At 37.3% G+C, this 243,793-nt stretch overlaps 5 protein-coding genes across 16 annotated transcripts; 4 read left to right on the top strand and 1 right to left on the bottom strand.

The window, feature by feature from the left end:
• The first annotated feature begins 71,314 nt into the window (after positions 1–71,314).
• On the top strand, positions 71,315–123,096 carry runx2b (RUNX family transcription factor 2b). Of its 4 annotated transcripts, XM_081378208.1 has the most exons (9): positions 71,315–71,500; positions 71,712–71,829; positions 89,678–89,940; positions 91,449–91,605; positions 94,285–94,389; positions 109,999–110,070; positions 111,276–111,449; positions 113,595–113,756; positions 119,965–123,096. In XM_081378208.1, exons 2-9 carry the CDS (start codon positions 71,772–71,774, stop codon positions 120,450–120,452), a joined length of 1,479 nt encoding a protein of 492 aa, XP_081234334.1. In that variant the 5' UTR covers positions 71,315–71,500; positions 71,712–71,771; the 3' UTR covers positions 120,453–123,096. The 4 variants fall into 4 exon arrangements, with proteins under 4 accessions (XP_081234334.1, XP_081234335.1, XP_081234337.1 ...); XM_081378209.1 differs by lacking the exon at positions 109,999–110,070; XM_081378211.1 differs by lacking the exons at positions 109,999–110,070; positions 111,276–111,449.
• An 8,507-nt stretch (positions 123,097–131,603) lies between these two features.
• On the bottom strand, positions 131,604–151,700 carry clic5b (chloride intracellular channel 5b). Its single transcript, XM_081378349.1, has 6 exons — positions 151,079–151,700; positions 136,642–136,751; positions 136,207–136,332; positions 135,657–135,763; positions 134,181–134,362; positions 131,604–133,595 (listed from the first exon to the last, which is right to left on the bottom strand). The coding sequence occupies exons 1-6, from the start codon at positions 151,607–151,609 to the stop codon at positions 133,431–133,433; spliced, it is 1,221 nt and encodes a 406-aa protein (XP_081234475.1). The 5' UTR covers positions 151,610–151,700; the 3' UTR covers positions 131,604–133,430.
• A 2,966-nt stretch (positions 151,701–154,666) lies between these two features.
• On the top strand, positions 154,667–226,553 carry mark3b (MAP/microtubule affinity-regulating kinase 3b). 9 transcript variants are annotated; one of them, XM_081379247.1, is made up of 19 exons: positions 154,705–155,396; positions 163,866–164,057; positions 165,101–165,154; positions 186,009–186,057; positions 192,115–192,180; positions 192,293–192,363; positions 195,798–195,854; positions 198,029–198,265; positions 198,559–198,678; positions 204,209–204,308; positions 207,316–207,428; positions 208,459–208,609; positions 210,926–211,137; positions 212,406–212,509; positions 215,304–215,477; positions 217,448–217,717; positions 219,097–219,123; positions 223,272–223,316; positions 225,138–226,545. In XM_081379247.1, exons 1-19 carry the CDS (start codon positions 155,346–155,348, stop codon positions 225,481–225,483), a joined length of 2,439 nt encoding a protein of 812 aa, XP_081235373.1. In that variant the 5' UTR covers positions 154,705–155,345; the 3' UTR covers positions 225,484–226,545. The 9 variants fall into 9 exon arrangements, 8 of the variants coding, with proteins under 8 accessions (XP_081235369.1, XP_081235373.1, XP_081235366.1 ...); XM_081379240.1 differs by lacking the exon at positions 215,304–215,477 and having other exon boundaries at positions 225,138–226,553; XM_081379245.1 differs by lacking the exons at positions 154,705–155,396; positions 215,304–215,477 and adding an exon at positions 177,188–177,218 and having other exon boundaries at positions 164,006–164,057; positions 225,138–226,553.
• A 1,740-nt stretch (positions 226,554–228,293) lies between these two features.
• laptm4a (lysosomal protein transmembrane 4 alpha) lies at positions 228,294–233,125 on the top strand. Its single transcript, XM_081379458.1, has 7 exons — positions 228,294–228,570; positions 229,571–229,691; positions 229,839–229,915; positions 230,576–230,698; positions 230,791–230,886; positions 230,975–231,073; positions 232,050–233,125. The coding sequence occupies exons 1-7, from the start codon at positions 228,445–228,447 to the stop codon at positions 232,122–232,124; spliced, it is 717 nt and encodes a 238-aa protein (XP_081235584.1). The 5' UTR covers positions 228,294–228,444; the 3' UTR covers positions 232,125–233,125.
• Positions 233,126–233,446: 321 nt separating this feature from the next.
• matn3a (matrilin 3a) lies at positions 233,447–243,535 on the top strand (the record flags this gene model as incomplete). Its single annotated transcript, XM_081378136.1, has 4 exons — positions 233,447–233,603; positions 235,946–236,521; positions 237,449–237,574; positions 243,399–243,535. 4 exons carry the CDS (start codon positions 233,447–233,449, stop codon positions 243,533–243,535), a joined length of 996 nt encoding a protein of 331 aa, XP_081234262.1.
• Positions 243,536–243,793: the final 258 nt, after the last annotated feature.

A 243,793-nucleotide genomic window follows, 5' to 3' on the forward strand; every position in this document is an offset into this window, starting at 1 on the left:
TCCTAATTAGGACTACTTACTACATGGTGTCTCGCAGAAATTGCTGTGAAATTGGGCCTGGTCGCAAGACCAAATGAACAGTAATTGCATTTCCTGTCAGCCTTTGAATCTTGACACACTTACAAACCAAATAGAGATTTCCTTCTCTCCATCCCATTCAGAGGAAAGTCCAGTGGAATTGAGCATCAAGTGTGACAGAAAATTGAGAAAATATGTCAAACTACACCCAATTTCTAAACATGTTTTCGACAAATACTGGCTTCAGAGTCACTCAACTGGCACCCCAAAATCAACACCTGGAAATCGCAGTGGAGACTGTTGTAACATATTTTCTTTAAATGGATGAAATATTTGTTAAAATATTTGGAAAATTTACCAAAAAAAGCAAAATAGTAAATGACATAATTAGTACATTTTAATAAAAAGTCAATTTTCTGATCATATATATTTTTTCCAAGCACAATGAATATTAAGATCATTTTTATGTCTTATGTAATTGTTAAAATAAAGTGATAAAGTGATGCGTCTTAACAGTCTTTTCTTTTTTTATATCTGGAAACACTTTCAAGATTCTTCTAAAGACCAATGAATTTCTTGGGAAAGAGTCATCTATTATCAGGATGACATCTCCAACAGAAAGATTTTTCTTTACTTGAGTCCATTTTTGATGTCCCTGGAGCAAAGGGAAATATTTACCAGAATAGGTCAGCAAGATACTGAATCTGCTTCCGTTTGCGACGTGCATATGTCTTCTTTTTTTGAAAAGTCTAGGAGGTAAGGCTGGTTGCCTTTTCATTGATAACAGGAGATTAGGTGTCAAGGGTTCAAGATCTGTGGGATCATCTGTTGTAACGGTAAGTGGTCTGTCGTTTATTATTGCTTCCACTTCACACTGTAAGACTGTATGCAAGCTCTCATCATTAAGTGTTTGCTCTTTCAGCACAGATCTTAGAATTTTTCTGCCTTTCCTGCACTCTACTGAAATGAGATCCAATAGGTAGGTTGAAAATCCACTGTATTCCCTTTCGCATGAGAGTGCTTTCAATTTTTGATTGGTTCCACTGTTGAATGGCTTTGCGCTGTTCAATCTCAGCACCTATTTAATCAATACCGTTGTCACTTCTCATGACTGACACCTGAGCTCTCCTGCACACAAACCGTCGGATGGCATTTAAACATGAGTCTGTGTCCAGTGTATGTGCAACTTCAATATGCACGGCTCTTGTTGTCAGGCAGGTAAACAATACACCATATCTTTTAACATGACTTCTACCTTGTCTGATTTCAAACGGTCAAAAATAGTCTTCCACAACACTGGTTGATCTGGTATTATTCTGTCGTGTGGCAGCTTGGACATCTTCTGCTCTACAGCCTTTGCTCTGATCTTTCTATATGCCACACATCTGGAGAGAAACTTCCTCACAATGGAGTTTGCAGAAGGAAGACAGAATTTCGTCGCAACTTCAAAAGCACATTCCTTCCGCAATGTCCTATTCTCTCATGAATGTCTCTTAAGATTAAAGTTGTGACGTGAGTTTTGGGGTATAATGATTGGATGCTTTACATGTTCAGACACCACCAACTCTCATCAATCCATCCTGAAGTATTGGATCCAGTTTAGAAAGGCAACTATTCTCTTTTAATAGATGGATTCCTTCTTTTTGCAACATGGAAATTTCTTCTTTGAATCTTTGACTTTGAGTGAATTGATGATTTCATTTTCAGCCCTTGTTAAGTCTTGCTTTATTGGAGCTTTGCAGTTTTCTGCTGTGGATTTCGTTTCACAACTCTGAACTTATCTGTCTTTGGCTGTTTTTTGATTGCCACTCTGTATATCCTTGAAATTAAGGATACGTGCCATGGCTGACTTTAATTTGTACCAGTCAGAGTAATAATTGATCAATTTGTTCAATGTTCACAGCATCTGGGCCATGCACTGCAGACATAAGATTCACTGAGGCTAAGTGTTTAAACTCACTGCCATCCACTTTTGTTGATGGGTCAGGATTTGTCTCAGGCCACTTGATCTCTGGTTCTTTGAGAAAAGAAAGACCATGGATCCAGCTCACGTTTCTCATGAACCTTACACAAGCAGGTCCCCTGGATGCACAATCAGCTGGGTTCATTGAAGTAATGGAGTCATTTTCAGTGTAAGTTATGTGTTCTTTTACTCAAGTATGCTTTTCAGGAAGTCTTTACACCTCTGATATATATACATACATACACACACATAGTCCAAAAGACAAAAAATAGCTGAATTTATAAAAATGACCCCGTTCAAAAGTTTACATACCCTTGATTCTTAATAGTGTGTGTCGTTACCTGGATGATCCACGATTGTTTTTTGTTTTGTGGTTGTTGTTCTTGAGTCCCTTGTGTGTCCTGAGCAGTTAAACTGCCAAATGTTCTTCAGGTCCTGCAATTTCTTCAGTTTTTCTGCCTCTTTTGCATATTTGAACCCTTTCCAGCAGTGACTGTATGATTTTGAGATGCATCTTTTCACACCGAGGACAATTGAGGGACTCAAACACAATATTAAAAAAGATTCAAACATTCACTGATGCTCCAGATGTAAACAAGATGTGTGTGTGTGTGTGTGTGTGTGGGTGTGTGGGTGTGTGTGTGTGTGTGTGTGTGTGTATAAAGCATGTTGTGTTCATATTCTGGGCACATGTGTTCACTTGTAAAAAATGTAGAAGGCATCATATGTATGTATGTATGTATGTATGTATATATATATATATATATATATATATATATATATATATATATATATATATATATATATATATATATATATATATATATATATATATATATATATATATATGTATGTACAGTAGAGATCAAAATTAAAGAACAACATACTATTTCCTAAATTTCAAGGTCACTGCTTAGTCGTTGTTAAAGTTAAACAAACAAGAGCAAAAGAGCAGGTTTTTTTTGCATATTTCATAAATTAAATGTATTTTGAACTACAGTATATAAAACTTAAAGGAGACTATTAAAAAATAACTCTGGTCAAAATTAGAGAACTCTTTTAGATACCTCCAAGTTATTGGTGATAATGTGGCACCTGGTGCTAATTTCCTTAATTATCTGGCACACCTTATTTAACTGGCAGCAAACTTTCCAATTTTAACTGACTTTGCAAGATGGCAAGCCGCTCTAAGGTGACTGAAACCCTACGACACCAGGTTGTCCAGATGAAGGCCAAAGGGATGACCCTTTCAGCTATTGCAACAGAAATTGGTCGTTCAAAATCTGTGATTTCTAGAGTATTGAAGCTTTACAAAGATACTCGTTCATTCAAGTGCCCCAAAAAGGCTGGTCGTCCACGTAAGACAAATGCACGAGAGGACAGGACGATGCGGAGACTTTCAATGGGGAATCGGTTCAACACTGCAGCTGGAATTGCTCGGCAGTTCAGAGCTGAACATGGTAAGGTTCTGTCTCGGCATACAGTGTCTCGTTTAAGAGGATTCGGACTGAAAGCTCACTCTGCAGTGACCAAGCCTCTCATCAGCAGAAAGAATCAAAAGGCTAGACTAACCTTTGCGGAGGAGCATGTTGTGTGGACAGAGGAGAACTGGTCAAAAGTTCACTTTAGTGATGAAAGTAAGTTTAATTTATTTGGGTCCGATGGGAAACATTATGTTCGGCGTCAAACTGGGGAAAGATTGAACCCAAAGTGCGTAAAGAAGTCAGTCAGAGGTGGAGGAGGAAGTGTCATGGTTTGGGGGATGTTTTCTGCAGCAGGAGTTGGGCCTATTATACAGCTGCATGGCAGGGTGAATGCAAATGTTTATCAGAACCTCCTTCGGCAACATGCGGTTCCTTCCCTGCAAGCATCTCCCAATCAGCCTGCAATTTTCATGCAAGACAATGCCCCCTGTCACACTGCAAAACGGGTGAAGCAGTACCTTGAAACTCAGAAAATTGAAATGATGAAATGGCCAGCCCAGAGTCCTGATCTAAACCCGATTGAAAATCTTTGGAAAATCCTTGGTGACAAAGTTATGGCTAAGAAACCCACTACAGTTACCGAACTTTGGAAGAGACTGGAAGACGAGTGGACCAAGATCACACCAGAGCAGTGTGAGAATCTAGTGATGTCCTGTGGCCGCAGATGTGCTCAGGTCATTCAAAGCAAGGGCCTCTACACTTCCTACTAAATTGTGACTGCTGTAAGCCTCAAATTTGAGTTGTAATGCTTCCTTTTGTGCTGCAATGGTTATTGTTCTCTAATTTTGATCTAATTTTCCACAAAATAAAGGTTTTTGGTGAACTACCTTGATTATTTTGTAATAAAATGCTAGTAGAACAATGGTATACCCACAGCTAATAATTGCTACAAATTTCAAGCAATGAAGATTAACAATATTTCTGAAAATAATCAAGTGTTTCTTAATTGTTCTCTAATTTTGATCTCTACTGTATATGCATATGTGTGTGTGTGTGTGTATTAGTCAATCAATCAGGCGTGCCTCAAAAATCCAGATTAGATCGGCTAAAAGAACCATTACTCTGAAGCATCCGTCGCCAATGATGGCAGCAATTACAGGGAATTATTTCCGTTTAGGCATCGCTTATTTTATAAGAGGCCGCCGTGAAAGAGATCTGCCAGGATCAGTTTTGGCATGACGCTGAAAGTTTCTGAGGTTTCAGAGCTCATAAAAAGTTGTCACTTAATTTCAAACAGCAACCACAGTTGAATGGACTTTGTATCCTTCTGGAGAAGCCATCAAGAGCTTGAGGTCTGCTGGTTATCGATGGGGGGACGGAAGTGGTTAAAGGAAACTTTTATTCTTCTGTTGTCATTCCAAATCATTAGGACTTTGTTTGACCCACAAGCCAATGGATAATTAAGGGTTTCTTTCGCTCGACCGCTATAGCGAACGCGCCTGTCTGGCGTCACTTGTCATTCTTCTGAGTAACGTAAGATTATTTATGAGTCCAATGGTGCATACCTGACTAAACTGTGATGGTTGCAAAGTAGCCAAGACATAATCTTAAGGCCTGGAATTACATACCGCGCTGTGATATGCATGAACGGTTAATTCTTTTAAGGTTGGTTTACTTAGGAGGCCACGTAACTGAGAATAGTACTGAAATTAATGTTATTGTAATTGACATTCATAATATTTTCTGATGAAAAATGTTCTGATTCTCTATCAGAAACTGTTTGAAATATCAACGTGGTAGTCGGTTGTTTAATGTGTTGCAGTTTATTGCTCTTACAAGGATGTTTTGGCACATTTGGATCCATTGATCTGATTAGCAAGTTGGACTGAAACAGTGCTTCGGGTAGCTGAAGTGTTTTGGAGCTGCCAGCGCAGTGGCGCTACATTGTGAAAGCAAAACAAAACACACGCTCAAGTGAAAACATCTGGTCTCCGTACTATAGAGCGCTCGTGCTGAGTGCGTTTTTTTTTTTTTTTTTCACGATTGGATGAAATAAGCAGAACTATTACGCCTCTCATTCACAGGTTTAGACTGGGCTTGTCGTGAAATGAAACCAAAACATAATAATGTGTAAACACAAAGTACGGGACATTTGAGCTCCCCCGCCTCGCCTAAGATATCCAAATCATTGAGGTTTCTTTTGATGAGAGCTGGTCCCAAGTGAAAATGACAATGGAGGGCCTCAGAAAGGAGTCCAAGCATAAAATGTGTTTGTTAAATGTCTGGGTTTCCTTCCGAACTGTGAATTTTAGTTATAGTCATCGCCAACCTCCTGCTCTCACACAGCCACAGACCCTCAGTACCCCTCAAAACTACATCTACATTGTGATCTAGGAAAAACTTCTAGCTTGTACTCATTGCTATATCAGATTCAAATGCAATATCAGGACTTGGGTCTTATTTTTTGCATATTGACTCCATTATATTATATAGGCCAAATATATAGGCCTATATTTACAATACTGTTTTTGTAAAGAGTGACAGTAAAAAAACGTTTATAATCTTACAAAAAGATCTGTTTCAAATAAATGTTCTTTTAAATGTATCCTGGAAAATGTATGATAAATGATAATGAAAGAAATGCTTCTTGAGCAGAAAATCAAATCATCATGTGACACTGAAGACTGGAGTAATGTAATGATGCTGAAAATTCAGTTTTGCCATCACAGGAATAAATTACATTTTGTAACATATTTTAAAAAACAAAACTATTTTAAATTGTTATAATATTTATAATATTGCTGTTTTAAGTGTATTTCGAAAACATAACTTTTTAAATATAGTGTGTGTGTCCATATATACATCTTTAGTTGTTTTAAGTGGATGCATAGAAACAGATCTAAGCTGCACATGTACCGTGTGTTTACACTCTGCAGGGGAGGCATGAATGTATTTACATTGTTTCCCAATTGCAGGAAAGACTGTATAATGTTCAGAAGGTGACTGCTTATTGTCATGACTGCTGCTGTAGGAGCAGATTTTTCCAGGTCAAACTGCTTCCCTGTGATCCGAAGGAAAGATTGTGGAATGGAACTTCTCATTTAGGACAAGAACATTTAAATCTCCAGTGCCAGACAACATGCTATATCCCGTCAGATTTACACTTGTTTTTAATGCTTAGATTATTTACCATCATTATGATACTAGAACATATTTCAGTCTCCATCAGTGATACGATCTTACCTCAGATAAAATTGCTTGTGTACAACTGTGGACTACCATGTCATTGTACATTCACCCTGTTTCATATGATGTTTTTCCCCACTCCAGTTTCATTGAAATCTTTCTCTCCATGGTAGCTCTCAAATCTCATTTGCACTTCTGCTTGATCAAGTTTGGTGTGATGTGATTGTGAAGGCTTGCCGACCACCAGTGGTGTTGCATTTATATATGGCAAAGGGAGGACATTTAAGTGACTCTTGAATGACTCTTGAATCTGCATATGTGAAACTGTTCAGATGCCAGCTACAAATCAGCATATCGGTTTCCATTAAAATTTACAAAATAAATATTTTTAATAAATAATAGTCATGTAAAAATTGACACTAAAATTATGTTTAGTTGGTGTAAGTAAAAGGATTATTAGAGTATGATTTACAAGAAAATACTGTATCAGTCTTTTTACTTCCAAATTTAACTCAATGTGTAATTTGCAGTTTCTTTGTAATTATTTGTGAAATTTACTAGTAAATCCTACAGCGATTTTCTTTTTTAATTTTATGCAATCCATAAAATCTAAAAATAAAAACCATTTGGAGAGAAAAAACCAAAACTAAATGAATCTCCTCTAGCACATTAAATGATTATATGATTGTCGGCGCCAATGGCCTCGTGGTCAGTGCGCTGACATGTAGCGCCTTTGCGCTCAGGCGGCCCGAGTTCGAGTCCCGGCTTGTGGACCTTTCCCGATCCCATCCCCCGTCTTTCTCCCACCTCGTTTCCTGTCATCTCTCTACTGTCCTGTCACAATAAAAAAAAAGGAAAATCACAAAAAAAAAAAAAAAAAATGATTATATGATTGAAAGGTTCACGGTTTTCAGATGGAATTAAGATAAAGCCTGCGATATAAAACACAATATTATGACAGCTTTTCCCAGCATTTGATCTTGTGGTTTGTACTGCCAAGACAATATCTTCAGGCACATTACGAACACACTGGTCTCTAATTGCTGCATCATTGGCATGAAATAAGTGTATATACAATATACCTACAAGACTCCTCTGAAACTCCATGTGTGTAATTGAAGAAACTCCTCGCACAGTTTTGCTCTTGCAGGAATGAGGTTGATTCTGAGGCAGGACCCCGTCAGTCACATCCCGCAGTCACTTTCATTTCCAACAGCCCCTTTTGTTTTACTGTTGATCTACAGGCTCTAAACTTTTCAGCTTGACATAAGGAATGTGTGCATTTCATCATGTTTTTGACAGCGCAAAAGAGGATGGTTTGTTCTCGCGCGCAGCAAAGGCTGCCGGCCCGTGTTTGCCTTGGACGCCAATGAATAACATTGTGTGTGGAAAGGAAATTAAAAATGCAGGGTTGTAATTTACAAGAGAGTGGAACAGATTTAACGCACCCAATCCTCTCCTCATTTTTTTTCTAGCCGCTGTTCTTCCAAGGCAACCAAATCGGCCGCAACTGAGATATGGTAGAGCTCTCTTGTGTCGCCAATATCAAGAGTGCCGAGGCTGCCAGTTTTATGCATTTGCTAGGAATGTTTAAGATCTATGGTCAAACTGTTACTACAAAACACATTTTGTGTGTATCTTGTTATCCTATCCTACAGAATGTTATCTGAGTAGTAATTATACATGTACATTTATGTTTAGATACTGAAGCCCCGTTCACAACGCCAGCGCCAAAGTGTCATGATCCCATTCATTTTAATAGAGAGCTGTCGATATCCAGTGACACCAGAGTCAGTGTCGTTGAAAAACAGAGATGCAAACCTCCCGTAGACTTATATAGAACTCCCATAAACAGAAGCTCAACAGTATTTGCTTGACACATGAGAATAAAGCTCATTGGTTCTTGCAGAAGCTCAAACGGGATGCGTAACACGAGAATGAACCTCATTGGTTCTTGCTGAAGCTCAAACGTGATGCGTAACACGAGAATGAACCTCATTGGTTCTTGAGGAAGCTCAAACGTGATGCGTAACACAAGAATGAACCTCATTGGTTCTTGCTGAAGCTCAAAAGTGATGCGTAACACGAGAATGAACCTCATTGGTTCTCGCATGTCAAGCGAACATGCTTGAGCTTCCATTTATCACAACTGATGTGTGAGTTGATGAATGTTTATTTGTGAATAAATTAAATCTGTTCATCATAAAAAGCGTTTGAGCCTCTTCAGAAAGTTTGGACTAAACCTCTCAATCCATATGGATTAGTTTTATGATTTGTTTATGCATAGCTGTCAACGGAGAGACAGAAAGCTCTCAGATTTCATTGAAAATATCTTCATTTTTGTTTTGAAAAAAGAACGAAAATCGTACAGGTTTGGAATGACGTGAGAGTGAGTGATAATGACAACATTTTCATTTTTGGGTGAACTATCCCTTTAAAATGTCAGTCAGGTTAAATGATTTAAATAAAGTTAACAGCGTTAAACATATTTAATTAATCTAATTAAATATAAGTAAATATAAGTACACTAAAATCATAGCATTTATTCAGTATTCTATAAACCTCTACTTAGGATTTATAAACATATGTGTGTCTCTAAAGATGTATAAGGCCTTGCATGTCTATCTAAACCTTTAAAAGTGTGTGCTAGATCTAAACTTTACATATGAATATATATGGATACCTGATAAAATCTGAGAATTTTTTTTTATATATATATAAAATTGGTGTAATATATCATATGTTATAATTAAAGCAGTTCTTGTGGATATGGATGTGTCATATCCCTTTCCTTTCACCCTTTTTTTGTGTTCTAGAACAGACTTGTGTTGAGAGTGTCTGATGTGATGGCTCAGTGAATGGTGTTTTGCATTCTGAATCAGCCGCCATCAGCGTCATCAATAATGAAATCTCAGCTGCCTGGCCCACTGGTGACCGGTTCATTTGCCTCTCCTCATCATCATTACTTCTTAACACGGCCTCTGGGATCATATAGGTGTGAGCAGAATGGTAAGTACATTGTAATGCACTCTCTGTGTTATTACGCTGACATTCACGTCTGTCAGATATTCTTATTCATATAGGTGAATACTTATTCAGAGAAGATTAGAGGTGGATTTCACTAGTCAGTTATGCCATGTTTCTGTGTTTTTACTATCTGAGTTATTTTAGTCTTGGTTTTGGTTCCAGAACTTCAGTAGACTTGCAACATAACGCTTCACTATAAATCACCAAGAGATGGCGACATTGCACAAACATACACGTGTGTGACCGTCTTACTCGATATTTCCTCTTTTAAATGTCCTGTCTTCACTCTTCCCGCTGTTTCAATAGCGTTGGAGATGAATTATGTGACAAGGAAGGATGTCTGCGCGTTTGTGCGGCCGTAGAGGGTACACGGACACGCACCGCTGATTTACGGATATGTTTGAAACTCCTTGATAAATATTTGATGCAGTGGCAGCAGTCAGTGGGAGCTAAAGGAGGTGCAGCAGACAGGTCCGAGACCACAGGGAGGAAAACCCATACGATTGTGTCGGAAAAATAGGGGGAAAAAATGTCATTTAGGAGAAGCATGAAGTTTCAGGGCAGGCTAAACGAGATGGATGAAGTGGTAGCTGAGCTGTTTGCATAGGACAAACACAAGACGGGGGTCTGCTTCTAATGATCGCAGGGAAGACGCTGGGCCTACGGGGTCGCGCCAGAGGAATTTTCCTAAAAACACAGACTTCATCCCAGCCCAAGATAGACAGGAAAAGAGCGAACAGTCGAGCGAGGACCCTCCAGAGAGCAGTGAAGTTTTTTTCCAGGAGGGTTTGGCGTGTTCTTGTGGCGCCGGCATGGGTGTTAGCTGACGAGAGGCCGTCATTCTGCGAACCCGCGCTGAGCAAAGGCTCTCTCCGTGCTGACTCGTAGGCTATAGGGAGAAGACCCTGTTTGCAAAACCGAACCCTAGGAAAATTAAAAGCTAGTTAGGAGATGACACATTTGTTGGTGCAGATGTTGAGTGGGAGGGGAGAGCTAATATTTTCTGTCTTAGCACACTATGACATCCTCATAAATGTGAGGAAAAAAATCAGTGAGACGAGTAATCAACTTTGATACATAAGCGGCATTTTGATATATATATATATATATATATAGAAAACAATCACTATAAGTCGTCAATAAATGTAATAACATTAATGTATGACATGTATCAAATACACACACACACACACACATGTAAATATTTATATTTATGTATACAGTATTATACAGTTTAATCCCCAAATGTAATTATACATTTAATATAAATTGTGTGTTGCTAATGTACTTTAATGTAACTTAAACTAATTAAATTAGATACTAAGTCATATAATATATATTAAAATTAATGTATAACATAAATACATATGTATATATGTCTATTTTAATAAAATACATCCATGTATTTGTGTGTGTATATATATATATATATAATATGAATGAAATGAATAATTCTTCATCATTCAGTAATTTTAAATGTAATTTGCATTTTATCATGCCAAGTAGTTTCAATCGATTGACAGCACTAATACAAACATATAATTCCTAACAGTTCTAAGCTTAAGTGGAGCGTATATGAACTATAAATCAATCATTAGCATTCCTGTAAAATAATAAGCTATCACCTTTAGTGCTCTAACACAGTAATTGACATCAAATGTAAATAACATGTTAGCACAGACACGTGTGCATCATTTAGCATGATTATAGTGCACGATCCGTTCCAAACTGACAGTGGACAGAATGATATGAAAATGATGTGAGACATGAAAATACACACACACTCGTGGCAGATTTTTTCATTCATCATGATGACTGACTGATAACATTTTAATGCACTCAAGTACTCTGTAACTAGTCCAGATTCAAGAATTGCAGAATCAGGAGTTAAGAAGAGCACAACTTTTTTTTTTTATTATTTTTTTTTTTTATAAACTCCATACTGACATGTCTTAACAGTATTAAGGCTGTTGGGTGTACAGTGCAGTACCTGGGATTCATTTAGCTCTTTCCAAACACTCACCACTGCTGTTTGTTTTTACTATTGCATTATGGACACACTGAAAGCTCTGCTTTCTTGTTCCAACACAGCAAAAAAGATCTAATCTACACCTTGTATAAAACAGAAGAGAAAGAATATAACCTCTCATGCCATCTGATTTCTTTAAGCTTGTAAAGACCCTTTTACAAGATTTGTGCCTGGCAACGTTGGATCTTTAAGTTAAATTAACAAAGCATACTTAATAAACCAGATAACCACCAAAAAATGATCTCTTTATAGCATTTTTTTATTGCCCCCCTTACCTTATTAGAGAGGCAAAACCATGTGTAAAAACTGCTACAGTGATTAAGGGGTAAATTTGGACTTGTCATTGTAAAGAGCAAATTGCCAGACAATCATTGGCTTGAAAGGTCAGCAGCAAATGGGGTCACACCGTCACAGTTGAAATTGTTTTAACTGAGCAATGATTTTACAGTAGCTATGTTTCCATCCACCTATTTTTATGAGCATTTTGGGATATCGCGTTTAAAAAAATGCTGGATGGAAACGCCAAGATGCGCAAAAATTCTAAAAATGCACATAAAAACGTATGCGCTCAATTGAGGCGTAAGAAGACTTGCATAAACTTGCATAAATGGAAACACATTTACTGTATAAATCCCTCGACGTGCAACAAACACAGCATCTCAAATGTTGGTTTGATCATAATGAAATGCCTTAGCCATAGTCAGTCATCAAAATGATTTGGCTTAAGTTTCCTACCAGAATTATCTCATATATGATTTGATATGATATGATTGCATTCCCAAACACCAGGCAGCCGAACTCAAGATCTTCATCTGCACGCTCTGAGACGCAAGTCATTTATGATGGAGGAAAAAAGAGCCAGAGTGGCTTCCCCAATTGCAGCAACTTCCACTTTTATCAGATATTTTGCATCAATTTCTATTGATGACTATTTTGTGACTATTTTGTTCTCCTGAACGCATAGGATGGGAACGGCGCTTTATTTACAAATGTTTTATGTGATAGTCCAATTTTGCGCAAAGTTAAATTTGCAACTTTGGATTGAAACCGCTATTGCCAGGAGCCGATGCTTTACTCTAGAGCTCAATGCATTGTTGTATTCAGTTGTAACGTACATAATATAGTATAACAATGTCTAAATAGACAATTTATATTGGTTTATATTTTATGGAATGGGTCTTATTCAGAGCTGTTATACCAGAATCAAATGATTTTAATTGAAAATCTGAATGCACTGTGCAAAATGTGCAAAATGACTGCTATGAGACGGTTCTTATTAGCTAATCAAAAAACTACAGTGCAGCCTCTTTGTTCCAATGTTCAAACCTGTTCTGTTAGCGAATCAGAACCATTCAGCACTACCAGTGTAGTTCGATTTCAGTAGGAATGACTCTTTTGAGCTGTTCTGTATAGTGAACCAAACACATGCACTCTTAAAATTGATGGTTCTAAAAGGGGGTTTCAGTAAAAAGTTCTTAATTAATAATCTAAAGAACCTTTTTTTCCATTATATAAAATCTTTTGTGCAATGGAAAGGTTCCATGTATGTTAAACGGAAGGTTCTTCAAGGAACCATCAATTCCATTAAAGAACCTTTATTTTTAAGAGTGCAGAACATATAAATGACTGTTATGTTGAACTCAAGGCTTGTGAGACTTGGTGTTAAGATCAGTTTAAAGATGTGCATCCGTTAAAAGTAAATTCATTGAAAGTCTTTGGGATGTGCTGGAGGAGACTTTACAGAGTGCTGGACTCTTGCATTATCAATACAAGATCTTGACCGAAAATCGATGCACCTCTTGATGGAAATAAAAGTTGTGATGTTATTTCCATCAAGAGGTGCATACATTTTTGGTCAAGATCAGGAGTCGAGCACTCTTTAAAGTCTATCCCAAAGTTTTTCAATGAATTTAAGGTCTGGACTCAGAGGTGACAATTCATGTGTGAAAATGATTCTTCATGCTCCCTCCCAACCATTCTTTCACAATTTGAGCCTGATGAATGTTGACATTGTCATCTTGGAATATGGCCATGTTGTCTCATCCTACATAGTTGTTTAAGAAATGAAAAGCTACACACTCCATCAATTAGTGTTAGAAGAACTGTTGCCAAACATATAACATGCTCGAAACACAATCATCACTGCAATAATGATCCAATCATAGACTCTTAAGCATTTGCCGATTTAAATCCAAACAGCGTCCTTTTTTTTTGGGCCGGGCAGTGTATTATATTTATGTTATTGAAATAATCCGAACATTTTGCAATGGAATTCCATTTTTTTCATTTCCCCCCAAAATATTTCAGTAACACTTTATTTTACAGTGTCCTTGTTACATGTACTTACCATAGTAATAACAGTAAATTATGCATAATTACATGCTACTAACCCCCAACCAAATCCTAATCCTACCCTAACCCTATAGTAAGTACATGTAGTTGCTTAATATTACTCAGTACTTAATATAATTACACTGTAACAATGACACCTTAAAATAAATTGTAACCAATATTTCTTACTCAACAGTTTCATTAACAATTCTTTTAGTACTTTTAAGGAACCAGAATTATTAAAAGGAATCTGAAATTTTGTATGATTCAAATCCCTACCTTTAAGTGATCATAACGATACATACATTCTCTAGAGATTCTACAGTAGTGTAGATATGTAGCCTATATGACGTGACCTTGAATATCTAAACCAGAATGGGGGCGTTAGATATATACTGATGTTTTCCAGAATCGAATTAAATATTCACATTTTTACGGCGGGATTTCAGACTTCCCTTGAAAAGCCTCACAGAGCTTGATGGAGCTGTGTGACAAAAGTGAAGCTGATAAATTCATCTGTCATCCAGCAAAAACACATCAAACTCTGGATCATGTGAATAAACACTCATGTTTACCTAGGGGCTGTCCCAGCAGCTTGAGTTTTAATTCGTCCTTGTGCATTTTTACAGATCCATAAATATCCAAACGCACACTGCGGCGTAGCATAACAAGGACCAAGAAAAATAATCCCGGGGAAGTCGAGATACAGAGACTGTGTGTTCGTTCTGAGGGAGAGGAATTCGATTGCTATACATTAATTAAGTCGTGGCTTCTCTAGAATGACAGGTAGGAGTAGTCACCAGAGGGCCGTCTGATGACGTGCCAAGAGTGCACTGGTCGGTGTGTGTATGAGTGATTTATGAAGCCCTCAATATGTGAGGGGGTTGTATTCAAAGGCTTGTATTTTTAAGCTTGGTACACACATGTGAAGTTTTCGGCGGGCGAGCCTCTTAAGACATCATTTATCCTTTATCCCAGCCATGTTGATAACAACCTCCGGCGCACACGAGGCAAATATCTATGGGGATTCTGGCAGCTGTCAGCTTCCAACCACTTCCAGGGCAAGACACATAAATAAAAAGGCCAGTGTTTAGATCAGCCTGCCTGCCTTTATTCGTTTATAATACAAGGATGTTAAATAGGAAGTAATAGCACAGCGTATTGAATCGTTTCCTTCCTGTACAGACAGCGCTCTCATTTGGACCGTCCCATGACACCCTAACTGCTGTCGCTTTGTTCTTCTCGAAGGAATCTGTGATTTAAAGTTTGTTTAATCAGCCATTTAAAATTAGTTAAGGAGAATTAAGGAGAAAGAGCAGTGAATTCCAAAAGAATTGATGTGTTTATTGAGGAGGTATGATGTCATTTTTAGTTTTGTATTAGGGCGTAATTATTATAACGGTCTGACCCCAATAATTAAAGCTTGATCCCACCCAAAGGAAGTCAGAACAAAGGTTAAAGACTTAAAAAGTCCATATTATCTAATGTATGCGCATAACAGAGAAGTACGTCTGGTTACTTTTTGAGTACTGTGAATTTGCATATACTCTTGTCACATACTCCTTTTTTGCCTACTTTATAGTAGGGAAGTATATGAGTTTCAGCCCCAGTTTTTCCTGACATTCATAAAGTGAGTCCATCAAAAATCGCTCTAACAAAATATAAGCCATGAAGTTTTACCTCAGTAAGACCTTGGAAGGATAATATACAAAGAACTAACATTTATGAGCTGTAAAATTGTGAAAAGTGATTTTAGTTTCTAAAGTTCTCAGTAAGACAAGTTTGTTTGAATAATCCCTGGTAGATTTAGGTGTACTTCAGTCAATACTGTTCAAGACCACCTCAGAGTGACTGAACCAACATATTTTTTATAAAAACATACTGTAGTAAAACATACTACTACTATTACAGCCTTTTACTAATAAAACTAATGACCGTTAAATTATGATTACAATTATCATTATTTGTGTTTTTTTCTAATTGCTGGTTGGATTCAATGAAGCAGTGGAAATTTCAGCAGCAGCTATCGTTTTCATTTTCCAGGTATAAAAAAACGCAAGATTAGGTCATTTTGTCATATTAATACACCGACATTTCCATTTCAAAACCAAATGAATGACTCTTCCTCATCCTAAATTAGCATGAGATGGTTATACGATATAAAATGTCTTCTGCGTTTCCAAATCCACTAAAAAAAGCCGGGGCAAAATTGAACTCTGCCAGGACGTGGCTCTTTTACAAGAAAATGCAGCGACCGCAAATTGCGCTCAACAATTCCAGTGCTCCTGGAGCTGACCACTTTAAAAAACGTCCTGCTTCAGGATTATAAATGCTGTTTGATGGCTCCGTCATTACATCCCGAGCAGAGGGGGCGTAGTCGGCAGGCGGGTGTCCGCCATCTTGCGGGGTCAGGAAGGGTCGGGGATCTTTTTGATGTGGGCGGGGACTTTAAGCCCCCAACGCCACAAGGTTCTGAGGTCTACAACAGGAAGTACACAAAGGAGCAGGCCTAATAATAAGACTATCACATAACTCAGTGTGCAGAATCTAAAACATACACCGTTAAACAGGGTTGGGCAATATTGAGAGCTGAAGAATTGGCTTCTGTTCAGTTCATGAGTGTGAATTGGAATTTGAATCAGTGTGACAGGAAGAGGAATGTACTAATATGCAATTTAATAAAATTCAGCAGTGTCACAAAACAAAAGAATTTCATTAGTCCACCATACACTGGGAAAAAAATACTCAGTAATTGCAAAGAAATGACAAGTAAGTAACCCATTGAATTAATCATGAAATAATCAGAAACATTGAACTAGTATTTACTTGTAAAACATACTCCAATAATCTGTTTTATTCCCAATTTTTTTTTCTGTGTTAATACATTAATTTTCACGATTTATGCTTATTTACTCAAAGATATATATACAGTATATTTTTCTTGATGTCTAGAATACATGATCAGTTTTCTGAACTGATTAGACATATTTTTAAACTAAGTTCAAAATTGAACTAAGTTCAGCACTGTCAAAACAAAACTGTTTTTAATTTTCCCGTACAGCACTCAAGATGTCTTCTTTCAGATCACTGTATGAAAATAATTATCGTCATATAAATTTAAATCTATTAATTATTTAACAAATTGGAACATTCTGGGAAACTAAGGCTCCTCCACCCTCATAATGAAAGTTAATTTATTAAATTATATAAAATATAAACATATATATATGATACATATATATAAAATATATAAACCAGAGTTGTCATGACTGACACACACACACACACACACACACACACCCACACACACACACACACACACACACACACACACATATATACTGTATATATACTGTATGTATGTAACATTTATGGGTAATTCATACTAAACAATGAGATGCGGTTTTAAAAGCTACAACAGTTAGTTGTTAAAACTTGATATCAAATCTGAACTACATTTATTGACGCAGTTCTGAATGGCACACAACCCTGCTGTAGACCCATGCTCTCATGTCACATGTGACTTAAATGGATGACTATAAAATTACTATTATGTAGTATGGATTGCTCACCAAACATGTACAAAGCGCCCATTGTCCGCAACTCTCATACGAGTGTAAACACTCTAAACATAGAGATGTGATGCTGTAATCATACTTAATTATCATAATGCTCTGACATGAGCAACGTGTTTGATAATTGTTTGTCACATGATATCAGCAGTGATGATTCGCCAACACGTCACACTTTCCGTGGCATCAGTGGATCAGCGTGTTTCGGGGCTCCGACCCCTGGATCTCAGTCAAACGCTCGGGATCAGTAGGTCAGAGGAGGTCCTGTGGGCATGACGGTTGTCTCTTAGACTTTTATTGTCTGCTGTGAGACATGCTTCCAGTAAACAGGGCCTTTAGTTTGGTAAGTAGGTTATGAGGTCAATATTGGCCAGCTCAGAATAGACGGCATACAGCAAACAGTCAGGTTCAGTTCAGTGCTCTGTGTCACTCCTGCTGTTTGCTGTTTGGATTCAGTTGACTAAGCTTTTTCCCTTCACTCTCATGTCTAAATAACAGTTCTCTTGCTTTTCAATCATAGATTGCTGCCATATGTGAGTTCGTTTGCCCATTTTTTCTTTAATGGGTTTTTCATTTTTTTATTTCCACATTTTTCTGGGCAGATACATTTGACATCTTTATTTAGCCATTCTTTTATTAACAATTGCAAACCAAAATTCTGTATGCAAATGGATGGATGGATGGATGGATGGATGGGTGGATGGATGGATGGATGGATGGATGGATGGATGGATGGATGGATAGATGGATAGATAGATAGATAGATAGATAGATAGATAGATAGATAGATAGATAGATAGATAGATAGATAGATAGATAGATAGATAGATAGATAGATAGATAGATAGATAGATAGATAGATAGATAGATAGATAGATAGATAAACTCTGCCTTTTATATCTGTCATATTGAGACCACTTTTCCACCATCCAATCATCCCGATGGATAAACAAGGAATTGCTTCTCAGAATGCCTGCAGGAAAATCAGCTCAGATCAAGAACTAGAGCTGGCATTTGATTCATAAAATTAATTGCAAGTTCAGTTTCAAGGATTTTTGTAGTTATTTCTGTGATTGATCATAAGAGCCCATTATATAATATATATGAATGTTATATTAATATAAAATAACAAGAGACCATTAAATGTAGTTAAGCAATTCAACTCAATGATTTATTCACACTAACTTCAGCAATACTACTTAGAACACATTAGACTGATAGAAAGTCCTAAATTGTTCAGGAGGAGATGGGGTGGTTCCTCATGAATTACATAATCTTTGTGATTTACGGCAAAGTCTGAGAGAAGTAATTCCGCTATAAATCTGTTAAAATATATGTGGCCTGGATCCTTAATAATAGATGATTATCCACTACATTGCATCAGTGAAAATCCAGCCCCCCTTCCTAAAAAACTCAGGGACAAAGGGACTTTTTTTTCCTTTTTTCTCCCCTCCTAAATGTTCCCATGTGAAGCAGCACACAGAGCCAGTGAGTAAATGAAGGGTTTTGCGTGGAGATCTGAGAGAGCCTACAGCAGTGATTGATGGGCCGCAGGAGGGGTGGGGAGGTTCTGCTCCTGACAGAGAGAGCTCATCCAGGCTCTGCTGGAGATCACAGGGGCCAGAGCGGCTCTCCTTGCCCCACATGGCCGCACGTGGTGTGGGAGAGAGAGAGAGAGAGAGAGAGAGAGAGAGAGAGAGAGAGAGCGAGATGTGCCTCATATTCAGTCATTTATCCCCACCCAGAGAAACTCAAGGCGCTCCAATTTATAATGAGTATCTGGAGAGCAGACGAGACCACAGAGGAGAACCTCAGCTAGAACAGCAGGAAACACCTTGAGAGGTGAATTCTGGGAAAGGTAGTAGAACTAGTGGACAGACTTGTGACTTTCTAATTAATGATTTTATTTGAGTATCATTGAAGCTTAGAAACACATTTTACTACTATTGTATTTAATTTTGAATTAGATTTTATTTTATTAAAATTAAAATTGTCAAGTTTTTGTTCGTTTTTAATATCTCTGTATACAGTAGTTTTAAGTTTTAGTTTTTAGTATTCGTTTATTTAGTTTTAGTTATTTTAGGTCTGCAAGTTAAACTATATATATATATGAAGAGTTCAGATGCAAAAACCTCTAAGTGCCATCTGAAATTTTCTTCTAGAATGATCATTTTTATTAATTGCCATTTAAGTGAAATTACTGAACTTAAATAAATGAGCTTGATAAAAATGATCATTCTAGAAGAAAATTTCAGATGACATTTAGAGGTTTTTGCATCTGAATATACATATATATATATATATATATATATATATATATATATATATATATATATATATATATATATATAATATTTCAGTTACTGTTAATTTATTTCAAATAATGAAATTTTGTTTTTTTTTGTTATTTCAAATAATGAAATATTGTTTTATTAGTTTTAGCTTTATTTTTTGGTAACGATAATAGCCCTGGTTGACGTTTACTTAATTTGGCTTTTTTACTTTTTTTTAGCATTACTATAGAATCATTATTTCTATTTATCACCATAAAACTTCATAGAACAGCACCCCACACTTATTACAGACATAGCTGGTCTGCTGTCAAATGTGTTTGTCAAGGACACAAAAGTGAAACGTCCCCTGTGAACAAGCAACCATCCGATTATTTGCTCTGACCCTTAACCACTATGCCGTGCAACACCGTGAACCATAGAATTAGAACTGTGCGGTTATAGAACTGTGTATTTTTCTATATACAGGTCTTGTTTAACATAGAGGGAAGAACTTGGGCAGTAGATTTATTTATTTTAGGTAGTTTCATGTCTGAGATTGTTGTCTCTGGCCTTTTAATTGCTCTTTCCAGCAAAGGGTCAGTGAGTCAACTGATCATATATGTACAGAGAGATTTTATCTAACGCCTCATTAATTCTTGCTCAACACAATTTCAGCCAAAAGTGGACATAGATGAAACTATACTTGGGTTGTGACATAAACATATTGTGTGTGTATGTGTGTATTTCAGTCATGACAACTCTGGATAGTTTATATAAGTTAATAGTTTATTTTTTCATGTACAGTAAAAGGAATCGGTTTGGTCTTGGTGGACTAGATCTGCTTCGCTGCTGCTGGAGCAATGGTTGCTTCTGCTAAATGCTCAGAAGATACAAATTAAAGGGTAAGTTCATTTATGTCATTAATGACTCACCCTCATTTCGTTCCAAGCCCGTAAGACCTCCGTTCATCTTCGGAACACAGTTTAAGATATTTTAGATTTAGTCCGAGAGCTTTCTGTCCCTCCATTGAAAATGTATGTACGGTATACTGTCCATGTCCAGAAAAGGTAATACAGACATCATCAAAGTAGTCCAAGTGACTACAGTGGCTCAATCTGAAGTTTATAAAGCGACGAGAATACTTTTTGGGCGCAAAATCAAACAAAAATAACGACTTTATTCCACTATTCATTTCCTTCTCTCTGGGCCTCGAGTTAGTTCATGTAGTATAACTGCGTAGCGCTTCTGGGTTGTACGTCATACACATCACACACATGACCAGCGTCCGCCAATAGTGAGCCTACGTGTGACGTGTGAGCGCAGGTGGTGCTGGGGAGGAAGAAGGTTAGAATAAGAATTTGCATAGTGCACAGAGTTAGCGTATTCGTTTGGATACGTTGTGGTGGCTATAACGGTAAGTAGTAATAGATACGTGAAATCAGTTGGCTGTGGAAGTTACATTGAAACAACCAATCAGAATGCAAAGTTTCATGACTGAACCATTCATATATATGAAATCTTCATATATTTAGACTTTGATTTGGCAGGCAAAATTTTAAAAAGTTTTATTTTAAAGCAGAAATGTATCACTTTTACTGGACCTTTTTCTTTTGTACAATCTTCAGGACATTGACACCACATATTCATTTCATATATATACATGACTTGTTTTTGTGTAATAATATGTAATGTCTATTTTTATATATTTTGTATGTATTTTTTTCTTAATATCCCCCATGATTCATTTGAGTTTTTTTAGCCTGAGGACATGACACTGCCCTGAACTTGCTTTTGTTGATTCAGTCATAATTTAAAGTCAAACGTCCAGCTCTTTGAGTGGGCGTCCCTCAGAATTAGACCACTATTTATTACATAAGACAAATGGCTGCTTTGATGTGGGTGAAAGGAACTCCCGTGTCTGGCCTGAGCAGGTCAGACAGAAGGTCAGCTGTCCCTCAGGGTCTCCATGACCCTCACGGCTGCCAAAAGCGCACAGGTAAGCAGAGAGGAAGTCCTTACAGTCATTGGAACGCGTCCATGAACATGTGAGGCCCAGCTGTGTGTGTATGAGTGTAGGTGTGTGTGTTTGTGTGTGTGTGTGTGTGTGTGTGTGTGTGTGTGTGTGTGTGTGTGTGTGTGTGTGTGTGTGTGTGTTTCCACCTGGACAAAGCCTGCACACGCTGTTAAAACTCCCACTCAAACTTCCAGTTCCTGCTTTTAAGGAAATTCCTGGTCTGGTGTTACTTATAACTCTAAAGATTTATTTCATTTTCAGAAAGCAGACCCAATGTTCTTTGAAAGAGCTGGCATCACATTCCGGTGAGATATGAATTTTAAAATGAGCATAGAAATCTTCACGAGTTGTTAAACTGAGATCCTTCAAATGCTTTTAGTAATTATTATTAAAGTAAGCATCACGTACAGTGCCGTCCAAACAATGAAAGCAAAAGTGGACAATATCAGCATAAATCCATATCATTTTATGATGACACTGCATTAAAAAGGGACAGTACCAACCATATCAAAATATTTTATTAAATAAAAAATGAATGAATTCAGAACAAAAAATCCTAGAGCTACTAATCATCTATAAACTGTGTTCTAATTTATCTGTTTGTGTACTAACTTTAATTAGCAGTCAATCAGCAATGCTATAAAGATTTTTTTTTTTTGATTATTGGCTCAACAATCAAAGAAAGAAAAAGTTAAATCCAGTAATCAGGCAACACAGTTGCCGAAGGGGCAGTGACTGTGATGTGTGTATATATACATTATTATGGAATAAAAAATAAAATATATATTCCTGGTCTTTAATGGTAATTGCAAGATACTTTAAAGCATTTAAGCCAAGAAATTATAAGGATTTATGCTAATATTTTCCAAAACCCCATGTTGAAACGCAGGGTGTTTCCAAACTTTTGGAGGCCATTGAAGGCTCTTTCGTCTTGGGCCAATAAGTAACCACCTAGCAACCACCCAGCTGCATACGTAGCAATGCCCTGGAAACTACCCAGAACACCCTTGCACCATGGCAGAGAGTTTTGCATGAGCAACAAACAGCACGTCAAAGTTACAGCCAGGGGCGTCACTAGGCCCTTTTTAGGGGGGCTTCAGCCTGTAAAATTAAAAGCCTGTATCAGTCAAAGCTCAGCTTTAGGAGGGGAAAAGACAGAGCAAGATAAAAACAAAGAGAAAAAGAGTGTGATGCTGATGAGGTGAGAAAAAAACAGCTGCCCGCACATGGTTTTAAAGCTATTGTCATCCAATTTTTTTGGCCTTCAAAACATCTTAAAATGCACATATGTAGATCAGAGAAATCAAAATTTTCTCGGGGGAGCATGCCCCCGAACCCCCCTAACTACCTCACATTCGGTACCTCGGTGATTATAAAACCGTGCCATATGCATGTTACTGGATGAATGAATGAAACTACTTAATAATGAGCATTAGACCATAAACTAACTTTATTTATTTTTTTATTTTTTTTTACATCATACCCTCATTGGGGGCTGAGCCCCCCTAAAATTAAAATCCTAGAATCGCCCCTGGTTACAGCACTCTAAATTGAATAGAAATCATTTAAATGACCGATTTTTACTCAGTAGTAAATTTGTTAAAGGTAGACTAGGCAATTTCGGACAGGCTAGCAATTGCAAGCTAGCTTTGAAAGTGCAAAGTGTCAAGAGACAAGAGACTGCGTAAAATTACCTCAGGTCTCAAAGCACATAACATTACAATAATAATGATCGTAAACAACTTACAGAGCTGTAGTTGTACCACCTGACTGCTTTAGATTCATTTCGGCGTTGATTGTGTTGTCATAGAAGCGCATAAATCCGAGTCTGAAGATGTTAACAGCTCTGGGTAGAACGTCAACGTAAATGCGGTTACGACATGCATAAGCTCGTTGTTTTGGTTCAGGAGGAACCGTAAAAGGCGGCTGCAGCGGCTGCTGTTTGTTTTTGGGGCTCTGTGATTGTCTGTGTACAACTTTGGATAGCCTCACAGAATGCGCTGATAACGCGTGATGTCTGCGTGAGCAGGTGCGCGGCGGTATGGAAATACAAACGCTGGTCTTTTGACTTCCACAATAGATATATGTACATGATGTGACGAGAGTTTCAACCAGAATAACAAAAAGTGTTTATAAAACAAATTGCCTACCCTGCCTTTAAATGCAAAGTTGAGGAAAACCAGTCTAGAAAATAAATCTGTATCATGTGTTTCACTTCATTTGTTTTTTCCATTAGTTACCCACAAAAGTTATTTAAATTTCTCAAAATATATGCTTTTCTATGTGATGATTTACAGTACAGTTGGCATCGGCTTACAAGCACCAACCCAAACATACCAGAGACGCTTTTGTAAACATGATTTTCTAGAAGTTCTAAATTAAATCATTCGAGTATTGACTGTATTTGACTGTCTATTGACCAAAAAAAAAAAAAAAAAAACGTATCCAGATGGCGCCAAATGTGTCACTTTCAGATTTCACACGCAATTTTGGACCGCTTGTTTGAGCATGAAACACAATGCCCCATGCGCATGCCAGACACAAGTCAATTAACTTCTTAGGTTACTCTTCTGCCGCTTTTCTTTCAGCCGATGTACTTGGCAGCGTTCTGTGTAATAAAGTCAAGAAGGTTTATTCTTTTGGGAATTTCATCTGGTTTCAGGGAGTTAATTTTGCCGGCGTGTTACAGACGTTTGCTGTGAGGCTGCATGCAGTAGGCCATCTAACTTATTTCCAAGGGGCCGAAGCCACTCAGACTCAAAGGCTCCTGGGCATTAGAAGGGCGGTGTGCAATCCTCCGAGCGCCACCGTAATCCAGCTGCCATCATCCATTTTGCCGTGGTTTAAGATGAAACGTCCCAGCTGTCATCGGCTCTTTAAGGTTTCATTATTGTATTTGTTGTTTTTCCCACCTGTTCTCCTTTTTTTCCCCCGATGCGTGCATTGATAATAATTTTACAGCAAAGGATGTTATTTCCAAAAGCATCACTCTGCATCACTGTAACGTTTTGTGGTTACGCCGCTGATTGAAAGTGGCACCCAAAATTACCGTGGCCTGGCTGAGGTCATTACGTATGCCGCCATCATTTAGGGGCATGACTGCGCAGCGAAATCTAACTCGCATAGAAAGTATCGTTTTTGTTTCGGCTTGGGATGATTGGTAAAGTCCTGCAACAAAACCCTGTTCTGCGATTTCAGCAGGGCTCAAAATGCTTCTTTTCTTCTTTGGCGAAGACTCAGTCAGAACATTTTTAGTTTTGTACAAGTATAACGTAAATGACAGAATGGAAGAACTATTATAACCAAACAGGAAGTCAGAGAATGGATCATTTCATGCTAGTGCATAACTTTAATGAAGATTTAAAGATCAATGCTTTTAAAAAATTTTTTTTGCAAACTATATCCAAAAGTTATCTTTTTTTTTTCAAGGCCTTTATGTTGTCATAAACCAAAACTTGCAAACCAGATGTGCTTATTTCATATGGAAATCATTACAGCGAGTGATAAAAGTTCACACCTTATGTACTTTTATTGTTGGATACAGGGGTAGTTGATGTGTAACAGATCTATGAGCTTTTTTTAAATCAACATTAAGATATAAGGTTAAAATTTGCATGAATGGGGTAAAATTTATATTTTGTATACAAGTGCCTGTTCTGTTGTCATAATTTTAGTCACTTTTTTGCCTCTTTGTTCCTTTTAAATGACCTGCCTTTGGTGTGACAAATGGGATTTTACAAGTCCAAATAGTTTATAGTCTCTCAATTAATGTTAACGGTCAAATTAACTGTTTTTGTTATAACTCTGCAATAGCAATATGCTATTTGATGTTAGATAGAGTTTACTATGTCACACCACAGGACATGTCAACTTCCCAAAAGCCTAAGTAAAAAACCTTTTTGCGAATATTTCGAGATTAAAGTCGAAATACTTCGAGGTTAAAGTCAAAATATTTCGAGAATAAAGTTGTAATATTTCGAGAATAAAGTCAACGTTACGAGAATACCGTCTTCTGTAGAAGTTTGTAAAGAAATGCGAACTGTATTTTTTATTTTTTTTGTAGTTGTATTAAGTGAATTTATCTTCTCAAGTTTAATGCTGTCTTCTTAATGTTTTCATTGATTCATTCATTGAAACTTTCCCCCAAAAAATACACAGCTCTGATTATAATAAATAGGCCTATATGGAAGCTTGTTTCCACCAATAAAAAAAGGTAATTGTGACTATTTATCTCACAATTCTGACTTTTTTTCCTTGCAATTGTGATTTACATCTCGCAATTCTGATTTTATATCACACAATTGCGAGTTTATATTTCACAATTCTGAGAAAAGAAGTCAGAATTGTGAAATAAAGTCACAAGTACCTTTTTTATTTTTTGTTCAGTGGCGAAAACAAGCTTCCATAGGCCTACATTACAATATATAGGCTTAAGATATATCCCACTGCTTGTTAGCTTCTGTTTGTTAGTACAGTAGTCAACGTTTGAAGTGGATCAAAACCTTTCATCAAAGTTACACTTGAATTTTAAACAATATCCGGTCTTGTCTTAGGACAACTTTGATTAACTTTTTTTGATCCACTTCAAATGTTGACTTCTGCAGTTCATAGTGTAGTCAACTACCTTTTCCAAAGGTTGACTGCAGCTACTATAAATTCTGGGAAACTTGTAACGGTTTCAAAGTAGCTTTCCAACACTGGTCATGACCTCAAATGCCACTGGGAATAAAGTGGTTAAATTAAATTACTTTTCTACCTAATTTAGTTTGAACAAACACTGTTAATTATTTCAGACTAACTGTTTATCACAATTTGTGTACAGGTGGTTTTCAGGAGACACATTGTGATCCGCAGCCTCCTCTGACCTCACAGAAGTGTCATTTCCATCTCACACAGCTTCAACCGCGCTCAAGTAGAGAAGACGGGAGTGCTTGTTCTCTGCTAGTGTTGCGTTAAACCAGTGGAGAAAACTTTTTATGCACTGCTTCTGTTGCTTGAGAGAACTTATAAGCTCTCAGGGACTCTCCGAGACCAAAGGTGATTCAAACTAGTTAAAATAACATCGCCACCCTTAATAAGGACTTTTTGTGCTAATATTTTTACTCGGACGGGGGAAAAAAGCCTCAGTCAGAGTGCTGATATGTTTTGGTCTCCGTTCAATAATTTATCATTTTTCATTGCACATCTACATTTTTCCGTTTCCCAACAACACGGATCCCTGCTGGAAATCAGATGGTCATTTATGGCGTCGCTAATTTGATTTAAAAATATTTTAACACACTCTGAAAATACAAAACGGGTGCAAATTGACACAAATTTATGGGGAATATTTTATCGTAACACACACACACACACACACACACACACACACACACACACACACATGTTCAGTAAGTCTGATCTGAAAATATGTGGGTCCACTTCACTGTTACACAGATAAAATCACAAACCTTTTTGGATAAATATCAAACAATATTTTGACATGCGAATGGAATTTTCCATGTTTTGGTAGTTTCAAACTACAAGGTTTGTTTTTCCACCTAATAAAAACCGAATCGCACTAAAGACACACAAAGGAGCAGCTTTTAAATCACGGGTCCCGACCAGATTCTGCTCGAATTAATGCAGCAATCATATGGAAGCAATCTTTATGAACCCCAGTAAGACAAAAAACAGGAGTTAAATGAGGACCATCTTCTCTCTCAAGACCTCTCATTTGTTTGTATTGCTTATTAACTGAAACGCCTCATTTATCAATGTCAGCGTTCGCACAAAATGATAGCTGTCCTCATGTAAATGAGTAAATCTGACGAATGGTTCAGAATTAAGTGGCTGCGTTCTCATGAAATGCGCACTCTGTCGGTGGACTGACCCCGGTAAACCACCCACGACCAGGTTTTTTTTTTCTGTCGGCATTTGAGGCGGAAAACTGTCTGAGAACGGTGTGAAACTGGACGGATCTGGCACAGGACGGGCCCGTTCCGCACCGCGTAATGCAGCACAGAGTGGAGGTGGTTAGAACTGACTCTAAGTGAAACACGTCGGTTTGTGTTGCTATGTAGTGTAATTACTGTCGGCCTGGACCATCTTTGTGTTAAACAGATTAACAGAAAGGCGCAGAGAGAGCCAAACCACTGCTCTCCACAGAGTAAGTGATGTAATGAGATGACCTGACTATTAAGATAAAGCCCAAAGCATGCATCGAATCATGCTGAATAAATCAGTGAATTGTTTTGGTCCATTTAAATTAAGCGCCCAAACAAGCTTCCCAAAGCTTAATATGAGAGGGGAGCACATTTGGGAAGTTACAAAAGTTATAGTTTTGAAGTGGTTTGAGGATATCGTGTGTCTATAAAAGGAAAGTCAGTGGAGTCCAATATTTTGAGCACCCCATTGACTTTCAGAGGATCATCTTTTGTTTTCCACAGAAGTCATACAGGTTGATGGTGAGTAAATGACGACAGACTTTTCATTTGAGTGAACATAACATTTTTCAGTGTTTTGAGATATTTTGCCTAGCAGTAGATGTTACTTACAATTCTTCTAAAATTTCCCCACTCATCAGGAGTCTTTTTAATGAATTGCTTGTTCTGGCATTTCATTGAAATGAACTAGTTCTCAGAATCAATTCACTGATTTGTTCAATGAAGCATTTGTGTTATTTTCTCGGTATATAAATAATTGAATGAAACATAATATTTAGTTACATTCTGCCTCCCACCCCCCAATTGAAATATGAATCATAAAAAGTCTGATTCATTTGAATAAATTGCTCGTTTGGATGTTTCATTTAAATGAACCATTCAAATGAATGATTCGCTGGATAGTTTAATGCAGCATTTTTCGCAACAATACAAAAATAATACTATATTTATTTAAATAATTTTACAAAACATAATATCTAGTTACATTCTGCTGCCTACCTCAACACTGAAATGGTGTTGTAGTTTTAATTGACTTTTTATTGATATTTTGCTAAAAACTCATCTCAAGATATTTTGCTAAAAACTCAAGATCATGTACTTAAAACTCCTGCTTGTGATTTTTAAATGTTTCTAAAAAAAAAAAAAGTACTGCAGATAAGCTGCGGTTAACATTTTGATGAATAATTAGATTTTTTTTTCTCATAAGAAATGCAAACCACATATGAATGCTGTTTTGTAGCATGTATTGATATCTGTTTAGGCTTACAGCCGTCACAGAAACACACCACCAAATTTTTTTTCTTCTAAATTGTGAACAATAGCATGATTGTGGTCTCTTCCTCTTCTGTTACAGAAGGTTAAGACTTTTTCTCCCTATATTTGTTATTCCCACTAAAGCTAGCAAGCTGCATAAATGGTCGTAGACTCTCTGAACCGGCCCTACAGGGCCAGGAAAAATCCAAAGGAGCCAGACAAATAAAAAGCAAAGAGCTAAGACGCCGGCGCTCGGCTCTGAATCTGGTTCCTGTCAGGGTACATCAAGGGAACACCCGCAACGCAATCTCCAAATGCTGCCTCCCCATAACCATACGTGTCTCGCTGACAAGACGACTAAACCATCGCCAGCTCTCCAAAGAGGATGGCTTTTTTCCCTTCTTCTTCCACCCCTTTATTTATTCCTTTTCACCCTCCCTCTTTTCTTGGAACTGACCCACTGAAGATCAATTCTGGATGATCTGATAATTATGCTGTCAGTTCCAATTGCCATGTGATGAAGTGAGAAATCGGACAGAGAGTAAATACTAAAAGGATTTCAAGCTTTTTGTACATGTGTGAGTCCCATATTCACGAGCAAAACTCGGAGCAAGCCATTACTTGTTTAAGACCTGTTTCATAAGCTGATAAATCACCATTTAACAGATGACATCTGCTAGTACATTGATTTCTTTGCCATTTCCATTCAGTAAATGACACATCATTAATAACTCTTTGCTTGATGTAGACTTATAATCAGAGATCCTGATGTGATTTAAACCACTAACCCATCATATGGTTATAGGTTCAATCCAAGAAGGTCTGTGATACCTGGAAAAAGCTATCCTTTAGCATTCCCATTCGTCTCAATGGCAGTTCCTCAGTTGGTGCAGGACTCTGAGAGTGCGCCATTAGAAATTGATCTGCCAGAGCACTGATGCCAAGTTGTTTGAACCATAAATGAGGTAATTAAGGTTAAAAGTGGATGCAAGTAGATATTTAATGAATTGAAATTCAAAAATGTATGCATAACTGCAACAAGTGTCATTTTTAAACAGAAATGGAAAGTATTCGACCATTTTAATTTGGACAAACTTTGAATGTTAATGCATGTTAATGCCTAGTATCAAAAGTTTATTTTATTTAGTTTGAAGGTTTTATTGATGGATAGATAGATGGATGGATTTATATTTATGCATTTGTGCAAGTGCATTGGTTTAAGAGTGTGAGGTTATTAAGTGCTTGTGGAAGAGGTGCGTCTTTAGCTGCTTCTTAAAAGATGGGATGTTCTCAGCAGTTCGGGTGGAGATTGGCAGCTCATTCCACCAGAGAGGAACAGAGAGAGTGAAGGTTTTGGAGAGTGACTTTTTGCCTCGTTGTGAGACGTCTCTCATTCAGTGACCTGAGCTGGCGGGTGAGAGCATACATGTAGTAGTGGGTTGAAGTAGGGGGAGCAGTTCCAGTGGTTGTCCTGAAAGCCAGTGTTAGAACTTAAAACTTGATTCTGGCCACAACTGGGAGCCGGTAGAGTGAGATCAGGAGGGGTGTGACGTGGGTTCTCATAGGCTGATTGAAGACTAGACGAGCTGAGAGGCTTAGTCGTGCGGATTAGAAGGCCCACTAATAGAGCATTGCAGTAGTCCAGTTTTGAAATTACAAGCGCTTGGACGAGTAGCTGTGTTGTTTATTCTGACAGGAAGGGTCTGATTTTCCTGATGTTATTGAGCGCAAATCTGCATGATCGGGCCGTTGTTGAGATGTGGGTGGAAAAGCTCAGCTGATCGTCAAACACTACCCCTAGGTTCACTACCTTGAGTAGGTGATTAGCTGATGTGACACTCCTCCTCTCCATGAAACTTTAAAAGATCTGCCAGTGAGGTATGACTGAAGCCACTGAAGTACAGTACCTGTGATGCCCAAGTCAGAAAGGATGGTCAGGAGGATCTGGTGGTTAACGGTGTCAAGGGCCGCAGAAAGGTCCAGCAAAATAAGAATTAGATGGCTTTGTGTTTGCTCTTGCCAGCCGAAGAGTTTCTGCAACGGTCAGTAAGGCGGTCTCAATGGAGTGTTCAATTTTTGAAGCCAGACTGGTTGTCATCAAGTAGGTTCTGTGAAAGAAAAGCAGAGGGCTGATAAAACACCACTTTTTCAAGCATTTTAGACAGAAAAGGCAGAAGAGAGACTGGATGGATGGATGGATGGATGGATGGATGGATGGATGGATGGATGGATGGATGGATGGATGGATAGATGTATGGATGGAAGGAAGGAAGGATGGATGGATGGATGGATGGATGAATGGTACTGACAGATAGAGATATAGAGGATGGATGATAGACGGACGGTACAGACAGAAATACAAAAGATTGATGGATGGATGGATGGATGGATGGATGGATGGATGGATGGATGGATGGATGGATGGATGGATGGATGGATGGATGGATGGATGGATGGATGGTACAGACAGACAGGAATACAAAAGATGGATGGATGGTACAGACAGACAGACAGACAGAAATACAAAAGATGAATAGATTGATGGAGGTATGGATTGGATGGACGGATTGATGGTACAGACAGACAGAAATACAGAAGATGAATGGATGGTACAGACAGACAGACAGAAATACAAAGGATGGATGGATGGATGGTACAGATAGACAGAAATACAGAAGATGGACAGGTAGATATAGATAGATGGATAGATATAGAGTTTTTGGACCAAGGCAGACAATCACTTAATTTGTTAAATTCCAATTGCAGTTATTCTAATCCTTATTAAATACTAATCTTTTGGGGGCTTTTGTGTTTATTATGACGGTCTCCGACCAAGTTTAGCTTCCTGTGGGATGTGGCCAATTCGATTCAAATTCCAACTCATGATCTGAAAGGGAACCAGTAATGAATTTGGAATTTTAAGAGGTCACTTGAGAAACATCAAAACTATAATATATTGAGATATTTGTGAGTCATATCTTGCTTACATAAATGTATTACTACTTTGGGGGGCAGGAGTTGTAGTTATGGCATCTACCATCAGGGGCTAAATGGGCCATGCCAACCATCCCATGTAGGGATCTCACACACGCTGTCTAATTTAATCAAACTCCTGGTTTGCTGTATAGGAATATGTAAATTAGATAAGACTGGGTTGTTTTTGGTTAGTGAATAAGACACAGGTTTTTGTGCTAAAATGCTGTGCATAAAACTGGCACAACTATACAGAGAATTCACTCCTTCGCCTCAGGGTTTACTTAACAGACTGTCCTTCCAATGAATGTACTGCATGTTCTCTTGGAAGAATATGCTAGAATGACAAGTAACAAAACAAAATCTGTAGTAGAACATGCTGTTCAGTCTGTTGCAGCTGTAGAAAAACAGGCAGAGTGGATGTACACAGTAGCCAGTGTGAGCGCATTGGTGTTGGACTGATCTATGGCCTGTACTCTGGCTGGATTTGTTTAACCCTGAATGTCAACCGGTGCTGTCTGGAGCATGTGTGCAGGTAATATGTACCAGATGACTAGAGTAGCAGCCCAGGCAGACTGCATACAAAGCGAGTGTGGAGAAGAGTGTTTTTTTTTAAGCCTGACAGCAGGTCAAATCTCTATTCAGTGAGCCTGAAGTAGCATGTAATGGACGATGTGAATTGCTGGTTGAGTTTTCAAAGATTTTCAAAATATGCTAGGTATAGGAGTTATAAACAAGTAATAATTCCATGTTTACAGAATAAATGGCTATTTACACTTTTTAAAAAAAGTGTAATGTTGGACATGTACAGTAACCTGATAATACCTTTAACATTATGAAAAGTACACTGGAGTTCTTTGAAAAAAAAACAAAAAAAAACACTGTATATAATATATATTTATTTGTCAGAGCTAAGCTAAGCAAATTTTGGAATTAAAACTTCACAAAGGTTTTCAGAGTAACCACAGGTGTATTCCACTTTTTTTTTACAAATTCAATGTATTATATTATTCAACCCCCATTGCAAATCAGGATTTGTGGCAAAAATACTTTCAGCTGTTTGCAATGAACAAATCAAACAAAAGTAATTGAAATTCAATTGTAAATGCAACTTTTAATGACTTCTGTAGTCTCAAAATTATTAAACTCCTTCATGGCAAGCTTCTTTGGTACTTAGTAGAACACTATTTTGCTGTCATGATCTGCTGCAAACGAGATGTATAACCAGACACCAGCTTCTGGCCGCGTTTCTGAGGAATCTTCGCCCATTCCTCATGAGCGATGGCCTCCAGTTCAGTAATAATCTTGGGTTTGCGTGCTGCAACTGCTTACTTCAAATCCCACCAGATATTTTCTTCGGGGTTTAAGTCAGGTGACTGTGATGGCCACTGTAGAATATTCCAGGACTTCCTCTGCAACCAAGCCTTGGTGGAATTTGAGGTATGCTTGGGATCATTGTCATGTTGGAAGGTCCAATGACGCCCAAGCTTCAGCATGGGTGACGGCATGACATTTTCTCCTAGGATTTCCTGATACTTCAATGAATCCATCTTGCCTTCCACACACTGCAGGTTTCCAGTGCCAGAGGATGCAAAGCAGCCGCACACAGAGCACCACCATGCTTAACTGTAGGCAGTGTTCTTTTCATAATGTGCTTCATTCTTCTTCCTCCAGACATACCGCTGATCCATAGGGCCAAAAAGTTCCAGTTTGGTTTCATCGCTCCACCGAACAAAATCCCCAAACTTCTGTGGCTTATTTACATGATTTTGAACACTTTTCTTGTGCTTTTGGGTCAGTAGTGGTGTATGTCTTGAAGTTCTGGCATGTAAACCGCATGCGTTTAGTATGCGTCTTACTGTGAAAGCTGAAAACTCACTGCCTATTGCGACCAAGCGTGCCGCACAAGCCCTGAAAAGTGAAGCCAAAACGTCTCGATTGCCTCCCCGGTGACTGGTCCTAGTATAAGTCATAAGCCCCGCCTCCCCATGTTCTTCATCGGGACTTGAGACCAACTAAACAATTTAATTACACTTCAAATATCTTTTTTCCGAAGGTGGTTTGTAATTTACTGTAGTTTTTATCACGCTGATGTAAATTCAAGTGTTTTTTTTTTAAATAAGTTTGTTTTTAGTTAGTTATATGATGCTATAAAAACGGTGGTGTGACATCATGATTGACAGCTGTGATTGACAGGTTCTCTGAGCGAAGTAGTCAGACGTTTTTTTCGGAGGACTGAGGAGATTTAGATTTAATATCTACATTTCTATAATTAATTATTTCACACCGAGAGTGAGGGCGGGGGCTTGATTTTTTTACTACTGTGCAGGTCTGGTCCCGAAATCGCTACTGCGCAGACTCAAGCCCCAAGATGTCAGCGCCATATCGGAACACTGGCGGCTTCACTTCTCGCCAATGGAAGAGAGCGAAGGGGCGTTGTCCATATTTTTTTACAGTCTATATTTGCCACCAAGTCTTGCTGCAGGTCTTTTGCAGTCACTCAATGGTTTTTCTGAACCTGCCTTCTCAGAAATCTGGTTGCAGCCTTTGATTGCTTCCTTTTTCTGCTCCGTCCAGGTATTGTAACTTTGAACTTGCAAACTATGCTTCCAATGGTTTCTCTAGGAACATTTAGTTCCTTTGCTATCTTTTTGTGTCCTGTTCTATCCTGTCAAACTATCCTGTTTGTGAAGGGTGATGATATCTTCTCAACTTTTTGGACCATTATTTTGACTTAGCCATATTTCTAACATGCAGTCAGACGTGACTCTCAACAATCTTAGCTAGTTCAGATATTTCATGTGTTCTAGCTCAAGAAGACCTGGTGCAACTAATGAAGCCCTTGATTAGTTGCATCAGGTGTACTTGATTCGACACTTGTGATCGAGATTTGTGCTGTTGTGAGGGATTCTATTCAGGGGGTGGAATAATTTTGGGACTGCAGAAGTCATTAAAAGTTGCATTTTCAGTTGAAATTGGGGGACACCACTTGAAACATTTATGTTGAGCTACATGGTATATATAGTGAACTTATTTATTTTCTTACTTACTGTGGCCACTGTATATAAGAATGGCATCAATGTACCATATAAAAAAAAACATTTATTTGGCCTATTTGTGCACTGCAAACCTTTTTTTCTGAATATTAAACACTATTGACATTTTCAGCATATTTTTGTGCTGCGCTCAGAAAGGGTGAATTGGTGAATAAATGTTTGCCCACTAAACTGAGAGTGGGTGGGGTGTGCCAACGCACCTTGGTCATCCATGTATGCCAGTCAGTGTCTGAGCAGACCAACCACAGTCTGGACGGATGAACGACCTGCTGTTAGCAGGATGTTCTAAAGAGGATTGCACTTTCCATTTTGCATATTCATCCTGAATACAAATAAATAAATCTCAGAATCCAAACATTCAGGGGGCATCTTTGGCAGTCTAGACGACCACCCAAACTGCCACGGGGTTGGGTTTTGAAACCCTCACAAACACCCAAACAAGTAACAAACAAGAGTAGATCCTCATGACGCTTTGAGCTAATGAACTGCGATAGAAATAGTAATCAGAGAAGTGGGTGAACAGTGCCCGTTTGTGATGGTCTCTCTCTGGCTATCTATAATGTGTTTTTTAAATGCTAATTCAAAATGTAATACCTCATAGAAATGATTGCATACAATGCCATTTCAATTTAATCTTTATTTTATATTACCAACTATTTTTGGTTTCTCTTTATTTTTTTATTGGAATAGATACATGTTCTGAATAAATGATAGATGATAATGCTGAATTACATATATCATTCATCATAGTGACGGTGCACATTTATAACATCATCTGAGTTAACAAGCTTTAAATTAACAAATGCATCAACCAAGCTTGCCATGAGTTAATCATAACAGTCTTGAAGTCAGAATTTTCATTTATAATAAATACTGCAATATTCCATAAAAATGGTCAATTTTGATTTCATGACGACTTTAAGAAATCAGGTCAACTGTTTGACTAATATCTGCATCCAATGGCATACATTGTGAGTGCTAGACTGATAGAGTCTGAGAGTTTCTCGAGATTGCTCCAAATGGTTCTCTTATTGCTTTAGTCCTCCCAAGTGTGTTGCATTTCAATATTACCATCAATAAATTTGCCACCAACAAAAAGGAATTAAACTCAGTAAAACGCCTAGCGCTATTAGTTTGAAGAGATAGAATACAGCTCTTCCAAGCAGTCCATACAGAGCACCATCTCCTGCGGGTCAAATAAATCCCTACGCCATCCTTTCCACTCAGTAAAACCATTTAACTTTACAGGCAAATGTAGTATAAGAAAGAATGAAAAAACAAGTGGAAAATTCAAGATGCAGAACAAAGTCAAAGAAAAGAGCACGGTCTGCAGAGGCACTTTACAACCGAACTACTTGTAATCAAAAAGAGTCTTAGCAGTGCATGTTTTACGTGAACATTTAAATGCATTAATCATGTGCAAAGGCACAAGGGACCTCTCTCCATCACCCCTCTGTAATTTACAGTGCCGGCCCCCCAAGAAGGAGGAGAAAAAGAAAACACAAACTAGGCCCATGGGTTTGATAAAGATGTTAGGTGATGAAAACTGACTTAAAACGATCGCATGCGAGAAAGAGTCTGGCCAACTTTTGCACCTGGCTCCGAAAGAACAGCTAAGCAAACTTCCTTTTCCCGTTGTGACGTCTTTTTTCATAGCCCTTTCAGCCTGTAAATGGACAGGACAGCTACAAGTGCTCTCGGCTACATTTGGTCAAACCACCGCGACTCGATCAACAGAACCGCTGTTTTTGCTGATCACGACTCATTTTCGACATGCACACCTCAGCGAACACAGAGGCCGTGCACCATCTGTAAAAGAGCTACGAGTTTGCTTGATTTCATTAACACTGTCATTTTTGTCTCGTAATGTAATTTGATGGAGACACTGCCTTCTCTGATCCTTAAAAGCGTGTCAAGGGAATTCATTTTCCTGTAAAAACAATTTCCTCAGTGTGTGTTGGTTCTAATGACTGAAAGACTTTCCATAAAGCAAATTTGACTTCAACATAATGAGCTGAATTTGTTTCCTCCGAGTTGCTCTGCTATAACAGCAAAGTATCATAATTAGTTTTTCTGATTATTTGTCATGTTGGTAAAACTACTTTATGTGGCAGGATGCTTATATGATCTGTACATTATGGATTTTTCTTTTAAGTCATGTTGCTTTTCCGTTGCAATGCTGTTTTATTGATTATATTTTCCCTGACAATATGCTTTATTTCATTATGCATTCCTACTTCCTACTTAATCCTAATTACAATATTCAGTGTATGTTTGAGTGATTTTTATCTGAATATAATTTGTTATAATTTCTCTCTTTCACATACTGACAAAGGCAGGAGCCTTTTTAACAGCAATACAAGTATATCTTACGTGTGTAATCAATGTAATTTATCAAATCAAAGTCCTGTTTTCCACTTGAAATTACAACTTTATGGTGCAGTTAATGTGCGTTCTACTCATATTCCAACATAATAAAGCACGAGTCAGTTTCGAATCAATACACTTGTCCAATTCAACTGAATAATTTTTTCAAACTGAATTATTTGAACAGCTCACTCTCACACTAAATTGTTCAGAGCAGTTTCTCACTCCATATAAATGTTTCAAAACCCTTAAGGACACAGATAACAAAAAAGTGTGTTGGATGAGGTTGATATTTACTTGCAATTAAAATAAAACCAATGCATCATATCATTTGCCAGTGATAAAGAAAGTGTTTATTGAGTTCAATGCCTGCATGTGAAGCAAAAGCTAAACACATTTTCTGAGAAAAAAATGAGTATTAATATACAACAAAGCATTTAAAGTACCAAAACGTACCATAATTTGACTTTTGCCTTGATAGTAGTTTTTTTTTTTTTCTGAAGGACCTTCTAAAAACCATGGAACATGAATATAGTAATAATTCAGTTAATAATTCTATACCAAAGTAATTCATGCCATAGTGAGTAAACACTTTTTTTTTTAACATTCCATAGTTTTTTTCTAAGGAATTTTAATTTTAACTCTTTCCCTGCCAGCGTTTTTAAAGTGCCAAACTTTCAGTGCCCCCAGAATATTTTGTTGTGAATATCTGAACATGCAATCTATATATATATATGTGTGTTATATATTTTATGTATTAAAAAATATTTTAATTACTATACAAAAATTAACATGCTTAAAAGTAGCACACTACTTTTGCCATGTTGCTTGTAGTGGAACTATTGAAACATTAGCTTACAAGTTAACTTGATGATGATATTATGATAAAATGATATTTCTGTAGTGTATTTTTTAGCATCTAGATTTTAGCTTAGATAACGATTTTTTTTTTTACAGTTAGCTTACCCTGAACAACATCTTATGATTCTAGCAACTGTAATGCACTTCACAACCCGTCTCTGATCTTCAATAGCAACAGTGGTAATTGCAGTGTTAGTTCACATTAATCAAAGTGTCAGCTGCAGAGCACTACAGGCTTTGTTTTGAGAAGGGCCTCCACCTAACTTCCACCAGAGTGCATCTATTAAGGGGTTAAATAAACACTATTTGCTAATACGGCCTTTATTTCAGCTTGAGTGGAAGGAAACGCAGTCACCGAGTGTTTGCAGTGCAGGTATGGTAGCAATCTCTTGAAAAAACGCAAACATTGTGGACTGTCCGCAGTGTTTGTGTGAGTGTGTCTGTGAAAAAGACAGATAGAGGGAGAGTTGATCACTGAAAAGCTACTGCAGATGCTAGTGTGCACACTGTCAGGTTGAGGGCTGGGGATGATTGCCACATCTGGAGTCAATTTATCGTATAATTCGGCGTATTACTGGTGCAGTCTCCATATAAGTAGCATGACCACGTTTACAGTCCAGTCCGTAAGCCTGCAAGCGCCCTCTGCCCTGCGCTAATTTATACTTGTACTGGGTGGAGAGCACAGAATTTATTATAGTCTCAAAAGCACTTGAGCGAATCATGCAAAAACATGCCATATTTCACCCGCAGAATCAAGAGAAAAACAAAATGTGTTTTACATGAAGCAAAATATAGTCGTTTTCCTTTCTGTAATGACATATTTTAACTTGAATACTTTATACAATGTTTATTTTTTATTAAATCTGCATCATTTAAAGGGAGTACAACAAATACTGCAATGTTGCATAAATAATTTTACTATCAATACAGTATATATATTACTTTTTGCATTAATGTAACGAAACATATATTCTTTCACATTACAGTGATGAGAATTTGAGGGGAAAATTGCTTAACATTAATTAACAAAACATTAATTACCATTTGTTTTGACTGGTGATATTGGTTGTGGTTAAACTCCATGTTCCTTATCATCCAATATCTATTTTATCAGTAGATTGTTTTTGATACACATCCTTTTATTACATCATGTGGTTACAGGGAGAAAAAAAATGGATGATTTCCAAGCCTAGATGGAATCTACACCTGCAGAAAACTCCTCGTTCTTCACATCCACCGCAGTTTGTGTGCTTGTTTATTAAATATTTCAGCTTTAATTTAAGCTACGAATACATGTGTATTACCCTCGGCTACCTTTGACACATTTTAATTCCTTTCTGCAGATTTACCTTCCAAAATCAGTGCAGAAAATTCCTGCAGATTCTGTCTGTGCCTGTATATCTCCGAGTCTGTTTATACTGCTAACCAAAGAGTGCTGTATCATCTGATCCATTTCATCCTCATAATAAACAAAAAGGAGGCCCGCCTGCGCCTGGACTTCTTTGATGAGACGCTGTTGTGTCTGGCTTATGAGGTAATAATGAGGGTCTTATAATGTTGATGTATTAACACAAGTTCATTCCTGCACGAGGCAGCTTGTTTCTGCCAATATTCAAAGCCGCCAATGTTGTGACGGGGTTATGAGTTCTTTGTGGAGCGTGGTGGGGCAGATCTTCCCTGGAGATTGTGTGCTATATTGTCCTCCAAAGAAAGACTATTATTATTATTATTATTGTTTACTATGAATTATTATAGACTATGTCAGCTGAACATGCTGCTAATGACCCTTTTTGGCATCTTCCAGCATGTCATTTGTATTAAAATGTAATATCAGGTGATCTTCTGATGCATCAGACATCAGGAATGTTGACAAAGCCCATGGGCTAATTTGACAGACTAATTTGCCACAGCAAAAACACATACTCAGACTTAAAAGGTTGGAAGAGCTTCATTCGGTGGGACAGGCAAAAGTCTCGGCATGCCCAGATGTGATTCTGTGAGAGGCAAGGGGAAAACAGTTACCTTGCAAAAAACATTGACGTGCTGTAAAAAAAAGAAAGAAGTTCATTATTTTAATGGACTAATGAAAAATACAAAGCTTGCATTTAAGGAGGATGATAAATCTCTCACTAACTTTATTCAGAGTGGATAAAGTGCGGAATGCCCCAAACAAACTTTCACATTTCATTACTTTTTTAACCCACACACCTGAAGTTTTTGGACTTTTTGATTCCTGGATAGGTATTTGGCACATATATTCTTTACATTTTTGTAATTTTAATGAGAAAATAATATGAAAATCCATGTTGGATGTAATGCCTTTCTAAGAAAAAGTAAAGGAAGGCATAACTTTACATTACAGTTACTTCTGACTACATTAATTACTGTATAGACTTTAAACAATAGTGGATTTAAAGATTAAAATTTAACATCTAATTTGATCAAATGTATGTTTTTAATGTAACCTTCTCCCTTGGAATATTTTGGTCAGTTTAAGAATAATATATGCAATTGCATACTGTTTATTTGAAAGAATTAAAAGAGCAGTTTCATGTCTTGTTCAACTGGCCGAGGTTGATGTGGGACTTAGAAAGTAATTAGAAATATGTAATGCAATACTTTTTTTTTTTTTTTTGAGTATCTTACCCAACACTGATGAAAATATAGAACAATTTTTTTTTTAAACTTGCATTTAATTTAGTCAACTTCAAATGTGAAGTCGTACTAAGTGACAACTTGGATATTTGAGTTGACTAAACTTAAAATTGAATGGCAGCACGAATACTTACTTTTTTTAAGTTGAAACAACAATTTCTTTTTAGTGAATTTATGTTGTTTAGTTCATGTGTATTCCAGTGTTGTGCTTTTGCGCCTGATAGCTTTTTTATTTATTTATTATACATGTTTATAAGTAATTGGTCATGAAAAGGGCAAGAAGTACTTTTTCATGTAACGTGTATATGTTCAGTTTTGGTTTTGTTTCTCTTTGTTCTGTTCCTGTTTTGCCTGCCTTAGTTCTCTAGTTAGTTTCCTTGTTAATCAGTTCCCACACCTGTTCCGTTTTATCCTTGATTATAAATGAAATTTATAAAAAGGATAAAATGAATGTAACGACACACTTGCCTCATTTAGTATACGCGGTTCTATGAATATGCAAATTAGGCCCGCCTCCAGTCACTCACACCAGCTCAGAGATCCACTCGTTGACAATGACACACTGACCTGAAGGTAATTTGTGACGTCAGAAACACCAGCGATTTCAAACCACGTTTTTGATACATCTTAACGTGGTTGTGTTTGTTAGTTCTCCTATGATCTTCTGGGTATCCTGTGTTGATTTAAATGTAGACTGTTTCTGTTATTAATCTCCTTCGTCCTGCTCTTCACTACAGCCACATGTGACAGTTCATTCATAATAAATAATTTGAATGAATTGAATGTTGCCCTCTGTTTTACCACCCATATTATTATGGTGGTAACTGACACATTTTAAGGTACATAGAAGATCTAATAGTTTGGTAATGTTCAGTTAATGAAATTAAACTTGTGAACCATATAAAAGGCTCAAAAAGGCAGTTTTGTTCAATGAATTGGTCACACTTGCCATCTAAGCTGGTATCATGGAAGGGGTTTGTGAAAGGACTGTCCAGTTTAATTGTTACTTCTAAAAGTGTTTCCATGGACATGGATTTGATTGCGTAAGAAAAGAAATTACAGTATTCCTTAAATAGGAAAATAGTCACTTAAAAACAATGGTTTGCCAAACATCTAGCAGGTGATGAATTGTTTCCTTGACAAACTGAAGATGCAGAAAACCACATTTAAAGACCATATAAGGTTTAATTAGAGACCTTCAAAATAAAGGCAAAAAAAAAACCAATGTCATTAAATGGCGGTTTCTTAGTGCCCAACATTTAACAACCATTCTTAAAAAGACAAAAGTAATTTAATGTGAATATATGCACAAATCAGCCAGGATGTGAACCAGCCACCAAAGCAGAACTTTAAAGTATTTTTCTTGCTTTGCATGTTTCGTTGCCTCCATCTGACTTTGACTTCACAACATGTACTGTAAAAGTGCATTGTTCCGTTTCTTTTTTCTCCATTGTAAAAGCAACATAACACATCCAGCAAACTTGTAAAAGCCTTTTAACTTGTCGTAAATAAGAGAAAAAGGAAGAGTTAATTGGGAATGTTTTTTGACCTTTAAATGCGTGTTAAGATCTAAGACATTCTTTACGCTTCACACACAAAAAAAAAGCAATATGCATTGAAGAAAACAATCTCTCAGGGAATAATAAAAGACAAAGTGAAGAATAAATATAACCAATTGAATCTATTCCGAGCTGAATTTAAAAACCATGCTGGAATTTGAATTAAGAGTACCAAAATAAGACAGGCAGCCGGAAAAGCACGCACGTTTTCAGGCGTATGCTTGTTATCCTTACGGATGGCTTTTTTTCAAAGTAGCTTCTTGGTTAAGCAAATACTCACACACAGGTGTGCGAATTAACCATGCATGCCACCCACACGCGCTGCCCAGTGGTCGGATACATGCTTTGGTGTGTTATGGCGGCAGTACGTGTTTATCCTCCGTGTCTGGTCTTTTCCAGTGACTTTTCCCTCTCCACTCAAAACGCTCTTAACATTTAAACACTTCAGACCATTTTACAGAGTCAAACATTACGAGATGTGTCTTTCAGGACGCAGGAGAGACCCAATATGAGCCAATTAAGATAAACACAGAAGTGGTGACTATGCAGAATCGCTGGAAAACTGTAGAAACGGTCTGACTCACTTCTCTTCACTGTGAAGTGAAGCGTTTCAGGAAAATGAGCATCAAAATATACATTCCCACCTTTGAAACGAACACTAACCCGTTCTCGGGCTACAGAACTCAGCTGGTGGTCATGTTCAAACCTAAGATGGGCGTGTGTGGAACGACTGAACATGCTGTAAATCTGAGTATGTGTTCCGCGACTCCAAACACCGTCAGCTAAAACTGCACTCGGTTTACATTTATTTCCATCTGAGAGAGAACCTTCTTGGAAATAATAGCTGTTCAGTGGTTCTTTACAGAATCTTTGGTTCAGTACAGAAACTTGTTATCAGCAATCCTTTTTGGCTCCTTTTTTGGGGTTTAAACTATAAAGTTCTTTAGAGATTAACAAATATTTGTGTTACATTTATGTTTTTTTTAGACCATCATATTTATGGGTTCTTTAAAGCAACAGAACCGTTTTTTTTTTTTTTTTTTTTTTTTCTACTAGAGAGAATAAAATGTTTATGTGGAAATTAAGAAGGCTGTAAAACCCTTTTTGATTCTAATTGGAACCTTTTTTGGAACATGTAAAATTAAGCTCTTAATGCACAATCCAGTTCACATTACAGCAGTGGTTCTCAAACTTTTTGGCTCCAAGTCCCTCATCGTCATCATCAACAACATTCAAAGACACAACCCTCCTGTTTTCTGTAAATTAAATTTTTAGGATCCCAGAAAGTTAAATTGCTGAATGCTGAATGGATCCCACTCTATTTAACCAATTAATTTATATGACTTATCAAGTTGCGTGTGATTTACTGGAAAAAGTATTAAATCATTTTCTACCCGATAAAATGTTTTAAAGGGGTGGTATAATGCCCTTTTCACAAGATGTAAAATAAGTATTTGATGTCCCCAGAGTCTGTATGTGAAGTTTTAGCTCAAAATACCCCACAGATATTTGTATATAGCATGTTAAAATTGTCCGTTTAAAAACGCACCGTTTTGTGTCTGTTCCTTTAAATGCAAATGAGCTGCTGCTCCCGGCACAGAGGGCGGAGCTTCAACAGCTTGTGTCATTTTACCTGACACAGACATGCACTGAAAATTTCAAAAACTTTTAGCTTTTTATGTTCAAACCGAAGTCAGACGATGTCAACGGAGTCAAAGATGGAGAGACTCAAGAAGAAGTGACAACATGTAGAATGTGACAGGACATTTCTGAATGGTTAGTTGGTGAATTTATGTAGCTGATGTGTAGTTATCTTCTAGTCATTGATTAGCATATTCTGTCTTGATAATCTATAAATCTTGTTCAGGGGGCGGGTTTATGTAAATTTTAGGGTTAGTGATGTCACTAACCCGGGAGGAATGTCGCGTAGTCCGTACCAGCCGTTTGTTGTAGTCCTTGGCATAACAACAACAACAAAATATATTCATTATAAAAATGCCAGTGGAGATTTGATTAATTTTCATGACTTTTCCAAGTTTAGAAGTCAGTTTTAATATTAGGTAATCTGATGCATCCAGGTTTTGACTGTGAGAAAAAAAAAAAAAAACAAAAAAAAAAAGTTGTTGAGGTGACCTCTATTAATTCGAAGTCTATTGATTTTAGTTGTTTTAGCCTATTGGAATTTTCCGGCTTTTCACATTTTCACTGTTATACACTAGGGGGAATGCGTGACACAGACACAGTCGAAGAAGCAGAAACAAGCAATAAAAGCATTGCTTATGCACGTTGTAACGTTGTAAAAAAAACGCTGGCCGGGAAAGAGTTACATTTTGCAGAGATGCATTAACCAAATTAACTTAAAGGGATAGTTCACCCAAAAATGTAAATTCTATCATTATGTAATCACCCTTATGGTGTGTTTGTACTCATACTATGAAAGGCAATGGGGTCCAGTGTTATTTGGACCCTAGATATCTTAAATAGTTTTTTGCTGAAGAAAGAAAGTTTGGAACGACATGAGGGTGAGTTAATGTTGACAGAATTTAACTATCCCTTTAAGACGAGCAAATCTACACATGTCTATAAAGCTGAGTATACAGAAGATCTCCATATGTTATGGCCTCTGGCTGTTCACACATCACGTTGGGCGTTTGACATTGAGTACATATGGTGTTCTGAGTCTGTTTCTTTTGATGCTGCACATACACAAACCCTCCCACTCTGGTTTATAGATCAAACTGTTAATGTTGGATGTGTCATGCCACATTGCTCAGCAACAGAGATGTTTTGGACGCATTTGTTCGCTGTAATCTTGAAGGAGTTTATCTGTAGATGATGCAGTTGTTCGGTTAAAACGCACATTGTAATTTTAATCAAGGCATCAAGATCAATGTTGTATCTTGACCGTAGAGGTCTGGAAGGCCAAGACTCCAGTGAAAAACACTTGTATGATTTGTTCATAAAGCATGTTAATCATAGGGCAAGTGTGCTGTAATCCTTGTGCCGTCAATGCACGATGAAGGACTTTGTATCAATAAATGGTGTTTTTTGGCAGATTTTTGTAGTAGCCAGTGAGTGGTAAGCCTCAGAGAGTTCTGGAGACTTTGTCAGTGTTTTGTCTATGGAGGAAAGCCCCGTAATTCATAACAGTTTTGTGAATTTCTCCGTTTGTTAGTCTGTGTGGCTTTTGATCTGGCACAGCTACGCACAAACAGGCTTTGACTACAATCATTCGTTTGTCTTGCAGTGAAACACAAGAAGCCGAGAACAGCGGCGAAAATGCAAAGGCCTGTTTATAGTCTGCACTGTATTTATGAGAGCAGGCTGATGACACTGATTTGATTTAAAGGGCAGACAACCTAAGGAATTATGGGAAATAAAAAAATTACATTTAAGAAACAATCTAATATATTTTTTATTAGATGCACAATAGTACACTGTAAAACAACATTTTTCTTTTGTCAAATCATGGTTCAGATAACATTGATATTTTGAGTTTCTGTTGATTAAACCAATCTCCTTCGTCGTATTAACTAAGTTTTTTAATTTCAATGAACTTAAAATTTTAAGCCAACCACTTACTTTTTTAAGTTAAACCAACAATAATTGTTTTACAGTTTATATAATGTTATTATTGTGTGAATGTCAGTTGCACATGTATGTGCTACATGCATTTAATATTTAAATTATTACTAATGTATATTTGATCAATTTCTTGTATACTATAAATGTATCATATGAATTTATTATTATATGTTATTTGGCTACTGTCTTTTAACATTAAGAAATTTTAATAAATATATCTTTTCCTATTAAGATTCTGCTCACATAAGCTGTTTAATCTAATTTGAACAATTTGTCAATACTTTTGAATATACTGACCTGAAGAAAAAAGGCTATTTTATATATTTTTTATTTACCATTATTTTTTAGACCTCTTCACCCAATTAATGCAGTGTCTGCAGTATTGCGACTTTTTGTTCAGTAGAAAAATCACTTATTGCTTTGCTTTTTGCAAAGTGTTCCTCCACCATCATAATCAGACAAAAGCTTGCGGTCTCCAGGGATCTTCATCCAGTGCTCTCTGTAATTATTGTCCGGATTGCATGCAGTCTTGATGGGATGAAAAATCTAAACTGTAACCAACAGGAAAAAATTGCATGCGAATCATCTGAAGCAGAGTATTGTATGCCTGCCCTATATTACTTACAAATCACTGGCTGCCTGCTGCATTGCCGTTCTACATCTTCTGGTGATTTATCGGTTCAAACTTCAGCTATCTATTGAAAACATATGTCTCATATTAAAGTCTTCCCCTCCACTTCAAATAAATCAAGCATACTTGACACTCAAGTTTATTGAAGCCATATTATTTCGAGCCAAGCAGAGACGGCTGCCTCTTAAACATTTACATATTTGGGATGACAGATTTTTTAGAAATACAAAATTATACACATTTAAATTAGTTCCATGAAGCCAGATAGATTCAGTTGCAATTAAAGTGACACTGCTCAGGAGTGCAGCCACAGTACGAACAAGACGCCGTGCAGTTGGCTGATGCCGTATTTCCACTGAGTTGACAGAAATGAGCACAACAAACAAAGCGGAACTGCCAAAGCGGACCTGCGGTCTCTCCACAATGATAACGGCTGGAGTAACGCTGCATCTTTGAACCGCTGTGCTCTCGCTTTGCATTATTATTAATGGGCTAATACGATTATGGGGCTTTCAGCATATGAACGCCTCACCTCATTAAAGGTCCCGTTCTATGCCCCTTTTCACAAGATGTAAAATAAGTCTCTGATGTCCCCAGAGTGTGTATGTGAAGTTTGAGCTCAAAATACCCAACAGATCATTTTTTACAGCATGTTTAAATTGACATTTTTTGGGGCTCAGAAAAACGAGCCGTTTCAGTGTGTCCCCTTTAAATGCAAATGAGGTGCTGCTGGACGACACAGGGGGCGGAGCTTCATGAGCTCGTGCTCAGTCTGTCAGGAAAAATTCATCTCACGGAATGATGATAATATCAGAAACTCTCAGTAACGGCGTTCATTTCGAGTCGGACAATAATGCCTACAGAGTCAGATTGCTGTATAGAGATGAAACAGGTATAGTTTAGTAGTTTAATTACGGTTATTATAACGTATTTGTCATCTGCTTGTAGGCTATGTATCCATTATTTATTAATAGCCCACAAGTCTGCTGTCTGAATGATGATCAAACATGTACTGATGAGTTTAATAAAGTTTATTGTACATCACACAAAAGATGAAGCGTCAGTTTTACTTCAGAAAATCACCGTAAGAGCTGAGTAAACACAGTAGGCTAAGTTATAAGAAGTGCGCAAGTAGCCAGTAGAGTTGAGGGAGCATTCCTGTGGGCGGAGGTTAGTCAAGAAACGGTTCTGGTGATGTCACCAATGCAGGATGTAGAGGGGTGTAGTCCAATCGAGCCGTTTTTTGTAGTCAACTTCTGTTAAATAAAATATCTCGCTTGGCATTGAACTTTGAGCTTTATAATTTTACAGATATTATTTATGCTCTAACAGCAACATTACACACTAACTAAAGTTTGAAACATGGAATCGCATGCAACGGGACCTTTAAAAAGCTTCATGTGCAAATCAGTCCAAATAAAGCATGTTATCACCTTATGTTCATTTGTTATTTTCACCCTGCTCCAAATTCGGACAATCCAAAGATATGTATTCAATAAGCTCGTTCAATGCAGGCACAATATATTTTACATTTACTACAACATATAACATGTTTACATATGTACTAATGATACAGTGCTGGAGATTAGCGTCCAAGCATGCACCACAGCATGACTTCTTTTTTAAAAAGTATTTCTTTTCTTTTTTTCTTCTATTTGCTGGTTTATTTAGCTGTTACTGCTTTTGTTTGTAGTTTTTTGGGGGAGGTTTTATATTCTCGTGTGATGAAAGGAATGGTATAACACTTAAAGGTACTCTAAGGGATATCACGCGTTTTTAGGCCAAAACATTTTTTGTCACGTACAGCAAACATCTCCTCACTATCCGCTAGTTGCCTGTCCCCTGAACACACTGTAAAAAAACGCGGCCTCTGTAGACACCCCAGGCTCCACAAACGGCAACAAAAACAACAACTGGGCCAACCTGGACCACGAAACATCATAAACAGTTCTAGGCAATAACAGTCAAGAAGGATTTGGGGGTGGGGTTTGGGGGGTTAGTGCGCGGATGAGGAGGAGGGAGGGTCTAGCTAACCTCCGTTTTGTTTGACAATACCTTGAACGTCAACAAGAAGTGACGTTACCCAACATCACTTAGAGCACCTTTAATTTTGATGGTCTACTTTAGACATTCTACTAACTATAAGTTCTGTCATGACAACTCTTAGAGTGTTTGGCATGGTAGTGGGTATGATAATGTGGATATATTTGATATATATGATATATATCTGCTGCTGCTGCAGAGCATGTGCGGGACTTGCCAATACATACACAACACGCTGCTGTGAGCAAGTAAGACATGCTGCTTCTGTACAATGTACTGTAGTGTACATAAAGCAAGATTTTTTTTCCCCCAAACCAGTTCAGCAGAAATCCCGCCCTGCAGCCGATTCTAAAGATTATATCGGTCATGTCAATCACTGTACTGGTCAAACACTGATCCCTAAACCTATCTCACGCATGTGTCGTGGCGCTCCCATGAACTCGCGTCAGAGGCCCACACGGAAGAAACTGAATAGTTGAATAAAGTCGTTATTTTAGGTTTTTTTTAGCACAAAAAGTGTTCTCGTCGCTTGATAAAGTTAAGGTTGAGCCACAGTAGTCACTTGGACTATTTTAACGATGTCTTTACTTACTTTTCTGAGCCGGCAGATGAAATTACCTTGCAGCCTATGAAGGAGTGAGCCAGTTTTCAGATTTCTGAAAGTGCGCTGCACTGCTAAGGCAAATTCTAGCCAAGTATTTGAAGATTGAGCAGCGAGCTCATTGGCTACTGATACAGCAGGATTATGTGATTGCAACCTATTAGCCTGCACCATCTAGAGTTATTAGTGCTGAGTAGTAACTGATTATATGTAATCTGGATTATGTAATCAGATTCCAAAAATTAAATACTTGTAATTAGATTATATTACTAATAAATACTCATAATCCGAATATAGTTACCTTTTTATTGCTTACATGTTTACTTAATATTCACAAAATGGCCGTAAATTATTCCGAATTAGTTGATTCATTAACCCTAATTATAATTTTTTTTCTGTAAAATTTTCCTTTTTCAAAAGTTTTATGAAATTGTACACACAGACCGGCCACTAGAAGGGCAGGTGCCTAATAACATGGAAAATTGATAGGCCACACAGCATAAACAAATCCATTATTTTTGTAATAAATGAATTGATAAATGTAATGTTTAATGCACTTCAGGTTGTTGATAACAAAAAAAGAAACATTTTTCTTTTTCTTTGTATTTTTTTTTTAAAGATTATAGTTAGGTCAAAAGTAATCTAAAAGTAGTCAGATTATATTGCTTAAAATGTGTAATAGATTATGTTACTAACTATTTGCAACTACATCTACTTATGCTACTAACCTGAACCCTAACTTAACAGTCTAATAGAGTCTACTAATACTCTAATGAGAGTTAGTAATTTAATTTGATGTTATTTTACATATTTTATGTTTATATTGACTAAAACATTTTGTTCTATAGACAGTGCAGTTTGTGTTATTTTATTTTTTATTTATTTTGTAGTTTAATTTGGTGTCATGCATTCAGTATTTTATTATTTTTATCCTAGAATTCTTTAATTTAATCTGATTGATATAAGCTAACAGCCTGACAATGGTAATCTTGGTTCGTTTTAGTGACGATGGAGGCCTTTTGAAGTTTCTCCTGTTTGGTGCCATTCCATTAAATATTATGAAGGCTGTCAGTTAACGCTGAAATACCGTAGATATGCTCTGTACAGATAAATAAACACAGATAGCTCCTAGTGGCGGACGTGAACGGGTTATTTTGTTCGCTTCACCGGCCGGCTCCAGTTATATAGAAATACTGCTTATTTTGGTATGTTTCAGAATATCAAACTCATGTCTGTTAATATTAAAAACAGACATCAGCACTGCACGCCATACTGTTTTTCTTTGGCACTGCTTGCGATTGTGGAGGAAAAAAAAGGGCAAAAGATGTATTTAAAATTCCTTTAGAAAATGTAAACTGCTTGATTTTATATTTTACACTGGACTTGTTGAAGTTCAAGAGGCCTTGGATGTGAGCTGCAGAGATAAGTAGTTGAAAACCCAACTCTTGAGTAAGCCCACCCAAAAATAGAATGGTACATTCCAAACCAATATAACAGTGGCAATACACCATCACAAGACCACAGTAAATGGTAAAATTGTTGTGCGTCCATTCTAAGGCACGCCTAAAAAAGACCACTGTGTCCACACGCACCACCGCAAGCATCAGATAGCACTTTAAAAAATCCCTCTTCCTAATGTATGACTAAACATGCTGGCCAGTTCCAACAGGACAGTGCTGCATACCGTATGAGTTTACTCTGTCACGATGCAGCAAAGCTACCATCCCTTCAATAACAGGATATGGTCACAGTTTACAATGCTTGAAATGCACTTAAATAGCATTTTAATGTTTTTCTGCCCACTTCCAATGGCATTTTGGAATTTGAACTTCGTTCAAATACTGTTTAGCCAAGAATGCTATGCCGATCCATTCAGCAGAGCTGAAATGTGATTAAAAAAGGAAGAGGTTCTTATTACATGCGAAGAGGAAACTCAATTAATTCCGCCATTAGATTACTTCCAAGCAAGAGGAAAAGGGCCGACCTCAATAGGTCATGGTTTAATGCTGTTAATCATCTGCTCTATAGCACGGCCTTGATCTGCATACTTCTGGTGAGGTTCTTGGGAGTGTCTAACCCACAGCAAAACCAGAAATATATCTGCACCATAGTTGGTCTTCAAACCACCCACTTAAAACTTCCTTTAAGGACAAAGAGAACCAAAATGACATTCACACACCAAGCAGAAATGCGCACACATCTTGTGTCAGTGTTTTGATTTAGTTCTGTTTTGTTGGTATTGTTTTTGCCTTTTATCTAGCATTGGATAATTATCTCAGAATTATATTTAAAAAATTGGGTCATGTCTTTGTAAATCTAAATATAAATGCTTGCATGCAAAGTTATGATTTGTGGGGGTTTATTTTTATTATATTTTCTGCTGATTAGTATTGGTGAGTATTGGTGTTTTCATAAAATAAAACAAAAAAATGATATACTGTGTATATATAATAATCGGATTAATTTTGTATTATTTAAAAATATATTTTTCCCTTATAGCTTCAGTATAGTTAAAGGGTATTCCTGAATATTCCTTGAATATTCCTTTTCACTCAAAAATATGTCATATTAAAATTTAAACGTGTTGTGAATGCTGTTTCATGTTGTTTTCAAAACCTAATTTAAACAACTGTCAAAGTCTTTTAATGTCATTAAATTTGGTTCAGGCTTTTGGCACATGGAGATGGCACTGCATTAAGGCTGCCAGTGGCCAACACTCACAAAACAAACAAGAACGGCAGACTGTTTTAGTTACGGCTACTCCTGATCTGGCTGACATAGTAGAATCTTACACAAACGGTAGAATAAAAAATACTATGTAAATGTCATGTCATGAGAAATCCAATTTGCCTTGATCTTTTGACCATTTATACCATTAAAGCGTCTTGCAATTTTCATAGCTTAAAGCGTTCTCTTCATTATAAACAAAGCATTTATTGCTTTTTTTCACAGAGCGGTACAGTACAATACAGTACTATTCAGGATGGTAAACCCTGATCCGGCTTGCGTTTCCACTGCCAACAGTACCCTTACTCAATAGACGTGGTGTATGCCAGAAAGTAGAGATCAACGCAGAACTCAAAAAAATAAGTTAGCAGAACTCAAAAAATTTAAGGCAGTCGATTGCCTCAATTTTTGTAAGTTTTGAAATTCAAAGTTTAAGTAAGCAGAACTGGCAGATTTTAAGTTTGTACTTAAACGTTTCAAGTTAAGAACAATTAAAATCAGAGTACACTATTTCATACATTTAACTTAAAACCTTCATGTAATCTCAATGTGAACACTTTCATTAGTATTAACTTATAGTTTTAACAAGCTAGTTGCTAACATACTATTATGTTATCATGCTAATATGTTATACAGCACTTGCTGCATGAGTGCAACAATATAAAGATTTTATTTGCTCTCAAATCAAGCCGCATGCACCACTTGTCACCATGATGGTAACTATCCTAAAACCAACATTAACAGAAATTCTTCTTAATTAGCATAACAAAACATTAATCAATACTCAATCTCCCACTTAACATTAATCTTGCACAAAAAAAAACCCATTATATTACACTTAATTTTAGCATTTACTCTCCCATTCAAGTGCCATCGGCAAAGCATGCTGGGAAATAGACATCCCACCCATTTCAGTTAAACTTAAGTTTGTTTAAATTAAAATAAATCATTTCATAAAACTCAAAACAATGAAACAATTCAGTTTACTTAAAATATATCAGTTCTGTAAACTTGAAAGAAAAAGAAAGTGCTAAATACTCATAAAAGTTAATTTGACTAATTAGTTTAATTTAAATTTGTCCTACTCAAACCAATGAATTATTTTGAGCGTTAGGGTTTACAGTGAAAGTGACCGTGTAAACAACAATGGACATACAGCAGATCTTATTTTTGCTTCTCTGCATGTGGCTGTTTGTCACAAGACAAAAAAACATTGTGTTGCAATGGTATTGTGTATCAACTTTATATAAAAATGGCGCCTCTTGTGTTGTCATCGCCCCTTGTAGCACGCGCAAGTGACGATTCTCTGTCAACCAATCAACGTTTGCAGTCTAGCTTCACCCTTTAGGTACCGGACTGCTGTGATAGGTACCCCAACGGAAGGTTCCCAAAAAAGTGGTACTGTACCGTACCGCTCGGTGGAAACTAACCATTATTTAATCAAGCTCTAAAAAGGGCTTGTTTTGATATTGAGGCATCTGTGATGTCACACTGGCAAATACATTTGCATATGCCTGCCTCCAGAGCAAGACACAACGAATAGTTATACATTATGCCATCATAGTAAATGATATCCCATATCCAAATCATAGCCCACTGTGTAACGAGGTTTGTTGGTACGGGAAGAAGGAGGCGGGAACCGGCGAACATTCAACATATTTTAATAAATAAATACACAAATACAAAAAATGAAAGTAAAAGCCAGCAGCCCCTCACGGACGACTGCTGGCAACACAAACCAAAAACAAAACATCAAATAAAACACAGGCCTGTCCTCTCTCGCTCTTCACTGTCGTCGCTCCTCCTTTATGCCTCCGCTCCTCCGTGAGAGATGCGAGACCGGTGCGTCTCACAGGTGTAGCTCATCACAATTACGCCACCGATCTCGCGCCGTCCTCCCACGGCCCTCGACCTCGTCCTGCTCGCCACATACCCCCATCGCCCCTCGCAGGCCGGGGGGTACCACCGAGGCTGCGCCTACTCCCCCTCCCCCCCTCCCCGGGGGGACCGATCACGGCGGCTGCGGTACCTGGGGGTATGGACAGACGAGGCGAGAGTACAGGAGACGGAAGCATGAGGAGCGACAGAGACGAGAGAGGGGAGAGAGAAAAAAAAAAAAAATTCTTGATCCGGTTCCCGGACACACTGCCGCTCGGTCCTCAACCAGCTGAGAGTCACTCGCGGTGCCATGCGATGGTACTGGACATTCGTTGGGGGACGGCTCGACGCCCTTCCGCCTCCTGGCGGCCGGCGGTGACTCCTCTCGAGGGCAGCCGGCAGCGAGTTTCCCGTTCCCTGCTCCGCCCCCATCATGGTCGACGGCAACAGGCTCCGGCCCACGGCGAACGGGAGCGACTCCTCCGCTCCCTCTTGACGGCAGCCACCCCTCCTCGATCCAGGAGCACGGTGTCGAGCTCTCTGTCCCACCAGATCTTCCATCGCTCCAGCACCATCGCCTCGGGCAGCAATCGGCGGCCGACGCTCCCTCGTGCTGCCCGACCTCCTCAGCACCGCGATTCCTCCCAGCAGCGAGGGCTCTCCGACAGCGTGTCCCTCCCTCTTCCCGGGTTTCGGCACCAGTGTAACGAGGTTTAGATGTTATGGGAAGAAGGAGGCGGGAACCGGCGAACATTCAACAATATTTAATAACAAAACACACAAATACAATAATAAAAGTAAAAGCCAGCAGCCCCTCACGGACGACTGCTGGCGACACAAACAGAAACAAAACATGAACTAAAACACAGGCCTGTCCTCTCTCGCTCTTCACTGTCGTCGCTCCTCCTTTATGCCTCCGCTCCTCCGTGAGAGATGCGAGACCGGTGCGTCTCACAGGTGTAGCTCATCACAATTACGCCACCGATCTCGCGCCGTCCTCCCACGGCCCTCGACCTCGTCCTGCTCGCCACACACTGTAAATGATGATTTTATATAGATAATATTTTCAAAACAATTACTCACATGAAATAGCGAGTGGGTGCTGATATTGTTTCCAATGCAGTGACGTTAGCCAATCATAACAGTGGCCGTTTTCTGACAAGCTTTAAAGGAGCCACCCCTTAAAAACGAGGGTAAGAATGGTTGAAAAGAATACTTTTTTTGCAAATAAATTTGTTTTGTTTTGTGCAAAAACTCTACTGAGCATGTGTACAGTGTGTGTCATCAGTCCAGCTTATTTCTGATTGTAGTAATTGAATGTTTGAATTGCTCCCAGTCCCCCCTGCACCCATTACAGAGTCAAAACGAGCGGTAAGCCAGCAGTCCATGTACTCATAAAACAAAGCTGACGGTGGATTTATTTCACAGATGTGATTAACTGCAGGAAAACTGCACATTCAGTGACTAAATGTTGAAATGGGCATTTTCGAGACTCTAAAGTGAAGAATTGGACCGTCGAGTATTATCGTCACTGTATTTCATAGTACAAACGTGTTCCATTCAGCAATACTTCATTAGTCTCACGCCAACATTAATTACACCGTCTGCGTTTAACTTGAGTAATATATAGTTAGTCTGCGCCATTAAACACACATCTGTAAATCACGGCCGATGATGCCGAGTGAGGACCGCGCATGGCTGGCGAGACGATCTTTCAGATACCGTGTGGATGTATGATGAACCATGAATCGCTCCCTGCGTTGCCTGCTCCTGATTACTCAGATTTGCCAATGACTTTGTGGCTTTACTAAGATACCGGCGTCTCTCATCAGCTCTCAGTTCACTTCTGACTACATCATTCAAACCATATGTGAGGTGAAGACATAGAGGAGGTGTATTTGACTGAGGAATCACCTTGAATCAAAGCACTGTATGTGTTACTGGAGCATTACAGCTTACTATTACTATCAAAAAGCTATGTTTCTGATGCTGATAAGGATGGTTACATGAAGTGGGCTGTTGTTTCTGAGCTGGGAGTTTGGCATCTGTAAAAATGTTTTGTAAGAAGTCTATGCTCACCAAGGCTGCATTTATTTGATAAAAAATACAGTAAAACAGTAATAATTTATTCCTATGATGGCAAAGCTGAATTTTCAGCATCATTCCTCCAATCTTCAGTGTCACATGATCCTTCAGAAATCCTTCTAATTTGAGGCTCAAGAAACATTTCTTATTATTATCAGTGTTGAAATGCTGATTCCTTGCTGAATGAAAGTATTAATTTCTTCCAAAAAAAAAATCGTACTGACCTCGAAACTTTAAATGGTAGTGTGCATTGGGTAGAACAGGAGCCATTTTTTAATTTCAAATAAACCAAAGGCTGTGGGGGATAGAAGTACAGTCTGTTAAATGTCATTTATTTATGTATCTGGGTGTTGATCGTTCAACCAGCAAGACATTTTAGAGTGGACAAAAGTTGCATTTTTAATGTTTTGACGGTTTAATACTCAGTCATATATCAGTGCAGCATACTAAATGGACTGTACTTCCATTACATACTTCATGTATGTCAAATTAATTGCACCGTCTTCTCTGACTAAAGTCTAGTACGCTTTGCTTGTTTGTTTGTATAAAGCATATCAGGTTGTGTAATCCTTTTGAGTTGAGTGACTGGACAGAGACGTGAGGAAAGAGCATCATAATCCATCAGAGACGGAAACAAGCTTCCCTCTTCCAGTTTCCTTTCAATCTCTCCATCTCTCTTAATTCAGTCTTAGCGACCACATTACCACAGAGTGTTTACTGATCAATTCAAGATTTGATTTACCACAAAACCAACAAATCTGTAGATTCACGTAAATGTTATTAGTGCCACTCAAGTTTGCAGTTAGTCTCATTCGCTTTTATTCGTCCTCGATTAGATTTGAGAATGCGCTAGCTGCGCTAGTCCATTAGCACTGCGTAAACAAAACAAGTGCTTCATTGTGAGTGCAGATCTTTCCCAGAAAATAATGCAAAGTTATACAAAAGTCTTTTTGTAGAAAAAGTTTTATTTTGTGATATGGATATTGAGGGGGGAATGGATTGTGAAAATAAATCGGTGTTTCTTTGGCCACTTTTAGTGTATGTCCTGGTGTTGATAAAAAAAAAAAAATTCTTATGCTATGATGGTCACATTTCGTGTATTAGATTTTAATTATTTGTATCCTTTTTTATATATAATATGAGAAAATATGAAAAATATATATTTTTTAAATTGTCTTGAAACTGTGAATTATACCATTTAGGAAATGTATGATAATCTAATAATATGAATAAACCCTTTCCATATCTTCTGTATTTTATGATATTTTATATTGTATGAAAATATAAATTTTTACATAAATTTTGTCCATACTTGTGGCCTACCAAAAAATCTGACCTTTAATAAAAAGTTGTATCACTTTTATTGATGCAGCAGAATATTTTTATTGGACTGTACATCTTTTCCATGGTATTATTTAGTCAAATTATGAAAAGTGTGAAAATATTGTTTAAATTTGTGTATTTAAACCATATATCATGCTAGCTATAACATTTATTTCATAAATGTTACAATTTTTCATTTCCACCGCGGAATAGTAAACACATTACATCATTTGAGACATGATTGTTCATAATGTTCATGATGTTTAAAAAAAAATGACAGAATTTTCTTGAAATGTATGTATAGAAATGATTGGACATTGTTAATGAACAAATCTGAAATAATAAACACCAAATCTGGCATAATATCTGGTGTTAAACATTAAACGGACAAATAGAGCTTTCGAGACATTACCAAGTACAAATCTAATGAAGCGCATGAAGATTTTATTGCAGAACAGTACAAGTCTTACAGCTCCCATAACATTATTACAAACGTCTGTTGAGTTTGACCAAATGACTGAGACCTGTAATACAATAATGGAGGGAACTTAGTATTCTCCTGACTACTGAAAGAGAAATTAAAGCAAAAAGGAAAACCTAAAGTAATAAATTTTCATACATTATGACCACCTAAGAACTGGGTGTTATTTCGTCTTACTATGGACCTTACTGAAGATTTTCACAGAAGCATGTGTGTTCTGCCTTATTGACCACACATGCAAGTGAAATCATAAAACAGGGAAGATATTAAAAGGAATAAAATAACACATTTCCTTGAAAGGTTAGCAATAATGGAAGGTTCTTTTGAAATGAACACTGTATCCGGAGTCTGCAGCCCTCCAAGGTTTGCCCTCACACTTCCAAAGCAAGCAATCCAAGAATATCAGATCTGTGCTCAAATCTCTCCCAACAAAGAAAGATCCATTTCAGCAACATTAAAAGTGACATGCAGACAAACTATAGAAAGAAAAAGAAAGGTGTTCGGGTTCAGGAGTGTTTTTGTAGTCTTTTGTTTGTCGGGTCTTAAGTTGATTTCTGTGTTTTCTTAGATCCTTCAGAGAAAACCCATTTGCATTGTAAAAACGTTGTGAAAAAGTTAGAATGTTGTTGGACTTAATACAGAAGATGTCAGGTTTTTCTAAATTAAATACATTTTTGTAAGGGATGATTCACGGCTAGCTGATTTAACAGACTTGGAACTACCCGTGCATTAAACATTTATTGCACACCTTCCAGCCGCCAATCAGAATCGAGTATTCAGACAGACCATGGTATGAAATACAATATTCAACAATTTCTAGTGAAATGTTTGCTACTTGTTGTAATTTGCAATTGCAAGTCTAGCTGTATATCCATCCATCCATCTTCTGTATTTCTATCCATTCATCCATCCATCTTCTGTTTTTCTGTCTATCCATCCATCCATCTTCTGTATTTCTATCCATTCATCCATCCATCTTTTGTGTTTCTACTTGTCTGCACCGTCTATCTGTCTGTCTGTCCATCTATTCATCCATTCATCCATCTATCCATCCATCTTCTGTATTTCTGTCTGTCTGTACCATCCGTCCGTCCGTCCGTCCATCCATCCATCAATTGTTTTACCTAGTTGTATTTTGTTTTACAAATAATTGTTGTAAAAACAGATTCCATTTTTTAAAAACCTACACACAATACCCCTCAAACATTGCAGTTTGGTCTGGTTTCGTCTTCATAGTTAAAACACGTTATATTTATGTTTTTACATACATTTACTTACACCGTTTGTCAAATGTTTTGGTTACATTATACCTTGAATTCAATGTAAGTCTCTTATGATTAGTGTCTGCTAAATACATCAATTTAAATGTATTTTTTTAATTTTGTGGTTAGTAGAACATTTTTAAAAGTTGTGCTGTGGATGGTATAGCTGATTGAAACAACCAAAATGAAGATCTTGAAATGAGGCATGATGTGTCAAAAAACAAGAAGAAATCAAAGTAAATCACTCTTTTATCACAATATCAAATGTAAAAGTGTTATTATAATGTTACAGTAGGTGTAGAAACATTAAAACATTGTTCTGTGACGGTACTCGATTGAAACCAAAACGCAATGTTGTGAAAGCGTTTGTGCTTGCTGGGGAAACTACTGTCTAAATTTGGAAAATGTCCTTCACCCATTGTTTCCCTACCAATGAAGCCTAGTAATACCAACAGAAAGGTGTAAATTATGCGTGAAACTGTGAACTCTAAAAAAGCGGGGTTTTATTACAGGAACTATAATATTTTGTGAGACATGAGCTGGTCAGATTCAGCATCTTGCTTGAGGTAGCAGTTAACCAAACCAAGAAAATCCCCTAAGCTTATTTTTAGTGGAGCTTGGTACATTTTGCATGCCTAAATAAAAACACTAGCTTTTTTCCTCGTCATGCTTTTCTAAATGTCAAGATGAGGAAAAATACTTTTATTTGTAGTTAAAATTAAGTCTGGGTTGAAAGAAGACGTTTGAGGGGAAGGAGAAAAACTTGCATATGGTCATTTGCACAGGGTCAGTAATTTGAGGAATGGTCAGCAAACAGTCGAGCAAATATATATGTTGGATCCAGCCTTAAAGCTCTTTGCTTCTTACCCAAATGTCATTAAAGCAGTGGCAGGTTCATAACAAAATTGCCATAATCATGAATCAATTTTCCCTAAATTACATGTTAATATAATAAACCATAATAGCATTCAAACTAATTAAAGTTCCGATGAATTTTAGTATTGAAATCCCAAATCCAGTCATCTGTGATTATCATCAGGCTTTACTCCACAGGCTGCCTTCCTTACCCACAATCCAACACTAGCTGAAGGGGTTTCAGGGTTACTGTTGAATCATGATCTCTCAGGGCGATAAAACCGTCCGTTAGTATCTGAACTCTGTGGATTGAACAGACCACCAGAATGGAGGATTGTTGGCACCGAGGCAGACTCTTTGGTGAGGCCATTAAATCATCTTTGCCTGGTTCCATCTCAATATAGCAGCAGAGTAAATATTTGAGTAATACTTACTGAAGGTACAGCTCTGGGCCCGGGCCAAAATCACCACTACAGGCAAAATGACTGAATAGGGAGCATTCAGTGTAGCCACCGATCATCACAGAATTCAACATCTCTGTGTCCCTGGAGTAAACCGGGAATATAATGATGCTGGTAACAAACTAATCAGAGGAAGGCCATAAGCTATTCTTTGATGAAGAATGGGTAGTGAGGTGAAGTTTGGTGGTGTTCCTCTCACGTTAGATCAGTTGTGCTTTCATTTACACATAGGCTAATAAATATTATTTAAAACGCTTGATGAAAACTGGAAAATGTATATGTTCTGTAAGTGTGGCTTTTAGTTTTAGCTCATGTTCAGTGATGGGAGTAACTAACTCAAAGTAGTGATCCTACTTTTTTCAGTAGTGTGGCAGTTGTAGCCCTGTTGTTTTGAAGTGCCTATATAATGCTATTTTAAAGGATCCTGATTTTGTTTTGCAGGTCTTCTACAATAGTTTTACATGCATCCAAGGTAAAAAAAACACTTTAATTTTCTCAGCATCGCCTCTTTGCTCACAGTGTCTGAAACGGTTAGATAAAGGATTCAGTCTCTAAATCCCTCGTTTCCATGAGCTTTCTCTGCTCTGATTGGTCAGATGACCCAGTCTGCTGTGATTGGTCGACCACTTATAGTGCATGTCGGAAACAAAACGGCCATTACCAACCTGGATTACAGCTCCGGATACTTCCTCAGCAATTGATACAGAGAGATACGAACAGTAATGATGGCGTCACTTCTACCGTATCAATTTGAGTCCGAGTTCTCATCTTTTGAAGTGCATTTGCAAGCGTCAAAAACAGAGTCTTCTTGACATGTCGACAACTTGAACCAAACTCTTCCAGTCTCAGCTAAAGTACAACTACAGTGTTTGAGGGTCAAAGCAGACGTTGTTCATGGGCAGCCAGTGAATTATGCGAGTTTGTTACAAACCTATTTAGGTTTTTGCAGGAAGTAAGACTGGAATTACTGACGACTCATTTCAGGCAGTTCATTAGTTCTTTTCTTTTGGGAGATAATAACTCTGTGTATCATCCACTTTGATCTTCAAAACTTTTTAGACCTTTTACATTCACAAACAGCTACATATATTACACACTACATGGACTATACTGTAATATCCGAGTGAGAAAAACATGATATCAGCACTTTAAATTTTTCAAAATTACCACAAACAAACAAAGTCTGATTAATTTCAGTGAATCGGTCACTGAATCATATAAATCATCAATCATCAATAGTGTTTACCACAATCACTGCATTTTCACTGTTCTTTTTATGTAGCACAATAAATATATATAGTTAAATGCTTCAGTTCATTACAATTTCAGTAGGAATTTCACTTTTTAATTTAATGATTTTTATTTATTATTATTTTTTTATTTTTAATGATATGTTTATCTAAAATATATGTTGTCCACTTAAATAGCATGTATTTGGCTACATTTTGTTAGCAGCTTTTTGTTTAGCTACCTTTGTGATTTCTTATGCATACTGCTTTCTGTCTGTTTTTGGTCTAATATTTGTATAACTCATTATTGAAAGAGTTGTGCAATGTTGTATATTCAGCACACTCTTTACTCTTGTACACAATGTTGAAAAAGCACATTTTGACCCAGACCACCTCAAACTATCCATTTCATCAGCATGTTTCATGACAAATGTGTCTGAACTTTTTTGAACCTCAAATCAGCTATTTTTAGGTGCAAAGTGTTCATAGCTTTGCAATTTCCTTCACACATTGCAGCGCAGTGCATTAGTAACTATTATGGCTGTAATTTCTATACATTTCAATATGAATGTTTAGGTTCTTTTTTTGACTTGAGACAATGGTTTAGCTTCCTTTTAATAATCTGTTTTCTGTGGACATTCAGAATATGAAAGTTGTCTCGATTTCTATCCATGATATAGAATTGGCCAAGAGTAAAGGGAATATTCAACCAAACTCAAAGATCAACTCAAAACAGAGATCAGAAAGGCGACTGGCACTAAAGAGTCAGATAGGACTTCTACTTTAAAAAAAAGTTGGAGTTGCATGAGGATGGGAATTTCTGTCACATTATGGCACCGTCATCCAGTCTCTGTTAAAAGGCTCTTTGAGCAGACAGAGATGTTTTTGTTCACATTATTGTATACTGCACAGTGTAGATCACAGTGACATAAGGCCTGTTTCTCTGTCAAAATGAGCTCTTTCAATGAAATACTGTGTGTGGCCCTGCTCACATCACAAGGTCTGTCCATCTATCTATCCATCCGTCTGTCCATTTTATATTTCACAATATTATATCAGATCAAATAAATGTAGCATTGGTGAGCATAAGAGGCTTCTTTAAAAAAAAAAACTTTTTCTTTAAAAAACTATGATTTTTCAATGATAGTGTATATAATTAATTTGAAAACATTTGCTAGAATGATGTTTCATTGTGAAAGTATTTTACATTCTTCATTATCGCTGACTGGTGGAAAAGTTAAAGGTGACCTATTATGCCCCTTTTCACAAGCTGTAATGGAAGTCTCTGACGTCCCCAGAATGTGTCTGTGAAGTTTCAGCTCAAAATACCCCACTGATCATTTATTAGGCTATAGCTTGTCAAATTTGCCTCTATTTGGGTGTGAGCTGTTTTTTTAAAAACACTCCCAGCTACTCCAGCAACAACATAACTGGAGAATGTCGGCGAAGAAGTTACAACTTTAAAAAATTCACCTGGACTATTCTGAATGGTTAGTGCATAAATGTATGTTAGTTGTTGTGTAGCATGTACCATCATGTTAATCAAAAAATTGTTAAGAAACAACTTTTGTGCAAATCCAGCGTTGAACTGACCCTCGACTTTATTCGTCACTTTTCCTTTTCATAAATGAAGTTCAACCACGCTGTCCTCAGTCTATAGAGACTCTCATGTCCATTGGTACATCCAATAACAGAACATTTGTAATATTTTTTGGCGCAGACATTGTATATCTCCAGCTGCTACAGTGAGGAAACAGAAATGGCAGACTGTTGCGGCTCACTCAGGACGGGATCTATGCTAATCAGTCATGGGCGGGGCTTCCCCCTACTCTTACATAAAAGTAGGGAGAAATCTGGAACCGTTCGTTTGGAGAGACTGTTTATGATTTATGGGGATTATATAAAAAAGGAGTGAGTGGATTTTTACCAATATCGGCTGGCTGTTTACACACAGTGTAGACAAAGAACTGTGTTCAAACCCCATATAAAATTTAATTTTGCATAATAGGTCCCCTTTAACCCTCTGGCGTCTAAGGTGTTTTTGGGGTCCTTGAGATGTTTTGACATGCCCTGACATTTGTGCTTTTTTCAGTTGCTTATAAACATATTAATGGCAAAGGTGTCATTACACTCTATTTAGCACAAACAGGGCTACCATAATATGTGAGCAACATGAATGTACATGTTTGTATTTTTGAGAGAATAATGTTTATGCATGGTTATTGAGAAAAAAAAAAAAGTTTCTGAAATAAACTTTACACATACAGGCCACAAAACACATACAAAATATGTGTCCACAAGACTTTTGACTAAATGGATGTTGTCGCCTAGAGTTTTTGCTTCAAAATGATCTGAAAATCATCCTGCCTAATCATTCACATAAGTTATTGATTATATACATAATATATTGATTTAAATTTTGTAAGACACCTTTTGTTTGGAAAGGCAATATGCGTGGGGGCGTGAATAATCATGAATAATACTGTGGTTCACACCTGGGAAGATAATGACCCAAATAATGAGCTGCATAATGAGCCTTTCAGTCAGGTGTCACTGAGAGGGTACCACAAGAAAGAATGTGAGGACAAAAGAAAAAGAAAAAAAAGAAAAAAAAGCTGAAGTGTCTGCTAAAAATAACTGTTCCCTCACAAGGGAACTCGAGCTGCGTCGAGACGCTGTGGGAACACCTCTGCGTGACTGCGTCGTGAAGCATGTGTATAATCAGTCCAATGGTGTGAAGAGACGTCATAGGCGGGTGACGTCATAGACCAGGAAACGATAAAGCACACCTGAAAACAGACCGCGCTAGCTTCTGTGCCTTCAGCAAGCTCTCTCTGTATACTGTCTCTGTGTATTTGGTAGACTCCCACCATGCGTTCTTCGAGGAGGACGGTTCGGTGCGTGCTCCACAGGGTGCAGTGCAACGCACATCTTGGGGTTTGCAAATGGATCTGACAGCGGGGTTTGAGACGGGCCCAGCCCTATCCCAGCCTTCACCTCCCAGATCCAGTGCCTTATCTCAGAGAGAAGCACGCGCTGCTGTTTCTTCTCCCCGGGATGAGGCACTAGTGCTACGATTGTCCAGTTTTGAGGAATTGGATGTCGTCAGCATTGATGCAGGGGATTATGAGAATTCGCCATCTCATACCCCTGTTGATGAGCAGCTTATTGAGGTTGTGACTCGTGCTGTGGCTAAATTAAATATAGATTGACCAGCCGAGAAACATGATGTTTATAAAAAGAAAAGTTTGCTAGATGAAAGATACCTACCATCTAGATCACAGCCTCCTTGCCGGGGCTTGCCGTTTTTTCCTGACCTCCACACTGAGGACTGTCATCGTCTCTAAAAAGGCTTTGACAAAGAAGAAGTCCTGACGCCAAGGCCATCAGACTTCTGAGGGTGGCCCTCTCTAAGGAGAGAGGGGTGCCCGTTTCTCGTCTGCGCCCTCTGGGGGGCGACTCTCTGAGGCCAGTTCGGTTGTTCCCTGCCGGTTCTCGTCGGCCCAGATTTCAAGGGGTCCTCCCTACGGTGGTGAACCCCGAGCAGGCTCTGGTTATGGAGCATGAAGTACAGACTCTTCTTCGAAAGGGGGCTATAGAAAGGGTTCCTCCTCCCAGCAGGGAGTCAGGGTTTTACAACCACTACTTCATTGTTCCAAAAAAGGATGGGGGTTTCCATCTTATTCTAGATCTGCGCCAACTAAACCGCAGGGTTCAGAAACTCCAGTTCAAGATGCTTACACTCAAACAGATCGTGTCACAGATTCAGACCGAGGACTGGTTTGTCACAATAGACTTTAAGGACGCTTACTTCTATGTATCCATCCATCCCCATCACAGGAAGTTCCTGAGGTTCGTCTTCGGGGGCAAAGGGTACCAATATCGGGTTCTTCTGTTCGGCCTAGGTTTATCACCCTGCACTTTCATAAAATGCCTGGATGCAGCTCTGGCTCCCCTGAGACTTCAGGGCATCCGTGTGTTGAATTACATCGACGATTGGTTGATTTTAGCTCAGTCTGAGCAGATGGCTGTTCGGCATCGAGATATCGTTTTGTCCCACATAAAGATGCTGGGGTTGAGGCTCAACGCCAAGAAGAGTGTGCTCCTCCCGTCTCAGAGGACCACTTTTCTAGGTGTGGTATGGGATTGGACAACGATGCAGGCACAATTGTCACTTGCACGTATTACTTCGATTCTCTCAGCCATAAATGGGGTAAAACTACGCCAGTCACTCACTGTGAAACATCGAAATCAGGGAGCGAATATCCTGTCAAGGCAGGGGCTCAGGCCCGGGGAATGGAGACTTCACCCCGAGGTGGTGTCCACCTTTTCGCATCGTCAGATACAACACATTGTCCCATGTGGTTCTCTCTCACGCACCCAGCGCCTCTCGGGCTGGATGCGATGGTTCAGGTATGGCCGAGGCTACACCTGTACGCTTTTCCTCCGATATCCATGCTTTTGGAAGTTCTGGAGAGGGTTCGCCAGGAAGGGGCCCGTCTGTTACTAGTAGCCCCGTACTGGCCGGCCCAAGTTTGGTTCTCGGACCTGCTGTCCCTTCTAGACGGCTCTTCGATGGAGATTCTGATCAGGAGGGACCTATTGTCCCAAGCAGGGGGCACGATTTATCACTATCGCCCGGAGAATTTGCACCTGGTATGGTGAAAGCCTTTCTTCACCCTAGGCCGGGTTATATTCCTAAGGTCCCTACTAATATTGCGGGCCCGATAGTGCTGCAGGCCTTCTGTCCTCCACCTTTTAACACACCAGATCAGGAAAAACTTAATCTGCTTTGCCCTGTGCAGGCTTTGGATGCCTACGTACACAGAGCTGCCCTGTGGCGTAAATCGCTCCAGGGTCCACTCCAGGGTCTACGGTGCTTGCTTCTTGACACACAGAAAAGGCATTTGCTATTATGGCATCGTAAGTATAGTGTTCCCACAGCGTCTCGACGCAGCTCGAGTTCCCTTAAAAGGGAACGTCTCAGGTTAAGCATGTAACCCTGGTTCCCTGAAGAGGGAACGGGACGTTGCGTCACCCTGCCATACTCCCTGCATGCCTGTGATCGACTTGCTTCGGCCTATCAGAAGCTAGTGTGGTCTGTCTTCAGGTGTGCCCTATAGTTTCCTGGTCTATGACGTCACCCGCCTATCACATCTCGTCAAACCATTGGACTGATTATACACGTGCTTCACGACACAATCACGTTCCCACAGCGTCTCAATGCAGCGTCTCGTTCCCTCTTCAGGGAACCAGGGTTACATACATAACCTGAGACGTTTTCAAACAGGTTTCCCCAAACAAACGTTAGACTTTTCATATATTCATTCATTTCTTTCTGTATGTATATCATAACATTTTGTTGTCTTTTGTTTTCTTAGCGAGTTCTGTAAAAGTCTGGGTTAGGGTTAGATATTTATATGGAATATGGATGGATGTACATAGGTAGCCCCTAATGCCCTCCAACAAGTAATTAGACTTGTGAAGGAAACTTTGGAAATCATCGCTGAAGTTCCCCAGAGACTCTGGTGTTTTGAACTGCTGTGTAGGTAGACTCGTGTTTATCCTGGATAGGATTCTTGATTAAAATGGCAGAGAGTAAGAAATTGGCTGAGTTTGCAGTGGTTAGGCCACCAGACTAAAATATCTTCTTTAGCAAAATAATGTTGTTTCGATGTTTCTTAACCCTTTTTTTTTCTTTCGTTCAAAAATTTTGATTTAATTTCAGTTCTAGGAGTTATTTTTAATGCATGTTGTACTTGTAAGAGAGCCATTCGATATTAAACATCCCCCCCACCCCCATCCTATGCTGAGGGCGATTTTTATTTTCCTTCCAAGCTGCAACTCCAAAAACAGTCGAGCAGACACCACAAGAAAGGCCCTCTAGGTCACTGGAAGATGTAGACTCACCATTGGACGGCAAAAGAAAAATATCTACTTTCATTCAAATTATACCTTACAGACCATACCGAACAATGCATCAAATATAAACATCCTTTTGGAAATATTACTTCACATATTGAGTTTCTCTCTCCTTGGATGCGCCATGCACTTTCTAGAGGGTGAACAGTATTTTACGAGTCTCTCTCCCCTGTAATATGGTGGATCGCCTTAATATAGTAGATCCCCACCTTCAACGATGCCCAATATTTGTATTTGTAGCTCCTGCCAACAGGAACTGCTTGCAAGTGGTGTTTGTTTCCTATAAAAGCATGTTAATTCAGAGGCGGCCACAGTGTAAACTAGCCTGGCGTTTTACAGATGTAGCCTGTTAAACTAAATCACTGTACCTGCCTGTTCGTTTCATATGGCTAAGGCAGGATATCGAGCCAAGTCTTAACGTGTGTATATATATATGATCTCTGTTATTGCATATGTATTTTTAACATTTTGAAAACATTATGCCTGCCAAATTGGTCCTTCATTATGTGGTGTTCATTTGGAGATTCTTAAATATTCTTGAATGACTTGGTTGGGTGGGGGCTTGGAAAAAATGAAATCAAATTACAAATTCAGTGTTCATTCATGCATTGCAGAAAATAGAGAAAGTGGTGCAGTTAATTATTTAAAAAAAATATTATTTGTAAATATATTAATATTTCATTTTGTTTATTTCTGAAATCAGATTCTTTTTTTTATTGTCATTTTTGCTTCAGTCATTGATCAGGATGTCTACAAAAGTTTGACATCAGTCATTTTTTTCAAGGAACTAATGCTTATTCATCAAGGATGCATTAAATGTATCAAAAGTGACAGTAAAGACATTTATAACTTTTCAAAAGATTTCTATTTATTAGTAAATGCTGTTCTTTTGAACTTTCTATTCATCAAAAATCCTGTTTTTATTCTTTTACAAGAAATATTTCTTGAGCAGCAAATTAGCATATTGCAATGATTTCTAAAGGATCACGTGACACTGAAGACTGGAGTAATGATGCTGAAAATTCAGTTTTGCATCATAGGGATACATTACATTTTAAAAATATATTGAAATAGAAAACAGTTATTTTAAATTGTAATAATATTTCACAATATTACAGTTTTTACTGTATTTTTGATCTTGCAGCCTGGTGAGCATAAAGTGTTTGTTTTCCCTCTCAAAAACAAAAATCTTACTGACCTCAGACTTTTGAACGGTAATGTGTGTTACTGTACTTAAATTTATTCATGATCATTTATTTACATCAGATGATAATATCGGGGGCCTTTGTACTACCAAAATGGCACACTGTCATATTTAGATGCCTTGAGTTATAAGAGACACTGCTAATATTTAAATTTGTGTGATGCATTTGTGATGTGGATGTGAGCATAGAAAAAAATATTTACACTAGAATTGGTAATTAGCTTTGAGCCACAGGGTATGCCAGGATAATGTTTATTGCTTTTCATAATTAACATAGAGAGCAAAAACAAGCCATAAATTAAACATGTTATTCAAACTGTAGTTTGTGTTTCACTTTCTGTTCAGTTAAAGGTCCTTTAAGGTTTTTTCCCATATGTCACATTATTTTGTGCATGTAATACAATGGCATTGTTTAGCAACGGTACCAAATTATATTCAGAGATATATCTACAAGCTATTCAGTTAAACTGCAGTTAATACAGTGCAAGCTACTGACAAAATTACATCGAAGGCATTTAAGAACTTACAACTATTATATGACATTTTTTGTTCCATTTATCTAGTACAAAGCCAGCAAGCAGCTCAGTTAAGGTGACAACAGATAAATGTTCACGATGAACAGCAAAAATTGCCTAATTATATTGTTTCAAAAGTAGACACACAATGTCGCACAGGAAATCTGTGAATCTTTTTTAAACTATAGTTCAGTGAGGATCAGTTCACTCGTCTCTAAAGCTGCATGCACAAAACAATATGACCCATAAACCAACAGTGTCTCATTTCATCACGTAACCACTACTTGTTGGGGGAAAAAAGGTTGTTAGTGGATAGTCTGTATGTTTAACTAGTTACTCCCCTCACTGTGTGTTCAACTTGGTTAAACTTGAAATTAAATATCTAAAACATTCCATGCGTTCCAGTCTTTCGATACATTCTAACGAAAGCATTCTTTATCTGTTTAAACAAATACCCACAAGCAGGATCACAAAGCAGCCCAGAGCCTCTGCCAGGCAAACGTCTGTGTGCCGTGTGAAACCGGTGAGTCACCGAGCGTGATAGTGGTTTGTCACATGTTTGGGAGGCATCTCTTCATCACACACCCGGCTGTCAGGTACAGAATAATGAATTGCCTCTTACAGGAATTGCTCATTTGGAGAACAGAGAGGCCGACTCGTTCACACACGCATACTGAGATAGATGCAGCGTACCAGGCATATGTTGTGCCTTTATGAGTAAGAAACTGAAAGAAGAGAAGGGCCCTCCACATTATTTATATTTATTTTATTGGTAAGGTCTTGCATAGTTTATCTATTAACTAACATGAACTAGAAATACATTTTGTTACTGTATTCATTAATCTAAATGTTCAGTTAAAATGTTAAATTTATTAATAAATTTTGGTCTGATTGATCAGTGTGTACAATACATTGTGGAGTTAAAAATGTCAGTTTGATGGGGTTTTTTTTAAGTGGAACTAATATTTTTATTGAACAGTGATGCATTAAAATTGATCCAAAGTGACAGTAAAGACATTTATAATGATTTCTATTTCAAGTGAATGCTGAACAAAAATATGAAGCAGAACAACTGTTTTCAACATTGATAATAAGAAATGGTAACACTTTACAATAAGGTCTTGTTTGTTAACATTAGTTAATGTATTAACTAACATGAACTAACATTAGCAATATAATATTTGTTACGGTATGTATTCATCTTTCTTAACATTAGTTGATAAAAATATTACTTTGTTGTTTGTTCGTGTTAGTTCACAGTGCATTGACTAATGTTAACAAATACAACTTTTGATTTTAATAATATATTAGTGAATGTTGTTTTTAACATTTACTGATATTAATACTGTAGATGTATTGTTCTTTTTTAGTTCATGTTAACACATTAGTTAATGTTAATAAATAAAAATATCTTGTAAAGTGTTACCAAAGAACAGTGAGCCTCAAATCATCATATCAGAATGATTTTTGAAGGATAATGTGACACTGAAGAGTGATGATGCTGAAAATTCAGCTTTGCCATCACAGAAATAAATTATATTTTAAAATATTCAAACAGAGAACAACTATTTTGAATTGTAATAATATTTCACAATTTCACTGTTTGTAACGTATGTTTCATCAAAGCCTTGGTGAGCATAAGACACTCCTCTCAAAAACCTTTGAATGGTCATATTGCTCACACATTGTCATATTCAGATTATTCACATTGTCATACTTCCACATTATAAGCAGCTATCCTCACATCACCTCAGGGTCAGCAGAGACAGCTAAGAAGGATGGAGAGGCTGAAAGCGAGCAGGAGGGAAAGAAGTACGCACACATGTGTAGTGAGAAGGCTGAGCGTTCACACCCCCCTCCGAAGCCTCATGACTCACGAGGAGCAGCATCACACCCACCCCTTCCCTCTCCGGAGAACCACGCGTCTTCAGAAGGAAAACAGAGGAAGGGAGCAAAGAAAGTTGGCCCGCACGACTCCGGTGATGTCACGAGCATGTGACCCTGCTTCTCCAGTGACAGTGTTCTGAGGGAAAGAAAAAAGATTTTTTAAAGGCTCGTGCCTCTTTGGGTTTGTGTGAAGGCTCCGCTCACATCCCGAGCAACCACAGAACCGCAGAAAAGTTCGGCTCTGGATTTTTGCATGGGGCTGCCGGCGGCGCGTAAATGGTTAATTGTCACCGGTCAACTTCAGGTTTGAGGACTGCACCAACCAGTAAGTACTCTTCAACCAACCGCACTATCCTCTGCAGCAAGCTTGGCTCCGTCCTGTCCAATAGGGCGACAGATTTTTGCATTTTTTTTCCTAAACCAGACCTGGTTATTACTTGTGGTCATGCAAATAGTTGATACAAAAATGCATTTCTTGTGGATGTTTTTTCCTTTTTTGCATCTTCTCCTGGCACGCTGCACGCTCCTAACCTAAGAGGCGTCAAGGGTCACCAAAAACCACAGAGAAGCGAAATTTGGGACCGACGGTGGCGACCATGGCATCCAACAGCCTCTTTAGTTCTATGACCCCATGTCAGCAGAACTTCTTCTGGGGTAAGTGCCCAAGGATTTCACCCAGTTCTTGACCATTCCACGTGCTAGACCGTATAATAAGGAACTGCGTTTTGAGAAGCAACAATCATGTGTTGATGTTTACAAACATTCGGCCGGGCCAGCCATCGTAAAGCCGGACTGCGTGCAGGAACTGCTGTAGGGAAGCTCGGGTGCTGAAGTGTCATTGTAAACCTAATGCAGGCTTTTTGGGATATGCATCAAAAAGCAGGAGTTTGAAATCCAGTATAAAAGCAAATAAGTGAATGTTTGACTTTGACTGTTAGGTTAGTAGGTGTGTACAAACTGAAAGTCCAGAAGGGTTACAGATGAGAAAGTCACCGTTAAGTCTTGAAATGTAAGAGATATTCTTTGCAAAGTGTATTTAATTAAGTAAGCATCTTTCTAAAACTGTCTGGCTGTGGGTATATGTGTATATATATATGGGTATATACAGTATGTGTGTGTGTGTGTGTGTATATATTTATATATATATATATATTGGAATTATTTGTGTCGGAATAAATTCTAGTATCTTTTAAGTGACGTTCACTGAAAATCCTACTCATTTTATAATTTATCACGTCTGAAATTGTGGAAAATATAAAAACATTATTAAATACACAAGAATAACAGACAAGCACAAATCCATATTGTGCATAAAGAAATATGACTTTCCAATGTCACAGAGAAGTAAGAGGGCCCATTCATTCTGATCTATGGGTTTTGCCGATTCCTCCAAGAGAAATGTTGTAAAGCCGTTTTGGAGTGTGAATGTCTGCTTTCCAAACACAGCTGTGCGAGGCCTGCTCCTTCAGCACGCGTGCTGTTCTCTGGCGTGTGTGAGCGGGGAACCCAGAGACACTTGCAGCAATCAGAGCCCCATTAGCATGTTAACCTCTGACCCATGCTCTCAGGGGTGAGAGGAGACCAGGATGAGAACGGGACGGGGGGAAAGTTTGTCTTGATTGTGGCTAATGCAGATATGTACATGTACAGTAAAAGACCACATGAGACTCTCACTCTAAACAGTTAATGTGTGGTTTTAATTTATGCACAGAGAGTTTTTAAACAGCTCTATTTTGCATTAAGGCAACATTTTATATTTAACGGACAGTATCATTATGATTCAAAAACTGTTTATCTTAACATGCTTGAAATTGCCTTCATGGGAGAAGTTACTTCTGTGTGAGTTGTTAGACCTCATTATCAAAGTTATTTTATAGTATTTTTTCTGCAATGTTTTTTTGCTATCTTACATTCTGCTTCCTGAAAGTCGACTTTGTGACAAAAAAAATCTTCTCTTATGTTATCTGCTTAATAGATTTTGATCAGTTTAGAGGAACATATTATTTAAATAATTTTATGAATAAATAAAAGGTTACTATTATTGTTTTACAGACAGCATTGAGGTCTCTGTAAAGTTTAAACTCTTTGTGTGGTAGACAAGGGTGCTGAATCTTAATCAGTTTGACTTGCATTCCACATTTTATATAATTTGCAAAATTCTTAACTCACTGTAAAAAAAAATATGATCAGTAAGTTATGACAATATGTTTTTACATTGCTTTAACTCATCAAAATAAGTTAAGCAATTTTCAACATTTTTATGTTATACAAGATTCAACTCCATTTTTTAAATCAGTTTAATGTAATTTAAGTTGAAAAGACTTAAACATCTATGTTGATTGTACATACAAGTTTAAGGCAGCAATTTTTTTTATTTATTTTTTTTCACAGTGCTGAGAGTTTTTAACTTTTCATATTAGTGTGCACTGATAGATGTCATGACCAGTAAAGAAAAAAAAAGAAAAAAAAAGAAACCAGACCCTAACAGACACATTATATTTCATTCAGGCTCCACTATTGAGAGATTTGGATTTAATTAAGTAGAAAACATTCTCTGTAACGCTGCCTAATGGCAGATGGGTGTGGAGTAATTGTCTACATGTGTGGCATGAGACAGACTCGCTAGGTTCCTCCAGGGCATATTTTGTTGCTCGTTATCAAAATCGAGCTACGGTATTGACAATTATCCCATGGTAGCAATTATCATCTAGCCGAGAACGCAAGACATTTTCAAAATAAAAAACTAAGATTGATGAAATAAAAGAAGACGGTTTAGTGACTCAAAGTCCAGAAGCGTTCCAGAGAATCCCAAATGATTTGAGACGAGTATTAAAAGGCAGCTTCTGTTGCATGCATCGTCTGCTCAGATCCCACCGCCCGCCGTCATTCCTGAGACATCTTAAAAGCAAACCAGACTTGCTTTTTCCGAAGCAGTGCCAGAGCGGGGAAGCCCTCTCATCAATAGGTAATTGAAGCGAGGGGAAAATCTCTGACCCTGAGCTGCAGCTTCTGTGAAAGGGAGAGGATCATCTAAAAATATCATCAAAGCCATATTCATTTAGCGCTGTTTAATTGTAGCTGGCGAGCAAACATGTAATTTCGACAGCAATTTTTAGATATTGAATGGTCCTTGGGGTGTATTCATTCACTAATAGTCAGGTAGAGTTTTGTGGGTACACTACGCCTTTTGTGAAAAGACTTTGAGGTTATAGTCTCGTCCTTAACTGTTGCCCAATTCTATAACTAAAATAACATATCAAATACAGTCAAATTTAGTGACAAATATCATTACAATTATGAAAGTGGGGCTGGTTTGCTTTTGAGATGCCATTTGACAGCCAGTCGTAAGATTTGAGTTTTGACTTTTAATATTAAATTAATTCATATTTTAAATAAATATTTGTCTTATTTATCTATCTTTTAACCTCCATTGAGCTTGTGTTCTATTAGGCTGCATTTACACTGCAGATCTTGATGCCCAATTCTGATTCATTGACTATGTCCAATTTTTTTTACGACTACAGTAGCTTACATCTTCTTTTAAAAGTGTATCATATCTGAAATCTGCATTTACACTACACACTTTGCGACACAACCCAATAGGCGTACTGACCTGGATAAACCGCATGATTTGCAATGGACGCAGAAATGAAAAAAAACAAGTCTTTAAAGGTCAGTAAAACATTGGGTTGAGCCTTCGTCCTCCATTGCTCCATTGAAAAGAGTCATGTGATCGTAGTTGGTCTCTACCTGAGTTGACGTCATTCGCCACGTCGCTTTTTCAATGACGTAAGACTTGCATTGACGGGAATATTCGATTTGTCCACTTACATGGCAGACGCAAATGCACGTATCCAATTCATATCAGATTTATATCCACATATGAATGAGGCCATGTGCATTTTTCCAGCTTCCATGTTCATGGGTCATATCCGATCTTTGCCACATGCTAGGAAATAATCGGAATTGGGTCACTTGAAACACAATGTAAATGCGGCCTATAGAGATCCTAAAGCACTGTGTGAATTTAAAGGAGAACTTGGTAGCTTTTTTAACTTAATAAAACTGTCTAGAAATCATTTGGATGGTTAAACAACCTGTTCTGGTGATATTGGTGACTTTCCCCACTCCCCCCAGCGTTCCCAGGCGGAAAACCAACCTTGCAACTTGTTCACTACCGTCCCGGCAAGATAGAAATTGGAAGTCTCGTGAGAAGCGAGAACTAGAACGAGAACGAGCGCGAAACACAAATTGCTTTATGGCAATTCGACATAAACACACACGCATGTATGATGTATTACCAGATTACCCACCTCGGTAGACAAAGCTCCACACGATACAGTTGGCTTGCTCCGATCAAAACAAACGCACATAAGCAGCGGTAGAGAGGGGGAGGAGGCCGCCGCAAGTGAGTTTTTTACGACTGTGTTGTGAAATATACGCCCCCCCACAGCTGTAGGGGGAGCTCGTGGGGAAAACATGCGACAACAAAAGGGAAAATCAGCGAAGAAGTGACTAGAGTTCGCTAGAGTTGCCGAGTTCTCCTTTAAAAGTACAAGTGAAGTCATGTGACAGGAAGCATTGCAACAATGCTGCGATTGGCTGATTACCATGTCAATATGATAATGTCCTATTCATCACTATGATTGGCTCATTATTTTTGACTTTAATGTTTTAGAAGCAAAAAAAAAAAAAAAAAGTAGTGAGTCTTTAATGTGACTTAATTTTAATAAAAAGAATGTTAAATGGATAGTTCACACCAAAAATGAAATTTCTGTCATCATTTACATGATGTAAAAAATGAACGACTCATGTCCTTCCAAAAACATATTTTGAAAAATTCAGTTTTTGTCCATACAATGAACATCAATAGGATCCAGTCTTGTTTGAGTTTGAGGGTGAGTAAATGATGACAGGATTTTCACAAAAATATAGGAATGAATTTCCTTTCAGAAGTCCACAACATCACTGAAATTAGTCCAAGCTAAAATGATTCGCAATGTTTAGATGTGCCCGGTTTTTATGAAATAAAAATAAATAATGAATTAGTTAGATAAATAATAAATAAAGTCTTAAAATTTTGATTAAAGAGTTACTCTACACGTTGGATGGGATGTGTTGTATTGTCCGACACCAGCCTTTGATCAATCCGATGAAGCTTGTGGGAACTGACAAATGAGAAAAGGAAGAGGTAATTTGATTAATGCACTTAGTCATACAGTCTAAGAGCATGAAACCGATCCCTTTTGTCGTGGTCAGGGCATATGCACAGACTGAGCGCCGGAAAATAAAAAGGTTGGACATATAGCGTCACGATGCAACAGGTACCATCTCTTAATTTGGTTCTATTACCAGCCCACACACCCCCTTAAGGATAGAGGTGTTAAATGGATCAGTTGCACACCTGAAGAGTAGCATGTTGGCAGTGGGACTGGCTGCGGACTCCCACACAAGCCTAATGCTGTAATCCGAGCGGGCCAGTGACACGCACAGGAAGAAGTAAAAAAGGCAGGGATCACCTTGCGCCTCTGAGCTGGTGCAGTAGTATGTCACAAGAGACAAACGGCTAGATCAGACACCACCCATCTGCTTCGGCGGCGTCTTCATCACCCTCGTCTTGTTTCCTCCCACACGTTTAAACGCGATAGCTCAATCACACTCGGCACAAAAGGCCCTATCTGTTGTAAAACCCCCTCGAATCACTGACATGCCACCTGCGCTGCGTCCTGCACCGGACACAAAGGTTTCTGGGAGGTGTTCCCGCCCACAGCAGCCCACACACACTTTCACAAAGGCTGAAATGAAATATGTGCGCGGCACAAAGCCCAGAGAGGGAGAGCGCACACCTTGGCCCTGTGTTTGGTAATTGACTTTGATGTCACACTGACAGTGTTTGAGGTGTCTTGAGGGATGCTGGGAAATCCATGCGTGGGGAACGAAGGGGCAGGGATCTTCTTTTATTCACTTTTACTCCGCACGTATTCAGACGGGATTGAGAGAGGAAAAAAAGCCTCCAAAACAAGACTTTGAACTCGAGTCACTCATGAGGAACATTTGTGTTTGCCTAAATGGGTCTTTTACACTTCAACAAATCCTGTGTATGTTCTCCTGGGTTTTATTTTAGATTCTCTTTAATGTTCTTTGAATAGTAGGGGTAAATGTGCCCGAGCAGCAAATACTAGACTCTTCAAAGCGGTAACATATAATTACAGCACATTAGTTGATTTGTTGGTGGCGTGCATGTCTCTGTTGTTTTGATGTGCATGTGGGAAATGGAAGGTCTGTTCTCTTAGGCGAGAGAACGGCAAAACACTGATTTAACAAGAAAGTTCCCAGAGAATTTAAAGCATATTGTGACTTTTTTTTCACATCGTCTCTCTTCATAAAATGAGTGAGCTGCCTCGCTGCTTACTGGCTACATAGACAGCATTCTAGCCATCAAACTTCATAAGTGGCTTTTTTATAACGTTCTGCATAGGTAGAAACTCATGGGATGCCGTTCAAAAGTTTGGGGTTGGTAAGATTTTTTTAAAATGTCTCTAATGGTCACCAATGCTGCATTTATTTGATCAAAATAGAGTAATATGTAATATTATGAAATATTATTGCAATTTAAAATAACTGTTTTCTATTGTGATATATTTTAAATGTAATATATTCCTGTGGTGGCAAAGCTGAATTTTTAGCATCATTACTCCAATCTTTAGTGTCACATGATCCTTCAGAAATCATTATAATATGCTGATTTGATGCTCAAGAAACATTTTTTATTATTGTCAGTGGTGAAAACAGTTGTGCTGCTTCATATTTTTGTGGAAACCGTGATGCATTTTGTTTCACAGGATTCTTTGATGAATAGAAAGTTCAAAAGAACAGTGTTTATTTGAAATAGAACTCTTTTGTAACATTATAAATGATTTACTGTCACTTTTGATGAATTTAAAGGTGCGCTAAGCAACTTTTTTTTGTTAAAAATGTACAAAATGTATATAATAAGCGAGTACATCAAGAATCCACCTTCCAACCCTTTGTTTTTGTCTTATCCTAAATCACTACAGTTCACCTATAATAAGTGTTTATATTGGGACTATTTTCGACCGGTACCACTGCGGAGTAGCCCAGTACCTGCGTGACTCGTCAGAGACGTAAACAGAGAGAAGTAGTTCCGGCTACAAAGTTTCGTTTAGTATTCGCTAGAGCGCTAAAAGATACATAGTGTAAGTGCAGTCCTGCTGAATGATAGTAATGATTTATTTAAAAAATACTATGTATATCTTTAAATAATTTGATGTTTTTTATTCACCATTATGCCATCTTTGCCGTAGTGCTTTTTGGATTGATTTCACTGTGATGGCTTCGATCACCACAATGTTCACTTTGAATTTGATCTGAGGATGCTGCCAACCTTTTAGAAAAGCCTTTAAATAATGAGCATAGACGATGATGCCTTGAAACGCTGCCTTAGGAGTCATTAGCTACAGTATGTTGCCAAGTGTAATTTTGGTGAAAAACGTATCATAAAAACCATTTGTGAATAGAGCAGCGTTTAGTCACATGATCTTTTTCCATGTGCACCTCAACTAAAAGTAGTTTCCATAGTTTGCATCTTCAATTTTATTCATGTCTTGTTCTAGGATGCAATATATCCCCAAATTTGCTTAAAATATGTGGACAGAAACCCTGCAAACTCTTTGTGAAGACAGATCCTCTCTGTGAGAAAATGCGCTTTATGTGTTTTTCTTCTTAATGTCATTTTTTTTTCTTTAGAAGAAAGACAATATTGTCTTGGGAGGATTATTCTTGACATATATAAATGTGCTTTCTCCAGTCATGTTTTGGTCTGTTAATTGTTATGTACCACAGTTCAAATTAATCACAACTTAAAAAGCAATAATCTGTGGGAACAGTGTATGGAAAGTGATAATTGTTAGTAGATTAAAAAAAGACATAAATTTCTCACCAAATATTGTCCCTCCTAAAGATGCTCATAACTTTATATGTTTGATCTTACTGACATCATGTTGCTTTGCAATTTCAGAAATTTCTTTTAATCACAAATGATTTGTGGAACAACCGGAAGACCTTCTGTGGAAACAAAGCAGCTTGTTCTCATCTAAATTCAAATAGTCCTTAAAACAATCCCACATATATGTGAACTAGCCACATGTTCATACCAACCTACACTTGACCACCGGTATACACACTCAGCCCACGCGCTGCCCATGACCTTCCCCTTCAGGCACAGTGGAATTTATCTTTCTGGTAAACAGCAAGCAAATGTCTGCTGGGACACTCCTCAGGGCTTCAGGATTACAGTTTGGTTAACCCAAGTCTGATGAAGCCAGCTCTTTACTGCTATTTGCCTTCACCTCAACCCTGTGGCGACGTTTCGTCATGCTAAGTGTGTGCAGTTTTTTTTGTGTGTGTGTGTTTGTTTGTTTGGGTCTAAATACTGGAGCTATTGATTATTGATCAATTAATTAGGTTCAAACATTGTTTATAGTAGTGGTCCTCAACTGGTTTTGTTTCAGGACCTAACTTAGTATGGCAAGCTGTTTTTACTTTTATTTCATTCCCAGGATATGAATTCTTGATATCAACAATTCAATTTTCACTAGTTAAAATGCTGATTTTTGATATCAGGTATTACATTTCCACTAGTAAAAATGTTCATTCTTGATATCAACAATGACGTCATCACTCGCAGAAATACGAATTCTTGATATCAAGAATTAAATTTCAACTAGTAAAAATTATCGTTCTTGATATCTGTAATTATATTTTCACTTAGTTACTGTCACCATAGCCTGCCATTCAAATTCAATTGTTGATATCAAGAATTGATTTAGCTGAAATTCCAGTTTGCCATACCAGAAATTAAATTATTACTAGTAAAAAGCACCATTTTTTATATCAATAATGATGTGGTTACTAGTGCAAATGTCTGTTGTATATCAACAATTGAACTGCTATCATTCAAAATTTTAATTTTTGAAATCAATAATTCGGTTGTCACCGCAGTGACAATGTTAGTTTCTGATATCTTGAATGTGACTGTTGCTAGAAAGAAAGCCATTTTAGATATCTGAAATTACTCTCTTAATTATTGATATCAGAAATACATTTTCAGATCTCAGAAATAACAAATGTAACATGTTGAAATACATTTACAGATATTAAACATTTCAACTAGTGAAAATTGAGTGCTTGATATCAGGAACTTATATTTTACTCTAGTAACAAAGTAAATATCGATATTAAAAAATATATGATTTTTACTATAAGAATTGTATCAACAACTGGATTTGAATGGCAGCCTGTGGTGACATTTAAATACAAATATCAAAAATTGCCATTGTTACTAGTAGAAATGTAATTCCTGATATCATGAATTAGCATTTTAACCAGTGAAAATGTATTGTTGATATCAATAATTCATATCCTGGGAATGAATAAAAAGTCAAAATGGCTTGCCATACACATAATGTAGATGCAAACTTGTTTTCTTTTGCACAAAATGTCAAAAATATACATGAGAGACTGAATAAGAAAATGCGCTTTAGCACATAGTTGGATGTCATTTGCATTTAGTGTTTTATTTTCGCTGTCGTCTGCAAACCAATCAGAACAAACCTGCACTTGTGTCGTGACAGTTGCTTGAGAACCACTGATTTATAGATCCTCGAGGGGAAGATCATAGGAGGCTACTGTTTAGATACAGAAATGTATCACCAAATTCTGTTTAGTTGTGTGATTTATTTTCAGTTAATTGGTGAAAATGATGTTTTATACAGATCAGACAGTCTGGCCCTAGAGCTAGTTACATAAAAGCATATATAATTAGTGTAATTGGATGGCCTTCTGGGCTTTTAATCAGCAAAGTAACTGATTTAATTAGACTTAGATGTGTTGCGATGCATCTAGATGAAGATCTTAATGTCTAGAGGAGATCTTCAAGAGGATAATTATTTTTTTTCCAGTCACAACATCTCCTGTATTTTTTTAACACATTAAATGTATTTTCATCCTTTCATGTTAATAACGTTATTAAATTATCATGATTTGATCAGTTTAGCAGTTAAATAAAACGAGCAATACAACACAGTGAATTTGAGACATCTGAGATCCCTGCAGCTTAATGCCAAAGAGTAATTTTGTTCAATTCTGAAAATGTCTAGATTGCACTGGTATGTCGCAGGCAAACCACAGGCGTATCACTCCTAAAGTGCTGCGATTACCAATAATATAAATTCTCCCAATGGGATTCGGGAAGACAGTCAAATGTTCCTTCACGAGTTTGGTTCAACACCCTAAATTAGATATCATTTGGATTTCAAAATGAGGCGCACATTTTGGCTGCTACAGAAAAATCGCTCCAACTTTTGCATGAAGCAAAGACTTTTGCATTTACTGTAGTTTCAGCATAACTGCAAAAGTAATTAATCATTTCAATCTATTGGAACCCGTCATGGGTGCTTGAAGAATATCTGCGTGTCATTTTCGCATGGACAGAAAATGGGCAACCAAAACCTTTTATCATAGAAAGATGTCTGCGTGTTGAGAACTCGTTTCTTTTTTGGGCCATTTGAACTCGTACAATCAACTTCCAGTGCTATAGCGGGGCGAGAGAGTTCAAAGAGGCTGAATATAATCTGTTCAGACTGGAGTCGGTTCCGAAAGAAAATATTCCCAAACCATAAAGTCATTGTGGCAGTATCATTACCCTTTACTCGCAGTAGCATTTTCTCTCAATTACCTCCCTGCTATCACATTTAGCCCGTTGCAACAACCGTCACGAGAGTCGGAGACTGAGAAGACTCTTTTTTTTTTTCTTCGATTTTTGGGTTGAATTACCATTTTCCCTTAAGCACTGGGAACGACGAACTCTAGTTGAAATGTCTTGAAAGAATAGAGAGCTGGACAGGTTTGCACCCCATGAGAATGATTCGATTTCGAGCAAACAATGGCAGCCTTATTTTTATGCAAAAGAAACATCAGACTAGTAGCCAAGCAAATCACCTGGTTCCACAGATTTTTGACGTCCTGGAATAATTCATTTAATCCACTGCTGTGCACATATGGCCAGGTTATATTTTACCCCCTTCCTAAGGTTTACGTTCAACTCTTTGCAGCTGCGTTAATATCCCAACTTTCCCTTTTTTTCCCTTTCACCCAGACTTTTTTCTTTTTTAAACACCTGAGCACAAGCCCTCCTGCATCCAAACAGGGAAATAAAGCCGGAGCTGTACAGCGGCGAGGTGATAGGTGATAGCTCCCTCGCGAGTTGCTTTCTGGATACCTGCCTGTTTGGGTTGTCCTTTGGTTACTCAATCCATCAGTAGTTCATATTATACAGCCAATAAATCATCCTCAATCTACCGCGGGATGAGGTGAAATCCCCCCACATAAATCTCCTATTAGTTTTACCTTGCACACAAAAAAGAACTAACTGACTGTGGATACATGAGAACGGCGTAATAACTATAAATATTTTTCAACTAACCAGGCCGTTTCAGAGAGGAAGTAGACCCGTGCAATCCGCAGCGGAAGGCGAAAGTGTGAGGTGGAATTCTGAAGGTTAATCCGGTCCAAAATAAGCACGCTCTTGTACAGAAGTGATACCCGACCCTCGCCCAGGAGTGCCTCGTGTGAGGGTCTGCTTTAGACTGATCCCTTGATTATTCCTCTGACTCTGCCGAATAAATCACTAATCCACACTCGCTCAATTACACAGCAGATACCAGTTGGAAATTCAACCTAACCTATGAATGTAAAAAGAAGACCCTTTTTGTGGGCTGGATGTTTTGTTTTATATACAAATTAGATGTAGTTCCCACCTAAAGTGTTTGGACAAAAATATCAAATCAAATACCATTGGAATGGTACACACTTTTAAAGCAAGTATTAGACACACACACACACACACACACACACACACAAAAGCTTAGGTTGGGTTTTCAATTATGATAAAACAATATATAGTGCTAAAAAATGTAAAGTATCGTGGCACTTAAGTTTAGTTAGTTTAACTTATTTGGAGTACTTCTTTATTGCACAATGCACATTTCTTAATATTAAGCCTAAGATGTGTTTTAATATCACTATTTGTCAGGAATCAGGATAGTATGATGACTGTATAATATCAGTCTTTAAATACTAGTCAATTTACTGATATTTGCGCCATTATTTACCGCCCAAAAAAAGCATGTCTCAAACTAGAAAGTGGAAGTGATCCGGCTGCGTCTGTGTTCTTTCATGTCAGTAGATCACGAACAGAACTTTCCACTCCCATCTGTGCTGTTTTAGAATTGTGCTGTCACGCTAATTTGCCCTGTTTAGTAAATCTGACCTAAAAAGTACAATTGTAGGGTATATATTAAGTACATAAATATAAATGTATTTGGAGTATACTTAGCATAAAATAAATGCATTTAAAATACATTTTGGTATATTTATTTTTCACTAGAATATAAGGAAATTAAGCAATGTTGCCTTAATACAACAGTTCACTAAACAAGAAATCAATATCGAGTAACTTAGTTACAACTATTTTTCTATTTAACTTACATATTACCTTTATTGGTTTCACTTTATTTTGATGGTCCCTTTAACACATTCTGTTGACTATAAGTAACGTTGCACCTGAATGTCTACTAACTCTTATTAGAGTTTTAGTAGACTGGTAGGGTTAGAATAAGTTGACATGTAGTTGCAAAGTCAGTAGAATGTCTTTTGGGGGATCATCAGAATAAAGAATTAGCAGATATTAAGCATACCGTCTACTAATACTCTAATGAGAGTCAGTTGACATGTAGTGTAGTCACCAGAATGTTCAAAAGGGACCATCAAAATAAAATGTTACTCATTTATGTGTATATATATTGCTGTTGTACTGCACCAAATAGTTAGAAACAAAGCCACAGCATAATTAACTGTTGTGCGTCCCGAGCAACACAGTAATGGCGTTTAATGAATTAGTTGATTGAATAATTCAATGATCACAATGATTTGGATTCGGTCACTAGTTTTGTTGATTTGTATTTTAAACGAATGGTTTGAGTGACTCGTTGAGTCATAAAGTGACATAAAGACTTGGGCTGTGTCCGAAATCGCATACTCTCTTGAGTAGATAATCACTTTGAATAAGTAACTACTTTACGACAGCCAAAAAAGTATGTTGTATAGTATGAGTGTGTAGTATAAATGTAATCCGGACGTACTACATTCGCCATGTTGTCACTGTCCAGCGCATTCACATCCTTGGGCGTCATATACTGACGCTTTTGACATTTCTTCTACATCGAACGCACATGGCAACCTTTAGCGTCAATATGACACGCACAGAGCTTTGTTCGGTTATGGGTAGGTTTAGGCCTGGTGTAGGGTTAGGGTTAGACCGCTAGGAGGCGCCTTCTGACCCATTTCTATCTGCGTCTCATATTGACGCTAAAGGGTGCCATGTGCGTTTGATGTCGACGAAATGTCAAAAGCGTCAATATATGACGCCCTAGGATGAGAACGGGCTGCACTGTCATGTGACCTACCAGCGTAAGGTACGTCACTGCCATTCATAAATCCTCTCCCGTGGCCTCATGGGATAGTAAAGCGTCCATCGTACGCACACTTCAGGATCTCTCCGGAAATACTAGGTCATATGGGAATTCAGAGTTTTCATGGTGTGAATATGTAACCTGCAAAAAGAATCACAAGTTTTTATTTTTATAAATCTTTAATGCATGTTTTGTGCTACATTTACGAAACGTTTGTGACAGAAAATGATCAAACAGCCTACTGTTGCTATGATTACCTGGTCATGCGAAGACGTTTGCAAGCAGCAGGTAAACATACATCTCAAGCTCAGTATATATATATATTTTTTTTTTTCAATATTGCAGTTATAAGGTAGGCCTCATCGGAAAATCAGTGTGACATGTTTCTCAACACACAATTCACTAACGCGGGGAACTAGTCGCACGCTTACTTGAAGTCAGGCAGTATTAAAAAAAAATCTCTGAGCTGTCGCCATGGCAACAGCCTTCAATCTCTTATACTTGACTTAAGTGTTACGGGTATTTTAGTGGGAGCCTTTGTCACATATTACCAGCCTTTTTATTCCCCTTTTCCCCCTCACAAGCCGCAAAAGTTCCTTTTCTGTTCCTATTTTTATGTACAAGTGATCTCAATTAAGGACCTCCATGAAGGCTAGAGGCGGCAGACAGTCATGCCAATGAGAGCAAAAAGGAAATTGTCTTTGTAGCCTGCCACCAAAACCAGCCCCCACTTCTCCATCACCACCACCACCACAGCCCCCCCACTCCACTTTCCATAAAGAACACAGCGCACATCCTAAAAAACCATCGTGTTCCTGACATTTTCGTCCAATTTGCACTCGGAGCCAGTTCTTGTGCCTCACTGGCTACTCAAAGTACTGAAGATCTCGTCTGCACTGATGATGTCACTGACCAGTCAATGACAAAACGACAATTATAGGCTCAGATTAAATCTGGGGGTTGAAAGGATGTTGAGAAGGTCTTCCTGATGAGGTAAGGCCACGAATTCCGCGTAGGCCTACGACTCATCGCCGTCCCGCTCTGCGCGCGCGTATGTTCTCGTGAAGCGTGCCAAGGATGGAAAGTAACTATTTAAAATTGGAAGCCTCCGTAGCCCCATCAAATTGCTCCCCACATAAAGCCATAATTAAGTGTCTCAAAAAATGCACCACTGTGAAATGGAGCCCTGATCCAGGGACTTAAGTGGCTGTACTATTCCTCTCAACCGTCGAAAGAATGCAGGACGAGAAAGAAGCGGAGAAAAACACTCATGTAGCACGTTACATAATCCCAGGGCTGTATGAATCTGAATTTGAGTCATTTGGATATCATTAAAGCCCCGGAGCTCAGTGTCTCTTCGTGTTTACATTAGCAGTCAACAATGGTTTCTTTGTCCTGTGTCATCACTTATAATTTGTGGATTTTTTTGCATGACTACTTGTCTGGTTGCGTTGAAACCGGCCTCTTTCAGCCGTTTCTGATGAGCTGGATTACGCTGTCAGCTCGCCGTATCACGGCATCAGCAGATAAGGGTTCGGTAACGTTCGGCTTATCACATCATCAGCGTTTGAGCTGGTTCCAATCCAGCACGAGTGTCTGGTGACAAACAGCTCAGAGTAGCGCGCGGTAATCCCGGGTTCTTGCTCGGTGGATGCCTTTTTAACCCCTCATCTTTGTAGCACATCATAGCCAGCTGTGTGGGCTCCGTTTGGCTCATTAGGAGATCAAACGAGACGCCCCGAAAAGAAGTGGGCAGAGCTCTCGAGGCACAGCGAGCCACTCCAATCACGTGCCTTCGCTCAACGCTGATATTGCTGGCAGATGGCGGCCATACTGTACCGGCAAAGTGGATTCAGATGTGATAAATGCTCTTTGATATCTCGTTGTGTATATGATTCAACACGCCTCTCTGTTTGGACATGTCGACAATTGCTTTATTCCTCTTATTAAGTTTTATTTGCATCATTGTTTTATTGATAGCCACGAATCTCGAGTGCAGGGACTGTTTGGCATCCATCTGTGAGGCATTATTGACATAAATCATTTTTCATCAACATATTTCCCAAACAAATCAGTGATTGAGACTTGAGCAAAAATCAGGCAAGCTGTTGGAATACTAGAAAGGGTCTTTGTGAATTCAATAGTATCTACTTTGATTGAAAATTGATCTTTAATAACGTTGGCCAATCTTGAACACATTTTCGGCGCTCGGGGCAAACGGAGAGGCGGTGTAATTCAATCGCAACTTGTATAACTCAAACTATTTTTTTCTCTCTCTTAACGACGTGCCAGATGCATGTCAGTGCTTCCTGAAGCTTTTTCTATCCCTCCCACATACAAGAGACTCACAACGTACCCACGAAACCATCGCCACCCCCACTCATGCCACCCTGCAAGTATATGTGAGCATTACTAAGCTACTTTAGTCTGTTTTCTAGCTGTGGTTATGAATCTGTATTCCTGACCAATCAATCATCAGAGCATCACTTTTTTATTTTGTTAGTTTTGCAGTTGCTTTCGGTTGGTTTGTTGTTGTTTCTTCATGACAAAATGGCAATATCTGAAGGTCTCAGTGTTAGATGGAGGATACTATATTGTAAATGTCTTGCTTGTTCTTCATTCACAGTTTTTTCTTCTCTGCTCTTCTGGAACATGTTTAAGGCATATGCTTTTCCCTACTACTGAAATATTAGGTTAAATATTAAAGCTGAAGGAGGTACCAAGACAAACATTTGGGAAAATGTTGATTGACTGCTGTCACTGATTGAGCCAGATTGATTTCTCTTGCACATTTCTGCCAAGATTAATTAGACGCTTTGTTTATATCCTATTTTGTTTATTGGCTGTGTCTGTGTTCCCATCAAAATTATGGACCTATTATTCCAATGAATTTTTAAATGTGTGAAACATATTGCAACACTTATGACTTGGGTTAATCACAATCCGCGAGCCTGAGTCAGAGGGAGAGATTGCCATCTACAGTAACATTGTGAGATGGAGAGTTAGAGTTATTAAATTACATATTTTACATGGAAGGCTGTCTATGGATCCTCTGTTCAGAGAGTCAAAAGAAGGTTTGCTCAAAGGGTGTTAAAACTGTAGCCTGTTTAGTCTGTGCTTTATGGGGTTGCAATGCGTGTGGAAAGTGTATAATATGATTGTGAAACTATTGTGTCATAATGGCTCACTCAAATTATCCCAGCATGTTGCTCTGCAAGTCACACTTTCTTAGAAAAAGATATGAGAAGCTTTCAGGTAACTCCACTTAATTTTCTTTGGTAACACTTTTACAGTATGTTACATGTAGTTTTTATTGTAATTATAAATTATGCATAATTACATGCAACTAACCCTAAACCAAACCTAATCTTAATCCTAACTCATGTACTTAATTAATATTACAGTACTTAAATGTATAATTACACCAAGGACACCTTAAAATAAAGTGTAACTTTTTCTAAAAACTTAAACTCCTTTTTTGGATTGGAGGGCGTTTCTTTTAATATGTCACATGCATTTTTAAATGTTAATATTATACTATTTGTCAGCCAAAACAATTTTATGTTCATTTTTATTGTTAAATGAATTGTATTACTGTTAAATTTTGATATAATATTAATTGCAGGTTCTGTTGTGACAACATAGTTATTGGGGCATGTTGTCACAAAAGGTCAATGTGTTTTTCCTGGTCTGTAATAGTGAAAATGTTTGTTAAAAAAAAAATGTAGTCAAGACATTAAATTATGTCCCTGTACAATAATCGACTTTATGTAGAAATGTTCACTTTATTAAGACACGTGACGGCAGACACTGATACTATAGATATAAAGGGGAAATCAGTACTTTCTGAATTCTAACCATAATTTAAAAATTTCCAATTGCCCTTTTTTCAGTGTCTAAAAAAAACACAACATACTCAATATAAGTCCATATTGTGAAGTTCTTTTTGTAATCACCATGTGTGGTTTAATTAATTTATGCATGCAAATTCCATTGCCATTTTGCATATAGAAAAAGGACCTAGCCTAAATTAATAATGCCCTTTCTGCGACTGGTTTCAAGGAAAACATAAAAATGATATGATATTTTCACAATGCAGTAATTGAATCTATTCAGGACCCACAGAGACGATTTCCATTCAGATATAAATGATAATAGCAATGCAGTTTTAAACTCTCACAGGCAGATGAGTCATAGACTAAAGATCTACATGATCAGTGTTGACTTCAGTTGAAATTTTATGATGTGATCGGGACATCACGTGTTTGATTGGCATCGCTTTAATGATTGCATGATGCTGGAACTATATGAACCACAAAAAAGAGAAATCCCTGTCTTCAAAGACCAACCACATTGGAAGCAACAAACATTTCGCCTCCTGAGCTCTTTTCATCCTTAAAGCTTAATTTGATCATTCGCTCTCCAGGGAGCGCTATTAGAGAGAACTTCACTGATCCTACACAGCAGAGACAAAACATCGCCTTATATTTATTATTATCTAACAGATATTGTTAATATGCAATGAAATCCGACTGTCTGTACTGTACTGTACTGTAGGTCTTTATACGCACTGAAAGCAATTGCGTGCCAGCGCGCTCTAGTGCCTCTGCTAACACGTTTTCTGATTAGTTTTTTCGACAATTTGTCTAATCTGCTGTGATAAGATTCATACAATCTTAAAACTTTTTCAAAGACCTGACCAAACCGTGCACATTCACCTTGTGGCGGCGAATTAAGCGCCTTTTAATACAGGAAACGTAGTTAATGACGACTGAGCGCAAAGCGCCAATTGAAGTCTGGTTGAGTGTGTGTGTAACCCGCAGCACTTCCCAAACTCATCAGACTGCAGCGCTGAGCGCACGGAGAGGGACTGACGGCGCTCCTCACACGCAACCAGAGGACATACGTTCGTTTTCGGCTAATTTCGACTGTTGTGATGCGCATTCCCGTAGATCCCAGCGTCGGCCGGAGGTTCAGTCCGCCGGTGTCGGTGAAGATGAATGATGTGAACCCGAGCGCAGGACAGCAGCAGCAGCAGCAGCAGCACCAGGACAGCGCGGTGGTGCCGAGACTCCGCGCGCAAGAGAACCGCTCCATGGCCGAGATCATCGCCGACCACCCCGCGGAACTGGTCCGGACCGACAGTCCAAACTTTCTCTGCTCTGTCTTGCCTTCTCATTGGAGGTGTAATAAAACCCTACCGGTTGCGTTTAAGGTAAGAACTTGGAATCTTGGAAAATGCATAAATAGTAATTTATTAGAATGACATGTTATAACTGTGTAACATGGACACTGGATGTAATGTAAAGTGTTTGGACGATTGTCGTGTTAGTTTTTAGGTCTGCATAACTTTGTCAAGTGAAAATTGAAGCTTGTGCATGTCACATTTTCTGTGCAGTTTTAACTCTTCTGACTGCACTGGGAAATAAGAACATAATTACAGTAATTTGATGTCTTAATTTAATAAAACTTATTTAAACAGCATGCTAATTCATAATATAGCAAAATATTTTAAGATTTTAAAAGTGTAGATTTTAGATTTTAAGTGTAGCATGTGCTAGAGATCGAGATTACTTGTATATTTTTATTTTAATAGTTAATATTTATAATAATTATTTCTTTGCTGTCCCTAATGACCCATCAGCTTAAATTTCTACAAAAAAATGCTTCATATAATTGTATTAATTTCAGTCAGTTTTGCTGAATGTGTCTATTTTGTCAATTTGCACAGATAGTTACTGTGTCAGTAGTCTGAATCATGCCTTTGTACTATTTATACTCTAGTAAGAGTGTGTGAACAGCAATTTTCTCCCTTAATGACAAAATAGACTTTACTGGAACAAAGCTTCATTTAATAAGAAATAATGACATTGCTCTGGCATTATTCACTGTTTGATGTGTAATTCTGGCCTGTGGCAGAATCATTCCTCTTGGCTCGTGTTTATAGTCAGGCCTGTGCAGGTGTGGTTTGCTATTAGGGAATTGCCAGATTAGTAGCTAGATTAGTAATGATGAAATAGAATTCCAAGATCATATGCAAATATATCGCTTTAGGTGCAATCATGTAGTCACTGAACTAATAAATGCCGCCTGATGTAAACTACATTTTAAAATGTTTATTAACGATGATGATAGATTGTCACACGAGCGCAACGTAGACATGCAACAAATTATTTAATAAATCATATTTATTATTTTATGCCAGCTGCTTTTTAGACAGCTTCAATCGTGCATTAAAAATGAAAATACTGTAATTACTTACTCACCCTCAAGTTGTTCCAAACCTGTATGAGTTTCTTTCTTCTGTTGAACACACAAGAAGATATTTTTTTGGTAGCCAAACAGTTGACGGCACCCATTGACTTCCAAAGTAGGAAGAAAATACTATGGAAGTAAATGGGGACCAAAAACTGTCTGGTTACCAACATTCTTTAAAATATCTTCTTTTGTGTTCAACAGACAAAAAGAAACTCATACAGGGTGAATTTTGGTTGAACTATCCCTTTAAAACTTGAATTCATAATTATTTTTAAACAATAATGATTATTTTCTTTTCATGTTAAATCTGCATAAATACGTGCATATGTTCATTTGTTTGCATGAAATCCTGCTGTTAAATAATAATCAGAATCAGAGGAGCTTTCTGAAGAAGCTGCTGAACAGAACATCTTGCATCTGCGCACATGCACTGTTTGAACCGTTGCATCTTGGTTCTGTCCGCAGGTGGTGGCCCTGGGAGAGGTGGCTGATGGGACGGTGGTCACAGTGATGGCTGGGAATGATGAGAATTATTCAGCTGAGCTCAGGAATGCCTCAGGAGTTATGAAAAACCAGGTGGCCCGCTTCAACGACCTGCGCTTTGTGGGCCGAAGCGGAAGAGGTCAGTCCACTTTTTGAGAAATGTTTAGATGGTTTTCGGATTGTTGAAATTATTAAAATCCCTTATCATGCAGGTTTACATTGGGAATGTATTCATATCCAGGGTGGTTTGCATTTGTGCAGAAAATCAAAAATGAAAAAGAAATGAAAAGTTTGGCCACACCTTTTTTATTATTACCGCTTTCATGTATTACGGATCCCCTGAGGGGGACATGGTGATGGAAAAAAATAAAAGATGGAAAAATAATAAGACTCTTGCAAAATGTTTGTGTTCCCCCAAGAAACTTGTGTGTTCTTTGCGAGTGAACAGAAACATTTTGCGAGCGAACGCAAAGTTTCTCGGGGGAACACAAAACATTTGCCAGGGAATGCAAAAGCATTGCCAAATCATTTTTCCTGCCATCTCATACTGTAATTTTTTTCTTCACCATGTCCCTTTTGGGGGTCTGTAGAATATTGGTAGCTATCAAATCATGAAACAACCAAACATGAAAGTGCTAGAATCATGTATGGTAAACAAATCATCCTTTTAAACCGTATTAAAGATGCTCACATGGATATCGGACACTTGTTGAGGCTTTCCTTCACTATTTGCCCCATTTTTTCATTACATTTTTTTTTATTAAAATGCAGTCAAAGCACTCACCACGTTCTCCTAGCTAGCTAAGACCTATATATCAGTAAAATAATGCAAAAAAAGGTCTGCACTCTAAAAGTACTTTTATGAGTATCAAGCAGGAGATCAATTTAAAGATTAGTTAAAATGCACAATTACAGGACACAATTGATACGTAGGACCAATTTATATTTAGCTACAAATTTAATTGAAAGTATTAAACAATAACTTTTACATCATAAGGTTCTGAACATCATGAGAAACTTAATTTCAAGCTTGTCCAAACAATGCACTTTATACAAGTTTACTCCTGTTTACACAGGCTTACCATATTCCAGATTATATTATCACACCATGCGTTTTTCTATTAAGCTTAATCATTTTGTGCTTATCTACACTTGCACAATGTCATGTGGAGAAATCCTCCAGGGAGATTTGGTAACAGAGGCACGCGGTCAAACAGGGACACATGACATTCTTAGAATAATTATAGTCAGTCTGTGTACTGAGCTATCAGTTACGAGCCAACACCGTTGTGAAACCACATCACCACATTGGCGGTAAGAATGCACTCATTAAATTACAGGTCTGTGTGCGTTCTGCACTAAGGTTTCTCATGCCATCGACGGCAACTTAGGTGCCTGCGTAGCGGTCTTTTTTATGATTCTATAATGATAAAATAATGATTCTTAAAAAAGCCTATCATTTTCTCCATTGGGAAATAACGGTAATTTATTAACCTTTAAAGATAGCATTACCGTGAGCTATGAGGTTGTTAATCAATAGTATTTGTTTCTATTGAAGCCGTCAGCCTGCCTTATTTCAGTTTTTTTTTTTTTACAATCATGGTGAAAACTACATTAGCCATGATGCTGTACAGAAAATTCCACCAATCAGAGAGTCGCCACAAGCAAAACTCGCCAAAAGAGCTCTTTAGCTCCGCCCACTCCCATGAAGCACTATGAATGACGTAACCTTGAGTCTGCATACTGCATATATGTAAATGCAACCTGTGCATTAAACTTCAAATATAATAATCAACATTTTTAAATGAGTAGTTTTATATTTTTTTATCGTTTTTTATTTTGATTATGCTGTTCACAATGCTTTTGTAGTTTTTTCATTCATTAAAGCCGTTAAGTTTAACAACCTTTGTATTTTTTCAAATATATTTTGCTTCAAAATCGAAATTTGCAATGATTCACCTCATAGCTGGCTGGCTTCTTTCTTGGCTTAAAACATTTTTGAAATCCATATGGGTGAAAAAAAAAAAAAAAAAAAGATAGCCACGCCCCCAAACTTACACCATTGGTTTAGTCAAATTGAAGTTCTATATTTAGACAGACTAACCTGCAAATAAACGTATTTATTGTTGTCTCTGCATGGGGGAAAGTGAAGAATTACACACTTCTCTAAATTCAGTTTAAAACTCGTACACTCCATAAAAAGATTAAATATAAATCTTTTGGTCCCTTGAAGCTTCACGATTTTTGACACGATTTTGGAGATTTATTTTATTTTATTTTTGATTTATTGGATTCCAGGGCACGATGACATATTGTATTCAAATAATTTGTACATTATGAGAGCCGTTTGGTCGTATTTAATTCTATTTTATGATCACGAGTCTTATGAATCCACTGTCAGCAGATCTGTGCTGCTGAGATTCCACGCGTCTTGCCAGCTGTTTCTCATCGTTGCCAAAGTATTCCACCCACTACTTCCTGTCTCCCCAGCAAACCAGGGGCATTCATGAGTAGGAACCATTGGAGCGTCATGTTAATCCCTCGTTCCCCCGTATTAAACCACCAGAGAGCACAAATTGTCTGGAAACAGTGTTTAGGGAAGTGAGCTGTCTAGATTGCCGATGCCACAGTTTAGCGTCGCGCAATTTCCCAGCAGCCCACTGTCCCGTTCATGTTCCGAGAGCAACAGGAAGCAGTACAAAATGATGCCGACGTCATTATTGCTCAAATCTTTAAATATCCCCGGATTATAAACTCAAGGAGCTCAGTCTTGCTTTGACGCTGAGTAAAGCCCTTCAATGTTTCTGTGTTTGCACAGGGAAGAGCTTCACCCTGACGATTACAGTATTCACAAACCCGCCGCAAGTGGCCACTTACCACAGAGCCATTAAGGTCACGGTGGACGGACCGCGGGAGCCCAGGAGTGAGTACACCTTATATTACATACGGCTGTGACTAACCACATCCACGAGGCCTGTCATCACGTCCACCTCTCTGTTGGGCCGCAATCGCACCTCATCAAAGGCTTGCGGTCATTCGTGCATGATTTATTTATTTTCTGATTTCTGCCTCAATCGGTTTGTCGTGAAATCATCGGCGAAGGAATTCTCTCAGGGCAGACAGATTGATGGCTTTAATTTTGCTTTGAACAGACTGGAGACTTGGTTTCAGGATTGCTATTACTATTGGGAAATACGTATTCAGTATATATATCCAATGAAGTCAGCATTAGTCATGGAAGGGATTGTGGTACTTTTTCATACTTTCTGTTTAACATACAAATATAGTTAGGAGTTTTTCAGTTTTATGTTTAAAAAGAAGTACCACAATCCCTTCCATGACTAATGCTGAATTCATTGGATATATATATACTATAATTTCTGAGAGAAATGGGATATTCAGTGGAATAATTGAATGCTTTTGCAAAGTTGTGAAACATCTTGAATGTGACGAGAGAGGAAAAACTTCACGTAGCATGTGCACTCCCAATTCATGAACGAATCACTAGATAGAATCGGTAACACTTTATTTTAAGGTGGCATAGTTACACGTTACTTACTATTAATAACAGTAAATTATGCATAATTACAAGCAACTAACCCAAAACCAAACTCTAACCCTATCCGCAGCTCCATAGTAAGTACATGTACAGTAGTTAATTAATATTACTCAGTACTTATTCGAGTTAGTACAGTGTACCTTAAATATCCCCTTAAAATCAAGTGTCACCCTGTGTCGAGAGCCATTACTGTGAAGAGTACTTTTAGAAAACAAAGTAACTTTGTAAGGTTATTGAAATCATGAAAATATTTAAAAATGAGACCACTGAAAAAAAGTTGTTTATATGACATGTTACATATAGATAAAGATATATATACACAACAGACATTTAGAGTTTTGTTGTGATCGTTTTAAAGTCAACGTGAATCAAAATTGGTATATTATATATATATATTTATATATTCAAATTACATTTATTATAAGACAGATATTAATATTCTTATTGTGAACAATTCATCAGTGCATGTTTTTCCAATTATCATTATTTTTTGGTCTGTGTCAAATATCTTCAAATATAAAAAAAAAATATATATACTGTATATACATATACTGTATATATATTTATATGTATGTATGTATATATATATTATACATATACATATATATGTGTGTATATATATGTGTGTGTGTGTGTGTGTGTGTGTGTGTGTGTGTGTGTGTATGTACATATATATATATTTAAACATTTTATTTCGTTATGAATGTTTAAATTACCTTTAAATATTATTTGAATAATATGTATATTATAAAATAATATTTATTATGATGAGTAATTAATAAATATTTGCTATGATTAATACATATTTTATTAAGTATTTTTTGGATGTTTTCTTTTTATTGTATAATTCTTTTTTCTCTCTCCAACATAAACTCCTGTGGGAAACACTGCAACGAATTTTGCACCAACAAAATAAACAGTTCATTTTGACTATAGAGAATTCGCACTTTTGCAAGTTTTTCTGGTAGCCGGCTGGTCCGTCAGTGTTATCTTAATCAGCTGTCTGTGTGAGCATTAGGTTAGTGTCTGCACAGAGGTTCTACCGCGGTAACATTGTGCTTGCATCAGCTTGTTTTAATGGCACTTATAAAACTGCGAGAAAAAAAATCTACTACATCTGTCAGTGCCAACTGGTCTGGCAAGCAGCTGTTTTACTTTATTATGAAAAATATATACTTTCGTCTTGGCTTAGAAATCAAGCCTATCACATCCCTAACAACATTTCTGCCTCTCTTTTTCTCTCTGACTTTCAGACTATTCTCAATGAACACATATGGTACTAGTATTTAGAGGCTGTATATGGTCTTGATTCTTCATTGTATTACAATGGCCTCTAGCAGCTACAGGCCTCGTCTTTGATGTTGAAGACTTCCTCTATTTCTGCCTTATCTATAAGCGAAGTTTTTGAAAGGCTTGCAGGCCGTGTTATTGTGCGTAGGAACAGATGAAAGGCTCTTTAACGGGTGGCTTTTTGTGTAGCGCTGATCTGATATTGGAAAGCTCCTGTCTCGGCTTACAATATGCTGTCAGATTGCGATTGAGAATACCACGTCTCTGATAGACCGAAAGATTTCACATTTCACAGTTTTAAAGTTTAGTGCATATGTTGCACAGTATTTAAAGAAGTATGTGAAACAGTATGCAGTGTTAAAGGGATAGTTCACCCAAAAATGAAAATTCTGCCCTCATGTTGTGTCAAACCTGTATGAGTTTCTTTCTTCTGTTGAACACAAAAGAAGATGTTTAGAAGAATGTTGGTAACCAGAGAGCTGCCAGTAGCCATTGACTTCCATAATATTTTATATCTTGGCATGTTAAAAATTGTGGTCACCAGTTCATTCATCACACTAGAAATGGAAGTTAAAGTGCAATGCATTGTGGGATTCAGTAATAAATGCAGTGTGTTATTGTTGTATACTGAAATAGCATGCTAACATACTATTACTATTACTTTTGCTGCAGTATATAGTATGCATATTGTGCATAATATGCAGATTTTCTGTATGCATATAGAATACCTTGATAAATACATTTACCAGAACAGTAAATACTGTGTGCAATATTGTGTCCCAACTTGACCTTTCCTTTTCAGCCACAATTGTTAAAATAACTTTTTTTATATTATTATTATCAATATTGAAATGTTTTTTGTGGAAACCATTATACATTCCGGTCAGGATTCTTTGAAATAGAAAATGTATTTGAAATATAATTTTTTTGGTAATAATAGTCTTTACTGTCACTTTTGACCAATTTAATGTGTACCTGATGAAAAAAAAGTATTCTTTTTTTTTTTTTTTACTGGCCCTAAACTTTTGAACAGAAGTGTGTATATTTATTTATATTCTATATTTTAGGGGCTTTATATCAATAAATAGTCAGTTGGGTTTTTTAAAAAAAGTATTTGTCCTTTAATTTAATGTCAAATATCAATTTTATCAACTGATATAGTTATGCATTTTTAACTATTATTGAATGTATAATTGACAGCAACTGGTAACTGGACACCACTTGCCTGAATTGAACATGCAACGTGACGAGGTCATGTGACTAACACAGAGAGCTACAGTACATGTAACTTTTGCACTTCTTTTTCCCCAAAAATTGGGTAATATGCCGTATTTTTCTGAAGACAGTGGCAGGTAGTGAGGCAACAAGGCAAGTCCGAATCTAATGATCGTGTCACATCCTGTCTACTGAGAATCTTCCATCTGATGTATTTTTGAAGGCAGCATAGATGTATCCTTCACTGCCTTTGATATCCCACAATCCTGTGTGTCCCATTCCGTGACAGCTGAGCTAAAAAATAAATATGGTCGTCTGAAAATTGCATTTTTGACCTACTTTTTTAATGTCAATTATAGTGAGAAATTACTATAGTTTTGTGAGGAGCCTTCACGCGCAAACACTACGGCTGTGTTCGAAATCGCCCCCTATACCCTCATTCACTATTCCCTACATTTCTCCACTAATATAGTCCACTTGAAGAAGTGAATGAAAACGAGTGAGTGATTTCGGAAACTGACTGCGCCGGTATAGGCTGCCAATTTTGCATAGTTTGTGCTTACTGTTTAATAATCTTTTAAAACTTAGCAAATTACCATGAAAAGATGTATCTTGATCTCTGTCATGGAAACTAGCATGCATAAACCTTAATTAAACAATCTTATAATCTAGTAAAAAGGAATTTATGCCTGTATGATATTACACTATAGCCACATTGGACAAACGGTTCGGAAAATGGATGGATGGATGATTCAGCTGCGGCGCCATCTTCTGGTGAGACGCGGGAATTCATTCAACAGTGCATTATGGGTATTCTCAAGCTGTTGAGCATACATTTGTTGTACACTTGTTATTGCGGTGCATTGTGGGATTGAATGAGTGCACTCGATAACGTCCACTATGGTTTCGGACACCACTACAAATGGCAAAGAGCCCTATTTAGGGGTATAGGGTGTGATTTCGGACACAGCCTACATGTCAAGTCATTGCCTGATAGGGCAGCGAGGCGTTTTCAGATGAGCTTTCAGACGCAGCATAGACACAGTTTAAATACCAAAGTATCAAAGTCTTGAAACATCTACTGTACAAGAACTTTGCTGGTGTTTGGAAATATTCTAAACACTTACTACTATTAAAAGAGAGAGCAGTCATGCAACACATACAGCTACGGCATCAATTAAGCAGAGACAAGGAAACACATGAACCCAGAAATAAATGCGCAGAGTATTGGTCAAACATGACCTGCGCTCTGAACGTGTGCAGATGTCCATGCGTTCGCTATGAGACTAATCACAAATGCCCTCTTAATAATTTCACATTTCGCACTGATTTTATCGAAGAACGCCTCATTTACAATTCTGCCTCATTAAACCTCAAATTGGCGTTAATGAGCAGGTAATTTGGGAAGAGGCCCGTCTCGAACGTTCAGACAATGCCTACAGTGTGCTGTCAGATGGAACATCTCTATGTGTTTATATTTTCTGAGAATCATAGAAATAACTGTAACATGTTTTTGTACATCAAATTATTATTATTTCAGTCCAAATATCCTCATTATGTCCAGTACAGGTGGCTGTAATGCTCGTTAGGGTCGTGTTTTTCCTCGTCCACCACACAGGCCTCATTCTGAGGCTGATATCCAGTACAGGAAGCGTATTAATGTGTTTGTGTATTTAATAGATCCTGATGGGTGCCATATGAACTGTGAATCAATAGGGCCAGGAAAGCGCTAGACAACGAGAGCGTTGAGTATTTCTCTGTGACAGACGTCTCTCAGTGAGTTTGCTTCTTGATTGGCTCACACATGGGGTTTTCTCTTAGCCAGAAGTGCTCAGCTCAAGTCCATACACCTGTTTTTTATTGCAGTTGTATCATAACAGTGCATGCTGTCCTAACATTTGAATTGAATTATGGAGAGAGTGTTGTTTGTTATTTTAAAGGTTATTGAAGGAATGAGAGTCATGGATATGTCATAGCTGCTAAATGGCTGCCGTTCTATCGTTTTTAAGTTGCAAGGTCAATGTTTCTTAATGTATTAATTTGCTGGACACCTTTGCACTTTATATCTTCCAATAAAAATAACTCATAACTCATAAAAAGTAATATATATATATATATATGTATATATATACACTACTGTTCAAAAGTTTAGGGTTGGTAAAACATTTTTTTCATGATTTTTGATGCTCACCAAGGCTACGTTTGCTGGATTAAAAATACAGTAAAAACAGTAACAGTAATATTGTGAAATATTATTAGAATTGAAATAACTGTTTTCTATTTAAAAATATTTTAAAATGTAATGTATTCCTGTGATGCAAAGCTGGGTTTTCAGCATCATTACTCCAGTCTTCGGTGTCACATGATCCTTCAGAAATCATTCTAATATGATGATTTGATGCTCAAGAAACATTTCTGATTATTATCAGTTGAAATCACTGGAATTTTTCAGGAATTTCTGATGAATAGAGAGTTCAAAAGAACAGCATTTATTTGAAAAATATTTTCTTAAAAGTCTGTCACTTTTGATCAATTTAATGTGTCCTTGCCAAATAAAAGTATTAATTTCTATGATTTTTAAAATATTTTTATGATATATGAAAAACATTTCATAAAAAAACAACCCCAATAAATAAGAAATGTACAGAAATGGTGTGATTTCAGAAGCACTTCAGCATGTGTGTTCCTCATACAGTTGACTCCAGGAAAAAGAGGGATCAAATTAAAAACAGATTTTATCGGTTCAAACTATGCCTTAATAATTCCAGTGTATGTTTGCAATGCATTGTGCTTTTCTATCTTTCGCTTTATGAAATGTCTGTCCCTTCGGAATCGTACCCATTATGTTGATATTGCGAGTTCCAGGCTTTAGAATAAAATTCCTTGTCCATTTTGTTTTTGGTTATTTGGTCCCCACCCCTTTTTTTTTTTTTTTTTTGAAAAGGCAGAAATTCAAGTTTTCTATGTTAGGGTTAAAGTAAGGATAGTGTATATAGTTTGTACAGTATAAAAATCATTATGTCTATGGAAAGTCCCTGTAAAACATGGACACCCAAAATGTGTGTGTGTTTTTCCTGGTAAACCCTACATTATGGGGACAAAATGTCGACAATATCCGAAATCCTTGTCCTTGTGGGGACATTTTTTGGTCCACATGAGGAAAACGGCTTATAAATAATACTAATTTATGTTTTTTGTGATGGGTAGGGTAGTGAAAGGGGATAGAATATACAGTTTGTACAGTATTCAAATCATTATGTCTATGGAAAGTCCCATAAAAAAAACATAAAAAAAAAAGAAATGTTAAATGTAAAAATGCAGAAAGTTTTCTGTGAGGGTTGTGTTTAGGGGTAGGGGTAGATGATAGAATACAAAGTTTGTACAGTATAAATATAATTATGTCTATGGAAAGTCCCCATACAACATGGAAACCCAACTTCTGTGTGTGTTTGGGGGGGTTGTGTGTCTAATAGCACTCATTAAGCGTCATTTGATCTAATAGTCGGGGTGGAGTTGGTTAAACTAACATACCTGCGCTGGGGGCCCAGTGTAATTATGGATTCAGTGTTAGACTGTCACTCTGTGTAACACCTATAGGAAGTGCTCTATGCATCTTTGTCTTTCCACAGCTCAATCACAGCAGTCAAACAGCACAACTGTTAGAAGTCACAGAGACCGCAAGTAAATCTGCTCAAAATCTCCTTTCAAGTGAATTTGCTTGAAGCTAAAATCCCAAATCTGACACGAGTCTCATTGTTTTGACAATCTCACACATCAGCAAGTTGAAAGGGGATAATAATTTATCCTTAGCAATAACAGCAGCTGATATTACAGTAAAAAAAAAAAAAAAGAGCCAGATTTGGCGCGTCGCGCGGCACTCCTTTCAAAACAGACCACACAAGACTGATAGACATTATTTAAGCTTACAATGAATGTAAAAAGAAGTTGGTTTCACTTAGCAGAGGCGTCACTTAGGGGCGAGTTAAGTTTACAATGGGAACTGCTCACATAAACCCAACCAAAACAAGAGAGGAGAAGAAGAGAAAACCAGAACCGCAGGCTCGATCCGTTCAGACTGTGTGTGAAGGTGCCAACCACCGAGGTTGTGTGTGTTTGCGTCTGGTTTGGATAGTTGCTGCGTATATCAGTGCTGCATCATTAGGAGTCGAGAAATACTGATGGCGCCCTGTTCCGAGTCACACTGCTTTCATATCCGCATGGAGGTGATGAAGAAGTGTGCCTGCGGTTTGAAAAGGGCTGAGGGCCCTGTGTGTGTGTGTGTGTGTGTGTCTGTACCCCTTCCCTGCTTGGCTTTCCTGCTAAATGCTGAAATGTAAAGACCACACAGACACCTGGCAACACTCCACAACAGCCTGGCTTTTTCCTCCCACTTTCCTTTTTCTCCTTCCCTTCTCTTTTTCTCTGATTTTCTTTTCCAGTTTATTCCGTTCTTCCGCTGAGTTTTTCAAAAACCCTGTTGATGACGGCCGGTGATGAATTTCCATAATTTCCGGGCCGCCCCAACTAGCGTATGTGCGTCGTCCGGGCGTCTATTCGATGCGAGATGTCCAAAACATTCCCTGTCGAACGTTTCAATGACGTTCAGCAGATGTTTTGGGGAAATTTGCAGTGGCCCCGCCCACAGGTAGTGATGTCATATATACGAATATTTGTTTTGGGAGAAGCGGCATCACCGACGGAGACAGATGGTGAAGGTGTTTTGGGTTATTTTAGCCTTCTCTCAAATACTAATTTTCTTTATTTTGACTTTTTTCATGCTGAAATATTTCACTTGACACAGACAACACGAGAGAGAAGCGATTCCACAGCAGAGGATTTATTATGAAAATCTGTTCTAAAATCTAAAATCCAATATTAGTTTTAATTTATTTATTTTTTTTCTAATTTCTAATCGTATATATATACCATGTCCTTGCCAGTTATGCCTACTACAATCTACACCACATGCGAAGAAACAAGCGTGGATGTCATTGACTAAAACAAGTTTTCTGTTAGGTTTGTAAGGCTAAGTTATATTGCTTCGGAATCTAATGTAGTATGAAATTATAGCTATGAGTAAAACATAAAATCAATTACACAATCAAATTAATACAGACTCATGGTAATTATAGCTAAAACCCTACCGACTACAATTACAGCATCTGGTGATCTATATAATACAATCTCAGTGCCTTATCACTAGGTGGCAATAGTGAAGCCTAAAAAGTGAGGAAAGTGTAGTAGAAGAAGAGCGGTACTAAGGTAACTAGGTTGCGCCCGAAATTGCATACTATCTTAAGTACTTATTTTGAATGAGCAATTACTTAACGACCGCTAAAAAAAGTATTTTCTATAGTATGAATGTGTGTAGTATGAATGTAATTCGGTCCTACCATGTGACCTACCAGCGTCAGTTGTGTTACTTCACTGCCATTCACAAATCCTCTCCCAGGGCCTCATGGGATAGTAAAGTGTCCATCGTACGCACACTTCAGGATCTCACCGAAAGTAGGTAGTCCGGGTGCTTTTTGCCTATACTCTTTTAGTAATGTGAATTCAGACATACCTCTTTTGTCACATACTGTTTAGTAGGGAAGTATGGGATTTCGGATGCAGCCGACATCGGCGATTCCAGAGGGAGGTGCTCGGATATTCGGACATTGAAGGTTTCATTGTGTGGTTTGTGGTACTGCTCAATTATTATCAGTTATTATTGATGCTCAATTATTAATAATGGTTCTTATTATTATCAATGTGGAAAACAGTTTTTGCTGTTTTTGTGGGAACTGATTTCTTTGATGAATAGAAAGTTCAATGAACAGCATTTAGAAATCTTAATTTTAACATTATAAAGTCTTTACTCTGTCCTTGCTAAATAAAAGTATTTTTTAAAAAAATCTTATTTACCCCAGACTTTTGAATGGTAGTGTATCATGGTTTCCAATAAAAAAAAGTATATATATATATATATAATTTATATTTAATTTAATTTTAATAAATTAAAATAAATAAAGTTATATATATTATATATTTATATTATTATAAAAATTGTAAAAAATTACTTTTACATTTTATTTATTTAGTAGACATTTGGTATTTTGATTGCATCTCCGTGCAATCACAGTTTAATTGACACTGACTGTGTCCTAAAATTCATCAGTTCCTGTGTCCATTGCTCATTACCATCGGAATACGTTATCGGATCATCAGTGTTTGTTTAGATTTCCTTGTCCAAACAGCCTTTCATGCTGTTCTTCGAGTAGTCCAAAAACCCTTGGATCATATATTTCACACTCATTTCGTTTTTTTCATCAATTGTTCTTGGATCAGTTGATGTGGCCTTACAGAGTCCCCTGTCATCAAAGGAAGCCTGAAAACAGGAATTACTCCATTATAATTCTCTTTGCTCTGTGATTCTCAACCTGAGATAAGATCTGTGTCAGCTGGAGACTGGGCCACATCCCACAGGGCCATTTAAACATCTGGAATGAATGTGTTAGCGCTTCCGCTCTGTGATTGGACAGGGAAGTGCTAGCTATCGAAAATCTCACTCCTCTGGCTGGGGGATGACAGGAATTTTTGGGACTTTCCCTCCAGCAGTGATTTCATCTGGTTTCCTGGCTCTCTTAAATACATCTCCTCATACAGATGATGTCCTTGTGCTCATTCCTTTACTCTATGTCACTAAGTTATTTTCTGGATCCTGAAAGTGTCATGAAGCCCCAATTTCAGCAGGGGTACGTTCTCAATACAATTTTGAAAAATGCTCCCAAAAAGTAGGCATGGAAGTATGTGTTCCAGCCACTAATTATCAAATTAAAACAACAACAAAACCACAAGAATACATGCATATCAATTAATATCTGTAAGTTTGTATTTTGCATTTGTATTCTTTGTTGCTTTTCTGGATCATTTTGACATTATTATACCATTGATTTAATTTACACTCACAAGTAGTGTAATACAATACAAGTCATTTTTTTTGCGGTTCTCTGTACCAATTTCGGTACCAGAGCAAAAACCGTTGACTTAAGAACTTATTTTTGTCCCATTTTGTCTCGTCCCTTTGTTATCACTGTCAATCATCTCAGTTTCCGATTCAATTGCGCATTTAAATACGGCTGTCACTTTTTCAGTGCTGTACTTAGCAGCATGAATAACTAAACTTGTTTTCAGATTGCAAGAGAAGAGCCTCCCTTTATCATCACCAAGGCTGTCAATCTCTAAAGCACAAGCTCACTGAATTCTGCTATCTTATGAAAACTCCTGTTATAAAAAAAGCTGTTTTAATTGTACAATGAATCTCTTACATTTTTTACACTGCTCACGTTAAACAAAACCAAACCTTGTGCGTTTTTAAGTGGATTCTAACAAATCACTTCTGACTAGCCTCTCTGATTGGTTCATGCACTCAACAGATTGACTACAATGCTCAACGCTTGTAAAAACATGCTGTAAATAGAAACCTTTGACGCTCAGAGAGCGTTCAAACAAACACGAACGAGAGCGTTTGAAAACAGCGTCTATCGGCAGGTACTGAATATACCGTCCGGTACTACTCGTACTGCAAAAATGCTGATCCTTTTTTTTAAATACCGGAATGTCTGACAACCCTCCTCACAAGTAATTTGTAATGTCGAGACTGCCGCAGTCAGAGGTGGACAAAGTACACACCCTCCTTACTTGAGTGAAAGTACAGATCCCACTAGTCAAATATTACTCCGTTACAAGTAAAAGTTGTAAAGAGTGATTTTTACTTAAGTAAAAGTACAGAAGTACTCGTTTTTAAAAGTACTTAAGTATCTAAAGTAAAAAGTAAATGTCAATGCATTGTTTTATTATTGTTGCATTGAATCTATGCCTGCCCTCATATCAATATCACATGTATTTCTAGAACACAGTTCCAGTCGTGGGATTGAATGTGAGATTGAATAAGTGCACTCAATAACGTCCACAATGGTTTCGGACACCCAAATGGCTGTTCCCTCAAATAGTGCCCTATTTAAAGCTTTTTGGCTTTTAGTTTGAATATGTTTGCCTTACTGTTATCTATAAGCTAGTGTGCTCCAAAACAATGACAAAATTCACATTTAGAAGACCAAACCCAATGTTGAAAATGAAAATCAGGTTGATGTCAAAATCCAACGTCAGACTGACGTTAATTTTCAACGTTGGACATACGTTGTATTGTGGTTGAAAATGAAAATCAGGTTGACGTCAGAAGCCAACATCAGTCGGGTTCTGACGTCAACCCGACTTTAATTTCCAACCAAATGCAACCCCTAAAACCAAAATCATCCCCTGACTGACGTTACTACTTTCTACTCAAGGACTTTGACAGAACTGTAGTGGAGTAAAAAGTACGATATTTATCTTTCAAATGTAGGGAAGTTAAAGTAAAAAGTTTCCAGTTAAATAATACTCAAGTAAAGTACAGATACTCAAAAAGTGTGCTTAAGTACAGTGCTCAAGTAAATGTACTTTGTTACTGTCCATCTCTGACCACAGTAGCGGTAGAAGCAAATTGTCTTCCATCATGCATAACTAATAATGTCTCAAAATCATGTTTTAATGCTTGATTTTTGTCATTTTTAAGCCTAACCATTATCTTTTATCATTCACATTTTTATTGATTTAGAAATAGAAAGAGGACAGGAATTGATGGGAAGAAGAGGAAGAAACAAAAGCAGGAAATGTTCCAAACACGACACAACATGCACTAGGCCAAACAAACAAGCTCCAGCCAACAATTTTATTTTTTAATTATATATTGTTATAGCTTTTCGCATAATTGTGAGGGAGAGACCATTATTTAGTTATGAATTATATTTTATCAGATGTTCTTCATTCAAAGCAGACTTCCAGTGTCAGCTACCCTGAGGCAACCTGTTGAGCTCAACAGTACAAAGGTGCTTGTGATCTCTCTAACACTCGTTCCTGGTTTTGTATTTTAGCCACACCATTGGGATTGAACCTAAATCCTTTGTGTTAGCAGCCCAGATTGTTAACCACTTGGCTGCCCCCACCCCCATGAGATACTTCTTGGGCGAGCAAATGTAACCAGATACATTATCCAAACTAAGGTGGCTACATATTCTCCAAGGACAGAATCAAAAACAAGCCACTTAACATTCCAGAACTCTTGCTGAAAATTCCCATTGTTTGCAAATCCAAATCCATCTCTGGTGTACCCATTACCTGTATGTGGTCTTATTGTAACTTCTGCTCTGGTGATTCTCAAAAATCTAAATATCACCCCTTGCAAATCTGTCTTCAGGGAGGCTTTAGCAGTACGGATGCACATTGAACACTCGAAATTTACTGGTGATCAGAGTCCGCTGTCTCTCCGAGCGCAGAACATTGTGTTTTACATCAATCTCTGTGAAATACAGCCGCACAAAGCACATCTTTGTCCATTTTATTTCCCCAGCAGGATTTATGTCAGGTCCACTGTCTGGATTCAGCTTGTCACAAAAAATTATAGCTGACAAATTGGCTTTGTGTGAAAAGGTATGGTTTGCTCAAATGCTGCACTTCCTGGGAGGTTGAGTTATGCTAGCTTTTAGCTTTTACATGTGTCACATTGCTTGCGAGTTCAAAGGCGGAGTGCGATGCAACCATGTCCTGAAGTTACACTCAGAGTCAAGCTAATGATTTTTCCATTAGCTGTAATGTTTTCATTGAGGTGAAATACTTTATTATTGTGTCTCTATCGTTTTTTGTGCTTCTACTGAAGACACGCGTGAAATTAAAGATGAAGTGTGTAATTTCTGCACCATTTGGGGAACCAAATGGAAATAATGGATGAATGTTTTCAAACTGGTTTTTCAAACACTTTTTTGAGCTTTAGTCTGTAAAACACACTGCAAAAAAGGATGTTCTCTATTTTTGTGTTGTTTTATAGTACAAATATCTACACTGCAAAAATATGATTTTTCTCCCTCAGTATTTGTCTTGTTTTCTATTACAAATATCTAAATAATCTTAAAAATCTTTCCTGAAAATGTATACAAATTAAGTGAATTTATGAAAACTGTAAATAGGGTAAGACAAATAATCTTGTTTTCCCTTTGAATTAAATATATTTTTCTTACCCCACCGACAGATGGTTTTACTTGTTTTTATGCATGAACTCACTTAAAGGGATACTTCAGGATTTAGCATTAAGCTTTGTATTAGTAGAAAACCTGTAGTATTTTCGAATTACCATGCTTTCCACCCTCATATCCCCCTGAGACGAGAGATTTATGTATTTTTTGTCTGGAAAAAATCCTCCGATGACGCAAAAATCGTCATTTTGCGTCATCGGAGGATTTTCTGGCCAGAGGCTAAAGACTACAGCCAGTAGGAGGCGTTGTTCCGCATATTTTTTTAACCCGCCCATAGAGGGTGGGATCATCTCACTCACAGAATGTACACACAGTGTCAGCTTTGGAAGCTAAGCTAGCAGGCTCTTGTTCTGTGGAGAAAACTGAGTAGTAGGAGAAGGCTGAGTAGTAGGGGTCCTCTTTTTCCCGGACTTGTCCGGCGGGCGAGATCGTTCAAAATGTCCGGAATTCAGCTTTTGCTTTCTGCGGTCGCCATTCATTGTTTACATGCACACCTTTTGTTTCAATCTAACTGAATTCATTCTGATTGGTGAATCTAAATGTAAAGTTTACATGAACGCTAAACAAGTGATCGGTTGATGTGCGTTTTAACATTGCTAAGAAAATTCCCGCTCCTCCGTGAGAGATGCGAGACGGCGCATCTCAGTAATGACGCCACCGGCCTCGCGCCGTTCTCCCGCGGCCCTCAGCCTCGTCCTGCTCGCCACAGTAAACATGATGAATGGCGACTGTAGAACGCAAAAGCCGAATCCCGGACATTTTGGGCGATCTCGAAATCACGGGCAAACGCGTCACGGAGACTCACTAAGTTAGTAGCCTAACCTTCTTGTTGTTTTCAACTGCGCTCTCTAACCGGTAGGCGTGGCCTCCTAGGGCAGCGAAGCAAGTGCATTCTGGGAGTTGTTGTCTTTCATCCACATAAGCCAAAAATACATTTTCTGGCTTTTCTCAGGCTAGAAAGCTCCGAATTCAAAAATGTCTTCACATTTCTTCTACATAAATGACCTTTTTTAAATACACATTCATCTTTCCAGAGGTGAAGTATCCCTTTAAAGTCATTTTGCTCCTCAAGCAAATTTATCTTGATTTAAAAATGTTTACACTGTAAAAAAAAGTGCCTTCAATTTTTAAGTACAAACAACTTGGATGTTTAAGTCATTTCAACTTAAATTACATTAAACTGACTTAAAAAAATGAACCTTGTATAACTTGAAAATTGCTTAACTTATTTTGATGAGTTAAAGCAATGTAAAATCATGCTTAATTATCATAAATTATGGATCATATGATTTTTACAGTGTATGACTTGCAGTTGTCTTTGCGTATTAAGATAGAAGAAAGGATTTTACGATTTAAACTGAACACACTTCATAGTTTATATTCTAGAAATACTAAAGCACTTTAATGATTTGATTATGAAACTGTTCTGAGTGTGTTTGCTGCTTCTCTTTGTTCTCCTGGCACAGGTCGGTTAGTCGAGATATAGAGGTAGATCGCTCTTTCGTTGCCAACTGGAGTGCTGCCAACTCCAGCAGGAGTTTTTCTCTTTCTCCTGTTTGATATTTACTTTACGGCCTTCTCAGAAAAAAAACAAAAAACGGCTGCAGTCTGAGGGAGACACTGGACCATTTTAATGTGGAAAAAGGGGCTAGTTGTGTATTGGGCCGCGCTGCTGTCTTATCCCTCTTCTAATTTGCCGAGAATAGACTTGAGGCTATATGGACTCTTAAACGCTTCTGTTATAGCTTTCCAGAAAGGTGCTGGCCAGTGTCATCATGCATCCTATACAGGGGAAGCACATGCGGTCTTGTATTATAAGCGTTTCGTCTTGTCTGGGAAGGTTGAGTGTTTAATGTGTGCCAACAGAATGTTATTATATGCCAAGCATAGCACTTCATTGTCAAAGCCAAATCTCCGCCCTGATGGGGCAGATTAATAGATGATATTTTAAGAACATGGAATATGTAATATTTGATTTTTTTATGGAAATTAAATTAGATTCGGTTTGACTCCATATGGCAGAGTCACGGTAAATTGTGGCTTGAAAGACTCAAATGCCATGGGGCATAATGAAAGCTCTTATAAAGAGGGGAAATGGAACACCTGTCTCATAGTCAAACGTATGCCATACATATACATCATAGATTGGCTAACTTTTTCATGCTAGGAGATATAATCAAGAATACCCACTAAATAACTTTTTTAAATGTGCAGGCTGATAGGTCCTTTACATGCAATCTGCAAGCAATCACATCATTAGCGCAAGGAACAAGCTGATTGGCCTCTGCTGATCCAATGAGATTGCTTGCTCAACATTTAAATAGTCTGGTTCATTGTTTTCTGTATGCTATTCCTGCAGGGCGCTATCAGAGTTCCCCTGAAATCCTCCACCTCCCTCAGCTCCACCTGCCTAGATCTGCTATGGATTTATGTATGTCTATTTATGCAGTAGCATATCTTACATGCTCACATCAGCACGTCTACAGTATGTATCTTTTAGCAGTAGCAAGTCCATACTTAAGCAGAGTGTACGCGCGTTGTGGACCCGCCTATAGCCTCATATTACTCTTTAAATAAGAAAAAATAAATATTGCGCCATTGACTGTAGACCAGTTTCAGTTGGTCAATGGCGCAATATTTATTTTTTCTTATTTAAAGAGTAATATGAGGCTATAGGCGGGTCCACAACATGCGTACATTCTGCTTATTACACACAAACTAGCCAAATATTCAAAATAAAAGGATTACAATGTAAAAGATTAATATTGTGTACTAAATATATGGTGGAATCCGGCTTGTCCCGTAGATCGTCTGCTTGCGCGCTTTAACCTCGCGCACGAGCAGTTCCGTTTCCTCTCTGGAGAAGCGTTCAGTCTTTCCGCTTGCAAATTCCGTCATGTAAATGGCAAATCCGCCATGACGCGAGCACAACTGGCTTTTAAAGGGAATGAGAAATTACAATCTGATTGTTTTTTTGCACGTTACGCCCATTCGCCCACGTTACGCCCAAAAACACACCCATTTCTCATTAAGAGAATAGAGACAACTCTTTTAGACCATACGCCGGGTGCACCGACCATTTTTCCCGTCGTTAAACTAGCAAAAGTGGATTCGGACACGCCCTAAGTGCACTTGCGCCATGCACTTTAGACCACAAGCTTAGATCGTTAAAATAGGGCCCTTGGTGTCTATGGTGGTTACGGCCCTGGTGCATAATTAAACAAATTGGACTTGTTACTATAATAATAATAATAGTGAAAACCAGATAATTGAACATCATTGCATTGCTCTTTTAATAAGTGAAATTTGTACTTTTAACACTTAAGTAATTACATTAAAAGATTTCTGTTACATTTAGGGTAAGTGCAAATGTGGTTAATTAATTTCTCAAATTATCTTTATCCATAGTATGTGAGACTTGAGTCATATTCAAAAGAACCAGTTCACAAGAATCATTTGTTCGTAAATCAGACTACATGATGTAGGTTTGTTTTTAAATGCAGCCCCTGAGGAGCAGAAGTGCGAGTAACTGTGCTTGTAATATGCAAAACACTTGTGGTGTATCTTGTCAGAAATATATAAATACAAGTTATTATGTGGTGGTCAGTTTTATTGATGGCAGTATATTGATTGCAGGGCACAGGCCGAAGCTGGATGACTCTCCGAAGGCCGGACTGTTCTCCGACCGTCTCAGTGAACTAGAGCGTATTCGGCAGACCACCATGAGGGTTACCGTGCCAACGCAAACACCACGGCCCTCGCTTAGCAGCCCCAACTCCTTCACACCTCAGGGCCAGACGCAGATCACAGGTATGAGATAGAAGCACACTGCGTATTCTATTCTTATTTACTCTATTCTATTCAGAAAGATGCAGCTGACTCCACAATTAAAGAAGTGACAGCAAAAACAATTACAGTATATCACTCTTATTAGATGTTAAAATATATATATATATTAGGGATGTCAAATCGATTAATCGCGATTAATCACTTGTAACATAAAAGTTTGTTTATATATGTGTGTGTATATATTTATATATATGTGTGTGTGTGTGTGTGTTTGTTCGTCTGTGTGTCTACATATATACACACACACACACACACACATATATAGTGTGTATGTATATATATATATATATATATATATACTGTATATAAGTCCTGTCAAATCCATAAATATTATACACACACATGTTATTTAAACACAAACTTTTATGTTAGATGCAATAAATTATTTGATAGCACTAATATGCAGTATATACGTGTGTGCGTGTGTGTGTGTCATCCCCACAGCCACAGGACAATCGGTTTAGAGAATGGATGAATGGATATAATATTTAATTATTTACATTTCTGCATTTGGCAGATGCTTTTATCCAACTTACATTGCATTCAAGCTATATGCGTTGCTAGCAGCATGCTCTATTGTTTGAACTATAGGTATACAGGACATATGTTTTTTTGTTTTTTTTGATTTGTTTATTTTAAATGTCCTTGTAATTCATCAAATACCCGAGTAATGTTAATTTACAGATGTGCACATATTTCATAAGTTCCTGTTTTATTGGTATGATCTGCACACAAAACCACATGAATGAAGTCAAGGACCCTTTGAGTCACCGCTAACATGTCAGTCACAATTGTTGTTTGCTTTATTTGAATCATCACTTTATATTTACTCATCCACCCAAGCATTTCAGCATATATAGTGTGTGTGTGTCACTGTTAGTGTCTATTAAACTAAGCTGAAATCGCACACTGCCACATGATGGACAAGTGGAAACCGAGTGTGGACAGCCTAGGGCAGAAGTTGTGTCACTGTGAGAGAACAGGATATCACCTGTCCTTAATTACTGCTCGGAGAGCGCATGTCCTGTACTCTGGGTCCTGTTACTGTACCGCTCCGAAGCCAAGGGACTGGATCTGAGAAGAAATGCACTGTACCTTGTTGACTTTAGCAATTATACGCCTGCTTTTAAACTGATACTTGGCATGACAGAGAGCTTGAATTATGAGGCATGAAATGTCAGCTCAGACAAACATTTGTGAATGCATTTGTTGAAATAATTTACCCAAGGGATCATATTGTATTTGCAATATGTGTATATTCAAAAGGCTTCTACATGGGACAGACAGACAAATATAAATAGATCAAGAATTGCAATTTTCAGTTTAATTAAATTAATGACAAGATGTACTGATTAATTAAAGGGTTAGTTCACTAAAAATGAAAATTATGTCATTATTTACTCACCCTCATGTCACTATTTGTGAATAAAAGCTTTAATTAAATCTGTTCATCATATAAGGTGATCGAGTCTCTTCAGAAAATTTGGACTAAACCACTGATTAGTTTTACGATTTCTTTATGAACTTTTTGCAGTGACAAAGTGTCAGTTGCCTAGCTGTCTATGGAGGGACAGAAATCTCTCAGATTTCATTTAAAATATCTCCATTTGTGTTTTAAAAATGAACTAAAATCTTACGGGTTTGGAACGACATGAGGGTGAGTAAACGATGACAGATTTTGAATTTTTGTATGAACTATCCCTTTAATTGCATATATCAGTGTTTGGTGAGAACCCTCCCCAGATGAAGATAATTCAAATATATTAGTATGGCAGAGTAAATCATTGAATAGACATTACAAAATTAGATTTTGTTTATTGGATACAACATTAGATTTTGTTCAACATATTGTTCATTTCCATATCACTGAACATAAGCCTGTCATAGACAAAAAAAAAAAATGACATAGACTTTGTCCTCACAATGGAAGTCAATGGGAACCAAAACTTTTAAGTTACCAGCTTTCTTTAAAATATCTTATTTTGTGTTCCTCAGAAGTCATACAGGTTTGGAATGACATGAGGAGTAAATGACGACAGAATTTTCATTTTTGGGTGAACTGTCCTTTTAACTGTGGTCTTGTCTTTGACCTGTTTGTACCTTTAGATCCACGCCAGACTCAATCTTCCCCACCTTGGTCATACGACCAGACGTACCCGTCGTACTTGAGTCCCATGGCCTCCCCGTCTGTGCACTCCACCACTCCGCTGTCGTCCAGCCGGGCCACAGGACTGCCATCCATCAGCGATGTGCCCAGACGCCTTCCAGGTAACCTCCAGCCTCAGACCTACAGCAGGTGCGCCCCCTACCCCTCGCGTCCAACACTGCAGTGGGCAGGGGGGTGGGCACGTGTGTTATGGTCATTTGCAAATTTAGAAGATTTGGGGATTGTGTGAATTAAGCACCTTTTGATTAAGCACCTTTGAAAGATATTTGGAAATTAAGGGGTGCATTTTTATAATAACTCTTAAAAAAACTGCATTTACCGCCCTGTCATCAGAAAAATGCCTCAGAATTTTGTGAATGAGCCACATTCAAGCCTTATTTGCATAAGAAATAAGCATATTTGTGTTGAAAAAAATTAGAGTAACTCATGGTGCGGCACTATTCCAATGGATTTTGAAATGAGTATGCACCACCAAGCAGAATTGCCAAACTAGTTACTGTTTTCAAACAGGTTTCCAGAAAACTGCTATTATTTTGAGGGAAATCAGTCTACCAATGTCTTACTTATTGTCTCCATATGAGATTTAAGTATTTTAGCATTAAAAAAATACACACTTTACTTTTAACTTGTTTTTTTTACTGCTGCTCTGAAATAGAAAACTATTTGTAAATTATAACAGATTATAACGTCTATAGCAGCCCTTGACACAACGCAAAAAAAAAAATTGTATTCAGTGTTATTTTAATATCATTTATATATTCTATTATAGTTTTTATTAAAGGGGTGGTATAATGCCCTTTTCACAAGATGTAAAATAAGTCTCTGATGTCCCCAGAGTGTGTGTGTGTGTGTGTGTGTGAAGTTTTAGCTCAAAATACCCCACAGATATTTGTATATAGCATGTTAAAATTGTCACTTTTTGAGGGTGCAAAAACGCACAATTTTGTGTCTGTTCCTTTAAATGCAAATGAGCTGCTGCTCCTGGCACAGGGGGCGGAGCTTCAAGAGCTTGCACTCACACAAACATGCACTGAAAATTTAAAAAAAAAATTAGCCTTTTATGTCCAAACCGGATTCAGACAATGATGGAGAGACTCAAAAGGTGACAACATGTAGAAGCAACAGGACATTTCTGAATGGTTAGTTGATGAATTTATGCAGCTTATGTGCAGTTATCTTCTAGTCATTGATTAGCATATTCTGTCTTGATAATCTATAAATCGCGTCCCGGGGGAGGGGTTTATGTAAATTCTAGGGTTGGTGATGTCACTAACCCGGGAGGAAGCTTGTGTAGTCACGACCAGCAATTTGTTGTAGTCCTTAAAAAGCAGTTTCTTTAAAAGAAAATATCTCCCTTTGCTTTGAACTTTGAGCGTTGTAACTTTGCAGATGTTGTTTATGCTCAAACAGCAACATTACACACTAACTAAAGTTAAAAAAAGTGAAATCATAATCAACCACCCCTTTAATATTTTGAACTTTTGTTTTTATATTTTAATTTTATGTAATTTTGCTATGTGCTTTGGTCTTTTTTTTTGCACTTGGTTTCATGGTTAGTGAAAAAGATTCTGGTTTTTGCACTGAAATTTACACAAAAGTGTTGCAAATGTTTTGTAAATTCGCTCCTAGATTTGTTGCATGAAAGTTTAATCAGATTAATGAGAAACACACATGAACCTAAAAAAAAACACACACACAAAAAAAAACAATTGGGGCTTCGTTTTGGTAGGGCTATTTTCTGAAATTATAATTTTTCTGTAATGGTCTGTCAATCATATTAAACAAATTATAGCTTTAAATTTCAAAGTCATAATTCGTTAGAAACACAATCTCAAATTCACTCGATTTTTATTAGGTAATGGTCCTGTAGATTTGTAAACGGAGCCAGTTTTTAAAATTGGACTGCGCCATGAGTGTATTTTTAAAACTCGGGGGAAGGGGGAAAAAAAAGGTTTCCTTAGCTCCTCTTTCCATGACTTTGATCCTGCGTAGTATATCGTTAATAACAGACCAAGACATAATAACAGGCCAGTGGCGGGCAAATAAAGCCGCTTTATAGCGTTACGCTTCCCAGAGAACCTTTGGGGAAAGGAAGGCCACTCGGTGCCCGAGTTGCACCCCATAAGATAATTTGTCCTTGTGTGCCCTACAACACACCCAGATACCCTTTAAGAATAAATGTAGACAGACAAGTTTCCATTTCCAAACACCTGTTTGAATCAGTGCCAGGTGTGTGTTTTCATTCTCTGTCATTTACCTCCATACTACACCCTCACCCATTCCAGAGAACTTGGATAGGCTTAAAGTGATTAAAGAAGAATCTCCCTCACCTGAGCGCTGGTTGGCAGGTTCTGGAGGCCTGCCACCCGCCTGTCATGTTTAATTAATTCAGGTATATCATTCTTCCATGTGACGCTGGCGCATGTGAGCTTTTGTTAATAAAAGCTTTGATGTCAGATAAGGGCAGGGCTCTTTAATGTTTCCCACAACTTAACTGTAAGAGTAACCGTGCAAAGTCTTTTGCGAGATATAAAACACTTCAGGAGTATTAGACTTTTAACACTGCAAGTGTGTGTTTGTTTTGGTGATAATATACCTCCGTACTCAAGGGGGCGATAGAGTTACCTTCATGTATGTGCCATTAAAGGATTTTTGGATTTAAATACCAAAAAAAAAACACTAGAACAATGTTATATATTTTGTTGGCTTGTTGTACTTACATAATCCCAAATGTTTCCAACAATGTATTTTAACCAGTGTGACAGCCCGTGTCAATGACGTCATATCCACGTTACCCTCAAATTCCGTAGAAACCATGGAAACACCAAAGACGCTTTAATATATTATGTGTTTTATTAGACAGGTAAACAACTGTTTGGATACCTTTATTGACAAAAAACGAATCATTTCTTGATTTACCCGCCTGCAAAATCAGTAATACAGCACTTTCTCTAACGTACAATATATTTGAAAAGGAATTGCATGCCATTTAGCAACACAAGTCATCCAGCTTTTATTAATATGATATTCTAATATCGATCTAACTTACTGCAATGTGCAACAAGTAGAGTAATAACATAACTTTCAACATACTCAAAAATGAATTTTTAGTATGATGGTATTTAGTACAGCGCTGCGTACAGTTTTAATTCGTCAAATAAACTGACCCGTACTAGTAGTAATTCAGCACTTGCGGCTGCATCATTAGAATGAAATATAATAATGTGGTTATAAGTGATCCAATGTAACTGTAACAAAGTTCAAGTTCAGAGAAGAAGAAGGCGGGAACCAGCAAACGTTAAAAGCAACTTTAATCGTAAAATAAACTTAAACAACTAAACGAAAGGATCGGCAGCTGCCGACATACTTTACTCCACACTCATTCGTTTTGAATGAGCGACCTAGCGGTGAAACTTACATACTGTGCCTTTAAACTTGGGTTATTGTGTTATTATTCAGATCGTTAGCTATCAACATATCAGTTTTAAAGGTAAAGTTTGTATTATTAATTTTTTTTGTGTCACAAGTGCCACCAAGCAGAATTGCAAAAATGTTAAGTGGTTTCTAGAATACTGCCATTAATGACTTTATTTGACCGCTCAAATAAAGGCTGGTTTAAAGTACTTCTTCCTGCCTCTATGTATTAATGCTCATGGGTATCCTAAATGGGTTCCATTCAGACCTTAACATTTAGTATTTTACTGTTATGTGTCAACAAGATTCAACAAGACATTTTCACCTGGCTTGACCCAATGTTTAGATCTGTTGTGGTATTTATGCAAATTAGCACATACGTAATAAGATTATGCACCGTTTGTCCATGTTAACAAACGATTTCAAAAAACTTGTTATACAAGTTTTGTTTGTCTTGATGCAAGTAATCAACACAGTAATTTTCATGGTGATATCTAAAGGTTAAACTTTTTACCCTATTCACGTAATAAAAAGAATGAATAGACGTATATGAATAGGCTATATTTTGGTCTTTTTCAAAACTTTCCCCTAATGGGATTCTTCGGGGCTTTTTTTTTCCTAACTCAGGACATATTGAGGATACAAAATCAGTTGAGTTTGCTTCTGTTGCAATTTGTTCAACCTTTTTTCATAAAATGACTGGACTAATACCTTTATAGTTGTTGTAGTTTTTATTAATATTTTAAATCAGTGTTTATATTTAATATTTGATTGGAATTTTTTATTTTGTTTAATTTTTTTATTAGTTTTTTTAATATTTTTAAAACAGTTTTAATTTTAATAATTGTACTACTTCAACTTCAACTTATTTCAGTATTTCTAATGTTCGTTTAGTTTAAGTTTTTCATCTAATATTTAGATTTTATTTTATTATTATTATTAACCAAATTTTTGAATAGTTTTAGTTAATGATAAGAACACAAGTTGCATTATGAATTGAGGTCTGATTCATTTTAAAAATAACACATGAAATCGATCTCGAAGCATACGTGTTCACATACTTGCCTGTCAAATTTAGAAAGTTAAAGGCTTAGATTTTGTATTATATCAAATAAAAGGTTAAATACTACTGCACTGTGTTGTACGGTGACATCATACCTCATGTAGACATGACTTAAACTTAATAACCCATAATTGTTTGGTTCACCTGTAACTAATCACTCTTGCCAAATAAATCAGTAGTTTTACAGGCATAGCATCTGTTTTCAAGAGCAGCGCCATCTCGTCTATGGATTTTTGGTGACTAGCACCAGAGATTGTATGTAAATAACTTTTTGGCTTTTATCATATGGCCTTTTATTCAGAGCACAGGCTGTCTGAACAGCCCGGGGCGAGAGAACCATAATCGTCAGCCGCTCAAACCAACGATTTTGAATATAAAAGAAAAAGGGGTTGGGTGTAGAGGGGAAAGGAGACACTGCTAGCATTAGCGACAAGCCGTGCCTCCGCAAATCGCCCACATTTAACCATGCCACCCAGTCGGCCCACAGGCGCAGACATGGTGACAAGAAAGACGCCGTGTGATTTATGAAAACAGCCCCGCGCCAGGGAGGCGAGGCCGTTTCTTTTTGTTCCTTTACCCCTTGGCACTACCGCTATAGCTACAGACCATTAGTGGTTTCTGATTTTTGGAGAGAAATAAAGAATATGTTAAGGACAGAAGGGCAGATGGACAGTTTTTGCCTGGGTTTATAATGCTGAAGATACCAGAAGCCCACAACAGTGCAGACGTCTGTCTCTCTCGCTACGATGCTGCTTCGCGCCCCTCTAAATGTTTCCAAATGTGTGACCGATTATGCATCCTGGTTGCGTTTTATGTGCGGCAGCCAAGTGATGCAGATACACACACACACACACACACACACACACACTTTTGTATGCACAGAAACAATTTAAACATGCACACAGAATACAGAGGCATATAAATAGCCTGGAGACACGAATGAACTGAGACATATAACCGCACACATGAATACACATACACATGAACTTGTCTGTGACAAAGAGGAAAAACCACAATGAAGTTAAACCAACTAATCGATAAACTGTTCTCGTCTGTGCGTCGGTAATTTAAAGTTAATGGTTGGTTTTTAATAGCTACATTCTGTCATTTATACGGTTTCAGTAAATTTATAGGAATATATATATATATATATATATATATATATATATATATATATATATATATATATATATATATATATATATATATATATATATATATATATATATATATATATGCACACACGCGCGCGCGCGCACTCACACACATATATTTAAGTAGATAGATAGATAGACAGACAGACAGATAGATATTAATATTGCTTAATATTTTTGTGGAAACATCTTTTCAGGATTATTTGATTTGAAGGAAAGAACAGCATTTCTTTGAAATATAAACCTTTGAATAAAAGGAAGAATAAAAGTATTAAAAAAGTATTTTCACTATTAATAATACAAATTGTTTCTTGAGCACCAAAACGGCATATAAAAATGATTTCTGAAGGATGATAACACTTGAGTAATGGCTGTTTATTTCATTATAATAAAATTCATTATTACTTACTGTATTTTTCAAATAAATGGAGCCTTGGTGAGCACAAGATACTACTTTTCAAAAGCAGTTCAATATATATATACACAGTTTGTGTGTGTAAATTGGTATACATACAGCTTAGTTCACAATGAACTCCTTCAGCACTTGCTTAAACTGGATTGTAGTTCAATGAAGAAAATGATTGTGTTGTCACTTGTCATGTTATTTAACGCTGTCACTTCTGTCTTCAACAGTATTTCATCCTGCTTTGAAAGTAACCTCAACATTTGTTTCTACAGGTTCGACAGATTTGAGTCCTTTTCCTGGCCAGTTTGAACGTCAGTTTCCCGGTTTCTCCTCGCTCACCGAGAGCCGATTCTCCAGTCCCAGAATGCACTACCCGACGACCTTCACGTACACGCCCACCCCGGTCACCACGGGAATGTCTCTCGGCAGCGCTCATTACCACACTTACCTTCCGCCACCGTACCCCGGCTCCACACAGACCCAAAGCGGACCCTTCCAGAGCAGCAGCACCCCTTATCTCTACTACGGGGCCTCCTCTGGCTCCTACCAGTTCTCCATGGTTCCAGGAGGGGACCGATCGCCCACCCGCATGATGCCGCCTTGTACTAGCGCATCCACGGGAACCAGCCTGGTCAATCCCAACCTCCCTGTCCAGGCTGACGGAGGCGGGGGGGTGGAGGGAGACGGTAGTCACAGCAACTCCCCCACTCTGCTCAATCCTGCTGGTAGAATGGACGAAGGCGTGTGGCGGCCATATTGACCGGACAATGACGTGAGCGTTGAACCTCCAAGCGAACGGCATGGTTTTAAAGCACAAACCTAACTAGGATCTCGCTGAGAAACTTTTCCTGGCTGACACGAGTATTTATGAGCCTGTTGAAAGGGAAGTATTTTTTACACTACGTTGAACTTTGTTGTTGTAATACATTGTTCTGGACTTTTTGACCTCTGGGAATCATTGTCATAGGCAGGAGAATTTGGAATTGAAGGAAAAGAGATGGGTTGAGTATTTCATTAGCATCATGTTATTATTTTCTTGTCTTGGCTTGTTTTTAATATATCATTTTAAAGCACTGAACAACATCTGTATGACAGTTTGTGATCAAAATCTCTTTGTTGTGCTTTTTTAACTTAAGCTTGTAAGTTATACGTATTTGATAAAAGGATTTAAAGTAACTTATGAAGCCATAGATTAATTAATGTATTTGGAACATAGGGGGAATATTTTTGTAAAGCATCTATGTTTAATTAATGCAACTAATTTAGGGTAATTTAAATTCATGTGCCTTAATTGATCACACAGAGTTGTATGTTTAAGTCTAATGCGTTTCAAACGGAATAGGGTCTCTGTGTCTAAGTACACTACATTTGTATGCAGTTAATATTGCTTGGTACCAAATGATCTTTCTCTGGTTGAAAGCTATAAACCAAAGAAACAGCCATGGATGCTCAAAAGTGTTTGCCAATGCGCTAGATCAAGCTTTCTTTCAGTAACGTGCATGTGCTGGGATAATTTATTTAGCTTTTATGTTGCTTCGTCAAAAGTCTGGGAAAGGTTTCCAGTGAGGGGGATATTTAAGGTTATATTATTTTCCCGATAACTGGAGTGGTTCATATGCCCCCAAAAAAGAGGGGTAGTACACTTATGGCACTATATTACCCATTGCAGAAAATGCAGCTGGAGTAAATCCCAGTATTTTTTATTATTATTATTATTATTTGCTAAGAATTTTAATACAGGCTAAATTTCATTCAAACCATTCAAAGCTTGGGTTCAGTAAGAGTTTTATATTAATACTTTTATTCAGCAAGAAGGCATTCAGTTGATCAAAAGTGACAGTAAAGACTTTAATAATGTTACAAAAGATTTCGATTTCAAATAAATGCTGTTCTTTTAAACTTTCTATTCTTTAAAAAAAAACAGCAGCACTTTCAACTGTTTTCAACATTGATATTAATAAGAACTCTTTCTTGAGTGAGAAATCAGCACATTAGAACAAAGACTTTAGGCCTGGTTTCACAGACAGGGTTTAGATTAAACCAGAATTAGGTCTTAGTTCAATTATGTTCAATTTTTATGAACGTACCTTAGAAAAAAACATTATTGGTGTGCATCTTAAGACAAAACAATGGTACTAACATATTTTAAGAAATGTCAGTGCAAGTTGCTTTCAGTTAAAACAGCTCAAATATGCATTTTAGTCTGAGACTAGACTTAAGCCTTGTCTGTGAAACCGGGGGTAAATAGAAAAAGAAGGTGCACTCATAGTACTATGAATGGGAGAAAGTGCAAAGCACAATATGGTGGAATAAGTCCTGCCTTCTGAATAAAAGAGCCAATCAGCAATTGCTAAAGTCTCTGCGTCACTGCAGCTGCCGTTAGAAGCTCCGCTTGCTTGCGCTTAGGACTGCAAATGCACATTGACTGGTCCAGCCTGAAAACAGTTGTTGAGACTGTTGTTGTCAGATTTCATTGGTGATTTCAAATTTGAAATTTAATTGCAAAAGAGATAGGAGCTGCACTTGCAAGACTGAAATCGCTGCATGAGAGGCGTTTCAAAGATGGCCGCCGAGTGAAATGACTTGCCTGAAAGTGACTTTGATTAGAACTTTTTCTGATTTTCTTACCGACCCCAAACTTTTGAATGGTAATGTAGCTCAATTTTATTCCATGGACGGTACATAGTCAATTTAGCTAATGAAAATGTTCATTATCAGGTTATACGTGTGCAAATTAACTTGTAATTTCAGAGTATTAGTATTCCCTTAGTTCATCCACCATCGACGGATTGACTTACCCAACTGCAATAGTGTACCAGAGTTATATTTATCTAGTGCCTTACAGTTGGAACTATACAGACCTCAACACACAACTGAAAGCTTTCCTCAAAGCAGTGCTTTAAATAAAATATGGCTTGTAAAGCCCATATTTAAGCAATTAAAAAACCAAAAGCTCTTAGCTTGGGCAGGATGTGTTTCTGTCCTTATTTACCTGAACATTGGTCCAGTATTGCATCTCTGGAAGGACTGGTCATGGTTTATTATCAAGGCCCGGTTCAGCATTTCTGGTCCCTCCGTCATCCTGCCGGAGACACTGCTTCAAATCAGGGCGTCTGCCTATAAATTTAAATAGCTGTGAGTGTGTACGAAATGTTTACATCGTTCAGAGACCACGTTGTATATTACAGGAGGTAAATACACCACCCGAGTTTTGTTGAATTATTATCTCATTCCTTCTTTTGTAAATGAGTATTTATCTGACAGGTTAACCGAGGGCAATTTGTAGCAAATTTGTCTCTGGTTCTTGCATGCTTTGTTTCCTTTGCACATCTGTGTTTTCTTCCCTGTGAAGCCTGTTCTCTTTTATCCACGGATAGAAAAAAGGGTTTAAGGGGGAAATTATCATGACAACAGTGAAAGAAATTGGCTTTTTTTGATTGTTGTATGTTGATTATAATAGTTTTCTTTGTAAGAGAAATAAAAAGAGATTTTGCAATGATTTCGTCGGACTCGAACGTAGTATTCTATCATAGTTTCCTGGCATTACTGTGTTCCTCTTTAAATATATCATCTCAGTCATTAAACTTTCTCCTCTGTCTCTTTTCCCCAGTTTGACGTTGATTAAAAGTCACATTGGGGCTTTAGGGAAGACTAATGGCCAGAAGTCCATGCGCCGGGTTGTTCCATTTACATACAGTTTCATTGCCTTATCAATGAACCTTGAAGATACCTGGCCGGAGATGAAAGCTGGGAAGCAGCTCAGGGTTTGTGCACTACTGTAGAACTGTAGGACTTGGACAAAAGTCTGGATCAACATTTGCTTTGGATTGTCCTGGAAGCACACGGCTGGCCTCGGCGCTGCGTTCGTCTCTCTGGTATTGATGTCTGTTAAATTGCTGTTACACGTTGCTTGAAGACATAACAGGCATAATCAGAGAGCGATCCATCTCCATTTAAACCAGGGGCCTTCCTGAAATCTCCATGAATATGAACTGAGTGGGAAAAGCACGCTTCAGGTTCACACTTTAGATGTTCAGATACATCCAGTAAATATTGAGCCAGAGAGCACGGGGTCCTTAATCTGAGTGGGCAACAAAAAAAAAACGGTTCTGAATGTTTTAAATGGACCCAAATTAGATTTTAAATCCCAGATTTTCAATGTGCTCCAGACTTTTGGACCCCGCTGTATGTTATAAAATGCAGTGGAGTGAAATCTGAAGTAATGTCGGGTGTGTTGGGTATTTGGGAATGTACTGTACCTGATACTGTTACATTGTTCTTGGTCAAGCAAAATTCCCCCAGATTTTCCCTTTGATATCAATCTTTCAATTATTGTCTTACTAAGTGAGAAACACAGAGAGAGAGAGAGAGAGAGACATTCCACCCACAAACCAGTCAGCACCTCTGTGTCAAACAACTGAAAGTCTGTAAACGGTTTGGGTTTGAAAGGGCAGATTTAGATTTAAAACATAATTTATTCCTGTGATGCAAAGCTGAATTTTCAGCATTCAAGTCTTCAGTGTCACATGATCCTACAGAAATCATTCTGATATGCTGATTTGGTGCTCATGAAACATGATTATTATTAATGCAGAAACTGTAGTGCTGTCTAATATTTTGACCATTATACCATTCAAAACTTTGGGGCAAGATTTTTTAAAAAAAGAAAGAAAATAAATGAATACTTTTATTCAGCAAGGACTCCACTGAGTCCATTGATCAAAAAGAACAATAGAGACATTAATAATGTTACAAACGAATTCTATTTCAAATAAATGTTGTTCATTTGAACTTTTTCAAAATATTATGCAACGAAAACTTCAACATTGAAGTTCATCAATACAGCATTGATAATAATAAGAACCATTATTAATAAGTGAGCACCAACAATAAACCGAACACCAAATCAGCATATATCGTGTGACACTGAAGGCTGGAGTAATAATGCTGAAAATTCAGCTTTGCCGTCAAATAAATTGCATATTAAAATATAAATTTAATCAAACATCTGCCTTGGTGAATATAAGAGGCTTCTTTCAAATTATTCCAAAACTTTTTTATTCCAAAATTTACCTGAAAAGCAAAATAAGATATTAAGTAAATATATTACGTTCCTTTTTCCTATTTCCTATTACCAACATGTAAAAGTAGTTTTTAAAGGCTTTTTGTCTCAATTTATTGACATTTATGCTTAAAACCAGATTTAAAATCTAGAAAAATATTTCTTTAATAATCCCTCTACCTGAAACTCTTAAATTTAAAGTTTTGTTGGTGTAATCTAATGTAGTGATTTAGTGATGTAAACTTGAATTAAATCAATTAAATTAGATTTTTTTAAAGAAGCTAGACAATTTTGAAACATCATCTGTAATATGATTCTTAATCAGTAAGTGTGTGAAACAAGCAGAATCATGTTGTTTTTAATAATCAGATAGGGAGGTCCAGATACAGTCAGCTGCGCCCTCTAGTGCTTTAATCTCACTGCTGTATTTCAATTTTGTCTTTTGGAGAAACTGAGCCATTGCTCAGCATGAGCTCTGTGCTGTTCTTCAGCAATTACTAATTCATATGATCTTATATGAGAGTGTAAAGGCTCCTAAATAATCCAAATAGGAATCATAATCATTGCATAAAAGATAAAGTACATGACCTCTATAAAGTTGTCCTCAGAGAGTTCCAAGGTCAAAGTGCTTTTAAATGTGGCATATTCAAGAAACTTCCAAGCAGTTTTGGTGACATTACGCTCAGACCCACCATACGCTAATCAAGGTAGTTGTGGACCAATCGGCTCTGATATCAGTACCATGGACAGCTACCAGAAGAACAATAGATCTCATTGTTAAAGCTATATGCCCGTGCCAGGAGGCTCAAGTTATCTTCTATCTGACTTGACAAAGGCCGCTCAATACAAGCGAGCGTCTCAGTGAAGATCGACTTGCATATGATGGACAGAGTTCAGCAGCATGCCAAATATTCATGCAAAACTGCCTTTTTCCATAGGGTTGAGCCAAACACTAAAATGTGAAATATTTGGAAAAGAAACTCCGTCTTGAGTCGCAGCCAGTCACAGAGGAGCAAAGACATGTTTCTCGTCAAAGAAACGGCCCTATAAACCTTCTGAGGTGACTGAGTGTTAATTGAGAACTAATGAACTGGTAATGCAAACCGGTCAAATCACGTTTCCAGAGATCTCGCATGATGAGTGACGTACAGTCCCGGTGACATTATACCTATTATTTCTGATACTGTATTTTGGAAAACTGATGTTGCGAGCCAAACCGTTTTATCGATGCCCACGTCTGGTACTCATTTAGCCCTGTCTCCAAATATCCCGATGCATGTTATTATATTAATGACAGATTTTATGGTTTATGACTGGAAAGTCAAACTTTCTCGATTTCCTGTGGAGCTTGTGATGATTTATATGGCTGAATGATAAAACGAATTTTCTTGACAGCCGAGGACTTGCGAGAGCTTCTGTGGGTAAAGCCGGGCTCAGGAACAGATTGTGCTCTTATGTGGAGAGATATATCGCATGATGGAGCACCGAGAAGGAAACTCGGCTGTCCTGGATTCGTATGCAGGCACCAAGTCATGTCTAAAATGAATTAGGGTCCTCTCAGGCGCAACTGTCTCCGCACGCGCCGCCACATCCTGTCACTACAGGAAGAGCAACATTTCCATACTTAAATGAAAAACTGAAATGACAATCTGTTTTTACTGAGGCTGTAATCACCCTTTCTGTTCACCATATGATTCACTGTTAAAGGCTAATGAAGAAAATCTCTTTTACAGCTCTGGCTTTGATCAATCAGTTTTGAGGAAAATAATAATACAGCAGACTCCATTATTCAACGTGAAATATATCCGAGTAATAAATGTCTCATCTGGAAATTGTTCAAAAAAAGAACGCTAAAATACTCGGTACTGACAAAAATGGGCATTCTATGAAACAGGTGCCTTTTTCAGTTAAAAGTACGAGGATTTTCAACATATACAAGATAAATAATGTTATTATGTGTTGATGAAATGCATTGTGTCATCTTAAGATACTGTAAATACATAGAAAAAAAGGTACAATGGAGTTCAACTTAGAACCCTATAGGGTTCTTGACTCATTTTTTTTCTCAATTTTTTTCTACTGATAAAGTATTTTTACGAGCTGTTTAATTCATTACATTATTTAAAACAAAGCGAATAAAAACTAAATCAATAAAATTATCCCATGATGGGAACCACAGAAGGTTTTATAAACGCGCCTTACAGAACCCTTTAAGCCTCTACAGTAGAACCTTTTCTTCTAAAAGTGTACAATTATGTTGGGATATACAGTATGGTTTTAGAAATGTCACCAGATTGACCGATTACCGTTAAATCCTACATCAAAAGCCTTGTGGGAATTTAATACATTTTAAAAAGAAAATAATGCCGAAATTTCCACTTTTCAAATGTTTCTTACAAAACTATGGTATCAGACTTGACTATTTAAGATCATCCTCTGCTGACAAACATTACAAAACATATGATAAAGTGATCTAATGTAGCTGACATTAAAGAGTTGGAGAGTTAATCATGATGTCATTATGACAAAGTCTTTTTGATTGATGGAATAGTCCATTACTTTAAAGAGAATTCAGAAACCCTTGTTATTAGTGACACTGGTGGCCGTTAAGTGAACTGCAGCTAGCAAAGTATAATGCTCGTGCACCCAGTGTAATTCAATGTAGGCTACTCATGGAGAAGTCAAGTGCCTTTTTGTTCTTCCCTTAGAAGTAAAAAGAAGTTGGAAATACCTTTGCAGCGATAACGATGCCGTCCACGCTGCTGAGAGCAACATGAATATCGATGAGAAAGCAGCAGTTAAGAAAGCATCTGATCCTAGCGATGTGGATGTTTGCACGATCTCTGCAATTCACCGGCATCATGTTGACAGATGAGGTAATTAAAATAACACTGCTATGATGGTTTGGTTATAAATATATTTGAGACTAAAGACTTTATGGATCTGGCTATGTGACTGTCTGTATTTTGAATCAAATCATTTCTTTTATGTGTAATAAAACTAAAGAGGGGCTCTGGGAAGCGCGTAACCGTCACATCCCTTTGATTTTCCCGGCAAAAACGTCCCGAGTCCTTCACATAAAAATCAGTCTACAGGCTTTCATAGACAACCTTGGAAGTTTCGGAAGGTCTCGTTATTTAAGTTCAGCTACAAACTGTTCACATATTGGCAGTAAAAAAAAAAAAAAAGTGACTAATACATAAAAATTCTTATTGACCTTTTAAAAAAGGGGACATATATGATAAACTCAGGGGTACAAATTGTTTTATTACATAAAATGAAACACATTATAAAACAATAATGCAGCAGACTCCATTAATTTCAAAATGAAATACATTGAATGTCTCATTCTGGAAATTGTACAAAAAAAAAGGACAATAAAACAACTGACGAAAACTGCCTTTTTCAGTTTGATATAGTGAAATTTAAATAAAAGTACGATTCTGTAGAATTTCAAGATAAATAATGTGCTTATGTGTTAAAATCCATTGTGCCATCTTAAAATAAATACATGCACTCTTAGAAAAAAGGTTCAATAGAGTTCAAAATAGAACCCTAGAGTTCTTGACTCAATTGTAACAAAATATATATACAATATAGTATATATATCCACGCACACAAAAGAAAATCTACATGGTATACACGCTGGCATTATAGATATTCAGTGACTCATTGTTGTAGGCTATATATGAGATATACAAATGACACCCATTTTGTAGAATAACCCCAAAAGTATCCGATTTCTCTGTGTTTGTGGATCTGGAGCAGTCCTGTATGACAGGGCGAGTCCTAAACCCCACTGCTCCGCTTTGATGTCCAGTTGGTCTGCCAGACTGGAGCTCTGCAGAGCCAGAAATCCCTCTGGTTAGGTCGTCAGCTTTCTACTGAAGCCACAGGCGTGTGCCTGTCAGATCAACAATCTCCATCAAATCCCACTGCATGTCAGTCACATGGCAACTTCATTACGATTGTGAGGAAAAACCTGATATTTTGTTTCTCCAAGAAAAACCTGGATTTATGTTTCTTCCACTTTGTCCTAATAAAAATGATATAATGCATTTGTGTCAGAATTCTGGAGACCAGTTCATTCTACTAGACCACAAATCAACAGTAAACTTTCATGTGATCCTAAAAACTAAATATTACTGAAATCCGGAGAGGAACTGCAAACATACAACCAAAATGAGGCTAAATAGGGTGACTTGCAGGAGTCTTAGAAGTTCAGCAATAATATATGGTCTTGTATACTCCATAAATCTGGCGATATCCATTTTTTTACCGTTGTGCGCTTTAGTACTGACTGTTGTTTATACTTTCAAGTCACTCAGACACTACCAGACACTCATTCAAACATTGATTCATTCTCAACTGTCACTGATTGTGGTAATTTAATACTTTGTTCATCTGGTTCACAGTCAAACCTTTGTTTAAACACACTTGTGTACATTTTCAGATATGTGTCTGCTGTGCCACAGACACATTGGTCAATGTGATTAGAATGTCGTAAAGCTGTAATACCTCTATCTGCTGGACATGTTCTGCAACTGCAATAAACAAGAGGGTGTTGAAATAATGACATAAAATGTGATCCCCCCTTATTTTCTATACTATAGTCATACTTTACAGAAAATGCAGCTGTTAAGTTTGTTAAAAGATAAAGGTTTTGTGTAAAATAGCCTCTTTGCGCTTTTAATTAAAGGCCCTCTGAAGCGCCTTGAAATATTCCGCATTATTCAATGTGTTGACGCAATTTCCACTGAAACAGGAAGACAGGGCGGGACATATCGAACAACCCCTCCCCTTTTTTAAAATAGCCAATAGCGTCTCGTTTATATCACAGCTCGACCAGAGCCGTTGAGCTCGGTAAAGCCGCAGTTTCCTCCTAATCTTTAACCGTTTCTCCTCCTCCATATCGCTTTCAAAAAGAGCATACTGTGCAGAATTCAAATGGATCCGATACGTTTTCTGGTCTGCGCCGACTCGCGCATATGAGCCGCTCTGTGTATCGTGTCTCTGGACCGGAGCAGTGTGTGCACTGCGGTGGTTTGCGTGATACTAACGTGAAACTAGACTTTATTCGCCCCAATTGAAAGCATATTTACGCTCTCTGAATCATTCCCTATCCCCTGTATAGTGAACTATGTGCCAGTCACCATGTAGAAAAGAGTAATAAATGTGGGAACAAGTGACCGATTTCAGCCGTAGTTTCAGCGTCTATTTTGTCTATTGAGAGTCATTTGATTGGACAGAAAATTTGATTGCAAAATCATTGATCCATATTGGCGGAAATGAGAGACTAAGTTTTGAACACTTATCTTCTAAATGCAAATTTTGTCGTTATTTTTGGAGCACACTTGTTTATTGATAACAGTAGGCTAAGACTAGCTTATTCATTAGATTTCAACAAAACACAAATGATATTTGCGAGACCATGCAGCTTTATGTTCGTCAGCACGTCGAACTGCAACTTGAAAATGCAAGAAATCCGCGTGCTGATCTTTTTCACCCTCACGAGAAACTCCCGAAAGTCTGGATGAAAGTGATTCAATTCTTAAAAATAAAGGTTCCAAAAGAGGGGTTTCACAAACATTTTGGGTTCCCCAAAAAACAACAGTTCATAAATGAAAAAAAAAATTGTTCTTTGTATGAAGAATATTTTAATTAATCTAAAGAAAAATGTTCCAAATATAAAGAACCTTTTGTGCAATGAAAAGGAATGAAAAGCTTCTTCAACAATAGATGCCAATAAAGAAACTTTTTAAGAGTGTAGAAAAAATTTAATGACAACATTTATATTTGTAGGTTAATTATTCCTTTAAAAAAGTAATTCACAAATTCAAGCATGGACTAGAGAGAGACAGTGAGCCCCTGTCTGTAGGGTCTCCTCCTTAAGGACTTGTGAATCACTTGAGTCTGTACAAACAGATTAGAGTTACAGCCCTGAACCAGAGTGAGACATGTTTGACATTAATGCCGCATTGTATATTATCAGAAACGCTGAATGTGGACGCAGAGATCCAAGGCGGAGAATGTTTAAGAACTAATTACGAACCAGCGAGGCACAAGTCCTATAGCATATTTTCTTACTTGTGTGGAAAAATATAGCAGGCTCCATTTATTTTTCTGCACTGTTATTTCTGGATGGCTCCTACTTCGGGTAAATAGTCCCGTTCCCTATTGTAAATCTGACGGGCACAGGTCTTCGGAGACTTTTGAGGCTCTTTTAAGGAAAAATAGAGACAGGCTTGGATGGCTTTTGGCCATAATGAGAGAGTGGAAGCAAAGGGAGAGCTTTGATCCATGGCCTGTAAGCTCATGTTTAAATCTGTTAGCAGACATCACTCATCTTTGCTCAAGGATGAAACGACCAGATCAAAGTAGGTTTCTTTGCATTTAACGGACAATGAAACCCAGTTTAGATGTTGGTGACATAGCTACCATCAGCTAACGTAATGGCTCAATCAACAAGTTAAGTAAATTTGTATATATATATATATATATATATATATATATATATATATATATATATATATATATATATATACAGTATATACATACATGTATGTATGTATGTATGCATGCATGTATATATGTATGTGTGTGTGTATATATATATATATATACACAGTATATATAGGCAGACAGACAGATAGATCTAGTGCAATGACATCCATACATTTTTTGAGTGGCTTAAGTGTCCAAAAACACTCTGAATGATCCAGACACGTAACCGCACAATTAGCACTCATCATTCAATTACAATAAATATCAATTTCCTTAGAAACGGCTCCATAAACCGGTATCAATTAGCAAAAACGTGTGCGCAGGGAAAAAGAAATAATGCAAGTCAAACTGTGAAAATATTATTTTATTCATAGAGCTTCACTCGGAATAGGCCTCTCTGGCGCCACACTCTCATTTCATATCAAACGCTTGTCCAAACCACACAAGAGCAGGAGCTCCACAAGGACCCATCATGGGCCCTATGATATTCCAGCAGTGCTAAGTGGAGAGGAGGAGACCTGGATGAACACCCGATCAGATTTCCTTATTCTCCATTTCGGTGGACCGCTGTGTGTCGTGAATCTCCTTTCCACCTCAGCTCGTTAATTTCCCATAAACGGGGTTGTGAATAAATATTTAAGTATGATATATCCAGCGTTGATTGATGTTAAACACTTTGAGATAAGACAACATGAATTGAGAAGACAAAATTATACGAGTTGTGAGGAATAACAGAGGAAAGTCTGAACAACTTGTACTTCACAAAGAAATTACATGAGACCATAAAGAATTGCGAATTTTCTGTAAACCGTTTGTTAGTGGCTTTCAGTGTGTAATAAAAGAGCAGGATATTTAGCTAGAAACGATCATACTGTATTTGCCACACTGTATTTCTTCTAATGAAGGCACATATTAAATTAGATCCTCGTTAAATCATTATTCAGGAAATAAAAACCTTTGAAACATGTACAAAAACTTTGATTTGATTAGTTAACTTTTAAGTTTATCCTGCAGCTCACATTTGATCTTTTCATGCATTAAACACAAATATAATAAAACATAACGGAATGCAATATTGTAAAACCAAAACAAAGTGAACAAGGTTTTTCAACTGTCGTGATCCTTGAGTACTGTGACAATGCAGATTAAACAAAAAAAGTTCAAAGTTTACACTAACATTTAAAAGTTTAGGGTTAGTAAGATTTTTTTTAAAGAAATTAATACTTTCATTCAGCAAGAAATCAAGGAACTTGATCGAAAGTAACAGTAAAGACTTTTACGTTGTTAAAAAGCATTTCTTTTTCTAATAAATTCTACTGAACTTTCCATTCGTCAAAGAATCCAGAAAAAATGTATCACTGTTTCCACAAAAATATGAAGCAGCACAACTGTTTTTAACGTTGATAATAATAAGAAATGTTTCTTGAGCAGCAAATCAGCATATTAAAATGATTTCTGAAGGATCATGTGACACTGAAGACTGGAGTAATTATAGTGAAAATTCTGCTTTGCAATTACAGGAATACATTATATTTAAAAAATAGAATAAAACGGTAATAGTGTTTCACAACATTACTGCTTTTACTGTATTTTTGATCAATTAAATGCATCCTTTTTTCATAAAAAAAAAATCTTACCAACCTCAAAATTTTGAACGGCAGTGTGTGTATCAAAACTATTTTGGATTACATATTTATATTTCAGATTTTTCTTTCTATATGAATGATTATGTTTGGGGCTGTTCTATTAAATATTCCAGCGATCATCTTTGATTCATTCTGATGCAGTGGAACATGTTTTGTCCCATATCTCAAGAATCAGTGCATGATATGATACATAGAATTAAAAAATTGAAAGAACTGTTGTCTATGCTGAGAGAGAGAACAACAGAAAAACAGTAATGTCCAGTCTCTTTAAATAGAGACAACAGAAAAGTTGCTTAGGCTGATGTTTACATGAGCAACAGATCAGTGAGAGCTTGTAAGTATTGGCTGATATTTCGGATTCACATTTGAGTCACTGTACTCAGGCAAATGAGGTGTTTCATAATTACTGTATTATCAGAGCACAATGGATGATTGATTATCATTGCCCCGGATGTTCGAATTACATGGAAAACTCTTCCTCAAGAAAATATCCCCAGGTCTGGTTGTGTCGAATTTACTCATCAGTTTACTTGGTTAGCCTCTTAGCCACGTCCTGATACGCCAACTCGATCTCGTTGTCTGCAGCTCGTGTGTTGATGAACTCTTCCTGAGCGTACGCACTGTTCAGATAACGCCACACTCCTGTCAAATCGCTGGAAATGTCATAGTTACGATATTTCTTGGCAACGACCTGCAGACAAAAATGGATGGAAAAACATGAATGAAAATAATTCCATTTAAAAAGAAATGTAACCTGCTTTTCATTTGGCTTCTGTTTATGCACTGCTGTTTATGCACTGCGTTTTATGAGTACAGAACCTATTTGTACTACTGTAGAAGTTTAGTACCATTCTGAGTATTATTAGTGGGGTAATTTACGAGATACAACCAAAGCCATTCGGCTGATATCTCTAAATAAGCTCTAATTTTAATAATGTTCGACCAAGGGAAAAAAAGCTTATGGGGGGGTGTTTGGCTCGAGGTCATGGTGCAAAGCACCCTAGGTTGATTTTACTCCGAACCATCCCTTTAAAATCTTCATTGTCTGGTAGCATGGCCCCCTGCTGGTGAATGCCATAACTACACCATATGGCAGCAAACAGCATCTTCTCCATGACTATCCTCCACGAGTCCAAATTTCCCCCAAAACTGCCACTGAGATGAATGAGAATGCTAACGGATAGCTCTCTCCGGGTATTGCAGACCTCCTTTGGTTACCCCCCAAAAACTGCAGGCCAACTGCTAGTGACAAGTCCCCTTCAGCGGCTCGGCTCACCTTCACTATGTGGAGCTTTGGCAGCAGGTTGCAGTCTGCCAGAGTCAGATCGTTCCCATCCAGGAACTTGCGGTTGGAGGCCTTCTCCTCCTCCATGCTGTCGGCATCTACCTCATCAGGCAAGGGACTGTTCAGATAGTCGTCCAGCTTCTTGAGTGCCTTTGTCAAACCCTTCTCCAGAGCTACCAAAACAGCACATAATAACCAGTATAACCAGTGTGTTTTTGCACGGTATTTGATTGTGAATGGTAAAATCAGTTGGCAAAAATTCTAAAAGCATAGGGTAACGGGACTAAAGGCGTATTTGACTTTATTCTCTTTTATACCACTAGAGAGCACAAATAAATCTCAAATTTGGCTGTTCCTTGATGCGATCACGGACAGCAACGCAAAGTTGATTCTGAGCTAATTTGATCAGATATTTATGTAGCAGATAAGAACGGATAAAATGATTGGCCATAATTTGAGACAAAGGTCTTGTTAATGATTTTGAGTTTTGTGCAAGGTAATTAAAGTAACAGTTTATCAATGACGCCCCTGCTCACGTATTAAACACATTTAAAGTATTTCTATCAATAGTTTGTGCCTTTTGCTTGATTGGTTTGATATTGGAAGCACTTTTTTTCAATGTTATAATATCAATACCAAATATGATATTTAATATTACATACACTACCATTCAAAAGTTTGGGTAAACTTTGAAAAATAATTATTTTATGCTCACCAAGGCTCCATTAATTATTCAAAAATACAGTAAAACCTGCAATAATGTGAAAAATCATTACAATTTAAAATGTGCTTTCTATTTTAATATATTTAAAAAATGTCATTTCATTTCATATTATTATCAATATAGAAAACATTTATGCTTAATATTTTTGTGGAAACCATTCAGGATTCTTTGATATATAGAAAGTTCTAGAACAGCATTTATTTGAAATAGAAATCTTTTGTAACCTTGTACAAAATGTCTCACTTTTGATCTATTTAATTCATCTTGCTGAATAGAAGTATTATTTTCTTTAAAAATAAATGACTGGCCCCTACCATTTGAACGGTAATGTTAATATAATGGAATATAATATGTGAATATAAATATAATATTCTTATATTTAATATTATTATTAAAATAATATTTTCTTTGGCCGCCAGGTTCCATATGTACGTCTTTTAAATACTGGCAAAACTGAAAATATGTATATCAGTCATCATCGGTTATCGTCTATCAACCACAACAAAAAATAGTTATCATTTCAGCCAAAATGTCTATTTTGGCACATTCCTACTGAAAACGTAGCCACTCTAAAAAGTGAACACTAGTCATAATTTAATGCTAAAATACGTAGGATGTTTACAGCACTATGGATTCCATATAGAGTTAACCGAATTTAACTTTGCCCTGTTTCAGTGTACTGACCAAAACACAATATATCCATTCATTCATTCAATCAGTTTGATCCAGTTTGACATGCATACCTTCATTCGCATCTGGCTTTGTGTTTTTTATGAAAGCTGAGAACTTTGCAAATATGTCATTCCCAGCTGTGTTTGACTCCCTGTGCCTGGCTGCAAGTTTGGGGTACCTTGGACACAAGGAAAGGTACATAGAAAAACATGTGTCAGTATTCTTTACAGTTCTAGTTCACAGTGGTTTAATGTGATGTTTAATACAATATACAATGCAAAGGGGGAAAAAAAAAATCTTGGAAGTCTAGAGCTGCGGTTCTTAACTGGTGGGTTGTGACCTAAAAATGGGTCATAGGCCATGAAAAAAAATGATAAATAAAATAAATAATATAAAAATAAATGCTAATCAAATTAAATTTGGATAACTTGTCCCATTAAGTGATGCTAGCTATGCCAATATAAATAGATTTGAATGTTTGATGTTTGTTTACTTTAGTATACAATTTTGGTTCTTGGTTTGACTGTGATTGATGTCCAATACAAAATGGGTCCTGAAGGAAAACCAGTTGAGAACCACAGGTTTAGAGTTTCTATAGTGTATTTGTAAAAGTGAGCTTACTTCGGTGGTGCCAAAACCTCCTCCAGGAACTCCTCGATCTTGTTAATGTCTGTCTTCACCTCACCGTTATAGGTCAGGAAAGGAGGGTGAGTGCCTGGAGCCAAATTGTGCAAATCAGCTGGTTTCCTGAACAACAACAAAAATGATATATTTTATTAATTTCTTAATTACTCAACCAGCTCTTGCATTGCAGAAAAAAATGTAGGTCGATTCTTTTTCATTTTCGTATTTGCAATGAATAAAATTCTGAACTATATTTGACTGATATTGCTCAAATATAATAATATAGTTTTCCTGTCAAAGCTCAAACCAATGTTTAATAATCTAATTTAGATATTTAATTCACTCTTTAATTTAGTTTTGTTACTGACATTTATTTAATATAATAATGTAGATTTCTTGTCATTAGATATATCAGATGAATAAAGTTGTCACCTCTTGAGGTCGACAGTGGTGACGTTGAAGACTACACCTTTGAGCCAGAGGATCATGAAGAGGCGTTGGGAGAATGGACAGTTTCCGATGCTCTCGCCATCACAACCAGCCTGCAAACACAAAGACATGTTTACATATACATCACCTCCAGGAATCAGTAAGTTTTCATTTATCTTAATGGAACATGTCTGAGACCAGTCCTCATGTTCGAGAGGGAAGAGACTGGATTGAGAATGATAAAGTCATAGCGCCCCCTGCTGCTGCTTTAATGTTTAATGTTTTGATGGCGTTAAGAAAAGAGTTAACCTGAAGGACATTTTCAAGTAAAATAATCGCTTTAAGGTTGTCAGATAAACCTTATGGGTAACACCTTACTTAAAGCCTTTATATATAATGCATTATAAAATATTTATAATACATTGCATGGTCTCATGAATAATTGTAACCACAGTTATAATACATTATAATACTTATTATTATAATTAAACACACCTTTAGAAAGTATAATGCATTAAAACACATGACAAACAACCAATTTCAGATGTAACAAGGATTTTGCAAATATTATAATGAATTTTAATTTTGGTTACAATTATTTATGAAAATATATAATGAAAGAGAAAGTGACATTATAATGCATTATAATGTACATTATGAATACCTTTATAATGCATTATACATGAAGGCTTTAAGTAGTGTTAACAATCCATGTTTTGTATTAAAGGTGCAGTAAGCAATTTCTTAAAAACACTGTTGATATTTGAAATCAACCCAAACAAACACACCCCTCCCTTCATTGCTCCGCCCCCAAAATGCACAGACATGCAATGCAAGATTTGAATGGGAGTGAATGGAAGTGAGGCAAAATAATGCTTTGCAAAAAATAAAGCAAAGATGATGAAAGAACGACGATGAAGAACAAAAAATTAAGACAGTACACAAGAGTATATTGAGGAAATAACCCCTTCCATGTGTAAAAGTGCTTTGAGTACCTAGAAAAGCACTTTATTAATGTAACAAATTATTATATTATATACAAGCAAGAGTTGGTTGTTAATCGCCAACAGCAGCGCAGCAGGTCCAGACAAACAATGACACTCAAAACTATCCTGTTACTATAGCTAACATTACAACAACAGTATATTTTTGGTTCTGTGAATTATAGCAAAACCAATGTTACTCGCATATGGAGCAGAAACAACGCAATCTCAGTGGCCATTTTCAGGCCTTCCCGCTTAGGCTCTCTCCAGCGCTGGAATGCTTTTCTAATATTAACCCTCTGGAGTCTGAGGTGTTTTCTGGGCACTGGAGGTGTTCTGACATGCTCTGACATTCGTGCTTTTTTCAGTTATTTATAAACATGTTAATGGCAAAGGTGTAAATTCACTCTATATAGCACAAACAGGGCTACCAAAATATGTGATCACCATGCATGTATATTTTTTTATTTTTAAGAGAATAATGCTTATGCGTGGTTATTGAAAAAATTAAAAATGAAAGTTGCTGAAAGAAGACCTCAAAACTCATAATAAATATGCATGAATAAGACTTTTGAGAAATGGATGTTCTTCCTTCGAGTTCTGGCTTCAAAATTATGTGAAAATAGTCTTGCTTTATCGTTCAGATAAAACAATACATTGATTTAAATTGATGTAAACAGGTTTTGCTTGGAAAGCCATTATGCGAGTGGGCGTGAACGAGGAGTGGTTTACACCTTGGAATACAAAATGTCCCACCCATTATGCATAATGACTCTGCATAATTAGCCATTCATTCAGGTGTGACTCTGACTGACTGAGCCACAATGCAAGGACAAAAAATTAGAAGAAGACTTATATTGACCATTTAAGATTTTGCTTACATCTATCTTGTAAATATGTTTTGCTATTTTATTAAAAAGGTTACAATTACAATAATAATTAAAATTTCAACAATATTTGAAGTGTACTCTTTCTTTGTAAAAAAAAAAAAGATTATAGGCCTACATTTTAGGCCTATCTATGTATTCATTAGTTTGAATATAGCCAAAATTGGAACAGCTAACATCTTAGTTGATGACTTTATTTTATATATATATATATAAAAATTGCTAAACAAAAGCTTATTTGATATATATATTCAGTATATTCTACAGTAAAAACTGTACTCAAATCTAGTCAACAAAATGTTGTCTTTCATATTTCGCCTGACTGTAACGTTGTTTTTATGAAATATTAGGGCATATAAATGTGAATTTGCAGTTTAATACGTATTGCTTATAATACAAATAGCCTACATTTTATTTCAACATATTTCAGTCGATTTTTACTCATCTCAGTATAGTAATACAGTTTGCTAAAACATCATCATTCATTCACACACGCGATTTAAATTTAAACTGTCTTTTTGCGAGCTGTGGTAAACAGCGCGCATCTCTGCCGTTCATTCATCAAAAACAGAAACCCGATTCACGTGAGAAGAAAAAAAAACTTACAGTATTCCTCAGCTCGCTCCTCGATATACCCGCACTTCTGAGGTAGGCTACTTTTTTCATCAAAAGCTTATGTGGCAGTATATTCTACAGTAAAAACTGTACTCAAATCTAGTCAACAAAATGTTGTCTTTCATATTTCGCCTGACTGTAACGTTGTTTTTATGAAATATTAGGGCATATAAAATTGCAGTTTAATACGTATTGCTACGTACAAATACGTACAAATAGCCTACATTTTATTTCAACATATTTCAGTCGATTTTTACTCATAGTAATACAGTTTGCTAAAACATCCTCATTCATTCACACACGCGATTTAAATTTAAACTGTCTTTTTGCGAGCTGTGGTAAACAGCGCGCATCTCTGCCGTTCATTCATCAAAAACAGAAACCCGATTCACGTGAGAAGAAAAAAAAACTTACAGTATTCCTCAGCTCGCTCCTCGATATACCCGCACTTCTGAGGTACTTTTTTCATTATTGTTATTGCTCACAGCGCTGCTGAGACGGTGTTAAAGGAATGATCTGAATAAACTGATATGTGGGCGTTCACAGGTTTGCTTGGATTGCCTCATTCATTTGCGTTTGAATAGTGCGCGCTCTCCGTAGGCGGAGTCACATTACATTTGAATTAGCTCTAATGAGGTCGACTGGAATCGCTCTCTTTTAATACAGATTTCACAACATGAGAATATTTGTTTTTTTATATAAATTACTTCATTTAAGAGAAGAGAATTCAAGCTTCATGCCTGTATGTCTGTTTGCCTGTTTGACTGAGTATTCGCTGAGTTATTGTTCATTTTCGGACGCGTTTCAGAATGGACGACACTGGCAGATAGAAGGCAGAACTCACATCACGTTTATTTTTCTTTATTTGGCAAAAAGCACAACACTTTGTTTTTATTGTGAGTATACACAAAAATAATACACATTTAACAGAATCGATTGATGTATGAAACTTGTTTTGTAAAATCAAAGTCAAAAGAGTATTTTGGGTCTCAATTCAACTCATAAGGAAAAAAGCGAGCAGATCACGCCGGCGTGATCTCCGACCTCTGAGAGTTAAAGCGATCCTAAAGCTCTTGCCTGATCATAACCCTTCTTTTTCCAGTGATATTCCTCTGACTTTTTGTAATGTCTCTCAGCCATCTCTCTTTCTACAGTCATTCTTCAAATCTCCCTCTTGCTCACTCTCTCTCCACCCCATCATGAGTGGACACGCCCCCTACTGCTGATTGGCTAAAAGTGTGTTGTGGTGCTCAGTCCAATCCACTTTCAACAGCGTTTCTCAGAAATATATATTTCTTATAAATTGCTTAATACATGTTAATATATGAATGCCTAAATCTCTGAAAACAAACCAGAGGTTTTCCAATAAGTGCAATGTATTGCAGGTGAGCTGTGTTCTTTATTATTTCTTTCTGATTGTTATTAGTTCTTTCTTACTATTATTATGTCGCTCAGTGTTTTGTGATATTATATTGTAAAATGGTAGAGATTATACTTGTGGTTTGGTGGGATTTTGCTAAAACCATTTAATTATTAAGGCTAAATAATTCATCCTGATTCATAATTTTGTGAAGTAAAGGCCATAACACATTCAGTTACAGGTCAGGGAGATAAACAAGTAATAAAAACTCAGTGAGTGTTTTAGCGCAATTTTCTCACGTCATGGGATCACAACACTAAGAGATAGTAAATCTTTTCCTGGATTTTTTTTGTGAGTTCCCGAGATTAGACCTTCCTTAACATAATGCCGAAAACCCGAAGTCTCTAGGTGGTCTGGTTGAGGAGTAGATAGAAGTGCAAGATTGGTGCGCACAGACAGAACAGAAATCATGAGTTAATAATCGCAATTTTGTCCGGTGGAAAATTGCGCTAAAAAGTACTTTTGTACTTTTGTTTAACACCTTAGATTGGCAGACCCGTGCAGTACCGCCATTGACCTCACAGAGGTCGCAGTCTTCCCTTCTGAAAAACCCTGCCTTTGACTGGACGCCACTAAATTGGGACATGCACCAGGAGCAATTGTGCTTATGCTCATTTTAAAATCCATTTAAATGTGAAATTTTCATTTTATTATTTACTCAAAAATGAGTATTACAATATACAAATCATACAGTTACACTCATTTACCTTATTCAGTGATAAACACTATATTTCCTCATTGTGAAGTGTATAAATGACCCTGGTTTTTCAATGCGTGACAGTGCATTGAAAAATGTTTTCACACGGCTACTGTACGTCTCTGCAGTCGAGGAGATCAGGTGTCCCAAAACAGCGGCAACACTAGTACGAGACCAGCTATAGCTTACACTGTGACACAATACCCAGCACAATATGAATTATGCACACTGCATTCATTAACCGCGGTCCTGGTAGTGAGAAGAACATGAGGAGCATGCTGTCAAATATATAATAGGTACACGGACACCACTAGTGAAAATACTTCTGTTGCATCTTTTCTAATTTAATAGAGTTTGTTTTCATTACAAGGTTCGAGAGGAATCATGAGAGACAATACATTGCATAACACAGTCAGATAAATGAGGCAGATGGTATGTGAAAGGTCAGGACACTTCCAGTTCCACTCATCCGTCCATTCTGGCAAATTCAGAACAGAGAGACGACTGGAAGCAGAACAATGAGCAGCTCCGATCTGGAAAGTGCAGAACAATAGGCCGGTTTGCTATAGGACCGGTTGCTCTATTGGGCAGCAGTTCAGGCAGGCTGTAAACAGAACGGGGTGTGACTGACTGACAGTGCCTTGTGTTCAGTATTTATGCTGTTAAATGCAAAAGATTAGTGCCTGTAAGAGGATTTGTTTGTTTAGAACATTTTCTTTTTTTAATTATTTAAGTTGCTTCAGTATGACTGCCATTGGCACATGAGATGCATTCTCCAATTTAATCACATGACTTTCATCATAACTGAAGCGTGTAGTAATGCTTTGTCAGTGTATGCATATGTTTGCTTTCTCATAAGTGGGTTAAGTTACTTTGCAGAAACTATCTATGATACAAAATGTACTTATTTTTCCCATAATGTTCAGATCTAATAAGCTTGTTGCATTATTTGCAATGATGGACATCACTTTTAAAAACTGTATTTATTTTGTATTAGTGTGCGATGAAAACAAATTGTAGCCTAATAATGGTTGCAGATCTTATGTCTACCTTTAGCTTGTGTTAGGCCCACAATGACAAAAACTAGGTGTACAAGATATATCGGTATCATATTGGTTATTGGACAATATTATTATATTTAATAATAGTTGTATATTTTTATAATCTATTGGTATCAGTCAATATTAAATAAATCTTGACCAATTTTGGATATTTAATTCTGCATGCTTATTTCCTGAATGAAATCTATAGCAAATCCATTTTTCTTACTGTACATAGTTTTCAGTGTTTTATTTTTAAATAGTATAAAATGGTTTATTTAGACAAAACAGTTTAATTTATTAGCCATTTATTAGCTTATTGATACAGGTCAATTTTTTTATATCGGTGCATCTCTAACAAAAACATCAGAATGCAAATTATTGAGGGTATATTCTTTTAACACCGCCTTTATAAGCAACCGATAATCTATAAACCAATGTGCGAGAACTACTGGCATTCAAACACCACTCTACTTATAACCCTAGTCAAATATGCACGTTACTCTAGAACAACTATTGAGTTACACTGACATCATAAGAGCTTCATAACTTTACTTCTGCATACTCTAATGCTAGATATTTTCCTTACCTTGACAAATAACTCAATATCAGGTTCTTGACCGTCTCCCATTGTAGACACTTTCTTTGACTCAAGTACCTCTTCCGATCGATCACCTACATCCTCCCAGGAGTATTTTGCCAATATTTCAGGTTAAACGTTTACCCACGCTCACTTAAATTCAGTTTGTTCAGCTCTTGATGGGCATCCAATGGCACCAGCTGCTGTAATGTCAGCTCGAGCCCAGATGAAAGGTGAATCTAGCTCTCTCCCAAACAGGGATGATGTAAAAGAGAGGGAATAGGTGAGAGGCTTTAGTTGGGGGTGGAGCTTTACTTTGCCCCGCCCCTGCCACAAATAACTCTGATGAGCTTGAGTGACAGATGAGAATAAACCAGAACTGTAACTATGATGTTGAGAGATGACCTTGAAACATCTATGGAGATTCACGTTTCTGATACAGTATTAGTCCATACACATATTACATGTAAACATTTCTTATCAAAAAGATTGAGCCCTATAAATAAGTTTCTTGTTTAGAGTCTCGGCCACTAAACTCGTGCGCCATGTTCATGGCCCAGAAACTCAAGAGTAGAGGAATGAGCCGCATGCATTTTTAATGCAGTCGGAGTCACAGGCAGTATGCTGGCAGGCAACGGCAGGTTATATTTGATCATCTTCTGGAGCCCAGGAGAATAAGATTCCCTGTTAAATATTTTATGAGCTGGCTTTGGTTTATACCATGAATTTGCGTTCAAAGTTTTCGGATATGACTGATGTGAACCTTTGAAATGAAGATTACTCATTTGGTTTCTTAAAATATATAATGGGTGCACATACAGTATAGATACACTACTGTATGAGTAATGAACGCAACTTTTGATTGATTGACGGATAAACTGCTCCTACTTAAGTGTTGTTGTTAAGTTGAGGATATTATCAGCAAACATTTTGCTTCGTACATTGAGTTTAACAACATTAAAGAGGGTTTGTTATCATTCAGCTGAACTGTGTATATGCATTTTAAAAAGTATGTTTGTCGTCTATGCAATAAATGCACGTCCCTGAATGAGCGCGGTTTTATAGCGTATTTAATTCAACAGCTCAGGTAAACTTAATCATATATCCCATTTCAGGGGTGGGCAAAGTTATGATTTAAAATCAGTCAGAGATAGAAACATATCTTCATATTTACTGGCAAAGCTTCATGTTATGGGTAGACTACTTTCTTTGACCCCACCCACCCCCAACATCTTGTTTTGATGTCCTTCAAGCCTTCTTTAGGGGGGTCAGACGCCCCCCAAAAAAACTTAATTCGCAACCTGACTGTGGTTAAACTTTTACATGTGGAGTGTATTAACAGCAACTTTTCTACAATATTGCAAGTAGCTTTAGTGAAACTGACAGTTTGAGGTAACACACATACAGTACTGACAAAATGTTCAATCTTGAATGTTTGAAAGCCGTTTTGGTTAAATATGTTGCCAAATGTCAGTAGTCACATTTTTATTTTATCATTTGTATTCATATAAGGCCCATATATATACAGTGCCTTGTGAAAGTATTCATACACATTCATTTTTGCACATTTTGTTATGGTGCTGCCTTATGTTAAACTACTTAAAATTATTTTTTTATTTTTTTTGCACATAAATCTACACTCTATACAGTATACACCAGGGGTGCCCAATCCTGCTCCTGCCGATCGACTGTCCTGCACAGTTCATCTCCAACCCCAATCAAACACACCTGTCTTTATTTTTCAATTGATCCTGAAAACCTTAATTGTTTGCTTCAGGTGTGTTTGATTAGGGTTGGAGATTAACTGTGCAGGACAGTCGGCAGGAGCAGGATTGGGCACCCCTGGTATACAACATATTCCATAATCCAATTTCGCTTGTAGATGTTACTACACTTCAAGTGGACCTGTGGCAAATTCAATTGAATGGGTATGATTTGGAAAGGCACACAGCTCTCAATAACAGGTCTAACACCTGAAAATGCATTTCAGAGCAAAAACCAAGCCATGAGGTCAAAGAAAGCTCAGAGATAGGATTGTGTTGAGACACAGATCTGAGGAAAATCTGCTGCATTGAAGGTTCACAGGTGCATGTATGTGGCCTCCATAAACCTTAGTGGAAGAAGTTTGGGACAACCAGGACTCTTCGAGCTGGCCTTCTGTCCAAACTGAGCAGTCAATGGAGAAGAGTCTTGGTTAGAGTGATGACCAAGAACTCTAGATGAGCTCCATGATCATATATGGAGAAACTTACAGAAGGAGAACCATCACTGCAACAATCCGGGATGTATTGCAGAGTGGCCAGACGACTTCGCAAACTTATCGACTAGCTTACAAAATCTTTAACAAATCTTCAATAATATTTGGATAAAGGGTGAAGATTTCAATTTTCATAGGCAGGTAATATATATATATATTTACTCCACTAGGTGTCAGTAGTCTAAATTAAATTCCTATATATTAGCCTGACAAGCCAGACCCACATCAAGATGTTGGGTCTGGGAACACACCATTGGCAGGGCTCAATCCGAGGGGCGGGATAAACGGTTCCCTCTGCACACAATAGTACAGCGCTACAACCAACCAGAGAGCGTTTTCCCACCAGTGGAGCTAGTTGATAGATTAAACTTTTGCCGTATCCGGTCGGCAAAACTCTGAACACATCTTCCTTTTTTAAGAATGACTTCAGTGCCGTTCTTTGTTCTTTTCTCAAAGAAAAGCTTAAAGGGGGGGTGAAATGCTCATTTTCACTCAATCTCCTGTTAATCTTGAGTACCTATAGAGTAATATTGCATCCTTCATATCTCCAAAAAGTCTTTTGTTTTATTATATTTTTAATTGAAAGATTGGCTGTACCGAGTCTTTCCGGAAAAAACCGAGCGGCTGGGGGCGGGCCGTGTGGGCGAAGCTAAAGCTGTGCTAACGCGCCGAGCTAACAACACAGAGAGACATTTGTTCAACAGTTTTACTCACCGTTCCAACGCACGACCGCGAACCTTTATCATTGTGACTGCTCGATCCTTAAGCATTAGACGATCTGCAAATCCATCGATCTGGGCTTTGTTTATAAAACAATCATCGTCGAAATGCAGGGAACAACAGTCTATCACAACTCCGTTTATGCTCAGGAAAACAAACTCCATCCACGGGTGCCTTAACGCCGGGTTCTTTGGGAATCTGTGCAGGGTTGTCTTGCCCTGGCAACCAAAAACACTTCTTTGGTGACATTGACTTCCCAAAAGCCGGGCAGGGCGCTTTGATGGCGAACTGCTTTCACTCTCTTGCTCTGTTTTACGAGTGCGCGCGCGCCCGCGATCTTATCGGAGAAGTGCCCTTAGGACCCATATAAGGAAATTCCGCCCTCTCTTACGTAAGACAGAGCCATACTCGAAAAAAACTTTCCGAAACTTGTGACAAACCGGAAGGACAATTTTTGGAACAAAAATACTCCTTCAAACGTACAACTTAACTTTTGAAACTTTGACCATGTTTAGCATGGGAATTCAACTCTTTAACAGTGTAAAAAACTCAGTATGCATGAAACAGTAATTCACCCCCCCTTTAACTCCAAGTCCTCCAGAGTCGCGGCCAAAGCCGATTCGAAAAACCCATCTTCTTTGTTTTCAAGTAGCAGGAAATTCACACGGAACCGTCGCAACTCTGCCGTCATTAGGTTAAGCCCGCCCACTGACTCTATACACGATGTGATTGGCCTGACTAGAGTTTGGTTTTTCCAGCTCGCAAGCCAACAGATAGTGGAGCGGCTAAGTGCTTATGTTTGGCAGAATTGTTCAGTTTATGATACAAGCGTGAAAATTGGCATGAGCAGTCTCCATGGGTCACTTGACAAGAAAATTGTCCGAGCCACTTGAAATTTCAAGATGGCGGCCATTTTTCAAGATGGCCGACACCTTAGTGAAGCAGTTAAGTGAAGTAGTGGTTTATTTGTTGATACAAGCATGAAAATTGGCATGAGCAGTCTCTGTGGGTCACCTGACAATAAGCCACCTACAGCAATTAGGCTTAAGAAATCATTTAGTTGGTGATACAATCATGAAAATTGCCATGAGCGTAATTGCTCCACTAAGGTGGGGGCCATCTTGAAATTTCAAGTAGCTGTGGGTGGCTTATTGTCTAGTGACCATCAAAGACTGCTCATGCCAATTTTCATGTTTGTATCACCAAATAAATCACTATATCACTTAACTGCTCCACAAAGGTGTCGGCCATCTTGAAAAATGGCCGCCATCTTGAAATTTCAAGTAGCTGTGGGTGGCTTATTGTCTAGTGACCATCAGAGACTGCTCATGCCAATTTTCATGCATGTATCACCAAATAAACCACTATATCACTTAACTGCTCCAATAAGGTGTTGGCCATCTTGAAAAATGAAAAATCTTGAAATTTCAAGTGGCTCGGACAATTTTCTTGTCAAGTGACCCATGGAGACTGCTCATGCCAATTTTCACGCTTGTATCATAAACTGAACGATTATATCACTTAGCCGCTCCACTAAGAGAGTTGCTAGACATTTACATTTGCTGCTGCTAGGGTGCGTCTAGATTTCTAGGCTACATATATATATATATATATATATATATATATATATATATATATATATATATATATATATATATATATATATAGAACTGGTAACCAAACTAGCACCTGTGGATCCAACTATCATCACTGTTGTCACTTAACCTCAGGTTTTGGAATTTTACATTTAAGTGTACTGAAAGTTTCTCTGTATAAATATGTCAGATAAATGTCTACTTAGTGTTGAATAGTGAATAGAAACAACACACTACAACTGCTGGGTCTGTAAAGATAATGACCCAATCACATGGGACCATTTATTAAAATGATCCAGCTAAAAGGTCTTTTCTAAATGTCATTATATTATGCTTTTACAGTACATCTTATTAAGGGCCCTGGATGTTGAATCTGAATTGAATATGGACATTATTAACATCATTAATAACATCATCACAGGAATGTGTGAGCTAAAAGAGGAGAGATGTCTTGGAATGTTATTATTGTAGTCAACTTAACAGTCCCCTCTACTGGAAGAATTGACTATCTTCATGCTACAGTGTAGAATGCAGTTGTTAGTGGTATACGACTACAGTGGCTTTGCATACAGTAAATTCCCAGTAAAATATATTTTGAAGCAAATGGTTTAATTAACTAGTAAATCAAATGTGACCCTGGATCACAAAACCAGTCACAAGTAGCACGGGTATATTTGTGGCATTAGCCAATAATACATAGTTCAATAAATTATCGATTTTTCTTTTACAGTATGTCATAAATCATTAGGATATTAAGAAAAGATCATGTTCCATGAAGATATTTAGTAAATTTCCTACCGTAAATATATAAAACATTTATTTTTGTGAGTGAATGCCACACAATCGCGAACATAAATTAACAACTTTAAAGACGATTTTCTCAATGTTTAGATTTTTTCGCACCCAGTTTCCAGATTGTAAAATAGTTGTATCTCAACCAAATATTGTCCTATCCTAACAAACCATGCATCAATGGAAAGCGTATTTATTCAGCTTTCAGAGGATGTATAAATCTCAATTTCAGAAAATTGACCAATGTGACTGGTTTTGTCATCCAGGGTCACAAATGCCCTATAACCACAGGTTACATCACTGACGATGTGTCCGAGTGCATTATAAGATCACCTTTCAATGAGTTGGAATATGAATTAAATAATGTCAGTGAATGAAGAGATTCAGAGTAACTCCAACATGAGTATCTTTTTTTCATGGCTCAGTTCCCAACAGGTTCAGTGTAATCACTGCAGTGAATAATTAACTTCTGCATGGTGCACATTTGGCTGAGCCAAAGTCCTTTAAGAGTTTAAAATATGTTTCTTAAATGTTCAAGGTCACACTTGAGGAATTGTTTACCGCCTGATAAACATTGTTTAATCAAAGTTGCAATTGTGTATAGAGTCTGCTTATTTATATCTTATTATCACATTGCTGCTGCATCACATTTAAAAAGTGGCCACTAATTTCACTAAATCAGACTCTTGTTTTTTTATATGAACAGAGTTAAGACCCATTCACACCAAGAATGATAACTATAACCATAACTATATTAGCGTCCACACCAACGGATGTTATCGTTCTGCTTATTATAAGTGCTCGCTGCATTTTTGTTGACTGCCACTTTAAATGCTTGAACTCTGCTATTCTTTCATATTTATAAGGGTTTTTAGAGCTATATCTTTATTGTTATTGTGATCGTTATCGTCCTTGGTGTGAACAGGCCTTTAAAATGGTTTCAGCGATACTCGGGAAACAATACAGTACTGATACAGCTGTATCCTTTTTAATAGCAGGAGTTAAAACAAATATAGACATACTATAAATGTAAGAAGTAAATGTATTTTTTTTTATATGTAAATACATAATCTAATCAGTAACCACCAACATCTGTATGATTTAGTACAGGTGGCAATGTCAATTCCAGTCATAATCATCTGGCTTCAGCAGGTCATAGCACAGCCAATAAGATTAAATTCATAACCAAGGCCAATATTTACTAGACAAATGCTGTTATGGATTTTTCTTTGCAATCGTTTATGTGAGTTCTCTTTCAGGATTTATAACGAAAGCAGTCTGATATTATGTCAATCAACAACAACTTGCACTCCTTTATTCCTTGTTTTTTTATGACGGCCATAAAATAGTTATGTAATATTTGAATTGTTCCTAAGGGTTTCTTAAGGACAACACCTTTATCACGCTATGTTCATTGGTGCATCCATATCAGTGTATCTTATTTTCAATTATGAACCGGTAAAAATCTAATTTGTCTTGATGCCATAATTGTTAATGGCATCAAACATAAACATGACTCTGAATCACAGATTCTCATTCGGCTGAGTGACCGTGTCATGTTCACAGACTGAATTGTTCCTCAGGTCAGGAGTTCAACCTGGTATCCATGACTGTACGGATCCCCAAGTTAATGATTATTCATATTGCCTGTCACAGTGAACCTTCCAAAGGAAAATGAATGGCGATGCAATCAGTTCAGGATCTACTGACATACACAGGCTGTGAGCAAGCACAGAAACTTTTGAAAGCTCCTTTGAAGTTAATGATCAAGAGGAAAATATTACCCGAATCATACCAATCTTTTCTGTAAATTATAGGCCATTGTGCTTTACATTGATTTTTATCAACCGAATAATTAACTACCGGCTTGAGATATTTACAGCCATTACACTTCTAACAGCATTTCAGTCAGCCTGATTTTCTTTTGCATCCTTTAATGTCAAAACTGTTTTTCAGATAATAAGACTTCATAAAGTATGAATTCATAATCCTAAGAACAAACACTGTAAAAAAATATGTTCATGATTTGTTATCACATTTTTTCTTTTGTCAAATCAACTTAGATAAGACTTAGATTCAGACGACATATTTTTTTGTTAATAGTTTCTGTTGTTTAAACCAATCTCCTTCATTGTATTAACTAATTTTCTTTATTTAAATGAACTTAAAATTTTAAGGCAACCAGGTTACTTAATTTTTTTAAGTTAAACCAATACTTAATTTTTCTTTTCTTTTTTTTTCTTTTTTCTTTTTTCTTTTTTTTACAGTAAAACCACTGTTCTGAGGGTTTCCCAAATGAGGTTTGAGAGATTGTGGTTGAAATGTAAAAATTTGATTTAATAAAATTAATATTATAATTTGTAATTCGTTTAAAAAAATACTAATTTTGTGTAGTTATATATATATTTAATTTGGATTAAAATAAAATATAGAAACAAATTGTAATTTCCAGTATTCAATTTTACCTCAATTATTATACGCTAATGTTATATGTTTAATAATTAACGTTTAAAATTATTTAACATCTGAGTTTATACAATATGCTAAAATTGAATGTGTAACGCATTACTTAAAAGATATAACAACAATTTAGGTGAAACGGGTTCAGCATAAAAACTGCTGATGGAGTGAACAAAGGTTTTACATTCATTTTGTCTTCACATTTGTCTTCTATGGTCAAAGGTAAGCAGAAATATGACATCACTATCACAAACCACACCCAACTGACCTTTAGACTCTGAAATGTAGTAAGGCCAACTTTAATACTTTCTTAAAAAATAAACAAAATAAAGTTCCGGTTACTTTTTGCAGTTGTCATAAATGCAGCCCCAAATTAACCACCAACAGCCCTTACCTTGACGAAAAGCGCAATCCCAGGCTGGCTCGGGTCGGGATCCTCAGTGGTCTCCTGCTGCACTTCGCTGTTCTCCACAGTCTTCAGGCTGTAGTCAACCACCTCCTCCGGTTCTGGAGATTCGTCTTCTGGGAGACTGTAAGCCATGAGCAGGTCTTCGTGGACCAGTGAGGGCTCTTCATAGCAAGGGTCTCCAATTCCCTCTAAAGATGAAGACCTTCCGGACCCGTATCCGTCTCCATTCTGCAGAGACGCCACCATCAGCTCGCTTTCGATCTGCTCTCCTCGTTCACTGGTGGGTGAAAGCTGAGCTGCTTCTTCTTCTTCTTCTTCTTCAGTTGAGACTCTCGTGTTCATATAGTCTGGAGAGGGTTGATTGACCGAGCTGTAGATCGGTTCCTCACGCGCGCCTTGATTCTCATATTTCGGCTCTGTGTTAGTACTGTTTATGTCGACATACGGCTTCTCGTAGATGTTTTCGACCCTCTCGTCGATTTGTTCATATATGTTTTCTTGGAGGTTCGTGGCCATGATTAAAGCTCGTCCAGAACTTTGGAGAAGTGCGAGGACGTCTGGAGAAATGGGAAAGTCGCTCACCTGTTGCAGCGGAAGATGACAGATCACTTATAAATGAACTTTGCTCGATGACTGTCATAAAATGTGAGCAGTAGCCTAGTAAATAAGTGACTCCCCGCTAGGTCTTCATATTCTCTTGAGAAAAAGTTGGATTATTTTTTTATATTTTATTTTTTTTCATTGCATATTTGCTACATTTTTATTTAATGTATGTGTATAAGTTAGCCTACAAATCATACAGACCACACCCTAAACGTTTGGTATGACAAAATATCATTCAGTAGAAATAAAAAAAAAATAAAAAAAGTGGTGTAGGCTATTATGTGATATTAAAGAAATGTGTAATTTAATAAACCAAAAAGAATGTCTGAATCTCAAGGATTGCTTTTCGTTTTCTAAGGTTTTGCTTTAAACTTCACCTTCATCACGCATAACAGGCATGTTAGCGTATCACACAAGTAATTCTCTGTTGAGTCATTTCCGAGCGAAGTCCAGGGAATAAGCTTATGTTTAAACACATATGCGTTCATCCTCCATGTTCTGTTTTTGCCTCAGACAAAGCCAGTCTTACCTGTTTTAATGCAGTTTGCGTGTGTATTGTGTTTCATTCTCCCTGATTGTATTTATTTGCTAAACAACAAAACCAAAAGCCACAAAAACTTTCTTTGACCGTCTGGAAGCAACCATTTCCACAAGCCTCTCCATAGGATTTCCTACACATACCCGCTTAGCTAGGCTATATATTTATTATTTGATTATTTATTATATGAAGGCCTACTAAAAGGTATATGAGGGCATTTCTGTGTAAAAAAAAATAAAAAATAAAAAAAAAATAATAATAATTCCCTCCACCTAGCCGTCATAAAACACAACTTCAAAGGGAAATGGTGTGATCACTACAGTAGGTGGCAGTGAGTGATCAGGAATAGAAAAAACAAATCTAACACTACAACAGTTATATCAATCCATCAGGTAAGATGATGTTAATTGCATTTTAAAGATGCTGGGAAAATATCCAAGAGGCTTTTTTAAGTTATAAATTGATTTTATTAAATGTGTACTTTATATGTAGCTTATACTTTGACATATGGATAATTTGAGTATCTTTAAATACATTAATTTTTTTCGCCATTAAAGGGATAGTTCACCCCAAAATTAAAATTCTGTCATCCTTTACTCACCCTCAAGTTGTTCCAAACCTGTATGAATTTCTTTCTTCTGCTGAACACACACACACACACACACACACACACACACACACACACACACACACACACACACACACACACACACACAAAGATATTTTGAAGAATATGTGTAACCAAATAGTTGATGGGCCCCATTGACTTTCAAAAAAAAAAAAATACTATGGAAGTCAATGGGGCCCATCAACTGTTTGGTTACTGACATTCTTCAAAATATCTTCTTTTGTGTTCAACAAAGAAAGAAATACATACAGGCTGTATGAAGTTTGAGTGTTTGAGATTTGCATCTCAATTTAGCATGGAGTACCTTTTCTGTGATCATGTGACAGAATTCTCTTAACTTTTGTTGGATACACTGAGACCTGAAAGTGGTCACATTAACCCTCACTGTACAAATCTGTTTACTGTTTAGTCGGTTTAGTTTCTTTCTCTGTAATTGGAGTGATGTGGCCACACAGGAAGTGCACAGATAAATGTGCGGCTCAAAAAACACAAAACACAGCAAAATAGCCATTGTGGGGATGTCATGTGTCTGTGTTTGTGTGCAGGCACCATCTGCCATGCAGCATGAGAGTTTTTCCCTTTAAAAATCCCATTTAAGCATAGAAGCTCGTTCAAAAGAAACCTCAGTCAAAAAAGATAAACCTAAACACACTTTAATATAGTTATAATGAGTACATGACCAAACAAGATGGATGGATAGATGGATAGATAGATAGATGGATGGATAGATAGATAGATAGATAGATAGATAGATAGATAGATAGATAGATAGATAGATAGATAGATAGATAGATAGATAGATAGATAGATAGATAGATAGATAGATAGATAGATAGATAGATAGATAGATAGATATGATACTAAAAATGCACTATCCAAACTTAAATGGTTGTAATTCAAGAATGCTTTGGAATATAGACCTAAATTTGGTCTTGTTTTAAAAAAGACACTCAGATTATTGCTGAAGCACTACAAAAAAAATGAAAGTTATGGAAGTTTAAACTTACTATTAATCGAATTTACTTTACTAGAAATTGTTTTTACAAAATTACTATAAAATCAAAGCCATATGTCTAACCAAGTTGTGTTCCAAATTTGAAGTTGACATCACAAAAATTGAAGTTCCTGTGAGATTTTGTTTAGGTGGTGTTCCAAAAAAAAAGCCACCGGGTTTCACCCACATTCCATTAAATTATTATTATTATTTTGTTGTTATTTTTATTATTTTAATGGTTCTCCTGTAACAAAAATACATTTCTGTTCAAATATCACTTCTATCACACAGTATGGAACCTTGCGACTCAGACCTTTCCGACGATAAGTGTTTTGTCAAGATTAGAAAATGTTTTGCTTTTGATTATAAAGTAGTTCAAATACATTTTGTAATATGAAACCTGACACCACCCACTAGGGGAGGAGCCTGCAAAAATAATTTAGAGTACCGTTTCCATGGTAACACGACGTCCTTATGATGATTACTAAAATATGTGATATGAAAAAGGCGATAAATAAAAAGAGCACCAAGCTTCCTGCTAGCTATAATTGGAAATATAATTGGAAATAATGTAAACATCACAAGAAAGTAGCCTACTATAATAGTGATTTCATATTTATTTACCTCAGATTAACATTATACTCAGACTGTGGCACATCTTCAAAAACTTGGCAAAACATTCTCTGACATGTTCTACAGTATATAAGTGTTTTCCACATGCTCTGGTCGCAAATCACTGAATGAAGGATGTGAGCATGGACCATTGAGGTACCACTGAGTTATTTAGCCGGGGTTTTGTGCGACAGGTACATTTTTCTCCTTAGTAATCACCCCAGCAACAACTAACAGCTCCGCGCCGGCCAATGAGCTTGTGCAGCCGCCTCTGTCCTCACTTCCTCCGGCTGCGATCGCTGGGTTTGGCTTGGCACCATCAGCCAGCACGCAGCCATCTTGGACTGAGCTCTATCTGGACTGGCAAACCCACACTTCGGGATGGGAGGAATTTAATCAAGCTGGATTGATTTAGAGCAGATTGTCTGGAGCCAAAGGACGAGACTGCGCATTCGGAAAGCTTACATCAAGACCCAGAGCCGGTTTTAAGCGGACGCCCCCCCCCCCTCCCCTTTTCCTTGTCTGAACGCTGTGTGCAGTTTCTGAGGGGCCTGTGAACTGTTTGTGCTTGAGTTTACAATAGGCACTTTTTCAAAGTTTGCTAAAGTAATACAGTGCAGCGTTTTGGTTATGACCTGTTGGTTGCCAGATCTTTGTGGAGAGTTGCTCCTTTGTGTCACCGGTGACCTGTTGTGCCGTTATGCGTCTGGATAAATGATTGCATTAATCTGGATCTTTTATTTGTGCTGGGATTTGGTCTTGATGTCGATCGAATCCATGATCTTCATCAGCTGGTGCCCGGCAGCTGTCCACCCTGCAAACTGAAGGTTGCTGTGATCAGACAGACTTGGACTGCAAGAGATAAAGACACATTAAAATGTCAGCAAGAACACCACTGCCTACTGTCAATGAGAGAGATACAGAAAACGTGAGTATGAAAAGCCCTATTAATTCCGCGGAGGTTCGCTGGGATTGCTTTGTATTTCAAAGCCTTTATTTGATTGGTTGCAAATTCCTATTCACTTTTAAACTTTAAAGCGTGCATACTAGAGCTGCATATGTTGAGGAAACTATCAGCAAGGGTTGTGATCGTGTTTCCTACAGTTGTGACAATATCTAAAGTTATGGATCTCATGTTTTTGCATCGCTCCATAGTAGGGTGACCAGCACCATCAAACAAACCAAAAGTTTGCGTGGGACATGTTACCAACACTAAAACATAACCTGTAACATTATATAATATCTAACTTAATAAAAACATTTGTATTCTGCCTTTCAGCTGATAAAAATAATTTGTTCTTTAGTCCCTTCCAGAAAACACCATCACAATGTAACATAACATGTCTTTATTTTACATGTCATTTTAATTTAACATCACTGAGCCCAAAGGCAGCAGGCATCATGCAGATAATGATGAAATATAAAATAAACAATGAACAAATAAAATATAAAACAACATGAAATTAGATCATTGTCAGTCTTATATATTAAGCATGTATTAAACCAAAAACTCATATTTTTAGAAAGGATGTGAATTAAAACAACCACAGCAGGCAAAAAGTTGATCAATTCTGTTAAATTAAGTACATTTAATTAATTATTCATTATTTAGGTATACAATGAAGTTAATTTTCCATTTTATACACATGGAACGAATCACCGTTCCACATTTTGATTGACAGCTGTCACGACCTAACCTATAGTGACCGTGTTTACTACTTTCTTTTCAACCATTGGATAGGGTTTAAAAAACGGCTGTTGTATTAACGCTGTTAAATATAGGTGGAAACCTAAAGAATAAATAAAACGCTTTCTTAAAAAGGCAAAAGAACGCATGCACGTTTTCTTAGTATGATAATTAAAAACCATAGAGTGATGAAAATGCGACTTGCGGGGGTGAAAATGCTTTATGGTACAACGCAAAGCGGGACGGGTGGTCACTGGTCACCCTTCTCCATAGGCAAGTAGTCTGATCCGTCGGTGTGACAATAAACATAGGTGTGATTCTCACGCGCAGTTTCACTCCGCAAAAAAACTCACCCTCATGTCAAGCGACTTCCTGTAACAATATTTCCGACACACTGATGCAGACTAACTATGTTTCCCCTAGAGTGATACAGTGTAGCGGAATTTCTGCGGGAGTTATAGTTACACACTTTTCCATATTTCCGTATTTCCATAAAAATAGACCTCTGTAGCGAAAATATTGTTACAATGTATCAGCGTTAATATTGTAACGATATTTTCAATACAGCGGTGCTGTGTAACAATGTTTCAACTCCACTGTAAACCTTTTTACTACCTTAATACAGTAACAATATTTCTGCTACAATGTAACAGTATTTCCACTACAATTTACACATCATAACAGTGTTTCCACTACACACTGAGATAATGTAACACTGTTTTCTGCTGCATATTGATACAGTGTGGCTGCATTTCTGCTAGAGTGATATTTGTTACACTGTATTTTCCACTACAGTGATACAGTATTTCCGCTAGATGTACAATGTAACAGTGTTTCTTATAATGTGGAACACTTTTTTTGCTCCTGTGTAAGCATATTATTAATTACTGTGATACAGTGTAACATTTCCACTACAATTGTAACATTTCCGCTATTTTACAAAGTAACAGCCAACAGTTGTTTTCTGTTACAATGATATTTAACAATATTTCCAACACATCACAACAGTGTTTCTACTACACTGATAGAATGAAACATTGTTTTCTTCTGCATATTGATACAGTAATAACACTGTATTTTCCACTACAGTGATAAAAATTACCACTACAGATGTACAATGTAACAGTGTTTCTTATAATGTGGAACACTTTTTTTTGCTCCTGTGTAAACATATTATTAATTACTGTGATACAGTGTAACATTTCCACTACAATTGTAACATTTCCACTATTTTACAAAGTAACAGTCAACAGTTGTTTTCTGTTATAATGATAACAATATTTCCAACACATCACAACAGTGTTTCTACTACACTGATAGAATGAAACGTTGTTTTCTTCTGCATATTGATACAGTAATATCGTTACACTGTATTCTCCACTACAGTGATAAAAATTACCACTACAGATGTACAATTTACCAGTGTTACACTGTTTTGCTCCTGTGTAAACGTTTTAACTACTGTGATACAGTGTAACAATATTTTCGCTACAATGTAACAGTATTTCCACTACAATTGTAATAGTATTTTTAACCATATTTCCATTACACTGATACAATGTAAAAAACAAAACAAAAAAAAATAATCTGCTACATGTTGATTGATATTGTTACACGGTATTTTAGTTGTTGTTTGTAACAATTTTTCTGCTGCAGCGGTACAGTGTAACAGTGTTTCCTGTGACATAAAACTATTTTTCCACTCCAGTGTAAAAAAAAAATTCCAATACAGTGAGTGTAACAGTATTTCCACTACTACAATTTTACAGAGTATCAATATTTCAACCATGATGATATCTGAAAGTATTTCCAATACAGCATAACAGTGTTTCCATTGCATTGACACAATCTGCTACACTGTTGTGTTCCACACAGCATGTCACATGCACTGGATGAAACTGGCATGTTTTTTAAGTTTAAAAAGAATTATTTTTCCTCAGGTTTAAATTTGTAAGAGGTATATGAATGTATAAGTGTGCACTGGTGATCTGACCGGTCACCTTAAGTTTTTGCTTTAGCTGTAACTTTTTGCAGCTCACGTAGATAGTCCTGTGTTATATAAAAGTACAACTATTCCATGTTAGCAATCAATTAATAGGACGTCGTTCACATTGCATGCATGATAAGAATACAAGAAATGTTGCTTCAGTAGTTTTATATTAAATATAACACTGCATGACGCTACTGTCACTGCTTGACAAATCACATAAACAGCTCATTAACATTCGGTAGTGCAGTGTTTAAATTGCATCCATAATATAGATTAAAAAAAACTGGAAGAACAAAAAGAACTTGGTTTGAAAGCACTTTGAGTTACAGTGTCTATAAAAAGCATTGTATAAATGAAGTTTATTGTGCTGGAGATGAAGCTTGAGCTCTTGTGCGTCATTGGGTAGAAAAGGGACACACATATAAGCAAGGAGACCTTACCTGCCTTTATTATCCAGTCTCACCACTGGTTGTCCTTGAGTGACGACTGTTCCCTTCTTTGGTACCCAGAGAGTTAAAGAGAGAGAGAGAGAAGGCTCAAATCATCTGCACCCGTCGGACCTCTGACGACAAGTGTCGGAAATGTTTTCATGCTCCTCTGAGCATCGGTTTGTGTGCCAGACGATCAATGAGCTGTCAGCATCACAAAAACAGACCGATTGTCAGTTTTGATGCCATTCAGATCGCCAATGCTAGAATGAAGGGCTCCCACTCAGTCAAGAGGCACCGCATAACTATAGTAAGTGCTAATTACTCATTTTAATTAGGCTGATTAAATTTAGGATAGGAGGAAAAGGCTATTAGTAATGAGTCTTTTGTAATGTGCAAAGCCATTCAGAGTCAGAGAGGAAGCCGATTTGTTGACACGGGAAGGTTTTAATGCATAAGTTGTGAGGATTTAGAGTATATTTGGGAAATGTTTAATCAGAACTACAGTGAATATTGTGACTGGCTCTTTAAAAGGTGTAAAAACCGACTGATTGCCTTGTAACACCTTGGCTGAAAATATTGACTGAAGCTGTTTTGATACATTTAAAGTGAAACTATGTTGAGATCTTATCAGCGACGATAATGTTTTTATGGGTTGCGATAGAGAAATATTACTCTGTGCTCTAGAATGTCCTAGATAAGCACATTTGTCCTAGAGGGAGAATTTAGGACACAGTCTTTTTTAAGGATCTGTCCTGGTCCTAAAAAAAAATATTTTAAATGGTTTTGCTCTGCAAACTTCAGATAATATAGTTTCAGACTTGACGCTTGATGTTTTTTAATGCAATCAATAATGTATTTAAAATGTAATGTCTTATTCGCCAAGGGGAAAAAACAGTACAGACTCAACAACTGCTTTTCTACAAATCAGACAGGACTTTTTTAACCCGCTGTTTAGATGGCAAAATGTATCCTTATTTCATCTAATCAAGTTAACCAGTTTCTATTTACTGTTGTTCATCAAATGAGTCTGCCGTTTTTAGTTACAAACAATATGTGCTATATTACTCAAAGCTTATGAATCGTAAATTACAATGTGGCACAATGCTCTCATAATACAATTTAAAATATGCTTTGTAAAGCTTCTTTCTTAGCATGTTAATGCTTTGCTTTTCTACTTTATTGGCTGGTTTAAAATTACTCTGTGTGATTTAAGACGTACCTTTTTGCTGTTACTTTTACTGTGTAATGTGACATTTCTAAGTGAAAAAATATATATGTATATGAAGTTGGGGAGTGGGGACTTAATTTAATCCACTGATAAGTAATTGATTAGATGCTACATACATTTGTGAGTTAGCTAATCATGAAGACTAGCGAAAAAAATATTCTTCGCAATAACATTGGCGAATTAAGACCAAGAATGTATTAACAAAGTAATTGGCTCAGGCTCACTATTAGTTCATTGTAATAATGTTAATTGTTGTGGCTTGAGGATCTGTAATGGGAACTGGTGCTGTGTTGTTCCCCATATTGTGAATTGGTTTGTGCAGTTCCTGTAATTGCTTTTGACTTCATCAAATTATTCCTGTTACCAGTATCCTTACAACATGGGTAACTTGAGTCCCAGGCTAGTGGGCCAGTCAGGTAGCTTAAAATCAGATGCGTCATCATGTAGAATCGTGTATGTATGTGTAAATATATATTTGTTTTTTAGCATTCATTTTATATATATATATTTTTTTTTTTCTTGAGCACCAAATCAGCACATTACAATGATTTCTGAAGGATCATGTGACACTAATCGCTATTCCACCTTCCGGCTGAACGGATTTACGGTAAAGAATGTTTCCGGTTATATTTCCACTTGAGCTTGGTTCGGTACGGCACGATTACAAACCGTTCTTGGTCCGGAATAGAATGCGCGTGTAGTGACAGGCTAAGTGTACATAGCAGGCTAAGTGTACAATTTGAGCAAACTAAAGTAAACAAAGTTAATAATAGAAATATCTGATCATCCTCCATAATGTGGTTTCTGTTTACATCTCATATCTCTGTAAACTCTTTGTATTACATTCCAAAGAGTTATAAGCTCCACTGTGGAAAATGAAACCATATCTATACCGGCTTGGCCGGACTGGCACGGAATGAAATAGTTTGGTTTAGTTTGGGCCGACTGTGGAAAAGCGGCCAATGCTTTGCCAGCATCAGGCATCCATCTGGAATAAATTACATTTTAAAATATATTAAAAGAGGTAACAATTATTTTAAATGGTAATAATTTCATCACAATATTATTGTATTTACTGTATTTTTTTATCCAATAAATGCAGCCTTGGTGAACATAATAGTACTGTAGTATGATCCAAATTACACTGGTTCTGTAGTTTAAAGGAGTGGTTCAACCCAAAATGAAACATTTGTTTATTTATTAACCCTCATGTTGTTCCAAACCTGTCTTCTGTGGAGCATAATAGGTGATTTTTTCAACTATTCCTTTATTTGTTGAGGAAAATAGATTAAGTAATAATCTGCATGACTAATGGTCATGTCTAAATGGAGTTTGAATGTCAAACTTAAAGGGTTAAACCACCCAAAAATGAAAATTCTGTCATTAATTACATTAATTTCATTGGTTCTTGCAGAAGCTCAAACATGCTGCGTAACACGAGAATGCACCTCATTGGCTCTTGCTGAAGCTCAAACGTGTTGCGTAACACGAGAATGAACCTCATTGGCTCTTGCTGAAGCTCAAACGTGCTGCGTAACACGAGAATGAACCTCATTGGTTCTTGCAGAAGCTCAAACGTGCTGCGTAACACGAGAATGAACCTCATTGGCTCTTGCTGAAGCTCAAACGTGTTGCGTAACACGAGAATGAACCTCATTGGCTCTTGCTGAAGCTCAAACGTGCTGCGTAACACGAGAATGAACCTCATTGGCTCTTGCTGAAGCTCAAACGTGTTGCGTAACACGAGAATGAACCTCATTGGCTCTTGCTGAAGCTCAAACGTGCTGCGTAACACGAGAATGAACCTCATTGGTTCTTGCAGAAGCTCAAACGTGCTGCGTAACACGAGAATGAACCTCATTGGCTCTTGCTGAAGCTCAAACGTGTTGCGTAACACGAGAATGAACCTCATTGGCTCTTGCTGAAGCTCAAACGTGCTGCGTAACACGAGAATGAACCTCATTGGCTCTTGCTGAAGCTCAAACGTGCTGCGTAACACGAGAATGAACCTCATTGGCTCTTGCTGAAGCTCAAACGTGCTGCGTAACACGAGAATGAACCTCATTGGCTCTTGCAGAAGCTCAAACGTGCTGCGTAACACGAGAATGAACCTCATTGGCTCTTGCTGAAGCTCAAACGTGTTGCGTAACACGAGAATGAACCTCATTGGCTCTTGCTGAAGCTCAAACGTGCTGCGTAACACGAGAATGAACCTCATTGGTTCTTGCAGAAGCTCAAACGTGCTGCGTAACACGAGAATGAACCTCATTGGCTCTTGCTGAAGCTCAAACGTGCTGCGTAACATGAGAATGAACGTAACATGAATTCAGTCTGTTCATCATATAAAGCGATTGAGTCTCTTAAGGAAATTTGGACTAAACTGCTCAACTCATATGGATTATTTAGTTTTTACAATCTCTTTATGAACTTTTTGAAGCGTCAAAGGGGTAGTTGCGTAGCTGTCAATGGAGGGACAGAAAGCTCTCAGATTTCATCAAAAAGATTAAATTGTGTTCTGAAGATGAAAGAAAGTCTTACGGGTTTGGAACGACATGAAGGTGAGTAATTAATGACAGAATTTTCATTTTTAGGGGAACTATCCCTTTAAGTAATCTTGACCCAGATCTAGTTGTACTACCCAATTCTAATCACTAGAGCTCTTTTCATAGCATGACTCACAGTGATGCAGGCAACATCTTGTCGATCTGTCTCCTCTCAGGTATTGTTTCAGCCTTCAGCCACGTCATACCTCATTTCCTGCAGCCCATTTAGAGACCTTGTTCATTTTTCGTGCTGCGGTCTATTCATCGTTGAATATTATTATTAAGATGTCTGATATAATTTAAGTCCCTTTGTTCCAGATGGACCGGCATTCTGCCTGAAAACGTATCATAGATGATTCCTCGCTGTGTGAGCCTATTGTGTCATCTCTGCCTTTTGTTTGCTCAGTGATGCTAACATGTTTAATAGATTTCTACAATCATGTCCACTAATTATCATCGCTCATCAACCATTATAATTATTGATTCAGTAAGGTAGCTGGGTGTTTTTGTCTTTTGAGCAATGTCGTTTGATTCTCTCCACAGTTTGAGATTTTAACATCTTCATCAGTGGAGCCGAACTCACTATTTTACATTCTTGTAACTTTACATTCGCTGTCAAACTTATAGTTTTGAATGGACTTGTCATGTATAGCTTCATGTTCACATAAAAAGTGATCTAGCAATGTTATACTAGTGTTAGTTATACTTGACTGGCAGGAAATATAGCTTGTCTTTAAAACAAAAACAATAATTTTATAAAAGCACCATTTCTTAAAGAATGCAGCTTCAGTGTTTTTCAGAGAAAGAGGAAGTCAAAGCAGAAATCCAGGATATCGTCTGACATTTTGTCCAGATAACTTTACTTGCATGTCTCCCTTCCTATGAGGGGAAACTTTTTAGGCACCATACTGTAGCACTAACAGATGTAGACTGGAACTCTTTGACTGGCACAGTTCACAGATTATATATCCTTGTTGGGAGGAAATGAAGATATTTCCCGTGGTGAAGCTCCTCTTAGAGGTTGTCGGGTTCAGAAATCTTCATGCAATCAGCATTTGACATTCCCTATGTTTCATTTGGCTGGCATTTAATGACTACCAAAACAAATGCAGTACACAGAGATCTCCAAAGTGATTCGAATTTTAATCTTAATAAAATCTTAATAATTTTAAACTTCTGACACATTCTGAGAATTTATCTAATCTAAAACTGTTGGGCTCACCAAGGCTGCCTTTATTTGACCAGAATTAGCATAAAAACTGTGAATTATTACTACAATTTAAAATATTTTTTTCTATTTGAATACATTTTAAAATGTAATGTATTTCTGTGATGCAAAGCTGAATTTTCAGCATCATTACTCCAGTCTTCAGTGTCACATGATCCTTCAGAAATCATTCTAATGATTTGCTGCTAAAGAAACATTTCTCATTATCATCAGTGTTGAAGACATGAAACTTTTAAACAGTGTATTTGTCTTTAATAATAATCTTCTTTTTTTTTTTCATCTGTCTCCAGCCCACATCACACACAGATGGGCGGACTGAAGTGGCGTCCCGTCCCGGGCGGTCAGGGGCTCGCTGTCGGAACTCCATTGCCTCCTGTGCCGATGAGCAGCCACATATCGGCAACTACCGGCTCCTCAAAACCATCGGCAAGGGAAACTTTGCCAAGGTCAAATTGGCACGACACATTCTTACTGGACGAGAGGTGAGCTTTATGAAGATATGAATGGAGAAACTGGTTGGTTATACTAAAGGTTATTCATTGTCACAGTAACACTTTACGTTCTAGAGGCAATAGACATAATGCTTGAAAAAATTAAGTCACGCTATTTTGTAAGAAAAGTCAAACCTGTTTTTACGTTAAAAATGCCTCTATGAAAAAATATATATATATTATTGTATGTATATGTATTATTATTATTATTATTATTATTATTATTATTATTATATTCTTTTTTTTTGGGATGAAATATACGGAACACCGCACATGCCATGTAGATAAAAAACATGTATATCTTGGCCACGGATTAACACTTCGTTCCTACGACTTACTAATACATCAGCATGTTTTAATAATTTGTTGTTTTGAGTAAATCGTGCGCATGATATAAAAATGTATTTCCTTGTTTAGTAAATTGTGCGCACGATATAATGATTCGTTCCTTCGTTTAATGAATTGTGGCCACGTTGAACTTCATTGGTTCTTGCAGAAGCTCAAAAGTGCTGTGTAACACGAGAATGAACCTCATTGGTTCTTGAGGAAGCTTACTTAATACTTACTTAGCTTACATAATAATTCATTCCCCTGTTTTAGTTAAATCAAAATGAGAGAACAAATTATTGCAATGTGGCCAAGATTTACTAAATCGAGGAAACAAATTATTATACTGTGCACATGATTTAGTAAAATGAGGGAACAAATTATTCTTGTGCACAATTTACTTAAAGCGAGGGAAAGAAATAGTAAATCGTGGCTAAGATTTACTAAAATTAGAGGAGAAATTCTTTATTTGTGGCCATGATATATATATATACAGTATTTATTTTTTTTGCATGACCTGTGCATGACTCCGTAGAAATATGAGCTGGATTTGTTCCTGACTGCTTTTGTGGGATTCACTCTGATGTTGAGTTGAGCTGTAGCGATAAAACCATCAAATTGATGCTCTTTTACTGGCGACTCGTCAGGCCTCATTGAACAAGGCAGTAAAATGTATTTTCTTTCCCTTCTCTCTCTTTTTCCTGCAGGTGGCCATAAAAATAATTGATAAGACACAACTTAATCCTACCAGCCTTCAAAAGGTAAACATTTTAGGATTCTTGCTGAACTATAAAAATCCTGTCCCCTACATTCTCAGTCTCCCCTATCTTTCTCTCTTTTGCTGGTTTAAGGACAAGAGCGTGCAAGAATGGAATCCCTCCGTTTGTCCTTGTAGAGCGAATTAAACATTAACCAAATATGAAGATAGCATTGCTGTACTTCTTTGCGAGTTTGAGGGACAGCTGCCTTTGGAACACTGGGTTTTATTGCTTATTTTTATAACCATCATAGTTATCGTTTTGATTTGGCATTAGACATGTTCATTTTCATCAGCACAAGATGCAGACCAAAATCAAAAGGACTTCTGTTCAGAGTGGTGCATGATGGGAGAGCAGTAGCTGATGGAGGAACCCTCAGTGGACTTGGATTTCAGAGGCAGCTAATAATAGCATAAGCCGAGAAACCAGAATGAGAGGCTCGAATAATAACTACACATTTGCAGAGCGCTTAGATAGGACACTTTGCTTAGCGTGAGTCTCTTGGACTTTGTTGGTTCTGATGTCATATTTGGTGCCAAAAAATAGTTTTTTTTCTCTGGATGGACCATATAGATCACATTGTCACATTGAGGTCAATGTGAGGTGTTGATGTTCTCTTCCACTGGCTGCCCTTTTCCCTATAATTAGCTGGCACTTGTTTTTTCCAGGCCATTGATTTAGGCCGTTTTCCATTTGCGAGCCGATTGACAGTCCATGGCTCAGGTTGTGTCTCTGGAGGGGAGGCGATGATTAGTTTGGGGCATAAGGGGCAAAGACTGGGTATGACCCAGTCCCAGTGCAACCCACTGCTACACTCAGTATTTCCAATTAAGAAAGCAGAGGTGTAACCCTGGCATCCTGGCCAAATTTGCCCATTGGCCTCTGTCTCTGCCTCCTAATCATCCCCATATATAAATAGGAAAATGTTGGCGTTATTTTGTCACTTATTGGGAGCAGTATGCTAGCTGGAGCTGTTTACCTCCAGTCTTTGTGCTAAGCTAGGCTAGCGGTGGGTGCGTCAGACAGAGTTACAGCACGCACAGAGATGAAAAGGGTATGTGTGGACTTATCTAACGCTGGGGGATACGGTGAATAAGCTAAAGTCCCAAAAAGTCGGCATGTTCCTTTAACAAAAAAATGTAATCCAATGCTGGGTGATGATATAGCATAACAAGTGATTAATAAGCTATTTTTTATAGGCCAGTCATTTTTGACCAGGAACAAAAAAAGTGTTATAGGGTTTTGAACACAACCTGAGGGTTAAATAAATAGTGGAACTGAAATTTAAGACAATATGGAATGGCAAATGGTTTACTAGATCATGTTTTCGTAAGTGGTTGGCTGAAATTGTTTTTTCAGTGTCTGATACTGATATATAGAGACCAGCTGATGGCATATAAGACATGACATACGAGTGAAAATAATATTTGATTTTCACAAATTGGTCTCATTTGTATCAGTTAAATTATATTTTATTTATATAGTTATTTTCAAATTTTTGACACATTTATTTAAAAATAATAAGCTAATTTGTGGGAATAAAATTCACTAAAATGATTTTCAAATGAATGCAAAAGATGGGAACGTCTCTTAATTTTGCACATAATGCCTCATAATCGTAATTTTTCTCACCAATTTTAAATATGACTGATGTATACTACAGTTCAAAAGTTTTAGGTCAGTAAGAGTTTTTTAAATAAATTAATAAATTTATTCAGCAAGGATTCAAATCTGTAGAGAAGTTTATAAAGTTACAAAATATTTCTATTTCAGATAAATGCTTCTTTCTATTCATCAAAGAATCTTGAAAGAAATTTATTGCGCTTTCCACAAAACACAATCGTTTTCAGCATTGATAATAAGAAATGTTTAATGAGCAGCAAATCATCATATCAGAATGATTTCTGAAGGATCATGTGACCCTGAAGACTGGAGTAATGATGCTGAAGATTCAGCTTTGCATCACAGGAATGCATTTCAAATAAATGCAGCATTGGTGAGCATAAGAGACTTCTTTCAAAACCCAAAACTTTTGACCAGTAGTGTACGTTCAAACCCGACGAGACTACAAGCAATATGACTAATTTGGTCTAAATGCCTCGGTTAATGAAAAAAAGTCAGTTCTTTGGTGTCAAGGTTTTTTTTTTCTTGTTCCATCATAGTATACTTTTTCATTTGTATTATTTCTCTCACCCTCTGCAAATATGTTTGCCATCTCTGCTCATAACTCATGTCAGCGGGAGTGTTAAATGACTGTCTGTCCGTACTCCATAGTCCTGGGCGGGAGGCTGAGTCATCATTGCTGATTCAGACCCTGCAGCCGTAACTCACTTTCACTGCTTGACATTTCATAGCTCTGATATCTCATGCCTGATCTTTCATATTATAACGGGGAAAGGGGATGTTGGGGTAATGGTAGTCTCAGCCTCAGATGTCATGCCTACGGACCTGCATGCATAGTCTCAGGATTTCCAGGAGACATCTGTGTTGCTTTCTTTTACGGTCCACCTGGAAACAAAGCCGTCGTGATGCCAAACCCCCTCATGGAAGAAGAATACCGTCACATTTACAACTTTGACAATGAGCACATTTACACTCACCTAAAGGATTATTAGGAACACCATACTAATACTGTGTTTGACCCCCTTTCACCTTCAGAACTGCCTTAATTCTACGTGGCATTGATTCAACAAGGTGCTGAAAGCATTCTTTAGAAATGTTGGCCCATATTGATAGGATAGCATCTTGCAGTTGATGGAGATTTGTGGGATGCACATCCAGGGCACGAAGCTCCCGTTCCACCACATCCCAAAGATGCTCTATTGGGTTGAGATCTGGTGACTGTGGGGGCCATTTTAGTACAGTGAACTCATTGTCATGTTCAAGAAACCAATTTGAAATGATTCGAGCTTTGTGACATGGTGCATTATCCTGCTTGAAGTAGCCATCAGAGGATGGGTACATGGTGGTCATAAAGGGATGGACATGGTCAGAAACAATGCTCAGGTAGGCCGTGACATTTAAACGATGACCAATTGGCACTAAAGGGCCTAAAGTGTGCCAAGAAAACATCCCCCACAGTGGTAACAAGGCATGATGGATCCATGTTCTCATTCTGTTTACGCCAAATTCTGACTCTACATGTCTCAACAGAAATCGAGACTCATCAGACCAGGCAACATTTTTCCAGTCTTCAACTGTCCAATTTTGGTGAGCTCGTGCAAATTGTAGCCTCTTTTTCCTATTTGTAGTGGAGATGAGTGGTACCCGGTGGGGTCTTCTGCTGTTGTAGCCCATCCGCCTCAAGGTTGTGCGTGTTGTGGCTTCACAAATGCTTTGCTGCATACCTTGGTTGTAACGAGTGGTTATTTCAGTCAAAGTTGCTCTTCTATCAGCTTGAATCAGTCGGCCCATTCTCCTCTGACCTCTGGCATCAACAAGGCATTTTCGCCCACAGGACTGCCGCATACTGGATGTTTTTCCCTTTTCACACCATTCTTTGTAAACCCTAGAAATGGTTGTGCGTAAAATTCCAGTAACTGAGCAGATTGTGAAATACTCAGACCGGCCCGTCTGGCACCAACAACCATGCCACGCTCAAAATTGCTTAAATCCCCTTTCTTTCCCATTCTGACATTCAGTTTGGAGTTCAGGAGATTGTCTTGACCAGGACCACACCCCTAAATGCATTGAAGCAACTGCCATGTGATTGGTTGATTAGATAATTGCATTAATGAGAAATTGAACAGGTGTTCCTAATAATCCCTTAGGTGTGTGTACATGCACACCAGTACGCTGATAACTCATAAAAATCAGCTTATTGAAATAACAAGGTTTACATGCAAACCAATAACCAGACAACGCAAGAAAACCGCGTTTACAAGACTTTATTTATAAATCAGGTTATTTAATTTGTTGTGTCGGTTGTGATGTTAAATAAAGCATTAAAGAACGAAGAAGAGTATTGCAACATGTCAGCGGGAAAATACAGCCCATATATTATCCTCTCATGCAGTTAATGATGCAGCATTTTGACTGTAGGCTCCTACTTCTTCTTCTGCTGCATGAGATGAGAGCATTTTTAGAATTTTTTGGTTTAAGAAAGAGTCTGAGTTTGCAATGTATTTCCTCCTCCCTTACTGCAGAGTCTTGATGCTCTTAAATCCACAGTAAGGACGCGTGCGTTCCTGTCACATATCACGACAGATAGCAGGTTAATGCTTTTACATGCTGAGCAAAATCTTCGTAAAGGCCAAAAATGTAGCTGTGACGTTCGGTTTATGCTTAAGCCATTTATGACCTTACTCCGATAAAAGAAAATGGGTTAACGCGTTTACATGATCACGTGCATTATCAGCTTATTATGCATAACCGAGTTAAGAATGTGCATGTAAACGCACTCAATGAGAGCTTATCAGGATCAACTAAACACTGGATTTTCAAAAGTATGTGAAATTCATGGCGCCATTGTTGCAGTGAACTTGCACAACGTTCTTGAATGAACAATTTGTTAGATGCATGCCGGTCTGTTATCGTAGGGACATTTTCATGTCTCTAAACATGACGCCGAACAAAATGAACTGTGATTGGTTGCTGTACATATCAGATGTCCTCTTGGACTGTCCTTGGCCAATGAAAGCTGCTATGGAGTCCAGACCTTCTGAATGTTGAAATGTTTTAATGCTTACAATTGACTAGAAGAATTTCTGAATTCAGCTTTGTTTCTATCCTTATCTTATTTTCACTTAAGCATTAGATTCAGCATCAGGTGCAAAAACAACCTTTTAGAATGGCCGTTTATCTGTATATGGATCTTTGGCGGAGGTCTTGAGAGTTGTTTGTTGTGTAAGTGGATTGTTGTTTTCTTCTCTGGACTTGCTAATGAGACCCACATGTGGGAGTGAATGGGAAGTGATGACCCCGTTTGGTTAAACAATAATATTGTCAGTAGTGGATGGTTGTCAGTACTGGACCGCCCCAGACAATGGTTTAGATGGCAGTGCTAAAATGTGTCTAAATGTCTGACCCATATTGCCGAAGTCCATAACAATCCTTGCACAAATAAAGAGGTTATTATCATAGTTATGCTATAGAAAAGTTTACTAAAGGGATAGTTCACTCCAAAATGAAAATTCAGTCATCGTTTACTCGTCCTCTTAAACCTGTATGACATTCGTTCTTCTGTGGAATACAAAAGAAGATATTTTGAAAAAATGCCTCTGCCTTTTTTCATCCATACAATGAAAGTCAGTGGGGTACAATGTTGTATTGGTCTTCAGTGTTCTTCAGAATATCTTCTTTTATGTTCCACAGAAAAAAAGAAAGTCATACAGGTTTGGAACAACATGTGGATGAGTAAGTGAAGACAGAACTTTAATTTTGGGGTGAACTTTATTAATTACTCACCCTCATGTCATTCTAAACAGAAGCTCAAGCATGCTCACTGACGTGTGAGAATCATAGAGATTAATTTTTGTGTTACGCATCACATTTGAGCTTCTGCAAGAACAAATGAGGTTTGTTCTCGCACGTCAAGCAGGTTCAGATCAAGCAGCAACCTCCACGTCTCTCTCTTGAAACCAACACGGAAGTGAATTAAACGGCAATTCATCGACTGGCCGCTTGAGGCTGGATGCAGAAGTGAGTCAAATCTGTATCTCCACCATGTTAAAATGCCCAACTTTACAGACGAAAAAAACATGTTTACAGCCTGGTGCAAAAAGTGGCTTTGGTCTATACAGCTAATTTTGCCCTTCATGAAAACTGTGAGGAGGGTGAATTATTTTAGAACTCATCCGTTTAAATTATATTAAGCCTTAAATTTCTGCATAATTAAGGGTGTCCACTTTTGAGTGACAGGTGGATTCCCACTGCTGTGGTCATTAGTCATCATTAGCCGTTTGTCTGCTGTCTGTTAGCCGTCACATTACCTCAGCTCATTGTCCGACTGTAAAAATAAATACATTTGGGAGTGACACGCTACCAAGATGGCGACGGTCGGCCACGCGCACTTTAGTCTTCAGAAACCTACGGGTTTTTTTACAGTCTATGGTTCGCATGAGCTTCTGTTTATGTTCACTGATGACTGTTTAAATGTGAATAAAAGATTGAACATATAAAGATTGAGTTTCTTCAGAAATTTTTGACTGAACAGCTCAATTCATATGGATTTTTTTTATGGTCTCTTTATGAACTTTTTGAAATGTCAGTGTCAGTTGCATAGCTGTCAATGGAGGGACAGAAATCTCTCAGATTTTATTAAAAATATCTTCATTTATGATCAGAAGATGAACGAAAGCATTTCGTGTTTGTAATGACATGAGGGTGAGTAATAATGACAGAATTAAAATTTTTACAGTGAATTAAAAAACCAACCCTTTATTTATGATTTAGTTGATTTCAGGTGTTTTTAGCTGTTAATATATGCACAATTAAAGACCGCACCAAATCACAATTAGAGTTTTGTGGCTTGTAGTTAATCTCTTTTTGCTTTCAAGTAATCTCTATGCTAGTGTACTTCTAAACATTGACAAAATTACCTTTTATATGCGGTTAAAATGTATAGTCTTTCTCTTCTGGGACAATAAAGCAAAAATATCAATGATGTACCTTGAATTTGAGGGCATATAATTTTTTTTATTAATTTATCTAGCATCCAATACCTTAATAATAATAATAATATGTATAATAATAAAGGTAAGCATTTTATTGGGGAATATACATATTTTCTAGCGTTTATTTACCATCTCATACCACACCACCAGTATTATTACTATTATATAGTATTTTTATTCATTTGTTTGTTTGTTAGGGTCTTTAAACCCCAATTTAAAAAATGTTTGTATTTAGGACACTTGCAGTTATCTTTGCGGTTTATCGCTAAGCAAAAGCCACTCTAAGATCCGATTGCTGCTTACAGTGCAATTTAAAAAAAAAAATGCAATAAATACTAGATATAGAGGAAAATTGCTATGTTTTACACGTCTTGGAGCTGTATCATTTGGCACGCAGCTCTTTGCCATTAACCTTAATATTTAAATACAGCATCCACCCACACACCTCAGACCCTCTCACAGACAATGACCACTTCTGTGCTTCCCAGAGCTTTTTCTTCTTCGTCTCTCACCGATGCCGTTTGTATTTGCGTTGGTGCGACCACTTACGCAACCGTAGAGAGTGGGAAGACAGCCTCTGGTGCTAGTTCCATCTCCTCGTTTAAAATTAACCTCTTTTTATGTACGAATAACAGGTTGGAGTCAGCGATCGACAGGCGCTGCGATCGAGTCAAGGTTGAGAGCACTGAAGCACGCCGAGCACTCAATAGCTAAAAGAAGCGGGTGAACGTCATCATTGCGTGTTTTCAGACTGGGCATGTGGGTGTGCGTGGGTGTCGATGTAAAGGAGAAGTTCCGTTCAGCGATGATTATTATTAAATTTTTTCCTGCCACTGGTATCCTAGAAACTCGCACTCTTTCTTGCAGCTAGTGAATGAGGAACATCTGAGATCAGGGGATGTGAATGAAAATGGAATGAGTCACCATTTCTCTCCTCAGAGAAGCCTTGAATCTGAAGTTCATTCTTGAGCGCATCGCTCTGATTTGGTCTACAGCAAAATCGTCCAGCACCTGTTCAAATGCGTTCATTTCTGGTTCAGCCTCTCCTTTGTGTGTGGCCATGAGGAAAGGGCAGGGGGATTTCTTAAAGTACAGGTGCTCTTCTGGATGGGTCCTAGGGCTGCATGATCTATGAACATAAAATTGATGTAGCAATATGGCTTAGTACAATTGTCAAATCGCGCAGGCTATGTTTAAATTAAATAAATATATGCAAAATACTGCTTACGTGTCAATTAACAAACAGTGTCGTGCTTCATTCTGAAACCAGCCGCACATACAATAGTCAACATTTGAAGTGGATCAAAAAAAGTTCATCAAAGTTGTCCTAAGACAAGAACGGGTATTGAACGGGTAAAGGTTTTGATTCACTTCAAATGTTGACTACTATATTTTTATTTGCCACCAACCCATCAAAATAAAAGCTTGACATGTATTAGTATTGTAATTTCACAGTGATTTTTTTTTTTTTATTATTTTACAGTAGTATTATCACAAATTTTTTTCTCAATGTTTTTATTAAATAATCACAATCAAATCATATAATAATTATAGGCACGTTCACGGCATGTCATAATTACGAGATTTCAACACGTCCTCGTAGAGCTCGTAATTAACTACTTGTAAGCTGGGGATTTTTTTGAGAGCTCCTACATGTACCATGTGACCACTGTACCACCTGATGACTGCAATTTCATTTAGGCGTTGATAGTGGTGCCATAGAAATACGTAATTCCCAGTACGAGGAGATTATGAACAGCTCAGAGTAGACCGTCACGTGTTGTCATCTCAAAAATTGTGGTGATTGACATGGCGTGAACGTAGAATAATATTATTTTGTAGTCATTTTGTAATTGTTGAAAACAGTGGGAATGCGACCTATCAAAACTCTAGTGAAAGGAGTTTTTATTTTTATTTTTTTTTTACTCTTCACTTTATGGTTACTTAAAAGGTTTGAGTTGTTTTTTGAAAAAAATGATACCCAAGTATGAACCCTAACCCTAAATCGTTTAACCCTACAAGGATTACCTCAAAGTAAAAGTTATATTTCATAAAAAAATATTTCATTTTTTATGCCGATGCACATCCCCAGAAAATCACCTCACTCTACAATGATTAATTTTTCAACTCATGTGGTGAAAATTCCTGGGGGGGTTTTCATATCGCAATAAATGTTAAAAAAAAATATATTTTTCTCCAATATTGTGCATCCTTAATGGCAAAGCAAAGGTTCAGGAATGTTCAAAGCCACAAAACCTCTGCAGTCTGGCAGCGTTTTGCAGGCCTGTCTTCCCGCTGGCATTGACCTCATTTCGTGCTTGCATCATCCAGAAAGCAATGCATCTGTGCAGGTCCATTTGTTACTTGTCTGACTAATTATGTCTGGATTTGCCCTGAGATTTTGTAACATCTGGATTGGTTGTTATTCCTGTCCTCCTTCGGTTATCAACTGAAAATATGAATAAAGAAGCAAGATCACGTCAATTACTTTTTAAAGATGTAAAATGCACAAATGTGGTAGTTAAAATCCTCAAGCACAAAGGCAGGACTTTTTGGGTCGCTCCGCTAGCCAGACATGCAAATCTTCAAGTTGCTTCTTTGTTCTTTTTTATCTCAAGTTTTGCCAACTGGACTTCCATAATGGACTTCACATTTCCTGTTTTTATTCCATCAGCCAGATTTGACTTTTTATTGTGAATTTCTCTGGTGTGCCTTCCTCTAACAGCAGCACTTAGAAATTGTATTTAAGCAATTCTCACTGCATTTTTTTAAAAAACAAATCAGATCCAAAAGAATGAAGTACACAGGAAAGCTCGGGAAATAAGAGTCTTTGTGCTGCATGGTTTAAGTATCAGATATTAATAGCACAGTACTGTGTGATTTCCATATACAAGGGTACATGTTGAATTTTACCATTATATTTTTCCTATTTTTAGGACCATTTTCTTTGTAACATTTTCATCTTATAATTAAGTAAATTTTCCTCCAAAACTTTACCTTACTGTAATTTAACGCCATACCAGCTAAACCAATATAAAAAAGTGAAAAATTTAAGACATAAAACAACATATATAATAATAATAATAATAATAAACAATAATAAAGTAAAAAAATAAATTAAAAAAAATACAAAAAGGGTTTAAAAAATTATAAAAAATCTAGTCTCGTTTCATCAAATCTTTTCATAAGAATTGACTGAAAAGTCAATTGTAGAGTCCTAAAGGCTTCAAGACATAACAGTCCATGAAATATGTGTAAATAACGGTAAAATTGCACAATCACATACATTCACACATCCAGAGCATATGTTGCTGCATGATCCATACTGTAAGCTCCTATCTTAGAAATAACTACAAATTTCTCTCCCGCCCATATGCATTGCATGCATGTAATGTCTTATGTTGTTAACTTCTAATGTGGTTTTAAAAAATGAATGAATCTAATCTAAATAGTAAGCATCATAGACAGTAACTCAAATGCGTGCGAGCAAGTGGAGTTCCAGGAAACACGACCTGTGCACTGTAAGGTCTGGCTGGCATCTAATAAAAAATTTCCACTGAGTGAGAGGCAGATATGAAGAAAATATTCCATCCTCGACACACAAACTGAACAAAAACAAATAGAGGATGAACAGATAATAGAGAAGAAGAGCGCTTTCAGCCCATCTGGGTGGTGTTGCACCGAATAGGATGCAATGTGACTGACCCCTGCATAATCCTGACACCTTTGCCCCTTTTCGCTTCAAACGAGGGTAGACCTGATGATTAAACCAATGAATGCTTTAAATGCATTCAGGGCATCCCGGTGTGTGTGTGTGTGTGTAGCTCTGAAAGAGCGTCCTAATGTGACTTCAACATATCCCTTACTGACTCATGGGATTAAACTTTTGGTTATTTGGGATTAAATTTATGCAAAAATTTCTGTGAAACAAGCATCTAAGCAATTTTTTTTTAAAATTATAGACAATCAGCCATTATGTACACACAAGGATGCATTCAATTGGTCAAAAAGTGACCGTAAACATTCATAATGTTACTAAAGATTTCTATTTCAAAGAAAAGCTGTTCTTTTAAACTGTATATTCATCAAAGAATAATGAAAATGCAACACAGTAGTGTACATATTTAAGAGATTCATAATTATTTAAAGAATTATTATTACTAGTAAATAATTACTAGTACCTGTAGTTCAACTGGCTCTACTAGAACCACTTATAGTATTTTTTTAACCCAGAATGTTGGCAAATAGGTCATTATCTTGAAGCTTTAGTTACGGTATTCGAGGATAGTTTGCAGAAGCGTTGTGAATAGATTCATATTCTGCATGAGATTAGATTTAATTCCCCAGAATTAAACAGTTGATAATTCGCGCCTTCGTTTTTACCAAGGTTGTGCGAGGGGAAAACACGTTCTCGTTTGATTCAGACAGGATTACCACAAAGTTTGTCTGGGAAACTCAAATTTACCTAATTCCGTCATGGCAAGTGAGCTGTGTCCAATTGGAGCTAAAGCTATGTCACATTGTTAACCGAAATTGTGGCTTTCCTCAATTGATTGACACATTTGAACTCTTTCAAAGTCATTTTATACTGTACATTGTTATAAAACTATGCTTGGGCGTACAGTTTTTCTTTGAAATGTGCCTTTCATTTCAGCTTGGACGTTTAGTGTCTTTGATATTTGTTTAGATTCAGGTTGTTGTTTCGGCTGGTATTTAGTCTATCTTTTGGTTATTTCCGTCTTGTCTCGTGTGTGCGTCTGGCACAGTGAATGACTTGTGAACAGTTGGCTGTGATCAAAGCTGATTCTCCAGCAACTCAACATCCAAACCTAGAAGCTCTCCATAGTTTTGAACAAAGGAACATCTAAATATTTAGATCTTGAAGTTTCTATTTTGAGTCCCTGAAGTTTTTTTTTTATCATTCTAGCATGTCTGCATTTGCTGTCATAATAACCGCCTAATGTAATTATTCACCTTTCTCTGTCTAATACGCTCTTTGTTGTTAAAAAAGTGAGATAGAGAGAGAGCGAGATTGTGACAGCTACAAAAAACTTTTGTGCCTTCTCAGAGAACAAATTTAGACTTGTCATTTTATTTAGTGGTGTGCTAAGGCAGGAATCATTGTTAACAATGACAGCAAACCCCTAAACCTAAATATTAAAGGGACAGAAAAAAATGACAATTCTGTCATTTACTCATCCTCATGTTGTTACAAGCGTGAAAAGAGAAAAGTGGAGGATTGTACTGGTCACTCACTGCATCATTAAAGTGGTTCATAATCATGCAATGGCTTTGTGTGGGAAACCTGAGAGTCTTCTCCTCAAATGTTATGTATTTTTTTAAGCTTGAATGCCTCAGTTCCATTTATTTCTCATAAAAGAGCAACCAGTTCAGTTTAAAATTCTTGTTTTGTGTTCCACAGAGGGGAAACAAGTCACATACAGTACATGAGGGTGAGTAAGACCCTGTTTCCACCCGGTATTAAAAGGTTAGTTCACCCAAAAATTAAAATACTGTCATAATTTACTCACCCTCATGTTGTTTCAAACCTGTATGAAATTCTTTCTTCTGCTGAACACAAAAGAAGATATTCTGAAGAATGTCGGTTACCAAACAGTTGATGTGCCCCATTGACTTCCATAGTATTTATTTTTCCAACGGTAGTGTATGTACTAAAAAAAAAGTACATTAGCAACCGCAAAACAATGTCCTGGCAACCGCTCAGAACAAGCACCTCTCACATTACCTTAAGAAAAATATACAATGTAATTATTGCATCTTTTTCTTTTATGGCTCTTTTCGTGCTTTCTAAAAGACCCTAAAACAGGCACTTAATGAAGCGCTAAAATGTAATCAGGAATACGCCATGATAACCAAGCCCGCATTCTGTTTTTGCCGCCAAGCATTCTAACTCTTTTCATGAGCCATTTGGGAGCATTTCATGTTCTCAGAAGTGGAGCGGTATCTGCTGTTTGCATGCACCTTAAACGGGGAAATGAGCCATGGAGGAAGTTAAAGACACAAACACGTTAACATACTGGCGAGGAAAAGTGGGCTCTTGTCCAATTAGGCCAGCCGAGAGATTCCTCTGAGCGAATCTTCTAATGTTCAGTAATTGTGTTCATTCACCCTTTAGTGCGTCCAAACTTGTTTTATATGACTTTTTCAGTGCCCCCCCCCCCCCCCCCCCCCTGAAAAAGTGGGAAGCTCTTTATAACTTGCCCCAATAACCTGGATGATGGCAGCCTGGAGTTGTCAAAGGAGGAAAAGAAAATTAAGTCTTTTTGGAAATAAATATCACCCTGGCGATTGAGTGAGCGCTTAAAGCTGCCTCATATCCTTCATCTGTGGATTATTTTCTCTACCTAAACATGTCTGTGTGTCCCACTTTCACATTATCCTTTTCTAAAATGTCCAAAAGTCATCCGAATTAGGTGGACAATGTTTTCCCTTCTGCCCGAGAAGGAACTAAATGAGCTTTTGAGATCTGAATGTTGACTAAAGTGGGAAATATAGTTTGAGTCATATGTTTGTGTGTTATGTAGCACGTGTATTGAGCTTGACTTCCTGTTGTGGTTTTTGGTTTAGGGCCATTATCTTTGATAGATCATAAAGTCAAAGAGAGATGATTCCTTTTATTAAAGTAAGCAAAGTTGGGTTTTATGTATTGTTTATCTTGAAGAGGTTTCAAAAATGCAAGGCATGAAATGGCCCTTTTAATATTGTGTGTTTGTTCTTGTGTAGAGTTGCATAATGAGTTATTGTACGTTATCTGTCCATTAGTTTAATAGGTTCTGACACTTTACTCTTGAATCGTTCTCTATGTAGTCAGTGTGTGTACATGTACAGTATTGTTGAGATTTTTGACTAACACATGGATTTGTTGTGGCGTGAGGGGAACTAAAATAGTGTTTCAAATGTTTGTTAAAATTTTGCTTTATTTACCAGTATTTTACATTATTTCATTATTGAAAATGACTTTATTTGGGCTGTCACGATTCTTCGATTAAATTGAGAGTACTCGATTTAAATGGCAGCGCAGCAAAATACCTGAAATGGTGCATTCCACTGGCGAGAATCCATGAATTGCATTGTTTTCTAAGGATGCACGATATATTAAAAACCATTTAAAAACTATATTGTGAATTCACAAAGGCTGAGATTCAGATAGATAGATTTAATCAGATTTGTAAGGTAAATCTTTTATAAACCTACACCAACACAGGAGAATACATCAATATGTTTCTAAAGATGCAAACTGTTAATCACGATTTCAAAATAAAAGTTTAACCCCTCACTCTGAGTTATTATTACTCATATTTTGATGTCCACATATTCTTGTTCAAGAAATTACAGTGGCTGTAGCATTTCTAACTTAAGTAGCCAAAGTATTAAAGATTAAGTAAACATTTAAATTAAATGTCGTTTGGCCAATATTAAACAAGGATTTGATCTGCTGTAAAGCGTAACAACAGACAGTTGGCACCCTCTTCAGGCATTTGTTTATACATAAGATAATTGTTGCCATTATGTATTTTAAGTGTTGTTCTATAAACTATATGATTACTTTCTTTTGATGCTTTATTTGAACCAAATTGTATTGCCTCATTGTTATAATGTATTTTAAATCATTTTAAAGGATTAGGTCATTGCTCTTTAGATTTTTATTACCACAAAAAGTATCCGATTACTCGACTGTCAAAGTAATCGATCGATTACTAAAATAATTGTTAGTGACAGCCGTAGACTTTATAAAATGACTTAAATTACTTTTTTAAACCGTTTAACTGATAGTATTAATTGGTCAAAATTCTTGCTGTCAGTTAACCAGTTGATTATGAGCATCCCTGTGAACCGCTCATCGATATTACCGCAGCAGCTTGTGTATTTGTGCTGGTAAAAACTGTGTGTGTGCAGCGTGGACAGCCCTTCTCTTTCTAGGTCAGTACAAATGAGTACATCTCTGTGAGGGAGTTCCTGTTTATGAGATGTGCTGAGAGAGGAGGGGAGTGTGGGGTGATTGTTGAGGGACCGCTGAAGTGTTTCCTGTTTCTCCACTGCTATCCAGAGTGGCCAGCGTGCGATTGGTGTTTGTACAGTGGTGGGCGGGGCTATTTTACTAACCTCAGGAAATTAGCTTGCATTTTTGCTTTTCCTTCACAGGCCCATCTTCACGGCTTCCAAATTTTTAAATGATAGTGTATATGTATTTTTATTTATTTGTATTTTTTGTAACCTCAAATTGTTTTCTGGAGAAACCTACCTGGCTAAAAATAGCTTATTTTTGCAAGCTCATATCTCATTATTTTAGATGTTTACCAGTGACTGGTTCTTTGTGGGAACTAAAAGCATGAATTGGGCTTGTAATTGTTCCTGTCTGCCGTCTTTGAAGTCACAGCTTTAGTATCGCGCACGTTCCATCAGCCAATCACACGTTGTCATAATATAACTTTCTGCATCTCCAGAGCGATTAGTCACGTGGCATTTACGGCTCAGGTGATTAATTACTTTAAGTACTTTAGTTGCTCTTATGGTTGGAAAATTCCTCACGGATATTATTTGATAACTAATTGCACTAGTGTATTCTATTGAAAGGCCTACATTTAATTCTCAAAACCTGATTATGCAAATCTGTTTGGCTTTTAAGCGAATAGAACAGCGCCGACAAAAACCTCTTCCTGTCACTTCAGAAGCTCTGAGTAGAGATGAGCTGTTTTCTGTGGTTTCCCAAACTAGCCTGTGTGTGCTTATAAAACTCGACATACATCTGTGGCCCTTTTCATTGGTTCTTATTGTTCGTAATTTAACATGCACTGTAAACTTTTGTTTTCAAAGTTGTAAAGTAGAAAATACTATTTCACTTTCTCAAACTTGTTAATAAAACCAAGATTATCAGAGTACATTTGACAAGAAAATGCTATTTCAGTCTTTCTCAATTGCATACTTAATGCAATGTAATAATTTGTTATAATTTACTAGCAAAAGCAGTGAAAATCCTGCACCAAATTTATTCAGTGTACTGAGTGAAACAGGATATTCATTGAGGAAAAAAAATGTAGGGAGGGAATTGATTGGATCTTGAAAAATGGGCCAAACCTGAATGAGTTAAGTCTTTTGGTTATGGTTACATTTTGGTTACTCCTGAGATTCCTACATGGCATCAACCAATGATCCAAGTCATTTAACCTACCAACCTGACTCATTCTGCCTCCTCATGACTGTGTCTGATGAATCGACAACATTCATGCAGCTTTATCTTGTTGTTTTTTTCCCAGGCGTAGAACCAATGGCAAAAGCAGAGGGTCTTCAATGATTGCAAAGAGGAGCGTCATCACTTTGTGAAACTAGTGAATTATTCAGCAAGGGCTGTTGTTTTTTTTCCCACAGAACACCATTGAGAGTATTCAGTGTGAGAAACAGGAAGTAGCTGCCACTTCAGGGCATGTGAAAACCACACGTTTTAGAGATGCGCATATGGACAAAAGTGCATGTGCTGGAATTGTGCTTTAATGGCACAATAACGAACATGTGCACGGTAACGCACATGCATGGGAGCGCTTATCAAAAATATTGCGCTGGTTGCTTGTAGGATGTGTTACAGACAAGATTGCATCTATTTACAAAAGTGCATGTTTCGTAGAGAAAGCTTTTCTCTGCAGGCAGTCTCAGTGCAGCTTCACACCTACACACTGTACACACCCAACATCAAGCACTTGATGTTGAAGAGCATGGCATCTGCAACAGGAGGACATTCAGTCCATCTAGAATTTGATGAAGTAGACGGGTAGGTTATCTCCTTCATCTCATTCCAAACCTACTGGTCATTTTTCCCCTTATGATTATAATTTATGACTGGAGCTGTCAAGCTTCAAAAAGGATGCATAATAGAAGCCTGTAGATTCTGAAGTCATCAACAAATCATTCTTCGGTCACACTTTAGATTAGGGTCCAATTCTCACTATAACTACAACTTTTGTCTAAATAAACTCCTAATTACTGCTTATTAATAGTTAGGAAGGTAGTTGTTTAGTTTAGGTATTGGGTAGGATTAAAGACTATAGAATATGGTAATGCAGAATAAGGAATTAATATACTGTAATATGCTCGCTAATAATAAGCATCTAGTTAATAGTGAGAATTGGACCCTAAACTAAAGTGTTACGCATTCTTCTAGTCTTATCTAATTGATATAAACACTTTATTTAACCATTATTTTATTAAGTTTTAAGTTTTATAATACGTTAAAATTTAAGTAATTATTTATTGAAAACAAACCGCTCTTCTAGTCTGATCTGATTGATAATACACATACACTTTTAATTATTATTTTATTATTTTGGGTTTTTATTACAGTGTTTTATTATTTGCACAAGTTTTTTATTAAAAACAAATTGCTCTATTTTGATCAAATTGATACTACACATGCTACATTGTATTTATTTATTTATTAAGTGTTATTGTATTAAGTTTTATTATTTTCACAAGTTAAAATTTAGATGATTATTCACTGAGAATTTTTTTTTTCTCAAGTTTGATATAATTGATACTACACATACACTACATTCTATTTAATTTATTTAACAATTATTATTGTTTTATTATTATTTTCATAAGTTGAAATTTAAGGGTTAGGGTTTGTGACAAACTTTGATTATGTTTTGTATCTTATTGTAATCTCTACTTATATTTGTGTGTTTAAGTAGATCATAATAACATATACTAAAATAATTTTATAAGTAATTATTTATTTATTTATTTAAGAGTATAGTTTAAACTAATTCGGTTGCATGATCCAAACGTTTTGACTCATTTTGCAGGATTTCAAAAAATAGTGCTGTGAATCATTTTTAATTATCAGTTCATTTTTATTGTAAGTTAATGATTCTTATGTCATATTTTTCTCCTATAACGCCTAAATGTGTCATCAATGAGTGTTTGTTTTACACTCCCAGCCAGCAATGTGCTGTGTTGACATCTAAACAGGAAGCTCTGGGTGGCCGTCCACAGTTTGTCATTCCCATGTCTGATGATGACTCATCACTTACATATGGTGATGTTAAACAGCTGATGTTCCACCTCTAGACGCTCGACATGCCCATCTCCGTCTGGATGGCTTCCGCTCATTAGCGGAGACCTCGCTCTCTTTAATTAGCGTTCTGTAATGTGTGGCTGCGGGCTGAAACGACTTCTGCGCGCTCTTTTCTAGACCATGTGCTTCCAGCATCTCGCTCTCTGAGAGGAAAAGCCCCAGACCGTGGTCTGTGTAATCTGTTTTGCCAGTTTAAACACCATCAGCCTGTTATCAGGGCCCGATTATCACGGAACCACCGGGGAGTGTTTTTATGCTTTGGTAGAATCAGTGTTTCTTACAAAATTCTGCATTTATAATAAATGTAAATGTATAATATAATTGATATAATAAAATAAAATATTATTTTTGTGCGCACATTTTTTGGTTTTGTTGCTGCTTTAATGTTTTTAAAGATTTAGTTTTTATTAATGTAATTGAATATTTCAATATTGTCATATAAACAACCAGTCAGTTTTATACTGTTCACAAATCTTAAATGCACAAATTAATTCTTGTTTTATTTTGAGTCAGACAAATTTGAACAGAAACTAATGAGTTTGTAAATCTTTATGGCTGGAATAGTTCACCCCCCAAAAAATCAAAAAATTATCCCATAATTTACTCACCCTTAAGCCATCTTAGGTGTATGTGACTATCTTCTTTCAGCCGAACACAATCGGAGAATAACATTAAACATTTCCTGGCCCTTCCCAGCTTTATAATGACATTGAATAGAGCTAGAGTTTTTGAAGCTACAAAAAGCGCATCCATCCATCCATCCATCCATCCATCCATCCAAGTAATCCATCCATCCATCCATCCATCCAAGTAATCCATCCATCCATCCATCCATCCATCCATCCAAGTAATCCATCCATCCATCCATCCATCCATCCAAGTAATCCATCCATCCAAGTAATCCATCCATCCATCCATCCAAGTAATCCATCCATCCATCCATCCATCCAAGTAATCCATCCATCCATCCAAGTAATCCATCCATCCATCCATCCATCCAAGTAATCCATCCATCCATCCATCCATCCAAGTAATCCATCCATCCATCCATCCATCCAAGTAATCCATCCATCCATCCATCCATCCAAGTAATCCATCCATCCATCCAAGTAATCCATCCATCCATCCAAGTAATCCATCCATCCATCCATCCAAGTAATCCATCCATCCATCCATCCATCCATCCAAGTAATCCATCCATCCATCCATCCAAGTAATCCATCCATCCATCCATCCATCCAAGTAATCCATCCATCCATCCATCCATCCATCCATCCAAGTAATCCATCCATCCATCCATCCATCCATCCATCCATCCATCCATCCATCCATCCATCCATCCATCCATCCATCCATCCATCCATCCATCCATCCATCCATCCATCCATCCATCCATCCATCCATCCATCCATCCATCCATCCATCCATCCATCCATCCATCCATCCATCCAAGTAATCCATCCATCCATCCATCCAAGTAATCCATCCATCCATCCATCCAAGTAATCCATCCATCCATCCATCCATCCAAGTAATCCATCCATCCATCCAGCCATACGACTTCAGTGGGTTAATAAAGGCCTTCTGAAGCGAAGCGATGGTATTCATCTGGCTGATTCAAACCAATAACTCACAAACTCATGGTTCATTTCAACATCCGGCACATGAATTGTAACACTAAATTTTCTTTATGGCTGTTTTGAAATGGCGAAGACATTGTAATGCGTTACAGATGAGTTATGCTGCCTGCCTTTACTTTTTTTTGTCTCATCACATTCAGTGAAGCCTGCATATTTGGGTAAAATATTATTTCTTTTGCTATGGCGCTGTAAATTCAGCAGCAGCAAATAAAGCGGAGCTATCTGTGTGGAGAATAAACTGCACACAATGGCTGTACGGACAGATTGTGTTACCGCTTTTCATGTTTAAAGTCACAGGCTGTGTATACTGCTAAATTTAGTCTTTTACACTCTAGCCTGTTGAAATGAGATGCCATCATTTAGATCTGGCGCGCCTGGGGCGGCTACTGTACTACAGCTCTAGGGTTCATCGGCCACATACGTCCACTTTGATGTCTGCTCAGTTTATTCTACAGTGCCTGACCGTGTCCACATGTTCTGATGTGTGAGAAAGCATGTTTAAAGTGTTTGTACTAGTGCTTTAGTATAGATTGCTTGGGTTTAGTACATTGCTGGCTGACTAAGGGCTTAATTAGCCCTGCACTCAGAGGCTCGTATTGATTTTTGCTAGTTTCTTCTTGTGCAGTGACTACTGACTATTGAACTCTGCAAAATGGACACAAAACATTTTGTACCTATCACTCTTTCTCATGCTTTTAGTGTTTTTGTATGTGACCGAACGCGTCAGAGTGACGTACGTACTGGACCATTGAAAATTGATGCATGTTTTGAGGGTGAGAGTCTGGAGACTGGAGTGAACAGATAGGTGGTGAGAGAGAAAGATAGAACAGGAATAGAAATACAATTCTCAATCAATTCTGAATGGTGCACAAGCCTTGCCGCTCAGGGAGCCTCAACAAACTCCCAAAGTGGCCTCAAGATGGCTTAAAATAGGACAAAACAAGCATTAAAATAAGTTAAAACAGCTTAAAATCAAGATATTACTTAGTATTTGATTATTTTTATAACAACAAAAAATATTTTTATTGGATAGGCCTTCAAATATTGTTGTGGAAAATTGAATGGGAATGGTATAGGTGAGAATATAAAACAGTTATATTGTGAAATGTCACATGATCCTTCAGAAATCATTTGTCTGATTTGGTTCTCAAGAAAGTTTTGCTTAATATTTTTGTGGAAACACTGTAACATGTTTTTCAAGATTCTCTGATGAATAGAAAGCTCAAAATAACACCATTTATTTGAAATAGATAATAAACTGTTATATTATAAAATATAAATAAATATCTAATTAATTAATAAAATATTTTCTGACACTTTTGATCATTTTAATGCATGTTTGCTAAATGAAAGTATTAATTTCTTTAAAAAAAATCTTGATTCTTGAAAAATTGAAAGATATTATACATCGCCCTAGAATTGTGACTGAGTTTTGCACACCACTTATGTTTTCATCAGTAAATGTAAATACCCAGCTCATCCTCTAATTGTTCTTATTCTGCCTTCTTTCGCAGCTCTTCAGGGAAGTAAGAATAATGAAGATTCTAAATCATCCAAATATTGGTAAGTTGTCCTACAGTAATGTGTTTTTAGAAGCTCTCTGTGGAGATGTTTGGGAATGCGGCACACAAAGCGGACTGTAGTGGAGGCCTCTCTAATCCCCTGTGCAGGAACTCCCTCTGCTTTTCCCAGAGCCGCCATACCGCTCCTATTCAGACGGCCCGACCGGCTCCTCCCGGCAGCACAAAAGCACTCCTGTATGCCTCTGTGTGTTCCATTGTTGAGCATCCATCATCTGACGGCCTGCACATGCCTCCCCCCCCCCCCCTCCTGTCTCATGATGTCATCTCTGTGTGGCCCCTCTCTCGCCCCAATACCTTTATCGGCCCTCAGCGACCCCCATCTGCCATTCCCGGACATGAGCAGGTGTTTGTGTCGAATCGTGAGAGACCCTTGTTTCCTATTATAATATATTTAGTTTTAGTTCTGAATACTCACTGGTCAGCGATGACATGAAACTTAAGCGTAAGGGACTGAATCATATAGGACCAACAGTTTGGGGGCCGGTAAGAATACAGTAAGAAATTAATATTTTTATTCAGCAAGGATGCATTAAATTAATAAAAAATTATGTTACAAGACAATTAAATTTCAAATAAATGCTGTTCTTTTGAGCTTTCTATTCAGGAAAGATTGCTGAATGCAGTCACGGTTTCCACAAAATATTAAGCACCACAACCGTTTTCAGCATTGATGATAATAGGAAATGTTTCTTGAGCATCAAATCATCATATTTAAATGATTTCTGAAGGATCACGTGACACTGAAGACTGGAGTAATGAAGCTGAAGATTCAGCTTTATCAACGCTGGAATAAATTACGTCTTAAAATATATTAAAATAGAAAAGTTATTTTATTTCACAATATTACTGTTTTATGATATTAATTGCTTTTGTGAGCATAAGAGACTGAAAGAAAACATCTTACCGACCCCAAACATTTGAACGATGTGTATAAATACTCATTTATACTGTGTGACAAAAATAGTAAGTGTGATATTATAAAGACGTTGTTAAATTAAATATGCAAAGTGGCTTTTCTTTTGCCACTATATTTTATACAAATCAAAATATGATCTAAAAAAAATTGACTTTTATTCCATTAATGGCATAACTTTTATTTACTTAGAATTAGAAATAATTTTGTTGCAAAACTGTTTGCAGATCAGAATAATTGCAGCACCCCATTTGAAAACCCCTGTTCTAGAGCAGGAATTTGCTTAATTATAAAACAGTGACCACATGATATATATTCCTGATAACATATAAAAGGGAATATATGTAAATATTTACAAAAATAAATAAATTGCTTTGTAAATTTCAGGTCAGAGTTCAGGTCAGGTATTGCATTGGACAACAAACCCGATATAGTCACGGCGAAGTTCTTTTTCGTTCTTCACTTAGGGGTAAAACGAATTTCAAAATAATTGTATTCATCCGTGCCGAAGTACCCTGGTAATCCAGAGTTCTCGCGAGAGCACAAGTTGAATTTGCTCAGTGAGTTACTCTGGTGTCGAGTAATAATGCTCATTAAATATGCCCCTCTATCTGAGCTGCACCAATCACATGGGGTTATCTGATATAGGCGGGCCACAGGCGAGATGATGACAGCGCTGCAACGTCAAAGTCATTAGTAAAGATTGCAAGATGGCTATGGATGAACACCAGTTGTTTGAAATGGCTTTGGCCGCTACAATGAACGAGTTAGACTTTTTATCTAAAAGAGGAACAGAAGACGGCGCTCGAATCGTTCCTTTGCAAGAAGGGCGTTTTTGCTGTTTTGCCTACCGGATACGGTAAGAGTCTAATCTACCAGTTAGCTCCGCTGGAAGCTAAGCGATAACTTGTTGTGATTGGTCGTAGTGTTATCCAATTGCGTGCAGTGAGATTTTCAAACGCATGCTTGGTGCCGCCCCTCGAGCTGTACGATTTTCATTAGTCGACGCCAGACCATTAATCTTTTAGATTTAGGTCTGGATTTCCAGGCTAGTGCCGAGGCACAACCCACGTAAAGTTGATAATTCCGCGAATAACTGCAATTGCAGATTCTGAACATAGATGGCGACAAAAAGGAAAAACTACGGATTGCAGCTTTAAAATCAAGCAGCTTTTCCGTATTTATCATGAAAAATAGTATCTCTTTTCATCAGAAGTACAACTTAATTTTCGACTATAAATCTGCTCTCCAGCGTGTTCATGTTTTCACTCGTAGACGTCTGACCTCAATGGAGAAATTAACCGGAAAATATTTCCACGTGACAGAAGGCGGAACTATTACATAATCGTTACGGACCAATGGTAGTACCATGGAGTTTACCAGCCGAAATGAACTTTTCCAGAAAGTTTGCTTTGCAAGCTGTTTCGAACTCGCAAAACGAACACCAAATGAACTTCTTTTCTGCCTGATTTTGTTCAAAACCAGCTAGTTCTTTGATTCAGTTTGAAGAGTATCAGGGCCTTTAGTATACCTTGCGTTTACAGTTATGGATTTGCAGGAGCTCTTCTTTCGCTTTGACTTCACAAAACATACAAATCGCTGTTTTAGATCATGTTTGATTGATTTAAAAATCTATTGAGATTTCAAAATCTATCGTGTTTGTGAGAATGGAAGAACTTTGTTTGGCAACACATTCGATGAGATCTATCTCAAAAAGCAGTATTTAACTAAATATTTATTTCAGATAGTTTCTTTCAACCACTTCACTGAAACAAACCGTCCAAAGGACCTGATCTGCTAAAATGAATCCGATTCCCAGCGCGATTGTTTTCAGGATGTCTGTACTGTGTTCGTTTGTGTTGCGTTATGCGTGTCTGTTCCATTGTCAGTGACATAATGCATGTTTCACTTATGAATGACTGAGCCAGTGAAAGCGTTTGATGCATCGTCGTGAACATAAAGTGTTTCCAGCGAGTTGGAGGGAAGGTAATTGTTAACTCCCAGCGACGGCCCACGCACTTCCTAACCTTTTCTTCATTCAGATTTTACCTCTGTCAGCCTCCTCACGTAACCTCTGTCTCTCAAAGACAGCCTTTCTCCTCACTCGCCCCCTTATTTGATTTCACCGAATGTAGAGCATCTTTCCAGGAATTGGGAAAAGCAGGGGTCGTCATGACAACGCTTGCTTCCGCTTCCACATGCGATGCCCTTTGTAATAATCTGCTGCACAGACTGTGACGGCACATGCTCGGGCATCGACGACTCCTGCCTGTCCTTGGGCTGTCGAGAGCGAGGCGTCTGGTCACACGGTATCACTGCCCCGGAGATGACCTACTTTTTTTCCTGTTCTCGCAAATGAGGGAAAAAGGCGGAGTGGCTTGCCAGAAGAGGATGTGGGTGGCGTTGATGTGGCTCTGGTTGTGTCAAACGCGGAGCCTGGCACAATCAGGGCAGAGATAAATGAAAGGACTCGCCCTTGTGTTGTTCCCAACCTGCATGATGTTATTTTTGGTCAGTTGAAAAATGTCTGTAGACACTAGACACTGAAGAATTATGTAGTTCTTGTAATCATGTCTGTCAAGCTCCAAAAAAAAACTCCCATAAAAGTTTACCAGACTACTTTTTCCACTATATTAGGTCTATTAGATAGCTTTTTGAGAGAAAAGTTTGAAATTAAAATATTTATTCACTGATATTCACTAATGTGCTTACTCACGGCAACAGTACAAACTTTTTCAGCAGCCTTAGTTTCAGATGTATTTTTCCATTTGTTTTTCCCATAAGGAAAAGCTGAATTTTCAGCATCATTACTCCAGTCTTCAGTGTCACATGATCCTTCAGAAATCATTCTAATATGATGATTTGCTGCTTAAGAAAATGTAGTATTATTATCAATGTTGAAAATAGTTGTGTACATTTTTTTTTTCAGGATTCTTTGATGAATAGGTAGTTCAAAATAAAAGCATTTATTTTAAATGGAATCTTTTGTAACATTATAAATGTCTTTACTGTCACTTGCAGAATAAAAGTATTAATAATACTTCAATTTCTTTCCAAAAAAAAAAAACAATTCTTACTGACCCCAAAACTTTTGAACGGTAGTGTATAATGTTACAAAAGCTTTCTATTTCAGATGAAGGCTGTTCTTTCTATTCATCAAAGAATCCTGAAAAAAAGTAAAAAAAAAATCAAGTACATAACTATTTTCAACATTAATAATAATAAAATTAAATAATGTTTCTTGAGCAGCAAATCAGCATATCAGAATGATTTCTGAAGGATCATGTGACACTGAAGACTGGAGTAATGATGCTGAAAATTCAGCTTCATGAATTACATTTGAAAATATTTTCAAACCGAAACCAGTTATTTAAAAAATGTAGTAATATTTCACAATATTACTGTTTTGTGTGTCATTTTAATTAAATAAATGCAGCCTTGGTGCGCAAAAGAGGCTTATTTTAAAAACTTTAGAAATCTTACCAATCTAAAACTTTTGAACTGCAGTGTGTGTATATATACACAAACATTCATGTATTTCGAGAGGGATTGAGCCCTCGCAAGTTTCATTGAGGAAAAGGTTTTGGAATGACGTCAGGATGAGTAAATAGTGGCAAATTATAATTAAATAACCTAACAGATTTATGATGACCTATTTTCAGAATCACTAAAGCTTTAGTGCGTGTTTGTGTACTCAATCACTCAATCATCGCTGTCACAGAAGCAGAGCGCTGCCTTCGCTGGCATTCACGGTGTTGCTAAATTTAGTGTGCATGTTGGGAGTACATGTTTGATGTTTTTGTGTTGTCGGTTACTGTTACTTAAACCTGGCCCGTCACTCACATTTCAAACAGCGTTCAGTTACAGTAACGTTTTCCCGGAGACATGGCATATGTCTGTGCAGTTGCAGGTCAACAGGGAAGAGCTCTGCAGGCACACTGTGAACTGAATTACATTTCAGCTCATTTAGATGCTATAAGAGTACAGATGGAGAAATGGTGATTAAAATGTTGAATCAAAGGATATTAGAAAATGCTATGTTTTAGGAAGGAATGTCCAGGTTATATTCCAACCTAAAATCAAAAGAGTAAAATTAACAATTCAATTTGTTAATTCGTTAGGTATAGTGAGCTTAAAATGAACATTAGTTTTGCTGCATTTATTAATACTGTTACATTCTTAACCTTGCAAACTGTATAAAAGAACATTTAGTATATTTATTATGAGCGAACATAATTTTAACAGTGAACAACAGTATATTTATAAATGAACACAACCATTGAAAAGCAACATTTAAAAAAATATTAATTTTATTTAGCAAAGACGCATGAAATTTTTTTTATTTAAAAAAAATGCTGTTCTTTTGAACTTCCAATTCCTTATTGTTTCCACCAAAATATTAAGCAGAACAACTGTTTTCAACATTGATAATAATAAGAGATGTTTCTTGTGCATCAAATCAGCATGTTAGAATGATTTCTGAAGAATCATGTGACACCGAAGACTGGGTAATGGTCTCAATTCTTTTGTATATATAAATACACACATATGCATTATATATTTAAAAAGTGTTTGCATGTATATACTGTACATATATTTATACATCATTTATATTATATAAAAATATAAATATTTTATATATAAATAACACATTTTTCCTAAATATATACATGCATATGTGTTTTTATATATAAAAAATAATTATCTTAATAAATATGTATATGTGTATGTACATATATATATGTGTATATATATATATATATATGTATATATATATATATGTACATATATATGTGTATATATATATATATATATATGTATATATGTATGTATGTATGTATGTATGTATGTATGTATGTATATATATATATATATAATATATATATATGTATGTATATATATATATATATATATATATATATATATATATATATATGCAAAAAAAAAAAGAAAGACTAGACATCAGTAACCTCAGTACGTCATCATCAGTAACTTTTACTTCTGTTTTGTGGTGCGCTCGATGACAGACAATATTTGCCTGCAATACAAGCAAAAATGTATTTTGTGCAGTAGGATAATTGATTATTGATTTTAATGTGTCTCTTTCTCTGTCTCTTTCTACAGTAAAACTCTTTGAGGTCATAGAAACAGACAAGACACTTTATCTTGTGATGGAGTACGCCAGCGGTGGTGAGTTTGATGGGACGCTGCCTCTTATGTTATGTAATCTTGTGCAGACAGGCCTGTAATTCTACATAATGAAGCGTATGAAAGTGAGAATGTGCATCTCTTCTCTCCACAGGGGAGGTGTTTGACTACCTCGTAGCGCATGGACGCATGAAGGAGAAGGAGGCCAGAGCTAAATTTAGACAGGTACAGTACTGCAGTGTGCTGGATACAGCCCTGTCCCGCCCTCTCTCTCTCACCCGGGCCGTCCTGCCCATTCACACAGCTGTGAGCTGCAATTGGTTGGCACTTGTGTGATTGGCGGATGATCGTGTGGCATCTGCGTGAAGGGTTTCCCAGTGGGCCGTATGTGGCCCATATACACGACTTTTGGTTTGGGGTCAAAAACGAAATATAGTTTGAACAGTTTATGAACCACTTGTGGAAAACCACAAACCATCATCAAATCTAATTTGCTGACATCACAGTAGTTTCAGAATCTCAATCTCAATCAGATCAACACTCAACTTGACTAGTGTGCCCAATCAAATGTCTATATTAACAGCAATTTAATAACATCTTTAACATTAACATATTCAGGATAACATTATTTGACTGGAAATTGAAAATTGTACACAAAATTAAATTAGATGTAATTCTGTTAAAATAAATATCCCTATGTGTGACCCTGGACCACAAAACCAGTCACATGGGTAATTTTTTACCATCCGAAAGCTGAATAAATAAGCTTTCCATTGACGTATGGTTTGCTATGATAGGACAATATTTGGCTGAGATGCAAGTATTTTAAAATCTGGAATTTGAGGGTGCAAAAAAATCAAAACATTGAGAAAATCGCCTTTAAAGTTGTCCATTTATGATCGCGATTGTGCTGCATTCACTCACAAAATTAAATGTTTTATATATTTACGGTACAAAATTTACAAAATATCTTCATGGAACATGATCTTTACTTAATATCCTAATGATTTTTAGCATAAAAGAAAATTCTATAATTTTGACCCATACAATGTATTGTTGGCTATTGCCACAAATATTCCCGTGCGACTTGTGACTGGTTTTGTGATCCAGGGTCACATATATTTTCATAATGATCTGATTCTACTTATTAAAGGGGACATATTATGCCCCTTTTCACAAAATGTAATATACACAGTATTCATTACATACTGTGACGGTTTTACACACTGTGAACCTACATAATGAAGGTTTACTCATTTTGTGTTGTCATTTTAATTCGTTTTGATTGTTATAATACTATTTTTACACAAATAAAATACAACTTTAATTGCACAATTATTTAAGTAACAATTTGAGTTGAAGACTCCAGCCTTTATCAATGTTCTAGGTTATTTATATTGTTCTACATAAAGGTGGTCACGTTTTATGGTTAAAATCATTTGACCATCCAAACACTCCCTTTATCTTAATGATCCCATAAACGTTTGGTTGTGGAATAAATTAATCACGGTTAATAAACACATATGGTGATATTGGATTTACTTTAGCATTTAGCTAAATGCGCCATCAACAAAAACATCTCCAGGTGTTTAGTGCGGTGAGAGAGCTCTAATGAGACAGTCACACACTGACAGCATCATTTGCTCTGTTTAATTACCTGAAGACCCCTTTCAACCTCCCTCCTTCCCACTGAGACCCATTGGTCTAATGGACGGGTACGGTGGGTTATCCCGCAGCTGATGCAGACATCTGTAGTCATAGCGATGGGGTCTCCCTCTCCTCCTCTCCTCTGCTGCTGTGGAGACAGCTTATCTGGGTCAGGCATGAAGCACCGCTGAGATTTCGGAGCGGAGCAGAAAAACGAACGGATTCTTTCACCAGCCGGAGAAAGAAATGGAAATCTGTCCCACTATCTGATGTCTGGGACACCGTCCACCGACAGAGCTGCATGAATATTAAACGGTATCGAGAATGTTGCGTGATGGAGAACGAGAAGAGAATACCACAATTATAGTGAGCTTTACACAATAGAAAAAGTAACTTCAAAAGTCCATATATTCAGGATTCTTTGTTCAAAAGAACAGCAATTGTTGGAAATCGAAAATGGACAAAATTAGCTTGTGCAATTTACATATTAACAGACCAGAAGACATACAGAGCATCAGCTTTCGTTTCGGCTCTGACAGCGGCAAGATCACGCCAAACACGCCGAGTGTGTGTTAGAAACCAGGAATGGTGAGAGAACATTGTGTTTGGTATGTTTTTTTATCTTCAAACTGAACTTGGGTCTTCAAATCTCGTCTTACTAGTGCGCTTCTCATAATGTTTACGCATTAGGTCAGTAGACGGTCTTTTGTGGCTGTTCGAACGCTTTCAACCACATGCGTGTTTACGCTACAAAAGCAATCTGGTTGAAAGCGTTTTTGACTACATCTGGAAGTGGTCGAAAGTGGACAAGCTCAAAACATTTTAGACCCTTATTCCGCATCTACCAAAACGCATCTTAAAGGGATAGTTCACTTTGAAATTAAATTTTGGTATGTTTTAGCTTACCTCAAGGGCATCCAAGATGTAGGTGTCTTTTTTCCGCAGTAGTTTAAATTTTGATATTTTTAGGTCAAACCGTTCTTGTCTGTCAGTCATATAATGCAGGTCTATGGTCACTGTCTCAAAGAGCATGCACAGAGTCCAAATTAAAACAATTCCCCATCGTCCAAATTAAAAAATTCCCCATCGTAAGTACACATTGATGGCCTAAGACACGAAACGAGCGGTTTGTGTGAGAAAACGAACAGTATTTATATCGTTTTTAGCGACATCTAGTGTATATATCTATGCACCAGTCTGCGCACACGTCACACACCAGGATGCACAAGCGCCCTCAGATCACTTGGACGTGGCTGTGTATAAGAGCTAAAAACGATATAAATACTGTTCGTTTTCTTACACAAACCGCTCGTTTCGTGTCTTAGGCCATCAATGTGTACTTACGATGGGGAATTGTTTAATTTGGACAATGGGGAATTGTTTTAATTTGGACTCTGTGCATGCTCTTTGAGACAGTGACCATAGACCTGCATTATACGACTGACAGACAAGAACGGTTTGACCTAAAAATATCAAAATTGAAAGTACTGCGGAAAAAAAGACACATACATCTTGGATGCCCTTGAGGTAAGCTAAAACATACCAAAATTTAATTTCAAAGTGAACTATCCCTTTAACACCAGGTGTAAACAGGACCTGCAAATCTTTACTGTCACTTTTGATCAATTCAATGCTTTCTTGCTGAATAAAAGTATTGATTCATTTAAAAAAAAAAACATCACTGACCCCAAACTTTTAAATGGTAGTGTTGGTTAAATTTTGATTTGGTGCTTCAGAATGTGGGTGTAAGATTGAGGAACCTCATTTCTTCTATAAAAAACTCAGCGTCAGTTTCAGCAAGCCTCTCTCTCCCCCCTCATTTATCATCCTGGACCATGTGTCAGAACCCACAGCACACATGCTCCCCCGTCCAATCAATGGCATTCTGGGAAAAAGCGATGATGCCAGTTAATTTGGCGTATTGGCTGTTACACCACACCCTGTCTGTCACCCAGTCAGTTCTGTCTCTCTCTCCACGTTCTAAACCTCCTTTGTCTCCTTTTCTTCTTCAGATTGTTTCAGCGGTTCAGTATTGCCATCAAAAACACATTGTCCACAGAGATCTCAAGGTAAGGTCACTTGAGTGTCGTTGTGTCATCTTTTTTGCCCTCTGCAAACGAAAAGTCATAGGTTCATCTAATTCCAACGCTGCTATACTGTCAGAAGTCCTGCACGTAGATGCTCCTTTTGTAGCAAAATGGGGCTCAAGTCAGTGCTTTGATACAGACTAAATGGTCAAATCAATAAGCAGCCATGTCTCTGAGCAGGACAGAACATGATCAAGAACCCCTGCTTCGTCTTTCCCGTCTCCCTTACGTCTGCTTTCCCTTTCCGAGTCTCCATGCTCCATTACACACTTTGTTTCCAGACTGATGCTCTGTAAATGATGCATGAGGCCAGTGTCTCGTGTGAAGGAAGCCAGGTGGAAATGTGGCTTTTTCTTATTGAGTTGTGTGCTTTCACTCTCTGGATCTGTCTGTGTTAATGTTGGTTAGGAACTGGAAGAAGCCTCTTAGAGAAATTACATTTACATTATGCATTCGTTGAGGTCTAAAGATGGGATTTAAAATCTAATTTAAACCTGGAAAAAAGCAGTGGAATTTAGAATAGTATTTTTCATAACAAAGAACATTAGGATGTAAAATTAACAAGACATATTTTAGATTCGATGGTCTCTGCTCATTATATGTTCTTGGGTGAAAAAACAGATTCCCACAAATGACCAGGTCACATTTTTTCGACCACATAGATTTATTTTCATCTTTCTATCTCTCAGAATGGAAAAAAAGTTACACTATTTGAGGGGTCATGTGCATTTGACTTGTTTATGGAGGATTCTTACTGCTCTAAGATTCTAAAATATCAGTCATTGGTATCGATCATTGAGAACCTTGGGTACAGATGCCAGCTTATTGTGCTGGTGTTTGGTAGTCTAGGTCATGTACACAGGCTGGCGATCCGTGGACTTTGCATTGGGGGGATTTCTAAAACAAGGGCCAAACAGTTGGCAAAGTACTGTTCAATCTCAGCAATGTTTGTTTGGAAGAGGCGATGTTTCCTGTACCCTTAGAACAGGTTTAATCTATAACAATGTGCTGATCTGTTTTAATCTGTTGGATTATTTAAAAAATTTGATTCCTAATGAAATTTGACTTGTAATGTGGAATCAAATAAAGTATATAAAATGTGTGTGTGTGTGTATACTTGAAATATTTTTTATTTGAAATATTATTAAAATTATTTAATAATAATACAATTATTGTATTTAATATATTTTTTAAATATAATGTAAATAATGCATTACTTAAAAAAAAAAAAAAAAAACAGCAAATCTGGTTCTTAATAATGCAACAAATCTTAATGGCTCTAATTTGATCAGTATTTATTATTTGCAATTTAATTAATAAAGTAATTATCATTCTTATTTCTTCCCTCCTTGTACTTTTATATACTGTATGATAATAATCTAATTTCTCTTTGCACTTAATTATTCATAAACTCCTACCGAGCAAACACAATATACTCAAAGGCTGCGTTTACACTGACTGGTACAAAAAAAATCTGATTTTTTACTCGCATCTGACACAGATCGGGATTTGTTGCACACGTGTAAACACAGAAATCTGCACGAGATCCGTTTTTTCGCATCTGATCTGAGCCACTTCCAAATGTGGTTTTGAATCAGATACATATCCGATATCTGGAAATCTGACCTTCATTTAAACACAAATATCCAATTCCAAGCCACCACAAGGCGAGGGAGACACATTTGCCCACAAAGATAGCTTTTTAATGTTGTATTATGAAGCAGACGTGCCTGTATGCGCTCGCTCACAGCTTTTTTTAATGAGGTGGAAACTTTATAAAGGAAAGAAATTGCGCACTCACAGAAACATTCAGGAGCTGGTTTTCAATCTCTGCCCCGTGAATTTGATAAATAAAACAGTTTCACTACTGAAAGCTACATTATATTTCTCAGCAATGAGATAATAACTTTGCTGTAATTAAACCAACAAGCTTCACTATTAGGCTTCTCTCTCTCTCTCTCTCTCTCTCTCTCTCTCTCTCTCTCTCTCTCTCTCTCTCTCTCGGGAATTCATTCGAATTTATTAAAAAAATGTATCTTACAGCACTACTCTATTTCACTTCAGAATTCTAGATCTAACGAGCCGTAGAAAAAATAACAGAGAAAATTACCTTCAAACTCTCAGCTTCACACTATTTCTCTTACTCTCTCTCGCAGGCAGAAAACCTACTGCTGGATGCAGATATGAACATTAAGATCGCAGACTTCGGTTTCAGTAACGAATTCACTATTGGGAACAAACTAGACACGTTTTGCGGCAGCCCACCGTATGCCGCCCCCGAGCTTTTCCAGGGCAAGAAGTATGACGGGCCGGAGGTGGATGTGTGGAGTCTGGGGGTCATACTCTACACACTGGTCAGTGGATCTCTGCCCTTTGATGGACAGAATCTAAAGGTTAGTGTGCTCAGCCCTGAAAGGTCACTTTTGCCCTCCTTCACAGAGAATCGTACAACTGAGAAGCCTGTGGATTCGTGTTGTGACTCATGAAAAATGCTGCATGAAATCAGTGATTTGTTAAAGCATTTAAGCCATAAGAGGTTATGCATTATAGTGGTTTTAAGCACAATGCAAAGGTGAATTGTGAAATCATTGCATCATGCAACCTCTCGTAGTTCATTACTTTTATAAAATAGCAGTAACGGTCAATAAAAACAATGGTAATGCCAAAATGATCTTTTTACCTACAGGAACTTCGTGAGCGGGTGTTGAGGGGCAAATATCGAATTCCCTTCTACATGTCGACTGACTGTGAGAACCTCCTGAAACGCTTTCTGGTGCTGAACCCTGTCAAACGGGGCACACTCGAGGTGAGAGAACGTGGTAAACCTGTAAATATACATGGCACTTTCCATATATGAAGTGACAAGAGATACTTTAGCATCTTTAGTGTCACATCTTTAGTGGTTTTCGAATGCGCATGCGTCGCGTCTGAGCGCGTTGTTGTCTTTGGAGCTCCATCGATTGATTTATAATTCTTGATTTCTCTTTAAACTCACTTACAACGAACATTTTCTACTTTTCCTCACCTCATAGTTATAACGCGGATTGTTGAGTAGACGCGTCTCAAGCCTAGTGATCCAACGCTGGATACTCTTATAGGTTACGTCCGTGGATCACGGCTGAACGCGTCTTCTCCGCACTCATTTAAGTTACAAACAAACATTTTTTCGCCTATCGTGCGTCTACTCTACACCCGTACCACTGAAAAGACGGATTATATCCAAGACTTAAGCCATAAATTAGTATTAATATTGATAGCACCACTGGTAGCGTCGTTGCTAACTTAACTTACTGTCCATCTGTTAAAATGGCGAATATATCAAATGTAAGTAGTCTACCTTTTGGTGCAGGTGAGGACACATTTGAGCTGCACGCGGTGCAGTCTGAGCTGGAAGCTGTTGAGAAACAGATCCACGACCTTTTAGTAAGAAAAGCCGAGCTGATAGACCGGCGTTTGGCTCTCGAAACATCACGTGCCGAGGCACACAAATCAGAGATTAATGTTACTAACCCGCTGACTCCGACCTCGTCTACTCCGTGCGTTCCTCAACATCGGTCCCGAACGTCGAGGTCGCGATCAGCCATGGTCTCGTTCACTCCGGCTCCAACATGCCATCACGAAGCCTGGATTTTTCCGCAGCGGAAGTCGCGAGTCAGGTCTAGACCAAGAAAACTCTCTCCGACCCTCCCGGTTTTCGAGATATCCACACAAAACCGCTTCTCCCCTCTTCGCGAAACAGAACGCGATGCTGTGATCATCGGCGATTCCATCGTTCGACACGTACACGCTACGTTAAATAAAAGTAAGGTGCATAGTCACTGCTTTCCTGGTGCTCGTGTTTCTGAAATCGCTGCTCACGTTCCCGAGATTCTGAACGAGCGCGTCGGAACCGTTGTCCTGCACGCGGGAGGGGCCGACATCAGACTGCGCCAAACGGAGGTTTTGAAGAAAGACTTCAGGAATCTGATCGATACGGTACGCAGCACATCGCCTGATATAACGATTATTGTGTCAGGACCGCTTCCCACGTATCGACTAGGTCATGAAAAGTTTAGTAGATTATTTGTGCTTAATGAATGGTTAATGTCATGGTGCAATGAGCAGAAACTTCTCTTTGTAAATAATTGGAATCTGTTTTGGGAGCGTCCTAGGCTTTACCGTGCTGATGGCTTACACCCAAGCAGATTCGGATCGGATCTTCTGTCAGATAACATCTCCAAAATGTTAAATACCTTTTGACTAGTAAACAAAAGTCCAAATCATAGTCTCTGCTGCACCAATTTAACTGATATAAATAGTGTAGAACATTGCATAGAAACTGTGTCTATTCCTCGTTTAGTGAGATCAAATCATAAATCTACTGCAGGATCTAGAAAAAATCTAATTGTTATTAAACCAGAAAATGTTGCTATTGGTAATCAAAAACAATTTTTAAAGCTAGGTCTTCTAAACATTAGATCACTCACACCTAAGGCAGTTATTGTAAATGAAATAGTCACAGATAATAGCTTCGATGTACTTTGCCTTACTGAAACCTGGCTTAAACCAAATGATTATTTCGGTTTAAATGAGTCTACTCCATCAGGATACTCCTATAAGCACGAGCCCCGTCTGAATGGTCGTGGCGGCGGTGTTGCAACAATCTATAGAGATTTTCTCAATGTTACTCAGAAAACGGGTTATAAGTTTATTTCATTTGAAGTACTTGTACTAAATGTTACGCTCTTAGATGTTCGAAAAACATCCCTATTATCTCTAGCCTTGGCTACCGTATATAGACCGCCTGGGCCTTACGCTGATTTCCTAAAAGAGTTTGCAGATTTTCTCTCAGACCTATTAGTTAACTTCGATAAAGCATTAATTGTTGGAGACTTTAATATCCATGTAGATAATCAAAATGATGCGTTAGGGGCTGCGTTTACAGATTTATTAAACTCCTTTGGGGTCAAGCAAAACATTACCGGACCGACTCATCGATTTAATCATACACTCGATTTAATTATATCACATGGAACCGATCCAACCGATATAGATATCATTCCACAAAGTGACGATGTCACTGACCATTACATGGTAACTTGCATATTACGTACTCCTGTAATATATCATGCTGCGCCGCGTTATCGATTAGGCAGAACAATCCTTCAATCCACCATAGATAATTTTTCAAACAGCTTATCGGATCTGTCTCAGCTGCTCAGTGAACCCAAACAAACAGATGAACTTGAGGAATTAACTAGCACTATGAGCACCATTCTCTCTGGATCATTGGATATTGTTGCGCCCATTAGATTAAAAAAGGTCAGAGAGAAAAGTAAAGCACCATGGTACAACAATACTACGCGTGTTCTAAAGAGAGAAACCCGTAATTTAGAGCGTAAATGGAAACAAACCAACTTAGAGGTCTTTAGAATCGCATGGAAAGACAGTATGTCACGTTATAAAAAGGCCCTAAAAGCGGCCAGGGCTGAGCATCTACGCAAACTAATAGAAAACAACCATAACAATCCTAAGTTCTTATTTAACACTGTGGCGAGACTAACAAATAAACAGATGTCTCCTGAACAAAGTATTCCATTACAGTTTAGTAGTAATGATTTCATGAAGTTCTTCACTGAGAAAATAGAAAACATCAGAACCACAATTGTAAACGTTCAATCCTCAATCGCGCCTTATAATTCAGCCTCAATTATCACGCCGCAAGAACAATTACAGTGCTTTTCAACTATAGAACAAAAAGAGTTAAATAAATTTATCATTTCCTCTAAAACAACAACATGTTTATTAGATCCCATACCAACTAAACTATTGAAAGAAGTGTTACCTGTAGTGGAAGAGCCTCTCCTCAATATTATTAACTCTTCTTTATCTTTAGGTCATGTTCCAAGAACATTTAAACTGGCAGTTATAAAACCTCTCATTAAGAAACCACAATTAGATCCGAATAATCTAGTAAATTATAGACCCATTTCAAATCTACCTTTTATGTCTAAAATACTAGAAAAAGTTGTGTCCGCTCAACTGGGCTCTTTCTTACAAGAAAATGACACCTATGAAAAGTTTCAGTCTGGATTCAGGCCGCATCATAGCACTGAAACTGCGCTCGTTAAAATCACAAATGATTTACTTTTAGCTTCTGACCAAGGCTGTATCTCAATATTAGTTTTACTTGATCTTAGTGCTGCGTTCGATACTATAGATCATACAATACTCTTAGATCGACTACAAAATTATACTGGTGTTCAAGGACAAGCATTAAGCTGGTTTAGATCGTATTTATCTGACCGCTACCATTTTGTTTATTTAAATGGAGAAAAATCTATCATAACTCCAGTAAACTATGGAGTGCCGCAGGGATCTGTGTTAGGCCCTCTATTATTCTCAATATATATGCTACCACTTGGAAATATTATAAGGAAACATGGAATTAGTTTCCATTGTTATGCTGATGACACTCAAATCTATATTTCATCACGGCCAGATGAAAACGCTAAATTATCCAAATTGACAGAGTGTGTTAAAGATATAAAAGATTGGATGACGCATAATTTTCTTTTATTAAATCCAGACAAGACAGAGGTACTACTTATCGGTTCAAAAAACCACCCACAAAACCTCTCACAATACAACTTTAACATAGTAGGATGTCCTGTTACTTCATCCTCTACAGTAAAAGACCTGGGTGTTATATTAGACTGCAACCTGTCTTTTGAAAATCATATTTCATATGTTACAAGAACAGCCTTTTTCCACCTTAGAAACATTGCTAAACTACGTAATATGCTATCAGTTTCTGACGCAGAAAAGTTAGTTCATGCATTCATGACCTCGAGACTAGATTACTGTAATGCGTTATTAGCCGGTTGTCCTGCATCCTTAATAAACAAGCTACAGTTAGTCCAAAATGCCGCCGCTAGAGTTCTAACTAGATCAAGAAAATATGATCATATAACACCGATTTTATCATCCCTACATTGGTTACCTATAAAGTCCCGTATTAATTACAAGGTATTGCTACTGACTTATAAAGCCCTAAACGGCTTAGCTCCAGTCTATTTAACCGATCTTCTATCGCCCTATAATCCATCGCGCTCTTTAAGGTCACTAAATTCGAGGCTTTTGGTCATACCTAGGATATCCAGATCCACCAAAGGAGGGAGAGCATTTTCACATTTAGCACCAAAACTCTGGAATAGTCTTCCGGATACTGTTCGTTGCTCAGACTCGCTCTCCCAGTTTAAAACTAGATTAAAGACGCATCTCTTCAGCCAGGCATTCATATAATACTTTTAATCCTACAGTTAAATCCGACCTCTAGTTCATAAACGCCAGAGGAGAACTGGCCCCCGACTGAGCCCGGGTTCTCCCAAGGTTTTTTTTTTTTCTCCATTAGGTCACCTGATGGAGTTTTTCGGTTCCTTGCCACTGTTGCCTTTGGCTTGCTCAGTTGGGGATATTTGGGGATATTTAATTGAATTAATCAATCAACGATACTATTGATCAGCATTACCGAACGTAGACGTTCCACTAGAAACAAACATTGATGTATTGTTCTAATTTATTACTGTGAAGCTGCTTTGATACAACCTGTGTTGTGAAAAGCGCTATATAAATAAACTTGACTTGACTTGACTTGACTCACATGATCCTTCAGAAATCATTCTAATATGCTGAGTTCCTGCTCAAGAAACATTTATTATTATCATCAATGTTGAAAACAGTTTGCTTACAATTGGTTTCTGATGAATAGAAAGTTAAAAAAACACACATATATATATAAATATCTCACAGAGGCCCAGGAAAACGGCGCCCCCAGTGTTTGAGGGCTGTAAGTGCAGGTTATTTGCGGTTCACTTTAGGGCCAATGATGCACACGCAGAATCTTATGTCTATTACAGGAAACTCAGAATGAAATGACGTCCGCTAATGAATAATTGAGGATTTTAGAGATGTCACTGTGCACTCAAGCATGTGGTGTTCACTCCCTGATCGTTATGTGGCTTTCATATGGGCCACTTCATTCGCCACTTTATGCAATGAAAGTTATGAAAACTGAACAGGAATTATACATATACAGATATATTTGTGTGTGCATTAATGTGTATATACATCCATGGATCTAAAACCCTAAGATTTACATTTGTCAGAGTCATAGTTGCTTTGTACAGCAGTGTTATTGCAAAAAATCCGTCCCACCTTTAGGGAGCATGATTGTATTTTGTGTCAAGAATCTTCCAGCTGACCCACTTTAAAACATGTATTTGGTTTCTTGCATAATCATGCATATTCGTGATCTAGCAGAACATCTCACACTGCCCTGTGTATGTCTGTTTCAGCAAATCATGAAGGATCGATGGATCAACGCAGGCTGTGACGAGGATGAGCTCAAGCCGTTTGTGGAGCCGGAGCTCGACATCTCGGATCAGAAGAGAATTGGTATGAAATCAACACTCTTAGATGCAATTATTTGTTGAAAATAAGCTAAATACTATAAGAAGGGGGGCTTCAAAAGTCTTTAATGTGATTGCTTAATTTTTATTTTATTTATATTTTTTAACTTGGCATACATAAAGCAAAAGCTTTATTTAAAAAGTCCCCCTGTAGTCAATAAATGTATCCCTTAAAAATCTTGGATCACCAAAAGTACATATTTAAAAATTGTTCCTTGAAAAAAATTCTTCATGCCTTAAAATAGCTTGAATGTAACTCAACACCCTTGCCTCATTTAGTATACGCGGTTCTCTGAATATGAATATTCAAACCGTGTTTTTGAGACTGTCTGTCACTGCAGTTTTAAGGAGAAAACACTCAGCAATGGTGCAGTCTTATGAATTTGCCCATGGTTTGTCTTAAAACATATTGAACACCACATAGACATATAAACAACATTAAAAGCTTGATTTTAAGATTATTCTGTCGCTTCAGGGCGATTGTGCCAGTGAGAAGTTCATACTGCTCTCCTATGGCTACAAGCTGCTGATGATCACATGTTCCTGACTGCAGCTTCCACAAAATTGTTTTAAATTACAAAGCAGAACCCTTGGTTTTTTAAATGTAACACTTCCCAGTTTTTTTCATAATGGAGGAGAAGGGTCATTAGTTTAAGAGTCGAAACATACTTAACTCAACGCAAGTATGTGAATGTTAACTCTCCTAACTACACAAACTTGATTTCATGCATTGAATTCTGTCAGACCTCAGTGCATAACACATTACAAGTGCACATTGCATTTTTAGTGTCGCTATTAGCATCAGTTGACGTCTTCTACAGTCAGTTTTCTGCGTCAGGTCAACTTTTGAAGAGAATCTTGCTGAGCAAGTTAGTTAAAGTTAGTGAAACTGTTGACATGTTTATAGTTAGCTACACTACAGTTTAAAAGTTTGGGGTCAGTAAGATTTTTAGTGTTTTTAAAAGAAATCTCTTAGGCTCACCAAGCCTACAGTACATTTATTTGATCAAAAACAGTAATATTTAGAAATTTTATTACAATTTAAAAGAAATGTATTTTGAGTATATTTTAAAATGTAATTTATTCAAAATTGTATGAACCCTGTCAAACGGGGCACACCCGAGGTGAGAACGTGGTAAACCTGTAAATATACATGGCACTTTCCATAAATTAAGTGACGAGATGCTTTAGCATCTTCAGTGTCACATGATACTTCAGAAATCATTTTAATATGCTGATATGATGCTCAAGAAACATTTATTATTATTATTTTCAATGCTGACAACAGTTGTGAAGCTTAACATTTTTGTGGAAACTGTGATCAGTGTTTTTTTTTTTTTTGATGAATAGAAAGTTCAAAAGAACAGCATTTATTTGAAATATAAATCTTTTGCAACATTATAATTGTCTTTACTGTCACTTTTTATCAGTTTAGTGCATCCTTGCTGAATAAAAGTATATATATATTTTTTTAAACATGTACCTCTATAGTAATGTCCGGTTTAATTGCACATTTGAAGACGACTGTATTGTCCCCTTGAGTACGGGGTTTTGTTACCGCCACAATAACGCAAGCTTTCTTTCTGTTTTTAGCTGGATGGACAATAAATAATCCAAATTTACAGACATAATAAGAACTTTCCCGTCTGCTCATAATTTATTTTTATATTAGTGAGTTTCTGTGGGAGTGAGTCAGGGCTTTTATGGTTCACAAGTGCAATCAAGGGAGATATTTGGGCTTCACTGCATTGCATAACATCCTACGAGCACCCTTGTTTTGCTCGGTAGAAGCTGTTAGTCTGGCATGCTTGGTTCAACGTGACGCTGATTGTGGTTGGTGGTGTGCCTGTGGGTTTCAGCAGAGTGCAGGGGTCGATGATAGCTAAGGGTCAGACTGGCCCTGTTCTTTCCACTGCTGCTGGAGGCCTGTCTGCCTTTTAACACTACATTGATCTCTGAGCCCTAGTTCTGTGTCCCTAACAGCGTTTACCGCTAGAACAGTTCAAATGAGCAGAGGCCGTCACATTTAGTCTAGCACATGAAACGGTGATGGCATTGGCATTGATTGAGAGTGCTTTTTTTCCAGGTGAAACTAAAATTATACCCGAAATTACTTCTTTTAATTTGTGAAGGACATTCACCCTGAGAGACAAAGTAAGCAGACATCATTCTTGAAGAATCTGGAATAAAACTTATTTTGTACAGGTTTTTATCAGTTTACTTTTTTTTTTTTAATGATACCACTCTGCTACAATGAGCTTTGGCCATTGAAAAAGTTGTCCTCCTCCCACCATATGCCATTGATATATTATATCAATCTACAATCTGACTTGTGATGCAGCCTGGAATAATTTATACCATGTTTGTTTATTTGGCCTGACTGAGTTTGGTTTCCCCCAAGATTTTTTTCTCCATTTCTTTCATCTGATGGAGTTTTGGTTCCTTGCCACTGTCACCTTTGGCTTGCTTAGTTGTGGTTAAAAGACTGTTAATATTCAGTAATAGTGCATTTATTGATTTGACTGCACTGACACTATTAGATGAGAACAAAAACATGAATTGAGCTGGATTACGACTACTGTGTACTGTAGGGCTGCTTTATAGCTGAATCGAATTAGTTTCATAGTTGAAAACAGTGTTATTAAACTGAATTGAATCAACATTAAACTGAATTGAGCTGAATAACGGCATTATTGTCTTGAAATGCTGAACTTGTTTCATAGCTGATGAACTTTACACAGTTATTGAACTGAATCAACACTGAACTGACTTGAGCTGAACAATCACACTAGTGTCTTTGAATTTGAATTGGTCTCATATTTGGTTAAGTTTGTATCATTGATTGTTATTTTCCTGTTTTTTTCTGTGATGCTGCTTTGAAACAATCTGTATTGTATAAAGCGCAATTTAAATACTTTACTTAGGCCAACCAACCAGCCAGTATCCTACATTGAATTGTTTTTAATAACCTGTCTGTATATGCTTTGTTGCAGATATTATGGTAGGAATGGGTTACTCACGGGAGGAGATCCATGAATCTCTAACCAGGATGAAGTACGATGAAATCACGGCCACCTACCTGCTGTTAGGAAGGAAGTCCACTGAGGTGAGTTAGTCAGTATGACGTTTCAGAGCTGTTTTGTTGCACAGTTGTAAAGTTTAGCATGCTGAGTAGAGCATACACTACCATTCAAAAGTTTGAGGTTTTAATATTTTTTGAAAGAATGTTCACCAAGGCTGCAATTTTTATAATTTCATCAAGTACTTGATTCCTGTGATATCAAAACTGAATTTTCAGCATCATTACTCCAGTCTTCAGTGTCCTTCAGAAATCATTCTAATATGCTGATTTGCTGCTCAAGAAACATTTCTCATTATCAGTGTTGTGCTGAAGAAACTGTGAAAAAAAAAATTCACGATTCTTTGATTAAGAAAAGCTTTTGTAACATTTCAATGTCTTTAATATCACTTTTGATCAATTGAATGCATCCTTGTTGAAAAAATCTTACTAACCCCAAACTTTCGAATGGAAGAGTTTTAGGATAATTTGGCGCAATCACAGACTGTTCAACAACTAGAGTGTTTCTGAGGACAAATTAGTATCTGGACAGAATCTTTGAAAGCTATGGAGGAGTTTTGTTTTGTTTGCAGAATTATAGTCTTAACTTTTGAGATTTTGACCACAAACCGTACCCATTTTTTGACATTATCTATACAGCCTGTCATGGAAATTGCTGTCCCTTTTTTTTCAGTGAGTTGCCACTTTGTTGCACTCTGCTCTATTATTAATTTGTTGTCATTGATTTTAGGTTTACCCACCCAAAAAGGTCATGTCGGTCAGTCAAAGCTTTCCTGCCTAAGTGGACAGAATAAACAGAATGAGCTGCAGTGTGGGCTAGGCTTTATGCCCATAGACAAACGACTGGCTATATCTGACATCTGATTATGGATGTTTTAGACTTGTAGCATGGCATTCTAAACCCATATCGCTGGTTATTCTTATCAAGCTGGATTAGCGAGTTACATTCGCTCCTTTCCCACTGCGCACTAATCCTCCATTTGCTAGATGTCAGCCCAGACATAAGAAAAACAGTCTGTCTCATCCAGTTCATATGTTTTGTTCTGTGTGATCACAGTTGGAGGTGAGTGATTCCAGCTCCAGCAGTAACCTCTCTCTAGCCAAGGCCAGACCCAACAGCGAGCACAATAACGGCCAGTCACCATCTCACCTCAAAGTCCAGAAGAACATCTCCTCCAACCAGAAACAGCGTCGCTACAGTGACCAGGGTGAGCACTGTGGTAGATTTTTCCCTAAACCTAACTATCTGGGGCGTCTCCAATCGACACCCAGTTGATCTTATTAACTGGGGGCATCTCCAAATCGACACCCAATACCTTTATACTCTAGCTCTTGCGCTTTCAGACGACAACTGGCTGAGTTTCTTACTCTAACTAACTTCCTTCCCTAAACTAGCTTACTTCCTGCGACAAATCGACAAAAAGACTTCTGCAAATGTCCTTTAAATGCTTTAATCACGACCAGGAGATCTTCCCAAGCCGTTCTCAGGGAATCTCTCCCAAGAAGCAAGGCCGGAGGATCTCAGACAAATTCCATTGAGAATCCCGCCAGAAAACACAGATACAACAGTTTTTATAGAATCGAGAAAACAAATAAGACTAATGCCTGGCTCACACTACAGGAGTTTTAGGCCGATTTATGCCTGATTTACCCCTCCCGAGAATCTGAGAAAAAATCTTGTCGAGGACCTCGATCGGTTCCGATGTTCGGCGCAGATTATCTGGTAATGTGAGGCGTTCACAGATCGAATCTTGCCCCTCCCGATCTGCGCTCACACAAATCGGGCTCGCCCCGATCATATCAAACATGTTTGATATTTATCGGGATGAGCAAGATTGTGATTACGTCAGTGCTGTCAAAAAGACAGCAGGGCTGTCGTGCTGAAGGAATTTCTCTTGAGATAATTTTAAATGACTCAACTCGATATGCGTTTTTATCTCCATTTATTTATTGCTAAATAAATAAGTATTACGCTGTGGTCAGCAGGCACAAACGTTACATGTTCAGTAATGAAACCGAAACTAAAAAGCGCGTTAAAAAGCGCGTGGATTTCAAAATCAATGCACGCATCACCGGATTTAAAAATGCACATCTAGCTTGTTGCACGCACACATATTATGCCGAAATAACGATAGTATATTATGTTAACATTATTAGCCTAATAATAATAAATCTTTAATTAATATTTGATTGAATGCTGAATGTTGTGCTTGGTCAATTTAATAAAACGAATAGGCTACTTTAATTGTGACAATTAAAATGATTGAATATTAAATATTAAGTGGACAATTTTTGCAATAGTATTTATATGCTCTCTAGCACCCCCTCGTTAAAAAAATATCTCGCACCGCCCCTGGCCCACGTATTAAAAAAAATGGTCGGGTTTAAATCGGGCTCGGGCTCATAATTACAGTTATGTTAATGTGTTGTGTTGTGTTGTGTTGTGTTGTGTTGTGTTGTGTTGTGTTGTGTTGTGTTGTGTTGTGTTGTGTTGTGTTGTGTTGTGTTGTGTTGTGTTGTGTCGGGCCGGGCCGGGCTCGGACGCAACGTGCATGGGCTCGGGTAGGGGTCGGGCTTGATTTTTTTGGGCCCGATCTAAGCTCTTAACTCAAAGTACCGGTAGGTTCAAAGTCTCTGTGCGTGTGTATGTGCGTGCATGCGTGTGTGTCTCATGGCAATGCATATCCCATATGTTTCCATGTTTTTACACTTCAGATCTGCTGCGTGAGATCACGTGAGACGCTTCCTCTGGCACGATAATCTTAATAACATTTTGTAGTGTGTGGTGCACCGCGATTTTCAAACCTTGTAGTGTGAGCATGTTTAAGATTTGGGGGAAGAAAATCTGCAAAGATTCTCCTTAAGTGTGTGCTTCAACCAGATTTCAAAATCGGTTAGGATTTTAAAACTCCTGTAGTGTGAGCCAGGCATTACATGTCACCTTCAATATGATTGGTTCAATTGGTTTAAAAGCCCCAACCTTTTCCCTCTGTTCGCTCCTGCAAGAAAAACAAATGTTGATTAATTAAAGTTGATTAATTAAAAAATCCATCACAGCATGCTTTTTGGTTTTTACGTCTTTTGTAGAGCTGCTTTATATCTGAATTGAATTTGTTTAGAATTTTGCTGCATCAATAATATTATTGAACTGAATTGAATCAACATGACACTTAATTAAGGCACTATTGTCTTCTGTAGAGCTGTTTTATTGCTGAATTGAGCTTGTTTCATAATTGATGAACTTTACAGTTATTGAACTGAACTGAATCAACAATGAAATGACCCAAGCTGAGTAACCACACTATTGTCTTCTGTAGAGCTGCTTATAGCTGAATTTGAGTTAGTCTCATATTTGCATCATTGATTCTTTTATTTCCGTTAATTACTGCGAAGCTTCTTTGAAACAATCTGTATAAAGTGGTAAATAAGTAAAGTAAGTAAAGTAAAGGTGACTTGACTTGGCCTGACATAGTGCCTGCTATGAGGTCTTTGTCTTTCTAATCTCCGTTCCTCTCCATTCACAGCTGGTCCAACCATTCCCTCGGTGGGTTACCCCAAGAGAAGTCAGACCACTTCTGCAGAAAGTGACCATAAAGAGGAGGGCAGTGCACAGGCACGTAAGTCCAGCTCATCTGGGAGTCGAGGCATGGCTCCACCGAGCCCCATGCTGGGCAACGCCAACAACCCAAACAAGGCTGACATTCCTGACCGCAAAAAGAGCGCTGGTGCCCCTGGGGTAAGTTCCTACCACCCACCATCCTACAATTTACCATCCTACCACCCACACACAGCTTTCCTGTAACTCAAACAGTATAGCATTGGCGCTTGCAACGCCAAGGTCATGGGTTCAATTCCCAGGGAGAGAAAAAAATGTGTTCCTTCAAATGCAATGTAAGTCGCTTTGGATAAAAGCATCTGCCAAATGCATGAATGTAAATGTAAAATCTTTCATAATGTTATCGTTTGTATGAATACATCAATTTGAACAGCATGTTGCTCATACAGTATGCATGTACATTTATGCATTTGGCAGATGCTTTTATCCAAAGTGAATTACATTGCATTAAGGTATACATTTCATCAGTTCATGCATTCCTTGGGAGTTAAACTCACGACCGTGGCGTTGTTTGTGCCTGCTCTGCAGTTTGAGATACAGAAATGCTTTACTTATTAGTTATTATTAAGTTATTTTATGAGTCATTAAGGATATGTTTACATGACAATGATGTACCAAAAACGGAAAAATCCATTTTTCATGTACAAACAACACCATTGTCAAAACCATCCCCGTTCACATGGATTTGCGATAACGACTAAAAACACTGTATTCTGCTACTGTATGTCACTTGATCAGAAAGAAACACTATACGTCTATAGACTGAACATGTAATACACATGCGCTTGACATCACTGTTTTCACAAATTCATGTTTTTGTAGTTTACACGGAGACGGAACCAGTTTTAAAAACGTGTACTTTGAATCCCGTTTTCAAACATTTGCGTTTTCAGGCCCACAGAAGGCTGTTGTCGCGTAAATGAACGGCCAAAAAAAAAAAAAATCTTTTATGGTTTTAGTTGAAAACAGTGTCACAGTTGTCTTCTTTATGGCTAAATCTTTTTTTTTTTTTTTTTTTTTTTTTTGAAACATCGACACTGTTATTGAACTGAACTGAATCAACATTGAACTGACTCAAGCTGTTTAACTACATTACTGTGTCCGGCAGAGCTGCTTAAATGGAATTTTAACAATGAATGAACTTTACACCGTTATTGAACTGAATTGAATCAACACTGAACTGAATGGATCAGAATAAAGACACTATTGTCTTCTGTAGAGCTGCTTTACAGCAGAATTTGAATCGGTCTCATATTTGATGAATGTATCATTGACTCATTTTTTATTTTTTTCTGTTAATACTGTGATGCTGCTTTGAAACAATTTATATTGTATAAAATGCTATAAAAAATAATGATGACTTGACTTGACAACATGTATTTCTGCAGAGCAATTCTGTGTCTACCGGCATGATCAGGAGAAACACGTACGTGTGTAGTGAGAGGAATGCCACAGACCGCCACACCGTCATCCAGAACGGCAAAGAGAACAGGTGAGTCCCTGAGAACTCTAATTTTTAGGTCAAATATTGTGAATCTCTCTCTTCCCTTTTAACAAAAGGAAATGCCACTGTGTTACTCAAAACGATCACTGACAACAAGGGACATCTTGCATCTCTTCATCCTAGGGTGACCAGACGTCCCGAAAAATTCGGGACAGTCCCGAAATCTAAGCTGTTGTCCCGAATCCCGAATCCGGTCCTAATTGTCCCGAAAATTATACTAAAGCAAATTCTTATATTGTCTGATAAAACATTAAAAACTGTCCGTGGAGGTTGAGTCGTCCTGCAGCCAGCCCCCGCCGGCTGCTTATTGGCTGCAGCATCTTTTTCTTTTTTTGAAGTTCAACAAAGATACCGTAGGCGCGAATTAAAATGCATTGATAAGCGAGCGCGAGTTGCCGCAGCCGCGAGGACAGTGAATGTGCAGGCAGCCAGTAAAGGAGTGATTGATTGGTCGCGGCAATGTGTGCAAAAAAAAACTTCGGCCTAATGTCTGATGTTGGGTTACACAAAGCAAATCATCTACACAATTATTTAGTTTTCTTATTTAATGACCGACAATTTCGTCATAATAATAATTTTGGCATAAGGCTTATTAGCGTTAGACTTATAGCCTGAAATGTCTGATTTACGCACTGTTAGCCAACAACAGTCTTTTTTTTTTTTTTGGTCACAATGACATTTGAGTTCATGATTTTAATATTGTTTTTTTTTGTGGCAGACTAAATATTAATGACAGACTGTTGATCTTTGAATAAAAATATGTTTGGTTCAGGTTTGAAAATTCATTTTATTATAGGCTATGTAGTCTAATATCATAGTAGGACTACCCCAAAACCTCCCCAAACAACCCCCCCCCCCACCCCCCGTCCCGAATTTCAGCCAATCTCATCTGGTCACCCTACTTCATCCTCACACTACCAGATAACTTTACAGAAGCAGTTGCTTGATGTTTGTGGAGCTTCATCTGTTTTTTTCATTATGCAACATTTAAAGATGGAGCTTTGGTTTAATACTTTACATTACTTTATCATGTAGACCTTAGACTTAATTGCTGGATTTTACTGCTGTAACTTCTAGGGCTGTATAATTAATCAAATGAAAATATAAAAATTGTGATGTGGTATCCACTTATTAATTTACAGAAGGCTGTGATTTTAATTAAATCGTTTTTTGTGTGTTTCTTTGAACACCCTTGACACTGTTTAACATGAGAGCCACTGTTTTTATGTCTTTTTGTTCTTGCAGCCTTGATATCTCAGCAGAAGCAATATGAGATAAACGCTTATCAATCATAGTTCAATCTTTTCAAAATATTCATAACACATTTCATAATTGTAATAGTATTGTTTATTATTCTAATAATATAATATTTATATATAATGTAATATTCACAATGTTTCACCCAATTGTCAAGCCCCTTATATCCCATAATTTATTGGGATTTATTGGGATTTATTGACATATAATAAAGATTAAATGACAATGCTTAGATATTTTTTCACTAATCGCCAATCACTTCTACAGTGTGTCCTGAATACTTAAATATACGTAGTGCAAGTTGTAGTGGTAAGAAACACTTTTATTATTATTATGATCCATAATGTTGCAATAGTGTTGTCTAAGCATTTATGAATGTGTTGATGAATATTCTGGTGGAAGATCTGTGGAAATAAATATGAAGGATATGGTACATACAGGCACACCAGAACTCCAGGTTCATTTGGGATGTTTGCATCAGACTTTTTTTTACAAAGAGGCCTCTGTCCTGCTGATTGATGGCAATGACGTGTCACAAAACACAACGGTTAACCTTGCTGTGCCAGTCTGCCATGCTAAAGCGCTTTGTTTTGCCATGCAGTCCAGAGAGAGAAAGAGCAACCATGAGCTAAATCCCACATTAGGGATTCGCAAAATTACATATTTTCAAAATTGAGTCGCTGGGTTGACTGAACACCTTATCGACTATTCTTAAAGTGATAGTTCACTCAAAAATGTCATTCAAACCATTATACACTACTGTTCGAAAGTTTGGCTATCCACAAAAATATTAATGCGCTCAACTAATTTTAACATTGATAATAAAAAGAAATGTTTCTTTAGCAGCAAATCAGCATATTAGAATTATTTCTGAAGAATCATGTGACACTGAAGACTGGAGTAATGATGCTGAAAATTCAGCTTTAACATCACAGAATAAATTACATTTAAAATGTATTCAAATAGAAAATTATTATTTTAAATTGTAATATTATTTCATAAATTACTTTTTTTACTGTATTTTTGATAAAATAAATGCAGCCTTGGTGAGCATAAGAGAAAATATTACCGACCTCAAACTTTTGAAAGGTAGTTAAATTTTTTATTAGAATTTTTCTGCAGAACACAAAAGAAAATGTTTTGGAGAATGTCTCTGTGTTGTTTTGGACCCCATTGACTTTCATTATATAGACAAAAACAGTTTGAAACATTCTTCAAAATATGATCTTTTAGATTCCGATTCATGGTTTGGAACGACATGAGGGTGATTAAATGATGACGGAATTTTCATTTTTAGGTGAGCTATCGCTTTTAAGAATTCCTGTATAATCAAATGCATTTACAGCAGACACATTCATGTTGACTGGTCAGTTTTTGTACGACTAGCCGACCATCCGTATTCTATATTGCTCTCTCTTTCTGCTCTTCTCCACTCGCGGTTATCATCTCATTTGCTCTGCTTTGTTTGTACGTATATGTTTGATCCATCCCAATGCTGTTTATTTGCCCGTCTGCCTTCGGCCAGTCTGAGTGAAATGTCGGGATGTGTCAGCACGAGTCCGACGGCTTACGCTGTGGCTCTCGCCACCTCATCGGCCTCGGTCCGTCTGCGCCACCAAAAGGCCCTCTCTGCCTCGGGACACACCTGCCGCACCACCTTGCCGCACAACGACGGCACCTTTGACTACTTCAGGCCCAAGTAAAGACGAGTGTAGCGTCTGTCTCTAATCTTAGTGTGTCTCTTCATCGCCTGACTCCTCCTCCTCCTCTCTAATGACCTCTGCTGTCTGCGTCTTTGATTTCCCGCCACCCTCGTCTTATACCTCTAGTGTTTCAACCAATCAGGGAGGACTCGTCATGGAGCTTCCGGTGCGTTTAACATTCGAGGAGTTCCTGCATCTTCCCACTCAAACCGTTAACTAACTTCCTGGTGTCTAAACCCACTAATATAGGATATAAACTCCATTAACCTAGTAATTAACTAGTGGAAAGACTGTTGACATGGTTATTTTGTGCAAAAACCATCTGTACGCAGATTATTAACTTTGTTGAGCAGATTGCTAGAATTAAAATATGGTCCAGTCACTATTATTGATGTTTGTTAGTTTGAAGTAGTAACAATTTACAATAAGGTTTTGTTTATTAATAGTTAATGTATTAACTAACATGAACTAACAGTGAGCAATATATTTTTCACAACTTGAAATTTTTTGTTGATGTTAGTTCGCAGTGCATTAACTAATGTTCACAAATATAATTGATTTTAAAAATGTATTAAAATGCTAAAATCACGCTAAGATTAATAAATACTGTTGAAGTATTGTTTATTCTTAATTTATGTAATCTAATGTAGTTAACTAATATTAACAAATTAAACCTTAGTGTAAATAAGGTTTGTGTTACCTTTGAAATTTTAAAGTGACTTTTATAGAGTTGTCACTTTAAAATTTAAAACTAACAAACATCTATAATAGTGGCTTGACCATATTTTAAAATAGATATAAAACATGTTGTAACGTTGGTAGGATATGTTCGTGGTTAATGTGATGAACGACACCTGCTCTGTTAGGACACCTGTGTGAATTTGAGTACATCCACTAAAGATCACTAGTTTATTAAAAGCATTTATGAAAATTATTTCTGAAAAAGGTCTAGCATCATTTGTTTGCAGATTGATTGTATTGGTTTGATATTTTGCTACATTCTCTTATAATATTCAATGACATTTTTAACTTCAAATGCTTAGCTTAAAGGGATAGTTCACTCTAAAATGTTTTGTAATAAATATTTTTTAATATCTTTTTATTTTAATAATTTTATGTGCTTTTGTCTTTTTTTATTAGCTTTTTATATATTTCTTTTTAGTTTTATTTTAATCTAGTACTTATTTATTTCAGGTAGTTGCCAAAGCAACATTTACATTTTCTTTTATATTTATTAAGTTTAGGTTTTTCATCTAATATTTTTATTTTATTTACTTTATTCAATGAACAACATTTTTTTAATAGTTTTCAGGGATGTAACGATATCCTCATGTCAAGATTCGGTACAAATAACAATACTGAACTCACGATACAATATTATTGCGAATTTGCGATACTCCAAGACGGGAGTCTAAAAAAAAAAAATTAAAAAAATGTACAGTTGATCAAAATTCTAAATTTGGTATTACATTGTGGGTGTAAATTAATAGTCTTGGACTTGGTGCTGGTAACCCAATGCACAGGACAACAGTGACACCAGAATAAAGCTAAAAGTACAGAATTATTTTAGTTTTCACTGACTAGATATATTTAAAATAATGTAGGCCACTTTTTATTGGTTACAAGACATTTGGCATTATCAGGACCCACAAATATCCCCCCATTGCATTATTATGCATTATATTCAACATTAAATATAGTAGTTTAATGTAGTACTGACACTAAAAGTCTTTTGGGTGAATTATACACAAATTGTAATTATGCATATTCGTATATGATGCATATTCCATTATGCATATTCAAATATTATGGCATTTTAGTATTGCGATATATTGTGACATGATATATTGTTACACCCCTAATAGTTTTAGTTATTAACAACACTGCATCATTTACTCGCCCTCGTGTCGCTGCACGTTGATTTTCCAGTATCGTCATAATGTGACCCTGAATTTTCTCTCTTCAGCACGAGCACGGCTCAGACGAGTCAGCGGAACCCTGGTTCCTCCACCCACAGTATTAGTAGCGCGACTCCCCCGGACCGCCTGCGTTTCCCACGAGGCACTCTGAGCCGCAGCACTTTCCACGGAGGCCAGCTGAGGGACCGACGCACAGCCACCTATAACGGACCCCCTGCCTCGCCAACCTTATCACACGATGCCACGCCACTCTCACAGTCCCGAAGCCGCGGATCAACAAACCTCTTCACCAAGCTCACATCCAAGCTCACGCGCAGGTAAATCAGCACTTCATGTTCTCAGTACACAACAAAACCTTCCAGCGCACCTTTGACTATTACCAATGGAAATCAATTTTCAGTGGGATAAGAAGGAAAGTGTTCATTTGGAGTTTGGGAATTTGAAATATGCACGCATTAGAACGCAACAGTTTGATAGGTTCAAAAATAGGTTAATTACTGGAAAAGATACTCTATTTTGTAAACCGCTACTATAAAACTACTTAAAGTCCCCCTGCAGTCAATCATTTTATCTCTTGAAACGCATCTTTGATCTTCAAAATGTCATATTTAAATGTTTTTTTCTTTGAAAATAATTTCTTCATGCCTAATGTGTTAGTTCACCCAAATAATTTTATTCTGTCTTTAATTACTCGCCCTCATATCGTTCCAAACCCGTAAGACTTTTGTTCATCTTCAGAACAGAAAAAAGAAATTATGAATCACGTTGACGCGAGAGCAGGCGTTGTTGCATAAATGCGCTCCAGAGATTAATGTTATGTAAATAAAGAGGTAAATTGTATTTTTTATGCAAACAAAGCACTCGTATCGCTTTATAAAACTGAGGTTAAACCATGGATTACTTTAATGATGTCTTACTACCTTTCTGGGGCTTAAAAGTGGTAGTTGCGTAGGCTGTCAATGGAGGGACGGAAAGCTCTTATTAATAACATCTTCATTTGATTTTCAAAAGATGAACAATAGTATAATGGGTTTGTAACACATGAGGGTGAATAATTAATGACAGAATACATTTTTTTGGGGTAAACTATCCCTTTAAAATAGCTTGAATGTAACTCTACACCCTTGCCTCATTTAGTATACGTGGATCAATTAATATGCAAATTAGTCCCGCCTCCACTCACTCACACCAGCTCAGAATACCTGATCCATCTAAAAATCAGCATCCTTACAAACGCTTTGAACAACTAAGAAAGTCAATGGAGAAAAGCCCAAAAGCGCTGCACGGATTGGATTGGTTACACGTTTGTTATGGGACGAAATGAGCCGATCCAAACCGTGTTTTTGAGACTGTCTTTGGTTCACTGCAGTTTTAAGGAGAAAACACTCAGCAATGGTGTTGACTGATAAATTTGCACATGGTTTGTCTTAAAGCATTTTTAAAAACACCACATAGACATATAAGCAACATTAAAAACTTGATTTTCACCAAAGGGGGACTTTAAAAATGTAGTTAAAGTTAGTAGCTTTGCAAAAATTTAAGTTACTTACGTCCCAAAACTGGATGTCACGCAGTAGTTTTGGCATGTCAGAACTATATACGATGTTTCAGTGGCATCAGATTCCCCTATATGTTCTCAAGAGACAACACATCTACTCCAGATGTTGATCGGTGTCTGTTTCTGTTTCTTTTGTAGAAATATGTCATTCAGGTTTACCAAAAGGTAGGACCCTCGATGGGCTGTGTGCAGTTAACCAGAGCTGAAAGATGAAGTTTAACTCTTAACCCTAGCGTGAAGATGTTTTTCGATTAATTGCTTGTCACTCACCTTTGACACACTCTCTTAATCGGAGTGCAACTGAGCATGCCTGCTGTTTTCTAATGAACAGCACCTGAAGACAATACTAATCACCCATGCATGCCTGCTCATAGGATACAACTGAGCACAATAGATCCATTAGTCTCATTAGAGCCTCATTTTCCATTCACGCCTTTTGTCTTCGAGGAAGGTTGTGTGTTTTTCGCACTGTTAGATAACCTACAGCGCACAGTAATGGATGCGTTTGTTCAATGACAGCATTCTTCAGTCAGCCATGAAACATCCAAACCTCTGGACTTAAATAATGATCTTTTTCTCTCTGTATATATATATAATTGAATTTTATGAAAACATTTGTGTGTGTGTATAATAATATTATTTATTATTACCGACTTTTGATTTTGATGTGAAATACACGTTCTTTACAGGTTTCGTGAGATTTATATATGTCACTATGAATGTATATTGTGTTCAGAGATTCACCTTTATATATGAATCTTTTCTGACGATAAGGAAATGAATGCGACGCAGTAACAGAATTGCTCTTGGTTGTGTAATTCAGGCCACTCTACTGGGCTCTTAATTTAGCAGCTGACTGATGTGGCGATTGAGAGGTGTTCTTTACAGGATTTCTGGAGTTAAGGTACCAGCATTTCCTGTTGTGACAAGCACCCTTTCCTTATTTCAGCCCTCATGCTCCAGAATCCACCTCTAGAAGTAGCAGGATTTTCTGATTCTGATTTTCCAGCTCTTCCTTTTTGACCTACCCAGATGAATTGTTCCTCCAGGTGGTCACGCAGTCCCAGCGCTTTTATTCCCGGCAGTGCTGTTATGACTTTAGCTTTTCGATGGAGAACTTCCGATTTGAGAAGTTGGTCAAATGTCCCCTTGGAAATGTGTTTTAAGATGACTTTTGTTCTTTATAAATGAGAAGAACTTTATTATTTTATTTGCAGCATGTTCATTAAGGCAAGTTATAAATAAGGTTGACTATTTATATAAAAAATATATAAAATTATATATATATATATATATATATATATATATATATATATACAAATATTTCTGGATATATACAAGTTATACTCTTGACAGCATCTGTGGCCCATTGTCGATTAACACAGGAAATAAATTGAACTCATTCATTCCTCAGTTTGTAAAAAAGGGCTGGCTGGCAAAACTTTGAATGAAATTATTTAAAAATAAATGCATATTTTAATATTTTAATATATTTAAATATTTAAAGTAAATGATGACATTTTCATTTTTGTGTAAACGAACCATTTAAATCAATTATTAAATATAAATATTTACTTTTTTTAATATTAATTGTATTATTTAAAATGTTACAAATTATTTAATATATGTGAAATATGTGACCCTGGACCACAAAACCAGTCATAAGGGTAATTGTTTTTAAATTGAGATTTATACATCATCTGAATGCTGAATATATAATCTTTCCGTTGATGTATGGTTTGTTAGGATAGGACAATATTTGGTCGAGATGCAACTATTTGAAAATCTGGAAACTTAGGGTGCAAAAAAATCGAAACATTGAGAAAAAACGTCCATTTATGTTTGCGATTGTGCTGCATTCACTCACAAAAATCAATGTTTTATATATTTACGGTAGCAAATTTACAAAATATCTTCATGGAACATGATCTTTACTTAATATCCTAATGATTTTTGGCATAAAGGAAGAATCGATCATTTTGACCCATACAATGTATTGTTGGCTATTGCCACAAATATTCCCGTGCTACTGGTTTTGTGATCCAGGGTCACATATGTGTTCTCTTCACAATTTATATGATATTTAGAATATGCAATAGTTATGGCATCTACAAGAAGTTTCTTTGTTTAGTTTTTTCACCACAGACGCCATCAAGAGATCTTAAAGGGTTAGTTCACCCAAAAATGAAAATTCTGTCAGTAATTACTCACCCTCATGTTGTTCCAACCCCGTAAGACTTTCGTTCATCTTCAGAACACAAATGAAGATATTTTTGATGAAATCTGAGAGCTGGATCACTCCTCCTGCAGGCTTATGGACACCTTAACTTGCTGGCCCAGAAAATGTATTAAAGGCATTGTTAATATAGTCCAAGTGACTCCAGTGGCTCAATCTTAAGTTTATAAAGCGACGAGAATACTTTTTGTGCGCAAAAACAAACAAAAATAATGACTTTATTCCACTTTTCATTTCCTTCTCTCTGGGCCTCGAGTTTTTTCACGTAGTGTTTAAGCGTAGCGCGTCTGTGTTTCACGTCACCACGTATCACACACATGACCAGCGTCGGCCAATTGTGAGCCTACGTGGTGACGTGTACAGACGCGCTACGCAAAAACACTACGTGAAAAGACTCGAGGCCCAGAGAGAAGGAAATGAAAAGTGGGATAAAGTCGTTATTTTTGTTTGTTTTTGCGCACAAAAAGTATTCTCGTCGCTTTATAAACTTAAGATTGACAAAAATATCTTAATTTGTGTTCCGAAGATGATCGAAAGTTTTGGAAGGTTGGAACAACATTACTGACAGAATTTTCATTTTTGGGTGAACTAACCCTTTAAGTTGTATCTAACCCGTAATATTCCTCTCAGTAGTGGCAGGACGCTGCAAGGAAGCGGTCACAGTGGATGTTGATCTGTTTCAGAGGCAGTTCGCCTGTAATCGTTGCCCCATAAGAGCACTTCTCTGCCACCGTCCTCTCCTCTGACTGCTGCACACTGCCCGCGCCACTGCATGACCTCTCCTAATCTCTTTTTCATCTTCTACTCTGCAGAATGGATGATAAATGTTCTCTTATATCCCAATATATCTGTATTTAATGTGCTTTGTATTATGTAGCATTATTGTCATAAAAAAATGAGAGGGTTCAGATGAGTCTGTGGGTAATCTAGCGAACTGTACATGTGACCATACATTTAGAAACAACTGCTACCTGTCAGAAAACAAGCATTTTTATGCTAAAAAATAATATGTGTAATTTTAAAAACAAATTTGTCCTTATCTATATCGATATATCATACACTACTACTGCCATTCAAAAGTTTGAGGTCGGTAAGATTTTTTTTATATTTTTGAAAGAAGCCTCTTCTGCTCACCAAAGTTTATTTTTTTGAAATATACTGTAAAAGCGGCTATTTTACAATTTAAAATAATTTTTCTATTTGAATATATTTTAAAATGTATTTTATTCCTGTGATGCAAAGCTGAATTTTCAGCATCATTACTCCAGTCTTCAGTGTCACATGATCCTTCAGAAATCATTATGATATGCTGATTTGATGCTTTTATTTGAAATCTAAATCTTTTGCAACAAATGTCTTTACTGTCACTTTTGAAGTTTGAAGTTGCTGAATGCAACGCACTGAACCCATATTTTTGAACGGTAGTGTACATGTTGGTGAATTGTGATGAATTAGGCTATTAAATAATAAGCAACTTTCCCAAAAAGTAAAGTGCGTCACGTGGTTGGGGTAAGCTGTGCCAGCGGCAGCTTCCAGCTTTATTCTCATTTCAGTAGATAGCAGATATCCTGAAATATGAATTCATATGCAAAAAAATAATGAGTATTAATTAATAACAATTATATTAATTTCACTGTTCTCATTTCTCCCTGCCTAGAAGACCGCTTACCCCCATTATGCCCCACATTTTAAAGCAAATATGTAATTATTATTATTAATTGTGCGAAACCCCTTCCTTTTAAAACTTTCTCTCCAGACAGAATGAGTTCAGTTGTGTCCACTGCATGGAAACTATTTAGAACAGGAAGCTGAATCATAGGGGACAGGAAGGGCATCCGTAATACCCTCTGTCTCTCCACACAGGTCAACTTTCAGTGCATGTCCAATACTCCTCTCCACTTACACAGGAAACTGTATCTGTTGGTGGCGTTCTCCATATTGTCTTTGATTTTCTCTCTCTCTTTTGTCCTAGGATGTCTGAAAGCTTTGTTTTCTTATCTTTCTTTCCTTTATCAGTGAGTCTCAGATTTTCTTGCCTCTAAACTATTTTTCTCTTTTTCATCCTGCTTTTTTAAAGAGTGCCGGCAGAATGCGATAGAAATGGGAGGTATGAGGACTCAAGGTGAGACAGGACATCTGGTTTTTACAGTTCTGAATTTACTTCATCATTTCCCATTTTTTTGTTTGCGTTCTGGACTTTTAGTCCAGTTTAGGCCTGTTATCATCCCACAGACTTAACCCCATTATGTTGATACATAACAGGCATCTGACATAATTCCCTAAGATCAAATGCTAGATTAATCAGTGAAGCTTATGTGAGTCTCAAAAGGACCAATAAACTCAAAATCTGTTCTGTGAATATCAAAATATTATATGCCACAAAGTATTTGGTTGCGTTGACAGCTAGTTCTGTTGCTCTGCCCCCTTGTGGCAAGATGAAGGAAGTACAACAGGATTATTAATGCTGTTCGCTAAAGTCCCAGCAATGTTGCTCATACTTGGAGATATGGGTTTGATAAAGTAGTAACACTAAAATCACTCCAAATACCTTGGCACCCACCCTCAACACTATATATCATCCTTTAGCTGATTTTGTGAATCTGAGCTTGGAAACATTTCGTTAGATCATCCCTCACTGACAAATGAAATGCATTTTTTTCCTTATATTCTTATATTTTTCACCCTTGAGTTGCTCACTGCACTGTCTGTATCTCTGCATGGTTACTTTTATGTTCACTGCATGTCAAATGCACTCAGTGCATGATGTGTCCACTGAAAACAGTGGAGAATCTGTACAAGAACTTGTTTTTGCTATGTTCATGTACACACACCACCTTCACTATGAAGGCCTGAAACGTATGTGAACGCAAACACTTCTAGCTACGCAATCTCCGTTTTAATGCCATTGTTTCAAAAAGTGACCGAATACATTTCGTAATGCAATGCAAGTAAATCTTACATTCTCATTGGCATTCTTAACAAAATGGCAGGAATTAGCATAAACTGTCAGATTGTTATCATCACAGTAATGCGAGAATAATGCACACAAAGATAAGCTTTTCACTTTTCAAGTCTTTTATGCTCGCAAAGGCTGCATTAATTTGATTAAAAATACAGTAAAAACTATTGTGAAATATTATAAAAATTTTAAAGAACGGTTGTATTATATTTTAAAAATTACATTTATTCTTGTGATGACAAAGTTGAATTTTCATGCTTATTACTCCAGTTTTCACGTCACATGATCCTTCAGAAATCATTCTAATATTCTGATTTGCTGCCATATAAAGTTAAAAACAGCATTCATTTGAAATAGAAATCTTTTTATAAATGTCTTTACTGTCACTTTTAAGCACTTTAATGTATCCAAGCTGAAAAATATACATTTCTTTAAACACAATATAGTGTAGGTGATTGAAAACGAAGTAAAACTGTAAATGTACATTTAAAATATATGAACATGAACATTTTCCAAAAGAACAAACACTTTAAAAAATGTAAATGATTCAAATTAAACTGATATTAATCAAAATACAAAAAGAAAAAAGTTTGTCTACCTGCGTACGTTTCTGGCCTTAAAGGGACAGTTCACCCAAAAATGAAATTCTGTCATCATTTTCTCAGCCTCAAGTTGTTCCAAACCTGTAAGAGTTTCTTTCTTCTGCTGAACTCAAAAGCAGATATTTTAAAGAATATATGGGTAACCAAACAGTTGTGGGGTCCATCAACTATTTGGTTACAAACATTCTTCAAAATATCTTCTTTTGTGTTCAGCAGAACAAAGACATTTATACATGTTTGGAACAACTTGAGGCTGAAGAAAATGTTCATTTTTGGGTGAACTGTCCCTTTAACGTTGTCATGTTCACACAAGCACGTCTACATACATCCAGGAACCAACCGAATGCATGTTTCTCTGATTGAGGTCTCTTCTCTTCCGCAGTCGAAATGTGTCTGGGGATCAGAAAGAGGAACATAAAGACGCCAAACCCCGCTCGCTACGCTTCACCTGGAGCATGAAGACCACCTCCTCCATGGAGCCCACAGAGATGATGCGCGAGATCCGCAAAGTCCTGGACGCCAACAACTGCGATTACGAGCAGCGCGAGCGCTTCCTGCTCCTGTGCGTCCATGGCGACGGCCACGCCGAGAGCTTGGTCCAATGGGAGATGGAGGTGTGCAAACTGCCCCGCCTCTCGCTAAACGGCGTCCGCTTCAAGCGGATATCAGGAACATCCATCGCTTTCAAGAACATCGCCTCGAAAATTGCCAACGAACTAAAGCTGTAAGGGAAAAATAAGTCGAAAATGTGAAAAGGCAGCAAAAAGGACTTAGAGTAATCAAGCTGTACATTCTTTTTGAACAAGTAGCAGATACAAGGATTGTTTTCCTCAAACACTTACAAAGTATGTACGTTACTGAAGATATTGTATAGAATCATGCCTTAGGCAATAATTTCCGGCATCTTTGAAGCATTATTAATAATATTATTGTTGTTACTGTTGATGTTATTATTATTATTGTGTAATATTATTTCAAACTGTAGGAAAACAAAATTACAGGTTTTTTTTTTTTTCTTTTCTTTCTTTTGTTTTGTTTATGCACTACTGCAGTAAGTGCCCTGTGGGGCCAAAAGATTAACACCAGTGACTGAAAAGATGTCTCTTAACCAGACAGACAGAAGATTGACGGTTAATCGCTCCAGTATTTCTCTTTAGCGTTCCGCCCCTCCTGCCAATACCCTTCTTGAATGCCAAAGCAAATGGCCAATGTTGATTTACGCACATTTTCCCAGATGTGCTATCCATCCATTCCTCCACTTTCCCAACCATCTTTTCCTCCTCAACCCTGGATATTCCCACTTGTTGTTTTCTAGCGCTACGCACGGCTGAAGATGGCCAGGATCGAGTGCGCTTCAGCCGACGGGCTACTGCAATGGAACGTAAAGAACGAGATCGGGAATGTTTTCCTTCCTGGTCCGTCGAAGTATTTAGTTTGTTTCCTTACGAGGCCTGAGGCGATGACGAAACGCTCTCAGGTGTCGTTGTAATGTCTTGGCTTTGGCTCCGGCCCCCAGGGCGCACCGATGACCATGAATCATTCACTTTGCCGTTTCAAGGCTTCAGTATTCACTCCCATCCCTAAGAACCAACGGCACTGTTGTTATTATTTTGTTTTGATGTTTCTCTTTGTTTTTTGGAATGTAAATAATGTACCTTAGTTTTGCAGCAACCGCATATTGATATACTTTTTTCTTTTCTTTTCTAAGTCTGGCTGTGAGTCGGAAACTATGGAAATTAATGTAACTCATCACAGAATAAGGTTAATCAGTGTCTCCATTAAAACAACTGAAAATCAATGATTTGCTCATTGTGGCTTTTTTTGGACATGTTTTACAAGGCTCAATTCAGACATAAATGTTTAAATCACTGGTGGGACATTTCATTTATTTTAACAGCTGAAGGACTTTAATACATAACCAAAGACAACCTCTACGTGATACACCCCACAACCACGACGATCATTGCATACTTTGTCCTTTATTGCCCTTTGCATGCAGTCATATTTAGGAGGTTTTATTGGAAGTGAGTCATGAAGTTGTGGCCTTGATCTGGATCTTATTACTCTGAGTTTCCAGATATGGGTCTTAGTTTAAGGTATCAAGCAAGTTTATTTCTGCACAAAAGATGATAATTACTTCAACCACAGGTCAGCATTATTACCATTTGCAGAGAATTTGCAAGAATCCCATAGCTCTAAATTGCAACTTGGCTACTGTAAAAATGAGCTCATGGATTCAAATGAATGCTGCAATAAATTCATTCAAATCGACAGCTTGTTTCAAAACTGGATCTTGAGGGGTCTCAAGCAGTGTTTGTTAATGTGTATACAGGGCATTTATTTCCATGGAAATTAATATATATATATATATATATATATATATATATATATATATATATATAATTGTAGTTTTGTAAAGACATTCATATGTAGGCAGTAGGCACAATTTATTTATTTTTTTAAATAATTTTATGTCCATACTTTATATTATTATTAGCTATATTCTCCAAAATATAGTTGGAAACACAGGAATATGTGTATAAAACTGTCTAGGGCAACAAAAAACAAAAATCAATTGGCATTTTAGAAGATTATGTTAGCCTGACACACATATGTATATCACCTGATCCCTTATATAATTTCCAGCATCTTATCTATTATATAACAGCTCTTCAAATACATAAAAGCTTTTCTCAGAAAAGCACACTGCCCTGAACTTCCGTGCATCTGTCTACAGCTGGATGGACTCATGCACAGCATCATCCCCCTGTGCGACCCACCAAAGCAGTAGTAATTATAAACACAGTCATGTTTGATTAAACTCTGACCATGTCCCTTTTCCATGCATGATCCGAATAGCCACGCCCAATTTTCCAAGCACGAATGATTCATTTTCGCAAATCGGTTCAAATGAACAGGTCATTTCAAAGAGCCTGTTCAAAATGAATTCATTTACGCCATTTCCATTACGTCCCTTACACCCCAGCGTGCATATTTCACTACTATTTCCATGTGTGTTAATAAAACTGTCGTACGATCAAGTGGAAGTCCTCGATTCACTATGTTCGAAAGAGTCGGTTCTCGGTTCGATGCGGTTTTTTTTTTATTCAAGTAACATACAGAAATACAAGTATTAAATATGTATGCCAATATATATACAATACAAAACAAAACTACTGAAAAACAAAAATATACAAGAAAATAGGGTGTCAGGGGAGATGATAATACAGAAATCAGAATAAATGTGCAATTGGGTATGCAGATATCAAGTAAATACTTAAATCTCACATATTTTTGAAGTCTTGATAGCCTTCTTATTCACAGAGTCTCAACTACTGTTTACATGCAGCCTTACCTCTGTCAATAAAAACATAAAATTGGGTTTCTGGTTAGAAAACAAATTTTGCCAAAAGGTTTACTCAAGAAACAATGAAAAGTAAACACTCGTTTTTCTCAGTCTGATTCAGACCACTTCAAACATCTTTTGTAAACCGGTTCAACCGATGCATTAAAAAGATTCGACCCAAAAGAACGATTCGTTTCCGAGTCGGGCATCGCTATGTTTTAGCTGTGGTCACGCCCCCATCGTTTCTCACCCGTCAGGGGGAGTTTTGCAGAAAGAGCGAACACTGCTGTTGTAACTGCTGTTTTTGACAGAGGAGACTCATTTCGTCTCTTTTTTTTTTTCGATGTTTCTTCAAAGCACCGAGAACGACATGCGTTTTAAACCGTCTCGAGACCGACTGTACAGCGCGCGCTGCTGCGGCTGCTGTCACGTGCGGACTGGAACCATCATCCTGGGTACCTGGTATATGGTACGAGGCTTAAAACATTCAATAAATGTCGTGTTGTAGATTTTAACACAACTGAAATATATCAGCAGTCTCCCCCTTTCTTTTCGAGGTGTGTCTGTGTGTTAAAGTGCGTCTGTGTGGATGTTTTTTGGCAAGCAGAGCCGTGTTAGCTCGATGTTTACGACCTCTAGGCTAACTCAATGTTTTGAATTGGAACTATCAACAAACAAGACACGGAAACGAGATTAGACGTGTTACATTTGTATTAAACGCATTATAAGGACCTTATCTGTCAATTGAAGTAGCACAATGTGATGTGGAGATTATATTTAAGTGTTAATTTTTATTATATTTGTATGTAGCTAACAAGCTAACCGCTAGCTGAGGCCTGACGTTGTGTTTACTACACTGCCATTGGGTTGAAATTCAGTTCGTTGATAATATGCACGAAATGTGATTAAAGGAAATTATTGAGAATAATATAGCTATTATATGTATATGATGTTCAAGTTATTTAATATTTGTTTAAATCAGCTCTATATATTTGTATGTTGAATGTCAACTAGATATTAAACAAAACACACACAAAAAAACTACTAATAAACGATAATGAAGTGTTGCTTGGCAAGTTTATGAATACTTTTGGATAAAATGGCACTGTTTGCCGACAAAAATAAATGAATAATCGCTCTGCCAATCTCAATGGTAAATATTGAAGTAAATCATTGTGTCAAAGTGTTTCCAGAAAACCTGACCCATTGAAGACTGACTGGTTTTTAATTAAACTTTTATTGTTAATTTTATAAGTTACACATATATTCTTAGTAAAAAGTGCAAGACATATGTTTTAAGACCTTAATTTTCTTTAACCTGTTGAATTACAATTAGAAAATGTACAGGGAGTCACATGACAGTGAATCATCAGACTTTGTCATCTTACGCTTTCATTTTTGATTTCGTTGTTATGTCTTACTGTCAATGCCATCTATACTTTCTTTGCTAATATAATCTCTGTCCAAAGGTGGTGAACCTGTTGATGGGTATTCTGTTGACTGTGGCAGTAACTCACCCTGAGAACGTCCCTATTGTTGACCTGCAGTATGAGGTTATTGAGCATTACTTCGCGTCAGACAGGATGTCAGGTATGTTATGAGATTTTTCAGTCATTAATACAAATACAAATTTAAATGTTTAATTATAAAACCTAATTATACACTTTTATACTTGTTTGTATTTTGTAATTTTTTTTTGTATTTATGTTATATACAACATCTCTTTGACCCCTGTAGAGAACGCTTGTGTGGGCTTTGCCATCTCTCTTCTGATGCTCACTATTAGTGCCATGATGGTGTATGGAGCCATTACTGTAAGTTTAAATGATTACTATGCCTGGCTATTAGTTTAATATCTGATGTTGAACACAATAAAATGTATTCTTTGGTACTGTAAATAGGGATGTCATGATGCACATATACTAAGGACTTAAACATGGTAAACGTTCTCTGACTTTTAAAGGCAATACACTGAATTTCATCCATTATTACTATCAATGCGGAGTAAGTTGGGTTAATGTATTGTGACGTGAGAATAATGCATTTCATCATTGTGTTCATCTGTATTTCACAGTCTTGCTTGATGTCATCTTTAAAAAACAGGTTGGATCTGTGAGCATTTGTTGTATGGTAGTTTCTGCTGTGAAATCATGAGTTCACTGCTGCCAATGCATATTTGCCATACCTGAGCTTGTTACCTCGAGTGAACATTGAGCTTTAACTGTGTTTTAGACCCCGAGTATCCTCTGACCGCAAAATGTTAGGCCTTATAGGCAGTGAAATGCTGTTCCAGTAGAGTCACAGCCTTGTCAGATCTGCTAATAGCTCCCTTTCCATTTTAGGCATTCTCTGAGTTCTCCTTTTATTTGCTCAAAACTGGATGATTCAGTTATTCCCTGGAGTCTTACAGGTTTGCATCAGCATTAAAATGGTGAGAAACAGTCTATGACATGTTATTTTCCCCTCTGGCACAGAATCGTGACGGCTGGCTCATCCCGTTCTTTTGCTACCAGCTGTTTGACTTTGCATTGAGCTGTCTGGTGGCCATCAGCTCCCTCACGTACTTGCCCAGAATCAAGGACTACCTGGACCAGCTGGTCAGTCTGCTCTCTACCGCCTGCCTGTCGCAAGCCTCTGACACTAGAAGCTCATTTAAAAACATGTAACCTAAAATCTGTGTCTCTTTTAGCCGGACTTCCCTTACAAAGACAACCTGCTCTCTCTGGACTCCAGCTGTCTCCTTCTGTTTGTGCTCATCTTTTTTGCCATTCTCATCGTCCTCAAGGTAGATATGTGAGCCTCACCTGTCTGTACATATTTTATTTATAAGGTCCAGGTTACAGACTACTAATGTGTTTTTGTTTTTTTTACAGGCCTATTTGATCAACTGTGTGTGGAACTGCTATAAGTACATAAACAACAGGAACACTCCAGAGATTGCCGTCTATCCTGCTTTTGAGACCCCCCCTCAGGTATGTCCATCTTAACAGGGTTCCCAGTCTGAACCTAGTCTACTTTAAGTTGAGTAGATGACATTTTATACAACAACACTACACCATTAACAGGCATTATACAATCTGATGAAATGTAACAACATAAATGAAACCCTATTTACTTTAGAATATGTTGGTCTAATTGTGTACAGGTCATCACTTTACATTATTCTGATGAAAAACATGGTTATCTTTGCCTCTGAAACATCTTTCTCTTGTTTTTCAATACATTGCTCCATTGTAGCATATAACGCCCACTTTTTGCAATCCAAACCTCTTCACGAACAAATTCCACTTTTAATATTTTTGTCAATTTTGCCATTTCATTAACATTTAGTTTTTGTCTAATTCGAATATTTTCTTTTTGAGTGCAAATGAAAATCTGTTATTTTAGTATTATTTATCTACTATATAAATACTAATTTGTATACTATATAAACTGCATTTACTAATAATTTGAATTTAGTTCAAATTTTGCTCATTTTGTTACGTGCTTTTGTCATTTTTATTAGTTTGTAGTTTTTCTTCATTTCCATATAGCTTTAATTTATTTTTATTTCAGTTTTAGGTTTAGTACTTTAACTTATTTCACTTAGTTTCTGATTTTCATTAAAGTTTTTCATCTAATATTTATATTTTATTAAAATAATTTAATAGTTTTAGATAATTATAATAATAATACTGATCTGTACAGTGATTTAATTTTTAGCATCCTAATATCCTCTCTCATTAGTTATATCCAAATACACGTTACACACTGTTACAGTAGATGGCACTCTCTGCCTCTGAAAGACCTTTTGAGCAATGTTTTTTCCAGACTCCTTCACAGTCCAGCAGCTGTACAGTTTTTTTTTTTTTTTTGCTTGTTACCAAAGGAAAGTGTGCTGTGTGGTTTTGTTCGTGGTACATGACCTCAGACTGGCTTTATTTGAATGGTGTCTTCTTTTTATCATAGTACATCCTTCCCACCTATGAAATGGCCATGACAATGCCAGCGAAGGAGCCACCTCCTCCTTACATGCCAGCTTGAATTCCCCCCGACTGGTTTCGTCAGTAAAAGCCAGCGCAGACTCCCATCTTTGCCTTTCGATCCCGCCTTCCATCCCAACACTTGGAAGGCGTTTAGACTCCCAGCATCCACTCATCACATCAGCAGCTTAGACTTACCCATGACTATTTCTTTCGCATGACTCTTGTAACAGCTCGTCACTGCAGATCTATTTTTGTAAAACTATAGGAAAACAGTTAAAGCGGTACAGTGTTGGGGAAGAGATCGTTTGTGGCGGGATTTATTTTTAATTACTTAGTGTTGTATCTGAGATATGAAATGCCATTCTCTTTTGTGGACATCATGACTCGGGCTCTGCAATAAATTGTGCTTACGACAGAATTCTATAGTTAACTGATAGTCAATCACTAATGAAATGATTCTGAGATGGGGCAGATTATCTAAAATGACGTTTTTACCAATGAAAGCTTTCACTTTACCTGCCACCGTGAGATCTTTATTTTTCCATGCTTTTCAATGCTATATTTTGTTCCTGGTGTCTTAGTAGTGAAAATCAACATTGACTGGGTACTTACATTTAAAAATCACCACCCTTGGCTAATAAATCTGTTTTGCTAGATTAAAAATGTTTAGACAATCCAGTGTGATGGTTAAAAGATATTTTTTTCCATTGTGTACTTTTATTTGTGGACGTAGGACTTTCATCCTTTCAAAAGTGAAAAAGCTCAAAGCACTTTTATCTTGTTTATATAATTTGTGTGTGTGTGTGTTTGTTTTCCATCCATTGAACCATTGTGCACCATCATGTATGCAGCTGTCACAGTGATCTGTTGTCATGGTAATGCTGGGTAACACACAAGAGGAAACTTTCCTCACATGAATGACAATGATTTAGAATTAAAAAAGAAAACTGCTAGTGTTGTGTAAATCAATGGATGCATGTTATTTTATTTTGTGGTCTGTTTCTTTTCTCGTACATGTTCTGAATCTAATTACTTCAATAAACGTTTCAAAACATTGAATCTGCTATCAGACTTTTTATCTCCAATTAACATTTGGTTCATTAGTATTACTCAATTTGCAATTAGAATAACTGCCTTAAAGTTTTGCATCCTTTCTGAGGTCTATTGTGCAATGTTATAATAAGTGTAATTCAGATTCCTGGTAATTTGAGGTGGGGCTCCCCCTCCTTTATTTGGATTGGACAAAAATCTGACAAGTTTCTTGCGGACATCCAACCCTTTAAATGTGCGGTCTAGGATGCTGTCAGAAGCACACTGGTGTCAGTTAGACGAGAGGACCGCACACAAACCTGAAGCAGACTTGAGAAGAACGCAGAAACAATGAAGTCCTTCATTGGGAGTTTGGTATATTGCTTTTCTCTTTTGCTGGTGGATCTCTGTGAATCCTATGACCTTAACAATCCAGCCTACATTTTGGCTCAAAGTTATGCACAAAGAAGAAATCATGCGCTTCCACACCGGACATTGAGCCCAGCAGGTAGGTTTCAGAACTTAAACCACTAGGCCTATGTTAGTTTCAACTGACATGTTTGACTAAGTTATGTATGATGTACGTTTTCAGTGTTTGCATTGTATCTTAAACTGCATCACAGCAATGGAACATTTATGGTTTCATTATTTTACTAGATGCATTACAAAAAGATATTTACATAACAGTATGTAATTCATAGTTAAATGCACAATGTTAGAAATATATTTAGTGCATTTATAATAGCATATTGTGAAAATAAAATGCATCCACATTTAAGCATTGAAGGGCTAGTTCACTCCAAAAATAAAAAAAATGTCTTCATTTACTCAACCTGTATGAAAAATGCCTCACTATTCGTTTGTCCAATCATTCAAAGTCAGTGAAAAATATTTTGTGTCAACACAGTAGAAAGAAATGCATACAGGTTTAGAATCACATGAGAGTGAGTAAATAATGACATAATATTTTTGTGTGAACCATCCCAAAAAAGTGCATGAATGCTACAGAAAAAGCATTCGTGGGATATCTGAGTGGCATGTATTTTAAATGTTTAACAATGAGGACTTGGGGCATGTATTGCAAACAATGCCAATTGTATTTGTTTGACTGACGTTCTGTTTGCCTAATTTCCTGTTCCTCTTCAACCTTTTGATGGTCCGTAGTGTACAGGACTAAATACTGGTTAGATGGACCTGATCGCCCTCACAAACAGAGGAGGAGGATTTTGCCCCATCTTATCCCAGTAGGTTATCCAGGACCCACAGCTCCTTCTCAGCTCAAAGTTTATGACTGGCTAAAAGACATACCAACCACAAAAGTTTATAATTCAAATAAATACCAATCTCCACCTGTGGCACTCAAGCAGCTGAAAGGTGAATGGGCGCCAATAGTTTGTCGAAAAGTTCAAGATCCAGAACAAACAGTTTTAGTTACAGGAGAATCAGGGGAAAAGACAGGCGTTTCTGCGGTGGTGTCAAATCAGCCACTTGTTGTTCCACAACAACAGTATTCAGGTCCAGAGAAATCAGTGGTTCGATCAACAAATAACCAACCAACCTTTTCGACAATTGCTCCTGAGACAGGTTTTCAGCCATCAAAGCCAACAATGACGCATTCCTTGACTTTGACAGCCCAACAATCTTTGAATCTCTCCCTGCCTCAGAAATCCATGTCAAAATTGGCACAAGAAGCAAATTCACAAGGCACCTCACCCCAATCCCTTCCAACCACACCCGAGGCATATCCTCAAAGTACCTTCTTCGAATCCCTGCCAACATCCACCCTTACACCAGAGACATACTCCCAGAGCACTTCATCCCAACCCTTGCCAAAGTTCACCTATACTGAAGGGCCAAATCCTCAAAGAATCCCATCCCAATCAGTCACACTAGAGCCGTATGCCCAAGGTGCCTTCCCTGAATCCCTGCCAATATCCACACTGACATCAGAGAACAATCCCCAAAGCGCTTCATCCCAGCCTGTGCCAATGTCCACTCATAGATCAGGGCCATATTATCAAAAGATCTCATCCCAATCTCTGTCAACATCCAATCTGACACAAGAAGCACATCTTCAGACCGTCCCAACACAGTTCTCACCAATGTCCACTGTTCCACAAGAATCACTACCAGAGGCACCAGGCAGGATTATTACCCACGGCAGGATAGCCATCACAGGGTCGACAGGTATAATTCCATGAATAATTCTACTGCTTGGTTTAACCCTCCATCTATTCATGCAGGGGTGTCCAATCCTGCTCCCGGAGGGACAACGTCCTGCCATTTAGATCCAACCTGCCCCAACATACTTGCCTGGAAGTTTTCAGTAATCCTGAAGACCATGATTAGCTGGTTCAGGTGTTAATAAAGATTGGAGTTGAATTCTCAGGACAGTGGCCCTTCAGGGGCAGAATTGGACACCTTTTACATAAAACCAGTAGGGATCTAAAGGGTTCTTTGTTTCAAAGGTGGGGAGCAAAATGACATTAGGGGCCAATTATTTGTTCATTATTCCTGATGTAGGGCATCTTACAGATCAGAAAATGTGATCTATCATATTCCCGAAGCATTCTAGTATTCCAGTGGTTTGAAGTATGTCATTTTGCTGAGGTCCAATGGGATATTTTAAAAGCGACCACACTCAGTATTCGTTAACTGACTAATGTAATCTAACTGTTTGCATGTAAAGTATATGCTTTACTCATATTTACCATTCCAGTGGATCACCGTCAACTCTAAATCTGGTTGTTTTACTAATCCTTTAATGGACTAAAACACCAGTCTTCATTATATCATATAGACATTGAGTAACGCAACTTCTAAAGTGCTTCATTTTTACTGAACTCTCAGCAACAGATTCACAGTGTAGGAGCCGCCCGTTGGACCTGGTCTTCATCATTGACAGCTCACGTAGCGTGCGTCCAGGTGAGTTCGAGAAGGTCAAGATCTTCCTGGCTGACATGGTGGACACTCTTGATGTTGGTCCCGATGCCACACGTGTCGCGGTGGTGAACTACGCCAGCACTGTCAAAATCGAGTTCCTGCTGAAAAACCATCTTACGAAGGACACGATAAAGCAAGCCATCAACCGCATCGAACCCTTGGCAGCAGGAACCATGACTGGTATGGCCATCAAGAAAGCCATGGACGAAGCCTTTACCGAAAAGTCAGGTGCGCGGCCTAAATCGAAGAACATCTCAAAGGTTGCCATCATTGTCACCGACGGACGTCCTCAAGACCAAGTCGAGGAGGTTTCGGCTGCAGCACGGGCGTCAGGGATTGAGATTTATGCCGTTGGAGTGGACAGGGCTGACATGGGGTCACTGAAGCTCATGGCCAGCAATCCACTTGAGGACCATGTGTTCTACGTGGAGACCTACGGTGTTATTGAGAAGCTCACCTCGAAGTTTCGGGAGACACTGTGTGGTAGGGCTAATGCAAAGAAAAGGGGAGATGGGGCTCTCTTTTTTTCTTTTTTACAGGATATATATCTCAATCCTTGGGAGTGGGTGATGATTCATTCTCTGGAAACCAGTTGGCTCTGAACACCAAATTTGAAAAAAGTAATTTTCAATTCGACATACATTGTGAGCATTTGGCATTAGAACTTTCAAGGTGATTATTGTGTTTTCCAGAAGTTTGAATCGTCGGATCGCAACACATCCTGAAGGAAATGTTTCTTCAGTATGTGAGTGCTGATAAAGTCCACCGATCATTCAAAGAAGCATTCTTCTAAGTTTGGCTCATTTGAATGCTTTGAATCAGCTTATATATGTGCTTTGCATCCTATTTTTGTGGAATGAAGGTCTTGGAATGGAACGCTTTTGAAATTTAATATTGTCAATGTCTTTTCACAATTGTTGTTAGACTAGTGTGCTTCAAGTATGTTTTTCATAGAAACCTCAGATAATTGAGAGCTTTGAATATTTGATTGACTGTTTGTGGATAATTAAAATTGTTTGTCTTTTTCAGGACGAGAGTCGATCTTTTGGACATTAAAATTGCTCAATCAAGGGCTGCGCTAGAAAAGTGCTTGCTAGTTACGCCTTCAGAGTGTACAAACAATTTGCTTAGTGCAGCTGTCAGCTAGTCACCATAACATATTGATATAAATGCTAAATGCTATGCAAACTAAGGGCATCAAATTTGCTGAGTAATTCTATCACATAAGAGCCCATAAAAGTCCCGTAAAGTTTCCAGTGTGTCTTTAGGGACTTTGCAGATATTTTGAACAATCTTTTTTCCCCCCACCAAAATTAAAAGCTAGATGTAATAAAATCCAGGCAGTTGCCCATTAACTTAATCTTGCTAGAGTGGCTCATCACTCAGTCGAGTAATGAAAGCTTGTTCCAGGTATGGACGCCTGTGCCATGGGACATGACTGTGAGCACATATGTGTCAGCAGTGGCTCCTCCTTTTACTGCAAGTGTCGGAAGGGCTATATTTTGAACGAAGACCAGAAAACATGTTCCCTAAAACGTAAGAGCCAGAAGATTATGCTAACTGCTTAACTTTATATTTTGAAGACATACTTAGTACAAACATATTTGATTTGATCTAACCGTGACTAATTTCAGCTCAATAATAGAGAATGCTTACATTGCGACCATACTTGCAATTCTATTTGACTAACCTGTTTAGCTAGCAATTGCTTGCCAGCTTTTTACAAGTGTTCGGATTGTATTACTTGATATCATATGATGGCAGTCTATGATTCATTTATCTTATTGTGTGTGCTAATTTACAGGTTACATGAAGATGTTCCAAAACCTAGTGAGCTGCCTTGCTGTTTACTTCCTACATAGGCAACAGACAACTCCTCATGCAAACTCAAAAGTGACTGATCTGGATCACTCTACTCATGTCACACAAATAGCCCTCTTAACATGAAGCATATGAGAGACAACACAAAAGATGTTAACATGCTAAGCTAACAAAGCAAATCTCCAATAAGCAGAAAAGCAAAAGTTTGTTAAAGTCGTCTATTTTTATTTTTTACGTGTATTGAATGGGCGGCTGCCTTAGATTTAGGGGGCATAATCTTCTTGTGGCTGATGTTTTGAAACAGCCTTAGTGCCTTAAAATGCTTTTGGCAGGTCATTAGGTTTTGGAACAGAGCTGTAATTTAGTTATGTGTGTGCAATGTAACATTATTTTTCTCACTAGCAGCTGAATTCTAGCCACTAATTCAACCCATACAAAATCACTGTTGAATTACCGTGGACTTTACTGTTCTGTGCTATTCCGTTGCCAGAACAGTACAGCAATAACATCAGTGTCAGTGTTGCTGTAAATCTGAGACAGATGACAAACCATAGCTAATTTATTAGAGGCAGATTATATTTCATATGGGGCCAATGGAGCAGATTGCATGGAGGTGTATTGGTTACACCTTGGCTTGAAAATGCCTGGAAATTTTGCTTGACTTTTTCAGTAAAACAAGACACATTTATTTGAAAAACAACATTGCATAAAATATCAAGACTCATTTTAATAGGTTTTATCTTGAATATAAGTGTATTTTGTCTTACTGCAATTTTTACTTAAAATGAGTGAAAAATTCTTCCGGTACAGTAAAGTAAAATGCAGTCGTAATATCGTAAGGTCTTAATATTTAATGCAGTCTTGCTTCTTAAATAAATCTGGGTATTTTTTATATGAACTAGAAAAGAATAGGATTGTATGCAGTGTGAAGTTCAATTTCATTGAAGATGTTAGTATTGAACTAGTTTATTGAGACGGTAAGCTTGGCAGTGCTATGATGACATTTTCCACTCATTGTTTGAATCCCCAAACCCTGCAATGGAAAAATCCCTGATGTTTTACTTTTACCGTGCACAGCATTGTCAGTGTTTATGTCCTATGGATTGTTCCAGATATGGATGCCTGTGAAATGGGACACAGCTGTCAACATATTTGTGTGAGCAGTGGCGACTCTTATCACTGCAAGTGCCGCTCAGGCTTTGTCTTAAACGATGACATGCAAACATGCTCCATTAGAGGCGCTGGTGCTTACGGGCTTGGTGACAGAGTACACAGGGCTGACCGAAACAGAAGCAATGATGGCGACCAAAACGGTGAAGGTAGTGCTAGTGAGTTACGATCAGAAATGACTATGACTTTATTCATGCCATTTCGTGATCTGAAAATCAAATAAAAATTCCATCAAACGATTAGAAGTAGTTTGTGATCTGACTGCTATTGGATATTAATATTATTTTAACAAAGAGTTCTTAAAATTTTAACTTTGCTGCAATGTGTCCCAATAGTATGGAAGCTTGTTTCCGCCACAAAATAAAAAAAAACAAAAGATAATTGCGACTTTTTATCTCACATTGCGAGTTTACATCTCGCAATTCTGACTTTATTTCTCAGAATTGCGAGATATAAAGTCAGAATTGCGTGTTTTAAAGTCGCAATTGCGTGTTATAAAGTCAGAATTCTGAGATATAAACTATTCTGAGGTAAAAAAAAAAAAAAGTCCGTCTTTTTTTCCCCCTTAGAGTTGGACTTTATATCTCACAATTCTGAGAAAAGATGTCAGAATGGCGAGATATAAACTCGCAATTATGTGTTATAAAGTCAGAATTGCATGATATAAAGTCAGAATTCTGAGATATAAAGTCAGAATTGCGTGATATAAAGTCGCAATTGCGAGAAAAAAAGTCAGAATTCTGACTTTATAAGACGCAATTGCGACTTTATATCACGCAATTCTGACTTTATATCTCAGCATTCTGACTTTATATCTCAGAATTCTGACTTTATATCACGCAATTGGGAGATATAAAGTCAGAATTGCATGATATAAAGTCGCAATTGCGTGTTATAAAGTCAGAATTCTGAGATATAAAGTCAGAATTGCGTGTTATAAAGTCAGAATTCTGACTTTTTTTCTCGCAATTGCGACTTTATATCACGCAATTCTGACTTTATATCTCAGAATTCTGACTTTATATCTCAGAATTCTGACTTTATATCACGCAATTGGGAGATATAAAGTCAGAATTGCATGATATAAAGTCGCAATTGCGTGTTATAAAGTCAGAATTCTGAGATATAAACTATTCTGAGGTAAAAAAAAAAAAAAAGTCCGTCTTTTTTTCCCCCTTAGAGTTGGACTTTATATCTCACAATTCTGAGAAAAGATGTCAGAATGGCGAGATATAAACTCGCAATTATGTGTTATAAAGTCAGAATTGCGTGATATAAAGTCAGAATTCTGAGATATAAAGTCAGAATTGCGTGATATAAAGTCGCAATTGCGAGAAAAAAAGTCAGAATTCTGACTTTATAAGACGCAATTGCGACTTTATATCTCGCAATTCTGACTTTATATCTCAGAATTCTGACTTTATATCACGCAATTCTGACTTTATATCTCAGAATTCTGACTTTATTTCACGCAATTCTGACTTTATATCTCGCAATTCTGAGAAATAAAGTCAGAATTGCGAGATGTAAACTCGCAATTGTGAGATAAAAAGTCGCAATTATCTTTTATTTTTTTTATTTTGTGGCGGAAACAAGCTTCCATACAATAGGGTTGGGCGATATGACCAAATTCTTACTTCACGATGTGAGAAATTTATTTCACGATACCGGAAATATATATTGATATCGCTATTTTGTGTATCTAATTTCTGTTATTAAAAATAAGCAAATTACAAATAATAGGAAAATACAATATAACAAAAATATGAGTTAAACATAATTAAGTTTTTAAGGTAAATTGGTTTATTTAACATGTAGTCAGAATTAGTACAGAAATGTAATAATCAAATGTAAAAAAATATATATTGCAGTCTTTACTGCATTAATATAATATAAATGTATTCTTATTAAAGCTAAAAACAAGTTATTGAGTCAAGAGCAGAAAGTTATTTTCTCTTTAGTTTGATTCACATTAATGACTAAGAGCAGCAGGTAGGTTTATTAGGCTACTGTCACTTTAAGACCAAGCGCACAGGGGTGCGTTTCCCGAAAGCAATGTTAGCCAACTATGGTCGCAAGTTCCGTTGTTATCAGCATAGTTCAACGATTTGGTGTTTCCCGAAACCATCGTTCCAACGAACGTTCGTAAACAGCATCGCAAACTTGTATGGTTGGAACAACAGCTCTCGTTTTCTAGTTTACATGAGATGTAGACTGAATAAATCCTTATCTTTGGCAAAATAAGCAAGCTGACATTCAGTACAACCCGTGTTATTTATTTAGAATACATACAAATGTAATTTAGGCTACGTCTTTTAGTTTGTCAAGAGATTTAAAGCACCGTTTTTGAAGACTGCGCATGTGCGAACGTGCTCTACTATGTAAGAACGAGCCAAATATTGAGTCTGGTATAAAGCAAAATAACTGACAAAAATTAGAAATGGCCTTCAGATGCCATATCTGTAACTTATATGACAAAATCTAGCGTTAATTCGATCTCAAACAGATTCATTAAAATGAGTTATTAGTCCACCACGTGCGAGACATCATAAACCAACGTGGTTGAACGATACTTTGCGACATACGGTTTCGGGAAACAGTCATGACTAGCTAGTTGATTTCTCCAACATGCATCGTACTATGGTAGCTAAGCAGCGAGCTACTGTATATAGTTGTACGGGAAACGCACCCCTGATCCATAATACTGATACACGTCCGGTTTACACCCAACTGTTTACTTTCCTTGAGACATAACCAGCTGTGTTTACACGAATACGCCACACGACGGGCATTTTGACATAATTGCGTGCGTATTCGACCATTCAAGCGCAATAAGACGTGAAAGAGAACTGAATTCGTGATCGCCACCTGAGAGAGGCAGCTTTCTGTGTGCGCACTTTAGCAGTGTGCCAGTCATCCTTTCAGAGTCGTATAACTCTTTTTAACATCAAGCAAGTCCCACTGTTTGAACTCTCATTCATGCATTTCATCACTCTGAAGTGTCAATAGTGCTAATGCATACCGCGATATACCCGATATAGCAAAATCTCTAACGATAGACATTTTATACCGTGGTAACGATATTTATCGTCATACCGCCCAGCCCTATGTCTCAATGGATTTTCTGAAAGTCAAGAAGCAAAAAATAATCCCGGACCTGTTGGCCATGGCTATGGCTTATTTCAGGTGTGGATGTCTGTGCGTTGGGCCACGACTGCCAACACACTTGCGTCTCCAGCGGTTCTTCCTATTACTGCACATGTCCCCCTGGCTTTGTCTTGATGCAGGACACAAGATCATGCTTCAAAGCCAGTGATGCTGATGGTGATGGTAGTGCCAGTGAGTTTTCTGTTTCAGAAAACCTTCATAAATGGTATTATCATCATACCATTTTATGATAGGTTTCTTTAGCCAGCTGAGGATTATATAAATATGTTTGTTGTTAAAAATGTAATATTCTTTTAAGAAGAATCGAATAGTTCTCTTTTCTTGTATGTGTTGCTGAGGTTTGTTAGCTTCAGGGCTCTAGAGTTTTAACTTATTGCAGGTCTGGACTACTGTGCGCTGGGTCATGAATGTGATCACGTTTGCGTCAACGACGATTCTTCCTATCATTGTGAGTGCCGGCAGGGTTTTGTGTTGCAAGAAGACAAGAAAACATGTTCCAAAAAACGTAAGAGCTCAACCATGTGTTTTCTGATCAAATATTGCACTGAATGCAATAGATGTAGAAAATAGCGGGGGTTGGGGGGTGCTGGTTTATTATATGGCTTTGAAATAAGTGGTTGGCAATGCCTAACACACACATATATACTGGTCAAAGGTTTGGAATTGTTCCGATTTTTTAATGCTTTTGAAAGAAGTCTCTTATTTTCATCAAGTCTATCAAAAATACAGTAAAAAAATTATATTTTTTATATTATTTTACAGTTTAAATGACTGTTTTCTATTTGAATATATTCTAAAACGTCATTTTTTCCTGTGAAGGGAAAGCTGAATTTTCAGCATTATTACTCCAGTCTTCAGTCACATGATCCTTCAGAAATCATTCATTAAAATAAACTGGGATTACTAAGCTTCATCTGTCAGTGTCTTATAATTTCTGACATGTTGAGTCAGTTGAGCACTGATTCAACATCGATGTAAACCCATAATATGTAACACTCTCACAATGTTGTGAGAAATTCAGAAATGAACAACATTGCATAAACTGTGTTGCACGGTGTTACATAGTTGCTAAAAGACTTTATGAAATAACTTTCACTTTGGAGTTGGGGGTAGATAATTTGCTCTGTAATTATTACCCTTAATTCAAATCACCCTTTGCGAGGTATTTCTGTGATATTTCTTGTTTGACTGTGATGTGAAGAGGTGAAGGTGGAGATTGTTCAGGACCCTTGCATGTGTGAGGCCCGACTGGCTTTCCAGAGGCAGACGCAAACCTCCCTACAGGACCTCAACGCCAGAAATATCCTTTCTGTCTTAGTGGAACTACATTTCCCATAATGCATTGCAAGTTAAATCAATAATTCACTCAGAAATGTAAATTCTGCCATCTTTTTTACTTTCATATTTGTTTCTGGAAATGTTGCCTTTTAAACCCTTTAACCTTAACAGCCGTTATACTTGCTGCTGTCATAAAAAAGGTTGAGCAAATGGAAAACATGCTGGGACACATGTAACGGAGCGACTATTGGTGAGTAGTGATTCTCTGACATGATTTTGATGGATATTATAAAAGCAATCTTACTTTACTTCTGTTCT

This window comes from Scardinius erythrophthalmus (assembly GCF_964197995.2).
Source record: "Scardinius erythrophthalmus genome assembly, chromosome: 11".
Classification (NCBI taxonomy): domain Eukaryota; kingdom Metazoa; phylum Chordata; class Actinopteri; order Cypriniformes; family Leuciscidae; genus Scardinius; species Scardinius erythrophthalmus.

Bases quoted from the DNA above. Each gene is read 5' to 3' on its own strand.
- runx2b (XM_081378208.1), top strand. From the start codon at position 71,772: ATGGCATCCAACAGCCTCTTTAGTTCTATGACCCCATGTCAGCAGAAC. The intron at 71,830-89,677 runs GTAAGTGCCCAA...GCATTCCCGTAG, and splicing joins TCAGCAGAACTTCTTCTGGG to ATCCCAGCGTCGGCCGGAGG. The intron at 111,450-113,594 runs GTATGAGATAGA...TTGTACCTTTAG, and splicing joins GGGCCAGACGCAGATCACAG to ATCCACGCCAGACTCAATCT.
- clic5b (XM_081378349.1), bottom strand. From the start codon at position 151,609: ATGGCCACGAACCTCCAAGAAAACATATATGAACAAATCGACGAGAGG. The intron at 135,764-136,206 runs GTAAGCTCACTT...CTTGTGTCCAAG, and splicing joins GAGGTTTTGGCACCACCGAA to GTACCCCAAACTTGCAGCCA. The intron at 133,596-134,180 runs GTGAGCCGAGCC...TTTTGTCTGCAG, and splicing joins CAAAGCTCCACATAGTGAAG to GTCGTTGCCAAGAAATATCG.
- mark3b (XM_081379247.1), top strand. From the start codon at position 155,346: ATGTCAGCAAGAACACCACTGCCTACTGTCAATGAGAGAGATACAGAA. The intron at 165,155-186,008 runs GTAAACATTTTA...CTTCTTTCGCAG, and splicing joins ATCCTACCAGCCTTCAAAAG to CTCTTCAGGGAAGTAAGAAT. The intron at 207,429-208,458 runs GTGAGTTAGTCA...GTGTGATCACAG, and splicing joins TAGGAAGGAAGTCCACTGAG to TTGGAGGTGAGTGATTCCAG.
- laptm4a (XM_081379458.1), top strand. From the start codon at position 228,445: ATGTTTCTTCAAAGCACCGAGAACGACATGCGTTTTAAACCGTCTCGA. The intron at 229,916-230,575 runs GTAAGTTTAAAT...CCTCTGGCACAG, and splicing joins TGGTGTATGGAGCCATTACT to AATCGTGACGGCTGGCTCAT. The intron at 230,699-230,790 runs GTCAGTCTGCTC...TGTCTCTTTTAG, and splicing joins AGGACTACCTGGACCAGCTG to CCGGACTTCCCTTACAAAGA.